At 46.8% G+C, this 288358-nt stretch overlaps 3 protein-coding genes across 7 annotated transcripts; 1 reads left to right on the plus strand and 2 right to left on the minus strand.

Moving 5' to 3' along the window:
* The first annotated feature begins 28489 nt into the window (after positions 1 to 28489).
* Positions 28490 to 154623, plus strand: WSCD2 (WSC domain containing 2). 2 transcript variants are annotated; one of them, XM_025403394.1, is made up of 10 exons: positions 30767 to 30896; positions 66290 to 66468; positions 94562 to 95487; positions 105523 to 105637; positions 109791 to 109975; positions 124467 to 124588; positions 128144 to 128318; positions 134858 to 135022; positions 143237 to 143437; positions 152080 to 154623. In XM_025403394.1, exons 3-10 carry the CDS (start codon positions 95106 to 95108, stop codon positions 152430 to 152432), a joined length of 1698 nt encoding a protein of 565 aa, XP_025259179.1. In that variant the 5' UTR covers positions 30767 to 30896; positions 66290 to 66468; positions 94562 to 95105; the 3' UTR covers positions 152433 to 154623. The 2 variants fall into 2 exon arrangements, with proteins under 2 accessions (XP_025259178.1, XP_025259179.1); XM_025403393.1 differs by lacking the exons at positions 30767 to 30896; positions 66290 to 66468 and adding an exon at positions 28490 to 28945.
* A 30405-nt stretch (positions 154624 to 185028) lies between these two features.
* On the minus strand, positions 185029 to 185756 carry LOC112634959 (DNA dC->dU-editing enzyme APOBEC-3G-like). Its single transcript, XM_025402849.1, is given in 3 exon segments — positions 185029 to 185183; positions 185186 to 185390; positions 185466 to 185756. Coding segments are annotated over 3 exon segments (651 nt in total).
* A 5834-nt stretch (positions 185757 to 191590) lies between these two features.
* Positions 191591 to 244340, minus strand: CMKLR1 (chemerin chemokine-like receptor 1). 4 transcript variants are annotated; one of them, XM_025403784.1, is made up of 4 exons: positions 244051 to 244340; positions 235035 to 235247; positions 197148 to 197223; positions 191591 to 196507 (listed from the first exon to the last, which is right to left on the minus strand). In XM_025403784.1, exons 3-4 carry the CDS (start codon positions 197148 to 197150, stop codon positions 195389 to 195391), a joined length of 1122 nt encoding a protein of 373 aa, XP_025259569.1. In that variant the 5' UTR covers positions 197151 to 197223; positions 235035 to 235247; positions 244051 to 244340; the 3' UTR covers positions 191591 to 195388. The 4 variants fall into 4 exon arrangements, with proteins under 4 accessions (XP_025259569.1, XP_025259568.1, XP_025259571.1 ...); XM_025403783.1 differs by lacking the exon at positions 235035 to 235247; XM_025403786.1 differs by lacking the exon at positions 197148 to 197223.
* Between the last annotated feature and the right edge of the window lie 44018 nt (positions 244341 to 288358).

Consider the following 288358-nt stretch of genomic DNA (forward strand, 5'->3'; position numbering starts at 1 on the left):
GGGAGACACTTGTGATTGAATCACATCACCTCAGGAGGCCCTTTCTTCCCCCTCTCCCTCCAGAGAAAGGAGCCTGTATTGACTTGCACCTTCAGTTTCTTTGGAACCTGTGCGGGTATGGCCCCGTAAGTAACCAAATAACCACTAGCTAGGTTCAGGAACTTCCCAGCAAGTGACTTCACCTCTCTGGGCCTCAGCCAGTTCATCATAACATGGGAATCATCATATCCACCTGGCTCAGCTGTTGAGAGAAGCAATGAGTTCACACCTAGAAAACGCCCGCCCATTTGGGCTCATAATAGGTCTTCCATAAACAGCAGCTTCCCTTCCCCCATGCGATGTGGCGAGCAGGGACTTACTGGTCAGTCTGGGAAAAGCCAGGGAGCCCCCGTGCACAGCAGCAGCCATTCCATGTGCCTTGATGAGTTAATTATTGAAAATTAGGGCAAGTCAGGTTTCTGCCTTTAGGAATCTCCTATCAAGGTCTGGACGATAGTGTGGGATTTTAATCATTCTCCAGGGGCTGGTGACAAGGAAGGTTCTTCCTGCTGGGACTGATAAGTAGGGGAACCAATCATAATGTACAAATACAGCCAAGGAAGCGACTCGGAGAGGGCTTTGGAGTGGGCCACAGCCTTTTTTGGATGTTTGCTGGCTGGGGACTCTGATCAGACAAATTCTGAGTGGGGCATTCTGGGTCTCCTGACATCAGAGTTATGTGTGGTAGATGCAGAAATGGTGGCAATTTGCTGCCCTTCTCTGTATTTACTCTTTTTCCAATGTGCTTTTGCAGCTCCTCTCATTGAAAAGTGGAGTCTGGTTCCCGAAAAATCCTTGAATCTAGGCTGGCCTTATCACTTGTATTGGCCTACAGAGTACAGTGGAAGTGACTCAGAGAGTTCCTAGGGGTTCTCAGGGGTCAAGAGACTAGAACACTTCTACTTTCTCTTTTGAAATCTTGCCCAGCCACCATGGGGACAACCCCAGGATATCTGCTAGCAGATGAGAACTTGTGGAGGGGAACTCCTTGTCTGTCATTTCAGACAAGGTCATTCTATATCAGCCTATGGCCAGTTGACCCTCAAATACTGAAAGGCCCCACCAAGACAATGAAGCCACCTGCCTGACCTCCAGCTGTACTCAGACACTTCAGTGAGTTAAGCTGAGGCCAGAAAAATCACCAGCACACCCACAGACAATGAGCAAAACAATTAAAGCAATGAGTTTGGGGATGGTTTGTTAGGTAGCAATGGCGAACCAATACAGTGTATGTGTGATGATAATGGTATAAAAATAATAAAACTCTAGTAACAATAAGGGCTACATTTACCCCATTCCAGAGACTTTGCTAAGGATTTTATGCCCATTAGCTTATTTAATTCTCTTCAAGCCCTGCAAAGTGGTGTTATCATCTTCATTTTATAGAGGGGGAAATGGAAACGCCAGAAGTTTTATGTGCATTGTCTAATTGCAGTTGCTTTCACGTGGGGGAAGGCAGGACTGGAACTCAGGTCTGCACTGCCTCCTAAGAGACCTCACCTGATCTGTACAGAAGCCATTCTCAGTTAAGGCCAGAATCCTCAGCCTGGTATATAGCAGACGTCCATGACCTGGCTCCTTGTGATTCTCTCCCTCTACTTTAGTTGACCTTCTCTCCTTCTTCACCTGGAAAACTCTTACTCATCCTTCAAAACCCAGCTCTGATTTCCCCTATATTAGCTCTTAGAAGCAACTAATATAGATCCTTTCTTCAAATTGGCAGAACCAGTAAGAACGTTTAATGTTTCACATGAATGGAACTTCAGAAGTCAAGAGGGGATGAGAGTCCTGGTTTGGTCAAGGCAGCAGTTCAATGGTGTCCTCAAGCATCCCTGTCCCTTTCACGTATGTACTCTGGAAGTGTTATGCCAGGCAGGTTTCAATGTGGATATAGCAGACCTGATATCATAACCAGACCCAGAACATCCAGAGAAACCAGAATTTTTTTCTTATGCCTTGCTTTTGGAACCAAGGAAACTTTCCCAGAAGCCTCCTAACAGACTGTCCTTCATGTGTCCTTGGCCAGGATTGGTCTCATGTCCTTCCCTGAGCCAATCACTGGCAGGAAGGAGAATTGCATACCATCATTGGCTTTGACACATCCAATCACTTTTGATGGAGTGGATCTGGGAGAATCAACCACTATGGTGTGATGTATCTCCCCTAGGAAGCCACCTCAGACTTTCCAGCCTGGATCAGGTGGCCCCACTGGGTTCTCTCAGCTTCCCACACTTGTCTCCATCACAACACTGGCCACCATGTGTTATAAGGGTGGCTTTCTTGGTAAGACTTCCCCTGCAACTTGGCTCTTTCTCTCATTCTCATTCATTGTTTCCTGTGCCACCCCAACTCTCCCTACACTCAGAATTACTTGCCCCAAATCCCTCTTCCCTCATAGAACTTGAAGTTCATAACAGCAAGTGTTATTTCTGCCTCCCTTACTGCTGTGTTCCCAGCCCCTAGAAGAGTACCAGGCCCATCAAGAAGCATAATAAATATTTGTTTTGGATGACTTACTTGCTAGGACTAGGACTGTGAATCAGGGACGGGAGATGCTGGAGAAGGAACTATAAGAGAAATATTGAGATGTCACATTCAATGGAACCTTATGCAAATTTCCACCAGGAGTGGTCCGAAGCTCAGAAAATGCCCACTGAGCTGGGCCACTGGGCATCACACGCATTAATGGCTCCGAATAATACCCAACAACTGTGGAGTGTTCATGGCTCACAAACGACCTGCCCCCATGTTAGACCTTCTGCTTCTCTAGGCAGCCCCATGTGGGAGGCTCATTTTATAGATGCCACCTGGGGAGGTGAAAGGACAGGCTGAGAGGCTCAGTTGTCAATTCATAGTGCCAAGGCTTGAATCCTGAGTCTGCCTTGACTGCAAACTTGTGCTCTCTCCTCTTCATACAAATACCAATGGGTTTCTAGCCTCCAACTCTATCACCATCTAGGTGACTCTCCTTGGGATAATGTGTAACTGTCAACCATCCCCTGTATTGGGTTTTGTGGGAGAAACTTATTTTTTCTCCCTTATAAAGAAGTTTATTAAACATATGGTATTTTGTACTACTACCTATCAAATATTCACTCTCTCCTTCCTGGTCAGTGGGCAGAGTATATTTCCTCACCCTGCTGATGTTGGGCTTAGCCCTGTAGCTTTATTTGGCCACTGGAATGTGGGCAAAAGTGATGACATGGCATTTCCAGGCAGTAACCTCCATTAGGCATGACAAATTTCTGCCAATTCTTGCTTTCTCCTAAGACAATAGCATGTCTACATATTGCAGGAGGGCCAGGTGCAGTGGTTCACTCCTGTAGTCTCAGTACATTTGAGGACAAAGTGAGAGGATTGCTTGAGGCCAGGAGTTTGAGACCAGCCTGGGCAACACAGTGATCTACCAAAAAAATTAGAACAAAATCCTATAGCCTTGATCGCTAAATGACAGGGCACATGGAGCAGACCCAAATCTGATCCACAGCCAACCTTCAGACATAAGCAAGAAATAACTATTGGCTGAGGACCACTGAGATTTTGGGGGTGTTTGTCACATAGCTTTATCATCACAAAAGCTGACTGGTACAACCACTCTGTGCCTGATTGTGCAGAGTATTTTGCATACATTCATTCACTCAATTCCCACAATAACCTCTCAGGTACTAGGAAGTCCTCTGCTGATCTCTAAGTCCTTTTGTCCATTCTTGCATCACCAGAGCCCAGCATACTCCTTGGCATATAATATATGCACAAGAAATATTTTTAGATGAATTAGTAAAGTAGGAACCAAGTGGCATTGACCTGATTAGTGAACAATGTCTGAGTAATAGTAATGCCCTACTATGTGCCAGGTACTGTTAGGTGCTCATTTAATTAAGACATTATTTCAACAAATGTTTTGTGAACACCTGCTTCATTCTGGGAATACTGCAGTAAACAAAACGGGCAAGACCTCTGCCCTCTTGGAGCTCATATTCTTACCGGGGAGAGAGAGACAACATATAAAACATATAAAACCATAATGTAGTGTGTTTAGTAGTAAATGTTATGAAAAATAAAACAGAGCAGGGAACGGGAATGACAAGTGCTGGGGTGGAGTCACAGTTTCTAACAAGGCAGTGCTGAAAGAATGCATGGAGGAAGTGGCATCTGAGCAGACTAGGGAAATGTAAGTATGGGGAAAGATTTTCCAAGGCAAATGGAACAACAATTCTTACATCCACCTTATGAATGAATAAAGGGGCTCACAGGCATAGAAACATAAGTACTGCATGATCTCACTTCTACGTAGAAGCTAAAAAAGTAGAATTCATAGAAGTAGAGAGTGGGATGGTGGTTACCAGAGTCTGGGGTAGGGTGGGTTGGGATGGGGAGATGTTGTTCAAAGGGTGCAAAGTTTCCGTTTTACTGAAGGAATAGGCTTTAGAGGTTTATTGTACAGCATGGTGGCTATAGTTAATAATAATGTCTACTTCAAAATTACTAAAGCAGTAGATTTTATTTATTTTTTTTTTAGACAGGGTCTTTTTCAGCCACCCAGGCTGGAGTGCAGTTGCATAATCCTAGCTTACCACAACCTTGAATTCTTGGCCCAAGTGATCCTTCCATCTTAGCCTCCCAAATAGCTGGGACTACAGGCACATACCACCAAGCCCAGCTAACTTTTTAAACTTTTTACAGTGACGAGATCTTGCTGTGTTGCCCAGGCTGGTCTCAAACTCCTGGCTTCAAGTGATCTTCCTCCCTCAGCTTCCCAAAGTGTTGCAATTACAGGTGTGAGCCACCATGCCTGGCCCTAAAAGAGTAGATTTTAAATATTGCCATCAGAAAAAAAATAAATAAATAAGTATGTGAGATTCTGAATATGTTAATCAGTTTGATTTAATCATCTCACAATGTAAGCCTTGTACTCCATAAATATATACAATTATTATATGTTAACTAAAAATTTTTTAAATTGAAAAATGAAGGGCTCAGAGGAATTAGATTGCTTTCCTGTTGTCAGATGGCAAGTGGCAGAGCTGGGATGTGGATTCAGGAAGCCCAGTCCCACTGCTCTGCCCTTAAGCACTTTGCAGACAGTCTTAACGGGGCTGCCCTGACTTAGCAGTTGTCCTGGGAATCCACCCACTGATCCTGGAGCCTCTACCCTGAGCCCTGAGCTGTATAGTCATCCAGATTTAAGCTAATGACAATGGGAAACCACTTTGGTCCCTAATGGATTCAGCACTCTCCAAACGCTCCATCATATTAGCCATGGAAATGGGCTCTGTCTCATCCAGGGAATTGCTTGATGAAACCAGCAGACACTCAACCTCCCTAAGCCAAAGGTGATTTAAAATATTGCAGGAGGGCTGGGCACAGTGGCTCACATCTGTAATCCCAGCACTTTGGGAGGCCAAGGCGGAAGGATTGCTTGAGACCAAGAGTTTGAGAACAACCCAGACAACATAGTGAGACCCCACCTCTACAAAAAAAAAAATTTTAATTACCTGGGTGTGGTAGTTGCATACCTGTACTGCCAGCTACTTGAGAAGCTGAAGCAGGAAGATCCTTTGGGCCCAGGTGTTTGAGGCTGTAGCGAGCTGGGATGGCACCACTGCACTCCAGACTGGGCAACAGACCAAGCCCTTGTCTCTAAAAAATAAAATAAAAACTGAAAACATTGCAAGAGCCAGCCTTGGATGAGGCTTATGCAAACAGTATCTTTGATTTCGTGGGGGTGGCGATGGTGGTCCTCCCCAGTGACCGTGTGTTCCGGCTGTGGGCAGCAAGTGGGGAATAAGCTCCCCAGGCTGGGCAGTCAGTGTCCACCACTTGTGAGGCCCTGGGCTGGGCTTGTCTTTGACCTCTGGTGGAACCAGGTTGACCTGGAGAGACAGGGTGCGAACACTCTCCAGCAGCTACCGTTAGAGAGGCAGACAACAAGGTTCCAGCCCTTTTTTGGAGATGTTAGTTCTGTGTCCTGCTGGTATGCTCTGAAAGATTCCCTTCCTACTTTCCTTTCTTTCCTGTTTCTCCTTGTCTTTTTTTTCCCTTCCCAATCTGACCTGCGAGTGGAAAGGTTTTCGTCTAACACCGTGTTGTTCCATACGGCAGCCATGAGCCACTTGTGGCTACAGAGGACAACATGTGGCAAGTCCAAGCTGAGATGATCTGTGAGGGTCACATAAACACGGGATTTTGCAGACCCAGTACAAAAAAATAAAGGTATATAATAGCTCATTCATATTTTATATTGATGTCTTGTTGAAATGATCATATCTTCGATATGTTGGGTTAAATAAAATATTTAAAATATTGTAATGTTATTTCACCTGTTTTATTTTCCTTTCTTAATGCGGTCAGTGGAAAGTTTAAAATTACATGCATGTGTTCTCACTTATAAGTGGGAAGTAAATATTGGGTACAAAGGAACACAAGGATGGAAACGATAAAAACTGGGGATTCCAAGACAGGAGAGGGAGGGTGTGGGGTAAGGGCTGAGAAACAACCTACTGGGTTCTATATTCACCACTGGGTGACAGGATCCTTAAAAACACAAACCTCGACATTACACAATCTACCTATGTCACAAACTTGCACTTGTATCGCCGAATCTAAACTTTACAAAATTAAATAAGAAAAACATCAAGGTGTGCACTTTAAATATATATATGTGTGTGTGTGTGTGTATATATATATAATTTTATATGTTAGTGATAGCTCAATAAAGCTCTTACAATAAAAATGCAAAAATAAAAATAATAAATAAATATTGTGACTCCTATCATATTTCTATTGGAGAGCATAGGCCTAGAACCTGTTTCTCATCACCATCACCCTACATTTTTTTTTTGAGGCAGAGTCTCACTACGTCACCCAGGTTGGAGTGCAGTGGCGCGATCTCAGCTCACTGCAACCTCCGCCTCCTGGGTTCATGCCATTCTCCTGCCTCAGCCTCTTGAGTAGCTGGGATTACAGGCATGTGCCACCACGCCGGGTTAATTTTTTGTTGTTGTTGTTGTATTTTTAGTAGAGACAGGGTTTCACTGTGTTGGCCAGGGTGATCTTGATCTTGTGATCTCATGATCCATCTGCCTCGGCCACCCAAAGTGCTTGGATTACAGGCATGAGCCACCACACCCAGCCCACATTTTTAAATTAATATATTTTTCTTACAACACATCACCCAGGATAACTGTATCAGGTTAAATTCCGGGTGACTATAAAAAAAGAAAATAGGTCAGGTGTGATGGCTCACACGTGTAATCCCAGCCCTTTGGGAGGCAGAGGTGGGCACATTGCTTGAGTCCAGGAATTTGAGACCAGCCTGGTCAACATGGCAAAACCCCCATCTCTACTAAAAATATAAAAATTAGCTGGGTGTGCGGGCGCAGGCCTGTAATCCCAGCTACTCGGGAGGCTGAGGCAGGAGAATCACTTGAACCTGGGAGGCAGAAGTTGCAGTGAGCTGAAATTGAGCCACTGCACTACCGCCTGGGGACGGAACAAGACTCTATCTAAATGAAAATAAACTAAAATAAAATGAAAGAAAATAGAAAGGAACTAACATTTTGAGGGTAGCTACTCTATATCCACTTCAGTGCTATATGATTTACTTAGGTCAGGGTTTCTCAAAAGCAGCACTATTAATATTTTTTTCCAATTTTTAAAATTGTGATAAAGACACAGCAGATAAAATTTACCATTTTGGCCATTTTTAAGTGTACAGCTCAATGGCATTAAGTACATTTGTAATGTGCAACCATCATCACCATCTGTCTTTAGAACTCCTTTCATCTGGGATGAAAGAGGTGAGACTCTTTACCCATTAAACAATAACTCCTCACTCCCTTTTCCCCCCAGCCCCTGGCAACCATCATTCTGCTTTCTGTTTCTATAAATTTGACTATTCTAGGTACCCCATATAAGTGGAATCATACAGTCTTTGTCTTTTCAAAAAGACAAAGTCAGTCTCAAGACTGACTTATTTCACTTGGCATGACGTCCTCAAGGTTCATCCATGTTGTAGCATGTGTCAGAATTTCCTTTCTTTTTAAGGCTGAATAATATTCTGTACGATGAATACACCACATTTTGTTTGTCCATTCATCTGTCAATGGAGACTTCTGTGGCTTCACCTTCTGGCTAATGTGACTCATGCTGCTGTGAACATGTGTATGCAAATATCTCTTCCAGGCCCTGCTTTTAATTCCTTTGGGTACTTGTCCATAAGTGGAATTGCTGGATTATATGGACACTATTGACATTTTGTACCAGATAATTTTTTGTTGCTGGGGCAGAAGGATGGATGTCCTGTGCATTGTAGGATGTTGAGTAGCATCTCTGACTTCTATCCACCAGTGTCGGTACAATTGCCCCAGTTGTGACAACCAAAAATTCCTCCAAACATTGTCCAATGTTCCCTGGGAACAAAATCAGCCCCATTTGAGAAGTGTTGATATAATGTATTCCTCAAATCCTCACATCTCTGTGAGGTGCTATTATTATCCCCATGTTGCAAATGGGGACACTGAAGCACAGAGAGGTAACGTCCCCTGCACAAAGTCACACAGCTGCTAAAGTGGTGAAGCTGGGATTAGAACCCTTGTCTTTCTGATTCCAAAGGCTGTATGGCCACATGCAGGGAAACCCAGAAATTCTGTTCCACTTTTGGGAATATTGACCTTTAATATGCTCACTTTAGAGGTCAGAGTGAAAGTCATGGCTGAAAACCAAACAGGGTGAGCAGGAGGTAGGTGGGCTTTGGCTGAGAAGGACACCTCCTTTGGGGAGGATGTGGGTCTGGAAGGTGAGATAAGATCATTTTATATCCCTTTAAATGTTTACACCATGGCCACCATGTTGTACAACTCCAGGCGCCACCACTCTCCAGAGCTTGTGCTATAGGAGGTGTTATTTCTAGTCTTTTCCTTTCTTTTCTTTTTTTGAGACGGACTCTCACTCTGTCGCCCAGGCTGGAGTGCAGTGGTGTAATCTGGGCTCACTGCAACCTCTGCCTCCTGAGTTAAAGTGATTCTCCTGCCTCAGCCTCCTGAGTAGCTGGGATTATAGGCGTGCACCACCACGCCCAGCTAATTTTTGTATTTTTAGTAGAAACGGAGTTTCACCATGTTAGTCAGGCTGATCTCGAACTCCTGACCTCGTGACCCACCCACCTCAGCCTCCCAAAGTGCTGGGAATACAGGCATGAGCCTGTTTCTAACCTTAATATGAATAGTGGCCAGCATACTCACCCTGTCTCAGGACAGCTTTGTCGGTGGAGAAGGACAAAGACTGGGGACTCCACAGGGAATGAGACCTGGAAGTTCATTACCAATGAGATTGTCTTGAGCTCGAGGATGGTGCATAAGTCACCAAAATCACATGGGAAAGAAAAGTGGGCCACTGGACATGAAACCTGGCAGCCAACCATTCATTCACTGCCTCCTTCACTCATTCATTCACTCACTCATAGTTCATTCGGTCATTCAAACATTCAACTATAGGTTCTTTCTGCCTATTTCATAGGGAGGGAGTTTCCATAGTGGTTCTGCAACTCCTGGACTTCAGAATCAGATCTGGGTTCAAATCTTAGTTCTGCTGTTCTGTGACCTTGGACACGTTATTCAACATCTCCCAGCCTTCCTGGCCTCAGCCTTAAAATGGGGACAGTGGAATCAGCACCCTATTACAGTGGTCAGAAGAGATGAAAATAGAATGTATACAAATTGCTCAGTACAGTCCCAGAGACACAGTAAGTGCTGATAAGTGGATTGACCACCTAATGTGTGTATGATCCCATGCTGAGAATGTGTGCGTGCGTGTGTGTGTGTGTGTGTGTGTATGTGTGTGTGTGTGTGTTCAGAGCTGGGCTGTCCTCTGGGGCAACGTGGCCTTCCTCACTAGGTCATAGACTCCATTTTCAGGGAATATGAGTTCTCACAGTTACTCATGAGCATGGCTAGTGTGAACTGGTGGGATCTCTGGGGTATACACTCGAGGGCCCTAGGAGGCCTGACTCCTCTACCACAGGTCCCTTATGGGCCATGCCTTCCTTGACCCCCATGAGCCATGGTGGGTAAGACAACAGAAGCCAGTGTGTTACACTGCTGCCTTAGACATTACCATTAAAACTCTCACCTTCTCCCCTCAGCCCACCAGCTGAGCAGGCAGAACCAAGCTTCAAGAGGAACTTAAAGCAGTAGGTCTCTACTCTGACAGCACATTGGAATCACCTAGGGAGATTTCAAACCCGCCAATGTCCAGGCCATACCTGTAATAGATTTATCAAATCAGGATTTCTAGTGCGGGGGTGTAGACATCAGAATCTTCTCCACCTTCTCCAGGGCCAGGTGCAATGGCTCACACCTGTAATCCCAGCACTTTGGGAGGCCGAGGTGGGCAGATCACTTGAAGTCAGGAGTTCGAGACCAGCCTGGCCAAGATGGTGAAACCCCATCTCTACTAAAAATACAAAAATTAGCTGGATGTGGTGGCACACACCTGTAGTCCCAGCTACTCGAGAGGATGAGGCAGGAGAATCACTTGAACCTGAGAGGCAGAGGTTGCAGTGAGCCAAGATCATGCCACTGCACTCCAGCTTGGGGGACAGAACGAGACTGTCTCAAAAAAAAATTCTCCATCAGGAAGACCTCTTGAACCCCTGCTGGGTTGACTCCCTCTGCTAAATGCTCCCTGCTCCCTCACCACCAGGTGCCCAGAGCCCTGCACAGTGTCTGACACACAGTCACACCCAGCATAGATTTCAGCACGTGGACTTCTGCTCGGCCCAAGCTCCTGGACTGCAAATGATTTCCAAAGTCTCTGGAGCCAAACATAAGCAGGAAGGAAAGTAGCCGCAGCGGAAAGAAACCCATACCAAGGATCCCAAGGCCACAGGCTGAAGATTTAGGGGCTGGTCACGGGTCTGCTTGCCCACTCCACCTGTCACCTTCATGAGCCCTGACAAAGAAGAGCCTGGCCCCTCAAGGTGAGAGGCTTCCCCACTCTTCCCAATCAGCAGCCTCAGAGAGTGTTTCAGTTTGAGCATCTCTAGAAGAAGCAGACACTGAGACAAGGAGCAAATCCTTAGAAACGTCAGTAGGGAGGAAGGGAAGTGAAACAGGGAAGAGAAGAAAGCCAACACAGGTGTGTTGATGAGCAGGTGAGTGGTGTGACTGTGGGAGGCAGCCTAAGACATGCTCACATGCTCGGAGTTTTCCCACCCCAGGGACAAGGGCCTGGGGTGCTTATTCACCAATTCCCATTGTCCTTGTTTTAAGGATCTTCCTGGGGGATCCACTCCCTAGCACTTCTGGATGGCCTGGCTCAGGGAAATCATCAGGAAAGAGACCAGGCTTGCACTATGAAGCTGCTGCACTGAGTGGGTATATAAGCCAGGCACTGACAGCGTCTTCCCCAATGGGTGTAAGGGCCGGCTCCCTGCAACATGAATGCAGTCCTAATGGAAAGCAGCTCCGGGCTCCAGAAATACCCTAGACATAGGTGGTTCCCCCAACATAGCAAGACGGTGTTCTCTGCAACACACAAATCAGATTTGAGCTCCTGCTCTTGGGGCTCACAGTCTAATTTCTCTTCTGCCATGGAGGGTTTAAACCGAGCAAAGGGAGATCTCAGCAAAGGCTGCAGCCCCAGTGGTGGGTGTGGAGGCCGCCTGGTTATTCTTAGGAGTGAGCTAGGGGAGGCAGCAGGGCCAGGCCAGCATCGCAATTTCCAGCAGGAGCAGCCAGGCCACAGTCTTTCCTGGCTTGCCAAGTTTGGTTGGAAATTCTTTCCAGCCTGAGGCAGTAGGGAATGTGGGGAATGCAGGGTGGGCCTTCAGAGCCCCTTAACAAGAACTTCTCCATCCTGCTGTCAGAGGGGTGGTCAGAAGTCACGGGGGTTGCTCAGACTGCCAGGCCTGGCAAGCAGGACCCCTGAGGCTGGGCTCCTGGCCCGGCTGTAGTTTTCCTTCTGCTCGAATGCTTTGATTCATACCAGGACTGGCCCAGGGAGGGTGAGAGAAGCTGAAAAGGTACATGGCTTCAAAACCCAGGCAGAAGGCAGGACACTGTCCCAGCCTTGCTGAAGCTCTGAGTTTGGAAGGCTCTAACAGAACTGAATGCAGTTGAGACTTGGTCTTTTGGTGCTAACTTTTGTTGCCATCTGGGAGGTAAACAAAGGATGTTCCTTAGAGTGGCCAAATGGAGGACAGCATGACTCCTGGGACCAGAGTCCTGGGTTCAAATCCTGGCTCTGCCTCTAACAACAAGCCATGTGGCACTGAGTAGGTCAATTCACATTGCTGTGCCTCAGTTTCCTCAATTATCATAATCTCTACATGACGAGGTTGCTGTGAGGGTTGAATGAGTAAACACAGTTCTTAGAACAAAGCCTGGCATAGAGAAAACAATAAATAGTAACCCATGAATCTTGCATACAGAAGTACTTAGAAAATAGGGACCACAGTGGGTACTGACTGCTCTTCTTTCCCTCTGTCCAGTTGTAGAGCATTTCAGAACATCAGATGCAAAGTTAGATGGATCTGGCCTGGAATCTCTGACTTACTATTTGTTACCCATGTGGCAGATGACTCAGGTTCCTCATCTGTAAAACGGCAATAAACTTAGTAGCCACATCATAAAGTTGTAATGAGCATTAAATGAGTAAGTGAATAAAAACTACATAGCACAGTGTCTGGCCCACAATACACATGACTGTTTATTTCTGCTGGAATTAGTCCTTGATCCACTCACTCAATCATCAAACATTTATTGTGCTTCAGGCATGAGGTCTCAGAGAGAAATCAAGTGTGTGCTGTTACTCTCAACAAGCTAGTTCTAAGTACCTGTGGGTCCCCTCAGGAAAGGGGGGTTTGTTTCCAGAAAAAAGTGGAGAGAAATGTTGGAAGGTTGTGACCATATCCAACTCCAACTCCTACATCTGTGGGTATAGTTGGAGAGGAGTGTGAGTTGGTGTTTAAAATGGAAATGCTTAGAGTGCCAGGAAGCAGGGCTCATGTTCCTGTCTTTCTTACTTTGAATCTTTAACATACTGCTTGGGAAGCCCAGGGCAGCGTGGTGGATTGAAAATGATGTACATTCTATTGAGAAGCAGAGGCTATTTCACCTCCTGTGAATCTGGGCAGACCCTAGTAAGTTGCTTAACCTATAGAATGTGGCAGAAGTGACATCCTGGAGCACCTAAGGCTGGGTCATAGAAACCTTGCTGCACGTGGAGTGTGGTAATGTACACCTGCAGTCCCAGACTTGAGACTTGGGAGGCTGAGGCAGGAGGATCACTTGAGCCCAGAAGTTCAAGGCTGCAGTGAGCTATGATTGCACCTGTGAATAGCCACTGCATTCCAACCTGGGCAACATAGTAAGACTCTAAAGAAAGAAAGGAAGAAAGAAGAAAGAAAGGAAGGAAGGAAGGAAGGAAGGAAGGAAGGAAGGAAGGAAGGAAGGAAGGAAGGAAGGAAGGAAGGAAGGAAGGAAGGAAGGAAGGAAGGAGAAAGAAAGAAAGAAAGAAAAGAGAAAGAGAGAGAGAAAGAAAGAAAGAGAGGGAAAGAAAGAGAAAGAAAGAAAGGGAGAAAGAAAGAGAGAGAGAAAGACAGAGAGAAAGGGAGGAAGGGAGGAAGGAGAGAGAGAGAAAGACAGAGTGAGAAAGAGAGAGAAAGAGAGAAAGGGAGAAAGGGAGGAAGGGAGGAAGGAGAGAGAGAGAAAGACAGAGAGAGAGAAAGAGAGAGAAAGGAAGGAAGGAAGGAAGGAAGGAAGGAAGGAAGGAAGGAAGGAAGGAAGGAAGGAAGGAAGGAAGGAAGGGAAGGAGGGAGGGAGGGAGCCCATCTGTCTGCAATCCTACCATTGTATCCAGAACAAGCAGTGCCTCCCAAGTGGGCTGTGAGCCATGTTTTATGAGATCACTCAGAGAAATAGGCGCATCTTAATTCAATAAACTTTGGAAATGACACAGTAGACCTGCCTCCCGGCTTCACACCAAAGAGAGTTCTCCATACATGTTAGCATTTAAAGGTCCTGAGAAGTACTGCATTAAGGAATCCTTTCAATTCTGTTTAACCTAGAGTCACCTTGTAACACCTACCAACGTATTTTTCTGTAATTTACCAACACTTCAGGAAATGCTAACCTAGACCCACGCATTAAAGACCTTTGGGTCAGACAAGTTTTACAGCTTGGAGAAAAAGCCTTTTTCTCTCCCATCTTCACGCCCCCTCCCTCTTTTACACTTCCCTCCCTCTGTCATGAGTGGGCAGGGCCAAGAATTGTTCACCAGCTTCTGCATCTGGTTCAGCTAAGTAGAATAAACTGGCAACATTGAAGCAGAAAAGTCACTCTGCAGGCATTTTCAAATTACCTAGTCTCTCTGGAGAAACCAACTGGGGGTGAGGCCCAGAAGCGGGAAATGTAATGCCTAATAATAACCATTAAAAAAACGGAGGAAAATAATTTGTAGGATTATTGAGTGCCAGAACCCCAAAGCTATAAACAGGATGTTTGAAACGATTTCAAGCGTAAAGGTCACAATCTGCAATTTAAATGTGGGTAGTTTGTTGCTTTTTTTTCTTGGTTATGGTTGGGTGCCACCAATTAGTTCAAGGCTGTGTGTGTGAGTGTGTGTGTGTGTGTGTGTGTGTAAAGGTTTTTCAGAGTACACTGGGCTTCTCAATCAGGCTGAGTTAGCTGGCAACCTGGAAACCCACCCAGGAGTGGGCAAATCCTTTACAGCATGAAAGCACGGAGGACGCTTCTGCTACACAGTGAAAGCCTTCTTCCTCTTTCTGCAAAAATGAAAATATAACACATCACAAACTCCTCACTCCCTTCAGCAGTCTGTAGTGATTTTATCTTGAAAAAAAGAAATGAATCATTGAGAAATTGTTCCTGGGGTGGGATTGCCACCAAACCTCAACCTAGTCTGGTGGTCTTATTAATGCCAATCCTGTATCCTGACTTGGCAAATGCCTTGGGAGGGGATTTATTGGGGTGAACATTGGGGTTGTTCCTTGAAGCCTTTGCTCATGGACAAACACCTTTGGGGTTTATTTTGTGGTTGGGGGAAAAGTCAGTAAGCTGATGGCCATACACATCTGTATGTCTCTCTTGAGATTGGAACCATCTCTCCTGGACACAGGAAGGTGGGTTGTGACAGGGAGACAGAGGGGCTAAACTAGGAGTGGCTGTCAGGACGGGGTCTCTCAAACTTTAATGTACACATGAATCACTGGGAATCTTGTTGAAATGCAGATTCTGGCTCTGTAGGTCTGGGTTGGAGCTTGAGATTCTGGATTTCCAACAAGCTCCCAGGTGAAGCCGGTGCTGCTAGTCTTAGAATCTAACACTTTGGCTAGTGAAGCCCTAGACCAGGCTGTCTGATAGAGTGATTTGCTCTGAAGGCAGCATTCTATACTTGTTCTATACAGTGTGGTAGCCACTAGCCACATGGTCCTACTGAGTGCTTGAAATGTGGTGAGAGTAAATAACTGAATTTATTTGGAGAAATGCTTTATTTATTTATTTATTTTTGTTTTTATTTATTTTTTTTTTTTTTTGAGACAGAGTCTCGCTCTGTTGCCCAGGCTGGAGTGCAGTGGCACGATCTCGGCTCACTGCAAGCTCCGCCTCCCGGGTTCATGCCATTCTCCTGCCTCAGCCTCCTGAGTAGCTGGGACTATAGGCGCCCGCCACACCACCACACCCGGCTAATTTTTTGGATTTGTATAGAGTCGGGGTTTCACCATGTTAGCCAGAATGGTCTTGATCTCCTGACCTCGTGATCCGCCCGCCTCGGCCTCCCAAAGTGCTGGGATTACAGGCGTGAAATGCTTTATTTTTAAATACTTAAAAGGACAAACTTCTTGCAGGAAGTTTCCAGAGTATGTAACATCTGTGTTATGATGACATTCTGTTTCTGGAATCTCATGCTTAGAAATTGGCATCAGAAGGCTTACCAAACCTTTGAAATATGTGTGTGTGTTTGAAATGTGTATGTGCTTGTGTGTATGCATATTTATATTTTCATATACATATGTACACACATGTATGTACACATATACATTCTAGGATTCTATAAGGTCTTCAACGTCAACTATCAAGTAGCTTTCAGCAATAAACTAAATTTCCTCCTTGAAAAAGCAGGTTAAGAATCAGAAGAGGACAAAGAAAAGACACTCAGATTTTTTTTTTGACTAATGTGTTCTTCTTTCCCCCGCTTTATTGAGGTATAATTGGCAAATAAAAATTGCATATATTTAAGGTGTACATTATGATGTTTTGATACACATATATGTATACATTGTGAAGTGATAACCGCAATCAAGCTAATTAACATACCCATCACTTCACATCTTTATTATTTTTAATTTTTTGTGGTGATGTTAAGGAACCAAACGGGGTCCGTTTGCTGATGGGTAATGCCAAGTCACACACTGAAACACTGGGTTTTTGCAGTGATAAAGGTTTACTGTGAGTTGACCGGCAAGGAGACAGGAGGAAACACTCAAAACTTGTCTCCACAAGCTGGGAGTTCGGGCAGGCTTTATAGTCAGAGGGTAATGAGGTGTGATCTGATTGGATCTTGCCATGGGGTGATACCAGGAGGCATGCTCTGACTGGACCATACGATGGGGTGATGCCAGGGCTCAATCTGATTGGAGCCCGGACCCTGCCATATGGTGTCCATTTCTTAATTCAGTATCCACTCCTCCAAACAAGCACTTAGGTTCCACCCCTGGTTACATGCTTGGTTCATCTGGGCATGCTTAGGTTATGTAACCTTCAACCTGGGAGTCCATGGCAGCTGAAAATTCACAACTTTCTTACAGAAAAGTTGAACCAGATTAGTCTTGTGAAGTTACAATAAGAACATTTAAGATCTACTCTTTTGGCAAATTTCAAGTGTACTATAGAGTATTATTAACAATAGTCATCATGTTATATATTTTACAAACTAGATCTCCAGAAGTTATTTATCCTGCATAACTGAAACTTTCTACCTTTTACCAATATCTCCTCATTTCCCCTCCCACTCTTCAGCCTCTGGCAACCACCTTTCTACTCTCTGCTTCTATGAGTTTGACCTTTTTTAGATTCTACCTGTAAGTGAGATTGTGCCGCATTTGTCTTTCTGTGCCTGGGTTGTTTCACTTAGCATAATGTCCTCTAGGTTCATCCGTGTTGTTACAAACAACAGGATTCCCATCTTTTTACAAGCTGAATAATGTTTCAGTGTGTGTGTGTGTATCACATTTTCTTCACCCATTCATCCATCAGTGGACATTTAGGTTAATTTCATATCTTGGCTCTTGTGAATAGTGCTGCAATGAACATGAGAGTGCAGATGTCTCTAAAATATACTGACTTCATTTTCTTTAGATATATATCCAGAAGTGGGATTGCTGGATCATACAGGAGTTCTATTTTTAATGTTTTTAGGAATCTCCATACTGTTTTCCACGACGGCTGTACCAATTTACATTCCCACCAACACTGGAGAAGGGTTCCCTTTCTCCACACCCTTGCCAACCCGTGTGATCTTTCATCTTTTTTATCATAATCATCCTAACAGGTATGAGGTGGCAGCTCATTGGGATTTTGATTTGCATTTCCCTGATGATTAGTGATGTTGAACACATTTTCACATACCTGATGACCATTTGTGTTTCTTCTTTTAAGCAATGTCTATTCAGATCCATTGCCTGTTTTTGAATCAGGTTGTTTGTTTTCTTACTCTGAATTTGTAATTTAACTTAACTTTAATTATTTTAAATGTAAATAGCCACTGTGGCTAGTGGCTAGTGGCTACTGCATTGCACTATGTAGTTCCAGCCTGTCAGCTCTGCGTGGCAGGCACCATATCTTTAGCCCACTGTTGTGTCCCATCACTTAGCTGAGTGCCTGGTCCACATCCGTTTCTTAGTAAATATTTATTGATGACATTATGGCATAGTAAAACTGGAGAAGGAGTTTCAAACCATTCACATGTCAGAACCCTATGACTGTAAGTCACCAAAACCCATCTTAAATTTGAACCTACCAAAGGCCTACCAATTAGCTCTTTTGATCCAAATTGCAGAAAGATCGGGGTGTAGCTGGTCTTGGGGTGGGAAGGTTAGATCCAGGAATGCATTCATCGACATATTATTTCTCTCGCGTTTTGTCTGCATTCATTCTTTCAGGACAGTTGTCCACACTGGGCTCAAACCAACATCACAGGTAGCTCTGCCCCTCCCAACTCAGAGCCTCGTGACCACATCAAATAGAGCTGTTTTCCATTGTAGTGAATTCTGACAAATTTATGTTGCCTCAGCATCTGCTTGGAACACAAGCTTAACTTTCTCAAACCAGAAGCAGCGCTCAGTGACTCCTGACAGTTTCTAGTTCTACACCACTCCCAAATGGCTAGAGTCAGTGGCTGAAGATAAGAACTCGAGGCCTCTGTCCTGCCTAGCAGCTGGACTCCCCACTTTCCTGTTGAATCATTTAAAGGAGCCATTCAGGCATTTCCTTGCAAAATGAAAGTGACCCACACCCTGTTCCCTTATATGTACTGCACACCATGTCCTTCTCTCTCTCTCTCTCTCTCTCTCTCTGCCTGACTCTTCATTTCTGCCTTGCATGACCTGGAGACAGAGGACTGTCCTCCCAACTCATTATGCCCTCCTTGCCTTGGATCTTCTAGTAGAAAATTTTGAACTTATTTCCTCTTGTGATGGTGTATTGAATTTGCGTCTTGCATCTGAAGAACTAGGGGCTGCCCCAGGCTGGGTTTGCCCCAGGGACACCAGGTAAAACAGAAGGTCAGGATCCCAGTGCCAATGAAATGGTCAGACAAGGATAAACTGGCTACAGATGAGAGCCACAGGGTGTCTGCCAATATAAACAAGTTTCCCATGTGAGTTTTCCTAGGCATTAGGTCATCTGCCAGGTAAAATAAGTATCTCATGAAAGGCACTGTGTAGACACCCATGTCCAGCTCCCCTTCATTTCCCATGAGGGCAGGGCCACTAGCCACTCTGCTACTAGAACCCCAATTGAGCTGGGGGCTCTCAAAACACCCACCAAGACCAACTAGAACAATTATCAGGGAAGGTTTCTGATTGGCTGGGCTTGAGTCATCATGTGCCAATTGCTGGACCAATCACTGTGGCTAGGGCAATGGAGTTCTAAGACTGGCCCAGCCAGGCTCAAGGGCATCCCATCTACATCTACGTTCAGGGATGACTTCCTCCAGACACAGAGGTTGCAGCTGGGAGCAGCAGTTCCTACAAAGATGAGGTACGCTTTGCTGGGAAAATGAAATAACAAATGCATGACAGGAGAGGAAGGGTTTCAAGCTCATGAAAATGGTCGTTGTGATGTATTTCTTAGCAATAGACCGTGGATACAAGGTTGTTGTGATGTATTTCTTTGTGCCAGACCATGGATACAAAACTTCCTTCTTTGATCATGTCAAAAGTTATGTATAATGAGGATAGTAAGAGTCAACTGGCCACACCAGTTTCCGTCTATTCTCCCTGGTCCTGCTATATTAGTGAGGCCCTGGGGTTCTAGAAACTAAGACATCCCAAAGGAAGGCAACATGTGAAACACAAGGCTGAGCAGGAGTTTGTTGGATGGAACAATGGAAGGGAGGAAAGGGCAGTCCAAGGAGAGAAAACCACTCAAAGGTAAGGCAGTAAAGGAGTAGGGCATGGCGGGGGAGGCATGGAGAATCTGCCCTGGAGAGTGGAGGGGAGTTGTGGAAATGCAGCAGGAAGTGGATCTGAGGCCAGATGTCAAAAGGCCTTAGCACTGAGTGGAGGAGTTTGGGCTTTTAGCTGTGTGTGCTAGGAAGCCGCTTGGAGGTCTTAAGCAGGAGCTGGGTGTAGCCAGAACTGTGTCTGTCCTAAAAGATTGTTGTGGCTGGGTTTGGGGGATGGACAAGATGGTGAGAGGCGGCAGGGTGCCAAGGACAACGATGTCCCCATATGTCTTTAAAGAGCTCCTGCTTCAGAGGTGGGCGGTGGAACAGCAAGCTCCATTCTGGCTGCCTCAGTGTTGACTCCCTGTCTCTTGCTCAGACCCTGGCTGGGTGAGGTCCAGATCTCAGTTGCACCAATTCCCAGCACTGTGACACTGGGCAGGTGATCTAACTTTTCCCTGAGCCTCCGTCTTCCCATCTGGGGAATACCTGCCTTTCATGGCAGTAGTAAGATTGCAAGGCCAAAATGGATGTGAGGGCTCCGGATCAGTGGACCCTGGACTTACGCAGACTAGGAGCTCAGTTAATGTTGCTGTTGTTATGAACGGGCTGTGGCTCGTAAGTGTATTCACATGGAAAAGGTTTGAACTGTGAAGTCCTGGGGGGAAAATGACATTCAAAAGACTGAAGCTTCTTGGAGCAGTTCTGTAACCAGGTCAGGCTGATTCCTGCAAACCGCAAGGTAAAAATCATCCAGCCCATGAGCCCATTACTCTCAGAGTTCCCAGGAGGCTTGTGTGTCTAAACTGGAACGTGCCAGAAGAGGCTGCTTTCCAAGATCATTTCTCTGGAGGCCAGGCTGGAGTCCCCTGAGAGAATGAGGGCATCGTGCTACATTTTAGACTGCATCTGGGACTGACCCATTTGCCAGCCTTGACAGCCACGTGTCCCAGTGGAAAATCCCCAGGGTGGAGCCAGAATAACCTAGGCCTGAAACCTGCAAGTTCTGTGAGTTTGGGAAAGTCACTTCATCTCTTGGACCTCAGGTTCTCAATTTGCAGGATGGGAACAACACTTGCCATGGGGGTCTGTTGCAAGGATTAAATCAACAAATGCATGTGGCATGTGGCTTTGGCTCCAGCTGGGGGTCAGAAACTTGCATGTATTGAGTCCTTACAATGTGTAAGGCCATTGCTAAGTGCTAGCGATACACAGACAAATTAGATATGGATCCTGCATTTAAGGGCAGGCTTGTGGTACAGCTAACTGAACAGATAACAAATGATGATAAAAGATAATCTCTGCTCAGTACTGCTCCTTTCAACAAGAGATGTGCCAATGTGTGCTGAATATGATTTGTCCATGGAAGTAAAAATATACTTCAAGATAATATTCATGTCTTGGAGACTGTGGCCCTACAGTTTATGGAATCATGGAAATACTGAAAGTAACCATCTATATATAAGTCTATTCATTTTAATAATAATGACAAAAATATTATTGTAGCATTTGACCTTCAAAACAACTCTACAGGTAGAGATTATTGTCCCCATTATACAGATAAGTAAACTGAAGCTCAAAGAGGTGAGATGGCCTGCCTAAGGTCACACAGTTAGGAAGAGCTGAGTCTAAGACTTGAACCCAGATCCAACATCTAATCCCTCACCTATATCATTAAAATACACTGCATGGAACATCTTCAGGAAGTGTGTGGCAATCAACAGACACAGAGGAACTGGTCAGAAGAGTCTGTAAGTCCACGGATATTCATGGAGTATCCACTCTGCCAGGTTGCTCTCTGAACAGGATGATTCCTGCCCTTGTGGAGTTTATAGTCCGGAGGGAAGACAGCCACGCAATAAATAATTACCGTGGATGCTCTTAAGAGACAATCTGCTCCCCACTCCATAACCAATTCACTGAATAAACTAATGCTCATGTTTGCCTTCTGTAGAACATTTGGAGTGAACCTATGGTCCACTGAAGACAAGCAGGCAGGGACATCCATGCCTAACCTGAGAATCCAAACCCACCAAAGAGCAGTCTTCTCCAGATTCTTGCTGGGCTGGCCGAGACTTTCTCAGGACTGTGCTACAGTCCAAGGCTCTTTCTGTGTAGCCTTCCTTCCTTCCTCCTCTCCGTTCCCAGGGGTCAGGCCTGCATCACACAGTCTGAAGGCACCACTGTCTGCTGTCTCTCCAACCTCCCTCTCTCTCTAACTTCCCTCTCTCTCTAGCCTCCACCTCCAATGAAAGTTTCCTCCAGTAAATCTTTTGTGCTTCTAATTGCACCTTGGTACCTGCTTTGCAGAGGACAGAGTGGATTGAGTGTCCTGCAGAAGTGAGGTTCATACCGAGGCCTGATGCCTCAGTAGCTGGGGCAAGTCATGGGGAGCAGTGCTCCTGGGGGAAGGAAGGGTGGGAGAGGGTGTGGCTGAGGAGAGAATCAGTTCAAAAATAAATAGTTTAATAAATGATTTCACTCCTTTCTGGTGTTCACATTTGGGTGACTCATTGGAGCCTCAGTTTCCTCCATTGCAAAAATAATAATAAAAAAGTAATGCTATTGCCTCCCTCCTAGGCTGTTGGATTAAATGAGGATTAAATAAAATAATCCATGCTCAATGGCTCAGAGCCATGTGTATTCTGGCAAGGGTGTGGGAGGAACCACAGAGCAGGATGGCAGGAGGTGGGGGCCTACCAGGAGCCCCTCGGGCGTCCCAGGCTGCCTTACCTTTCCGTGGCCTCTGCAGTCTCTCAAAGAGCTCCCATGGCTCTTCTTGCAGAAACCAGACCTGAGGGAGACATCTGTTCTCTCTGCCCACAGATATGGTCCCAGCGAAAGGGTCCACCTCGCAGATATTTTGGCTGCAATGTGTGGTGTCACTATGGCAGTTTGACCATTATCTGGGTCATTTGAACCCGGGAATCTGCCAAATCAGGTAATTTTGGTGGTTTGCCTGTCTCTCTGGATCACATGTCCTAAGTAATGGTCCTCGTCTCCACCTGGCCTGGTTCTATGTAGACAATCCTCTTTTCAGAGAGCCTGAAATGAAAGCTGGCTCTGGCTAGTATGTTCAAGGTCAAGGTTTAGGAGGGGACGCTAATTTAGAGTCTTACATTTACCGCCCCCCCTTATTATGTGGCTCCATCCAGGATGGTGCTTAGGCATTGGTAACTGATAAAGGTTAAAATACTGAAATTTACAAATTTTTACATTTAAAAAACACTTTTAACTGAAGTCTAACATATGTACATAAGTGTACAAATAAGGGTTCAGCTTGATGCATTTTTACAAATAACACATTCATGTAACCAGCACCCAGATCAATATTTCAGCCCCCAGAAATCCTCCCTGGCCCACTAGCCCCCTTCCAGTAACAACTTCCCATCCACGTGTAACCATTCTTCTAGCAGCTTGGTTACTTTTGCAATTTCTGAACTTACATAAATGGCAGCAGACCATGTGTGCTCCCCCAGGTCTGGCTTCCTTTGTTTAACATTCAGTTTGTGACATTCATCCATGTGATTGTATGGTAGCCATACTTCATTCATTTTTACTGCTGTCTAGTATTCCACGGAATATTATATTCCAATGGAAATTTCCTCCAGTACACCTTCTGCACTTCTAATTCCACCTTGGTGCCTGCTTTGCAGAGGACTGAACAGATTGGGCATGAATGAATTCGGCATTATTTACCCATTCTTCCACTGACAGATATTTGGCTCCAGTTTGGGGTTATTATAAATATTATAAATACACATTCTAGGATGTGTATTTTTGTGAAAATATATGCCCATTTGTGTTAAGTACCAAATTTTAAAAATCTTTTTAGAGATACGATCTGGCTGTGTTGCCTAAGCTGGAGTGCAGTGGCATGACCTTGGCTTGATGCAGCCTCAACCTCCTAGGCTCAACTGATTTTACCTGAGCCTTCTGAGTACCTGGAACCACAGGCATGAACCACTATGCTCAGCTAATTTTTGTATATATATTTTTTTATAGAGACAGGGTCTCACTTTGTTGCCCAAGCTGAGTCAAATTTTTTGTTATTTAAAATTTTAATTAGAAAAGTATGGCCTTATAGGACTATCATTCTTAATCTCTTTCAAGATGATATAAATACATTTTGGATTGGGAGAAGGGGTGAAACCATGTTAGGACTTCTGAAGCTGCACTTGTCCCCTGCCTCTGGGATCTGTGTCCTAGCTTTCACAGTCTGCTATCTGACTGTCATTTGTCCCCTGCAATGAAGTAAAGGTTTCTAGAGATTTTGTAGGAAGTGCATTAAAGTGGAAATCCCATACAGTACCTCACCCAGGAGGACCCTCCATGCACATGGAGAATTTCATACAACCTCGGGCAACTTAATCTTGTTAGTCTCAAGGATTTCACCTGTAAAGAAAGGTTAGCAATGGATGATCTTCTGAGATGCTTCCAGCCCTCAAATAATTTGAGACTGACTTGTTGTTGACGAGTCATAATTATGACAATAGTTATCTGTTGAGTGTTCATATTGCTTTAAACAATTTCTGTAGCTTATCTTATTTAATTCTTCAAGGAAATCACATTGGAAGAATCATGTTTAGGAAACTGAAGCTCAGAGAGGTTAAATCCCTTGCTCAAGGCACACAGCCAACAAATTTTAGAATGGGGTGGAAATGAGGCCAGTTCCACTCTGGTCTTGACTTTTAGCTATGGCATCATCCTTTTTTCTTTAATCAAATATTTCAGGCATACAAAAAAGTGTAAAGAATAATAGAACAAACTTCTATGAAACAGAACATGAAAAACACACTTAAAGCTCTTTGCAAACCCTCCCAAACCACTTTCTTCCCAGCTGTGTTAACCTCTCTCCTGAATTTGGTGCTCATCATTCCATCATGTTTTTATGATTTTACTACATATATGTATGCATAAAAACATATTGAATTGCTTTTTGGGTTTTTGCATGTTATTAAATAGTAAAATTCTATATGCGTTCTATGGCAACTTGCTTTTTCCCCCCACTCAACACTATAGTATTTTAGATTTATCTGTGATGATACATAGAGTTTCAGCTCATTAATTTTCACTGCTGCATGGTACTCTCCTTTAAGAATATACTGGAATTGATCCATCCATTCTTTTGTTGATGGGCATTTAGATTCCTTCCATTTTTCCACCATTAAAAAGTGCTGCAATATATATTCTTCTACATTTGTATACTGAACTTTTGATGGATGACCTCTCCTGATCATACCAGGGGCTCTGGTCTGAATATGTGTGTCCTTCCAAAATGCATATGTTGAACCAAGCCTCCAAGGTGATGATGTTAGGAGCTGGGGACTTTGGGGGGGTGATCAGAGTAGGAGGGTGGAGCCATCATGATTGAGATGAGTGCCCATATAAAGGAGTCTCCAAAGAGCTAGGTAGCCATTTCTACCATGTGAGGGCACAGTGAGAAGGTATCATCTATAAACCAGCAAAAAGCAGGCCCTCAGCAAACACCAAATCTGCTAGTGCCATGACCTTGGACTTCCCAGCCTCCAGAACTATGAGAAATAAACTTCTATTGTTTGTAAGCCATCCAGTTTACCATGTTTTGTGACAGCAGCCCAAACAGACTAAGATACCAGGTTTTCTTCTAATTTCTATATATTTATGATAATACTGGACAGTTTTCTTCATTCATCAACTTTTTCCTGAGCACCTACTATGTGCCAAGCCCTATGTCAGGTGCTAGGAACAGAGAAGTGGTTACAAGACACAGCTCTTGATCTCCAGGAGTTTGCTTGGGAGACCAAGCATCAACCTCCATCAGATGGGCTAGGAGGATGCTGAGAGCTCACAGCAGGGCTCTAAATGGAGTGGCCAGGGAGCGGAGAGATTCCACGGATGATGGAGAAACACAGGACTGTGGAGGTTATGACCAACCTATCTTGGACACTGCACCCAAGTTCCTTGAATTCAAAGACCTCCTTCAGTGTATATCTGCCCCTAGGACAAAGTCACAGTGACCCCTTGCAACTCCCTCTTCCCAACCTCATTCTCCCTTTCACATATTAATAGTAATGTGAGTCAGTTGTTTTTTACCTGAAAAAAAAAATATGTGACACTTACACATGCTTGAATTCCAAGACTAGAATTCTCTCCAGTGCCCTAAATAAATGACATCCACACTTTGCCTTGGATATATACTGTCCATCTGGAATCATTATAATAACAGGTCATGGCTCGCGTGCATAATACATGCATGGTCAACACTGTGGTAAACTGTCTGTATGAGCCTATCAGTTAATCTGCACAAAATGCTTATGAAGTTAGAAATACTATTCTTTCAATTTTGTAAAAGATAAGGCCCAGAGAGGTTAATTAACTTACCCAAGGCCACCCAGCTAGGAGGTGGCAGAGCTGGGGTTCCATTCCAGGTCTGGCTGACTCCAGAGTCCTTCATCTCAACCCTTTGAGCTCTGTCAGGATATGCCTGACATTTCTGAAGGCGAGTCCCCTTCTTTCCACAATAGAGCAATACCATCTAAGGGAAGTTACTTACCGCCTGACACAGCCCACTCACTACTCACACATTCTCTCCACTTGCTCCACCTACTGAGGAAATTAGAGCAAATCCTATTTTTAGACACTGTGGTTCAAATGACAGTGATGTATGGGGTAGTGACTCGTTTTATGAACATAGTTCGGAGGCGTCGGCCGATCTTAATGCTCGGAAACTCTCTTACATCACCCTGTTTTGCTCTTTATAATTTATTTCAAAGATCACTTTGTTTCTTCTCCCTCCTCCGTGAGTCCTGTAACAGACTTCAGCCAGAAACAATAAAATTCTGAGCTGAAATAAAAGGCAACGAGAGACGATGAGGCTCCTCTCAGAAACCTGAAACACAAATCATGTCAGGGATACACAGGGGTGGAGCACAAGCCCTTAGCAAAAATTAGAGTGTGCTCAATGGTTAGGTCTAGAAAAAACAGACTTCATCCCTTCTTAGCAAAACTGATTGCGTGTATGTTTTAGATGAAAATTCTAAAACTTTACTGCTTATTTTTTTATAGCTAATCGTAATCTGCTAGTTTTGAAGGCCAGCAAGAGGGCTAAACAATGCTTGTGCAGAGGCCTGGCAACCTCAAGACAGGTAGGGAAAAAGAGGAAGAACAGAAGAGGAGGGATGTGATTGACAGGAAGCGGAACAAATGTGGAGGGCTTAATATGTGCCCCTAGGAACACCCACTCACTTTAATCCATTTCATTCTCTTGTCAACATTAGAAGAAATCTTTAGTCCCATTTTACAGATTGGGCAACCAAGGCCAGAGAGGTTAAGTCATTTACCCCAGGACACACAGCTGATAATTATGGGGTTAGGATTGCAAGATGCAGCAAAATAAAATGAAGGACATCCAATTATATTTGGATTCCAAGTAAACAATGTAAAAAAATAGTGAAAGTATATCCCATGTAAAACTTCAGACTTATACTAAAAATTTAACTGGGCATCCTGTATTTTACCTGGCAACTGTTGCAGAGATTCAAATTCAGTTCTCTTTGTTATTTCCCAGACACCCCTTTACTATGGGACACATATAATACTGTAGAATATGTGATCAGTACCAGCAGATACTGGTTGAGTTCAGGCCTCAAGCTTCACATCTGCCATTTTGCTTGAAACTCTTTAATCCTTGTATCACCTATCAAGTAGGTACTATCATTGTTCCCACTTTATAGATGAGGAAACTGAGGCTCCTCAAGATGAAATAACTTGATCACAGTGACACAACCAGAAAGTAATAGAGCCCATGCTTGAACCCAGATCTGTTTTGCTCAAGGATCGTCACTCAAAAAAGAAAATGGTTAAGATTTAACCCATGCACAGAAAAGCACTTGATATGTAAATGTACAGTTCAATGACATGTCACAAACACCTGTGGAGCCACCAACCAGATCAAGAAAGAAAAGATGTCCAGCTCCCATTAGGTGTCCTGCCCCGTCATGAGAAGGGCTCCTCTGCCAGAGCTTCTCTGGGAACTCTTTGACTGCGGGCATTACTGTTCCCATTTTACAGATGTGGACACAGAGGTTCAGAGAGGTGCTGTGACTTGCCCAAGGTCACAGAGCTTGGAAAGCAACAGGCTCAGAGAGGGCAAGTGATCATGATCACCCAGAGGTCACACCAGTAAAACTTATCACCTGATAAAACTGCAAACTAAATACCAAAAACCAAAACTGCGCTTTATTGGGTGTTTACTATTTGCAAGGCACCGTGCTAAGCTACTTGGTCGACAACAGTAGCAGTTGCAGCAGCAGCAAGCACTCTGCCACTTGAGGTGCACACTCCCCATGTCAGGCAGCTTGGCACTTTGCGAAATCCGCTCAGTGAATTCTTCCAGCGACCCTATGGCTTGGGCTTGGGTCTCGAACCCATTTTACAGAAGAGGACACTGAGGCTGGAAGGCTGAGGCCCCTGCTGGATATGCTTAGCCGGCCTGGCACCGGGTATGCCCGGCTCCCCGGGAGGCTGCAGGAGGGCCAGGTGGCATTCAAGGAGTTAAGCGGTAGGCAGTGCTGTGGCTCCGTGCGAGGAGCGCGCCGGGCTGAGGCGCGCTGCTGGCGGCGGCGGCAGCGGCGCGGGGAGCTAGGGCTGGAGACGTGAAGTCCGGGGGAGCGAGCGAGGCAGCCGAGGAGGCAGGGGCGAGGCAGCCAGCGAGAGCCAGACGGCTGGAGCCTCGCGCCGAGCCGCAGCCAGTGTCCTGCGCGCACCGGGCCCAGGCATCTCCATCCCCTGGGCGGGTGCCTGCGCGGGGCCTCGCCGCGGTTTGGGGCACCCGCAGTGCCGCCCGCCCGAGCGCCAGGCTCGTAGGAGCCCGGCTTTCACTTCCTCTTGCTTCCGCCCGCCTCCCTGGCTTGCCGGCTGGCGTCGCCACCGCCTCCTCGTCCCTGGCCACCGCTGTCGCCGCTGCTGCAATTCAAGGCGCACACTCTCCCACTTTCCCACTGGAGGCGCAGAGGATGCCCCTTGAGCCAGACCTGGAGAAATAGCCCCAGGGCCCGGCAGGAGGAGCCTTGGTAGCGAGAAAGGAAATCCAGGCTCCGCTTTCCTTGAAGGCACTGCAGCAGCTGGGAAGGCGCCCACAGAGCGGGCGCGCCAAGCGGGACGCGGGAGTCGCAGAGAGGGACCCCGGGTGCCTGCTGAGCTCCGCTGGCAGAGTTTGCAAGTGACGGAGACCCTTCAGGTAAGGACTCAGGTGCCTGGCCCTGGGAAGAGGGTTCCAGGAGGGAGCGGGGCGCGGAGCTGGTGCGAAATGTGTTCTGTCCCCAGATCTGGGCTTCGCTTTCCAGACGCTTCCCCGCAGGTCGGGGGCTCGTTGTCCAGAGCCCGGCGAGTGAAGAACCCAGAGTGGTGACAGCCCAGCTCTGCGTAGATGACAAACTTTCTCTCTTCTGGCAGAGGGTGGGACATTCCGGCTCATCCAGGCATCTTTCCTCTGGGCATTCCTGTGCCCCCTACACGCATGCATTCAAGGGCTTCTCCCGCGGAGGTGGGCCAGCGGGGAGGCAGTGGGCCCGTAAATTTGATTTATGAATCACCCTCTTTCTGGCCAGTGCAGAGTTCCAAGGGAGAGGGAGCTAGTCATATTTCCAAGTTGGCTGTAGAAGATGTTTCTTGGGGGTGATACTCTGGTGAATGAGGCTGCCTGTCATCTGATGCCAACAGCCAGAGCTGCCCAGGCAATGGGCTTTGTGTAGGGTGTCTTGCAGATTTGCTTATGTCCATTCTGGGGTGTGCGTGTGTGTGTGTGTGTGTGTGTGTGTGTGTGTGTGTGTGTGTGTGTGTCTAAAGAGAGAGAGAGAACTAGAGACTAGGGGACCAACTCAGCCAAATCGCCTTCTTGCAAGCCCTTCCAGCAGCCCCAGGTATCTTCGAAAGAGCCAACTCACCTCCTTGGCAGAACCACTAGGAAGGGTGGAGGTCACTTCCTAATTCTTACAGCTTCAAAGGGGCTACTCCTTAGGTGAGCAAAAAAATAGGGGAAGTTTCCTGGGCTGCTCAATGAGACCATTCCTATTGGAGCCTGGGGAGGTGTAAACTTTTTGCAGAAAAGGAGCTGGAAGGGCCACATGGAGAGGGGCTCCTGGCATTCTCATCCTCACACTCCAGGCCCCTAGAGGCTCTGCTGAGCCCCGCACACAGCTCATGAGTTTGGTTAGATGGTTTTTTTCTATTAGTAAAAAGCATGCTCCAAGGAGGTCACCTGGTCTCTGAGGATCATTTTGGAGCTGCCCCTGTGGTCATAGCCCCATAGATGGCATGGTGCTACCTACTTGGGCTTGGCATCTGCCTCTGAGGAGTAGCATTACTGTGTTTAAAAAAAAAAACAGTTCTTGGGGTGTGACGTGGGATTCTGATCTCAGGCCAAGTTAGGAGCTGCACCCCTAGGCTGCCAAAACCCAAGAATTCCTCCAGGGCGTCAGAATCTGACGTTGATGTCCTGGAAAAAGCCCTGGGTCTGGGTCAGGAGGTTGAGCTTCAAGCTGGCTCTCATTTGCTGTGTGACTTTGGGCAAATCACTAGACCTCTCTGGGCTTCAGTTGCAGCTTCTCAAAAATGAAGAGATTTCATGTATCATCAGAGGTCCCAGTTCAGTTCAGACACTCTATGGCCCTGAGTGATTGTCACTGATGAGATTTTCATAATCCCGGGAGGGGATCTTAATTTAGAATTTAAGAAACCTAGGTCTCAGATCAGATCTGAGTTTGACCAGTCACTTCCCTCTCCACACTTTGGCTCCTCCACTGTAGGATGGGGAGCTCACAGTTCCTACTTTAGAGAGCTGTTGACAGGGCTAACTGAGATGGTGTCTGGAGGGTGCTGAGTGTAGAGTTTAGCAAAGAGTGAAGCTCCACGGTGCCAAGGCTACCTGCTTTCGGGTCTTGTGTGTGGGCATCTATCTGGATGCTGTTTTCCCCAGGGAGGCTGGCCCTGTCCCACCGAACACCAGGTGATCCTTGACTGCATGGCAGGGCCCTTGTTCTCTCCAGTCACCTGACACTGCAGTCCCCACCCTCTCTCTGCTTTCTCATAAAATCTCTGCTGGACCAGCCACTCCTAGTGGGGAGCCCACGGTGGTCTGGGAGCTCTGGGTGCATCCAGCTGCTGCATCGCCAGGACATCAGGAGGTGGAGGTAGGCAGTCTCCATGGCTTCAACTTTGCAGCTCTCTAGGGACCAGGGCAGAGAAGTTCAGGATGTCTGCGTGTAGGGCACTCAGTCAGCTGATGCTTGAGAACTACCCCATGCTGGGCAGACAAGGCTACTGTTCTTGGCAGGACAAGTCATGCTGGGGAAAGAAGTGTCTTACAGCAGTGTGTGTGTACGTGTGTGTGTGTGTGTGTGTGTGCATGCGTATGCTCGCATGGGAGGATGCTGAAATTGTCAGGGAATGCAGTGGACTGGTCAGTGAGATTATTTTCTGCGTGGTTCTGAGGCTTGTGGGTTGCCCCAGATGTATGCTGAAACCATCAGTGGGGAAGGCAGACCCCATCCCAGTGACATGGATTGAATTCATGGGGGACAGGAGCAATTCCACTGTGTGCTTGCTTAGTCTGTAGACTTGACTTTTAAGACTCTGAGAAAAACGAAAAATTTGCTTTCATGGTAGAGTAAGGTGTGTGTGTGGACACCTGTGTGAATGTGTGCATATGTGTGCATTCTCATGCAGGAGTGTGCTCATGTGCTTGTGTGAGCATAACTTACATGAGAATCATAAGTGTGAATAGTGTCAATGTGAGTGTGTACTTGGTGTCTGATGGATTTATGAGCTTGAGTGTGCATGTCTATGGATTTATGAGTGTGTGTGTGCATGCCTGCAAGAGAATGGGTGCACGTTTAAATCGGTGCAAGGGTGGGTATGTATATACGCTTGTGAATGTTAAGCAGTTGTATATATGTGAGTCATGTGTGTCTAGGCTAAGCAGGTGCATGCCTGCACAGATGCGCATGTGTGCTCTAGGGGGTCTGTGCAGAAATACCCGTGTTTATGAAGCTGTACTGTCTGCCTGGTGCATGTTTTCATAGCTGTGTGTGTTATTTGCATGTCTGTGTGGGCGTTTCTCAGTGCCTGCATATATGTGATTGTACACATGTGCATACAGCCATGTGAGTGTGAGCTGGTGCTGTGCACTTACAGGCATTATGTATCTGCATGTTTTTTAATGTACCTTTGTGTGTGCCTCTATGTGCATATGTGTGTGTAGCATTGCACACCTGATTGTCTCTGTATGTGTGTGCATCTGTTTGTTGTGGTGTAATCGCTATGAATGTCTCTGTGTATATGTGAGTTTCTGAACGTGTGTATCTGTGAATGTTAGAGTGTGCATTTGATTGTGTCTGCATATACATATGTGTTTCTGTAGGTGTGTGCCTGTGTGTATTACAGTGTGAACTTTTTGTGGATCTCTCGACATATACACAGGTGTTTCTGAGTATATGTGCCTCTGTGTAGCATTGCACACTTGAGCGTATCTCTGTGTGTATGTGTGTGTGAGTGTCAGTATCTGGGTGTGTCAGTTGCAGTGTACATTTGAGTGTGTCTGTGTGCATGGGAGTGTCTCTGAAGGTGTATTTCTGTGTGTTCCAGTGTAACTTTTGCGCATGTCTCATGTATGAGCGAATTTCTGAGTGGTGTTGTACTGTATCTTTTTGCATGTCTATGGGCGTACATGTGTATTTTTCTGAGCGTGTTTGCCTGTTTGTGCAGCAGTGTAACTTTCGTGCATGTCTGTGTGTATGTGTGTACTTCTAAGCATGCGCATCTCTGAGGGTGTGTCTGAGTGTCTCTAGGGGTATAAACAAGTGTGTGGGTAGAGGGGTGTGAACATACCTGAGAGCTTCCAAGCAAAAACTGTCTCTGAACCTTTAAGATCACTCTTCTCCCTGCTCCACAGGACTGAACTGTGCTTGTGCCGTGCACCTTCCGAGTGTTGATTCGGCAATTGGTGCCAGCTCTGAGCACAGTGTTGGATGTTGCGTGCTCATTTTTCCAAGTGCCTTTGCCTTGCAGTGCTCCAAAGCCTGGTGTATCCCCCTGCCCCCGCCTCCCTCACCTTCTGTAACAGCCCAAATCTATCTCGCCAGAAGCCTCCACTTAGGACGGCTGCTGAACAAACTCGCAGATGTTAAAAGCACAGGTATAATTTTAGGCAGAAGGTCTGAAAATAGGCAGCCTAGGATGTGCTGAACATCTCGACAGCAGTGTTTCTAATTAGGAGCAACTTGTTTTCCTTAAATAAACAAATCAAGTGAGGAAAGAAATTGCCCGAGATTAATGGCTCCCTGGAGCAGGTCCAGATGTTGGGAAGATAGGGACTGTGGTGGGGTATGGGTGGGTCTCTGGTTCCCCATGGACCACAAGTATTGCTGCTTAGGGGCCTTCCAGATTTTGCTCAAGAGCTCATGAGGCAGAACCTTGAGGTGAGAAGCTGGTGAGGAGGGCAGGGCTGGGCCACTGTGGGGCCCCTTTTCAAGGTCCGCCAGTGCCTGGTTATTGGGGTGGAAGCATCACTGTTCCCGTTTCATCCCTCCTCCCTGTATCCATGCCCTTAACCATAAGACGTCACTGCTCTTCTCATTCAAGGATGAGGCAAAGCTTATGCCCCTGCTCCCTCCCTTTGGGGTTCGGCCATGTGACCAGCTTTGGCCATTAGAGTGAAGTAGAAGAGATAGTGTACCCACTCCAAGCTTAGGCCTTAGGGGACCTTGTGTGTTTCTGCCATGGCTAGGTGGAGAGCTACCCTGTCAGCCTGGCCCTAGAATGGGCACATGTTAAGCCCCGACCTTGGTGAGGGGATGAGTCCAGCCAAGTTCCAAATGGTCACAAGCAGATCAGTAAAATAAATGCCTCTCATAGATATCTCACTGGGGTTTTCTGGTTGTTTGTTACACACCATTGTCATGGTCATAGCTAACTGATGCAGTTACCAGTAAGTCGTCTATATTTCTTTCTCCTGTTTGACCCTGGTACTGATTCAGAGGTGCATAATGAGCACCTGTACTTCTCACTGTTGGTGCCCCATTCCTACCTTGCTTTCTGTCCATCCTAACATCAACACTAATAATAATAAGTAACATGTACAAAGTGTTTACCAGGTGCACACACTGTGCCAGGAGCCTTGTGTATCATCTAGTCTTCTGTCAGAGAGATGAATGACTTGCCCAGGTGACACAGCTCATAAGCCAGGCTTTCTGGGATTTGCACACAGATCACCTGACGTCAGAGACTGTGTTTTTAACCATGATGTCATATTGCCTCCCAGTGTCAGCAGGCATGTTTTATGTAACTGATGTCATAGTATACATTTGACATTTCCCCCCTTAACTCACCTGGAGGTTCGGTTGGCAGAAATAAATCATGTCACAGAAGTGGGAAGTGTCTATTTGAATGTGGTGAGACTTCTTCATCCATCCGTCCGACTGTCTGTCCATCCGTCCATCCATCCATCCATGCATCCATCCATCCATCCATCCATCCATCCATCCATGCATCCATCCATGCATCCATCCATGCATCCATTCAGGTATTCATTCAGCATTAGTATTTGCTGATATTCAGTGTTTGCTCAGAATCTTCTCAGCATCATACTCTGTGCTGGGCACTGAAGATGCAGAAATGAGAGACCCCAGCTCTGTCTTCAGTGAGCTTACAGTCTGAGGAAGCAGTAGGAGAACCTGGGTTCTGGAGGCAGATGAAGTTGGGTTCCAGTCCAGACTTTACCCTTTACCAGAAGCAACTTCAGCCCCACCTCACTGGATTGTTATAAGGATCAAACAAAGTAATGTTGGCAAAGTCCTTCACACAGTGCCTTGCCTGCTGGAAGCCACAATAAACAATAACTCTTCTTCCTCCTATTCTTTCTCCTCCTCCTCCTTATGGCAGAGACAGTTGAATGTCACTGCCAGAGCAATGCAGAGATGAGAGAAAGCAGGGGCCTCCAGATCCCAGACAGGGTGACCAATCATCCTGACTGCCTGACTGTCTGAAACTGAGACGTTTCTTTAGGATACAGGACTTTCAGTGCTAAAACTGAAAGAGTCCCACACAAACCAGGACAAGCTGGTTACTCTAATCCCAGAGGAAATATCGGACTCAGCTCGGAATGGTCTAGAATAGAGGTCAACAAACTATGGCCCACAAGCCAAATCTGGCCCACTGCCTGTTTTTGTAAATAAAGTTTTATTGCAACACAGCTAAGCCCATTCACTGACCTGTTGTCTATGGCTGCTGTCAAGCTACAACAGCAATGTTGGGTATTTGTGACAGAGATCACATGGCCTGCAAAACCTCAAATACTTGCTATCCCGCCCTTTACAGTAAAAACTTGCTGACCCATGAGCTAAAATCCCAGCTAGGGTCCTGGGCTTTGAACTAGGATGACCAAGGCAAGAATTCGATGAATTTGGCTGAATTATTGTGAGTCAGGTGACATATGGGGTTTGCATTCATCCACAGGTGAGGCATCTGGAGGGTCAGAAGAGGTGCAGCAACTCCAGAGACTGTGAGCTGGAGAATTCTTAGATGGAGAGATGGAGACCCAGAAAGGGAGAGAGACAACCCAAGGCCACATAGACAGTAGGAGGCAGGTGACGATGGTCCTGGGAAAAGAGTTTCTGAGTGGGAAGTCAAGAGGTCTGAATCCCAGCTCTTCACCAACTGACTTAGTGGCCTTTAGCAAGTCCCTTCCCCTCTTTGGGCCTCAGTTTTCCCATCTATAGAATGGGAGAGAAGTTACATATCATCACAAAGGACTTCTCCAGTGCAGCTTTTTATGGTTCCATTTTCTTTTCTAATTGGAGTAGCACTAAAGCCTTAATATATGTTGGCCTGTGCTCCAAGGTGGCCCTGCGGGACCCTGACCTACGGACATTCCTGATCACCACGGCTTCTGTATGCAGGGTGTTTACAGTGCCTGGCATTGTAATCAGAGCTTCACTTCCATTCTCTCACTGAATCCTTGTGACAGTCCTGTGAGTTAAGGGGTTCCAGTCTCCACTTGACCCATGTGGACACTGAGGCTCAGAGAGATTCATTCACTTATCTAAAGTCACAGAGCCAGTGCATGGTAGAGCCCAGGTCTCTCTGATCTCAAAGCCCGTGTTCTCAGCTACTCCTCCCCATGCCTCCCCGCTGTGTCTTTCCCAGGTGGGGGTGATGCACGGTTTCAGGAACTCCTCGGAGGAAGCTTTCCCTTTTCTCTCCCTCTCCTTTGTTAACCTGGAAAGGCATGCGCCAGGCCAGGGTCCATCCCCACAGGCCTGAGGATGTGGGTTTATCAGTGAGGCTGAGGCTGGGCAGGTGTGGGTGACTGAATGGCTGGAGGGTCTCCTGCTAGGACAGTGAAAGGCAGACTACTCACCAGGACTGGGGGCTGAGCATACTGGGCTCTGGATTCGCAGGTTCATGGAAAGCCCCTAAGCCTCCAGAGACAGTGGATTACCCACGTTTCTTCCCCACTTGGCTAAGACGGCCCTGATTTCTGCCCCTAGAATATCCGTTTACACTCCAGTGTCCTGGGCTCTTTGCATTTTGAAAGCCTCCCTGGTGGGACAGGTAGAAAAGCTAGAATCTCTGGAACAATTACATTAGTTTTAATTTTCACATAGCTGTTAGGTGTATCACCATTACATCTGCATGTCATTTACCCTGGAAACTCAACTCTCTATAAAACACATTAAGAAAGTAGTCTGATTTAATTTCTACAGTGCCCATGTCAGAAAAGAGCTAGCATTCCCTCACTCAGGGCCTGTTTACTCTTTCTCTGCACACCATTGTGATGAGCTCAGTGACCTGATTTCCCAGGCCTCTAGCACGTAGAAGCAGCAAATGATGAGAGTGTAGAATGGTAGAGAGGACACAGTGACAGCAGGCAGAAGCAACAGCTGACAGCCTGGAAACAAGGGTAAAGATGAAGAGATTGCAAAAATAAAAAGCATAGAAATAAAAGAATGACAGCTTGGGGGAATTTAGTGTAGTGGTCCAACAACCTCATCTCATAACTTCTGTCCAGCTGAATGTTATAGGACACTGAAATGGCCAGCCTCTTTGCTGGCCCCAAGAAATAGTTAAATCCTATTTAGCAGGCAGGAGCAAGGGTAAGGAATAATTCATTGAATAAAGTATTTGATCCCATGGCTAAACTAATAAATGTTTCTGCATAGGTAGCCTCTCGTGTCTGAAAAATTCACTTACAAAGAACTCTTCATTTTTCACAATGTTGGATTAGTGACATCTAACTGTACCTAGACAGTGTCTGGTATGTGATAGATGCTCAAGAAATGAACATTCTTTGAAATCAGGCAAATCTAGTTCAGATCTTAGCCACTTAACAGCAGCCAACGGGTCCCTCTCAGCCTCAGTGTCATCTGCTATACCCCGAGGACAGCTGTACATGAGCTACAACTGCTGCAGAAACCCAAAGCACCTTCTTGCCTGTGCGTGGCAGAAGGAACAGCACCACAGCCTGTCTCATGACGTTTGCTTTCACCTTCTATATCTCCTGTGGGAGGTGGGCACATGCAGAAATCAGGCTGGAGAGGACTCTGAGAAGTGAGGTTCTGTCATTCGATGACCAGCATGTGGAAGACCCACCACTGGGACAGGATATTGGATGGAGATGGGTGAGCCAGCCTGCCATAGATGCCCCGGCCTTGAAAAAATATGATGGCATCTTCATACATGTCCAGTAGCTGGGCAAAAAATGCCCCATTTAACTCTGTTGTGCCTTAGGAGTGAGGGCTAAGAACTTGGGCTTTGGGGTTGAACAGGTTCACTTCCGATCCCAGCTTGCTAGCTTATAGGCTGTGTGATCTTGAACAGGTTGCATGGGCTCACGGTGCCTCCATGTCCTCATCTGTAAAATGGCAATAATAATACCTACCTCATAGGGTTGTTACAGGGATTCAATGAGATCATGCTCAGTGTAGAGTAAGTACTCAACAATGGTCATCTTAGCCAGAAGATAAGTCATTTCTCCAATGGGCATAACTAGGATTCTTCCTAGCACTAAAGTGTCTGTGTCTGTGGGCATCTGTTCAGGGCTTGTGATGAATCAGTCAGTTTCTGCCTCTTCACACCATCTGGGGCATCTCCAGTAAGTTTTCTCTTTGAACTTCAGCTTCCTCTCCCATGAACGTTATTTAGTGATTTGCTTGATTCATAAACATGTTTGTGCATCCATTCATTTGTTTAACACTCTTTTATTAGGCACCTATTTCATTTCAGAGCTTCCAGGTCCTGCGCTGGGCCCTGGGAGATGAGCCCAACTTGATGGGCTTGGGTAGTGATGCCCCCTGAGAGGACAGAGGAGACACATGGATAATTGTCCTGGGAGGGCAGCGTGCTTCATGTTCACAGCTGTGCCTGTGCACCAAGGTGGGACTGGCACATAGTAGGTGCTCAATGTTTGTTGAAACAATGAATGAATGAGTGTCCTGTACTTAGCACCATCAGATGGGTGGATCCTATTGCTCTCTGAACCCCAGAATTCTTGGGTCCCAGACTGAGAAGAGCAACTTCAGCTTACCACCTTAGGAAAGAAAATACGAAAGGTGTGAGTTCCCGGATCATTCCTTAGGCATTGGAGGTCTGTCTCCAAATAAAATTTGATAGTTGTATGGGGTGAAATTAATTGGGGGAAACATACTTTCAAACAAGAGAGAATTTATGGCTGAATGACTTGTAGTGATTCTAGGAGGTGTTCTTCTTGTTTCCATTTTTATGGAAGACTCCCTCACCAGCCCTTGTGAACTGGGAACTTGGAACAGACCCAGCACCTGCACGTAGGAAGAATTTTCTCAGCTCAGCTTCAGATGGGGAAAAGATTAGGGTCCAGAGTGGCACGTGCTCCAAAGTGAGCAAATTTGAAGCTGTGGAGTGTTGGAGTTACCAGCATGGGCTCTAGACTGAAACTGCTTGGCTTCACAGCCCAGAGCAGCCACTCGCTCACTCTCTAACTTTTGACAAGTGTCTTAACCCCTGTGCCTCAGTTTTCTTATCTGTAAAATGGGGATAACAATAATGCCTTCTCCACGGGTTGCTATGAGTGTTTTTTAAGTGAATTCACATAGAATCCCAGCACAATCCTAGCACATAGTAAATGCTCAGAACAATATTCATCATTATTAGTAGGGAGAGAACAAGCCCATATGAGGCTCTGAAATGTCAGAATGGGACACGGTAGGTTTTAAATAACAGAAACTCTCTCAGCCTGGCTGAAGTCAGTGGTGAGTGGGCAGGAACCTAGCTCAGCAGTGAAAAGCTGGGAAGAGGCATCAGGCTCGGGTCAAAGAGACCATCCACTGACCACACAACCTTGGGCCACTGGCGTCACCTTTCTGTGCCTCGGTTTCCTCACCTGCAAAAGAGGGAGGGTGAGCTGAGCTGATGTGTCTAGGATGCTGTGAAGATGATGTGACCTTGTGCATGGGGAGTTCTCAGCCCAGGGCAAGAACTCAGAAGGCACACGGGGTAGGATGATGGAGTCATTCTGAGTCATGCCCAGGGTCAGCCTGCCTGGGTTTCAGTCCTGGCTCTGCTGCTTCTCAGCTGAGTGGCCTTGGACTGTGAGTTAACCTCTCTTTGCGTCTATTTCCTCATTTGTAAAACTGAGATACAAAACTGGAAGGGCTGAGTGAAGATTCAATGACCTAAAATGGTGCCTAGCATATGGTACAGGTTACATAAGTGCCAGTTAGTAATGTAATGATTGTGATTGGGTGGCTTTTATTTCAGGTCTTGTCAGAGGTGAGTTCGATCATAGAGTGGCGAGGCACCTGCTAACTGTCTATGAGCAGAGTGAAGAGGCGTGGGGATTCTCTGGGCATCAGGGCCTCTCCCCATAATCCATCCTGGCGTACCTTTTATGGCAACCTGCTGCTCTGTCTGTCCGCTTGATTTTGAGCACAGGCTGATCATGAGAGGTAAACCTGTGTGTCATTCAAAAAGAACCAATGGTAGTAGCTGGGGGCCCACATAGCTTGTTCCTCAAGTGCTGGGGATTGAGGTGTCAGTATCTTCTCCCCTGGACCGCCCAGATCTTCTGCCCTCACCCCTCATGACCCCCCAGCCAGGGGCCTTTGCTGGCCCCCTGACCTCCTGCCAGCCCCTGTTACAGTCATGAAGCCTTGGGCTGCTGTGATCACTGCCCCCATGAGTGTGAACTTCAGCAGAGCAAGGCTGCCAGCTCTGGAAGGGGTTCCAGGGAGCAGCCGGCCAGCCTTCCCCACCTCCTGGGCATCGTGGCAGAGCTGGGACTAGAACATGGGCCTTTCACATCCTGATCCATGACAGGTCCTGTGGCCCCTTCACTCCCATGCTGCTTTTTGGCATGAGCAGATGAGTACCCTATGGCTATGGGAAACAATGTCCACAAAAGTAGTGGCTTGAACAATACAATCTTTAAATTCTTTTCTTTTCTTTCTTTCTTTATTTACTTGTTTATTTATTTTTTAGAGATGGAGTCTCTATCACTCAGGCTGGAATGCAAGTGTCATGATCACAGCTCACTGCAGCCTAGAATTCCTGGGCTCAGCTGATCCTCTTACCTTAGTCTCCCAAGTAGCTGAAACTTATAGGCGAGGCCACCACACCCAGTTAATTTTTTAAAACTTTTTGTTCTTTTTTATTTGTTTGTTTGTTTTTGTGAATTTTTAAAATTTTTTGAAGAGATAGAGTCTCACTATATTGCCCAGGCTGGTTTCGAACTCCTGGACTCAAGCGACGCTCCTGCCTTGGCCCCCTGAGTAGCTGGGACTACAGATGGACACCACCATGCCCAGCTCTAAACAATACAAATTTACTATCTTCCAGTTCTGGAGGTTAGAAGTCTAAAACGGGTCAGCAGGGCTAGGTTCCTTCTGGAGGTTCTAGGGGGAGAATCCACTTTCTTACCTTTTCCAACATTGGAGGACTGCCCATATTCCTTGGTTCATAGCCCCAAGCCACTCTGATGTCTGCTTCCATCATCATGTTTTTGTCTCTGGCTGTGACTCTCCCATCAGGACCCTTGTGATGCCACTGGGCCTATCTGAGTAATCCAGGATAATCTCTCCACCTCAAAATCCTTAACTTAGTCACATCTGCAAAGTTTCTTGTACTAGGTAAAGGTCGCATATTCACAGGTTCCTGCTTTTGGGGTGGGGGGAGCTGATATATGATGAAACCGGAGTGTCTTCAGGGCCTTGTGAGCCCCTCCCAGCAGTGGGAAACCTTGTGAAGAGTTTGAGTAAAGGGGAATTGAATGATTCTGTCAAACCCTGGCCAGAACAAGAAGAAAGGCCTCCCAGCGATCCCCCCTCAACTCAGGTGGGAGCCTATTGAAATCCCTGCAAAGAACAGAGAGAACAGGGTGATTCCAGCTTCATTATGCCAAACACACAGCCTTCCAAGGGAGAGGTGCGCTTTGGAGAAAAGAGTCAACAAATTAGTTTCTTAATCTGCTTTCAGTTGCTAAAATGCCCCTGTCTTCCTTGCTTTGTCACTTGATGGGCCTGTGGGCTATTTTAACTTTTATTAGAACATTTTTTTTTATCGAAGGAGCTTTTTCCTTTTTGAAAAACTAATCCCAGCTGTGTTTTGATAAGGTAGAATTAAAAATGGCACTGGGGAAATGCCACAGAAAGCTTTGATTTTTCTTCTTATGGCATCTGAAGTGATTTAAATAATATTTCGTTTTTATGCAGCCTCCTCTCCTCCCTCCCTGGCCTCCTCAAAACACCACAGGTACCAGCAGCTCTGAACACATGCTATTTCTAAAATCTCCAACCCTCAGCTCCTGGAGGCAGAGGGACAGCCCTATAAGAGACCAAGATTTCTAACCTAGCAGCTTCAGGTGTAAAGCAGATCTTGCTCAAATACAAGTGCTCCAATTCACAGCTGTGTGGCCTTGAATAATTGACATCAATCTCCTTGGCCTCCGATTCCTCATATAAATAAAATCTCATGTAAAATAGAGATAATGATAGTGTTTGCATTCATCAGGATCCTATTGGTTGTAGGTGACAGAAAACTCAACTTAAACATCCTTACACTCTTTTATTCTCAGGCATAAAATGAAATGTATTGGCTTATATAACTAGTAACTAGCTTCAGGCTTGGCTGGATCCAGGAGCTTGGCATCTTACAGGTCTCCCTCTCTTTCTTTTTTGTCACCTCTCTCTTTTCCTTCTTTTCTCCTTCCTTCACTCTCTCTCTCTATATATGTATTTATTTCTTTTTAGAGACAAGGTCTTGCTCTGTCACCCAGGCTGGAGTGCAGAGGTGCTGTCATAGCTCCCTGCAGCCTCAACCTCCTGGGCTCAAGAGATACTCCTGCCTCAGCATCCTTAGTAGCTGAGATGTGGGTGGGTGCCACTGTGCCTGGCTAATTTTTAAAAAATTTTTTGTAGAGATGGAGTCTTGCTTTGTTACACAGGTTGGTCTCACACTCCTCGCCTCAAGCGATCCTCCCACCTTGGCCTTTCAAAGTGACGGGATTATAGGTGTGAATCACCACATCTAGGCTCTCCATCATGCTTCACCAATCTTTTGGCTCCCATTTTCTCTGCGTGGGCTTCATTTTAGACTAGCTGTCTTCTTCTGAACACCCATCAGTCTCTCCCTACTTATATTGTGGCATCTGAAAGCCCAGTTCCAGCAATTCTGAAATCGAGACCTACAGTCTCCTGGCACCTGTCACAGCGACCAGGGAAATGATCTCTGCTGTTTGATCAGGTCAGGGTCATGTGATCAACCTTGACACCTCTTTGGGGGAGAGAGATGAATTACTATATGTGGCTTCCTGAGCCACAAAGATAGCTGGGGAGGAGGTGAGCCCCCAGTGGAAAATCAGAACTTAGTTAACCAAGGAAAGGGAAGAGATAGCTGGTCAGACTAAAATGACTGGTCAACAAGCCATCTAGTCCCCATCTCAGAGCCTTGCTGTGAGGATGATATGAGATCAGGCATGCAAGGTACTTAGCATTGCCCCTAGCATGCAATGTGCCTGGTAAATCCCGCCTAATATGACTGATGTTACAATTGTGATTATTATCAGCATGGTGATAATACAGGCCAGGCAGGGGCCCGACAAGTATCCAGGGCAATGGGAGGCACTCCACATCCTGAAGACTCAACCTGAGCATCCCACTAACCCCTGTGTAGCCTTGGATCAGTCACTTCCCTCCCATTTGGTTGACAAAAGTGGCCCTTCCCTAACAAACCCCCACCTCCTGCATCAGTTTAGCAGCGGAAAGCTGGGATGGCGCCAGGGATGCAGGGGGACAGTCACAAATCCAGATCCCTCCAGGACAGGTGGGTCCCATAGGCATGAGACAGGAGGAGGACTATGGTGAGCCAGAGACCAAGGGCCCCATCCAGAGGGCGCAGCCTCTCCCAGCCTCAGCCTATTGTTGTCACACAAGAATGCCTGCCCAGGATGGTCACATATCTTGATTTTTTTTTCCAAGTAAATTCCACCAATTTGGGCAATTTTAAAGACAGGGCAGGCTAGATGAGCGTGTCTGTGAGCTCGCTTGGACCACTTCTTGTAAAGCCAAGTCTCCTCAGCATGTGGGACCCGGAGCCTGTACTGTCTGTACGTTGAGAGCTCGTGTTGTGGATGACCTCAAAAGACACACCGGCCCATTGTTCTACAAACCTGGGTCATACGCGTTATGCATTCAGCATCCTTTTTCATGGCCATGGGAGCACCTGTCTTCCTCTGCGCTGTGCCATTTGTAACAGGCTTTGTGGATGGAGTTCAGCGAGAATGGCTGCTTCGAAGCAGTTCATTTTGCTGCCTGAGATTATTAATGCTCTCTCTGATTTCCTGCTTCACACTATTGATTTCCTGGGATAAAACTTTCTCTGCAGAGGCTGAGAAGGTAATTCAGCTGCTGTCCTTATGTGTGAGGGAAGATTCTATCCTAGCTCTCTCCCAGTTTGTAGCTGTGTGATGGAGAGCAACTCACTTCCCCTCTCTGAGTCTCAGTGTTTTCATCTGTAGCGTGCAGACCCTTGGAGCTCCTGCCTTCTAGGAGGCGTCAGGAACATGGTAGGTACACAACAAAGCTTAGCTCCTCCTGTAAAACTGCAGCCCCGGCAGCCTGGGGAAAGGGGGTGAGATAGTGATACCCCTTATCATGAGTGAGCACTCACTCCATACTAGGCCCTTTCCCAGCACAGCCTCCTTTACTCCCCCCAGCAGCCCTGAGCTTGGTGGCTTTCCCCTTACTGTCCTCTTTTTTACAGATGAGGAAACTCTGAGAGGCAAAGGGACCTGCCTAAGCTCACACAACTCGGACATGGCAGAGCAGAGATTTGAACTCTGGCATCCCTGAATCCAGGCCCTGCCTCTTGTGACAGGGCCTTGCATTTCAAGGGGACCGGTTTACATTCACACTGGCTGCACCCATGGGCACAAAGGATCCCCGAGCAGTGGAATCCAGACCCAGCTCTGCTACTCACTTACTATATCATCTCAGGAGACTTTCTTGACCTCTCTGGGCCTTTGTTTCCCCCAGCTCCTTAAACACACCTTGCTGCTTCCCACCTCAGGACCTTTGCACATACTGTGCCCTTGCCCAGCATGCTTTGCCACTCAACCTCCACCCCTCTTCAGCTGATTAATTGCAACTCCTCCTTCAGGTCTTGGGTGAAGCATCACTTCTGGAAGTTCCTCTGGGGCTCCCCTTGGTGTGCTCTCCAAGCTCCACAGCATTCCTTAAGGTTTTGTGATTACAGTGCTGTGTGTTGATCTAACCAACCTGCATCCCCTCTACCTGCTTTTGGGGGTCAGGGAACCAGCTGGGTCTTGTTCAGTAGGCTTCCCAGGCTAACACTCCAAGCCTGCCACATATATACAATAAAGCTGTGGAGTTAATAAATGGAGTTCAAAGAGGCCTTAGGACCCTCATACACTGCTGGTGGGACTGTGAATTGGTACAACTGCTTTGCAAAACTGTTCAGCAATATTTATTAAGGCAGCACAATACATGCCCTATGACTCTGCTGTTTTATGTCAAGATACACACTCAACAGAAATCGGTATACACATTCTTTTATTGTTCTGTAATACTCATAACTGTGAAAAACAAGAATTGCTGAAATGTCCATTATGGTGGAATAGATAAGTAAAATGAGGTTTAGATATACCAAGGAATAGTACACAGCAGTGACAATGAACAACCTACAGCTATAAGCCATGAAAGGAGGCACTGTGCAAAAATAATGGTGAGTAAAAAAACCAGCTACAAAAGGGCATGTACTGCAGGATTATTGTTATAAAATGCCCAAAAGACAAGCTAAGCTACGTTGTAGTGTTTAGGGAGGCATGCTTTGGTGGAAACATAAAAACAAGGAAGAAATTACCACCATCGACCTGAAATGAAGGTAGTTGCCTCGATTGGTGAAGGAGGGGAGCATGTTATTCGAAGGGGTCTCAAGGTGTTGGCAGGGTTGTTTCTTGCCCTGGATGGAGTTACGTGGGGTGTGCATTCATTGTGCAAACTGCACATCATTGTACATGATGCAAATTGTACATCTTTGTTTTACGTTGTCTTCTGTATTATGGTCATGAAAAAAGTCCCTTCCATCCCCCAAGATAATTATCTTTGGGGGTCCCCATCCACCAGGACCATCCGCGGTTGGGCTTTATGCACAGAGAACATCCTCTGAAATCCTGTTTTAAGCCAAGTGACTCTCTAGTTGAGTGTGGGCGTGCCCCACTCTGTCCCGTCATTCCCCCAGGGGTCCAGATTTACATGTGTGAAAGGAACCAGAGCAGCTTTTGTCCTGGCACAGAGGCCACCTGCCTAGAGGATACAATTAGTCCCTTTTCTCAGAACATGATAAGGATGGAGGATTGATTTCACCAGAAAGTATTTTTAAAAGAAAATATGAAAGAAAAAGAAAACTAAAACCTGGGGAGAAGCATTTTCAGATACCTACTTTTGCAGTCCAGGGAGATAAATTGTCCCAGATGGAGCTCAGATGACAGGGCTGGGCAGGGATTTGAATCAGGACACGGGGCTCCAAGGTGGGGCAGCTGAGGCCCAGGTCTACGGTGGGCTGGCGTCCAGGTTCAGGAGAACTAGGTCTTTGGACTCAAATGCTCCAAGTGTTCTCCAATGGCCTTGACCTCCCTTTCTGCACAGACTGATGGGTTGGCCTGGGCCCTGGCTGGAGACCAGAGATGCTGTGATTTTTATAGGTCCTTCAAGCTCAAGTCAGGATGGATCAGGGTTAGGGTCTTCCAGGGGTTCCCAAAAGTCCGGCTGGTCCTTTTGGATTATTAACTCATTGACAATGAACTTCATCCATCTATACGAAACACTTATACATCTCTTGCAATTTATTAAACAGATATTAATTAAGCTTAGCTGGGCCTAGACTCTTCTAAACATCAAGTATATAATGAGAGTGACCAACTGGTTGTGGTTTGCCTAGGATTTTCCCGCTTTTAGTACTGAATGTCTAACCGGCCTGGGAAACTGGATCCCAGGCAAACCTGGGCAGTGGGTCACCCTGGAATGGTGAGCAAGAAGCTCTGATGCCCACCAGCACAGAGCTCAGTGGAGGAGACAGGACATCACAGACCAGCATGCTCAGTGAGCTCTTTGCTTGAGGAAGCTTCCTGGAGGAGGTGGCATCTGACCTGAGCCACTCAAGAGAAGCAGGGTCAGGCAGGGGTAGAGAGTGGGAAGGGAAAGAAGATTGGGGAGCCTGCAGGGCTCATGTCATGGTAGGCCTTTGGGTCAGGGTGGGTGCCAACAGCCATTGGAAGCCCTGGGGCTTAGAGGTTAGAGAAGAGAATCGAGGTGTAAAATTTCTATTGAAAGATTCTCCTGGGCTGCTATGTAGGGAACAGGGGAAGGATTGGCAGGGGAAGGGAGGGTTACGAGTGGATATCAAGGGATGCTTGGATTGGGCTGCCTTACTCACTTATTCTTCTAGACGCTCAGGTCAGAAATGTCAGGGACAGCGGGTATGGTGGCTCATGCCTGTAATTCCAGCACTTTGGGAGGCCAAGGCAGACTAATTGCTTGAGTTCAAGAGTTTGAGACCAGCCTGGGCAATGTGGCAAAACTCTGCCTCTACAAAAAAAATACAGAAATTAGCTGGGTGTGGTGCTGAACATTCTGAGCTGAGATGGGTCAAGGACTATAGTAAGCTATGATCACACCACTGCATCCCAGCCTGGGAGACAAAGTGAGACCCTGTCTCAAAAAAAGAAAAGAAAAAGAAAAAGAAAGAAAAGAAAATGACCATGCTTCTTCTCTCCTACCCCACATAAGATCTTTGGTAAATCCAGTCACCAACATTTTCACCCCTCCGTCCCTATTCCTGGCCTCTCCCACCACAGGTCTGTCTTTTCTCCATAGCTCTTATCACCTTCGAATCTACCCTGTGAATGACTTATTTATTTTGTTTACTGCCTGTGTCTTCCCTCTAGAACAGAGTTTTGCCACGTTGGCATTACTAACATTTTGAGCTCAGTCATTCTTTGTGTGGCGTGGGGGACAACCTGTGCATTGTAGGATGTTGAGCAGCATCCCTGGCCCCTACTAAGTAGATGACGGTAGCATGATTTCTGTGACAACCAAAAGTCATCTCCAGACATTTGCTGAATGCCCCCTCAGGTGGGGAAGGGGTGGCAAAACCACTCCCAGTTGAAAACCGCTACACACAAAGTCTGGGATGTTCGCCTGTGTATTCGCCAGTGTAGCCCCAGTACCTAGAAGGGGGCCTGGCTTTTGTGGTGCTCACTACATGTTTGTTGAATGAATAAGTGAGTGTGGTGTGAGATGGTGGGGCCTGGGCTGGGGCAATGGCAGTGGGGGTAGTGTGGGAGGTAAGGGTTTTGGAAACAGTTCAGTGATAGAATCAATTAACAAATGGAACTACCATTATACTTATGATGGTGATCATTCTCATCCACTTCATTATCTTCTCCAGGGCTTGAATTCCTCTCATCATATAATGGAGGAAGATCAGAGAGGTTAGGGGTAACATGATGTGAGTAAAAACCACTCAGAAATGAGTGGTAGAACCAGGCTGGAACCTAGGTCTTAGGAAGCCAAGCCTAGAGTCTTTGCAAGTGTTGGATGATGTTATACAATAACAATGACTGCTGTTTATTGCGTTCTTACTAAGTGCCAGAAACCAAGCTAAACATTGTGGATGGATCACTTCAGTGAAGCCCCTGACAATATCCTGTGATTACTGTTATCATCCCATTTTTACAAATGAGGCCTCTGAGGATCAGAGAGGGGGAGTGAGTTGCCCACAGTCACACAGCAGGTGTGGAGCTGGGCATGTCTGACTCAGAGTCTGAGGCTGACTTCAAGGTGGGGGCTCAAGGAGGCACAACCCACCTTCAGGTAATAGGCATCACCCCAGTGTCCCTTTCCTTTCTATTTAGTCAGCAGAGGAGACATGATCAAAGGATTCTCACTGGCATGCTAATTTTGGAAGGCTTCACTTTAGAGTGATTTGCAGGAAACCCTGTAAAATTCACAAAGACCCCTGGCCATGTGAAACCTCTTGGTCCTTAACCTTGATCTCCCCGGCCCAGTGGGATGGGCAGGGACTGGGCAGAGAATGGAACTGAGGGATTGCAACAGATTTTCAGTCAAGCTATACATTGGGAAACCTCTGAGCAAATGGAGGGTCTTTTATTTCTTTTCACCCGAAGACAACAGAGACTCGATGTCAACTTAATTAAATGCTGGAATGGAAGCCAGTCACAACACTGGCTTTGCAGTTTAAACCAACAACCAACCAAACAAAAACTCCCTATATTTTACCACTCTCTCTTTTTGGAAATCTCCCCCGTAGGCCTGTCAGAAGCTTTCAGTATGCACCAACATTGGCCTCCACCACCCAGGCCCCCATTCCTGTGATGAAAGTCCTGTTGAGGGCCCACTTGACAGAAGCGGAAGCTGAGGCTGAGCCTCAGAGTGGCGGGGGGATGCTCTCTGGAGGCCAGAGTATCTTATATACCACTACATATAGCCCCAACCAGATGGTGATGGTGTGGCCATGATGTGCGCCCCACCCCGCCACACACACACAATTAGGCTGTGTGCTACTTACGTGGAAATGTGGTGAACAAGTATTTATTGAGCACCTACTATAGATACGGCAGTGAACAAGATGGATCCAGTTCCTATCCCCTGGCTCTTACAGCATGATTGTAACAAACCCTTATGTTCCACCTACCATGCCCCAGGCACTGTTCTCAGGACATCACATACACTGGCTCATGTGATGTTCTCAACAACCCTAAGAGGTAAGAACTATTATTGTTCCCATTTCACAGACAAGGAAATGGAGGTCCAGTGAGGTCAGGCAATTTGACTTTGGATGCTTGGCCCAAGAGTTCATGCTCTTAACCACCATGCTAATGATGGTAATAATAATAATTATAATCATGATGATGGATTATTATGTGCTGGGCATGTTGCAAGGAGGATCTCATTTAATCCTAACAACAGCCCTATGAGCGTGGTGTTATTATTACCCTCATTTTATAGATGGGAAACCGAGGCTCTGAGAGGTGAGGGGGTTTGCTCAACGTCATGCAGTTGGTGGCAGAGCCAGGGTTTGAACCTGCCTTTGACTGATGCCAAAGGCTGTACGCTTAACCATTCTTCTGTCTTTCCCTCTGGGCAGAGGAGGGAGTATAGAATTCACCCTCTGTAACTGTAAACAAAGTTCTTTAAAGGAAGTGTTGTGAGCTTTCCAAAGGGAGAGGCTAGAGTGTTACGGGAACATGGAGGAGGGAGACTTGGTTTATTTCGGGGGATTGAAAGGGTCTCTCCCAGGAAGAGATGTGGAGTCTGGGATGGGAAGGATGAGCAGGACTCGACCAAGCAAAGGGGTGTGTGTGGTGGGGATATTCAAGGGTGAGGGATGGATTTACGGAAAGTGCCCTACAGAGGGTGGAGTTGGAGTATGGTAGGAACATAGCGTGCCTGGCCGGAGCACAGAAGCAGAAGTAAAGAGGATGCAGTGACACAGGAGAGAGGCAGGCAGGACCCCAATATGCAGTAGGTGCTCAGTGTATGCTTGGGAATGGATCCACTTTGACCTTTCCTTTGACACTCTCTCTGCCCACCCTGCCCAGAAGTGACTGCCCCCGCACACAAGTCCAGGTGCCAAGCCCAGTGGGGTTGCTGATGTGGCTGAACGTTGCTGGACCCAGCAGGCACTTGGGCAGACCTCTGCGAGAAGCTCTGGAAAAAAGACCCCTTGTTGGAGCCTCCAGGAGCCAGCCTCCTAGTGCAGCCTGGCTTCGGTCCCTACCTCACAACCCTTCCTCTGACCTGAGTTTCTTCTTGGATCTGGCCTCCTGCCGCCTGAGCATGAGCCCACACCCTGGCCCCTTGGTGCCCCGGTGCTCAGCTTCTGCTTGGCTGAGTCCAGTGTGGTCAGCACTCGAGCTGCCCTCACTGTCCCTCACTCCTTCCCTGTGCCCTCTCCCAGAGAGTTCACTCCCATGAGGTCCCGCAGATTCATCTACTGGTCAAACTGCTGACCTACCATCTACTGCAGGCTTTCTCATCCTCAACCCTGTTGACATTTGTGGTGAGATAATTTCTTTTTGTGGGCATTGGGGAGTGCCCTGTGCATTGCAGTGTGTTGAGCAGCATCCCTGGCCTCTGCCACTAGATGCCCATAGCACCTCCTCTGCAATCACGACAATAAAAATGTCTCCAGCCATTGACAAATATCCACTTGATGCAGGTGGAGAGGGGGAAAATTGCCCCCAGTTAAGAACCACTGGTTTGGGGCAATCATAACACATTCCCTGGGAATTGGCAAACGACCTCCTTCCCAGGGATGGGAGTTCTGTTAGCCAGGAAGAGGGAAGAGATGGAGTACAGAATTTACTGAATCAAGATCAGAGGTGGACTCAACTCTTATTATATATTTGGGGAAATTGATGTTCAGAGGGAAAGGGACTCGCCCAAGGTACACAGCCATTTAGAATGAAGGTCAAGATTAGAATCTAGGCCTGACTCTGCCGTGCCTCCTGATCCATGCAGCCCTCCTGGGAATCTCCCGGAATGCCATGAATATTGATTAACCACACACTCACTGGGGACTCCCTTGAGGCCACCCTCTGAGACCTGATCTAGTTCCCTCTCTCTCAGGTCTGAGGGTTTTTAGAGATGAAAACCTACTCCATGGGCTAATGACGAATTAATTGTTCTCTTTGGACAGATAACACTTCTCATCTTTTTCTAGAATTGTGTTTGCCTCCCCTGAGGTCAAGCCAATTCTTTCCAACATTCTCTTAACTCCCTCCCCGCCCTCCTCCTGCACACACTGGCCCAGATGGGAGAATGGCTCTGTGACAGGAGGGCCATCGATCTCCTTCCACAGGCGTCACTGCTCTCCTGGATCCAGCTCCAGGCATCGGGGACGCTGCAGTTGCTCTCACAATGAGGGCATTTAGCTGCACTCTGCTCCCCTGGGGGAACGCTCGGAGGAAACCTGAGGAAGGGCCAAGAGAAAAAGAAGAGAAGCAAAACCCAGCAAAACTGCCCATTCTGAGTGTGCTGCACTTGAAGAAGGAGGCCCAGCCAGCTCCAATTTCAGAGATTTTTAGAAAGTGCCTCTGCTTGGCTTGGTTTCTCCATTGGTGGGCTGTGACCAAGGAAGGATAAAGTGAGAGCCCCATTCAGGCCAAGGCAAGGGTTCAACCTGAGCAGGGCAGGGTGGGAGGCCAGGAGAACAAGGGCTCTGTGTGCTCCTGGGCACAGGACATATGCGCTGGGCTCCCACAGGCTCCAGCCAGGCGCTGGACACAATCAGAAATCCATGATGTGGCCAGAGAAATACAGGGTTGGGCAGGTACTGATGCTGTGTAATTCAGCCCTGAATAGTGCATTTTCAGGGTGAGCCACATTAGGGATGATGAAGAACTTCCCCAGGGGCCAGGTGGGTGGTATAAGAAGGGCCTGTTGCAGACCATGGTGGAGCGGGGAGCCCATGCCACATCTGGAGGCTCAGCTTACCAGAACCAATCAATGTGCTAGGTTCAGATCCCTAAACTCAGGCAAGTGGTTTAACCTTTGTGCCTTTGCTTCCCCCATTTAAAACTGAGTTTGCCCAGGCATGGTGGCTCATGCCTGTAATCCCAGCACTTTGGGAGAGAGGCCAAGGTGGGCGGATCACCCGAGGTCGGGAGTTCAAGGCCAGTCTGGCCAACATGGTGAAACCCCATCTCTACTAGAAATACAAAAATTAGCCAGGTGTGGTGGTACACACCTGTAACCCCAGCTACTTGAGAGGCTGAGGCATGAGAATCGCTTAAACCTGGAGGTAGAGGTTGCAGTGAGCCGAGATCACATCACTGCACTCCAGCCTGGGAGACAGAGTGAGACGCTGTCTCAAACAAACAAACAAACAACAAAAAACTGATATAGCATGACTACTTATCTTGTAGAGTTGTGAGGATTAAAGAAGTTAACACAGAAAGCACTTAGAACAGTGCGGCTCATTTTATCTTTCAAGAGCCCTAGAGACTGGGTTTGTATTTAAAAGCTGCCACTGGCTCAGTGTTAGTGATGAATTCAAGTCAAGAAAATAATTAAATAAAACCTGTGCTCTGTGGCTCTCTGTAGCCCACACTTCATGAGCCATCCTGGCAACCTCTGGCGGAGGGTTTTAGACGGACTCAGCCTCCACCACTGTCTCTACCCCTTATTGGTTCCTGACCTTGGAAGTGATGGCACTTGTCTGTGCTGCGTCTGCATATTCTGCAGTATCAGTGGGGATGCTGGTAAGAGTGAGGGCTTATTACCATAGGGGCAGGATGTGGGAAAATCACAAGGGATGGTGCAGCTTCCCAGAGTTAGTGGTAGTGGGGAGCTGTTATCACCCCCAAGCCTGAAAAGACGAAGTGCAGAAACCTAGAAAAATTAGCTCTATGGAGAGGGTCACCTGCAGTGCCATGTTCTTTGGTAGAGGGGCTCAGCCAACCCTGGTGGCTCCACCGAGGGAGAGGTGATGGGGAAAGAAATGTATGCCCTGAACATCCTTGACCCAGCTTCCAGTATCCTGCCAGGGCATCCCGTTTGCCAAACTCTAGTGGAAGTCAGGGAAGCAGAAAGTTCATTGATGTGGTTCCCCCAGGCCACCTCCAGGTAGACAGCAGGGCAAATGAAGGGGGAGAGCGTGTCTGGAGGGGCAAATGGAAGACAGCAGACAGATCTGAGAAATGGAGGTGGTGGTGGTTCTGCTTGCCTTAATGCTGCTGGAAGGTTTTTCTTAGTCTAGATGAAGTGTGATGCTCAACACATGGTTGTAAAGCATTAAGCTGAAGGTATTCCTGTTGTTACTGGATTAGAGAAAGCAGAGGCACCAGGAGGGAAGTTCAGGGCCCCCTGGGCGTCCTCAGAGTGGGTAGATGGTGTCCTGGAGTTGCGAAGGGTGTATTAGTTTCCAATAGCTGCTGTAACAAATTACCACAAACCCGATGGCTTAAAACAGCAAGCATTTATTCTACTACAGTTCTGAAGGTCAGGAGTACAACATGGGTTCACCAGGCTGACATCCAGATACTGGCAGTACTGAGTTCCTTCTGGAGGCTCCAGAGGAAAATTGGTTCCTTGCCTTTCCCAGCTTCTAGATGTTACCCACATCCCTTGGCTCATGACCCCTTTCGTCCTCAAAGCCAGCAATTGTACCCCTCTGGGCTGTGTTTCTGTTGTCATGTCTCCTCTGACTCTGACCCTCCTGCTACCCTCATAAGGACCCTTGGGATGATGTTGTATCCATGAGATAATCCAGGATAATCTCCCCTTCTCAAGATTCCTAGCTTAATCACACCTGCAAAGTCCCTTTTGCTTGCATGACAGGTGACATGTTCACAGGATATGGGGATTAGGACGTGGATATCTTTGGGGTAGCATTCTACTTGCCACAAGAGGGTTCCAGGAAGCTTCTCAGAGGAAAGGCATCTCCCCACTGTCATGCACAAGAGTCCAGAATCACCTCCATTAACATTTCTTTTTCAGACTGATAATGTCCACAAACTCCAGCATTTATTAGTCTATCTTCAATAACTTTCCCAGAGCTGCATGTTTTTCATGAATCCAGATGAACTCATTATTTATTATTGCTTCATTCTAAGCAATAATACATACACAATCAAGGTGTGATGGGCACTTATAATTTTTGTAACTATTCCCATTAAAATAATTACATAACTATTGACATTTTAAGAAGAGTACCTAGAAGTATCACGTGAGACATGGTGAGAATGCCCCAGATCCCAGCCTGCAGCTGCAGGGTAATGTTGTGGAAAGAATTCTGAAAGAGGAGTGAGGAGACCTGGGTTTTGGTTCTGGATCTGCTCTGTGACCTCAGCCAAGTCACATTCTTTTGTGGGACCCTCAGTTGCCTCATCTATATAATGGGGACAATTCGTAAGATTCACTCCAGCTTAGATATGATAAGGTTTTGCTATTAGCATATTAGTATGTTGGAAGTGGAAGAATGGGACACAGTAAGTTTTGATATGGATGGAGGAGAGTTGGTGTATGGGAGTACTGTTAAGGGCGTGATGGCAGACCCTGTACCCCAGGACCAGAATTACTGTTCTTCCTGATGCACAGCTAGTACCATATGCATACACCAATCATGGCTCTCAGTGGGGAGACAAAATTTTATTCAGCCGTGTGTGTCTTATCAAGCCTAGAATAAGGACCCGATACATTTTCTGGTTGTTGAATGACTGATTGACTGACAGAAGAAATGGCAGTATGATTCTTATGATAGTCCCAAGAGGTCAACACTGACTGAAAGGCCCTGCTTACGACTGGAAGACCCCAGGAATCTCGGTGGTGAGTATGTGATCTCTGTGAGTCAGAGAGACCTAGGTTCAAATCCCAGCCCTACCACTTGTGAGTTTTGTGACCTTGGGCAGTTTATATCACTTCTCTGAGCCTCAGTGTTCTTATCGAGATGATGGGGATAAGAATAGTACCTCCTCTGTAGGTCTGTGGTGAGATTTAAATGAGATAATCTATGCAAAGAGCACAGCCCAGTGCCTGGCACATAGCTCCATAAATATTAAGAATGTCAAATACTATTGTTATCATTCTGCCTCCCATATCGTCTGGGAAGATGAAGATGATCTGAAAAGACTCCCAACCTCTCCCAGGCTATTCAAAAGATGTAGGGAACTGTTGGAGACCCCACATAGGAAGTGGCATGTTGAGCTCTTTGAAATATACATCGACACTGCCCAGGCTGTGCCCCCCCCCCGACACATACCAACAAGCCATCTGCTGCAGTTCAAATATTGTTCAAATGTAATATTTTGAAAGTGTTTGTCAGATGCTTCCTAAATGCTTGCCAAAACTCTAAAAATCTCACGTGAGCAAAAAATATAATTTTTATTTGGCTTTGCGTTGTGTGAATAGATTGTCAGATGGTGAGAAGATGAAAGCAGTAGATTTGGTTCTTCACAAACAGGAGCGGGAGGAACACATGCTCTGAAACCAGGCAGGCCCAGGTCCATGTCCTGGCCCCACCACTTAGCACCAGGCAACCTCAACCCACCATTTAGTACCTCTGAGCTCTTTCCTCCTCTGTACAATGGGTTAACTCACAGGTTAACAAGTCAGGCTAGCTCAGCACATAGTAAGCACCCAATCAATAGTAGCAGTTATAACTGTTTAGAATAATACCCATGTACTGGCTGGTGCATAGTAGGGTCTTCATAAGTGTTCATTTCCCTATAAGCGGGACCCAGTAGTAGAGGGATGACCTTGGGTTGTTGAGCAGAGCCTTTCTAAGAATGGGTTGAAATCCTACCTCGTCTATATATTTAAGGAGCCAACACATTAAAAAATCTGATTTGACAGATTGTTGAATTCCGCTAAGGTGGACAGGTGTGGGTTGTGGGTATCAAGAAATCTATTTAAGCCCACAAATGCAGGTGTACCAGAAATGTCAACTTTCTTGAATCTTTTTAAATTAAGTCAAATTCGACTTGGAGTCTCTACTGAGTTGTAGAAAAACTCTAATTTCAGTCATTACTGAGGCTCCTTCGCTCCCAGGATGGCTGAATATCTCCCTGGTCACCACCAAACCCCAACTAGCCATCCAGCATGTTTCCTCCAAGTCTAGAAACTCTGCTATTCTGAGCCAAGCTTGGAGCAACAGGCGAAGCTCTGCCACATTGGTATTTCTGGCACTACGTGTCTAGATGCTTCCCTCAGGCACTGCCAGGACTTGTCTGGAACCTCTGACCTGTTCCCTGTCCCAGATAAATCACCTTCTCACTTCCACTCTCCTCCCCAGGACTCCACCCCATAAGCTCATCAATGAGCTTTCAACAGAATTTGCAAACAGGCAGTTGTAAAATTGAATGAGGGCCCCAGATGTTTCTCTGTGGCTTCTTGGTTGTTTGTTTGTTTGCTTTTTGTTTGTCATAATAGACTTTATTTTGGAGGGCAATGTTCAGTTTACAGAAAAATTGAGTAGCAAAGTACAGAGAGTTCCTCCATATACTCTTTCCACTCTGTCCCTCACTCCACTATTATACGACCATCTGGTCTTAGTGAGGGTCATTTGGCACCACTGATGAACCAATATTGATATATTATTATTACCTAAAGTTCACGGCCTACATTGGAGTTCACTCCATGTTGCACAGTCTTTGGGTTTTGACAAGTGTGTAATGACATGTGTCCACCATTACAGTGTCATATCGAAGAGTTTCATGGCCCCCAAATCCTCTGGGCCCCACCTATTTCTCTCCTACCCCCGGAGCTGCCGGCCCTGACTGATCTTTTTACCCTCCCCACAGTTTTCCCTTTTTTGTATCTTTTTAAATTAATTACTTTAGCTTCCAAGATTTAAAAAGTTGAATATTTTCTATGAAAACCCAGATGTCCAAATTCTCTTAAAAACTTAGGATATTCCAAGCAACCATGGGCTGGAGCTGAGTGCCAGCTGCTGTCTCCCCCAAGTCCCCAACCCAGAGTCGGGTGAGCTCCTCCATTTGTTCTTCCTCATCTTGTTGCGAGCGGCCTCCTCTCCCTTCCTTGGCCCTGGTAGACATTTGTGTTTGTGACTCTAGACTGGCTTCCTGCAAACACTGTCTCCTGCCCTGCAAATATATTCTTGGGACTGAGGGTCACAACAAAATTGTCCACCTGCTTGAAATGAGAAAGAGAGAAAAATTTAGGGAAATCAAATACAAATGAATTCCTTTGGAAAATATCTCGTAACTTGTGGGAGGCTCCTTTGAGGCCACGCAAACACCCAGGCACTACAGGCTGTCTGAGGCTGATACCATGTCAGCCAACATCCTACACTCGGCAGATTCCTTCTGCGTTCTCTGCACAGCCTGTACTTACGGAATGTCTGAGTGTGGGCTACACATAAAGTCCTTCAGTGGCCATATACCTCTGGGTCAATAATTTATGCTAATGCTGCAATTCACCCTACTGACCTCGTTTCTGGAGCATGTCAGAGAACTGGACACCCAGAGATTAAATTGCCCCTGGAGAGGCGTGGGTGATAGCAGCCACAAAGGGAGAGAGTAGGAGAGGTTCGAGTTCAGAGCACACCGCTGAGACACAGCCAGCAATGAAGGCCACCCTTTAACTTGGCTGCAAGGTTTCACTCTGGAGAAGAGCCTGAGGCTGTCAGCAGTGAAATACAACCTGGTGTTAGGCTGAGCGTGTTCCCATGCTTTCCCCTATGACAAGTCCCTGGGGGGTTCCTTATACACAGGGCCACTGGGCCAGGTAAGGAGTGGCCAAAACAACCCTAGATGCAAGGCCCAATATGTGCCCCTTCTGTGCTGTGTGATCTCAGGTAAGTTGCTTTGTCTCTCTGAGTCTCCATTTTCATCTCTGGAAGATAAAGGAGGCGATGATGCTTCTCTCACAGCAGAATAAACAGGGATGTTATATCCCAGGGGACTCCCGGGTCTCCTGTCCCAGCCCTTCATCCCTCCCTGACATCCTGCCGACTGCCCAAGTCATCATACTCAAGTCCTCCCTCTCCCTCACCCTCCATGCCTACTCAAGCCACAAGTATTACCTGAGCACCCCATTTGTGCCAGGCACTGGCAGTACAATGGTGAACAAAACAGATCCCTCCCCGTCCTCGTGGAACCAACATTATCCTCTTTGTGTCTTTAATGCTTGTACCTTCACCTCTGGCTATTCTGATCCAAGCCATCTGTCTTTTGCCTGGATTCTGTAACATCTTGCACACTACAGCCAGAGTTCTTCCTGGAAACACACATCTGATGGTTAAAGACCTTCTGTGGCCCCTAGAATAAAATCAAAGCTCACTGTGCTCCAGCCATCGTAGCCTCTTCTGTGTCTCTGAAAGGGACACAGCCCTGTCCCACCTCTGGAGATTGCCCTGGCCGTTCTCCATCTGGTTTCCTTCTCTTAATATGGCATCATCTTCTCAGGTGTCACTCTTGACACCTCCTTCTCCAGCTGGCTCTCCTTCGTCCTTGCTGCTTCCCCATCACAGCCCTGGTGATGATGCTGGTGCTGATAGCCAGTGTGCCTGTCATGCTTTCAGTACACCAGACTCTGTCCTAAGCCTCTTTTGTTATAGTGACACATTTAGTTCTCACAACAGCTCTGTAAGAGAAACTACTCACAGTATGCCCATTCCACAGATGAGAGAACCAAGGCAGAGAGGAAAGTGGCTAAGTTAGGGCTCCACAGTACTACAGTGTTATGCCTCTGGCCTCTCAGTCTTGACTCCCATGGAGGGTGAGACTCTGTCTTGTTCATCTCTGCATCCCCAGCACACAGAGCCTGGCACATCAATAGATGCTCAATGAACTCTCATAGATTGATGAATGGCCGTCTTGCTGAAACAAATGAGCTAGTGATGTTCTGAAATCCCCACTGCAACTTCTTGGATTCACCTGAGCATGAGGAATTCTTATTCTTGCTCTTCGACTATGAGTTGGCTCTGCCCAGGGGAGGAATCTCTCTCCTTGCCCCGGAAAGCCCCTGCAGCATCTCTTGCTGGGGAGCAGCCCCTGCAGCATCTCTTGCTGGGGAATGCAGGCGTGGGAGGACGGTCCTTGCCATCATTTGTTTTTCTCAGCGTTGGCTTTTCTCCTATACAATCTGCCCCTGGCAGCCAACAGTACTGTTCAGTACTGTTGAGGGTATTTCTGGCTGTGAGGGCTCCTGAGGTTTCCCCATGTGCTGAGACAAAGGGAATTTGCCCAACCAGGGCTCTGCCAGGGGCCTCCATGGAGATATTAGACACGGTATGATAACATGAGAGCCATGTTACATCATTACAGCTTCATAGTTAATTTAGGAGCTCGTCAGGATGAGGAGTGTGACTGCTTGGCCTTTAGAGGCTGCCAAGGGTGGCTTCTGAAGGTGAGCTGCTTTCAAGACTCAACGTGAAAATGAACCGTTGCTGTGAGTTCTGCAGGAATTTGGTTGGTGGGATGGGCTGATTCTAAGGAGTCACTTCAGAGCCTGCAGTCTGAGGTGGACAGAGCTTACTTTAAATCCCACCCTAGTTACTTTGTAGCTACAGGATAGGATATGACAAGATAGTATGTTGTATTGGTCTGTTCTTGTATTGCTGTAAAGAAATACTTGAGACTGGGTAATTTATAAAGAAAAGAGGTTTAATTGGCTGATAGTTAGGCAGGCTGTAGAGGAATCATGATGCTGGCATTTGCTTGGCTTCTGGGGAGGCCTCAGGAAACTTACAATCATAGCAGAATGCAAAGGAGAAGCAGGATAATCTTACATGGCCAAAGCAGGAGCAAGAGAGACCGGCGGGGGAGGTGCCACACACTCAAACAACAACCAGAGCTCATGAGAACTCACTCACTATCAGGAGAACAGCACCAAGAGAGAAATCGCCCCCGTGATCCAATCACCTCTCATCAGGCCCCACCTCCAACACTGGGGATTACAATTGACCATGAGATTTGGGTGGGGACATAGATCCAAACCATGTCAGATATGATATATGATGTGATAGATAATACAACACAATATACTGTATTATATTATGCTATACTGTGTTGTGCAGCACACCCAGGATTTCTCAATTGGAGAGGGGTGAAATTGTCAAGAGCACAAACTCAGGAGGCAGGTGCCTGCATTCAAATCCCAGCTCTGCCATTGACGAGCTTTGCAACCGCTGGCCTTGTCCCATCACCTCCCTGAGCTTCAGTTTCCTCACCTGTAAAGTGGTAGTAATAACAGAAGTCACCTAACTGTGTTATTGGGATGACGGATGAAAGCATGTGTTTGGAGGCTGGCAGGTGTGTGGTAGAGAGAGTGAAATTTGGAAAGGTGCAACCTGATGTTTAAATCTTGGTGTTGCCACCGCACACATTGTATATGTGGCTTTAGGGGAGTTTTTCAGCTCTCTGAACCTCACTTTCTTCATCTGTAAAATAGAAATATTGATTCCAATCTACCTTGCAGAGCTGTTATAAGAAAATATCATAAAGCATATAGGGTCCATAAAGGGTTGAATTGTATTCCTCCCTCCAAATTCATATGTCTAAGTTCTAACCCCCAGGACTTCAGAATGTGACTTGATTTGGATATAGGGTCATTGCGGATGGCATTAGTTAAATTAGGATGAAGTCACAGTGGAGTAGAGTGGGCCCCTAATCCAATGTGACTGGTGTTCTTAGAAAAAGGGAAAATTTGCACACAGACTTGAACGCAGGAGAAAGGACATGGGAACAGGAAGGCAGAGATCAGGGTGGTATTTCGATGAGCCAAGGAATGCCAAAGATTGCTGGCAAATCACCAGGAGCTTCAAGAGAGGCCTGGAACAGATTCTCTCACAGCCCCCAGAGGGAACTAATTCGGCCAACACCTTGACCTCTGACTGCCAGCCTCCAGAACCAGGAGAGAATAAATTTCTGTTGTTTAAGCCACTTGGTTTGTGGTACTCTGTTGGCAGCCCGGCTGAGCACAGAGCCCAGCAGAAAGCGAGTGCTCACTGCATAGTTCTTGTTTTGTCATTCCTATGACCAGCATGTTCAGTCCTGTGATGCCTGGGAAGCTTGTGGTGGGTCCAGAATGGGTCAGAACCCAGCACACAGCTGGGCTGTGTGATGTGGGTGAGTTGCTTTCCCACTCTGGGCCCTCAGTGCCCTTATCTATAAAACAAAAGCTCCACCTGATCAGAATAATGAATGAGACCCCTCGCATGCAGGTTTTACCATGGCTTCACTGTGCACTGTCATCTCAAGCCCTCGCCATGGCCCATGCATCACCATCCTCCCCACTTTACAGATGGGGACAATGAGGCTCACGGAGGGAAGACGTCGCTTGCCCAACGTTGCACAGAAGCCAAGTGGCAGAGATGGGGTAAGATGGTAGATGGTCCAGCTAAGGCCTGCCCTTGGCCACAGAATACTGGTGAGGGTGGAAAGGAAGGACAGCAGAGGGACCGGTGACCTCAGATTCTCTTCCAAACCTGAAGACATTGGCCACATTCTTCTCATTTCCTCCTCTGGGCTTCTTCAGAATCTTCCTTGCAGGCTCACATGTCTCCAGAAGCTCTTGGAATCCTGCCTGTTCAGAGGGAGGGGTCACCAAGCCCCCTTCAGACTCACGGGTGGAATAATCAAACACATATGCCTTGGAAAATGGGCTGGGGGATCCCCAGCCCCCCAACCCGTTTCACACTCAGATGCAAGCAACACCCTCAGTCCCCAGGGCTCCCAGAGCTTTCTCATTCCATTTGTATCAACGTGCCCCACACATGTATGAGCCAAGTTCTACTTTTGGGGGAAAGAAAAAAATCTCTTTCTTTCTGCATCTTGGCATCTGTTTTTCCCAAAGTGCCAAGGAAATTCCATCTCTGATAAATGACAGGCAGCCAGCAGAAAAGCTCGGATGTTTATTCCCTGCTGGGGAGAGGAACGGGGCTCGGACCCTCTTCTCAGCATCCTGGAGAATGCATTTCCTCCATTTTCTGGAGGGGCTAGGAGTAAGGCCTTCTCTTTTCTCTCTCCAAACAACCTCTGCTCAGACCTGGAGGCCCTTCCAGAACAGTTTCTGATGGATTCTGGAGTCTGACAGACCTGGGTAGCAAAGTACCCTGGACTTGGTAAATGGCTGTTTCCATCAATATCATTCATTCTTAAGATATCACTGCATGCACAGGCTGTGTGCTGAGCCTGTACCTTGTGCCGGTCTCTCTAACTGCCTTAAACATCACTTCACTTACTTCCGCAAAAAACCCAGAGGAAGTAGAGTGATACCTCATTGTATAGGCAGGAAAACTGGGGCTTCAAGAGAGGCTGAATCGTGTTCCTATGGACATGAAGCTAATAAGTGGTAGGTCATCAGCTAAGCGATACCACTAATAAGCAGTATTTGAATCCAGATGGGTCTGATCTGATTCCCAAGTCTGAGCTCGTAAAAAGTCTAGACCATCCTCCTGGCTAACACGGTGAAACCCCGTCTCTACTAAAAGTACAAAAAATTAGCCAGTGTGGTGGCAGGCCCCTGTGGTCCCAGTTACTCTGGAGGTGGAGGCAGGAGAATGGCACGAACCCGGGAAGCGGAGCTTGCAGTGAGCCGAGATCGCGTCACTGCACTCCAGCCTGGGCAACAGAGCGAGACTTCGTCTCAAAAAAAAAGAAAAAGTCTATACCATCCCTTCTTTCTAAGTGTGGTGGGTTGAATAATCCTCCTCTGCCCTACCAAAGCTGTCCTCGTTCAAATGCCTGGAACCTGCAAATATGGTACATTAAGCATAGTAAGAGGTACTTGGCAGATGTGAGTGAGTTAAGGATCTTGAGATGGGATATTATCCTGGATTCTCCAAATGGGCCCACTGTCATCGCAAGGATCTTCATAAAAGGGAGGCAGGGAGGGCCTGAGTCAGTAGCAGGAGATGTGATGATAGAAGAAGAGGTTGGAGTGATGGAATGCAGGCAGGAAAGGGAGAGGCCAGGAGCCAAGGCACGCGAGCAGCTTCTAGAAGCTGAAAAAGCAAGGAAGCAGATTCTCCCTGAAGCCTCCAGCAGGAGCCAGCCCTGCAGACTTCTTGATTTTACACTTCTGATTTTCAGAACTGAATAGAATGAACTTACTGGTTTTTTTTAAGCTAGTAAGTTTGTGGTCATATGTTACTGCAGTCGTAGGAAACTAATATACTAAGCATGGACAAAAAAAAAAAAAAAAAAAAAAGGAAAGATACTAAAAGAATAAGTGAATGCCTGAAAAGGTGAATGAATCAGTGACACATAGTGGCATCAATGATTGCTTGCCTTTGACATCCCAGTGGGTCACTGTCTTCTCTACAGCCCAGGACCCATGACAGAGTGGTTGGCATTACCACTAGACCTGTAGCCCTTCACTTATTTATACTGTTGTTTAATCTTAAACCTTTTTTTTTTTTTTTTTTGCAGAGATGGGGACGTTTGTAAACTTCCTACGATGGTATACCTTACATACTGTCAAGTACAAAATCAATAAATTTTTACAAACGTACAGACCCATGGAACCATTGCCAAGGTCAAGATGCAGACCATTCTTATCACTCCGGAAAGTTTCTTTGCATTGCTTCCTAATTGATACCCCTGTCACCAGAGATTAATTTGCCTGTCCTTGAACTTCATATGAATGGGATCTTGCTCTGTCTTTTCTTTTGTGCCTGGCTTCCTTTGCTCGATGTTATATCCGTGAGATTTATTCACGTTGTTGCATATATCAGCAGTTTCTTTCTTGTTCATTCAATTTTAATCCTTTCTCCTTTTGAAGGACACATGGCTGATTTTCTCCAGTTTGGGATCCTAATGAACAGAGGTGCTAGTGACATCCTAGTACAAATCTTGTGGGAGATTTAAGCACTCATTTCTTGTAGGTGTATACCCAGGAGTGGAATTGCAGGGTCCTAGGTAGGTGAATGTTTCGCTTCAGTGGACAACACCAGTCCTCCAGCCTGAATCTAACTTGAGGAATGCCATCCTTGCCCGCAACAGCTTTCTCTCCAACAGATCTGCCCGCATCTCCACATTGTGTGGGTCACAAAGCTTAGGAGACAAGGATGCCCAATAACTCCTCACATCCCAGTCCAGGAACGCCTCATCTGACCTGGTGGGTTTGAGAGATGTGATGTAGGAGAAGGTGGGGACAAAGGGGGTACCCAGTCTTCTTTTCATGTGGGCTCATTTGCTAACCAGCAAATGGACTTGTCGCCCAATGCACATAAAAGCCAACAACTATGGCACTGGTTTTTGAGAAAAGAAATACTTTATTGTAAACCTGGCTGGCAAGGAGACAGAAGTCAGGCTCCCCAATTTGGGATCTGGAGCAAATTTTAAGGGATCAGAGGGCAAGGGAAAAGATTTAGGAGTGGTGGGTTGGCAGGGTCTGATTAAAGGGCTTTGAATTTGACCATTTACAGTAAAGTATGTTGAGGCAGATTTTAACCCTGGATCTTCTGGGCCAGTAGACCCCTCACTTCTGAAAGAGTTCCAGAGTTCAGGTCCTGGCCATGTCCCAGTCTTCTTGGTTCCGAGGGGAGGAATCATGGTTCCAGGTGCTGTTAAAGGTCAAAGATTTTTCTATTGTGCATACCCAGGCTCTGTTACCCCAAAGAGGAGTCTACTTTTTATTTTTTTGGTACAGACAGGATCTTGCTATGTTTCCTAGGCTGGTCTTGAACTTCTGGCTCAAGTGACCTTCTCATCTTGGCTTCCCAAAGAGCTGGGATTATAGGCGTGAGCCACTGCACCCGCCCTACTCAGCATTTTGTCTTCAACAGAGCAAGCCTAGTTTGGGCTGGTGCCAAGGTTACATGTTTTTTCTATGTGGGACCCTCCCATTTGCTGAGTTGATGAGGCAGAAGTTTGGAGTTTAGATGAGTGTGAGGTGGAGACATCTCCCAAACTTAAATCATCAGCACACCACCCTTGCAATTTTTCCCACATTTGCCATTTTTCTTGGAATTGATTTCCTTTTTTACTAAAAATTGTTTATTTAGGAATTAACTTACCTGCAAATATGAAATCAATATGACTTTCCCTAAATAGAGGTTAATCACTACAAACACTCCAAACCAAGACAAGGTAGATCAATTCTAGCCAGGCACCATTACCTGCCTGGGATTTTACACCTGCAGCCTCTCTCTGTTATAAAGGCAGATTAGCAAGCATTTGAGAGGTGTTGAAGCTCTATTAGCACCAAACTGAGATTTTTTATTGATGTCATCAGAGATATTGAAAGAAAATTAAAAGTGAATACTTTTCTTACTTTATGATAGAATGGTATTTGACACTGGAACTTCCCTTATGCTGAGATGGCGTCTACACTTTGAGAAACACTGATGTATTGAAAAGCCTCCTGGTTGGGAGTCAGATCTTTGTCCGAATGCTCTGCTAGCTCGGTAATATTGGATCAGTGACTTCAACTCTCTGAGCCTTAACTCCTTCATTTGTGCAGTGGGATGATCATAGCACCTGCCTCAGAGGCCTGTGAGTGTGAATGTAGAACTCAGTAAATGACTCTGCTCTTGGTATTTTCGTGATGGGGTCATCTAATGAATCTTATGTCTAAAGATTGATGCCAGCAGTGGGAATGGACATCCCAGACATTTCTACATTGAGATTCTTAGGGTATCTGCTCCTAAGCAAAATCCTCTGTTGGCTTCAGCAAAGTTCTTTGCCATTTTGGGGGAATGTTTATTGCACTTGGGATTCTGCCAAGGTTAAATGGAGAACGTGGTCCTGGTGAAATTCACACACTTTGTCATTGGCTCACAGGCACAGATACTAAATCTGATCCACCAGAGAGTAAGCAGGATCTCTCCCATGCATCTGTTCTTACGGAGGTGGTGATGTGTTGGGGCAGGAGATTCCCTGTCAGACCTACCTATGTCCCAGCCCAGTTTCACTGTCTATTTGCTGCGGTTTTTTTTTTTTTTTTTTTTTTTTTAAAGACAGAGTCTCGCTCTGTTGCCCAGGCTGGAGTGCAGTTGCGTGATCTTGGCTCACTGCAAGCTCCGCCTCCTGGGTCCAAGTGATTCTCCTGCCTCAGCCTCCACAGTAGCTGGGACTACAGGTGCCCACCACCACGCCCAGCTAATTTTTGTATTTTTAGTAGAGGCTGGGTTTCGCCATGTTGGCCAGGCTTGTCTCAAACTCCTGACCTCAAATGATCCACCCACCTCGGCCTCCCAAAGTGCTGGGATTATAGGCATGAGCCACTGCAGCCGGACTCTTTGCTGTGTGCTTTAGGGGCTATCACTTCTCCTCTCTGGGTTTCAGTTTGCTCCTCTTGTAAATGGGAATATTTGAACCTTACATGGTGATATGAATGGTAAGATGAGATGAAGCGCAAAATACAATAACCAAGTATTTAATAGACAAAAGTCATTACTGTAATTGTTCTTTCTTGAGGAAGCCATAGGCTGCATTTAAATGTTCTGCAGAGCTGACTCTGCCTGTTGGACTCATGATCATTCTAAATCTTTGTTTCAGAAAGATCCTCCCCCACCCCACTCCAACCCCTTAATTTTCATTCTATTCCAGATGTTCGCTTGTGTGTTCTCCACTGCCCAAAACCAGGTGGTCGTTCTGCAACAGCTATAACTTGAGGAAGACATTTTTTTGTGCTTAAAATGACCAAAACACAACTCAAGTGGACTTTCTAAAAAGAGAATAATTTATTTTGGCTCACAGACATCAAAATTTGCAAGGGATTGCTTCAGGTATGGCTTGATCCAGGCTCAAACAAAGCTCATGAGATCTTAGTTTCTCTACATCTCTACCTTCCCCTATGCTTCAGCTGCCCTGATGGTAGCAAGATAGTGCCAGGAGGCCAAGCTCACTTCTCCCAGATGCCCAAATCCAAAGAATCTAGAATCTTTCTCTCCCAGCCAAAGGCTTATTGTTTCTGATTAGAATACCTGCTTGTTTCTGAACCAATCACTGTGGTGGGAGAGGGATATGGGCCATGTTGATTGGCTTAGGCTAGGCAGGACCTATTTTTGGAGGTGAGTCTAGGATCAACCCCATGCAAACCCCACTGTTGGATGAAATGTGGATTCTGGAGAGCATCAATGCTAGAAGAGGGTGAGGAGTAAAATGATCCTGGGGCTGCAATCAACTGATGTCCCATCATTTTTTTCAAATAAATAACAAATTTTCCATTAGAAACTCAGCAATGCAGCAGGATTGAAGGAGGCTTGCTCTCTCTCTCTCTCTCTCTTTCTCTCTCTCTCCCTGTCTCTCTCTCTCTCTCTTTCTGTCTCAACTCATTCTCAGTGCCCTGTTGCCTGAAAATAACAAGGTTGAAGTCAGAGTGATGAATGGGGGCAACATTGACTCGGCACTAATTTTGCCTGGAAGCCGTAGCTATTTTGGGCTCCTGCTGAGCCCTGGTTTAGCTTAGCTGGTTAGACAGCAGGGCTCACGAGGTCAAGGGTATGAAGAAGTAGCAGAAACATGGGATTGGAGACAGAAGTCCTGGATCCTGATCATGCTCTGCCACTTTTCAGCCAGAAACCTTGAGCAAGTCACATATCTTCCCTGGATCACCATCTCCATGTCTCCCTCAAATGCCCTTTTATCCTGCCCCATCTCCTCCATTAGGTACCCCTACACATCTCTTATCCCAAGACTGACTTCCCATCCCAAGACTGTGTGGGATGCCCCTCCGTGTGCCTATACAGCCTTAGACTTCTGAGTTCAAATCCTAGTTATCCCACTTATTTACTGAATGACTTTAGACAAGTTTATCAATCTCATTGTGTCTCAGTTTCCTTGTCTGTCAAATGGGGATACTGTGACTAGTACCTATCTCATGGGGCCCTGGGCCAGTGAACAAAATATCATCTGTATTTACAGCCGCTCCTCATTGCTCACATTACTGCCTGAACTCTGCCTCCTGTCAGATCAGTGGTGGCATTAGATTCTCATAGGAGCACAAACCCCACTGTGAACTGTAAATGCAAGACATCTAGGTTGCACATGCCTTATGAGAATCTAATGCCTGATGATCTGTCACTGTCTTCCATCACCTCCAGATGGGACCGTATAGTTGCAGGAAAACAAGTTTGGGGCTCCCACTGATTCTGCATTGTGGTGAATTGTATGATTATTTCATTATATGTAACAATGTAAGAATAATAGAAATAAGGTGCACAATACACGTAATGCACGTGAATCATCCAGAAACCATCCCCACCCCGCCACCCCCCAGTCTGTGGAAAAGTAGTCTTCAGTGAAACCAGTCCCTGGTGCCAGAAAGGTTGGGGACCACTGTTCTAGGGTGTTCCCCTAGCTCTGCTGAGAGCACAGATTTGCAAAATTTGGCTGTCCATGGGCCTCGACAGAAACATCAAGTTTGAAAGGTCACTGTGAGCTAGTAGGAGGCTTCATCTGTGACTGATTTGAGTGGTGCCAAAGTCACTCCCCTTCTTGAAATCCCATTCTTGGCTCTCTCTGCTTCCCGCCCACCCAGAGCTTGGAGTTTAGGAAGATTCTGACACGCAAACATCTGCATAAAAACCCACAGTCACCGGCTTTAACGATCTCATTAGACTGGTAGCATGTAGGGGAACAGGGCATAGGACAATTTTCCAGGGTCATGGATGGAGGAATGAAGAAGTCAGAGAGAGGCTACCTCCCTGGGTGAGAGGAAAGGTAGCCAAAGAGCACACTGTTGGTTTTGCCCAGAGCTTGACTGGCAGTGACTCTGTAAATTTGGTTGGCAGTGTTGATCTAACACCCCAAACAAGGTCCTCGCTATTTGAGCAGCACATTAAAGACCCAAGGGAGGTTATTTTACTTGGCAGCTTCCCCACAGGGTGGTTGAAGGCAGAGGCTGTGCTCCCAAAGCCTTCTTGTACTGGAAAGGGGAGAATAAGCCCCGCAGAACCTGTGGCAGGTAGCTTGCTTTTCTCTCCCCAAAGGCATTCTCAAAGCTGTATGCTGGCAGTGTTCTCTAGCCAAAGAAAATGTCCTGGATGTATGTGTGTGAGCTTGTATGTGTGTCTTCCAAACAAGAACCACCTTTCAGCCTTACCTTTATTTTTTTTTTCTGTTATGGGTTAGTTTTAGCAAAATTTACTGCTTAGCTAAGTTAGGAAAGTCACTTAATGCAGGTCCAGCACTATGCTGTGTACTCCCTACACACACAGAGAGAAACAGGAATATAAGTGATCATGATGACGTTGATGATGGTGATGACAAAGACAGTGACAAGACAACAATGATGATGATGGTGATGATGTAAATATTAATGCTGATGATGATGGCACGGATGATGATATTGACAATAATGATGACGATGATGATAATGAGAACAAAAATCTATTGCCCGGTACTCTTCTAAGTGCTTTAATTTAATTTACTAATTTATCTAAGTCCCACAATCACCCTCTGAGAAAGGGTCTATGATCATTGAATCCATCACTCGCTAGTTGTGTGCTGCTGGGCAAGTTATTTCAGCTCTCAGAGACTCAGTGACCCTATCTATACAATGGAAATAAAAACAGCAGATCTGGGTAACACGCTTAGTCAATGTCTGACATGATGCCAGTGTTCAAGAGATAAAAGTGATTCTTATGGAGCCCCACTTGATCCTCCTGTCAACTCTGTGAAAGAGGAAGTATTCTTCTGACCCTGATTTTACAGAATGGTAGCAAGTTCTCCCAGCTAGGAATGGCTGAGCTGGGACTCAAAGCAAGTCATGGGATTTCGGTCCTGTGGGCTTTTGCAGAAGCTGTTTTAGGCATCTCTGCAGGGTTAGTTCTGATCCACAGAGGTCCCTGGGCTAAGGCTGGGCTCAAAGGTCCACATGAGACCAGGCTGGCTTCAGAGCAAACAAAGCCCTCAGCCAGGGTAAGGTTGTGCTAAGGTGGGAGAGGCTGGGGCTTTTGTGCCCATGAAATGCATCACTGGGTACCTGGGCTAGTCTGGGTGACAGAGACATAAGTCACTCAAATCTCTTACCTCCCGCCCGGGAAGGTCGGTGGTGCGTCTTCATTTGGAGCCAAAAGAACCTAGTCTTCCAGCTCTGCAAATGCACAGACATCCATATCGCTAGAACTACACCATTTATTATGGTGGCCACTGGCCACATATGGCTATTGAAATATGGCGAGACTGCAGTAAGGTGTGCTGGACATGGAAATACACATCAGATTTTTAAATCTTTATACGAAAAGAAGAAGTGAAATATCTCATTAATAATGCTTCACACTTAGTTGAAATGACATTTTAGATCTAATAGATTAAATATATTATCAAAATTAATTTCACCTGTTCCTTCTTCATTTTTTCCGCATAACTTCTAGAAGATTTTAGGTTATATATATGGCTCATATTGTACTTCTCTGCTCTATAGTTTCTGGTCTACTGAGGTGATTAAACAGCTGGATTAAGAGTTTCCATCCTGGAGTCAAACAGACTGAATTCAAATCCCCATTTCACCTCTAACCAGCTGTGTGAACTTAGGCAAGTTACTTCCCTTCTCTGAGCTTCAGTGCACCTGCTTGTAAAATACAGGTAAATATTTGGGAAGAATTTTGTCAAACTGTATGATTTTAAATAAGAATTCTTTTTATTCTTAAACAAAAAAGAAATACTATCAGAAACACTGACAAATATTATTGACGAGGAATTCTACTTGTCTTGAGAAAGAATAGGCTTTGCATTCAGTCAGTTCAAATCCAGCCAAAAGCACAGAGCTGTACCATTGTTGAGAGTTAATATATCATTTCTAGGGTTTTTGGAAATCCTAAGGGCTCCCTTGGACCCTAGAGGGCTGTCAGAGACCTCTAAGAAGCTGGGACTATGGGAGAGGAAGGAAGACCATGATCTCTTTCAATATTCACACTTTACAGACAGGGGAATGGATGACCAGAGAGGTTAGGTAACTTGTTCAAGGTCACACAGCAAGTAGGTGGCAGACTAGGTCCTGCCAGGGTCTGTGCTCATGATCACTTGCTATACTTTGTCATCACACCCAATTATCACAAAAGTCCTATTTTTAGCCCTATTTAAAGATGAAGAAACAGGATCAGAGAAGTTAAGCCACTTGTCTGTGGTCACACAGCAGCAGGTGGCATTCAATGCCAGATATACTGGGCTAAAGAGTGTCCCCCAAAATTCCATGTCCATCTGGAACCTCAGAATTGGATCTTATTTGGAAATAGAGTCTTTGCAGCTGTAACTAGTTAAGTTGAGGACATACTGGATTCAAATGGGCCCTAAATTCAGTGACTAGTGTCCTTATTAAAGAAAACAGAGACATGCAGACACACAGAGAGAATGCCACGTGAAGACAGAGAAAAAGATTGGGGTTACACCTCTACAAGCCAGCAAATGCCAAAGATCTCCAGCAACTGCTAGAAGCTGGAAGAGGGCACGGAACAGATTTTTCCTCAGAGCCTCCCGAGAGGACCAACCGTGCCACCATCTTGATTTTGGACTTCTGTCCCACAGAGCTGTGAGAGAATAAACGTTTGAGGCTTTAAGCCACCCAGTTTGCAGTAATTTGTTACAGCAGCGTTAGGAAGCTAACACACCAGGTGCTACGGTGTGAAAGTTTGTGTCCCCCCAGATTCACAAGCTAATGTCATAATCTTCAATGGGAAGTGTTTAGGTCATGAATGAAATTAGAGATCTTGCAAGAAGAGACAGGAGATAGCTAGCTTCTCTCTGTCTCTCTGTCTCTCTCTCTCTCTCTGTCTCTCTCTCTCGCTTTCTCTCTCTCTCTCGCTTTCTCTCTCTCTCGCTGCCATGGAAAGACACAGTGAGAAGACCAGGAATCGGGTCCTCCACAGACACTGGATCTGCTGGTGCCTTGATCTTGGACTTCCCAGACTCCAGAACTATGAAAAATAAATGTGTGTTGTTTAAGCCCCCAGCCTAGAGGGCTAAGACACAAGACATGGCACCCTTGCTGCTGCTTCACTGTCAAAGCCCCAGCTCATCCCAGGGCGCTGTTGAGATGTCCCCCTCCCATCCTCAGCCCAGACCCTCCCACCAGCCACCAGCCTGAGCAGCTGCGGAGCCTCAGAGTGGCCCCACTGGCTCTGGGCTGTGAGAAAGGCCTTCTGCTCCAGGCATGGCGAGTTCTTGCAAATTACTGTTTTCAGTTGAAAAGAGGTTCCAGAGGGCTCTTCAGTTGCTCAGCAGGAGACGTGAAGACTCTTGAATTAACTCAGAGAATCAGAAGCTTCTATGGCTGATGGCCAGGAGCCCCCCCCCCCCCCCCGCCGCCCTTGCCTTCATCCTATCCCTTGGTCAGGCCTGGGAGAAGTGGTGCTTCTCAGGGGTTCCCACAAGACCAGCCTTGGTGGAGGCCAGATCCAAGTCACCTGTGAACTGATTGCCAGGTGAATGCTGGGGTCAGGGGATGCTGAATGAGGCTCTGCTGTTTCCAGGGGGTCAGCATCCTTCTTACTCCTATGGTGAAGGGGCCTGAGTGTGCTTCCTGTCCAGCCAGGAGTCCTGTCACTGGTCTGCACACACAATGGGCCTTTATTTGATCCAATCAGAAGTCAGGAAGCCATTGAGGAAGAGCTGATTCCTGGCTCAGTCTGTGTGTGTGTGTGTGTGTGTGTGTGTTTGTGTCAGGGACTATCGGGAGTTTGAACACCCTTGCCCTACCAGGTGATCTGGCATAAACTCCCCTCTATCTCCACCTTAGTTTGGGCCATTCTCCCCAAAGCCTGCTGTGCATTCATCCAACCACCAACCAAGGAGCAACCATCTTGCTCCTTGAATGTGGGGTGTTTGCCAGGCCGCATTATGCACTTGACAGCGTTATCTCACTTGATCTTTACAAATCCTTGTGCTGAATTATGATCACTGTCCCCACTTGACAGATGACAAAACCGAGGCCCAGTCATTTGCCCAAGTTCCCAGAGCTGACAAGTGGCTGAGCAGGATTTGGATGTTAGTCTTTCTTGCCTCAAAGTCCACAGTCCTTCCCGTAGTAATCTGGGCAGCTTCTCCACTTTCCACCCACATTCCCTCCCAACGTGTGTAGGCATCTTGCCCTTAAAAAATATTCAAGGCTGAAGCTGCCTTAGATAGAGTGTTATAATTAAGAGACTGGGCTCTGGTGTCAGACATTTCCAGGCTTAAATCCCAGCTCTACCACCTGCCAGCAGAGTGCCTCAGTTTCCTCACCTGTAAAATAGAGACAATCATGGATTTTGATTCGGGGGCTCCTGTGGGGATTTGATGAGGGAATATGGGAACAGCCTGGCACTTAGTACATGAGTCCCCACATGGTGGCCAGAGTCTGATGTGATTGCTGGACAGTGTCCTCAAAACCAAGGAAACTAATGAACATTGGGTCATTCCTATTGCCAGTGTTTGCTCATCCCACAAAATGTCTTTGAACTCCTAATTTTTAAATTTTTTTTCCATTTTTTAGAGATAGGGTCTTGCTCTGTTGCCCAGGCTCGAGTGCAGTGGCACAAGCATAGCTCACTGCAGCCTTCCACCTCAAAGGATCCTTCTGCTTCAGTCTTATGAGTAGCTAGGACTACAGGTGCATGCCACTGCACCTGACTAACTTTAAAACATGTGGGGTTTTTTTGCAGAGATGGGGTCTTGCTTTGTTGCCCAGGTTTGGCCTAGAACTCTGGGCTTCAAGCAATCTTCTTGACTCGGCCTCCCAAAAGGCTCGGATTATAGGTGTGAACCACCATGCCCCGCCTCCTTGAGCTTCTAAAATGAAATGTGTCGGTCACTGTGGTAGGAGCCAGGGACACAGAGGTGAGAGAGACAGACTGGCCCCTCTCTTCAGAGTGCTGATGGTGGTCTTGGAAGGGAGGGGGACACTGAGCTGAGCAGGCATCAGCTTTCTTTTTATAAGCAGGTGATTCTTCACAGGGGACAATTCCTCCCCTGCCCAAAGAGACATTTGGCAATGTCTAGAGACAGGTTTGCTTGTCACGACTGGTGGGTGTTACCAGCACGCAGGGGGCAGGAATGCTAAACATCCTGCAATGCACAGCACAGGACGGTTCCCCTCATCAAAGAAGCATCTGGCCCAAAATGTCAGTAGTGCAGAGGCTGAGAAATGCTGGGACATGCACACGTGAGCCCCATGAGCACTTCCGTGACCTCTGCACAGAGACCCCAGGATTCCACAGACTAAAAGAGAGGAAGCATGTGCCCGCACCACCCTCTTCCAACCTGCTTTCTCCCGTCAGCTGCTTCCAGCCAGATAATCAGGCCTCCCCTCGGTTTAATAGGATCCAGGCCGCTGAGGCAAATGTAAAAACAAAACCCTGTGCAAATGTGTTTTTATGTAAACACAGCAGGGGGTGGTGGTTGCCTGCAGAGAAAAAACCCTGTGGCTGGTACTTCTCAGAGCAAAAATAACCCCAATGTTACTGCTCTGGGAGCAAAGCAGGCAATGGCATGAGGGTTGTGTGGGAACCCAGGTGTTCCTGGGAGCCATCCCTGCCCCCACTGAGCCATCCCCTGCCTCCAGGTGAACCTTTCAGGCGCCTAGGATAAGTGAGCAGGTGTTAATCCTCTTGGAAGCATCCCTTCCTTCAGGGAAGCAGCCAGCATAGGAGGAAAAAAGCACAGTGGGTTATTGTTACATTTTCTTTTTCTTTTCTTTCTTTCTTTTTTTTTTTTTTTTTTTTGAGATGGAGTCTTGCTGTGTCGCCCAGGCTAGAGTGCAGTGGCATGATCTCAGCTCACTGCAAGCTCCACCTCCCAGGTTCATGCCATTCTCCTGCCTCAGCCTCCCGAGTAGCTGGGACTACAGGCGCCCGCCACCATGCTTGGCTAATTTTTTGTGTTTTTTGTAGAGACGGAGTTTCACCATGTTAGCTAGTATGGTCTCGATCTCCTGACCTTGTGATCTGCCCACCTCAGCCTCCCAAAGTGCTGGGATTACAGACATGAGCCACTGCCCCCGGCCTATTGTTAAATTTTCTTTAACGTTTTGTATTATCGTTTACCTACAGTAAAATGCACCCATTTTAGTGTACAGTTTAGCAAGTTTTCACAAATGTGTACAACCATGTAACCTCTACTGCAATCAAGATGAACAAACGTTCCATCACCCTCAACAATTGCTCTTTGCCCCTCTGTGGTCAATCCCTCTCTCATCTCTCGCCCCTGGCAACCACTGATCTGTTTTGTGTTGTCTTTTTTTTTCTGCCATTACCAGAGTGTCATATAAATTGAATCATAATAGGCTTTGAGTCTGGCTTCTTTCACTCGGCATAATGCATAATGTCTTTGAGGTTTATCAGTGCTGCTGTGTCATCAGTAGCTGATTCCTTTTCATGGCTGAGTAGTACTCCATTGTATGGAGGCACCACAGTTTGTTCATTCACCATTTGGTTGCTTTCATTTTTGGCAATTACGAATAAAGTTGCTATAAATATTTGCATACAGGTTTTTGCCCGAGCGTGGGTTTTCATTTCTCTTGGGGAAATACCTAGGAATGGACATTTAACTTTTTAAGGAATGGTCAAGCTGTTTTCCAAAGTGGCAGTATATCTTTTTGCATTCCCACCATGGATGGGTGGGAGTTCCAGTTGCTCCACATCCGCTCCAGCACTTGGCATTAGTTTTTGTTTTTTGTTTTTTTATCTGAGACATTCCAGTACAATGTGTGTGTACTGGAGTTTAAAAACCTCCTGTCTAGACAATTAGAACAGCCCACGTGAAAGTGATTAGAGGGGACTGGAAAAAATCAGGTGTGTGGTGGCATCTCATTGTGATTTTAATTAAAGCACGGGTTGTTGAGATCTGTGGTCCTGGTGCTGCTCTTAGCAGCAGCTGGCAGGAGGCAGCTGATGTCAGTCATAAGCACGAGTTCTGCAAGCCATCCCAGCTCTGCCACTTGCTGAGTCTATCACCTTGCATCCCTTATTCAGTGCTCTGAGCCTCAGTTTACTCTTCTGTTAAATGGGGCTTGTATTAGTATTTCTCACTGGTAATATTATGAGGTATAGAAAATTTAGTATGTGTATATATGTAATATATATTATGTGTATTATTTTATATAGATATATTTTAAAAATACTAAATAGGACTGGTGTGAGAGTTAGATGAAGTAATGTGGAGAGAGCTGGCATGGTGCCTGGCCCAGAGTGAGAGCTACTGCTTGTTAGAAGTTGCCATGATTATAGTTACTGGGCACTTGCTGTGTATTTAAAAGCAGTAACTATAGTGAGTGCAGCCAGATTTACCCAGTCAAATCCTGGCTCTGCCTACTACACCCTAGCTGTGTGACCTTGGGCAAGTTACTGAAGCTCTCTGGGCCTCTGATTCTACACCTGTAAAATGAAGATAATTATAGTGCCTGTCATGGCACAAATGAGTTTAAATGTAAGGGGCCAGCTTCCTTTGTTCAACATTGTTCAGCCATTTATGAGGCTCAATGGCTGGGCGTGGTAGCTCATACCTGTAATCCCAGCATTTTGGGAGGCTAGGATGGGAGGATCACACTTGAGCTCAGGAGTTCAAGACTAGCCTGGGCAAATAGTGAGACCCCGTTTCTAAAATAATAATAAGAGCCTCAAGAATGTACAAAGCTAACCTATGGTGATAGAAGTTAGAAAAGTGATGGCCCCTGGGGAGGGTGATTTGCTGAGAGGGGACAGCAGAGAGCCTCTAGGAGCCAGGGGAATGTTCAGAGTCTTGATCTGGGTGGGTCACTTCCTGTGCACTTGCTTTTACCATGCCACATATAAATTCTCTCTCATTAAAAAAAAAAAAAAAGAAAAAGGAAGTGTTGAGGTCCTGTGCAGAGCACTGGTGTATCAGTTTGCCAGGGTTGCTGTAACAAAACACCACATGCTGAGTAGCTTTAACAACCAAAATGTATTATCTCACAGTTCTGGAAGCTGGAAGTCCAAAATTAAGGTGTCAGCAGGGTTGGTTCCTCTGACGTCTTTGTGGAAAGGATTTGCTTCCCACCCCTCTCCTTGGCATAGATGGCTGTCTTCTCTGTGTCTTCATAGCGTCTTCTCTCTGGATGTATCTGTCCCAATTTCCTCCTTTTGTAAGGACACTTATGAAAGGGCATGGTGGTGACTAGCATCCATGGTGACCAGATCTGAAAAGCACAACCCCTAATAAAAAGTATCAGTCCCTCATTCATCGACCTACCAGCCCCATCGAATCTCTCTGCATGGTGAAACGTTGGCTCGCTTCTAGGCATTTGCCTGACCCTTCAAATCATGACAGGACTGTTCCTTGCTATGCACTATACATCAGATACTTTACCACCTTCTCCTTAGTCACACACATCTGTCAAGATGTAAACTATGGCTGAATCATTTGACATTTACATGCTGACGGGGCCTCAATATTCTTTGTCTGCTTATTTTTACATGTAAGCCAAGGCCTATACTATGGATCCTACAACTTCTTAGAAACTTTAAACAGTGGTATTATTCTTCTATTCACAGTAATAGCAACAATACTCATAGGCTACCTATGTTAGATTAAAGCACACCCCAGTGACCTAATTTTAACTGGATTACCCCTGTGAAGAGACTGTCTCCAAAGAAGGTCACACTCTGGGGTACTGGCAGTTAGGATGTCCACGTATGAATTTGGGAAGACAAAATTCAACTCACAACCACCTATGTAGAAAGCACCCTCTGAGTAGGAGTTTGTGGTAGTTATGATAAGACATTCATTCTCATTGAATTCTCACAACCTCTGAAGGAGATACTGTCCACTTAACATGTGCCATCTGAGGCCCGGAAAGATTCTGGGACACACTTGGTGTCTCATGGGCACTAGTAGTAGGCTGGCCTTTAAGTGAAGGGCCACCTGTCCCCTCACCGAGGATCAAACTCTGAGTTGTTGTTTTTTGTTTTTTGTTGTTTTTTTTTCCAGCCTCCTCTAATCACTTTCACATGGGCTGTTCTAATTGTCTGGACAGAAGGTTTTTAAACTCTAGTCCCTGGACCAGCAGCATCAACTTTACCTGGAAGCCTGTTAGAAACGCACATTTTCAGGCCGCACCGGAGTCCTGCTGTGTCAGGAACTTTCTGTGGGGGATGAAGGGCAGGGGGTGCAGAGCCTGTATTTTAACAAGCCCCCTAAAGGATTTCCAAGCTCACTCCAGTTTGAGAACTCCTGCTCTATGCAGCCCCTGAGCATCACACTGTAGCAATGAGTTGCCTGATTGGATCAAACTAAAAGGCCAAACCAGATTCCATATGGGACATAAAACTGCAGCAACCACGTGGCTAATGGCCAGTAGCTTTCTCTGGCCTGGAGGGTCTTCTTCTCTCTGATTCAGGAGACTTTAAAGACCAACTTGCTGTGTGAGGCCTCCCTTCTGTGTGGTGGGATTGGCAATTGTACTTGAGATTCCTTCAGGAATGGTTTGATCCAGACGATCATCCAGGACTTGGCAATGAGCTAGCCATAGAGGAGAGGGGAAGACCTGGCTCCAAGGAGTACATGTTTCCTTTGGGGAGGTAAACTTCGGTACCAGAAGCAGTAGTGTCACTAAAATCCCTCTGGAGCCACACAGCCCTAGGCTGAAATTCCAGCTCTGCCACTTATGACCTGTGTCACCTTGCGCAAGTCACTGGACCTATCTGAGCCTCAGTTTCTCATTTGAATAATGGGGAGAATAGCACTCACCTTATAGAGTCATGGTAAACATTAGAAATGATGCATTTCAAATACAAAAAATTAGTGGGGCGTGGTGGCGGATGCCTGTAATCCCAGCTACTCAGGAGGTTGAGGCAGGAGAATCTCTTGAACCTGGGAAGCAGAGGTGGCAGCGAGCCGAGGTCACACCATTGCACTCCAGCCTGGGTGACAGAGAAAAACTCCATCTCAAAAAAAAAAAAATTAAAAAAAAGAAAAGAAATTGTATATTTCAAGGTTCTGGAAGCCCAACAAGTAAAATTGGGATTGATTGTGCTTGAAATTAAGACAGACCCCAAGATTTTATGAGCTAAAATATAAGATTGTCATTTTCCTGATGGCAGGGGCCATGTCATCATGGATGTATTCACAGCACCTGACATACAATAGGTACTCAATACATGTTTCTTAACTGAAGATATAAAAACATGCTGCCCCCACAGTGGAGAATATTTCGCTCCCACTGATTAGCATAGAGGTCTTTTCAGCCAAGGAGGGAGAAATTTTCCTCAGAGGTGATGCATTTGTGTGGTCTGTGCAGGATACTCTCACTGTGGATAGATCCCTTGGCTCAGGCCACGCCCGTGGGACAAACCTTGGCTTGCCAAGTGGCTGTCACTCAATGAATGTTTGTTGAATGAATGGATGAGCTGTAGTTTGAATGTTGAGGGAGGGAGCAGTAAGTAGGAACCAGAAGAAATTTTAAGGTAGTTTTTATTTTTGTGTTTTACTAAGCAGGAGCCAGAGGAAGAGAAAGCTCAGTCCAATTGCTCCAGGCTACACATCATTAGAATGAGGTTAAAAGGTGGGGACAGGAAAAAGGGATGTTTGAGACCACAGCATGAGCCTCCTCCAACTTTCACAATCACCCAGCACCCACTACATAATTTGCAGGGTGCAGGGCAAAATGAAAATGTGGGGCTCCTTTTTCAAAAATTATTAAGAATTTCAAGACAGCGACAGCAGAGCTTTAAATTGAGCACAGCAGGCCTTCTGAGTGTGGGTCCTGTGGGACCACACAGTGCAGGTTGTGAGCCTATGAAAATGGCCCTGCAACCGCTTCCTCTACAGATGGGGAAACCCAGCTCAGAGAGGCTGCAAATGTCACTCAGGACACCCAGCCTGTCCTACAGGGGAGTCCGGACTCAAGCCCATGAACCTTAGTGGTCATCTGGTTGACCTCTTCATGGGACTAGCCTGTCTAGACTCCCTGTGTGCCACCGGGGGCAGAGGGTGTCCTGTGCTACTTATGAGGACTGAAAGGAGCTTCCCTGTCCCCTCAGGAACCTGACATGCTGCAGCCGTCAGCATCCTATTCCAACCCTCGTGCCTCGCTCTTCCTCCCTGGGATGCAACCAGACAGACCTTCCTCCCTCCCACCCGGGCGGATTTATTCCTGGGGGTGTGTGGGCGGATGCGTGTTTGTGTGTGGGGTGTTCATCTAAATTTAAAGACATCATGACAGCAAAGACCTATTAATGTTGGGGCTGGTGAGGACTCTCTTTTAAAAGAATCCCAAATAAATTAAGAGATACAAGACTGCCCCAGTTCTAACTTCTGTGCCTGTTCCACCTTACTCTGTGCCTGTCAGCCCTCTGGCCTGGGATAAGAAGAGTAAGGGATACCGACGGGGACTAGATGACTAGATGCCTGTCAGGGACCCTGAGAGGTGGCATGATGGCACCCATTTACAAGTCGGGAAAATGGAGGCTCAGAGAGGTGACATGCGATTGTTCAGGGTTTTTTGTTTATTTGTTTTTAGAGACAGGGTCTCACTCTGTTCCCCAGGCTAGAGTGCGATGGCATGATCATAGCTCATTGCAACCTCAAATTCCTGGGCTTAAGCCTTGCCAAGGTCTTGAGTTACAAAGTAACAGAGCTGGAGGAGGACTCTTACGCATTCCAGAACTCACCTTTCACCAAGCCATAGCTGCCCCTGTTGATACAAAAGTGCAAATAACAATAACTGTGGTTGTGCTGAGGCCTGGAAATCACCTGGCCCCATGGTAAGCATTTTAAACGGTTACTGCAGCTAACTCTGTCAATACCCAGATGCTTTGCCTGTCATATTCTCATCCCATTTTATGGGCAAGCAACTAAGGCTTAGAGAGATTAGGTGGTTTCCTCAGCTTCTCACTGCTGTTAAGTGACGAGCCAAGATTCCAACCCAAGTCTAACTGATATCAAAACTCACGCTCTGTCTCTTTCTTTAAATCACAGTTAATTATGGAAAACAAAAATACAGATCTGCAAAATGAAAAAATAAATCACTCCTAAACCTACCTCCAAGAGGTAACATCTTTCTGTAAATCGATGTGTTTCCATCCATCTGTCTTTCTCCGCCGAAGGGGAGGTTCTGCTCCCGGCACCTGACCTTGCTGTTCTGTAATTGCCAGGCAATTTAGAGATGACTTGAAATATATAATTCATGGGCGCGTCTTTCATCCTGGTCACTGGAAGGCAGCGAGGCATGACTGTCTCCTGGAGAGAATTTCAACCTTGACATGGGAGGAGATGATATCTTAGGAGCTCAGAACAAAATTTCAGAATTGGAGAGCCCACCAACATTGAAACTGTAAAGCAAAAACTATCTGAGACAGGTCTCAATCAGTTTAAAAGTTCATTTTGCCAGGGTTAAGGATATACCCAGAAGAGAGGTCTGTGCGTTTCCCCAGAGATGACTTTGAGGGCTTCAGTATTTAAAGGAGAAAAGCAAGCTGGAGGGGAAAGAGGGTATGGTCACATTACTAAAGCCCCAGGTTGCAAGAGAAAAGAAGCAGGCAGAGGAATAAATTACATTATTTGTCTCCAACTCAGTAAATCAGCGCTTTACATAAGATAAGGTAAACATCAAGTAGCTACCTGTGGAGATATTTTACCTTTTATCTGTAGCTATCTGCTTAAGGAACAAAAGGAGAGGCAGTTTCTTGCCTGACTCAGCTTCCAGCATAACTTTTTCCTCCTTTTGGTATAGTTTTTCTTTTCCTTGCACAGAACGGACCCTAATATCCCAGCATAGAGTGCTAGAAGTTGGGGACCCTAGCGTGGAACCTCACAATAGAATCTTATGATGGAGAGCTAGGATAAAAATCTTAGAAAGGAGCTCTAGAATCTGGTACCAAAACTTTGTAAGCCTGGACTCAGATGGGTCCACGGGCAGTGTTCCGGTTCTCTCTTCTGTTAGGTGCAGGCCAGGGATATTGCCAACCACCCTACAATGCACAGAACAGCTCCCTCCAACAAATTACCCAGTCCAAAGTGTCAGTGTCACTGATGATGAGGAACTCTGGTCGTGACTTTTCAAGACATGTGCTGCTTTATTCTTTTGACAATCCCAGGGGATGAAGAAACCACCTTTGGTCAGAATGAGACGATCCAGTTTCTAGTTTTAGCTCCAAGACTAACCATGTTTCTCACGCAGGTCCCATGGTGTCTGCTGTTTCTCACTCATGAAGTGGAAATGAGGATTCCCACCATGTGTTATAAACGAATATGGACCAATAGGGCTGGTTAACTCTGTGTGTGTGCTGGGGGTGAGGGGGATGACAGGCATGGGGCTGTGCACACTTCCAGCATGCGTGAGTCTCTGCACACGTGTGTGGACTCCTGCCATCTTCTCTGTGGTACGATGGTGTCCAGGTGATGTCTTCATGAATGGAAGGGTCAGTCAGTTTCTGGCACTCGTTGCTTGCATGTGAGGGGACATCTCTCTGTTGGATGCCAACAGAACTCCCTGGGCCACTGAAGGCTTGGGAACCCCCGTGCCTTCTGTGCAGGCTCTGAGCATTCAGAGGAGAGAGGCTCTCTTGTACAGAAGGCCTCTGAATCATCCCACTTGCCCCACAGACAGGAGGCCCCGAGGTCAGAGGTCAGAGGGTGGCACTTCCACAGAAGACAATGCCACGTAGAGGTTAGGATGAAGGGTCTGGAGTCAGACAGGCCTGGGTTGAGTCTTGTTCTGCCACTCACCAGCTCTGCCCTTCGGGAAGGTGACTGACCTCTCCAGGCCTTGCTTGTCTCATCTGTAAAGTGAGATTAAACCCAACCTACCAAAAAGAGACCCTGGGGAGAGGCAATGGCACAGGGTACATGGAAGGGCCTGGCGCATAGTAGGTGTGCAACAAAAGGTGTTTATCCATTTTTCTTCCATCCCAGGAGGGTGCCAAGGCTGAAGGCTGGGATGCAGGAAAACTGGGTCTGGATAGAGTCACCCTCCAACTCCACTTTAGACCTCAGTTACCCCACATGTCAGTGAGGAAGCTGACCTGGAGGTCATGAAGAGTCCTCCCTCCTGCTTTGAAGGCTGTGAGCCCACCTCTCAGTCCTGCTCAGAGCCGGCGGTAGGTGCTGGCAACCCCTCCAAGGGCACAAGGTTCTCCTGGGGGGAAGAGAATTTGAACCTGTAGAGGTGGGCTGGGGATCACAGAGACCACCTCACCACCACCCCCGCAGGCACACACACACACACTGGCTTGGACAGAAAGATGGGACTTGGGTGATTTGGGGGTGGGGACGCCAGTTGTTTTTCACTCTTGGTGGAAAGTTCCTCTCTGGAGAGGGGTTGCTAATGGGTGCTGTCACCATTCCTAAATTAGAGTTCAATCCACCGTGGTCAGTGTGGAACCAGCAAATGGCAATTTGCTTGTGTTTGCGGCTGGGAGCGATGAGGGCTGCCAGGGAGCAGCGTGTGCTCTGGGAAGAAACTTGCAGGGCAGGAACCAGCTCAGCCCTGGCCTGGCTGTGACTCTGGGCCACTCCTCCAGCCTCTGTGAACCCCCGGGTTCCTCATATGTAAAACATCAGACCTGAACTGGTTGGTGTCTAAGGGCCTTTTGAACTCTAGGATTCTATGCTATCATAATCATAATCTTGATAACAGCTAAAAAGTATTGAGCACTTACTTGGGTCCAGGACTATGCGAGACATTTTATATGGACAGAGGTTATTTCATTCAAGTTTCTCCGAGCCTCAGTTTCCCCTTATGTAAAGGAAGGCTGTTTCACTAGGTATTGGATCTCCAGGCTTCTTGTAGCTCTGTCACTTGCTGTAAGGAAGAAGCTGAGTGACCGGAGAGTGGCCTTTGAGCTCTGAAGAGGACAGGGTGAACTGAACTGCTTCAGTGGTCCTAAGCCCCTTCCCCCAAAAACTCTGTATCAGCTTCCATTGCTGATGAAAATTAAGGGTCAGCAAATACTTTCTGTAAAAGGCCAGAAGGTAAATATTTTAGGCTTTGAGGGCCACATTCCCCTGAGCCCCAGCCAGAAAGAAATTCTAGTTCCTCCCACAAGCCCTGCCAAGCACCTGGACCTTGGCCTTTTCTAAGCTCCAGCAATCAACAAGCATTTTTCAGCTCAGCCTCTGAGAAGTGATCACATCCCACTGGGACAGGAATGTCCTCACTGTATTATTAAGGAGACGGGCTCTGGTCACACTCAGTTCAAGAACAGTCCTGAGCAGAAACCATAAGTCCTGGTGGGATGGACCCCCACCGACCCTTTTCCACCTCCCAGTCTCTGCATGGTGTCTCCCGCTGCCTGGGACATTCTTGCCCCGGATCCTCCCATGACTGTCTCCTTGTCATTTTGCAGATCTCAGCTCAAATCCCTTCTGAGAGGGGCCTTTGGGAACCACTCTACCACACACAGCTTCCTCCTATTCTCCATTGCCAGGACTTTCCAATTATTTCAGTGACCCCACAGTGAGAAATGCATTTGACATTGTGAGGCGCACACACAACCGAAGCAAAGGTTCACAAAATAACATTTCTCCTTACAGCATGTGAGTCAATGATAGCTTACTCCCCGCCATTCCCTTTCATCCTATCCCAGTCCACCCTATCTCCTCCCTCCTGCCTTCCTCCCTGTTCTCTGCCATTCCCTGTAGGTCTGCCCCTTGGGTAAACACTCTGCCCAGAACCAGCAGAGTCATCCATTATCTCCCCCAGACAATTAGCAGCCTATTAAGGAACTCGATGCAAATGTGCACTAATTGACCCAAGACACAGCAGCTTCTGGAGGAGAAGGATCACTCCAGATGGCTTAATGATAGGGATTTAGAAGTCCCTTCAGAAGTCCCTCTTGGGGAAGAAAGTGATCTGCGCTTGGAGAAGGGCTGCCAGCTGCCTCATGGGTTGGCCAGTGGACTGGGTGACCTGCGCCTTGGGGCCCCTTCACCAAACCACTGGACAAGGGAGACTGTCAGTTCACCCCTTCATCCCTCTCCAACCCCTGACCCTTCCTACAACATGGCCTCTTCTCCGGAGCCCACAGTTTGGATATTTCATTGACATATACCTCAGTGGGTCTCTGCATTTTTTTTTTTTTTTTTTTTTTTTTTTTTTTTTTTGAGACGGAGTCTTGCTCTGTCGCGCAGGCTGGAGTGCAGTGGCCGGATCTCAGCTCACTGCAAGCCCCGCCTCCTGGGTTCAGGCCTTTCTCCTGCCTCAGCCTCCCGAGTAGCTGGGACTACAGGCGCCCGCCACCTCGCCCGGCTAGTTTTTTTGTATTTTTTAGTAGAGACAGGGTTTCACCGTGTTAGCCAGGATGGTCTCAATCTCCTGACCTCATGATCCGCCCGTCTCGGCCTCCTAAAGTGCTGGGATTACAGGCTTGAGCCACCGCACCCGGCCTGCATTTTCAAATATATGATTGTCCCCCCTTTTTAAATAGACTTTTAAAAAGCCATTTTAGGTTCATAGCAAAATTGAGCGGCAAGTACAGAAAGTTCCCATATAACCCCAGACCTTCCTCCAACAGCCTGCCCCTCCATCAACATCCCACACCAGAGTGGTCCATTTGTTACAGTGAATGAACCTACACTGACACATCATTATCACCCAAGTCCCCAGTGTCCATTAGTGCTCACTCTTGGTGTTATACTTTCTGTGGGTTTGGACAAATGTATAATGACATGTGTCCACCACTATAGTATCATACAGAGCAGTTTCACTGTCCTAAAAATCCTATACTCTACCTACTCACCCTCCCTCTAGCCCTCAGCAACCACTGATCTTTTTATTGTCTCCATAGTTTTGCCTTTTCCAGAATATCATATCTTTGGAATCGTACAGTGTGTAGCTTTTTCAGATTGGTTTCTTTCACTTGGTAATATGCATTTAAGTTTCCTCCATGTCAGTTAGCCCTGAATAATACTCCACTGTCTGGATGTACATATTCCTTTGGGCAGATTCCCATGAGCACGATTGCTGGATCGTATGGTAAGAGTAAGTTTTGTTTTATGAGTTGCCCTTTGAAGACTAACTGTAGCTTATTGAGCCCTTTTGGTGTATGTACCTAGCACCATAGTAAGAAAAGACAAATGAAAAGTTTTCTCATTCAGTGCTGTGTATAACCCTGGAAGGCTTGGTCCTACAAGATCAAGGACCCAAGGCTTTCTCAGGTCCTTTGTCTCTTCTTTGTCTCGGTTCAGTGTCTCTTCTCTGCTCAGCTACTTTCTTCTCCTTCTTCTCTTTGCAGACTTAACTTTTGCTCTTTCTTTGGGCATCTGGTGACAGCTCCTGAGGCTACAGGTCCATAGTCTAAGTGATCAGCAAAGATGTGAATGTCTCAAATCCCAACTCCATATTTCTGAGGCCAAGAATGGATTGACCCGTTTTAGATCTGAGCCTACCTATTATCCACCAGCAATGCCAGTGGGAAGGGTAATATGCTGCAAACACAGTGCCTGGGGTCTGCCTCTGTAAGCAAGGGGTGGGTGTCACACACTAGACAGACTCCCCAAAATGTATCCTCCACACCTACCTTAGGTAGTCATCAATCATTGCACCAACTCATTGAATCTTTATCTTTTTCTGAAGTCTGGCAAAGGGTGTTGTCATGAGAAGAGGTAAATGTTTTGTTTAGTTGGCCAAAGTTGTGGCAGAGAATAATTATCTACCAAGAAACTGTAATGACAGGTTTAGCATACGGTTAAGAGTGCAGGCCCCAGAGCCAGACTCCCTGGGCTGGAAGCCTGTTCCACCACTTCCTAGCTGTGTGACGCGGCACAGATTACTTAACTGCTCTGATTTCCTCATCTGTAAAACGGAGCAAACAAGTGGAACCTTTCTTATAGGGCTGTTGTAAGGATTACAAGTTACTCTCTAGACAGTGTCTGTCACATAGTTGGTGCTCAATAAATACTAGCAGATATTGTTATTACGATGCTATGTGTTTTTAAAACAGTAGCCCATTTAACCCTCCTGCCTTTCCAGTGAGGCAGGTGGATTGGCCCTATTTTGCAGGTGAGAAAACTAAGTAGCAGAGAGGCCCCTTGCTGAAGATCACACAGCCACCATGACCCTGAGGATGCAGGAGTGTGTGACTCTGGCCCTGAACCCTTTCCACGTTTCCTCTCCGTGGCCATTCCTGTCCACAGTGGCCCAGCCTGACTCCCTGCAACAAGCGAAGATGGCTGTAAAGATTGCCCATGGAGCAAGAGGCACTAGAGTCATTACCCAGAAAAACAAAATTTTAATATTTATTTATAATGGACACCATATGCTCCCTCTGATTTTTTTATTTAATTACATCATGGCAGATGGCTGGGTGTTAAAGGCCATTAAGCTAATGGCACTTTGCCTTCTCATTTATTTTCTTGAGTTTTGGGGAAGATAAATGAAAATGGACATGGTTGGCAGGCTGTGAGCACAGGGTAATGCTGAGTGAGTTTCCTTCCTGGGGACAGAGGGAAGTATGGGGACCCAGGGGATTCTTTCTGGAGGTGGGGTGAGCGAGTGCAGAGGGCAACATACGGGTGTGCCTAGGAACTGGTGACGCTTTCCTGGTGTGTACATGTTTCCTGATCAAAAAAGTGGGAATGTTGTATCAAAGATTCTGCAGAATTGTTGCATCAAAGATATGCAGAACCACAATGTGTCCATCACAAGCACGATGGAATCACTAGACTACAGCACACCCACGAATGGAAGGGTGTGTCCCAGAGGGGGTCCACCACTGTACGGGGTGCAAAAGCCTTCCCTAGGGTTAGTTGGGTTAGTAAAATTCTGGATTTCTAAGACAATGAGTGAAAGGATTTGGCATTTATAATGGCATTTCTTCTCAGGCCGTTTCATTAAGTCTTTCACTTGCCAAATGACTGGTCCTCCAGCAAGAACGGTGAGAAAGAACTTTGATTAAAGGAATTGGGGGTTATCTACCTGGAGAAGTGTTTAAGGCATGGCCGTCCATATCTTCAGGCTCAGAAAGGTTCCTTTCATCAAGGCTTGGATTCAACTGAGGGATCAGTGGTTAAGAGAGGGAATAGCTGCGTTTCTGGTCTGCATAGTGTCCGCCATGGCATCATGACACTGAGGCTCAGTTTTGCACTTGAATTCATGCTCCACTTTTTGTGTGCCTGGGAAAGTTACCTAATCTCTGTGAACCTTAGCTTCCTCATCTGTAAAGTGGGTATAATATGCCAATGTCTCATCATTGTTGAAAGGTCCTATATTGCCTTCCAGGGATCTGTATAAAGATTTACATGCAGGATGTTTATCATAGCATTACTTATTTATAAGAGAGGGAAGACTGGAAATATTTTACATGTCTAATGATAAGGAAAAGGTTGAAAAACCATTGATATGATACCATTGATATGCTATGAATAAACCATATTGATTCCTATTCTAAGGAATCAACTATTCCAAGAAATAAATACCACTGATAAGTAGTTCATTTAGGAAACGAAGAGCACACTTACTCCTGTCCTTCCCTGAGTGGGGGAGTTAGACAGGGAAGGGAAGAAATCAATAAAGGGTGTGTTATTGAGTCATCTATTCCAGAGGGCGGTTGAGGTTAAGTCCCACTGGAGAAATATACACTTCAGAGTTATTCCAGCTGAGGAGCAAGGAAGCTGGGGCATTTATACACCAACTCCCATCAGTCATTTGTTGCAGCTGCTTCCAAATGTTAATATTCTCACATGTCTTCCCTGCCAACCACACAAGCACAAAATCATTCAAGGTGCTGGAGAAACCTCTCAGACAACCAGATAAGCATTCAGAATTTAACTGAATGTGGTGGGTGGGTGGGGCACGTACAGCATCTGTTACAGATCTACCAAACCAACCAAAAAGAAAAGGGCTGACAACATTAAGTGTTGGTGTGGATTTAGAGCAACAGGAATGCTCAAACTGTACCGGAGAAGTTATGACTACAGCAACCTTGGAAAAAAAACTGGCATCTTTTAGGATAATCATAAGAGGCTCGTACAAAACAAACAAACAAACTAGTGCTTTCACTCCTAGGTATATATGCATCCTACATTAATTCTTATATACATGCATCAGGAGAGAGGTATGGGAATGTCTGCAGCAACTGGCAAGAGGAATCCATTCTACCCAAGCCACATGAGCTGAGAATTAATGAGGGAGAAATTCCATGAAAGAAAATGGAGTCCTTGTATCAGAACGAAGGGGCACTGAACAGGCAAAACCACATGTATTCTCCAGAAATTATTATAAGATGTAGCATTTTCACCTAATATATATAGATATGATATGATAAATTTGTATATATTGACTTATTTAGTTCTTACACTAACCGTAGGAGATAAATTATATTACATCATCACTCTATTGATGGGGAAACTGATGCTCAAAGAAGTTAATGACCACCTCAAAGAATGATAGTGGGGATTAAAAGGCATAATGGGAATAAGATGACTGGCACATAGTAAGTGCTCAACAAACACCAGTGACTTCTGATATTTTTATTATTAGAACAAGACTGAAATTTTACCTGGGCTCCCCACTTTCTTGGAAACTTCCCAGATGAGTCTCCTACCCAGAACTCTTAAGAAATCAAACCTTCGTGAACCTGGTGTATCAGTAACTATTTCTTGGTGAAGCTTGGGTGGTCTGGGGTCGGTTGGCCGCTGGGCCTGCCCAGTCCCTCCAAACTACCTCTGCCCCCCAAATCAGGTGCTGGGGGTGTAGAGAGGGAGTCAGCCCCCTACCCAGCCTCACAGGCTTCCATTCTGACCGACTCTAGCCTCTAGAACCTGGAAGGGGGAGGCACCCTTTTACTCCCAGGGGAGGTAAGGAACCACAGGGCAGGCTATGCCTCTGTTTTTCTTTCCCCTGCAGGGCAGCTCTCTCCCGCCCATCTACAAGTTGGCAGCTCAACACCACAGCCTCATTCTGGTGCTAAAAATAGGCTGTGTTTAGACACTTTGAGGCTCCTGCTGGAAACATGAACTGCAGTAACCGAACACTGCCACTCCCAAAAAGGGGGCCTCTCAGCCTCCTCCCTGTGGAAACTCACGCCAGCCCTGGGAGGGAAGCAGAGTAGAGGTTGTCCACCACATTTAACAGATGGGGAAACTGAGGCTCACAGATGTGTCATGTAAAATAAAAGGGCATGAAGTCGTGATAGCCAGCCCTGGGGATTGTCTCATTGAATCCTCCCCACACCTCTGGGAGGGACGTTCTATGGTTTACTTAACTTTATAGAGAGAAGACGGCAGCTCAGACAGATGAAGGGCCCTGTCTGGACCTCACACCTGTAAGTGAGTGACAGGAGGGGATGTTAATACAATTATGATCCTCAACGTGCTATGAACAAATGGAGACAGAGAGAAGTGACTTGCTGAAGGCCAACAGCCCCCATCTCATCTCACCCAGGGTTGTAGACACATCATCTGTGGATTGGGAAGAAACATCACACCTGCCTTGCAGCTATCCCAGAGGGAGGAGTATGGGAGAACGTAATATAAAACCTTCAAACACAGTGTCCAGCATATAGTAGGTATTCAACAAATTAGTTAGTTTCATTTCCCCGTTCCCTTTGAGGCAGAATTTCTGTCTGCAGAGAGATAGCAGAAAGAGACACAATGACAGATAGACTAGAGACTTGGAGAGAGAGAGAGGGAGAGAGCAGCAGGAGGGAGAGAATGACAGATGGATGTGGGAGGCAGGGGAGTCTGGGATACCTTTGAGGACATGGGGCTATGGCTCAGCTGAATCTCGGAACCCCTGAACCCCAGAACCACCCAGTGCTGAGTAACACAAGACGCTGCCTCCACAGAGCCCTGGATTTACAGTTCTCCAAGGCTGTCACCTGAGTATTTTGGCCAGTGTGTGAAGCCATGGTTGTACGTTTGAGCCCTGGGAGGATAAACCTGACTCTTTTTACTTATTTTTCTCTACCAGTGTTTCTTGGGACCCTCCTATGTACCAAATAGCCTTATCACCTCCATGGGGCTCAGATTCCAGGGGGCTCTTCCTCTGGGTGAGCCCCCGCCTCCTGCTAGCACCGGCAAGATGCTGTGGGCTGGCTCAGTTCAGCACCTTCCCTCCCCAGGAGGAAAGGGAGCTCTGAAAGTGGGGCGTGGGCACAGCCCCCCTCCACATCCCTCCAGCAGATCTCCTTCACTTTCCACATCACCCATGCCTCAGTCTCTTTCTGTTCCCTGCCAGCCCCTAATGAGCTCATTATCCTCTTAAAGCCCATTTGGCACCCACTTAGAGAAGAGATGTGTTGGAATATGAAAGAATGAAGAGGGAACAATGAAAAAGGACTAGACCCAGAAATATCCTCAGAGAGGCAGAAAGCCACAGGGAACACTACAGCTGAAAACTTTGCTGTCTCCACGACAGCAAATGTGCTGAGGTGGCAAATGGCTTTCAAGTGTCTCACTTGTGCCCCTGAGGGGGCGAGGGTGGCACTTATCTTGAGCATCTCCTGTGCATCAGGTATTCCTCCTACAATGTTTAATCCAGTCCTTCCAGCAATATACTTTTTAGGGGAGAAGTCAAGATCCTTTAGGCCACTTTACACGTGAGGAAACTGAGTCTTGCTGAGAAGAGATGTCTTGCCCCAGTCACTCACCTGGGGGAATGGAAGAGGCAGGATTTGAACCCAGGTCTGTTTGCCTGTGGAATCCACCTCTGTTCTTGCCTGAGTGCCTCTGGAAGGGCTGGTGTCCCCTTACCCATCCCACGAGGACTGCTGGCTTTTTCTCATCCCAGCCCAGCGGCAGAAACATCTGGCACATGTGTTGGCACGACCATGAAACGTCAGTGGATTCTCATGTGCGTTGTTAAGACATAGTCCCGACTCCTGAGCTTGGCATCCAAGGCTTCCCATGGTCTGGCTCCTGCCCACCGCTTGGCTATATTCCCAGCCCACAGTCCCCCAGGCTCCTTTGTTTCTTCCCCCTCAGTGATGCACCCTTATGTGGGCTGTTCCTCTTCCCTGGGCTAACCTTCTGTTGCTCCTTCACCCAGAGAATTTTGACTCCTTTTGCAAGACCTGCTGGCTTAAAGACTCCTGCCTGGGGAAGCCCTCTATGGTCCCCCCAGGCAGTTGCAGATAAAATATATAAATATAATATCTAAAATATATATATGTACAGTTGTTTGTTTGTTTTTTCTGAGATGGCGTCTAGCCCAATCGCCCAGGCTGGAGTGCAGTGGCGCTATCTTGGCTCACTGAAAGCTCCGCCTCTTGGGTTCACACCATTCTCCTGCCTCAGCCTCCCAAGTAGCTGGGACTACAGCCGCCCACCACTACGCCTGGCTAATTTTTTTTTGTATTTTTAGTAGAGACGGGGTTTCACCGTGTTAGCCAGGATAGTCTTGGTCTCCTGACCTCGTGATCCGCCCATCTCGGCCTCCCAAAGTGCTAGGATTACAGGCATGAGCCACTGCGCCCGGCCCCCCCACCCTAATATTTCAAGCCAAATTCTGGGAGCTTATGTGCAAGGGCTTTTTTTTCTGGGCATATATCTATAGTTGTCGTGAGATCTTCAAAGAGTTACAAGATCAGAATAGACATATGGTTAGGAATATAGGCTTTGAAATCAGGTGGCATTGGGTTTACCACCCTGCTGCCACTTACTAGCTCTGTGACCCTGAACAAGTTACCTAATCTCTCTGATACTCATTCCCCTCTTGTGTAAAAATAGATACACATCTCCCTCATAGAACTGTTTAAATGAGAGTATTTATATGTGTAGAAGAATGTCTGGCATGTATTAAGTGTTCAATAAACATTAACTATAATATTGACTGCTGTATATTATACACACATCTACTGTGGGATTTATCATTGTCTGTCTAGCACAGTAATTGTTTACATTGCTTTCTCCCTCAGTTGACTCTGAATTCTCTGAAAGCAGGGACTGTGAATTATTTATTCCTGCATCTCAAGCACACACATAGTAGGCAATCAGCATAAATTTTTAAATAAATGAAAGAATGAGTGGATGACTGGATGGGTGGAGAGTTGGATGGATGGATGGGCTGCTTTAGTTCATAAATAGATGAATGAATGTATAGTTGGACAGATTAATGAATAGATTAATGGTAGGTGGATGGATGGCTCAATGAATAGATGGATAGGTGAACTGCTGGAAGACAAATGGATGGATGGATGGATGGATGGATGGATGGATGGACAGATGGATGAATGGATGGATGGATGGGTGGGTGGATGGATGGATGCATGGCTTAATGAATGGGTGAGTAGGTGGACTGCTGGATGACAGACAGATGGATAGATGGATGGCTTAATGAATGGGTGGGTAGGTAGACTGCTGGATGACAGACAGATGGATGGGTAGATGGATGGATGGATAGATGGATTAATGAATGGATGGGTGGGTGGATGCTGAATGATAGACAGATGAATGGTGGATGGATGCATGGATAGGTGGTTGGCTTAATGACTGGATGGGTAGGTGGATTGCTGGATGACAGACGGATGGATAGTTTGACTTTACAAAGGCATGAATTTTTGTCTGTTTTGTTCACTTATTTATTCCAAGTGCCTACGAGGGTGATTGGTGCATAGTATGTGCTCAGTACTTAGTTCTTGAACAAATGAGTTGGCGGACTACCTTAAACCACAGTTAAATGCTGACACTACTATCTGGATTAGGAGAGTATGTTACAATTTGTATCTTCCATTGACTGACTATGGAATCTCAGGCGTTGGCTAAGATGGTCATGGGGCCCCCTGCTGGTGGTAATATGAAAAAGCATGCCTAAATGGAGTTTCCTGTTTTCTCATTTACATTCTATTTTTCCTCTTGACTGATGATCCTGAACATTTACTCATAAAGCTGTGGTTCTCAACCCTCCATGCTCATAACCATTATCTGAGAGCACCTGGTTACAGCTGTGGGTTGGAAAGGTCAGGAATCAATATTCAGCAGGCTCTCAGGTGATTCTGAATCAGTTGTTTCTCAGACCCACATCTGGGAGACCCTGACAAAGGGTGAGCCATGTTGGTAACTGGGAGGCTGTGAGGATCGGCTACTGTTTGGGGAGCTGTCTCTGAATTCTCAAGTGATGTCCAGACTATGTGGGAAAGAGGCAGAGTCAAAGAGGCACTGGTTAAGAGCTGTGATTTGCAATTTGAACTGTCCTGGGTTCAGATCCCAGCTCCATCACTCACCGGCTGTGTGAACTCCTTTTCCTCCTCTGTAAGGTAGGGAAATAGTTACCTCCTATAGGAATGATGGGAGGAATAAAGGAGACAACAACAAGTGTAGATGGCTGGGCACAAAGCTGAGCACATGGTAGACACTCAATAAACACTGAATGGACAAATATGCTGCTAAATAACCCTATTTTCCTTCTTTTTCCTTTTCTTCCTTGGATAGAGGAGAGGGGCTATGGATTTTATTTTTCCCACTAGAATGTGAGCTCTGTGAAAGAGGGGATTTTGCCTCTCCTGCTCACAGCTTAATTTCCAGCACCTAGGACAGTGCCTCACACAAAGTAGGCCTCACTATTTGTTGGGGAAAAAAAAAATGAATGAACCTGGTTTGGTTCAGAATTGCCCAGGTTCAGCAGGTAGTCCAGCAAGGGCCTTGAAAGTACTTTTCGGACTTAAGGTAATCCTTGGATCAGTGTATATTTGACAAATATATAGTAAGTATGGAGCAAAGCAAACCACTGGCCCATGAGAACCTGTGCTTGTCCAAGATGAAGTTTGTCCCCAAATCAGGGCCCACTAGGATCCAGGCCCCCAAATTCCCAGTTTGGTGTCAAGAAAAAGGCAGTGTTCTGGAAGACTCAGGGATGCTCTTTATCCGACACTGCTCTTAAGCCTTTTCATGCCATTGGTGGTTTCCTCCCTCTCCAGGCCTCTGCATTTCCCTCTAGGATGGTCAAGAACCCTGTGGGTTCTGTGCTTTGGTGAAGGGGCTTCTCATGCCTGTGTCTCCGCTGTTTTGCAGGTGGCATCCCTGAATCCTGACTGGATGGAAGCCCACCAGCTTCTGTTCCCATGAGGTAGAAAGGCCAAGCTTGGTCTTCAGCTGGGGAAGAGGCCAGAAACAAGGCCCCTGGCGAAATAACCCAGATCCATTGGCCTGAGGAGCAGAGAAAGGGTGAGAAGTGAACTGCAGCTGCTGGTAACCCTCAGAAACCTTCTCTGATTGCTATTCTCACAGTTCTTTGGGAAGACTCTGAAGTGAAGAACAATATGTAGGAAAATGGGACCAACTCATGTGTGTTCTGAGCCTCAAAACCCCTTTCTTGGCGCAAAGAAGCTCACCTTGAGTTTGGGAGGGCTGGTAAGCTCCATCCTTTCTCATGACCTCAGCCAAGCATTGAACTTGCCCTCCCCTTCTGGCCTTGGTGATCACTTTTTCGGGAAAAGTGAGACTGAGGACCCCCAGGTGTTCCATCCCTAAGAAAAGCTTGGGAAACCAAGCCCCTTCCATCCCCTCCCAAGCACCCCAGCCAAGCCCCAGAGAGCCAGTCCGGAATGATCCCGCTATGGCCAAGCTCTGGTTCAAATTCCAGCGGTACTTCCGCCGGAAACCTGTGCGCTTCTTTACTTTCCTGGCACTCTACCTGACTGCCGGGAGCCTTGTCTTCCTTCACTCTGGCTTTGTGGGCCAGCCCGCTGTCTCGGGGAACCAGGCGAACCCCGCGGCCGCAGGAGGCCCGGCTGAGGGTGCTGAGCTGCCCTTCTTAGGCGACATGCATCTGGGCAGAGGTTTCCGGGACACCGGTGAAGCCTCGAGCATCGCTCGCAGGTATGGACCCTGGTTCAAGGGCAAGGATGGGAATGAGAGAGCCAAGCTTGGCGACTACGGTGGAGCCTGGAGCCGAGCCCTCAAGGGGAGAGTTGTCCGGGAGAAGGAGGAAGAGCGAGGTAAGAGCGAGGAACATCTGGACACTGAGGGGTTGGGGAGAAGGGAGGAGATACTAACAATATAATAACAGCTGTCAGTTTTCAGTGTTTAATAGGAACCAGCTGTCATATAGTTGTAGCTATAAATAAATAGTGCCTTCCATTATCACCCCCATTGCACAGTGGAGAAAATTGAAGCTCAGAGGGATGAAGCAGCTTGCCCAAGGTCACACAGCTTGTCAACAGGCAAGTTTGGATTTAAGTTCCACATCTATCAGAGGTCAAAGTCTGACTCCTGCAGCCTTTCACAGTCCTTGTTAAATATACATGAAAATAAAAACAGTCAGCATTTATTGGGTACTTACTAGGTACCAGTACTGTTTCCAAGCACTTTACATATATAGAAACATCACCACAACTCTAGGTGATATATTTTATTTATTCCCGTTTTAAAGATGAGGAAAGTGAGGTACCAAGAGCACAAGATTACTCAGCTAAGTGGCAGAGCTTCTGCTCCACCAGACTGTCTCTCAGTCCGTCTTGCTGGGTCCCTTGGTGATGGATCTCAGGGGACATCATTGCCCTCAATAGACCTCATTGCATTTTCTCGGCCATTTATAATCTAAAAAGGCTTTTCTTCATGAGTGCACCACCTTATTTGATTTTCACTGCACTTCATGGGCTTAAACAAGGCCCCTATGATCCTGTGCCCAGTTAACAGATGTGGAAACCAAGGATTGAAGAAGGGAAGACACTTGCTCAAAGCTGCGCAGCTGGTCAGCAGCAGGAATGGAGTTTAAATCTGGCCTGAACACTCAGTTTTCTAAGCCTGTCTCCTAGAGTCCACTGGCATCTACCCATCCAACCAGCATGCTAGGGAGGAACCCACAAGCCCTACAATTCATGAGATTAACACAAATGGACATTTCAGAAATCTGGGCCAGATGGTTTGGGAGAATAAACCACCAATCAAGGCAGATGGAAAACTTCACTAGCCTTTGTGTTCTACTGTGATTCAACTCATAAAAAACCCTTCTCCTACTGTGGAAGGGAGCAGGATTAATGCAACACGCTCTCCTGCCCCAGTCTCCCCTTCCCCCTGGCCTTGGAACCATCTAGAAGACTCTATCTTTCTGCCCTTAGGGATTTCCTAGACTTCTGCCTCTTCAAGAACCAATGTTCACAGGGAGGCAAAGGAGATGTTGGAGGTGGCAGAATGGATCAGGGGATGTGGATTCATATTCCAGCTCCACCCCCACCAGCCATGTGGCCCAGGCAAATGGTTTTACCTTTTCAGGACTCAGTTTTGAAATCTGTAAAATGGGGATTTTACTGGATGCTCCTGAGAGTTCAACGAAACAAGAGTCATGAAAGCCTAGCACTGAGTAGGTGCTTAGAGGTACTCAGGAAGTGCTCCTGGGATCTCCCTGGGGATCATCTTATAGATGTAGGTGAGATGTGAGGTGCTGCACCCCAGCCACTCCAGACTCCATTCTGGACTTTGAAAGCCCCAAAGTCCTTGCCAGCTTACACCTTGGGATATGCTCCCCATAATGCTTAGGACAAATTCCAGACCCCTCCCATAGTCCAACTCTCCAACCTCATCTTATAACCCCACCCCCCTCATCATGCTCTGCCCCACTGTCCCTGCAGTTCATTGAACACAACAAGCCTGTTTCTACCTTAAGATCTCTGTATATGCAGTGCCTTCTATCTTGGATGCCATCTCCCCAGATGTTTGCACAGCTTCCTTCTTCCTTTCCTTCAAGTCTTCAATCAAACCTCACTTTCCCATAGAGACTGTCCCAGAGCATCCTAACTCAAATAACCCCACTTCCTACCCAGTCACAACCACATTCCCCGACTCTATTTTCATCATAACACTGAACGCCATCTGAAAGCATCTCATTTACGTGTTTGCCTCTTTGTTTAAGATCAGCCTGTTCTACTGGACTGTCAGCTCCAGGAGGGCAGGGCTATTGCCTGCCTGTATTCTATCAGCACCCAGGACAGCACCTGGCTCAGTGCTGTTGCTGAACACCTATTTGTTGAATGGGTGAATGACTGGATGAATAAACAAATGAATGACTATCCCTCTGCCTGGAGTACCTTTACAGGGTTAGCTCTACTCTTCCTCCAAGTCTCAGCTTTGCTAATCTTCAAGAAATTTTCCCTGATCCCCTTACAGGCTTGATCAAATGTTCCTCCTCTATGCTCCCTGACATGGCACTTATATTAATGGCAATTGTGTATGTTTGTCCACGTCCCCTGATAGAATATGAATTCCTTGTGGCGTAGATGATACAGAAATGACGTTGTCTCTTATTTGTTGTAACAGTGAAATACTGTCATCAATACCGCTAATAATAATTAACATTTCTTGAGTACCTACTTTGCACCTATTTGTACCTATTTGCTTTTCATGTATTATTTGAATGAAATGATATATGTAACATGCTTATAATATCCTCTGGCTTATAATAATAGGTCACTTAATAGTTGCTGTCCTTGTTATTTGTAGTAATATTAGCTGATATCTAGTGAATGATCATTACAGGCTAGACCACGTGTTTCATTGACTCATTCAATTACTACAACTCAGTAAGTTAGGGATTTTTATTCCATTTCAGAGATGGCAAAACTGAGATCTAGAAATAAATCACTTACCCTAGTTTACACAGGTCAATAGTGGAAGAACCAAGGTTTAAAACAAGGTCTGTTTAATTCCAAAGCTTGTGGGCATTCTTCTATACCATGCCAATTGCACCCCCACCATGCCTTATCCAGCAATCTTATATATTTTATGAAGTGCAGAGAGAAGGAGAAGAAAATAAGAACATAGCCCCGAGGCCAGGGCTCTCAGCAGACAGCCTTTGGAATCAGGCAGTGTTATTAAGAAAACACAAATCCAGCCTGTCCTTGATTAACTTATTCAGAGTTCAGCGAGGAAAGACAACATATTAGATTAACGCTAATAAAAATGAGACGTTTCTCCGACCTGACGCTAAACTCATTTGGTTTTCTCCAAAGCTGGCGAGGGCTCTGCTTGATGCAGTGATGCAGGACTCAAGCTGTAGAGGATTCAGAGCCCATCATGGCCCAGGAGTGGGAGGCGAGGAGCTGCACCCAGGCTGGGCTGAGGCTGGGCAGGAGTCTGAGTTCCTTGGTGTGACTGACACCTACCATACGCCAGTCATTTACCTAGGACTGTCTAGGTTCACATGACCCTGTGAGAGCCTGTACTTTGAGTAGCCAAATCAGGGTTCAAATCCCAGTCCTGCAACTTGCTGGCTGTGCAGCCTTGGGCAGGTCGCTTCACCTTTCTGACACACCATTTCCTCTTTGGGATAAAAAGTACTTAACATCAGATGACATTGTGATGATTACATAAGGTAAATTCAGCGTGTGCTCTCCAAGTGCCAGTGCTATTCAAAGCATTTACATCTATTACATCACATAATCCTCATAGTAATGAAGGAAGATAGACACTGTTATTAACTCCATCTTACAGGAGGGAAACTCAGGCACAGAGAAGTTAAGTAACTTGCCCAAGATTACCCACCTGGGGGAGGGAGCAAACCAGTATGTGAACCCAGGTGTTGTGAGTCTCACACCTGAACCTTAACCACTACATCACGTCACTTCTTAGTGTACAGAAAGTACATGCCAGCTATTATTATTATAATAAGCTGGCATGCCACCTTAATACATGCCAGTTATTATTATTTGTACTGTAATTTTGCAGGAGAAAATGGGGGAATAGAGGTAACGTGACTTTCCTAAAGTCACACAGCTAATCTGGGGCAGAGCCAGGAGCCAAACCCACTTTGACTTCAAAGGCTGTGCTGCTTCTATTTCCATGAGATTACAGAGAGGCTTGGGCTGGGTGTGAAGGTGGTCATGGGAAGATTTAGTCTGCATTTTTTTGGAAGGATAGCAGGAGCACCCACTTCCCATCTCCTCCAGCTGAAGATACAATGGCTGCAGGTTACTAAAGTGCTCTGTGTCAGGGACTGTTTGTCCATATTCTCCTTTCAACTCCATATCAGGTAAAAATATTGAGTGCCATTTCATGGATGAAGAAACAGAGACTCAGAGAGGTTCAATTATTTGCCCAATATCATACAGCTGCCAAGAGGCAGAGCTGACTCCAGCCCAATTTGATCAGAGTCCAAAGCCCTTATTCTTAACCACTGGACTTATACTACCTCTTTCTTAAAATATATGATCTCTAACTCCATTCATTCATTTATTCATTCATTCATTCCATATTTATCAAACACCTACTATGTGCCCAGATCTTTGCTGGGAGGTGGAGATACAGGAATGATTCAAGCACAGGTTGTGAATATTCCTCAGAGGAAAAAGCTGTGCTTTTCCCCATTGTAGCACCTTTTCATTTCATTACAAATTCTTCTACAATAATCCAAAATTATTTCTAATTTGAAAAAAATAATAGACAATACCAACAAAATTTAGAAGAGTTTTGGGGGACTCAAAAGGAGGGACCCCATTCAGTCATGGGGTATCATAGCTGGCTTTCTGGGAGAGGAGATGGGTAAGCTTAGTATGTAGGATCCTTAGGCCTTGACCAAAGTGAGTGGTGCGTCCCTTCTGCCCTGGGAAAGCCTAGATATGAGCAGGAAATTCCATCACCGGTACAAAGAAACCCGGACAGCACTGGGTGTTCTTCTGGAGGGACCACCTTCCAGGGTTTCAGAGAAATCCCAGAAGGACAAAAATTGTTTCTTGTTTCTTCCTTCTGTGTCAGACCCTGTGATAGGCTCAATGCATCAAATTAATGTTACTTAGGCCACTCTTAACAATATCTTTGTATTAGCTTTCTCAGGCTGCTATAACAAAGTATCACACACTGGGCAGCTTGAACAACAGATATCTATTCTCTCACAGTTCTGGAGGCCAGAAATCTGAAGTCAGGGTGTTGGTAGGGCCATGCGCTCTCAAAGGCTCAAGGGGAGACTCTGTTCCATGCCTTTCTCCTGGTTTCCAGCGTTCCCGGCCATCCTCAGCAACCCCTGGCTTGCAGCCACATTACTCCAGTCTCTGCTTCCGTTTTCACATGACCATCTCCTTTGTGTCTGTGTCTTCATATAGCCTTCATCCGCCTCTGTGTCTTCATATAGCCATCTCGTTATAAGGACACCAATCATATTGGATTGGGACCCAACCTACTCTTTAGCCTCATAACAAAATTCCATCTGCAATGACCCTATTTCCAAATAAGGCCACATTCTAAGGAACTGGGAGTCAAGACTTCAACATGTCATTTGGGGGGTGGGGGGCCACAGGGCACACAATTCAGCGTAACAACCCTAGTTGAATTTTTGCTCCCACTTTTCTGGTGGAGAACTGCACCTCCAAGAGCTTGAGTAATATTTGAGGCTATTGCAGCATCATGTGTGAGATTTGAACCCAGATCTGGTTGACTCCAGTACAGCGTGAGGCCTCCTGTTTGTGAATCTGTTCACAAATTATAAATCAGAGGCATACAAATTAGTTCATGTTTAGCTACCCTTTTAACAAATCACCTTCATCGAAGAGAGCAAAATTTCATGAAAAGATTAATTGAAGCAAAAGAAAAAAGTAAAGGGGGAAAAAACTACCACCAGGAGAGTTCTTTTCAGATGCTGGTTTCTGTACTGGAGATAAATAGCCCAACTGGGGTGACTTTGCCATTTCAGCAGTCTTCAGACCGCTGTGGAGATGAGCTGATAGATTGTGTGAACTCGGCCATTAATCCACCCTCAAGTGGCCTGTGATTTTGTCCCTGTTTTACATATCTGACCTCCTGTCTCTGAGAGATTCTGCTACCACAGCAGGATTTGAAGGTGGAGCCCTGAGGAATGGCTGAAGAGGACTTTAGCGGGCTGGCAGTAACCATGCTAATGAGCTCAGCAGGGTGATACAACTCTGAGGACAGGAACCATGGTTGTATTGGTCGCAGCCTGCACCAAAGGTCTGTGGGAAAGGGGTCACCAGATCTTTCCCAGGACAGGAGGGACACTGGCTCAATATTGATATCCTGATCCATGGAGCTCAGCCCATTAATCAGGCCATGATACATAACATGCCTGCGTTTTCCAAAAGCATTAATAAAGGACTATGTATCTTCCTCTCCCTCCTGTTGACAGATAAGGAAACAGAGGGTCATTCATTCATTCAACAAGTCTTTGAGCACCTGTTGTGTGGGACATCTCAGCCTGATGCCTGGTCTGGTGCGAGGGTGAGGAAGGGGATAGAACACCATTTAAAAGCCCAGGCTTATAAAAAAGAATAAGATCATGTTTCTTGCAGGAACATGGATGGATCTGAAGGCCATTATTCTTAGCAAACTAATGCAGGAACAGAAAACCAAATACCGCATGTTTCCACTTTTAAGTGGGAGCTAAATGATGAGAACACATGGACACAAAGAGGGGAACAACAGACACTGGAGACTACTTGAAGGTGCAGGGCGGGAGGAGGGAGAAGAGGAGAAAATATAACTATTGGGTACTACGCTTAATACCTGGGTAACAAAGTAATTTGTACAACAAACCTCGTGACACGAGTTTACCTATATAACAAACCTGCACATGTATCCTGCACTTAAAATAAAGCTTAAAAATAAATAACTAAAAGCCCAGGCTTTCGGGAAGATGGACCTATGGTAAAAACCCCAGATCTTCTCCCAAGAAACCACCCCACTTCCCAGCTCCATCCTCCTCCTGGGCAGGTCTCTCTGGGGAGACACCTCCTCCCAAGACATCTCCTCCCAATCGTGGACTCAGTGTGGCATATAGGAAGGGGCAACTTTGAATAGATAGACCTGGGCATGGATTTGGTCTGAGACCCTCACTGTGGGGTGGACTCGGGCAAGTTGCTAAGCTTGAGTATCAGTGTAGTAGTTACTGTTCCCCCGCATCCTGGTGCCAAGGGACAAAAATCCACCTTGAACCAGCTTAAGCTAAAGACGAAAATGCATTGTGTCATGTCATCAAACTACAGCAGTGGCTCTGCTGGACTGGATTTTTTAAATGAATAATTGGTGGCCTTCTTCCTGTCACTCTCATCTCTGCTCTTCTATGCCTTGGCTTGTTTGTTCTCCTACACAGACTGGCCTTGGTGCCAGGGATTGGGCTGGTGGTAGCTCTGGGGTTATAGCACCTGGGAGAGGCAGATTTCTTTCTCCCAGCTTTACTCTATCAGAATGCAACAAATGGGTCATGTGTCCTTCCTTAAAGCAATCACTGGCTGCTGGGATGGGCAATATGTTTGACCCTGCCAAGATCATCACGTCTCCTGTGGTCAGGGAAAGTAAGGTCTGCTGATGGAAAAACCTATCTAGAGCAGATGCTTTGAAGGCACAAACAGTCCACTACAGTCCACCCCTTCACTCCATGGTGGACATGCAATGGACATACCCACATACATCTTTACTCCCATTAATTTGCTTACAAAAATCTTATCTAACATGACCACTGTTCCATATAGCCAAATGTGCCTATCCTCACCTTAAGGTGAAGTCACCCAAGGTCCTATGACATCCAACTTCAAGCCCAGCATTTCTGCAGCATGAGCATTCCTCCCCTTCAGGTGTTGGGGTGGCCAAAGAGAAATGAAACTTCCTCAAGTGTAAGATGGTTGGAGGACAGACCTGGGCTTTAATTTTAAGTCAGATGCTACAAGCTGTAGGTACGTGGGCAGATGACATAGGTTCCCATTGCATTTTGAAAAGAGGAAAAGCAGATGTAACATGAGTAGTTACCAGTCAGAACACACACCATATGCCCAAACTAAGACGTGCTTCTAAGGTAAACAGATAGAAGAGTCACTATGATCAGTTCCCTCATCTCTAAAATGGGTTCATAAGAAGTTTGTGAAGATTGAATTTTTAAAACATGAGACATGGCCCACAGTAAATTAGATAGCACGTAGTAGGTGTTCAATACATGAGTTTTGTCTCCTCTGTTTCTGTCTTTGTCTCTCTCTGTCATACACACACACACACACACACACACATACACACAATCTGCTGATCTGATGACAAAGACCTCAGGCCACCAAAATAAACCAAACTTTACCCCCTCTCTTCCCTTCTCTTCCCTCCCTACTCCATCATCCCTCCTTCCTTCCTTTTCTTCCTTCTCGTTCTCCCTCCAGCACCCTCTATTTTTCCCTCCCGCCTATCCTACAGTGCATCTTTAGACACTCAGTCCTTTAGGGAATGGCTGAATTGAAGTTAGTGTGCAGCCCTTGACCACATGGCCACAGAGTGCTCTCTCCCAGCTCAGGTATGAACAGCATTCGTGCTCCGAGTCAAGGGCTGTGACTCCATCTGTGGTGGGAGGGGCACGCGCTGTTGAACAAGCACAGAGACAAGACCTGGGCTTCTCCAGGGCTGTCACTGTCTGGTGTGCCTGCTCCAGGGAGGCGATGTTTCTTTTAAAGATGGACTCTTCTTAGTCGAGCAAATCACCTCTGTCTTATGAAGGAAATTCAAGGTGATCAGGTCAAGACACATCTCCAGCAGGGCTGAAAAAATAGTGCACTTAGCAGAGCTGTGTCCAGGGGAGTGATTGCTCAGTAATGAGCCTGCATTCTCTGCTAGATCCTGCTCTCCACCACAAGGAAGCGGGGAAAGAAGTTCACAGTTTAAACTAGACAGTGGTCTAGCCAAGGAAGTAATTCAGTGGCATTTAGTATTTTCTTCAATCATTCCATATAAGGGACATTTAATTCCAAGTGCTGGCTGGATCTTCGGTCTAACCTCCAGTTACTGATTTGGGGGTCTCGCAGACCTGGATTTAAACCTTTATTCTGTGCACAATTAGCTGTGGGTCATAGGGAGGCCACTTCACCTTTCTGGGTCACTGTTAAATCATCTAAGATAAGAGCATGACAATGTCAATGTTCTCCACTTCACATGGGGGCATTACAAAGATCCCCCCACTCAAAAAGCAAGCAGTTCGGAACACAGGCTCTGAAGCCAGATTGCTTTGCTTCAATTCTGAATCCACATGTATGAGCTGTGTTACTCTGAGCAAGTGACTTCTCCGGGCCCTTTTCTCTTCTGTATAAAATGGTAATAATATTCTCATAGGATCACTGTAAGGATGCAAGGAGACAATGTATGTAAAGCACTTACCAAAGTGAATGTCCAAATAATAATAATAATAATTTTAAAAACATATGGGAAAAGACATTATAAACTGTGAAGTGCTATTTTCATGTATGGGGGTTACTATTTACCATAAAGTACAGGGAAAATGTTTACTACTTGAAGAAAACTAAGTTATGATATATAATTGGATGGCTATTTCACTTTATTTAAAATTTTCCTTTGAATGGAAACATTCACGTTGACCCACAATAGAGACAAACTGTAAAGTACTTTCCACAGCACTGTGAATGGCCAGTTTCTTATTCTACTCACCTTAGTTTGATGCCTATCATATGCAAGACACTATGGTAGAAACTTTTACATAAATCATTCTATTTTAACCTCATTGGATTGTTATTTTTGTTCCTGATTCAAATAAAGCTAGGTCTCTGAAAGGTTAACTGACTTAAACTTACTAGGCTTATGCTAGGAAGTAAACAAAGTGAAATGAGGACCTAGACCTTGAGATAGCTAAGTCCAGGGCACTTTCCAAGGAAAACTAAATGTCTTAAGGCAGCTTGTAGACACAGTAACATGTCATCAAATGTTAAGCCTCTTAGAGCTGTCTTAATGCAAGAAATAGGAAGCTGTGTTTGGTGCTTAGGGAGTGGCCTTGGCTTAGGTTCCTGGATGCCCAGCTGTCACTAGGTGACCTCAACGGCTTGGCTGCAGCCCACAGAAGGCTTCCCTCCTCTCTGTTGGTCTCCACTGCCCTGATTAGACCAGGTTCTGCCAAGACAAATGACTTTCACTCTCTCATTTCTGCCCAAAGGAAGGACTTGACATTAAAAGGTCAACAAGGTCACATAACCAGAGACACACTGGTGAGGCTTCCCCCTGTAACCCTTGCAGCTTTGTCCCCAGCCACCTCTGACTTTTTCCTTTCCCCAAAGCCAAGTACATCGGCTGCTACCTGGATGACACCCAGAGTCGGGCCCTTCGAGGAGTGTCCTTTTTTGACTACAAAAAGATGACCATCTTCCGTTGCCAGGACAACTGTGCTGAACGGTAGGGCCCCAGCATCCAAGACTTGTCCATTTCAGGCCCTTCCTTCTAAGATTCCTGCCTGTGGCATTCTTTGCCCTGCTATGGGAGGGTGTGTTGAAGGGTGAGCACGTGACCACAGGAACGGTTGATGCAAAGGTGTGTGTGCATTGTGTGTATGTGCATGAGCACATCCACACAACTGTGGACTGTTCAAGAGTTGGTCTATGGGAGTTTGTGGTTGTGCCACTGTGTCACACTGTGTCTAGGAACAATTTTGTAGCAAACAGAGTACAGGGTCAGCTAGCTGTGTTTGTGAGCCTAATGCCAATATGCAATGATCTTTAAATAATAGTGACCGTGTATGCAGGAGTCTTTGTGAATATGTGTGCAAGGGGCCAAGATTGTGCTTGTGTGTGTAGGTGTCTGATTGCATTTGTTGAATGTGCAACACTGTGTTGAGAGCATGCAAGGTTGTGAAGAATTGCACACAACTTAGAAATGCACCATTAGGTGTGCGCGTGCATGCAGATGAGGGCTGTGAGCATAAAGCTTGCAGGATGTCCACACGAAGGGTAAGGTGAAGGTATCTAATAGTTTCTCAATATATAAACTCCTTGTTTTTCTCCAACGGAGAAACACTTACCTGTTCAGACAGTGTTTTCCAATCTAAGAAGACAACGATGGTTTTTATTAGACATGCACTGGGAGTAGGGTGGAGAGAGTTGACGTTTTGAGAGTGGACAAGTCCCCAGAGACCTGGTGAACAGGGACAGGACCCCTGGGGGTACCATGGGGCTGAGCTGAGCTTCTCTCCTTGTTTCTTGGGCCCCTTGACCTTGTAGTGGCTCATGAAGAAGCTCTAATATGCTCACCTCCAGGCTCCAGCTGGCTGTCTCTGACAGTCACAAGCTCTGCCAACCTCAGCTACATGCCTAGTGTGGAAATGGGCAAGTGGGTGACCACTGAGAGACTCTTCCTGTGGTTCTTTATTTTTCATTTTTTATTTTTTTGAGACGGAGTCTTGCTCTGTTACCCAGGCTGGAGTGCAGTGGCGTAATCTCGGCTCACTGCAACCTCTGCCTCCCAGGTTCAAGCGATTCTCCTGCCTCAGCCTCCTGAGTAGCTGGGATTACAGGCACATGCCACCATGCCTGGCTAATTTTTTTTTTTTTTTTTTTTTTTTTAGTATTTTTAGTAGAGATGGGGTTTCACCATGTTGGTCAGGATGGTCTCGATCTCCTGACCTCGTGATCCACCCACCTCGGCCTCCCAAAGTGCCGGGATTACAGGTGTGAGCCACCACACCCGGCCCCTGCTGTTTTTGATTAGGAAACACTGCCCTCTTTGTAATCAGCTGCCTAGGGAGCCCACTATTAAAATCCTGAGCCCAGGACCCTCTCCAACTTGAAAAGGATTCCAAGTCCTTGATAACATGAAGTCACTAACTTATCTGTCAAACTTGTGTGCAGGGGGCGGGGGAAACAGAGGTGAAGTCCATACAGCCCCTGGCCTTAAAGAGCCTGCAGAGGGAGACAAACATGTAAACAGAGAGGGATAACATAGTCAGATAAGGGTTGAGATGGAATAATCACAGACAGTTAGACATGCAGACAAGGTCTAAGCTGCCTGGGGTGAAAGGAAATACTTCTCAGAGAAGGTGACAGCCAAGATGAGTCAGAGCTACTCATGTAATTCAATTTGGTTCAGCAAATATTTGTTGACTGCCCATGGGTGCTGGACCTGATTCCGGGTGCTGGACCTGATTCCAGGTGCTGGAGATGAAGAGATGAGCCATCCACAGCCCTGTCCTCAGCGGGGCTTCCCATCTGGTTGAGGAGATAGAGGCATGAACAATAGGCTTGGGCCACAGAATAACAACAGCTTACAATAGTTAAAAAGCACTTGTTCTGTGCCAGGCACTGTCTGAGCATTTTGCAAATATTAACTCTTTAACTTCACAAGACCCCTGTGAGGCAGGAATGTTATGAACCACATTCCACAGATGAGGAAACCAGGGTACAGAGACATCAAGTATAATGGGTGCTGGGGTGGATGTGCTTTGCAAGGTGCAGGAAAGTCAAGAAGATGGAAGGGATGGAAGGCTCCATGTGGAGGGTTTAGGAAGCATTATCATGGTGAGACCATAAGCTGGGTTTTGAAGGATGAGTAGGAGTTTTCTAGGTAGGGCAGAAATAACAGCATACTCAAAGGACAGGACTCCTGAAATACACTGAAACACTCAGGGTGCTCAGGTAGGCAGCATGGGAGTGCACAGAAGGTACAAAGGGAGTGTCAGGAGAGGAAGCCACAGAGGTGCCCAAAGCCCAGTGAAATGGGGCCTTGAAAGCCAACTAAAGCATCCAGATTTGACCAGGAGGGTAATGGGGAGCCACTGCAGGGTGTCTATCAGGGAAGTGGTCTACATTCATTCCATGAATGTGTATTAATCATCTCTCATATGCCAGGCATTGTCCTGGGATAGGTGGGCGAGACCCACAGGGTCACTGCCCTCCTGGATATTATATTCTAGAGAACAAGACAGGCAATTTACAAACTACATTAAAAATCACTAAGATCATTTCAAAAGTGATGACAACCATAAGAAAACAAAACGGAGCAATGGGATAGTGCCCAGCATGAGGAGTAACATTCAGTGTGGTAGTCAATGAAGGATTCTCTAGGAAGATGACTGAGCCCAGACCTGGAAGGTAAAAAGAAACCATGCAAACAGCAGAGTAAGAGTGTTCCAGGCAGAAAAACGGCAAGGACAAAAGACTTGAGGCAGGACGGAACTCAGTGTGTTTAAAGATCAGAGAGCCCATGACTGCAGCAGAATTGGCCAAGGGAAGGATGGTGGGCATTTTATAGTCTGTTCGGGATGCTAGAACAAAATACCTCAGACTGGGTAATTTCTATGAACAGAAATGTATTGCTTACAGTCCTGGAGGCTGGGAAGTCCAATATCAAGGTGCCAATAGATTTGGTATCTGGTAAGTGCCCACTCTCTGCTTCAAAGATGGTGCCTTGTTGCTGTGTCCTCCCATAGCAGAAGAGCAAAAGTGCTCCATCAAGCTTCTTTTATGGGTTTCCCTGAACCTCAGTTTTTCTCCATCTTGACTTTGTCCTTCCTACTCCCGGAGCCACAGCAAGCAATGCTCTTTTCATTTGTTTACAGAGTGGGGTAGCCACTAAGAGTCCTTTCTAGGAAAGGATTTCATCACTATGAAAATTTTCAAAAAAACTTGAAAACCTTGCAGTGCCTGGATTTTTATTTTTAGGAATTTTTCCTTGGTGAATGTGTGAGCTCATTTTTGTCCTCTCCCAGAGGGATGTGAGAGTCCCTGCCTCCCTCATGAGCTCCCTGTGCCTCCTCCCTTCACCCTAGCTCCTCTCAAGGGACAAGGAGGCACCGTTCCTGGGTGATGTTTCCAAGAATAAAGGAGCTGGACTCTGGAGAGATGAACGTATCAGGTTTCCAGAAAGGGAAGAGCAAGAAAGAGAGTGGGGTAGGGGAGACCACAAGATCTGGGGTGTGTGTGTGTTGACAGGTGTACCATGTGCAGGTGTGTACAGGTGAGTGTGAATATGGACATGGTGTGTCTATGTGGGTAGGTGTGGAAGGGTGAAGACGAAGGCAGGTGGATGGTCCCTGGGTGTTCCTGTCCCCTCCATGGGTCTCTCTGTCCTCTAGGGGCCTCCCTGTATTCCTTCTTGGCTTTCCTGCCTCCACACTGCCCCCTGCAAGGCTAACTCTGTAGCCTCCCTGACTCCTCTTGGGGTCTCGTTATCCCAGACCCAGATCCTCCTGCCCCATGGAGCATGCCTGTCTCACAGATCTCCTGGAGTCTCCCTGCCCACCTCGGGGTCTCCCCTGCCCTCTTTCTAGGGTCTTTCTGTGTGCTACCTTCCTAATCTCATTTCTTTGGGGTCCCCCTGTCTCCCGAATGCCCCCCATCTCCCAGGTCTCCACAATGGATGGGTCTCCTGTCCCCTGAGGTCTCTCCTGTCCTCTGGGGTCTCTCAGTTGCCCCAACCTCCCATCAGCAGTCTCCCCATTTCCCCTGGGATCTCCTGGTCCCCAGAGCCCTCCCATCCCCCAGGTCTCCACGTTGAGTCTCCCTGCCTTGGGGTCTCCATGGTGGCAGCTACCCTGCTTGACAGCAGCCTCCCCCAGGGGTTACCTGTATGCCGGGCTGGAGTTCGGCGCCGAGTGCTACTGCGGCCACAAGATCCAGGCGACGAACGTGAGCGAGGCAGAGTGCGACATGGAGTGCAAGGGCGAGCGAGGCAGCGTGTGCGGCGGCGCCAACCGCCTCTCTGTCTACCGGCTGCAGCTGGCCCAGGAGTCGGCCCGCAGGTGTACGTGAGTCTGCCCTGCCCCTCTCTGCTACTCCTTCCTTGGCTGCAGTCCTTGCCCACCAGAGTAAAGAGTCCCACATGTCTGCCCTGTACCCTCCCTGGCTCCCCATCACTCCAAGGCCACCACCGTCCTGCCCCAGCCTCGCCTCTCCCAGTCCCTCACAGAGCCCTTTGCCCCAGCTCCTTTGAATGGTCCTGCATGCACTTCTCTCTCCCTCCCACTCTGAGCTGCCTCTGGCTCCAGCTGCATCCCTCATTCTCACCAGTCTTCCTCCCTCTGAAACTGAGTTGGAACCTGAGCCTTGCCTTCCCATCCTGATTTTCTCAGAGCAGATTGTCTCTAATGATGATGATGGTGGTAATGACAATAGCAAACACTTTGTCCTTTTCTCCATGCCTCATGTAGAATAGCACATGTAATCTTCACAATGACCATTGACATAGGTACTATTATTTACTTATTCCCATTTTACAGATGAGGAAACTGAGTCTCAATGTCACAAAGCTTGTAAGCAGCAGAGAATTTAAACCCACTCTGGAGCCCTTGATGCTTTCGAAGAGAGAATCCATCCTGGGTTGTTCAAGCTTCTGGTTTGAGTCTTGTTGGAAAATCTCTCCGATTTCCAAACCAACAGGAGGGAGTGAATAAGAGGACAGGAGCTGGCTCCTTGTCTGAGGGCACTGTCCCATCATTGTCCCCTCCTGGGGACTGGGGATGAATGTTTAATAGCAGCTAATAACTAGTTATCAATAATCTGCTGTATGTCAGGCACTGTCCTAAGCCAATTACAGGCCTGATTTCATTTACCTTCCCTACAGCCTTTTCAGGTAATTACTGTTGTTTATTATCCCCAACCAGTCCAAGGTCACATAGCATAATTCCAGATGACCTTAAGACTTATGAGAAGAGTTAATGTGCTTGATAAAAGATGGGGGGGGTGCTGACCTTTCTGGGGGGTTACCCCTCCCACGCAGTCCAAAGACAGAAGCAGAAATCCACAGCTGCTTCTCTAGCCCTCTGGCCAGTGCTTCCGAGATTTGCTTGTGTCTGAGAGTTCCCCTGGGAGATCTTTTTAAAATGCAGATTCCAATTCAGCAGGTCCAGCAAGATGCTGCATTTCTAAAGAGCTCCCAGGTGATGCCAGGATGCTGGTCCACAAACCACATTTTGAGCCTCTGTGGATCTCGTCCAGAATGTAGCCCTGCCCACCCGGTGGCTTTAGCAGAAAGTTAACAGCTAGTCTGTTTGCAGAGAAGGGCCTCTTCCATGTGAATTTCATTGTTTATAGAAACTCATTGTTTGTTTGCTTGAAAATGTGTTCAGTGTTTCAAATCCCAAATATATATGTACATATATATTTTGTTTGTTTGTTTGTTTGTTTTTGAGATGGAGTCTCACACTGTCACCCAGGCTGGAGTGCAGTGGTGTGATCTTGGCTCACTGCAGCCCCTGCATCCCAGGTTCAAGCAATTCTCCTGCCTCAGCCTCCCAAGTAGCTGGGATTACAGTTTCCCACCACCACGCCTGGCTAATTTTTTTTTCTTTTTTTTCTTTTTTTTTTTTTTTTTTTGTATTTTTAGTAGAGACAGGGTTTCACTATGTTGGCCAGGCTGGTCTCGAACTCCTGACTTCGCGATCCACCCATCTCAGGCTCCCAAAGTGCTGGAATTACAGGCATAAGCCACCATGCTCAGCCTCAAATCCCTTATTTTTGAAGCTCCATTCAAGTTTTGCTGTGCAATAGGGTCGAGTATGCGGTCAGTTTGCAAACTGGCTGTTTTTTCCAAATGAACTACAACTTCCACCTCCCCATAGTCATCTCAGTTCAGGTATGAAGGCCTAGGAGGGCAGAGGGCAGAGGACCGAGGTAGCACATGAAATCCAGGCCAGAGAATGTTCATAGAGTGGCTTTCTGGTTTGGCTGCTAACATTACGAGTTTTTAACTTAGTGGCAGATTTATCACCTTTACAGCTGATCGCCTTTATGTCAATATTTATGTTATTTTGATAGCAACATTTGGACCATCTGAAGAGATGACCTTAAAGTCAGGGATATTTAGAGGGAAAGCTGCTGCCAGTAACACATCCTAGTGGATGAAAATGAGATAGATAACAAGAACTGGATTGTGTATGTCATTAGGCAGACACTAGCCAGACCTCCTTTTGGTTAATGTTCAGGTTGGCTGAATAACCTGGACACACTCTCAATATCTCTTTCTCTCTTTCTCTCTCCCCTCTTTCCTTCTCCCCACCTCTCTCTTCCTCTTTCTCTCCCTCACCTTCCTCCCTCTCTCTTCCTCCCTCTCTCCACCCCCGTTTCTTTCTCTCTCTCTCTCTCTCTCACACACACACACACACACACATTCAGATACACACACACACACACATACTGCTGTGATCACCTTGTATTACATAATAACACTTTCACTGACCATGGGTCAGCTGGGGAGCTGCTGGCAGGAATGCTTCTGCACCCCTCACTTGCCCCTTCTGTGTGGCACAATTATTTGGGTGGTGCTTTGTACCATCTGAGAATAGCATTTTTGTATTATGTCCAAGAGGAAGAAACACACTTATTTCTACTGAGAGTGGAGTCCTGGATTCTCTAAAGTTCGTCACTGTTGTTCTGAATCATCACCATATAAGGTTTGAAGCTTGAGCACCTTCAGCTGGAGACCCTAAAAGAAAATCTAAGCCTTATTAATCCCGAGGCTACCAAGACTGAGACTTAGAAGGAAGGCAGCTTGGACAAGGAGAGAGATGGTTGACAATGTTTCAAATCCAGTTGGCAACATGGTATACAAAGAGAGTGCAGGAACCATTCATTGAACCAAAACACTTGATGAGCTCTTCTGTGGATGAGATATGCAGAAGCTCAGTGGTCAGTAAAGCACAATGCCTGACCTCAAGGAGCTTTCCATCTCATGGGGCAACAGACCTGATACTAATGGAATTGGTTCAACCATGAGTTAGAAGGATAATTTTGTGCAGACCCAATACAAGTAGGATTGGTTGAACCAGAGACCCAGGGGACTGCAGGGGCTCTGTCTTCAAGAGCCAAGGGAGCAATTTTTGAGCTGAATCGCATTCTAAGAGGATTCCAGGTGAAGGGGACAGCCATGGGTTCTAATTCATGATCAAAAGTCCAGAGTCAGCAAAGGTCATGTGTTGAATGCTATGTTGGAAGCACCTTTCTCACTGATGTCTGCATTTTACATTGGAGAAACTGTGGCTCAGAGAATAGAAATGGCTAAATTGAACAGCACTGGGGGAGGCTCCATAAAGGAGAGGGCAGCTCGATAAAGGAGGGGACATTTGATGAGAGGCTTGAAAGGTTGTTTCCTGGCGGAGAAGAGGAGGATACCCAGACTCAAGACAAATCACCAAGCAGTGGGAGAGGAATTAGGCAAATAAAAGAGAGCACAAAAGCCTGGTGCCTATTGCAGGAAATGACTGGCAGGCATGGGTTTTCTAAGGCTACTGTGCCTCTTAGGTACTGAGCATAAGCTGGAACCCAGGTCCATGAATCCCAGTTAGGGTACCCACTTGCCACAGTGTTGCAGACACCCTGACCCTGGAATTTGGTTCAGAACACCATCTTCTCTCTTTTGGGGGAACTCCTTGGCTCCAGCTCATCTCCTCCCTTCCCTGACCCCTGATCCCTCCTTTCACCTTGTTTCCAGACTCTAGGCAATGTGAAATCTGCAATGTCTTTGCTCTGACTCAGTGGCATCTTCGATTTCCTAGGATTATGCCTAGGATTTGCTTTGTACACAAATAAGTCAGAAAGGGATGCCTTCCAAGTCACTGGCACACAACTCTGGCATGTATTACATCAGGCAAGAGAAATGAGTGAGTGCTCCAGCAAACAGCTATGGCAGAAACCAGATTTCATTTGTAGAGTCATTAGTTGGTATTAACACTGTGTCCTAATTGTGTTTTCCTAAGCAGTGGCACAGAACTCTTAATGACTGAAGAGATCTAAAGGAATCTTATTATCTCCCAAACACCATTCTGGTGGGGCATCTGCCTCGCACAGGATGCCAGCCTAGGTGTTTCTGAGGTGAGGTGATGGAATGCTCCCATAATAGTGAGAGCATTAAAAGGTTAGCAGAGCAAATGTCTGCAGGCACCCTGCTATTCTGCCTTGACACTGACTCTCGGGCACGTGGACTTTTTGCCCTTGTTACAAAAGAACCGAGAAATGGACTTCTTTCTTGGTCAGATTACATTTTTCACAGCAGTTTGCTAAATGTGTCGGCAAGTGTAGCTCTCCTCCCAGGGGTAGAGACCTGCTGGTGATTTGAGAACATTATGGCTTTATGGGATGTTGCAAGAAATTTCATTTGCCTGAAAGAGTCTTGCAAGATTTGGGTTGCAAAGTTCATCAGAACAGGGCTCCTGAGTCCCAAGGGTGGCTGTCCATGGTGCTGACCACCCTTTAGCGCTGCCTAAAACCCCAATGATGGCAAACCAGCCTCTCCCAGGGATCTGCACTTTTTTCCTTTTGTTTTTTCCTTCCTAGTTTAGTGGAGACATTATGAAGCTTACACTATCACTGAAAAAATAGATACCTTATTTATGGTTCACAATTTACATGGTGGATTTTGTGTACTGTTGTTAATTCTGGCAATTTTTTGTCTCCCAGAGTTAGAAGGAGAATTTTGTGCAGTGCTTTGCTTTATGTTCACTGATCCTCCATTCCAACTACTTCTGCTGAGAGGAACCCTCAGATGATTAGGGAACAGTCACATTTGCTGGAATGGACCACGTCTAACTCCTTCTTTGCTAGGCCTGGAGGCTTCTTCTACTTCCCTTTGCTGTAGGTCTGGGAGCCCCGAATTTCATAATTCATATGGGACCCCATGAACTCTTCTCTGTAGGGCCAAGGGAATAAGAGAAAATATTTCTTCTTCTGCATCATGATGGGAGATAATTGGTTTGCTCTTCTCCCCTAAGCAAAATCTAGGTCATTGGACAGGAAAATATTGGGAGCAATGCAGGTTTTGGAATCAGGCATAGTGTTTCTATCCCAATTCTCTCATTTGATGGCTGTATTGACTTTGGTCAAGCCACTCGTTCTTTCTAGGTGTCAGGTGCTTCATCTATAAAATGAAGACAATCCCAATCTTTCACAATTTCTGTGGCCACCAAGTGAGGAAAAGACTAGAAAGCACCTAGCACAGTGCCTGTTACAGAGTAGCTTTTTCCTAATGGAAACTCCCCAGTTCACTCTGCGAAGCACCCAATTCAAGCGATTTGAATTTCCAACAGCCCACAGGAGCCTTTGGTAATGTCTAAAAATAGCTGGCTTGAATTCTCTTTGGACAGTTAGGCTCTTTGTGTAATTCAATCTCTCTCTGATTATAGGTAGCTAGGTAGCCATTAACAGCTTCCAGCTCACTGCCTTTCCTCCTCACCGCATCTTTAATGCAGTGGAGCTTGGCCTAATTACCCAGGGGGTGGTGGCTTCTTTCAAACCAAGGAGAACTCTTCCACAGCTGCCTCTAAGCTGATGCCAGGTGACATTTACCTCATTTTTGTGAAGCTCCAGAACAAAGAGATGATAGGACTTCAGAGACACTTGCAGCTGGTTCCGGGCTGTTCTTCGTCTGCCCCCAGCAAAGGGAGTTGATGAACAGTTGCTCTGCTTGCTTCTTGCTAGTAAAAAGCCCAAGCTGCTGAGGTCATGTACCATCCCAGCTAGCCTGGCAATGCAGAGCTGACATTGTCAGAATGTGGGGCATGGGCTTTTGCAATCCCTGGACTCCCACTGTGGGGCCTGAGAGGATTTCTGGAAAATTCAGGTAGCTGGCATGGGGGTCTCTGGAGCGCAACTTGTTAAAATGGGCATACCTTCTTCAGGATAGTAAAGAGATGGGAAACTAGGATGTGATGTCAAACAAGATTGGGGTCAAATCCCAGCTCTGCTCCCTACCAGCTGTGTGACCTGGAAAAGTAATTGAATCTCTGCCTATAAAACAGGATAATAATATTTTTCACCTCATAGGTTGTTGTGAGGATTAACTGAGATATAATGTACACAACATACTTAGCACTAATGACATAGAGTAAACAGCTGTTGTTATTATTGCCATCATTGGCAATTATTTAGAAAGGTTGATTATTAGGAAGATGCCATCCAGGGCTACTGCTGTTGTCATTCATGACTCCAGGGAGTACCATTCACATAGACTATGAGCTGTGAAAAGCAATGGCCCTGAAATCTGTGGATTTTCCTTGTGATTGAAAGTGTTCAAAGATCCAAGATGTTTTAAGTTGGGTTCTCCCAAAACAGGGATGTGAACCTTGGCTACCTGGAAGGTGTTGCCAAGATGCACCCATAGGGGACTAGAAAGGTAAGATGGAGAAGAAAGCTAATACAGGGTCCCTGACAAAGCAGGTCTCTAGTGAGGACAACGGAAGCTTAACCCCACTGGAGAGCTCTGGGGGATGGTATTGAACAAACTTCAGACGTGTTTCACCTGAGGAACAGAAAGCTGCTGTATTTATTTTTCTCCAACTCTCATCCATCATTGGCTGAGGGTGGCTCCTGGGGAGATTAACTCCCTGGCAGGCCCAGCCTGTCCCTCACAGGCCCTAAGGCAGAGTCATGGTCACTATCAGCCTATAATGGAATGGCAAATGCCAACAGAGGCATATTAATGGACCACTGACAGCAAACAGTGCATGGGTTCTAGCCACCCTCCACATATTATGGGCAAGTGATGGAGAAAGGAATAAGAAGTGGCATGGTTTGAGTACTTACGTCTCAGACACTGTTGTAAATGCCATCGCATAGACTTTCACCCCAACTGTGCAGGGTAGATACTACAATCCTCATATACAGATGAGAAAAACTGAGGCTCAGCAAAGTGAAGACACCTGCCCAATGGCACACAGCTCAATAAGCAGCTGACCCAGGTCTGTCTGACTTAGAGCCAAGGCCCTTACCTCGGGACACCAGAGCCTTTTGCAAGCAAGAAAGCATCTTTTCACTGCTATGGAAATCCAGAATTCTTTATACCACAGGAGAGTGTCAGGGAAGCCAAGGGATTCCCTTGCCACTTCCCTTTCATTTTCAGACATAAGAGATGAAAGAGTCTCTCACCCACTGAAGGGGAGGGCCAGGTGACCCACATTACAGATGGAGGAAATGAGGGAAGTGGGGAGAGTAAATGTCTTGGCTACCATGTGTATTCTGTGTCCAGATCACCAAGACAGTGGAGAGCCACCTGCAGAGGGAGATGGCCTCCAGAGAGCTCCCCAGGTCCCAGGTGTCAAGCTAAACCAATCCCTTCCTGACTTGGAAAGCTCTCCAGACCTTCTGCTGGACATCAGGAAGCCCTCTGTGACTTCACGCAGTTTCCTCACAAAGTAAAATAGGCCAGACTTCAGGAATGCCTTCCACCCAGGAGATTAACTGCTCCTGGAACTGACTTCCCAAACTGTTATCCCCTCACCGCACCCCCAGAACACATCTTGCCCAAAGAGGTGCGCAGTAGTAGTTTCTAATCCATCTTGGGCCCTTTAAGTCCTCTAAAAATTTCACCTTATTTGGTATTCAGAGCATTCAGTTTAGCCCTCCTCTCTAAGCTGGGAGAGTCAGGGACTCATTAGCAGGTGTTTAAATGTCAAAGGGAGGCCAGTCTCTGCAGAGCTGGATCTACAAAGACTTCCTTCCTCTTCCTATTCTGGCCTCCTAATATCTAGGCAGGCTGGAAGAAATCACATGGAGAAATGCCAGCCTAGGGATTCCACATGGCTCTCCCCCTCTTTTCAGTCGAAGGACAGCAGGTAAGGAGACAGACCTTTGACTGCCCCCTCTCTAGTACCTGTAGCTCACAAAGTTTATCCATGTCCATCTCTGAATGATTCACCCAATATTTATGCACCCATTTTAGAGATGAGAACATTGAGGCTCTGAAATGAGAGGAAACTTGCCCATGGTCAAAGACAAGGAAGGGCAGAGGTGCCATGTGAAGGAGAGTTCCCCGTTTTACAGCTGAAGATGCTGAGTTCCAGAGAGGAGAAACAGAGTCAGAATGAGAATTCATGTTTCCTAATCACTAAGTCTTCTGCTCCTCAACCAGGATGGCTCACCCTGAGCCTGTCAGTCCAGGGAAATGCCATGGCTCTCTGGTGTGGTGCCAGGATGGAAGGCCTCTCCTGGGGCTCTGGGTCACGGTGGGTCCCCTGAAGCTCATCTGGAGATGCATGTTAATATGACCCATCAGCAGACTGAGCCCAAAAGATGGGTGCCCAGCTTAGGGACAGGGGAGAGGGCAGTGCGCTTGGCCAAGGAAGGCTAGAGGAAGATGCATGTGTGCCACCCACAGGCCCTGAGTGATGCTCCAGTGCCTTTGATTATTTGGGGTCATGCTCTTAGAGGATACAAGGGTGACTCCTGAGGGCGAAGGACCCCAAAGACCACCCTGGGCTTGCTTCAGCTTTCACATGCCCACAGTCAGACATGCATACTCCCATATAGAGATGACTTGTATGTGAGATCCACTGTGATGAAAACAACTGGGACAGACACCAGCAGTGTCCCTGGCTGTGGGCACCAGGTGCAAGGGTCCCCAGTGCTCTTGGCATCCTGGGAAAAGACTCTATCTGGGCTGCACTCCATCAGAGGAATCTACCCATCCAGTTACTCTCTCTTCTTAAGGTGCATTTCCCCTTGCACTGGGAAATAAGTATTTTCATCTGAACCTAGGTGCCAGCCGTTGGGATGATTGGGAAATGTCAAACCCCTGGTGGCATTGAACCGGGCTCATGAGGGACTGGCTGAAGCCCAGCCTCATCCTCTACTAGGAGAATAGGAGCCCTCTTCTCAGCCAGCTGGTTGCCAGGCAACCCAGAGAGAGCCCCTGGGGTTGTTGTCTCCACGTGCACAAACACCTTATGGTAAGACTCGCCCTCCTAGAGGTTGATTTGATGCACAACCACACAAGTTATCTACAGAAGCGCACAGTCAAATGCACAGGGCCAGAGACTCCTATGTTCCCCCATAGACCCACGATGTGCAGATGAGCATGGTCTACAGGGTCACATTTGCATTCTCAGAGGTCAGCATCCACATGCCCAGACAGGTGGATCTGCACTCACACTGGCATGAGCATAGTCACACATACACATGGGATGCACACATCATCACTCACACCCTTTCATACACAGATGAGCACTGTGTGCACAGCAACAGACACACATTCAGTGTCACATCCCACTGCTCAATCTCAGTGCAGCCAGACCCACAAGTGCCCTCACACAGCCTCTCCTGCCCCATTAATGCACAGACACACACACACACATGCACACACATGTGCAAACACCACTCACTTCTTCAGACACGACTGTGTCTTCCCAACACACTGCTTTGGGGGCCTCAGACCCCACCAGGGTAGTGGAACAGGACTCAAGAAAGGACCCACATTAGAGGATAAGAGTTGGTGGGCTTGGGATCCCTACAAGGGTACCCAGGACTGCCCTAGCCCTAAAGGGGCCTCTGTTGGCTCCAACCCCCAAAATACTGTCTTTAGCAACCCTCCAAGCTCTAGCTTACGACCTGGGAGGATTTCATGATGGTCCCTCAAATAGGATTCTGGTGAGGAAGAGGGAGGTTAACAATTTGAAGTTGGTTCTAGAGACCCGGGGTCAAGCGACCTCAGAGTGACAGCCCTGACTTTCTGAATGATTTGTGGTGAAAAGCAGAGTGGACATGAAGGGTGGGAGAGAGAAAATCAATGTCCCACTGTTGTGAAATGCTAAAGCCAGGGGTGGCTTTTTAAAAAGGGACAGCCCAGGAGAGTAGAGACTTGGAGTTCAGACATTCCCAGGTTGAAATCCAGACACTGCCACTTGTCAGCTGTATGGCCTTGGGCAAGTCACTTCCCCTCTGCACCTGTTTTCTCTTCTTTATAATGGAGAGAATGAGATCTTCCTGCTAAGGTTTAGGAAGGTTCCACCGGATAAGATATATCAAGCATTTACACAATGCCCGGCACTTGATAAATATCAAAGATGTAAGTCTGACTCTTACAAGCTGGGTGACTCACATCAAGCAGTTTCAGTCCTCTGAGCCTTGAGTTTCCTCATCTGTGAAAATGGGGAGCCCCATATGACCAGGGTGAATGGGAGAGTTCAATGAGACACATGTGTGAACAACTCAGCCTACTTCCCATCACATACCATACAATCAGTACATGGTAGCAATAACAACCACAAAAATATTATGATTTTCTTAAAGACAAGGTCCCACTCTGTCAACCAGGCTGGAGTGCAGTGGCATGATCATGGCTCATTGCAGCCTCAACTGCCTGGGCTCAAGCAATTCTTCCATATCAGCCTCCTGAGTAGCTGGGACTACAGGCATGCACCACCACCCATAGCTAATTAAAAAAAAAAAAAATTATTTGTAGAGATAGGGTCTTGCTATGTTGCTCAGGCTGATCTCAAATTCCTGGGCTCAGGGGATCCTCCTGTCTTTGCCTCCTAAAGTGTTGGGATTACAGGTATGAGTCACCGCACTGGGCTAATATTATATTAATATAAGCATCTATTCATAATAGTATTATTATTATTGGAAGAAGCACAGGCTTTGGAGACAGGGAAACCTGGCTTTGATCTCACCCTGTTGTTTGCCAGCTCTGTAACACTGGAAGCCAGCGAGCCTGCCTCAGCTTCCTCAGTTTTATCATCTGTGAGATGGAGGTACTCATAGCATCTATCACCTATGGGTGCTGTGCAGACTGAGTGGACCCAGAGTTCCCAGCATGGAGCCTGGCATTAGCAGGAACTCAGTAGATTCAAGTGGAGTGGAAAGAGAGGGAAAGTTAGCATCTTGTTGCCCAGTGACCTGACTTAGCATCCGGTTGAGTTTTCTGGTTAAGTGAGAGCTAATCCACAGTGCTTGGGACTTCCCACCTCATTGCCGTAAATCTTTAGCTCAAATGCCCACTTCCCCGGTGGGTGTGGCAGCTCACACCTATAATCCCAGCACTTTGGGAGGCTGAGACAAGCAGATCACTTGAGGTCGGGAGTTCCAGACCAGCCTGGCCAATATGGTGAAACCCCATCTCTACTAAAAATACAAAAATTGAGCTGGGTGTGGTGGCACACATCTGTAATCCCAGCTACTCAGGAGAATGAGGCAGGAAAATCACTTGAACCTGGGAGGCGCAGGTTGCAGTGAGCCGAGATCTGCACTCCAACCTGAGCAATAGAGGAAAACTCAGACACACACACAATGTGTATGGCACATGCTATGGACATCATGCTCTAGGTGACCTTACAGGGCATCCCACTCAGCAACTCAGGCCACAAAATGGATGACTGTCCAGTGTTTCTCTACAGGGCACTAGTAGCATTTGGGATGTGGCACGTGCTCATTTAGGAGTTGAAGGGCTGTCCTGTGCAGAACAGGCATGCACATTTCCAGCCCCAGCCCTTCAAGTGCCAGTGGCCTCAAACCACTGGAGCCATCAAAGGTGTTCCCACACTTCTTTGAATGTTCCCAGGGTAGTAGGCATGAGAGTCACTGCACAGTTTAACTCCCAGTCTTCATTTATATGTGGGGAAACTGAGGCCTGGAGGGACCACGGAGCAGATGAGCAGCATCCTGACATTATCACCACTACCACTGCCACTTGTCTCACCAGGATAAAGCCAGAGACCCAGAAAGCTAAGACAGCAGGAGTCTGAGGGATGCCCTGGAAATTAGTCATTTAACCAAATTCCTAATGTCCTCTTAGTTTTCTTGGCTTGTCACTGCAGTGAGCAACTTCAGCCTATCAGGTGCCATGTGGTAGAAAGAATCACTAGGGTGTCTTTGATGGCTAAAATATAAAATTATCATTCATAAACACCCTCCCCCCACCCTTCTGCTCAGGGAGTTATTCCATATCCTCTTCTCTGCACATAAATGTAAATATATATGTGTATGCTAAAAAACGCTTTTACACTCTCGATAGACCCAGACACCGCTACAGAGAGAGACATATGGTTTTTGCAACTTGCTTTGCTTTTTTCCAAGGGCTAACACTTCGCTTCTAAGCCTCAGTAAGTTTTTGCAAACGATGGGTCCTTAGATTTGTCTTGCAACCTCTTCTCTCAAAGCCCTGTTTCTCTTATCTGTAAAATGAGAGTTTACAATGAACCTTGCAGGATTTTCAAGAAGGTGACATGAGCTGACGTTTCTGAAGTGCTCAGCAGAGGAGATGACATATAATAGGGACTCAATAAATGGGGTCTGTTCTTGTGCTGATGGTTTTCATCACACCATGTTAACAATGCCCTTTGTTTTATGTGGATGGCTATGCTTCCCGAAGGGTATATACAACTCAGAATTTGAGAAATAACCCAATTGTAAATGTATATCACCAGCCTTTCAAAAGATTTAACAGCGGCCACTTAAATTTTGTTTTAATAGAGATGGAGGGCTCACTATGTTGGCCAGGTTGGTCTTCAGTGCCTGGCCTCAGGCAATCCTCCTGCCTTGGCTTCACTTTTTTTGCCTTTATTACATAAAAATACATATTCATTGTAGAAAAAAGTTAGAAAAGAGTTTTACAAAGAGATGGAAATAAAAATTACCTATATTCCTACTGGATTGGTCAGAGTTCTCTAGGGAAACAGAACCAACAGGATTAGAACCAATACGATATGTGGATAGATATATTAAGAGATTTATTTTAAGGAAGTTGGCTCACGCGATTGTGGGAGCTGGCAAGTCCGAAATTCATATGACAGGCCAGCACACGGGAAACTCAGGCAGCAGTGAATGCTGCCATCATGAGATGGAATTCCTTCTTCTCCAGGAAGCCTTAGGATTGCTTTTAAGACCCTCAACTGATTGGATGAGGCTCACCCACATTATCAAGTATCATTTCCTCTACTTAAGGTCAACTAATGGTAGATGTCAATCACATACAGAAAATACCTTCATAGCAACATCTAGACCAATGTTTTGCCAAACAGCTGGGCACCATGGCCTAGCTAAGTTGACACATAAAATTTATCCTTCACACCTACTGTCCAGGGACATCACGGTTATTAACACATTGGTATATGTCTCTCTAGAGATTAATTTTTTATAAAATTGATATTTTATAACATGTAGGATTTTACATTCTCAGTTTTTATTTAACTTTGTATCTTAAACACATCTTCGTCTGGCTAAAATAACTTTTAATACCATTTATTTCAATGGAATTCCACCTTCAATAGAATTCCATTGTGTGTTGTCATTCCAGACATTATTGGCCCAATTATCTCATGCTGGACACCTAGGTTGTTTCTACCCCTTCACTTGTTAATTTTTAAAATGCTGCAGTGAACAACCTTACTGATAAATCTTTGCGCACATCTGTAGTGGATGCTATAGGCGCCCACCCCAGTCCCCTTTCCTGTGGTGACTGTTGGTGGCAATCAGTGGCTCACGACTGCCCCATTCTCTGCAAAATAGCCTTGGGCCTATCAGAAGCAAGCAGCCCCTCGCAGGAAGTTATGCCCCACCCTGGGGCACAGCCCACAGCCAAAAAGTGACTGATACTGGAGACCAGGATGGACAAGGCCAAGGCAAGCCAGCCCCCTTTCCTTAAGGTGGGGCCAACTCTGTAGTGCAATTTCTCATCCAGAGCCTCCTCCTGATCCCTGCCATGAGGCCAGGATGGAGATGGGACCCAGCTGAGATCACGTCCTTACTTAGCTCTGTCTGGTCCTGCCTCCCGCTTTCTTTCTCTGAGAGCACACCTTCAATGAAACATTTGTCTCAGGCTCTGCTTCAGTAGCCCCAGCCTAAGACAACATTTCTGAATATTTTCTTAAGAGATGACTTCTATTGAAGATTTGACAATGGACTCCAAATTTTTTATTGTGTAGCTGCACTATTTCTGGGTTAAATTTTCTTAAAGGGATTCCCTCTGACACGTCAGTCCCTTGCAGCTTGTTGGTGCCCAGTACTGGGTAGGTAGGAAGTTCTGAGGCCCAGGACTTTTCCCCTAAAGCCCAGGGCAACAAAAGGGAGAGGAGAACCCTAGTAGTAGTGAGTAAGGACAGGACAGCTCCAGACCCCTTGCTTCCCTCAGTCCTCAAACACTCAGCCCTGATGAAATCACACAAATCCTCTGTGCACTTGATAATTTCCCCGAATGGGGCACTGCCATGGTTGGGAGTGAGGAAGTGAGGCATGGGAATCCGACAAAGAAAGTGGGATAGCATGGCCCAGGAAGAATGTCATCTCAGCGACCTGGGTTGTTGACAAAGGGGCCAAGGCTGAGGAGAACGTTCTTTGATGTATCGAGCTCAATGACTATGAACAGACATGTTCAAGAACAGAAAACATAGCCACTCTTTCCATCTCTGCTTTGGCTTGCTCTGTGACCTTGGGCAAGACTCTTGCCTTCTCTGGGCTTTCTTCAGAAGGTGGTTTTCCCAACCAGATCTGGCTCCTTGTATATCTGACTGGTCCTCTTCTCTCTGGTTCTTCAGATGGAAGTGCAGTGTTCCGGGGCTGCTTCCGCAGGCCTGACAACCTTTCCCTGGCCTTACCCGTGACAGCTGCCATGCTGAACATGTCCGTGGACAAGTGCGTGGACTTCTGCACTGAGAAGGTGAGCACAGGGTGGGGCCCACGGAACTCTGGGTGAGGGGGACAGTGCAGCACAGCTGAAGGAACCACATGCTTGGCTGGAGAAGCAACAGCTCAGTCGGGATAGATGCAGTCGCTGACTGGGATCTATGACATGGGAGAGGGATGTGACCGTTTCACGTGGATCTAACGGACTGGAGCTACACAGAATAGATTTTCCTGCCTTTGAGGAAGTGAGTTTTAATACTAAGGAATAGTTAGGAATGAGGGTTATTAGTCCATTTTTATACTGCTATGAAGAAATAACTCAGATTGGGTAATTCATTTAAAAAAAGGGGGAGTTTAATAGACTCACAGTTTCACGTGGCAAGGAGGCCTCTCAATCATGGTGGAAGGCAAAGGAAAAGCAAAGGCATGTCTTACATGGCAGCAGGCAAGAGAGCATGTGTAGGGGAACTGCCCTTTTTAAAGACATCAGATCTCATGAGACTTATTCACTATCATGAGAACAACATGGGAAAAACCCACCCCCATGATTCAGTTCCCTCCCACCAGGTCCCTCCCGTGACACATGGGGATTATGGGAGCTACAATTCAAGATGAGATTTGGGTGGGGACACAGCCAAACCATATCAGGGGGTGACATTTGAACTTGGCTTAGAAGCATGAAAAAATTACCAAGTAAAGGTGAGGACAGTCCCACCTTAGGGCAGAGGCAGTTCCCCATTGGAGGACGGGTGCGAGCAGAGGCCAGGCAGCAGTGTCATCCAGAGCTTTGGGCACTGGATAGCACCTGGGTTGGATGTTCTTTTTTTGGCCTAAGGTGCTAGATGTCTGACTGTTTATACTTCCTCCCTAGCCAGGCTGTGAACTCCTGGAGGGTAGGGGCTATGCCTTGTACATTTTGTGCCCCCCTTCAATATCCCCAGCACAGAACTGGGCACATAACTGGCACTCAGCAATGTCCAAGGAGCTCCGGCGTTTTCTCAAAATGAGCTAATTATTCAAGTGTCCAGAGGAGAACCATACCTCCTCCACCACCAAAAGATGGTTGGGCATTCTAGAGAGTAGTTGAGGGTAGAGAGGTATAAATGCTCAAACACCAAGAAGAAGCTTTCTTCTGCAGGACTTGAAAGAGAACTGAAAAAAGAAATCCCTTTCTCACGGTCATGCAATACCCTGCAGTAAATGCCCCCTTAGTGTGATGGTGATATGGGACCCATGCTTTGGGAAAAGCTGTCTGAGTGTTCTCAGACTCAGTGGATCCAGCCACACAGGCGTGACCCTGGTTTGCTACCAGATTAGTCCTGGACTAGCTACCAGGGAGAACTAGGGGTGGTGGGTCAAGTTTAGAAGCAAATTGGGCAAAAGACAGACCCTTGCCCACCAGATCTCAGGTCCATCCTGCCCCCACTTAACTGTTCAATAGAACAATTAAAGCAATCAGAAGCACATCTCCCAACAAAGACTCTGAGTACACAGAGGTATCAGTATCTCCTTTGGCTTAAAAGAACAAATTCAGAAAGCTTTTCCCAAAGCATGGGTCCTAATATCACCATCACACCAAATCTTCAAATATTTAATAAGACCCTACTGTATGTCAGTACTCCTGCTTAGTGCTGGGGATGCAAAGTAACAAGATACAATCTCTATCCTCAAGGATGCAGGCATTCGCTTTATCTACATTGTGGCACCTCCTGGGTGCTCAGACCACACCCTGAGTCCTGGATGCCCCCATCTGCTCTGAGTCATCCTGCTTGGCTATTTCTCTCATTGGGCTTCTAATGCATGAAGCATTTCTCTGGAAGTCTAAAAGGCTGCAGCATCACAATAGTGGCTGCTTGCTGAGAACATCCTCCATGTAGCCCTCTGCACCGTGGATCATACGGTTTACTTCTCAGGCCAACCCTATGAGTTAGACATTTTCAGTCCCATTTCACAAATGAGAAAACCAAGTTTCAGACAGGTGAAGTCATTTGCCTAAGCTCTCAGCAGAAGCGAGTGGCAGAGCTGGAGTTCACACTGGGGACTGACTCCAAATTCAAGCTCTTAAACTTCTGAGCCACCCTGGTGACCCCACCAGAGAGGCTTCCCACAGCTATTCAAGAGGGACCAGCCTACCTCAAATAACCAAGCATTTCTTAAGGACTTGCTGTACTCCTAAGAGGCATTCTAGAAGATGGGAGGTGACATTTGTGAGATTAAAGGAGGCTTGGCTGTCATTTGGTTCACCTCTCCCCTTAGCAGGAATCCCTCCACCCACATGGCATTCCCTCACTTCCAGAGGGCCCTGGGGAAACCTACAGATCCCCTGGAGTTGGGGGGACAAACAGGCACATGACAGTGAAATCATGGGGCAAACTAGCGTAGCAAAGTGTCAGACTGTACCCAGGACTGGAGAGAAGTGAGGGTGTGTATGTGGGAACAAGAGGTCCTCCTGCAAACCTCCCTCTTCCTGTTTTCTCTGATCTCCTTAGGGGGCAAAGGAAAGAAACTAAGGTGATCAAGTGGACAGGGATACATAACTGCATGTGTCGTGATAGAGGGTCTGAGGTTTAGGGTGTCAGAGGAGGCTCAAGGATTCTCATTATTTAGAAAATGTCATCAGTCATGGCCCAAGCTGACCCTCCGGTATATCAGCACTTCTGCTCTTCAGCTAGGTGCCACAGTTCCTATTTAATATCTTCTAGGAAAGAAACTAAAGCTACTGTGGCAAAGCTGGCTGGATCCAGCCACACAAGTGTGACCCTGGTTTGCTACCAGATTGATTATTCCTGGGCCAGCTACCAGAAAGAACTAGGGGTGGTGGGTCCAGTTTATAAGTAAATGGGGCAAAAGACAAACCCGTGCCCACCAGATCTCAGGTCCATCTTGCCCCCACTTCGCTGCTCAATAGAACAAATAAAGCAATCAGAAGCAGCTCTCCCAACAAAGACTCTGGGTACACAGGGGTATCAGTATCTCCTTTGCCTTAAAAGAGCAGACTCAGACAGCTTTTCCCAACGCATGGGTCTTATCTCACCATCTCACCAAGGGGGCATTTACTGTGGTGTATTGCATGACCATGAGAAAGGGATTTCTTTTTCAGTTCTCTTTCCAGGAGAAAGCTTTGTCTCAGTGTTTAAGCGTCAACACCTCTCCCCCTTAACTACTCTCTATGCAGGAAAAATGGAGCCAATCCCAGGCTCACAGTCTTGGTTGGCCAGAGTGCCTAGGTAGAATTTAATCACTTGTTTTGTTTCTGTATTACGTGCATTTACAGTATGGAGATGTATGGAAGTGCTATTTGCCCACAAGTACTATTAGTGGTAGCAATACAAAGTATCCTTTGAAATTTAAGTTTCGAAAAGTGAATCGACTTAAAGGAAACTAATAAGTACACAATAGTACAGTAGGTGCACAGATAGGGCAAAATCATAAAAGCATGGTTTGTGGATGGAATTTGGGGACCCTCAAGTTGAGGGAGACTGACAGAGAAGGCAGTGGTTGGAATGCAAATCCTGTTCTCCATTTGGAGTCTGAAGCTGTCCAGGGATTTAGCAACTCTCTTCCTCTTCTTCTCCCACTCCATCCCCAGGAGTACCCGCTGGCAGCTCTTGCAGGCACCGCCTGCCACTGTGGATTTCCCACCACCCGATTCCCACTCCATGACAGAGAGGATGAGCAGCTCTGTGCCCAGAAGTGCAGCGCGGAGGAGTTTGAGAGCTGTGGAACTCCTAGTTACTTCATTGTGTACCAGACACAAGTCCAAGGTGAGCTAGGCCCTTCCCCAGTGGACCCCAGATACACTCCCAATGGCTTCCCTCCCAGACGTGTCCCTGCCAGTCCGTCCCACACAGCCTGCAGCAAGGAGAAAACCATGCAAGCCAGAGGGCAGCGATGATGAACTCCACCAGGCTTAGAGTTCCTGGATGGGCAACAGAAGGAATTCCCAGGGTAGGGAGCGTTCTGATGACCCATCTCTATCCCTCATCACTGAGGACCCTTGGTGGCTCCTGTAGTAACAGCGAATGAGAAGAAAGACTGAGTCTCCCACAGGCTGCAATACAGATTCACTGCTTTATCCTAGACAAGTCATTTCCCCTTTCTGGGCTGCAGTTTTTCCATCTGTAAAATGAAACTGTAGACTGTTAGCCTCCAATGTTCCTTCCAATTCTAAGATTTTGTCAATTTATATATAAATTCTTCCTTCTTCTCTCTCCCTGTCTCACTCATCCTTTCCACTTGCAGTCTTCTTCCTTTGCTAGTGGAATCCACACTTACTGTTATCTCCTCTTCTGTCTCTTGGGGCTACCAGACATGATGATCATGATGGTGGTGATGATGATGATGATGATGGTGATGGTGATGATTATGATGATGGTGATGGTGATGATGATAATGATGGTGATGATTATGATGATGATGGCGATGATAATGATGGTGATGATTATGATGATGGTGATGGTGATGATGATAATGATGATGATGATTATGATGATGATGGTGATGATAATGATGGTGATGATATGATGATGATGGTGATGATAATGATGGTGATGATTATGATGATGATGATGATACTGGTGGTGATAATTATGATGATGGTGATGTGGTGATGATGATGATGGTGATTATGATGATGGTGATGGTGATGATGATAATGATGGTGATGATTATGATGATGATGATGATGATACTGATGGTGATGATTATGATGATGGTGATGGTGATGATTATGATGATGGTGATGGTGATGATGATGATGATGGTGGTGATGATTATGATGATGATGATGATAATGATGGTGATGATTATGATGATGGTGATGATTATGATGATGGTGATGATGATGGTGATGATGATGGTGATGATGATTATACTGATGGTGATTATGATGATGGTGATGATGATGATGATGGTGATGATGATGATAATGATTGTGATGATTATGATGATGATTATACTGATGGTGATTATGATGATGGTGATGGTGATGATTATGATGATGATGATGGTGGTGATGATAATGATGATGGTGGTGATTATGATGGTGATGGTGATGATGATGATGGTGGTGATTATGATGATGATGATACTGATGGTGATGATTATGATGATGGTGATGGTGATGATGATTATGATGATAGTGATGGTGATGATTATGGTGATGGTGATGGTGATGATTATGACGATGATGATGATACTGATGGTGATGGTGATGATGATAATGATGGTGATGATTATGATGGTGATGGTGATGATACTGATGGTGATGGTGATGATGATAATGATGGTGATGATTATGATGGTGATGATACTGATGGTGATGATTATGATGATGGTGATGGTGATGATGATGGTGATGGTGATGATAATGATGATGGTGGTGATGATTATGATGATGGTGATGATGATAATGGTGATGATAGTGAAAAGAGTGATGCTGATAGTGCTGATGATGGTGATGATGAAAGTGATGATGATGATGATGGTAATGAGAAGGAGCAAGAGGAGGAGGCAGCAATACTTGTAGTTTCTTGAGGTCTTCCTCTGTGCCAGACTCAGTATTGCATCCTTCATATGCATGTTTTCATTGAATCCCCTCAACTCTCTATGAGTTGGGAACAGTCATTATACCCTCTTTACTATGGGGCGGGGGAGGGGATTGAGACTCAGAACAGTTGAGGAACTTACCTTAAGTCATACTGTTTATAAACTTTCCCAATAAAACCCATTTCTCCTGACCAAGGTATCATGAAGGGTGGGTGGCACTTGGGTGGGGATTGGGGGTCATCCCTCGCCAGGACACACAGCCCAAAGGAAGCCCCTGAAGGATCACCTCGATGTCTGAATATATTGACCATCTACTATGTACTAGTCCTTATGCCAAGCCTCATCTCATTTAGTGATGTGAAGTCCACAGTAAACCTATGATCAGGGCAGTATCATCCCCACTTTACAGATGACAGAACTAAAATTCAGAGAGATTGGGAACTGGCCACAATTATACATCTACAAAAGCAATTTGTTTCCAGGTGTCTGACTCCAAAGCCCCTGCTGGAAACCTTTGCCCATGCTCCAGTGACACTCCCCACAGTCTGGAGAGCCAAGAAAACACGACTGGACTAGACCTCTTCCTTCTCATTTCCCAGCCACCAAGCTGCCATATGTGGTTGAGCAGGTTGAGCATTGCACTGGCACAGCCAACAGAAAAAGTGGTGTCTGAAAGCCAGCCACATGTTGTGTGCCCTGGATGGCAGAACATCTGTCCAGAGGAAGGAGTGGGCACCTTTTTCTGATTTGCACAAAAGTGCTGTACGAGCTAGTGGCAGCCCCACCAATAGCCTGTCCCTGTTTGACTGATGGGGTAACAGTGGTGATCAGCTGTGGCTGTTTCTATGGTAGCTAAAGTCCTTCTGAGAGCCTAGTGAGCATGTGGTTCTTGGCCCTCTTTACAGTCTGAAGGGGAAGGATGAGTCTTTGTTAGCTTTCGGGGAAATGTTGGTTAGTCTTTGCAGAGCTGTGCTGCCTTAGCCTGCAGCGGAAAGTCATACACAGATTAATTACCCTGTGATCATGAACGGCTTTGAGGTGGCCAGAACAGACACTGGCGCCTTTTCAATAGCAGATAACGATTCCTTAATTGATGAGTTTGCTCATTCCCAGTGCCCTACCCCCAGGCCATTACTAGGGCTTCCATTTTTCCACATCACTCTTGCAGTTTCTACACACTGGGGAGGTTTGACAGTTATGTGGCTCATCAGCCTGCCAAGAGCCTGGCCCACCAGGGCTGCCATTTATTGAGCACCTACTGTGTGCTAAGCCCTGATGCCCCCTATGGGAACTAAATAATTATTGAACACTTGCTCTGTGCCAGGCTCTGTCAAATCTTTTACCTGCCTTAAATCATCTAATCATCCAAACAGTCCAGTTGCATAAGCACTGTTATTCACCATTTTACAAATGAGGCAACTTGGCACAGGGAGGCTGAGTAACTTGGCCAAAGTCAAACAATTCAGACATGGCAGTGTAGGGATTCAAACCCAGGAAATCTAGGTCCCAAGACTGCACTCTCAACCCTAGCTTCTCAAAATACATTGTGAAAAATTCACAGTCATTATCCCACATAATTGTGTAAGGTTTATTAGCCCTGTTTCATAGGTGAGGAAACTGAGGCTTAGTGAGTGGAAAGCCTTGTTCAGTGCCACACAGGTAGGCCATGACAGTTCTGAGTGGAAACCCAGGTTGATCTGATTCCAGAACTGCATATAATATTGCCTCTAACAGCTGCTTAATTTATAGGGCTTAGGAACCAAATCAACTTTCTTTATAGCACTGAAAACCACAGCTTTTACCTTGGGGTTGGCCTTGGCCTCCCAGGAAGTATTTGAATAGAGAATTCTGTTTTGGGGGGAAATTAAGGAGCCTGGTCTGCCCCACCCGACCTATCAACCCAACATTTTATTCTGAAAAACAAAAAAGTCAAACCTCCAGAAAAGTTGCAAGGCTTATGCAGTGAACACCTATATACTTATTCCATAGAATTTTGTGATGTATGTTAACTTTTGCTATATTTACTTTATTGTCCATCTCTCCATTTCTCCATCCCTCAATCCTTCCTAATTTTTGGTGCATTTCAAAGTAAGTTGCAAGCATCATTGTACTTCAGGATGTTGTCATTGGTTATAATTCAATATTAGCTTTTCTGAAGTAACATTTCCATAGAGCGGAATGCACATATTTTAAGTGTACTGGTTAATGTCAACTGGGTAATCCACTCCCCTATAAAAATGTAAAACATAACCACATTCTAGAAAGTTCCTGTGTCTGGGCTCCTTTTTGCAGTATATTCCAATGAAAACCATTCCCTGAAGCTTACCTGGCTTTGCCACAGACGTCCCTTGGTTTATTTTCTCCTAAATCTATTAGTCTCAGAACAAAAATTAAACAGGCAGGAGAAGAGAGCTGAACCTCCAGCTAGCAGCAACAATACCAGGAACCACAATCTATTCTATCGGCACTTCCAGCACGTTTGTCTTACTCTAACACGGCATTCATTCATGAATTTCATTCTCCTAAACAACCTCAGGCTGTCGTCACTGCTTAATAGTCCCATTTTATAGGTGAGCAAGCTGAGGCTCAGACAGATCATCTTTTTCCTATGGAAGAACTGGAATTTAAATCTAGGACTTCACACCTCTCCTTCAAAGGGCTTTTGTGTGAAATCAATGAGGCTCATAGTAAGACTTCAACAAATAGCAGCTAATGCAGAACAGGAAAGACCCCAGTAAAATCTTGGGAAGGAATTACCTATAGGAGGGCAGAGTGATCTGCCCTTGTGCCTGAGTAATCACGTGAGGTGAGCTTGTCTGTTGAATTGAGCATGGGGCCGTCACTGAAGACCTTGCCCATAACTGGTTCGGGGCAGTGAACAGGGAAGAGGCCAAGTGCAAGGGCCAAGGAGTAGATGGAAGGGAGGAAATGTGAAGGAATATGGACAACTCTGCTGACAATATGGCAGTGATGGGGTGAAGGGGAGCTGGTGGTCGCTGGAAGGGGCTCTTTCTAAATGATGGAGCTATTTGTTCCTGTTTGAGTGCTAATGTGATTGAGAGAGAAAAAATATTGGGGTTGGAAGGAGCAAGGAGCCTGAAGAAGGAGGGAATGGAGTCCACACACATGAGCAGGGGATGAGTGACTTCCCCAGAACAGGGAGAGATGGAGGTGAGGCGCCATGGGAGGTGAGGGAGGTTTGCCTGCCTTCCCTTGGATGGTAAACAAGGGTGGAGTTCATCTGTCCTGGGCTGAAGAAGGCAGCACTGAGACCTGGGGCCTCCAGGCCTGGATCTGGGATTCTCTCATCCTCCTTTCTGCTCCAGTGCCCCCTGCTCTGAGCCTTCCCTCAGATGCCTTTGCAACTGAGGGAACCAAAAGAAAAGCTTGTGCTTTCTTAGCTCCCTCTGGGGTTGCAGTGGGAGGTGCTGGGACTTGCATTTTCTGTTAACTCTGATGGTAATGGCATTCTGCAGGCTCTGAAAAGCCAGAGAATCAGAAATAGCCAAATGGTACTCAACACCTCCCAACCCATTTTACAGATGAGGAACCTGAGGGCGAGAGAAAAATAATACCTATACCTTTTGAGCACTTTAGAGTATTAACATATTACATGCTTTGTTTCATTCAATCCTTACAAGAGTCCTACAAAATAGATATTAATAGATATTATTGTTATCCACCCGGTCATCATTCTACCCATTCATCCATCCAATCAAGAAGCAGTTATTAAGTACCTGCTGTATACCAGATATTGTGGAAACTTTTGATGAATCAGCAAAACACAATACGGGCAGGGTTTCTGACCACATGACTAATTGCATGAATAATTATCTGAATTGCAATTGTGATCAACAATATGAAGGAGATGGATGTAGTAATGCACTAATGATAGCCCAGGGAGTCAGGAAAAGAGGGGAGAGAGGAAGGGAGGAAGGAAAGAGGAAAGGAAGAAGGAAGGAAAGACAGACGGATAGACAGAGGAACCCATTCAACTGAGAGCTGAAGAACAAAAAGCAAAGGCAGGTAGGAGGCAATGGAGAGGGAACAGCATGCACGAAGGCGCTATGTCAGGACGGAGCAAGACACAGGAGAGGAAGGACGGAGAGACCAGGTGACTGGCATGTGGTGGAGTGGATTAGAATGAGCCTGTGAGTTTGCAAAGGCCAACCATGTGGGCTTAGAGGCCAAGATAAGAACCCTGGACTGCATCCTATGTTCAAAAGGCATATGTATTAGTTTTCTCTAGCCCTCAGTTTCCTCATCTGTAAAATGGGTTGGGAGGTGGTGAGTACCATCTGAATATTCCTGATTCTCTGGCTTTTCAGAGTCCGCAAAATACAAGAATAACAGAAAATACATAATGGATGCCATTGACGGTTTCAATCTGGAGGAAAGGGTACGGGTGAATGGGAAAGACTTGCTCTGCTGGGGGTAAACTGGGGCTGGAGAGAAGATTCACCCTCCCAGCTGACTTCTATTGGATCACTACTATGGGCTAACCACTGTGCTTGTCCCTTCCCATTATTATCCCATTTAACACTCACCTCAACCCTACGAGGGAGGAACCATCTCCCTCATTTTACAGATGGGAAAACTGAGGCCCAGTGAAGCTTTCCCATGACCCACGCAAGTGTCCTGTGCCCTTGATCACCTGGCTGAGAAGTGGCAGGGGTGGGGCTCATACCCTGGTCCCTTTCAGACAGGCTCTATCTGCCCCTGGTTTTGACCTCTGTCCATGCTCCGCCCTTTTCAGACAACCGTTGCATGGACAGAAGGTTCCTGCCGGGCAAGTCCAAGCAACTCATTGCTTTGGCCAGCTTTCCAGGTGCCGGCAACACATGGGCTCGCCACCTCATTGAGCTGGCCACGGGCTTCTACACTGGCAGCTACTATTTCGATGGCTCCCTCTACAACAAAGGTGAGGAGACGGCAGGGAGGGCAGGGCAGGAGGTTCCCTGGGCTTGGGAAGGTCCCCCCTTGGAGGATATGGGAATACTCCTCCTTGAGTACCTACTGCATGCCACTCAACTCTCCCAGGCACACTTATTGAGACTCACTGCATGCTTGGTACCTCCTACTTCCTTTATGCCCCACAGACATTTCTTCAGTCACGTCCTGGATACTCCACTAGCATCCATTCTATAACTGACATTTATCAAGTACCTATCCTATGCCTGCTACCTTTCCTCCATTTAGGTTACCACAAACATTTCTCAAGCACCTACTGTGCCCTGGTACCTCATTACAGATATTTCCTGCAGCAACTCTTTGATGTAATAGAGGTACAAGAACTAAGTTCACTTTGGGGATATTTATTGAGCACCTACTATTCACCAGGTGTCCTCTCCAGATTTAAGTCGACAATATTCACTATGCAGGGTGCTCTATTTTCATTCCATTCACAGATGTTTACTGAGCACTGGAATGTTCTGGATACACTTCCTAAGTTAGGTGTCCCAACATGCATTTGTGGAGCACCAACTGTGTGTGAGGCGCCTCATGTAGGTTCAGATTGCCAAAGATGTTCTCCTGGCACCTAGTAGGTGGCCAGGTGCCATATTCTTATTTAACCCTGCATAGAAACGTTGTGAGGTAGGAGGATGACGTTCTTTCCCAGAAATGAAAATTGAGGCTTGGAGAGGAGAAATAATTTGCCCAAAGTCACACAATGTTTTTATTTTTGTTTTTTCAATAAGCTGATTGGGGATTGCATTCTAGTATTTCCCAGTTTCAAAGCCCACATCTTTATTACTCTATCATACAGGTGAGAAATTCCTGGGTTTCTTACTGAGGAACAAGAAATCATGGACGAAATGCCCCTTGGGCATGAAGCCCTCTCCTGGGCATGGTGGGAGACATCAGGGAAGCAAGGCCTCCTCTTGTGGGAGGCTTTGCATCTACATGTGGAGCAGCCCTTGGCCATGGTCTTTGTGTCTGCAAACCAGCTGAAGACCATTTCCTGGCTGTGTGACTTTAGGCAATTTACTGTACCTCTCTGATCCTGTGTCCTCATGCACAAATTAGAGATAAGAGTACATATTTCATGAGGTTGTTTCAAAGCAGAGGTGTCCCATTTTTTGTCTTCCCTGGGCCACACTGGAAGAAGAAAAATTGTCTTGGATCACACATAAAATACACTGACACTAATGATAGCTGATGAGCTAAAAGTAAGATAAAAATAACAAAAAAAAATCTAATAATGTTTTAAGAAAGCTTACGAATTTGTGTTGGGCCACATTCAATGTCGTCAATAAAAGTTGGCTCTGGGTACTCTTGTCTGGGTGCCAGCCACTAGCCAGGCACAGCTTGGTGCCAATAAAGAGTCATCCCCAAACCCTAGCTCAGGGAGAGCCAGGGGGCATGTCTTTCTCAGGGCGAGACACAGGAGGGAGGCAGAGACTGGGCAAGAAAAGGCAAAAAGGGTGAAGAGGGACAGGCTGATGGTTGGAGTTGGCAGCGGGTCAGGCAGGGGAATCTGCTTAAGAATCCCAGCTTTTCATATATTTATTAATTTCCAGTTTGGGCCTGAGTGATTGTTTATTAGCCACCTATTACATATGAAGCTCCATGCTGAGGGTATTGCATGCTTATATCAGGATTTGAACCCAGGGCTGGCTGTCAGCCATCCCTATGATCTTAACCTCTGTGCTGTGCTGCCTTTGTGGGAGCTGCTGGGAAGAGCACTGGGATATTCCAGAATCTCTCTGGCTTGTCCTGGAGCAGTGGCTGTGGAATGCAGGTTCAGAAAGGATGCCATGGCTGGCCAACATTCTCACGCTCCTGGCTGTGGCAGCAACCCTACTCATGCAATCCCAGAATGTCACAAACAGAAGGGGTCCCTCAGGATGATTTAGTTCAGAGATCAAAATTGGTTTCATCTAGTGTTGATTCCAATGAATTTTTGCTTAAGGATGATGTGTTAAGAAAGGTTCTATTCTCTCTCTGAAACAAAGTGCCTTAATCTATTAGTGATGCCTGTTGAAAGTGGAGAATGGGGAATGGTGGCCTATACACCAAGTCTTCGCCATCTGATCTAACTCAACCTCCTAACTTCAGAGAAGAAGAAGAAATGGAATCTTAAGATAGAGTCAGGAGATCTGATATGCAGTCTGAAAGTTCACTCTGATACTTATCAGCTATGAGAACTTGTGCAAAATTCTTCACTTCTCTGAGCTTTCATTTCCTAATCTAAATAGGGGGATGTCAGTACTGAACTCAGAGATTTTCCAAAAAATATAACAAGATAATGTTTGTGAAATAATATGTGTGAGTCTGTGGTGTAAAACAGACATTTTTTAAATGCTATGTAACCAGGACAGTCATTTACTTAGTCAAAGGCAAAGGGAGTTGGTCTCTGACTACACATTATCATTGCCCAGGGAGCTTTTAAAGTCTTGACACCCAGGCTGCCTCTCAGACCATTTCCATCAGACTCTCAGGAGTGGGTGTTTTCTATAAGCTCCCAGGGGATTCCACTGCAAAACCAGAGCCAAGACCCCTGGCCCTAGATGAAGAACCCAGCATTCTTACTTCCAGACCCAAAACATTCCAAAAATTCATTTTTCTCCTAGTGTTTGCTAATGCTTTAGTGTGGGCAATATTAATGGGTCATTAACGGAGTGAGACACCTACTAAAAGTTTACCTTGATTTAAAAAAAAAGAAGAAGAAGAAAACATAACCCCCCTGTGGCAATTCCCTGCCTCAAGCTGTGTCTAGTTACTGGATGTTTCCTTCATTCGTACTGAGACAGGCAGGGGGTTGTGGGCTGGTCACAGACAGCTGAGGCTTTGAATGTAGTTGCCTTTTCATTAGGAGCTTTAAAATCCTTCCTGCAGCCTGAGCCCTTGCAGTTAACATTGAACTCTCCCTGGGAGCTTGGAGTTGACAGTGGGGTGCAGACAAAATGAAGAGCCACTTGCCCCACAACAGCATCAGTCAATCTAGCTAACCCTGCCCAGTCTCTCCCCACATCACCTTGCAGCTGAAAGATGCTTAACTTCATGAAATCCTTTGCTGCATTTGCCACACTGGGGCAAAGTTCTGCAGCCCCTTTCAGACCCCAGGTATAATGAGCTCTTTGTAGTTCGAGAATGCACTGGCGATTTGCACGTGCTATCTCTGGGACGTCAATCCCCACCGCCCCCACCCTTATTTCTTGCTTATTTGGCCTGGAAACCATCTCCTGAGGCTGCAGGTCAAATTCCCCATTGCTGTGTCTCTGGCAGACTTAACAGGTCGTCCTTTACCTTTCTTGTACCCCAGACATTCCTTCATCATAGCCTTATTATTATGAATATATTCACATCGCTGTTAATAATTCTAATCATCATGGGCCCTTATTTAATATCTACAATGGGCCCAGCACCGTGACGGGCACTTTATATTTTTTTCTAACTCAGTCTTGAGGTATGTGTGCAGAAGATGGATAGGACTTACTCAGAAGGAGGGAAAAGAGGGTGTCCCAGGCAGAGGCCATGGCATGCACAGAGACAAGGAGGAGAGTGGCACAATGTGATGGGTGAATAAAAATAGTTCCATGCTGTTAGATGGTGAAAAGGGAGGTAGTGGGGCTGGGGTGTAAGGTAGAAGGAACATCCAGAATAGGATTTGGCAAAGCACCTAGAATGCCCTTCTGAGAGCTGTGACCATTGTCGTGAGGGCTATGGGGATGGGAATGGGGTGAGATTGTGCGGTTTTCAGCAGAGACGTGATGTGCTGAGACTAGTGTGTTGGAAATAGTCTTCTGGCCACAGGTTTGGACTGGGAGGTATTTATCAGGCTGCAGGGTTATCCAGGGAGTGACAGTGCTGGGGCAAAGGGGAAGTGGGTGGGACATTTAGGAGGTCACTGATTAGAAGAGAAGACAGTAACTTGGGGGCCTCGGCGGGTGGGTCTGGAAGGGTAGCATCTGTACAATGAGCTGATCCCCCAGCAACTCTTGCTGATTTATCTAAGTCCTTTAGAGTTTCTTTTCTTCTGCTATCAACTTGCTGAATGGCTGGACGCACGTTTCCCTGTCCCTCAAGACCTCAGTTTCCTCCTCTGTAAGAAACATGTGTCAGACGGGTGCTCTCCCAGGACCCTCCTGGGCCTGATGGGCTGCCCAGCATTTTCTCTCTTTCCTGCACTTTTCTGCAACCTGCTCTTCCCTCAGTCTGGCAAAGGTTCCACTTCACCAATGAGCTGGTGAGGGAGGGAGGGAGGGAATGAATGAGTGAATGAGTGAAGAAGTGTAGGGACCTTTCCCTCCCAGAATCCAAGTGTCTGTCCCATTTGGGTCTTTCTTCCCTTTCCCTCACTGGGTGCAACTGCCATTTGCAAAGCATGGTTTTCGCTGTCTCTGTGTCCATCTGCCATCTGGCGCTCGCTCTCTCTCTCTCTCTCTCTCTCTTGTCCTTTCTCTGCATGTCTACCTCTGCCCAGTATGTGCCTCTGCCTCTCTGTCCTTCTCTCTTCGTGTCTCTCTCTCTGTTGTTCTCTCTCTAGGTGTCTATGTCCCCTTATCTGTTCCTGTCTCATTTTATTTCTGTGTCTGTTTATCTCCCCCAACTCCTGCCTTCTCCCTCACTTTGTCTTAGTCCCTCCCTCTCTCCAGGTAACTGTGTCTTTCTCTCTTACTGTTCCCCTTTCCCTAGGCTTCATCCCCCCTCTTCCTACCTCTCCCCATGTAAGAGACCTCATTGCCTTAATGCAGGCTCAAGCTCTGTGGTATGTGAGGAGCCAGAGCCCTGACTTCTGAAGGAGGGAAGACATAAGAGGGAAGGGCAGGATGATGTTCTCAGACTGGTACATCAACCCACAGAGTTGGTAGCCTCTCAGCCCAGCTGATGCAGGACAACAATTTCTGAGGATTTCCTTGTCCTCAAAGCAAATACCACTGTCCTGGAGAACCACCAGCCTTCAGGGGTGTCCATGCCTGGAGCCAAGATGAGACTTTCCAGTCCCAGTAAACTCTAGGGCATGCAGAGATGTGTAGTCTCTGCCACTTCCCTTCTCTGTATCTTAGCTCCCCTAACTGAAAAATGCACAAGCGACGATAGTAACAGAGGTTTGGAAGACAGACGGGAAAAATATGTCTTGTTCTCTCTGTGGCCCTAAACAAGGTTGTTTCTCCAAATCCTGGGACAGTTGGGCAGCTCCTTAGAGTTTGAGGGTCACATGGGTGCCCAAAATAAGCTGATATTTTGGTGACTCTTAAAAGATAGAATTTAAATATATCATGTTTATGTCATGGAGATGCTGGATCCTGGATGTCAAGGAGAGTGCAGAGGGAGACACCCTTGTGGTGGAGTTCAGCAATTCTGCTCTGACTCAAAGCTTGCATCCATTGTACCCTTGCAGTTACCTAGACAGGCCCTCTTTAGAAGACAATTGAGCAACTATCTGTTGTTCTTCAGGCAAACCTATTCTATGTGCCTTCTCAAAAGTTCCTTTCCAGACATAGTACTTTTCCCTCTCTGGGAGATATTCTGCTAAATGGAATTTTCTCTACATTTGCAATACTCCTATAGATAAACTCCTCAGGCAACCAGAATCTGGAATATGAAACAGATCTTTCCCAATCTTTATAGCTTTTCTAGGTTTTTTGTTTTTGTTTTTAATCTTGATAAATACTGTGCTAAGTTGACCCCATCATGAACAAATAGAAATGTTGTAACTTGGGTATCCCAATGCATGGAGCTGATTGAAAATAGTTTGACCATCCTTTCATGTTTCTGGCAATTTATTTTTCCTCGTTGAGAATCTGTGTGAGTTCTGGTATACCCCCTGCCTGTGTTTTCCATTGCTGTGCTCGTAGTGAAATAGACTTTCGTAAAGATGAAATGAAACCATGGATGGAAAGCCCTTTGTCCATGTCATGTAGAGCTCTACCAGAACACATGACATGAAATTATATCCAGCGTTGCCTTGCATAAATGTTTATGTCCAAAGCTCTCTCTCTCAAGCCCCTACATCCTATTCCTCATTCTCCTCTGGAGGAGATTTTTTCCATGACACTGTGCTTCCCATCGACCTCAAAGGCTGTGGGTGAATATTTTCTCATGGGCACGGGCCAGTGCTAATTTGCAAGGCTAGGCTTATCCCAGGCAACTTAACTTAGCAAGTCCCAGAATGGAACCTGATTGAAAAAATCACATTCCATTCTTGGCTCTTCTGCTTAGTGGTCACGTGTGAGAGGCTGCACCTCTCTGGACCCTGGTCTCCAGGAACAGGAGCAGATATCAAGCCAGTCTTCACCTCCATCCATCTTAAAAGCCAGAGCACAACAGGGAGGGAAGAAATGATACTCCAAGGTTTGATGATACGAGGCGACTTCTCAGTCCATGATTTCACCCTAAGTCTTATTCTGCATTAGCTGCCATGTATTGAAGTGTTACTGTGGGCCTCATCAATTTCTCACAATGGCCCTGTGAGGGAGAAAGTGCATGGACCCATTTTACAGATGAGGAAAACTGAGGCCCAGAGAGGTGATATGATATTCAGAATGACTCATTGGGTTGCAAACACAGCCAGTATCTTGAAGGTCTAGTACAATAACATTTCTACCTGGCCTTAATATCGTATCCAAATGCCTTAGCTTGCATGAGCTAAGGGGCACTTAGAGGGTGAAGGACACATGTGTGCCGGGAGCCTGGATGGCCCAGGTTTATATCTTGGTTCCGCCTCTTCCATAGCTCTGTAACTTGGGCGAGTTATTGGACATCTCTGCCTCAGTTACCTCATCTGTAAAATTCCTTGTAGAATTGTTGAGAGGATTTAATTGCTTAGTATATGTAAAGGGCTTAGACTAGTCTCCAGCTGCACAGAACTTCTCTCAGCTCCTCAGCTTTTGAAAGGAAAACCTGATCATGCCCCTCCTTTTTGCTTAAATCCTCTTAAGGGTTCCCCAGTCTTTCTGGTCTAGTGCTGGCCTCTTCATCACAGACCCCATAACCCTCTCCAGCCCCATGCTCCCCTCTTGCTACCTGCATTCCCTCTGCAGTCACTCGTATGTGACAGATTTCTTCCCAACCACCACAGGCCCTTTGCACCTGCTTTTCCCAGCCCCTGGCCCTCCCTTCCCAGCTCTCTTGAGCTGGTAAGTTTCTCCTCATTTTTCAGTTCTATACTTATGCATCTCTTCCCCCAGGAAACCTTTTTGTATGCCGCTTGACTAGGTCAATGATTTTGGTTGAGCTAACTGGGCTGCCCATCCCCAGGGGGCAGGTTGGGACCATGTCTATTCTATGTATCTGTCATCATCTGGGACCAATCCCCCACCCCTCACCCCCAGGGCATGTCCTTTCATGGTGATAGCAGAGCTGCCTCATGGAAAGTAAGCAGAAACATATGATGTATCTTGAGACTGTGCTGAAAAAACCTACTTTCACCCTCATTCTATGGGCCACAGGAAGTCATACGGCCATGCCCATCATCAGTGGGGTAAGGACGCTGACTCCCCACAAAGAGGAATCACCCAGTACATCACTGTCTGGCCCCTCTCACAGCACCCAAGCTTTTTCTCTTCTTTTCTTTTTTTTGTCAAGAGACAGGGTCTCACTCTGTCGTCCAGGCTGGAGTGCAGTGGCACGATCATCGCTCACTGCAGCCTCAACCTTCTGGTTCAAGCAGTCCTCCCGCCTCAGTCCCCCAAGTGGCTTGGACTACAGGTGCACGCCACCATGCCTGGCTAATTTTTTTTTTTTTTAATTTTTATTGTAGAGAATGGCGTCTCACTATGTTGCCCAGGCTGGTTTCGAACTCCTGGGAGCATACTGTCCTCCTACCTTGGCCTCCCAAAGTGCTGGGATTACAGGCATGAGTCACTGTGCCTAGCCAGCACCCAAGCATTAATACTCCCCTTTTGTAACACTCACCAGGGCAGTGGTTTTACACTTATTTGTGGAACAATCTAACTCTCAAAAACAGGAAGACTCGTGAATATTTTTGAAGACCCGTGAATGTTTTTGAAAGTCATTTTAATCCCGGGGTCCTAGCACAGTGCCTGGCACATAGTAGGTGCTCGATAAATATGCGAACGACTGAGTGAACAAATGCATGAGGATTCCTGAAGTGGCCCAGAAGGGAGTAGGGTGGGTTTCTTGCTTCCCCGGCTCACCGGTCCTGTTCCTTACCTCTGGCTGCGGGAAGGGTTTAAAGGTGAGCGGGACCACTGGCGCAGCGGACGGACCATTTGCATCAAGACGCACGAAAGCGGCCAGAAAGAGATCGAGGCTTTCGACGCCGCCATCCTGCTCATCCGCAACCCCTACAAGGCCCTCATGGCTGAGTTCAACCGCAAGTACGGCGGCCACATAGGCTTTGCTGCGCATGCCCACTGGAAGGGCAAAGGTACCGTTCGGGAGGGGAGAGGAGGGGAGGGGAGGGAAGGGGAGGGGAGGGAAAGGAAGGGAAGAGAAAGGAAGGGAAGGGAAGGCAGGCTTCTCGCAGGGTAAGATTAGGTTTTGTGATACTGACAAGGCCTACCCTCAGTAACCTCCCAGCTCCCATTTTAGTGACCTTTGCCTACTCCTTGAGAGAAAACCTTGGTTTCCAGCCAGCCACCAGCATGGGAAAGTGTGGGAAAGTGGAAGGCATACTAGACCTGGAGGCAGGAAACCCTGCTTTGTCATTTTCTNAGGGAGGGGAGGGGGGGGAGGGGGCGGGGAGGGGCCCCGGGCTGCAGGGGGCGGTGGGAAGGTCCCGCGCTCCGGACCAGCATGGCCAGCAGGAGAGGATGCCTCATGCGAGAAACCCCGGAGGGCATCCTGGAGGGCACGTGTCATGCTCCAGTCCCTGCTTCCAGTAGAGTAGGTGCCTCCCACAACACCCCACCACCCACAAGCATCACCTTCTGTGAGCCGGGATGCTGCATCGCACAGGGAATTAAAATCATGGGCTCAGGAGAAAGACTTTGGGTTCAGATCTCAGCTCTACCACCTCCCAGAAGGGCTCATTAACCTCCCTGAACTTAGATGGCCCCATCTATAAAGTGAAGATTATAAAACAGTGAGGCTTTAATAATTTTACAAACACTCAGTAGGTGTGACTTTCATGGTGTTGGAGATGCTCATGAAATTGATGTGGGATTGATGGAAACAGGTTAAAGAGCCCCACCCTGGAAGTCAGGAGACCTGAATCCAGCCCCAGGTCAGTGGCTGTATTGCCACGAGGTCCTAGGAGCACAGGTACAGGGCATCATTTCAATGAACACTCCCAACTCTGGGTGGCGAGACTCAGAGAGGTTAAATGACTTGCCCCACATCACACAGCTGGGAAATGACAGTGTTGAGCCCCAAGCATGGAACTTACTAAGATGACCCGGGTTTGAGACTCAGTTCTGGCACTTACTAGGTGACAGAGGGCTGTGTGGATCAACATTTCAATGCAGAGCAGCCACCCAGGGCAGTAGCCAGAGCTTTGAAGTCAGACCCAACTTCTGCCATCTTGAGTATTCTTAACCCTTCTCAGCCTCAAAGTCCCATATCCATTATAGGATGATGTCCACCACCATAATGAAAGTCACATCTACTGAGGGTTTTGGAAAAGGCTAACTTCTTAAATCCCCACCATAATTGTCCCCATTTTATAGATGGGATAACCTAGGTTCAGGGAGGTTAAGGAGCTTTTCCAGGGTAAGGGGGATATAGGGGGTTGTTGTTCAATGAGTATGAAGTTACAGTTATACAAGATGTAAGTTCCACCATTCTGCTATACAACATAGTGCCTTTAGTTAACAAGAAGGTATTCTTTACTTAAGATTTTGGTAAGAGGGTAGATCTCTTGTTAAGTGTTTTTTACTATACACAAAAATGAACAAAGAAAATAGACTAAAGGAAACTTCCAGAAGTGATGGAAATATATATTAGACGGATTATGGTGATGGTAACATGAGTGTATCCACATAACCAAAGTTGCTAAATTGTATATATTATGTGCAGTATTATGTATATTAATTAGACCTTAATAAAGCTGGGGTTGGGAGGAGTTTTTCCATAAAGTGGTAGAGCTGGGATTTGAACCCAGGGAATCTTGCTCCAGAGCCCACGTTCTTCAGCACTGCACTGTGATAATGGATTAGATGAACCATTGGTGGCTATGAATCACCCAGTCCAGAGTCCCCGACACACAGCAGGCGCTCTGCAAACGTGAGTTGTCCCCAGCTCATCCAGCCTCCAGGAACCAGGCTGCTCCAGTACTCCAGCCCCTCCCCAGAGAGGAACAGAGCAGGGCAGGATGATGTAACTCAGCAATCCACCGGTAACACCCTCAACACTGACTTTGCTTGTTAAAACCCTTGGGCCTGCGCCTTGGGTCCCAATTCACTCAAGGCGGTTTGTCTGTTCCTCCCTCTGCCTCACTCCTCTTCTCAGTGAGGGGGTGGAAGCTTGGATAGGTGGTGACATTTGTCCAGTCATTCCCAGGGGTAGAGAGGCCTCTGAATCATTTGTTGGTAGAACAATCAATCAAAAGCAAACACTGGTCGCCAGGCTGAGATATCCATATGTGCAAATGGTAGTAGCACAGACTCTGCTTGTCAAAGCTGGAAGAGACCTGGGAGATCAGTGAGCTCAGTGGGCCTCTGTGCTGGTTGCTCCTTAGAGTCCCTGGAGGAGAGCGGGAAAACCCCAGTGCCTAGGCTGCACCCTGGACTATTACTGGTTGGAGCCTGGACGTCAATATATTTTTTTCAACTTTTATTTTAGGTTCTGAGTTACGTTTGCAGGATGTACAGTTTAGTTACATAGGTAAACGTGTGCCATGGTGGTTTGCTGCACAGATCAACCCATCCCCTAGATATTAGGCCCAGCATGCATTCGCTATTCTTCCTGATGCTCTCCCTCCCCACCACTGACAGGCCCCAATGTGTGTTGTCCCCACCCCACTCCCGCATTGTGTGAATATTTTTAAAGTTCCCCAGCTGCTTCTAATGTGCATGGAGGGCTGAGAACCACTGATTCCTATTGAGTAGTGGGGAAACTGAGGCCAGAGAGAAGCAGAGACCACCAAGGTTGGTCTAGCCCTAGGACCTAGTTCTCCCACCTCCCAGGCACCCTGCTGTCCCAAGTGAACAGAAAAGGGGCTTACCTGGGAAGCTCTTGTGGGCACTTGACATTTGATATCCCATCTAAGCTCTCTAGGGACCACAGAGGGTAAGAAAGGCAGGGACCATCAGTACACCCCACTTTACAAGTGAGAGAGCCATCCCAGGAAGGGACAAGTCTCTTGGCTAAGACCGTAGGTACTGACTAAGCTGAGATTCAAACCAAGACATTAACCACCAGGCTCTACTGCCTACGACGTTGCTGACCCTTTGGTACATTCAGATATTCTGGAAGAGGAACCTCAACCCTATCTTAGGTTCAGACAAGTCTCCTAATTCCCAAGAGCCATCCATCTCTTATCTTTTTCCTTATTCAAGACAGCTGGGAGCTCTAAACCAACACTAAGGAAGGAGTCGGAACAGGCTGAATGGAGAGGCTGCAGGGAGTATGGGATAGGGGGATCCACCACCCCCATCTCATATTGGGAGCCCAGGGTCCTACATGAGTCTGAGATGGGAGAAGGGATCTTCTCCAAGTGCCCCCTCCGAGGCCTGACCCAGGTATGCAAGGGCTGTGGCAGAGAGCCTTCCTTAAAGAACAGAACCCCCAGTCTCCACTCAGCCCATTCTTCCCCTTGGCATTCACCATCTGGCCTCTGGAGACACTTGAGTTTGAGACCCTTGCTTTAAGGTCCTAAATCAGTAGCATCACCCTCCCTTGGGAGCTTGTTGGAAATGCTCATTTTTAGGCCCCATCCTAAAACCCGCTGAATCAGAAATTCTGGGAGTGGGGCTCCAGCAATATCTCTGTGTGTGTGTGTGTGTGTGTGTGTGTGTGTGTGTGTGTGTGTGTGTGTATGTGTGTTTGTTTTGAGACAGAGTCTTGCTCTGTCATCCAGGCTGGAGTGCAGTGGTGCGATCTCAGTTCACTGCAAGCTCCGCCTCCCGGGTTCACGCCATTCTCCTGCCTCAGCCTCCCAAGTAGCTGGGACTACAGGCGCCCGCCACCATGCCCAGCTAATTTTTTGTATTTTTAGTAGAGACAGGGTTTTACCGTGTTAGGCAGGATGGTCTCCATCTCCTGACCTCGTGATCCACCCACCTCGGCCTCCCAAAATGCTGGGATTACAAGCATGAGCCACCGTGCCCGGCCGCAATCTGTGTTTTAACAAACCCTCCAGGTGATACCGATGAGCACCCTAGTTTAAGAACCATTGCTATAAGCCTCTGCTGCTCAAAATGTGGCCTGTGGACCAGTGACATGGACATCATCTGGGAGATTTTTAGGCAAGCAAATGTCAGGCCCTATCCCAGTCTTCCTGGATCAGAATCTGCATTTTAACAAGACTTCTCCAGACACTTCATGTGCACTTTAAGGTTTGAGAACTGCTGCTTTTGGATGCCCTTAGTGACAAAGTATGTGAAGGTCACCCTGTAAGAGCCAAGGTCACCTAGCTTTTGAGTGTGTTCACCCCACCATGCCCTTGCCCCCCTCGCAATTACCGCTCAGTCCAGACTCCTAGAACCACCAACCCCGCTCTGCTTTGGGTTCCGTAGAGTTAATTTTACAGTCTCCCTAGAGTGAGTTCAGAGCAAAATTTTATGTGATATGATTATACAAGGTGAATTGTCCTGGATCTGTTTAATGAAACAGATACTGTGTTTAATGATTCCATGGGGAATTAAGTACAGTTAAGCTATTAATCAGGCCCCAGTTCTTTCCATCAACAAGAAGGTGGAGGGGAGGCTGGCCAGCCCGTGCCCTGCCAGGCACACCTGTATGACAGTTCCGGTGGAACCAGCACTCATTACCAATGTTCCATGGCTTTATTGCCCAATTTGCAGACAGCAATCAATGATCAGGAATCCTGAGTTAAATGAGGACTTTGGTTTTTAATTTTTCTTCTTCCTCTTTCCAACGAAGTAAATTGAGTTTCAAGAGAGGAAGCATTGCCATAGGAGGTGGCCAGGTGGACAAACATCTGCTGCTGAAATAGCTTGGATATCTATTGTGCTTTTGGAGGGATGTTTGGACTAAATGATGGAGCATGTGGGGAGTCAGGAGATACAGGAGGATGAATAGCATCGTGATAATCATAACACTAACCAATATTTATTGAGCACCTTGCTTGTCCCAGGCGCTGTACCAGGATCTTTGCAAATCTTTTCTTTTTTTTTTTTTTTTTTTTTTGAGGTGGAGTCTCGCTCTGTTGCCCAGGCTGTAGTGTGCCCCGGCTGGAGTGCAGTGGCGTGATCTCGGCTCACTGCAAGCTCCGCCTCCCAGGTTCACACCATTCTCCTGCCTCAGCCTCCCCAGTAGCTGGGACTACAGGCCCCCGCCACCACGCCCAGCTAATTTTTTTGTATTTTTAGTAGAGACGAGGTTTCACTGTGTTAGTCAGGATGGTCTCGATCTCCTGACCTTGTGATCCACCCGTCTCGGCCTCCCAAAGTGCTGGGATTACAGGCATGAGCCACTGCGCCCGGCGATCTTTGCAAATCTTATTTCACTCGATTTGTACAGCATCTGTAGGAGGTGGGTCTTATCCAGATCACCGCTTGGCAGATGGGTACACTGAGGCTGAAGATCAAGTAACGTCTCCAAAGTCACATAGCTCGTGTGGGGAGGAGCTGGGTTCTAAACCCTGGCAGTCTGACTGCAGAGTCATCTATGAACAGACCCCAGGTCTCAGACAACAGCCTGAAGGTGAAGTGAGCAGTAGGCAGCCTAGAAGTCATGCTTCCCAGGTCCTGGAGTGAAAAGAGGGCAGGAGCTGATCAGACCAGGTGCTCTATTTTTCTTTTTAAAAATTTATTTATTTTTATATGTTTAGGATGTACAAGTGCAGGTTTCTTAATATATGTAAATGTATAAAATAAACATTTTATATACGTATGCACGTGCATGTATATGTACCACATTTTCTTTATCCAGTCCTCCACTGATGGACACTGAGGTCGATTCCATACCTTTGCTGTTATGAATAATGCTGCACTAAACATGTGTGCAGGTGTCTTTTTATGTAATGATTTCTTTCTCTTTGGGTAGAGACCCAGTAGTGGGATTGCTGAATTGAATGGTACGTCTATTTTTTGTTCTTTGAGTAATCTCCATACTGTTTTCCATTAGGCTCAGTCTGGGATAGGTGTAGGTTGGAACTCTGCCTTCAATGCCCACTGTGTGGACTTGGGCAACTTACTTCCTGCTTCTGAGACTCCTCTTCTCTGTGTCTAAAATGGAGCCAGTATTAAGAATTCCTACTCTCTAGGCTACTTCAGAGCACGGAATGAGATCATGCATGCAGAGTGCCCCACATAGCTCCCGACGCCAACAGATACTCAGGCAACATACATTCCCTTCCTGCCCCTCAGACAGAGGCGGCTGGTGTCCCACAGAGGCTTGCAGTCAACAAGGACACACTGTCATCTCCATCCCACCTGCATCCATGACTAGGACACCTGGAGCTACCTGAGAAACTCCTTCCTTTTTCTTGAGCCATCCTGCAGCCCTCTTTCAGCAACCACTTGAGATGGTGAGAGGTGGCCAAGCCTAGAAGTTTGGATCTGTGTTGTTGCTGGGTGCTGGGTGCTGGGTGACGAGCACCGTCTCTATCACCTGGGTGTCTCCCCTGAGAGTAGCAGCTATTCCGAATCACCAGCAATGCTGTGAGGTGATGCGGGAGTGGGGAAATTCTGAACAAGGAAAATAGAGCATACAACATGCTAGATTTTTCCTAATCACTCAGATACATCTGGTCTTAGCTCATTATAACAGTACGGGCCCAATTAGCCAGATACATTGTAAATAATCTATTTTAAGGATAAAAAATATGCTTGTCAGCAGCATAAATATCTCCCAAGCAGCCATGATGTTCTGGGGGACTTGGTGGGGAAGGACTCTTGCCACAGATTCTGATGTGTTCTGCAAAGAAAGGGAGGCCTTCGCCACACTGCAATTTGGCAGTCGCGAGTTTCAATTTAGTTCAACAACCGTTCACTGAGCACCTGCTGAGTACAGGCAGTGGGAAGAAGTGGGGCTGAGGCTGCTGGTGCCTGGGAAAGATCCCTCCTGGAACCAGGCAGGCCTGATCTGGATGGTGCTTCCTGTCTGTGTGACCATGAGCAAGTCACTTCACCTCTCTGAGCCTCAGTTTCCTCCCTGGTGAGGAGCGGACAGTAGTCCTTTTCCTTTCAGGGTAGTCAGCAGGATTAAATAAGATAATGGGTATCCATCACCCAGCAAGGGATTAGGACTTCATTTTTAAGAGCCAGCTGGGCTCCCCAGTGCAGCCTGGGGGACTCACCACCCTCGTTCAATAAACAGAATTCTCCTGTTGCCTGCTCTGGCGGGCACCGGGTAGTGTTTCGCCTTGTGAGAAGCAGCAGGTCTCCGTTCATGGTTTTGGAGCTCCTGCCCTCTGATTCTCCAGCTGGGGCTCAGAATTGAGGCTGTGATTCCTTTTCTCTGTTCCCAACACCCTCCAGGTCCCCCTTCTGCACTTTCCTCGGCTCCTCCTTCGTGGGAGTTTCAGCAGCTCTAGGAGCTGACTGCCTCTCCCCATGAAATTCCCAGGTTCTCTGTAACCTGTCTTTCAAGTCAGAAATGCCCCCTCCCAGTTTGCATGACAATCCATCCTCTCATTTCACCACGACACTTCCCTGAAGAATAAAGAAAGGTAGGACAGAAATGTGTGAAGATGATGATAAAAATAGTCCCACTTAAACCCTGCCCTCAGATAGCTTACCGTCTGGTGGGGAGACAGACTACAGAAGTGGGGGATTTCTGCACAGCATAATGAGTGCTGTGGGGGGCTGCGGGGAATGGAGAGGGGAACTGCGGAACCCAGAGGAAGCACCCGCCTGAGCCCAGGGAGTCTGAGAAGATGACCTGAAAACAGAACAATATCAGTAATAACAATAGCCAACATTTATTGATCAACTGCTGAACCCAACACACCATGCTAGAAACTTTATATGTTTTTTTCTACTTTGTACAACAACCCTATTATTATCCTGTGAGGAGATACCACTACTACACAGAAAAACTTGGTACTTAAAAGCCAAGACTTTGAAGCCAGACTGCTTGGGTTCAAATCCTGGCTCTGCCAGTTATTAGCTATATGACCTTGAGCAAATTACTTAACCTCTCTGTGCCTCAGTTTTCTCTTCTGTTAAATGGAGCTAATGATGATACCTCATAAGGTTGTTGTGAAGATTAAGTGGAATTAAGAGCTATATTAATATATTTATTAATATACAAGTATGTCATCTAAAATATACAATTAATATGTATTAACATAAATAATATATAACATAATATGCTGTATGTTATATTATAGTAACACATACTTATATATAGGGTTTGCCTGGCATATAGTAATCACCAAACAAGTAACATTGTTATCCCCAAAGAGAAGGTGGTGGCCAAGAATATTCCAGAGAGAAACAGCATTGAGGTGAGAAGTATCGGGGTGTGTTTAGAGCTCTAAAAGGAGTGAATTGAGCTAAGTTGTTATTCTTTTTGTTTTTTAGAGGCAGGGTCTTGCTCTGTCACCCAGGCTGAAGTGCCATGGCATCATCATAGCTCACTGCAGCCTCGACCTCCTGGGCTCAAACAATCCTCCCACCTCAGCCTCCTGAGTAACAAGGACTACAGGCATGCACCACCATGCCCAGCTATTTTATTTTATTTTTTTTGTAGACACAGGGTCTTGCTATGTTGCCCAGACTGGTCTTTAACTCCTGGCCTCAAGCCATCTTCCAGCCTTGGCCTCCCAAAGTGCTGGGATTATAGGTGTGAGCCATCTCACCCAGCCTGTGTTATTACACTTAATTGTTAATTGTGTTACTGTGTTGTGCTGTGAATAACAGTAACCACTGCCTGCACCATCTGACTGGATCTTTTGAACTCCTCCTCCCTCTGACTGTGTCCTCTCTCCTCTCTCTGCAGAGTGGCCAGAGTTCGTGAGGAACTATGCCCCATGGTGGGCCACTCACACACTGGACTGGCTCAAGTTCGGCAAGAAAGTGCTGGTGGTTCACTTTGAGGACCTGAAGCAGGACCTCTTCATCCAGCTGGGCCGGATGGTCAACCTGCTGGGCGTGGCTGTCAGGGAGGACCGGTTGCTCTGTGTGGAGAGCCAGAAGGATGGTAACTTCAAGCGCTCGGGGCTCCGGAAGCTCGAGTATGACCCGTATACTGCAGACATGCAGAAGACCATCTCTGCCTACATCAAGATGGTGGACGCGGCCCTCAAAGGGCGGAACCTCACGGGTGTCCCCGATGACTACTACCCAAGATGATGCGTCCACACAGGGGGAGGGTAGACTGGGAGTCCTGACCATGTAGGCCCTGAGGACTCAAGACCCCTGGTGACCCCCACTCATCTGTCCTCTCTTTGGTCTGGGGACAATCTCCTTGGCTGCTCTTTGCCTTCAATGAGTTTCCTGCATGACAGAGGAGGCTCAAGGGAAGAGATTGTCCAGGCACTACCACTCTGCTCACATATTCCCCCCTTGGCAATGTGGAGCATCTTGTTTTGGGGGTTCTAGTTACATGGACTCTTTTCTGTCTCCTGTGTCCCTGCCCCCACCACTCTGAGTTCTGCTTGTGGGAGGGAGGGCTCATCCATATCACGGAGACTTGCTGGATGCCCTGTGGCAATTGTCGAGGCTCTTGATGCAAGAGCCCAGGAGGCTATTGTAAAAATGTGGCCCCAGATGCTTGTCCCTTCTGGGCTGAGCTTGCACAGCCCCCTTCTCATCTCCACCCAAGAAGCGCTGGCACTGATGTTTAACTCAGGCCACCTTCTGTTCTAAAGAAAGATTGCTGGGAAGTTTCTCCGTGGCCTTAGGTTTCTGACATCCTGGGTAGGGTGGGGAGGCATTGGTGCTCACGGTAGGTTAACTGGAGACACCATGTGGGGCCATTGGTGTCATGAGACACCCCCCGCCCAGGCCACACTGCTTCTCAGAAACAAGCTGCTTGCCTTTCCACCTCCAGGGCATGAACCCTGCCCCTTTCTATCCATGCTGTGTCCAGGAGGTGACCTTGAAATCCTGATACCACCTTCAAGGAACCTCAGGCACCAACAATGAGCCCAGAAGGATGGCCACATGCCACGTGCAGAATTTGAGTTAAGAGAGAGCCCCAGTGACACATCCCTCCACGGTGGGCTCCAGTCGGTCTTACACTGCCCTTCTGACCCCTACAAATGGGTACTTTGCTATCCAGGTGAGACAGCAAGAGTGCTCTTAATCAGATGGAACCACACCCAAAATGGACTCCCCACTACCTTCCCAGACCATCTGTCTCCCCTTGATCACAGTCCAACAGGGCCAGCTTCCCTTGAGGACCCTTTAAGGAATGGGGTGAATGAAATTGTGTCATTTCTATACAAACACTGCTCTCTTGATGCTGAGATGCCAAACCAAAGGATTTCTGAGGACCTGAATCACAGAGCATCAATCTTACAAAGTGTTGGTCCAGAGTCATCTCTTCCCCAACCCCGGACACTAGTGGCTTCCCACCTGGTCCAAACCTGCACCATCCATCATTGTGTAGATGAAAAAGCCATAGGTCGCAGCCTCTTTGCTATTCTGTTGGAGCAGCCTCCCTAAGCGGTCCCTCTGAAGCCCTGGGGTGCAGGTAAATGCTCATTCCCAAGTAGCAAAGAGACCACGGAGAAGATGCGTGTAAAGAGATATATTTTTGTAAGAGGAATATGATTAATACATTCCGCCCATTGGAACCTGGCCATGCAAAGGAAGGACACAGGGATTAGACCTGTGGCACCCTTCCCTGATTCCCTCATCTGTAGGACTTGGGCTGCCCCAGGCCCACCCACGGGGCTCTGAATGTATTTTGTACCGTGTTTCTTTCCCCCAGGCGAATTTCTAGTCTTCTTTCATGAAGCAGTGGAGGGGTTGGCCTCCCTTCCACTGGGAGGTTGACTCTCTCTGCAAGACTCTTGGTCCAAGACCTGGGTCAGTTCTTTGCTGGTGGTCCCCTCTGACCACAAGCTTCTGTCTGAAGATTCCTCAGGTCAACACCATCATTAAATGCGAGTTTTGTTGATGATTCTACCATGTGGTAGAGTGTTGTGTAAGACAGGTTCACAAATGGGATGTTTTCCTGGGGGGTGTGTGTGTGCGCATGTGTGTATGTAAGAGAGAGAGAGAGACAGAGACAGTGAGAGACAGAGAGGCATAGAGAGACAGAGAGAGAAGAAACAGAGATAGAGACAGAAAATGTTCAGGGTGGCAGGTGGGTTGGTGTATAACTACTTTTGTGCCTGTGTGACTGGCATAGCTGCTCAGGAAGAATTACATGCCTCTGTGTATAAAATTGCCTTTGTGTTCTCCTGCCTCTCTGTGTTTTGAAACTGTATCCCACAGGTTGCCATTATGACCATCCATTTATAATGGGTCTGTGCAGGTCCTTGTATATGGAATTGCACCCGTGTAAAGGAGAAAATGGTCAGTGTGCATGAAACCCATGTGTGAGAAGCTGCCTGTCTATTTGGGGAGGGCATGCCTTCCACATATGCCTTTTGTCCTTGGCTGCTGTGACAGGGAGGAATTGTGGGGAGAAGTGGTGGGTGGGATGAGGTCACTGGAGTGTCGTGGAAGTATTCCTGCCTGAGTATGTGCACAGGTATGGAAGAGGTTATCTATGAGAGGCATCCCTTCTGTGTATGTTTGTAAGAGAGAGAGTGTGTGTATGTAAGAAAGAGAGAGAGAGAGCGACAGAGACACAGAGACAGACCCTGAGCGTAATGCTTTGCACAGGCATATGCAGCAGGGAAGTCAGGGAGAGTCCAGGAGTACAGAGAAGTCCACTCTGTTCCCTGGTGGGTGGGGATGAGTGTTTCTAAACCTCCGTATACCACTGAAGGAAGACCCTGTGTTCTTCCTCCTCATGCATCAGAGGGGCTTCTGTGAGGAGGTGCTGATGTCCAGGGGCTGTTTTCCAGCCAGAGGGAGAGGCAAAGTGTTATATACTGCCACATGGACAGTAAGCAGGGGATGAGCTGGGCCAGGCAGAGGAAAGAGAGAGGGGCTTCTCCTCCCCCAGGCAGGGAGAGCTCAAGAGGACTGAGAGTGCTGGGGTGACTGTGGTGGGGAGGGGAGAGGAAAATCTCTGAAACGGTGTGAGTTTGTTCCAGAATCCAGAAGAACATGGCCTTTCAGCCTTTCTCTAAGGGTTCATCTTGGCTCACAAAAGTCATTATGTGATGACTGATTGAGCTCTGATCTGGGGCCCAGGCTACACTCTGTCCCCAGTATTAAACCAAGGCTGACCTGGTCACAGACTGAGCCCAATCCTAGAGCCTTGAACCTGATCACAGACTGAGCCCTAATCCTGTGCATATACTGATCCACAAACCCTCATTCCAGCCCCACACTGACTGAGTCACATTGGACTGAGTCCCAGACTACTTATACTGAGCCTTGACCCTAGTCATCGACTACCCTCCAACCTGGGTCACAGACTGAGCCCTGACCTGCCTCAGAACTAATGCTGATAGTGTCTCCTGACTGAGTCCTAATCTCTGTCATGCACTGAGCTCTGATTCTGGTCACAGGTGGAGCCCCAGTCCTGGCCCTGCATAAGTCATGATCTTGGTCACTCCAAGCCCTGGGTCTGGTCCTGCCCCTGATCTCAGATCAAGAGGTCACAGGCTGAGCCGTGAACCAATGTTCCAGTTTTCTTTCACTTTTCTGAATATTATTCACGCAACCAAATCCTCCCAACTGGAAGTGCAGAGAGCCATGCAGCGTCTAGCCCCCAGCTCTCACGGATCCTTCTCAGAATTCTCAGATTATGTGCCTTATGCAACTCCCTGCTTTCCACCTGCCCACTGTGCTTTCAAACCACAGATCACTGTCAGGTGGGAGGGGGTGGTGCGAAAGCCCTTTAGGCTGAAGGTGGGGCTGGACAGTTTACCAGGCTCTTCTTCGGCGAATTTCTGCCCTTCCTATCACACGTCATCAGCCACCTGGAATAAAATCTTTGTATTTCAGACCCAGAAAAAAACCAAGGTATCATTCATTCATTCATTCATTCAGCACATATTTACTGAGCATCTACCATGTGCCAGGCACTGCTCTCAATTCTAGGAACTATAAAAGTAGTAAGACAGACAAAAATCTATGCTACAGCAATGTACGTTTTACCGGTACTGAGCAGATATCTCAAAGTAATCAGAAAGCTTTCAGGGAGAAGATGGTGACACAAAGAAGGAAAAGGACTCAAGTGGCTCCTGACCAACCCCATGAGGTTGTTAACACAGAGATCATTAACTCCATTTTGTAGGGAGACATTGTTGCTCAGAGGCAGGCAGTGGCTGGTCCAAGCCACACAGAAACTAATAGTGTTACACACACAACCTGTGGGTGCAATTGTTTGGCAGGTGACCACAACCAAGGAGGATTTAACAGGGGGATTTTATTACTTATCACAAGTAAGTAGGACACTAGGGGTGGTTCCCAAAGCAGTGCCTCCATGAACAACGGTGAACACAGGGCTTGTATTGAGCTAGTGAGCCGAGCCATTGTATGCAGAGGTAGGGTCAAGGCCACACAGGTGCAGTCGAGAATCATCCTTCCACATATGTTGCATGCATAGAAAATGGCCAATAAGTTCCTCCCTGGGATTGGACAGGGTGTGGGGTTAGTATGGTAATGAGGAGAGTTCGCCAAAGTTCATCTCCAACTCAGGCATTTGTGGATCCAACTGGGTTTTGATTTTCCAGAGCTGAGCTTCTTCCTGGAACTTTTTCGAAACAGCAGGAACTCAAGGTGCAACAGTCACAGGTGGATACTTGTTCGCAGTGCATTCCCCAAAACCCAGAAAGCCTAGGTTGCTATAGCAGAGCTGGGGCCACTGCTGTCTTCTCCAAGGACCTAAAAGTCCTTTCCACATACAGAGAGTGACAAGGCCCTTGCACCCAAAGAAGAAGGAAAGCTTTGGATCCAAGCATTCCCCAGTGTAGGATCCATGCCTGGCCTGGAAACCAGGACACCTGGACTCTTGTCCTGCTGCTGCCTGGGGCTCACTATGACTCCAGGACTCAGGAGAAAGACCAGGGCTCGGAATCTGCTGATTTTGGGGATACCTTCTGGATTCTCCTGTAACCCCAGAGGAGGCTGCAGACACATCCCAGTGGAAAATGTGGGAGTAGGCAGAGGGGGAGGCAAAAAGGATGCTGGGAGTAGATCCTCAGGGACCCAACCTCCTCCCAGAGGCCCAGCCCCCCTTTCTTCCCCTTTCTCTCCTTCATTGTTTTCTCGCCTCATCCCTCCCCCTTTTCTGTTTTTCTTTGCCCAGCCTCCTGTTCTCAATTCCCCTCTTTGTGGTCTCTGATTTCCTCCAGCTGCTCATTAAATCTCTTTTCTTTCCTGCCTTTCTGCCCCTCCTTCTCTTCTCTCTTCTCCTCTTCCTTCCTCCCCCCCTTTCTCTCCCTCCCTTTCTCCTTTTCTCTCTTCCTTGATTTTTGTTTCTGCCTGTGCAAACTGTCTCCATCTCTACCTCTTGATCTCTGAGCTCTCTGCCTCTCTCTACGCCTCCTGCCCCCCACCCCTGTTGTCCTCTCCCATCTCCTCATCCTCTTCCTGAAGAGTGGGGGCGACTCAGCAGGATCCAGACATAGTGAGACAAACGCTACCCAGGCTGGTAACCAAGGAGGTGGTTTCCTTAGCAACAGAATCTGCAGGCACACGCTCCACTGCCCCAGCCCTTAGCTATTACAGTAAGAGAGAGAGAGAGAGAGAGAGAGAGAGAGAATGGGGTGTGGGGGTGCAAGCCTTAAAACAGTAAAGAAACTACTATGTGCTCCTCATGAGAGGGGACAGTGCTCAGAGACCAGCTCAGTGCCTGGCACTTTGGGGGCACTCAAAAATGTGAGAAGTGTGGGGTTTTGGGGTCAGAGAGAGGCACAGAGTATGGAGAGAGCTGGGGAAGAATCTGCAGGACACGGTAACACACTGGATGTGGGGATGGGGAGACGACAGGACAAAGAGGACCCCAAGGTTCTGGCCTGAGCAGCTCCAGAGAGGGAACAGAGGAGCCAAGCAGAAAGGGAGAAAAGACGTTGATTTGGCACGGCTCCCTGTCCCCAAGAGTTCGCCACCTAAGTTGGGGGTGGGAGGAGGGAAGGTAAGAGATGACAGAAATATCTCATTCAATTCTCTCTTATAAATAGGCAACGAGGAACATGGGAGAGGGAACATGTACAGTTTTAAATTACTGAACTTTGATAAGTTAAATAATTTGCTCAGGGGACACAAAAGTTGGTGGCAGCACTTGGATTTGAACCTGGGGATGATCCAAGGCCCATCCAGAGGGTGGAGGGGACAGAAGAGGGCAGAATATGCAGAGAGAGAGAGAGAGAGAGAGAGAGGCAGAGAAAGGACAGAGAGAGAAAAAGGACAGGGAGAGAGAAGCAGAGAAAGAGAGATTTACATCATTGATCTGGCATTTCTTCCCACTGGGAAAACAAAAATATGTTCACTTTTAGAGAAATGAGAGGAGACAAAGGCACCCCACTGTATGATAGCTTTGGTGGTTATAAATAACTGTCCCCAAAGAAAACACCTGTCAAGACACATTCACTTCCAGAGAGACAAATTGTATCCCCAGTCCATGTTGATATTTAAATGACTCAGTAGATGTCAGGGGGCAGAGGGCAGAAAGTTGATCAATGTAACACGGAAACCTAGCTCAGCTTTCCCAAAAAGCAATAAAACGGGTAGGTGCAGAGAGCTGTAAATCTGGATGATAATAATATCTGTCCTCGCAAAAGCAACATGTTTATTTATCATGTTTGCAGGTTTACTGTTGCCCCTCAAATTTACAGTCAGCAATCTGCCGGTGAGCACAGGGAGGAACATGAGAATGAGAACAAACTGGTAGAGCACTGAGAAGGAAGAAATGATAAAATATTTATCCCCTCCCCACACCCTCTCTGCCCCGGCTGCCTTAAATCCAATTTCAAACAAAGGTGGTGATTTATCCGAGCGAGGCTGGGCAGCTCTATTTCAGGCCTCTGACAGCTAATTGAAATGAGCAGTCATTATGGAATGGAATGTGTTGCAGCAAAATGATTTTTGTGTATTCTGGAGTCATTTGCTAAACAATTATGGAGAAATGAACAGCCAGCCAGGGGTGAGAGAGAGGGTATAGCACTTGATGGCGACAAGACTTTTCCGTGTCCTTTCAAAATGAGGGACAAAAAGGAGAAAGAGAAATTCTTTTCTGAGACATAAGTTAGGTGCCTAACCTGTTACCATAATTACCTGGGCTTCCAGAACTTGCAATGCCTAGTTGTTATCCCAGACCTCCTGAATCAGATTTTCTAAAATATGAGGACCAGAAGTCCTCTTGTATTTCCCAAAGCTTCCCAGGTATAGGGACCACTGCAATAAGAGATGGTGCACCAGGAGGGTGGGTTACAATGATGCTGTAGACTTGCTGTGAGGCAAAGGTGTGTTTACAATGGACCTATTGATAACTACTGGCCCCAATGTAGGCACTGCTATGACAGCAGAGCACAAAGCATTGCTGATATTATCCATGCATCCATGGCTCTTCATGCATTTTGATCTATGTATTCCTATAGTTAGCATACTACCTGGCACATAGTAAGTGCTATGGAGATGTCTGTTGATTTTCTGAATAAGTGAATCAAGGAATATTAAAGGATATTGAAATAAAAGCCACAAGTCGCTTGCCAGACCAGGCCTGAGCCAGTCCTTTAGCTGCCCTGAATATTACCTCTAGTAATACAGAATTGTTTCTTATTGTCCCAACCCCATCTTGGACCTCCAAAGCCAATGGTGTGGTGCAGTCCACCACCCCAGCTCTCAACAGCCAGCATACCTCTTTCCAAATTCACATTCAGTGGCATTCCATGGGTAGCTTAAAATTGGCCGTGGTGGGAATATACACCATGGAAACTGGCAAATGCTACAAATCAGGTTTTTCTTTTCATTTCTTCCTTCCTTCCTTCCTGCCTTCCCTCCTTCCTTCCTTTCTTCCTTCCTTCCTTTCTCTTCTCTTTTTTCCTCTTCTTCTCCTTCCCATTCCCCCTGACCACCTTCTTCCCTTCTTCTTCTTCTTCTTCTTCTTCTTCTTCTTCTTCTTCTTCTTCTTCTTCTTCTTCTTCTTCTTCTTCTCCTTTTTCTTCTTCTTCTTCTTCTTTTTGGAGAAAAAGTTAAGTACCAGCACATCACTGCCCAAAGCACTAAGGCACATACTATGCTATTTCTTTTCTTTTCCATATCTTCATTCATACTGTCTCCTCTACTTGAAAGCCTTTATCTGGCTGATGTCTTGGCCTCCTTATAACTCCTCTGAGCCTCCTCCTTTTCCAGGCAGCTTCCCCTGACTACAGAGACCAGATTTGATTCCTCCTGTAACCTCCCTTATCACAGCTCTGGACTTGGCCATTTAGTTTAGTAATTGTGTGTGTGTGTGTGTGTGTGTGCGTGTGTGTCTCACAAAGATATGAGCTTCATTATGATGAAACAAAATCTTCATTTCTGGATTCACATTGTGCCTCTTGGTACAGACTAGATGATGTGCAAGTGTTCAGCTGATAAAGAATGAATACATCAATTATATTTAACACTATCTACCAATCTGTTGGCCTCACAAATCTTTGAGTCAGTAGGTAGAAAGATCTGCCTGCCCAGAGACTGGCCAAGGAGAAAGGGAAAGAAGAAACTACAGTGATGATAATAGCAAATATTTATTGAATAATAATTCTGTGCTGAGCACTATGCTGGGAGCTTCATGTATGTAACATCAATGAAGCATCCATGGGGGGCAGAGACTCCTATTGCCCCTATTTTTCAGCTGGGGAAATCAAAGCTCAAAAAGATGAAGTTATTTTCCCAAGGTCACACAGCTTGGAAATAATGGACTTTGAACCCAGGGAGTCTAGTTTCAGAGTCCATATATTTAACCACTATTCTGCATCGTAGGGGGGCACATGTGTCCAGAGTCAAGAAGACAGGGTGGGTCTTGCAAGGCAGCAGTGAGGGTTGTCGGTGGTAGCATCCAACAAGAAGGAGACTGCTGCAACACAAGAGATGAGGGAAGAAAACAGACCCAGCAAAGTGCTGGCCTTTCTGGGGCTGAGGACCCATGGGGTGAGGTGAGATGAAGATCAGGCCACCACAAGGGAAGCAGGCTGGGAGCTGGTGGTACAGACACCTTTGGGTTCTTAGCTGCACAGTTGGTTTATAGGTTCCCATGGCAACTGCCAAGCAATAATCTCTTATTCCACAGCTCAGTGGTTCCCTAGAAATTCTTTCCTCCTTGCTTCTACCACTACACCCCCCAGCCCATGGAGGCAGGGTGGCAGTTTCTTCTCCAGGAATGACTACACTGGAGAAGAAACCATAACCCAAGACCCTTTTGTTACAACAATGGAGGAGGGAAATTTGAGTGGAGGCAGAAAAAAGAGAAAAGGGACTTAAAACCTCAAAAGTCATATCATCCAACTGGAAAGGGTCTGGGAGAGGAAGAGGAATTCTCAGAACCCCTTAAAAATTTAATGAAAACCATGAATTGATTCTCCAGAAAAATAAGTGCAAGCATATATACACATGCTCGCAAAGTTTTATGTATAGTTTTAAGGAACATTTGGACCCCTTGGGACTGAAATTAGGAAATAAAAATCAATGAATCCAGTGGTTTCCAAATTAGGGCAGTGGAATTCTGTCTTTAATCAAAACTAAGTGCAAAATCCTAATCTCTAATAGTGGTTCTCAAGCAGAAATGATTTTGCACCCCAGGGGATATTCAGCAATGTCTGGAGATATTTTTGGTTTTCATAACTAGGGGAAGGGGGAGTTGCTAATGTCATCTACCCGGTAGGAATGATGCTGTTCAATGTACTCCAATGCACCCACCACAACAAAGTGTGATCTGACACAAAATGTCAACAGTGTTGATGCTGACAAGCCCTGGTGTAATATAATAAATACAGGTGGGGAGCGGGGGATAGAACACCTCCAGTGTCAGACAAACCTGATTTACATTTAGACTCAGCTGTGTGACCTAGGACCAGCTGTCAAATGTCAGAGAGCCTTAGTTCTCTCATCTCTAAAATGGAAGTCATCGTGGAGTTTAACTTATGAGAGTGTTGTATTAGTCACCGTGCTATATACACAGGAAAAAAAAAAAAAAGAGCGACAGTATTATTATCTTTATTATCATCACTATTATTGTTAATATTGTCATGGAAGATTTTACAAATGAAGAAATCAGCTTGTAATAACTCAGAGAAGTGTTTGCCATTGGCTAACTTGAGGGATCAAGGACATGATTAAGCCATGAAGTGCTTTGTCAGCTGAAAACCTGGCACAACAGTGTGGTCATGAGGCTTATTTTCTCTCTGTAGCTCATAAACTAGCCCTAACGGGTATGAACTTCCCTCAGTAACATCAAGTAGGGAAACCTGTCATAGGGACTACCTTGAAGTAGCCAGAAAAACCCATGTGGATATGTCCAGTGTGGTGGATTAGTCCAAAGCCTCACTATAATTGTACGAATATGTTTCCCACTTTCACCTATTCAAACCTCGATATTCATCCTTGGAAAAAATCTTGATTCAAGAAATCTAAGTATGTTGACTGTCTTTGCTTGGGGTCCTTTGAAAGCAGATCTTGAGGCAAGGATTTGTGTATAGGTTGTTTAATTGAGAGATGACCCTAGGGAGCAGGAGAAGTGAGACAAGAAAGAAAAAGACCAACGTACACCACATTATCAAGTCATGACTTTGGGTCATGGGGGTGAGATTCCACTAGAACCTCCCAAGAAGTATATAGAGTGCCTCTCAGGGCCAACTGCCAGAAGGAGTTGGGAGTATCTATTCATCAGCTCTCCACTTTTACTAGTTGAGGGTTGTCCCTGGGGCTAATAACTCCCCTTGCATAGGCCCAAGCAAGATACACCTGAAGTTCATGACACTAGAGAAGCCAAGGGCCAAAAGTAGGGTGCGTGGCATATGCTTGAGGCGAAATACAAAAGAGGGAGTGAACGGGAAGCCTCACAAAATTGTCTATGCCAGCCACAACTGAAATCAGAAGTGGGCTGACAGGTGCAAGTTAGAGCACCAGATGAAATATTACAGCACATGGTATGGACACAAACTTTCTGAAGTTCTTGCTGGGTTTAAGTCTCACTTCCACCAAATATGAAACTCTCTGAGTCTCAATTTTCTCTTCTGTGAAGTAGAAGTAATGGTTCCCATCTCACAGAGCTGTTAGGAGAATGGAATAAGCTTGTGCTTATGAAGTGCCTGAAATACAGTAGGTGCTCTATAAACAGGAGCTACCCTTATGCCTGAGGAGCAGGCCTGGCCTCAAAGCAGTTTTTATTGGGTACGGAATCTACTCCACTTTCACTAACCTGTTTGACATGATTTATGTCAGACACAGAGTAAATTCCCGGAAAATTAAATTTGGTGACTCTGGGGAACTCTGAGGCCAAAGGTCAAAGGAAGACCAGATTGGCAAGGGATAAAGGCAGAAACATCAACAGCAGGCTCTTTGGAAATGAATGCTGCAATAATTACCTTCCACTAGAAGACCTCATCAGAGTCATCCCCAAGTCCTTATTAGCAGTTAATATCCAGAGCAGGTTTCAACTGACATTGTCTCGACAGAACAGAAAAAACTTTTACTTACTCTTCCAAGTAAAGAAACTACCAGACCAATCAGTAGAGGGTCTCAAATTCACATGCCCAGAGGAGCCAGATGTGTACCACAAGTGAGTTAAGTATGAACTAATTTCACATACTGAACACAAAAGAATACTTCTCATTTTCACGAAGAAATATATTCTACCTCTGTAATATTCAGGAAACATGGGGTTCTCATAGCCTTTGTTCCATTCTCATTTTTGATAGAGACATACAGAGACATGTACTTCTCTACTACAAGAAAAATATGCCAGCACAGAACTAAATGGCGGCTAACTCTGTGTCAAAGAACCAATAGGGAGTGGTGGGAACTGGAGATTATCTGTCTCAGTGACACAGAAAAACATGGAGTAGGGAATTAAAAGAATCAGTCTCTCCACTAAAACAACCATAAGCTGGTGAAGACTGAAATAATACACTTTTTGGAACTTGGGAATTTAATCCAAAACTTACAACAACCAAGGGAATGCTTAATGAAGAAAAGAGAAGCTGAATTTCAGCATTTAAGGAAATCTTTATTGGGTCACTGTCTAATCATTGAGATGGTGGAACAGAGACCTCACTGACCACACATGACAAGGAATACAGACTTTGCAAAAATAATTTGGAAAAGTTACTGAACAAATGAACAGTTGCAGCCTCCAACAATCAACAACAGTAAATCCTGGGAGCAGAGAGAATGTGATATCCAGAGTTACCACTCTATAATACTGAACACAACCAGCTCTCACAAGGCATGCAAAGGAATGGGAAAGTATGACTTAGTCAAAGGGAAAAATAAATAAATTAACAGAAGTCATCTCTGAGAAAGCCCAGACATTAGAGTAACTTGACAATAACCTTAAATAAATGGTTCTAAATATATCTGAGCAATTAAAGGAAACCATGAACAAATAACTAAAGTAAATCAGGAAAATGATGTATGAATAAAATGAGAATATCAGAAACAACATTGAAACTATAAAAAGAAACCAAATAGAAATTCTAGACCTGTAAGGTAAAATAACTGAAATCAAAATTCACTAAAGGGGTTCAGCAGCTGATTTGAGCAGGCAGAAACAAAGAATCAGTGAGCCAGAAAATGGAAAAATTACAATGATCTGTTCTGAGGAACAGAATGGAAAAAGAATAAAGAAAAGTGAAGAGAACCTAAGGAACATAGGACACCATCAAGCATAATGACATATGCATATAGGAGTTCCTGAAGGAGGAGAGAAAAATAAATGGATATAAAGAATAGTTGAAAAAATAACAGCCCAAAACTTCACAAATTTGATTAAATACATGAATCTATACATCCAAAAGCTCAATAAACTCTTAGTAGAATAAACTCAAGGACATTCACATTGAGACATATTATAATTAAATGGTCAAAAGACAAAAACAAAGAGAACCTTAAAAACAGTAAAAGAGAAGTGATTTGTCCCATACAAGGGATCCTCAATAAGATTAACAGCCAATTTCTCATCAGAAACCATGAAAGCCAGAGGGCAGTGGGATATTAAAAGTCCTGAGAGAAAAATAAAACTATCAACAAAGAATTCTATATCCTGCAAAACTATCCTTCAAAAATAAAGGAGAAATGGGCTGGGCGCGGTGGCTCAAGCCTGTAATCCCAGCACTTTGGGAGGCCGAGATGGGCGGATCACGAGGTCAGGAGATCGAGACCATCCTGGCTAACCCGGTGAAACCCCATCTCTACTAAAAAATACAAAAAACTAGCCGGGTGAGGTGGCGGGCACCTGTAGTCTCAGCTACTAGGGAGGCTGAGGCAGGAGAATGGCGTAAACCCGGGAGGCAGAGCTTGCAGTGAGCTGAGATCCGGCCACTGCACTCCAGCCTGGGCGACAGAGCGAGACTTTGTCTCAAAAAAAAAAAAAAAAAAAAAAGGAGAAATGAAAGACATTCCTAGATAAACACAAGCTGAGAGAGCTCCTTGCTAGTAGACCTGCCCTACAACAAATGCTAAAGGGATACATTCAGGCTGAAATGAAAAAACAGTAGACAGTAACACAAGGCCATGAAGGATAAAGGTAAACACATAAGTAAATAGAAAATCCAGTATTGTTGTGTTTTTAATATAATTTGTGACCCTACAACACAAAGGTGAGGAAGGGAGATGGTGGAGCTGTGTAGGAGAATTTACGTCCCATGAAGGAGATGGTTACAACTTAGCTTTAGTCAATTATTCTACATAAGCTACAGTTTTCAGAGCTTCAAATTTTTTCAAGAGACTTTTAAGTAAAATCTCCTACCTATTTATCATTTAAAACACAATGCTGGTCAAACAAAACGTATTTATAGATTACATGTGGCCCCATGATCAGCTGGCTTGTGAGCATTATACTGGAGAAGCCCAAAACCAATGACATTTTACTCTCTACGATCTATACATAGCTTCAATCTTCCTTCTGCCCCCTAATAAGTTTATGAGGCCCAAGCTCTGCAGTTGGCAACAAGTGGATGCCCTGCGGTGGATAGTGCCTGGTCTCTCAGAAAGAAAGGCAGGGCTTTGACGAGGGAGGATAAAGGTTCTGCCCCAGAGGTAGAACCCTCCAGATCACTCTGAACAGGGCTTTCTTGATCTTTAATCTAGAAGACAGGTCCTCAGTATATGGTGGTACAGATTGTGCACAGCAAACTCTGGTTGGCGTTGGACTGCTGGGAGATAGTGTGTGGCCTGGGGTCTAATTCCCTTTCCCCAAGCAGGTGAGTATGTAAATTAGTCCCAGAGCTAGAGAACCAGTGCCAGTAGGGAGCTTGGAGACCACTGGCTTCAAGCCCTTTATTTATCACAGTGAGATTGGGACCCTGATAATGGGAAGAACTTGCTTGAAGCAAAATCAGTAGCTATGATGAGTAAAGTGTTTAGCCACTTTGCTAAACACTTTACAAAGATGAACTCAATTAACTTTCACAATTCTATGGCATTTAGCAGAAAGGGAAATTGAAACTCATGGAGGTTAAGTCACTTGCCCAAAAGTCACACAGAGGAATAAATAGAGATTCATACCCAGGCTGTCAGAACCTCTAGAGCCTGTGCCCTTTATTGGTTTATGAATGTGTAGTCTGCACAAGAACAGCTCATCCCTGTTCCACTGGGCATTGGCTGGCAACTAGAATCTTCTGACTGCTCATCTCTCATATGTCAAGGAGTTGGAACGCCTGGGCATCTCTCCCTATCCCCATGTGGTCTCTCCAGCATGGCAGGTTCACGGAAGCATTTCTTATTGGTGGTCAGGGATCCCAAAGCATGTGTCCTGAGAGAGAGAGGGGACAGGCAAGTGTATTGACTTTATAGATCTAGCCTCAGAAGCCACAGAGCATCATTTCCTCATTGTCACAAGCCCACCCAGATTCAAAGGGAGGGGACACAGACCTTATCTTTGATGGGGGAGACAACATTCCACTGTAAAAACAGTACACGGGATGTGAGATCATGGTGTAGCATCTTTGAATAGTATCAGCTGTCGTGTTGGTTGAGGAAGAGTAGAGACACTTTGGGGAGAACTGACTCACTCCAGCTGGGGCACAGTTCTGGGCTCACCCTTGGTTTGACTTATGATTTGCTTCAAGGTGCCTCAAAAGCGTATGCATGGGGACCAGAAGAAGAGAATTGGGAGTGGCTAGAAAATTTCTAGAAGGCACTGGATGATGTCTGTATGCCCCTCTGAATCCACTCCCCTGCCTCTCCTCCTTACCCACTTCTCAAGAGGCTGACCTGTGTGGGCTGTGTCAGAAGAGAACTGGCAGGAGATCGGGGGTGGGAGCAGCGGGAGGTAGGAAATTTATTATTTCCTTCTCCCTGCAGGGCAGCTGTAGGCTGGATCTGCCTTGGATCACAGCCCTGCTTTTGCTTCTTTTTTTTTTTTTTTTTTTTTTTTTTTTTTTTTTTTGAGACAGAGTCTCACTCTTTCACCCAGGCTGGAGTGCAGTGGCATGATCTCGGCTCCTGCTCCCAGGTTCACGCCATTCTCCTGCCTCAGCCTCCCAAGTAGCTGGGATACAGGAGCCCGCCACCGTGCCCAGCTAATTTTTTGTATTTTTAGTAGAGACTGGGTTTCACTGTGGTCTCGATCTCCTGAACTCGTGATGCTCCCACCTCGGCCTCCCAAAGTGCTGGGATTATAGGCGTGAACCACCGCGCCCGGCCTGCTTTTGCTTCTTTGCACATTCTCTCCTTCCAGGTTCCAGGAACTGCCCCTTTCCTTCCTCCTTTTGAGTCTGGAAGTGGAAATAGTTTCCTAGGTCACCACACTCTCCTGAGGGTCCCCCACAGTGATGACACCTTCATAAACATCCATCTGTAATAAAATCTTCCTTGGATTATCCTAATCTCCTCCTGGGATTCTGACTGAAACATACTGAGACTGACATCTAGTTGCCTCTCTGATATCATTCATTCATCGATTCATTTATTCATCCATCATTCATTTATTTGCATGTTCACTCACTCCTCGGCAATTCCTTGGCTCACACATTCACTCGGCACCGTGCCCTCCCTCCACTTATCCAACACACCCCACAAAAGCATACAGACCCCTGCCTCCAGATCCAGGCTGCTCCATGAGGACTGAACCATAGTGTGGCTTTTCCAGCAACTCTTTCTTCAGCTAAAATCTGTGTATTACCCTCTCTAATCATGGAACTGGATTTTGTTCAGAAATACTATGCCAAAAAAGCCCTGCCTTCTCCAGGTCTCAGTCCTCCCCACTGTAACCCCACGGTGCTGGGCTGAGTGATCCCCTAAGGATTCAGTGTGTGTGTGTCCTGGAAATGGGAAGTCTAGGGGCTTATGTAGGACTTGGAATCACATGAACCAACTCACTGAGAGAAACAAGGTCCAAGAGGCGAAGAGTCGTGCCCAAGGGCACATAATATTTCACACCTACTTTCCCTGTTGTCAAAACTCTGATTGAGATGAAGCAGCAAGATTGTGTACCTTCTCTCTGCATGTTGATGGGCCGAGTGAACCAAGGTCACAGGGCCCCAGACTGACACTGGCAGGAGCCTGACCTAGGAAAAACCGCACCCAATTCCTCGCCTTTGTCGGCTTTCCTAGAAAGCCAGCCATCCACCCTTCCCTTGCCTCCCAGTGCTGCGCAAAGGGTTTAATTAATAAACATGCCTTTAAAGCAAGCTGGTGTTACAGAGAGATGGTTAAGTGCTAATTACTGTTATCATAGGCCGCTTTCCACCTCATTAAATACATGGATTTGGTAATTGTTAGCTAATTCCAAAGAGAAGCCAGGGGCCCCTCAAGTGTTAGGATTACATCTTTCCCCAGCAATTGACCTAATTCTCAAGCCACAGGATGGCAGGCTGGTTGGTCTCAGGGCCTGAATGGGGTCCTGTGGAAAGCAGATGGGCTCCGAGCTCACCTTCCTGGGTTCAAGTCTTGACTCTGCCACTTCCCAGTGGTGTGGCCCCTAGGAATGTCGTTTCATGTTCTTGACCTTCAGTTTCCTAACCTAGAAAATGAGACAAGTGTATGTGGAGTGCCTGGCCTATCAAAGCCATTTAATCAGTATTGTCAATATTAGTACATTCTGTACCACGGGCTTAGTGTTTTCTTTTGTCATGTTCTTTGGTCAGCTTTGTTAAAGTATATTTCACATACAACAAGATTTACCAATTTCAAGTATGTGATTTGACAAGTTTTGACAGTCACGTATACAGTCATGTAATCACCGTCACTATCATGCTATACAACATTACCATTTTCCCAAAAAGTTCTTTCCTGACATTTACAGTTGATTCCTTTCCTCTGCCTCATGACCCCCTGGCCACCACCAATCTGGTTTCTAGCATTATAGTTTTGCTTTTTGTAGAAATTCATATGAATGGAATTACACGAGTCTTGTTTCTTTCAGTTAACTTGCTGCTATTGTGACTTATCTATGTTGTTGCATGTGTGAGCAGTTCATTCCTTTTCATTGCTACACAGTGCCCTATTACATGGACATACCACAGTTTTTTTGATCATTCACCAATTGTTGGCAATTTGAGTGATTTCCAGTTTAGAATAGCTGCTATAAACCTTCACATATAGGTCTTTGTATGGACATATGCTTTCATTCTCTTGAGTAAATACCTATGAGTGAAATTGCTGGGTCAAAAATTAACTGTAGGTTTAACTCTGTTTTTTTAAAAGAAGAAACCACCAAACTGTTTCCCAAAGAGGCTATACCATTTTGTACTCCCACCAGCTATGTATGAAAGTTCAGTTGCTTCACATTCTCACCAACACTTGTTATTGTCTGTTGGTTTTTCGTTTGTTTTGTTTTGTTTCTGAGACAGGGTCTCACTCTGTTGCCCAGACTGGAGTATAGTGGTGTAGTCATAGCTCGCTGCAGCCTTGAACTCCTGAACTCAAGTGATCCTCCCACCTCAGCCTCCCAAGTAGCTGAGACTATAAGGTTTATGCCACCATGCTTGGCTAATTTTTTATTTTTACTTTTTGTGTAGAGACAGGGTCTTGCTATATTGCCTAGGCTAGTCTTGAACTCCTGGCCTCACATGATTCTCCCACCTAGTAGCTAGGATTACTGGCATGAGCCACCATGCCCAGCCATGGAATTGTCAGTCTTTCTACTTTCAGACTTTCTAGTGGGTTTGAGTGACATTTCATTGTGGTTTGTATTTGCATCTCTCTGATAATGAACGATACAGCACATTTTTACACGTGTTTACTTATTATCTCTATATTTTCTTTAGTGCAGTGTCTGTTCAGATATTCTGCCTGTTTTTTAGTTGGTTGTTTGTCTTATTAATGAGTTGCAAGCATTATTTACATATTCTGATAACAAGCTTTACTGAATATACATATTTACATCAAGTCGATGGTTTCCCTTTTTTTCTTAACAGCATTTTTTGAAGAGCAAAAAATGTTCATTTTAACAAAATCCAACTTCTCAATTTTTCTGTTTTAGTTTGTGCTTTTTCTGGTCTATTTAAGAGATCTTTGTTTAAATGTCACATGCTCTTGTGAACCCAGGCATATCAAGGTCTCCTAATTGCTAGTGCCTTCCAAAGAACATAACTGTCCATTTCTCCCATCCTCTCCCATTCTCTCAGTTCCCTTCTCCTTGGCATGGCTTCATGCTTTGTGTTTTCTGTGTCTCTACCCTACCTCATTCTTACCATCAAAACACATCTGCCTTCTGCCTCATTCCCTCTCCCAGTTGGTGGACAGCTTGCTAATCTGTTTTAAACAGGGATAACTACTCATGTGCCTCTATTCTTAGTAACTTAGTTACCTTTTCAAGGAGACCTGCAGGTGGTAACTCCTTACCCCAAGAGAACAGTGTTCATGGAAACAGTTTTTCTCAGTCATTACAGCAGATTGCTGGGAACCACTCGGTTCTTCTCCTGATGCTAAAAGTATACCACACCTGTGGATGTCTCTGGGTGAGGCCAGAGGCTGTACTTGGGAATTGGCAGCAAATCAGTAGAAGGTGTATTGTTGACAAACTGGATTAAAGCTAGTAGCTTGTTGATTTCAGCTAATGGCTATTGCCCTCTATGGTGCTGGTTGTGTCTCTCAACTTGATTTCATAATCTGAGTGTTGTTTCTAACTCATTGGATGTGCTAGGAACACCTGACCACATTGGCTTTATTGTTGACCAACTTATAGTTTCCAAAACTGTTTTAGGTTCACTCCTCCTTTGATTATTTCAAACACTTTCAGAAGAGGTATTCCTGTTTTCATTCTGTACATGAGGAAATTGAATATCAGTGTGGGTTAAATAACTTGGCTGGGGTTGGACAGCCAGACCCTGGTCATGCACCACTGACATTTCCATCTGCTCCCGATAATGATGTCCCTGAAAGTCAAAATTTATGATGCATTTACTTTTTGCAGGCACTGTTTTAAGTGCTGTCCATGCTTTATCTTATTTGTATTGGGCAGCTATTGTCTTGATAAATCTGCATTGCAAACCACCCCAGGTCAGTGATTCAAAATAGCAGTCATTTATTTTGCAGGTTTAAGTGTGTGCTACAACATGGTAGGGCCAGGCTGGACTCCAGGTCTTATGCTCCAGACTAACGGTTGAGCTCAAATTTTTCCATGTAGGTTGGTTCTGGGGTTCAAGCTGAAGAAGCAGTAACTACCTGGGGGAAGCTCTGCTCATGACAGTGACAAAAGCACAGGAGAGAATTTCTAAGCACATTTGTAGCCTCTGCTGATAACACCTTTGCTAATATCCTATTAGCTAAACAAGTCATATGGCAAACCGAAAATCGAGAAATGGAGATATATACCCTGACTCCAGTAGAATGAACTGCCAAGTCACATGGCATGAAAACAAATAAGGATGAAGAATTAGAGCCAGTAATTCAACCTACCATGCCACTTAATCCTGACAACTCTAGGAGTTAGACACTTTTCTTATTCCTACTTTACTGAAGAGGAAACAGAGGCTGTGTCAAGCAGGTAGTAGTGACAGGGAGTGGAGTGACAGTGAGCTAACCCCAGACTCCAGCTCTCAACCACTTATCCATTTCCTGATGAAATAGTGCTCTACACAGAGGAAAATTAAGCAGCAGATTGGTCCTCCACAGGCTGTGTAATAGGCATACCGTGTCTACTGTGTCAAGGGCTCTATCCGTGGTCCTGAAACATCGTTTATGCCTAGTCACCATTGTTTCCTTAAAGATGCTAATAACTTCAATCCATTCCTTCTGGAAATTCTAATTCAGGTGAAGAAAGAGAAAGAAAGACATGAACAAAAGTAAGACACAGAAATGCATACAGGCTGATGGTTTTCTGAAAAAAAAACTGACTAGATGAAGATAGGCTTTTGTTTAGACAAACTCAAGTGGTAGCAGCTCCCAGGAAAGAAATTGCATGTGAGCATGACTAGAAAATCAAATAACTGAAGAAGAGTGGAAACCATGTGTATTGAGAGGCACAGAGCTGTGTGGGTGGCCACACAAATAAACAAATCCTTGAGCACAGGAGGGTGAACCAAGCACCAATATGCCGCAAACGTGGTGTGCCAACCTCAGTTAGTTACATAAGTATGCTCAGTACTTTTCTTTTAATCTTGATGAAATTTATGGGTCATGGAACAAGTGGAACTTCAACTTACGTTCCACTGTTCATATGACCGATTTCATAAGTCTTTGACAATCCTCTCATGTTTCTGAGCTACAAATCACCCCCTTCCCATTCAGGGACACTTGGGTGGGAACCACAGGCTCCTTGGTTCTCCTAGTGTAATTCTTAAATGTATGGATATAGCTGTAATCCACTGAATCCCCACTACAGGTATCCATATTTGTCATCACAAATGACAACATCAGCTATCTGATCAACATCTAGCTGATCTGAAGGTCTTAAAGCCCAGGTGTTTTGTAGCATATGCCCTAAGAACTAACCTGCTAAACCGTGGTCTAATCATTAAAATGGAAAAAGCTACTTCCTTAAAATGGGGTTTCTGTGAACCTTTCAAGGTCATACATTTAAAATCAGGAGGATCCTCAGATACCACATGTGTTACATTGTAAAAATGGTCCTAGTTTCTCACCCCCCCTTACACTCTTCATCATGTGACTTTGCAGTACTTTCCCACTCCATCTGTGGGTTTGGCCATGTGGCCTGCTTTGATCACTGGGCTGTTAGCAAATATGATATAATCAGAGGCTAGAAAAGTGCTTGCCTAATTAGGCTTGACTGCTGTCCTTCATGTCTATCACCTCTGCTGAAAGGTGAGACTTAGAGAGGAAAGCTGAGTGACCCAATTGCCAAACTGATGCCATTCTAGATCAGCCAACAATCAGCTGTGTACCAGACATATGAGTGACCCCAGCCAAGCAATTGGCAGAGTTCTCTAGTTAACCAGCCCAGATGGTGAGCAACAAGTTCTTATTGCTGTATGCACTGAAATTTTGTGATTATTACACAGCATCATTGCAGTAATAGGTAACTGATACACCACCATCCTCAACTTGAAAACAGGATTCCCCAGAGCTCCAGAGATGTGCAGAGGTGCCCAGAGGGAGGTGAGTATAGGAGGGAAGGTCTAAGCTTCCAGCTTTGCTTTAACTACAACAGCTCTGATTTCATCTTCACGTATAATGTTCCATGCAGGATTTCATAAGGCCAAACAATCCCTATTAGCTTGAAATGCTGTGGACAATAAGTAATAGAATATCTGACTCATAGTACTTTATACAATATCTCACTTAACAAGAAGACTGGAGATGAATGGTTCCAGGCCTAATTCAGTGATTCGACAATAATACGAAGAGTCTAGACCCTTCCTCTTTTATTTTCTGCTTTTTACTTTTCTTTTCCTTATCTCTTTTCTATTTATTTATTTAATTTTCATTCTGCCATCCTAATGTGTTGATCTTTTGAGGTCATGTTTCCTCATGGCCTCAATACAGCTTCTGCAGCCCCAGGCATCAATGACTACATTTGGAAGAAATGTAGGAAAGAAGAAAGTGGAAAGAGGTTGTCAGTCAGATTGTCCTTTCAAACCTGTCATTTTTCATCAGAAAGCAAAGTATCTTTCTCAGGACCACTATTTCTACAGGTTATCTCCTCCATCCCTGCAGACTTCTCCTTATAATTTATTGACCAGAATTGGTTCCATGATCACTGCTAGCTCTAAGGGAGACTGAAAAGGCAAAAGATGGTAAAGGGGAAAGGGAGAAAGATGAAAGGCTTTAACAAATCAGGGAGTCAGGATTTAACCCTTAGGGCTGGTCACCAAGCAAATCAGAGTTCTGTCAGCAATGAACAGGCTGGGAGTGGCTGTAGGGCTGGGTGGGGCACTCTAGAATGCACTGCTCCTTTCAGTGAAGGCCTTGGGCTCAACTGTCAGTTACTTCAGGGATTGCCTCAGCTTTCAAGGTCATGCCCTTCCTGGGGCAGCCCTTATCAAAGGACTAATTGATGTAAGGTAAAAGGTCTGAACACACAGCATAACTTAAGACAACTCCCAAAGAGCCATTCTATCTCTCTGAGGATTCAGCTGAAACTGTCATTGAACCTGCATCACAGCTCAACTTCTCTCTCTGGCGGGTTCCACTTCCTTCCCCATCCTTTCACAGGTGTTGATCCAAGGGCATGCCCTGAAAAAAAAAAAAAAAAAAAAAAAAAAAAGTGTCCTGGACAACAAATTCCATCTCAGAGCCTATTTATCTGAAAAATCCAACATGCAACAGGTAGGCAACCGAGAGTGTGCCCTATATGAGCTAATAAAAGTTTGCAATTCACTGGACTAGCCCAGTGAACATCTAATATTTTTATGTAACAGGTATGATAGCAAATATTTTAGGCTTGTGGCCATAAAGCCTGTCATGACTAATCACCTCTGTCTCTATAACACAAAAGCAGCCATAGACAATATGTAAATGAAAGAGCACAGCCGTGTGCCATTAAAACTGTAACGACAAAAACAGGCTGCAGTCCACAGGACATAGTTTGTCAACCCCTGGACTAACTCAACTTTTCCATTTTACAGCTGAGTACATTGGGCCCCCAGAGAGCAAGAAATTAACAATTGCTCTTAACCGCCTTTGACAGGGTGCTAGTACAAGCCCCATTTGACAGATGAGAAAACTGTGGCTGAGAGGTGCATAATGTCTTCAGGATCACACAGCTGTGAAAAAGCAAGACCAGCCCTGGAACCCAGGCCTGACTGTCTCTGCAGACCAGACTCCACCCTATTGCCCTGCTCTGATGCAATTGGAGGCATGATGTCAGGATTTTTACTTCCTTCCCGAGATAAGAATTTGTGTGTAAACAAAAGCCCACCACAGCTCAGGACACATGCCATAGTAGTCAGGCCATGGTGGAGTCCAGGTCAGATAGTTCCATCCCCAAAAGCATCTGTGAATTGCTGCCCAGGCCAGTGATCACATAGGACCAGCACTCCCTGGAGGGACCATGTGGGACCATGTGGGAAGGCACAGTTTGGGACATGAATTTTACTGGAATATAGAAGAAAAAATATATTCAGAGAGGGGAGTGTTATTTTTACATAAGAACAGGCTCAAATATAGCACATTGTCAAATGCAAAACAGCCATGGAAGTGTAAGACAAAATAAGGAAATGTTGATATAATTTCCCACCCAGGCTACAAGCTTCCGAGACCCAACTGCCCTGCTAGATGCCTGAGGATACCTGTGCCCCATCTTCCTGCTGTTCTCTTCAGGAGGCAGAGCAGAGTTGAAAAGGCCAGCTTTGGGGGCAAGCTTGCTGGCCTCAAATCTTGGCTTCATCAACTCCCTAAGTTCTAACTCAAGATGTGGCCCTCAGACCAGCCCAGTCACCATCACCTGGGAGCCGGTTAGAAGTGCAGAATTTCACGCCCTGCCTCAGCTCCTTGGAGTCAGAAACTGCATTTTAGCAAGATTCCTAGGGGACTTGCACACATATTAGTTTGGGAAGTGCAGCTCTAGCCAGCTCCTATTCGTTCTTTAAATCCCACCTCCTCTGGGAAGCCATCCTGGCCCCTTTGACTGGGTTAGGTGAGTCTTCATTCAGTACATATTACACGTCTAGGTGGCGGTCTCTACTTAGCTGGGACCCCAGATAGATTTTGGTTCCCATGGGAGCAGGGGCCGTGACTGCTCCAGCTGGCTCATGTTATTAGTGGCTGCCATTTTGGTGAACCTATTAAGTGGCGGGCAACTTACCAGCATGTAATGCTCATGTCAAACCTACAGGGCAGAAACCAGCACCATCCCTTTCCACCGTGGAGAAAACTGAGGTTCAGAGGATTAAATAAATTGCTCAAGATAAGCAGGAAAGTGACAGGGTCAGGGCTTGGGCCTTTGATCTCAGACCAAAGCCAGTGGGTAGAACCACTTGTCAAACTGTACATAGCAGGTGAGGAGGGAGAGTGCAGGAAAGACACCACCATCTCATGTGCATCTGTGTAAAACATGGGCATGAATACAATAGCGCACAATTTATTCAGCAGGAAGCCAACGCCTTGTGCAGAATGCCCCAGGGTCAGGGGAAGGGGGTGGATGGGGACGGTACAAAGAAGCAGAAAATCTGAAATCTCCAAGAGCCCTTTATTTCCAGCCCCTCTGTGGTTTATGGTCACCAAACCAAGCCTCCCTTAATCCAATTAAAATGGACTTGTTTATGCTTATCAGCTCTTTATTTGGTTTGTTTAAAACCTGCAAATTACCCAGAGGCCTCTGCATTGCCTGAACCAAAAGGCATCCATAAGACTATTAAGTTAAATCCAATTACTTGCAGCTGGAACTTGAGTCTGGCAGAGCAGAACAGAAGTGGGGGAGCGGGAGGCAGGATTTGCTGGAGAGAAAGGAGGTCCTTCGACCCGCTCACTGAGCCTGGCTCCTCTCAAGCATTTTCTGAATGTGGGTGGGAGAAGGCAAAGAGAGCCCATTTGCCATAAGCCGGACAGTGCAACCTGCACTATGTCATCTAATTATCTCAGTAGCTCCACAAGGTGGGCACTATTGGACCCATTTTGCAGATGAAAGAACTGAGGCTCAGAGAAGTGAAGCAACTGTTCCAGAATGTCACACAGCTAGAAAGTGGGAGAGGCAGGATTGGCCCCTCTGCCTGGAATCTTGGAATGTCAGAGATCAAAGAGTCCCGAGAGGCTGTCTGACCAAGAGGATGGCTCTGGCAACACACCAAGTTGAGTCTCCACATCTGTAAAACATGCACAACTGTGCCCACCTCCCAAGTTCTGGGGAGGAGTCAATGAAGTAATGTGAGTCTCAAGAGGAGGACTCGGCGAATAGTAAATGCTTGTTATATGCTAACTTCCAATAACTTCACTGGTGTCAAAACTCATCTCCTTCCCTTTCCCTTTCCATATTTTTCAGAAGGGAAGGCTGAGATCCAGATAGGAGAAATGACCTCCCCAAGATTGCACAAAGACCCTGGGACAGAGTTAGGTCCCAGGACTTAAGCCCACAAGTCCTTGCCTCCTGGTCTGGCATCCCATTTCAGACCCTGTGCTGCCTCTTCATTTTGAAGATGAGGAAACTGAGGTACACAGTGTAGAAACCAATTGCCCAGCGTCACTGGGTTCAGTGTTGAGCACAGTAGCTTGGTAGCCACAGTGTCCTGGGCATGGTTGTCCCTTAGCTGTGTTGCTTGGGCACACATCCTGACCTCTGTGAGCACCTGGTCCTCCTCTTTAAAAATGAAGCCCATCACTCCTGTCCCAGTGAACCTGTAGAGTGGGATGAGGTCAGGCAGATGAAGCCCTATGTAAGCCAGAAAGTACCATTCAGAGACCCACTACGAAGAGCATCACATACAGGACATTTGGGGAACAGCTTGAGCATCTATTTTCTTAGTCTCCAAAGGCTAAGATGGGTTATTAATTCCTGGCAATCCTCAGACACAAGGGGCACACAGAGCACAGGAGAGGAGGACAGATGCCCAGGGTTCCAGGCAACACTAATCCTACTACAAATGCATTAAGAACCTTAGGGAATTGCACCCAGCACACTCTTTCCAGGCATATTTTCCAATTCTGTCCCTGGCCGGTCCCCAGGTTCTCAGAAGTCTAGTAAGCAACTCCGCATAAGTGAGCAGAAAAATTGTGTGCAACTGAACAGGAACCTGAGTACAGCAATACCAGGCTGTCTACGGATGAGATTCTTTGTGTTGCAATGATCAACATCTGGAAGTCAGACGACGCTATGTTCAATGCTCTCCTTCGTGTTATCTCACCAGCTGGGCCACTTTGAGCAAGTGATGTCACCTCTCTGAGCCTCCATTTCCTCCTCTGTGAAAGGTGGAATAATTGTTCATAATGATTGAAGAATTTTTGATAATTATCTTAATAATGATCATTTGGCTTTTTATTCTAGCATTTAAGATCCAAAGCCTGTTGGGAATAGCAGAAAGAATTTTTAAAAATTGTATCTGATGACTCTTCTGGAAATTATGAAGGAAGTCGTATAGTTTCAAGTGCATGATCTTGTCCAACCGGCCCCCAGAGTTCATGCGTATGGGAGGAAAATAAGATTTGTTATATAAGAGAAAGAATGATGTGATACTCTGTTTCTGACATGCAAAATAGAACTGTGCAGCAAGGCTATCAACTGAAGCCATGCTATTGCCTTGAGGGAGGATTTTCCAGCTTTTATTCTCTTCCTTTGACACATGACAGCTGAGCCAGAAAGGCTTGGCTTCTGGATTCTGCCAGAGTGAGGAACTGACTGCCTTCCATCTATAACTTTGGAACTTACCATTAGATGGTAGGAGAACGTTACAAAGGGAGATGCAGAGAAAAGCTGACCCTTTTCCAGAACCCAGGGTAGTGAAAGAATAAGAGGAAGGGGATTCAGGAGCAGAAGAGCAGATTGGCCAGCTGTGCTTGCTTGGTTTTCCCTCTCTCTTTGTTCCAGGTGCACAGAGGGCAGGAGAGGCTCTCTGGATCACATCCCCACTTCCCTGGCTTTCTTGGGCCCCCTCAGTTTTCACATGCCATGGATGTGGGGTTGACAGTCAGCAGGGCAGCCATGGGACAGGGATGGGTGACCTTCAAGCAACCATGCCCACCCTCCTGGGATGCATCATCTCAATCAAAGCTGGATGGAGGGTGCTATGGCTTCAGTGTGTCCCCCAAAAGTGTATATGTGGGAAACTTAATCCAATAGTGTTGGGGGATGGGATCTAATAAAAGATGATTGGGACATGAGAGTAGAGCTTTCATGAATGGATTCATGCCTTTATTGATGGAGCAGATAAGTTATAGAGGCAGTGTTATTATAAAGCGAGTTCAGCCCCTGGTGCCTCTCTGTCTTTTGTGTTCACTTCTTCCTTCTGCCCTTCCACCATGGGATGACCCATGCCAGATGCCAATGCCATGCTCTTCAACTTCCCAGCCTCCAGAATCATGAGCTAAATAAATTTTTGTTCATTATAAATTGTCCAGTCTTGGGTATTCCGTTATAGCAACAGAAAAAGGACTAAGACAAAGGGCAAGGCAGGGGAGCCTTGAATGACAGGGTTTACACATAGGGGAGCCCAATGGAAGCTTGTTGGCCAAGCCCAGAGTAAGCTCCCTCCATCCATTGTGTTCTACCACCTGTGGCATGGCAAGCAGCACAGGGGAGAACAGAGGACCCTAGGTGCTCCTCACTCCTCCATACTCTCCTAGGACCATCAAACCATGCCTACCTTCCATATGCCCAAAGCCTCCTCAGGAGAAAATTGAGGAGGGCAGAGTTTCAGAGATGAGTCATATGTTTATCCATAGGAGATTTGCCTCAGGAACTTGTAAAACTATCATTAGGACAAGTATTTTAAAACTGGTTTGTATCAGTTTGCTAGGGCTGCTATACCAAAGTGCCACAAACTGGGTGGCTTAAACAATGGAAATTTATTGTTACAGTTCTGCAGGCTGCAAGTCTGAGATCAAGCTGTTGTTAGCAGGACTGGTTCCTTCTGAGGACTATAAGAGATTTGTCCCAGACCTCTCTCCTTGGGTTGTAAGTGGCCATCTTCTCTCTGTGTCTTGTCATGCCATCTTCTCTCTGTACGTGACTGTGCCCAAAATATCCTCTTCTTATAAAACCATCGGTCATAGTGGAATCAGGGCTCACCTCCGTGGCCTCATTTTAAGTTGATTCCTTCTGTAAAGACCCTATCTCCAAAGAAAGTCACACTGTGATGTATTGAGAGTTAGGCTATTAACATATAAACTGGGAGACAGGGGATACAATTCAACTCATAACAGGGGTATAGCTTAATTTTTAAAACTTTCTTTTTTTTTTTTTTGCCAGTGTAGAGTGTGTGTCAGAGAGGGAAGAGAAGACCAGATCAGCTACAGACAAATAAAATACATTTTCTTCACACAACCAAATTGAAGCAAGCATTAAACATGCAACCCAAATACATAATTTAGGCAGATTTGTGCAGTCTCCTGAATCAATGGCCTGGATTAGATATGGCCCCCCAGAGATAACAAAGCAAATGCAATCTTGTAGCTTCAGTTTTTGAAACAAATTAAAAAATAAAAAAGGAATAAAACATTACAACAGCAAGAGCTAGCAATTTATTTCTTTTTTTTTTTTCTTTTTCTTTTTTTTTTTTTTTTTTTTTCTTTTTTTTGTGGAGACAAGGTCTCGCTATATTGCCCAGGCTGGTCTGAAACTCCTGGGCTTAAGTGATCCTCCCACCTTGGCCTCCCATAGAGTTAGCAACTTTTTAATCATATAGTTTTCCCAACCGCATGATAGACTCTATAAATGGATTATTTTGCAGAATCCTCATGCAACTCCACGAAATGTTTGTATTACACTCCCAATCTTACAAATGGGAAAACTGAGGTTCAAAGAGGGAGAATTATTTACCCAATTATAGTGGCTTGATTCCAGAGCCTGTGCATGTGATCACTGCCTGCCTACCATCCCCTCTTTTCCAAGCTGGCTGACCTCTTCTTAAAGGTTCCAGAGAGCTCTTCCCTCTGCTCTAAGAGGGAGGGAGGGACCCAGAGGCTGGGCTACTGTGCAGAAAGCCTGGGTTAGTTAAATGTGCTGGCTTCCCAGGGCTGAAGCGTGGGGCCTCAGAAACTCAGCTGTACTGGAGCAAGAATCCATCAAGGAATTACAACAACAACAACAATCAAAAGGAACTAACCTAAGTGTCCATCAATAGGGGATTGGCCAGATAAATTGCAAAACTCCTACTATGTCTATTAGGCAATCACTTGAATAACCAAACCTGCATAGAGGAACATTTAGTGAATTGATTTTTCAAATGAATAAAAATGTTATAAAACAGAGTATCTTTTTTACTAGACAGATAGATATTAAAAGATATAGATATATAAACTAGACTTTAGATTATAAACTAAAATGATAATAGCACTTATTCCTGGGTTCATAGTTAGTTTTCCTTTAATCTTTCTTTCTCTCTTTCTTTCTTTCTTTCACATTCTCTTTCTTTCTTTCTTACCCTTTTATCTCTTTCTCTTTCTTTTCCTTCCTTCGTTCCTTCCTTTTCTCTCTCCCTCCCTTCCTCCCTTCTTTCTCTTCTTTCTTTCTTTCTCTTTCTTTCTTTCTTTCTTCTCTTTCTCTCTTTGTTTCTCTTTTTGCTGGTTTATATATACTAAATTTTTTGCCAAATATGATGAGCTAATATAAAGAAAAGAGAAAAATTATTACTCTCAGGGGGTAAGGCATTCTGATTTTCTGAGAAATAAGTTCTTACTTTTTAGGAGAGCCCACCCCACCAAATACCATAATTTTGCTCAGATCCAATAATTTATGTTTTCTCCTAACAAAAATGTGAATCCCTGGCCTGAACAGGTTGGTCATTATTTTTTTAAGTGTCTCCTGTCTCCTCTGTAGGAGACACCACTCAGTGCCTATCCCTAACCCATTCCCCTTCTTCCATGTAAATAAAACCCTGATCTTGTCTGAAAGTCCACTTCTTTCTCATGTGTCCCCTGGGGGGATCCTGATTGGTCTAAGCCAATCTTCTTTCCTTATCAGCAATTGGTTTGCCAGTAACCATGTGACCCAGTTCTGGCCAAAGAGGTGTGAGGGGAGTTCTGCTAGGGGGGTGGCGGGGGTGGGGGCAGGTTTCCTTGCAACATTCTGAAATAATGGCTCTTCTGCTTGATGCCATGGGCAGCTGCAATATCTGATACTGTGAATGCCATCTTTTGACCAGGAGATATGTCATTTTGGGGACAAAGCCAATCCTCTGAAGACAGAGCAAACAGAAGGAAACACTCTGGGTTCATGCCAATATTCAGCTGCTAAGTTCTCAACCTCCAGGCATTCTTAGTATGCAAATGAATGCACTTTTCCTATAGATTCTACCATGTTGAATGAGGTCCCTCTTACTTGCAGTCCAATGCATTCTAACTGAGATAATCTTATTTCTTCCAAACTTTTCTTGGTTTATTTCAAACTGTGATTCCTAAGATAAATGTTAACTAGCATAGAGTATCAAGAGTTTTATTTGTGTAATGTATATTCCTAGCCTTTAAAGATATACTAATTTTCTGTTTCTCTGTTTCTCAAGTTTACAGAGATTAATGTGTCTAAACCAAAATGTAAGAAGATGACTGAGCAGTTGAATGAAATGGAGAATCACATCGTGGAGTGGGAAACAGGGGCATGGACACATCCAAGTTTTTGCCATGTCTCACCACTAATGTATTGTGAGACTAATTTTTCATCAGAGATCCTGGGATGGGCTTGACAATACTGATTATAGGGCTTTTTATCTCTACATGTTAAGATTGAACCAGCTGTTTCCATAGATCTATCTACATCTGTGAGGATTCTGTGGCCAGGAGACCGAGATGAGGTTTATGAAAGGATGGTATGCCCAAGGAATTCAGGAATCAGAAAGTGGTGACATTTCAGATTCTAATAAACTGCAAAGCCAATCATCCCTATGGGGAGAATGGAAGAAGCTAGGGAGCCTCCACCCATTCTCTGTTTCTTTATCCTTTAACCTGCTTCGGTTCCTGCAATTTCACCTTTGGCATGCCATTCACTTGGGTTAAGCAGCATCATCTCTTGCTGCTTTTTCAAAGGAGGGAAAAGCTATTGGATTAGATCACTTTTCTGTTTTGAGAATTCAGGGATGGGGGAGCAATTACTGACAGGTGCATCATAAAACCCAGAATCAATCTCGACTCAGCAATCCCTAGCCAAAATGTGAGTCTTCTCTAACTCCTGACAGATTCAAGACTTTATAACACAAAGTCTTTCTCTTTGTTCTGTCCTAATTCCTCCGTATCTAATTTATTTAACTCAGCAAGGATATGTAGTAAAAGAGTATAAACCACACAGTTATACAGCCATGGGTTCAAATCCCAGCTCTGCTGCATGCCAATACATTATAAGATTCATGAAGGTCAGGATGGCATCTGCAGCTGTATCCCCAGAGCCTAGCATATTGCCTGCCGTATAGTAAATGCTCAATACAAATCAGTGTGTAGATTCTGTGTGGTTCTGGGAAGCTTACTTGTTCCCACTGAACTTCACTTCTTCTCTTCTTCATTTCTTTCTTTTTTTTTTTTAACTTTTATGCAAAATCTTTATTTGGAATATGTGTGTTACTGAGCAGACCAGCCGCCATCCTGAAATAGCAAGGGTATTTACATTGTGCAGATAAATATAAGAGCTCCTTGAAGACATTCATCTGTGCTTGGCCGGTATTTTATTTGGTACTTTGCTCTGCTTCTCTCTTCCCTGTGCCTATTATTCTTCATGCACCCTCACCTCTTATCACCTTAAGACATCCTGTACCACCTGATCTGCAGGCAATGACTGAAGCCAACAATCAGCCATTACTAATTGTGTCTTTCTGGGACCCATTCTCCCTGCCTTGGGTATTAATGGTGCCTAAAGAAAGAATAAACCGATGAAAGTTTCTGTGGTTAGCTAGCCATGGTGGTGCACATGTGTAGTCCCAGCTACTTAGGAGTTTGAGGTTGGGAGAGCACTTGAGCCCAGGAGCTCGAGGCTGTAGTGGGCCATGATTGCACCACTGCACTCCAGCCTGGGCTCAAGAGCGAGACCCTGTTTCAAGGGGGAAAAAAGTTTCTTTGGCATTGCCAAGCCCTGTCTTCACCAAATTTTAGAAGTTTTTTTTTTTTTATTTAGTATTTCATTTTATTCTTCTACATATAAAATCAAATGGTCACTGGATTAGTAAACTTGAAAATCTTCTGTGTGTATTGACCATAATCTTAACTACTGTATCCCTGAAATATGGTATAAATTTTTTATTAAAAGTAATTCACTCTGATGTTTATTAAATCTACTTGTCGGTTGGGCGCGATGGCCCAAGCCTGTAATCCCAGCACTTTGGGAGGCCGAGGCGGGTGGATCATGAGGTCAAGCATTCCAGACAAGCCTGGCCAACGTAGTGAAGCCCTGTCTCTACTAAAAATATGAAAAATTAGCCAGGCATGGTGGTGGGCGCCTGTAATAACAGCTACTCGGGAGGCTGAAGCAGGAGAATTGCTTGAACCTGGGAGGCAGAGGTTGCAGTGAGCGAAGATTGTGCCACTGCACTCCAGCCCAGACGATAGTGCGAGACTCCACCGCAAAAAAAAAAAAAAAAACTACTTGTCAGGAGCTCATTGCTTTGCTAGTGTCCACTGATCAGCCGGAGATAGTGATGAATGGCCTGTTTGCATTTCTTGAAAGAAGATTTCCATTCTGTTGCTCAACACAAGTTTTCTGCCTTCTTTAGAGACTGAGGTCCATCCTATGGTTTTCCTGATTCTGGAGAATGGCCTGCAGCCTCCCACTTAGGGCTTGACTGTGTTCATCTAGTCCATCCCAGGGCTGGAAGGGATGTCCCTCGTGGTCCACAAAGGTGACCCAGCAGTGCCTAAACTTCCAGAGGTCATGATGGAGATTTGGGTCCCAGCCCTCTGCAGCATGCACAGCCCCTCATATCCTGGGAGGTAATTATAGATGCGGGCAACGAAGATGTGCAGGCTCACACATCTGTTCTCCCAATGAAATGTAGCCACTTGCTGGGCACAGCTGAAGCAGGTACTCCAGGAGATGAACCAGGTGACCCTGTAGCACTGAGCCTGGTCCAGCTTCCAAAAGGAAATCAGGTACAGGAAGTACTGCTCTGCATGGAAATCTTAATAGCAACTGAGATTATTCAAAGCCTGGTTAGGTAGGATGCCCTTGTGCTGGTCCAGAGGGACCCAGGTGTCATTGTCATGGCACTCCACCTTGTAGCACAGGTAGGTCTGATGCTGCCCAGAGACTGAAGGGTCATTGGTAAAGTTGTAAGTGAATGTGCCAGGATCCATCAGGTGTCTGGGAATCTCCCCCAGCATACTGTGCAGTAATGCATAATTTGTATTCAGTTGCTTCCAAGGATCAAATAGCATCCTTTGGTTGTACACAAATTTGTCCCAACAGTGTTGAAATTCATCATAGTTCATGATCGTCATGCTGGCATGTGGACTGTTTTTTCTGACACCATCTGTGAAACTCCTCTTGGTAATCTGGTTCCCAGAAGTAGTAGAGGTGGGCAACAAAGATGGTCAGGGTGACTTTGCCATTCTTGACCAGGAACTCTGCCACTTTCTCTGCATACTCTGGGCAGGGACTCCGAGAGACGTATCAGATGACCAGGTAGTCCTGATCACGATGCCGCCTTCAGTTGCAGAACCAATCTAGGAATCTCATCTCTGGGTGGTGTTAAGTTTGATAGACCTGGCCTCCAAAGATCCTTGTGTCCAAAGGGAGCTTTGAGGGGTCCTTCTTGGTTTTCACTTTGTGGCACAGCCAGGTGGTGTTCCAACCTGAGAGGATGGATCTGTTTTCAAAGTTGTAGTAGAATGTGCCTGGACACATCCACTCCATCGGGTTTCTGATCTGAGGCTTCACGCGCAGCCTTCTTGGCAGGGTTGTCCCGACCGTGATCTTTGTCTGAAGTTTGTACCCCGCCCCCACCTCAGAGATGTTTCTGCTTAGCTTCTCTGACAGTGAGGCCTCGAATTTCAGCTGACCCAGCATTTCTTCGTTTCTGAAGACAAGGTGGTTTTACCATTCAAGCTTCTGATGAGGGTGAAATAGGTTGACCACTGTGGAGTTCCCTCTGGCTGCCTGTCACCATCCCTAAAATCCCATCACAAGTCAATCCTTCCCAGTCAGGCACTGGTGCCCAGGCAGTGGGCTGGGCATTGTAAACTGCCTGCCATCAACCAGGCCATCATCTGCCACCAGACAAGGCTGAGAGCCTCCATTCCACCTCCGTGTGCTCTGGCTCCACAACCAGTCCCAACATCTGGAGGCAAACTGGAGACTTGTTCAGTCATCCGCATATTGCTCTGAAGGTGGCAAACATCTGCAAAAGTGGAAACCAGGCAAAGATATCCTGGATCTGCCTCTTTCTGTGTTAGGCGTCTGGGTCCCACGGGGGCCCCAGGGATTTGGCCGTGCATTGGTGTCTTAGCATCATCCAGTGCCCAGCACAGACCTTAACACCCAGTTGATTACTCTATGATTTCTAAGTGAAGGGATAAACACAGGAAGTTTGTGGTCACAGTGATACCAGCCAAACCCTTAACAGAACCCTGGTCCGGAAAAGAACTACAAAACAATATGAGGAGGAGGGAGGCATCTGGTTCCTTATTTTCGGACTGTAATAATTCAGACAACAGGGAAAAGAAAAGGCCAAGGGAGGTGGAAGCACTTAATGGAAACCTCCTTTGTCCGTGATTACTCTTTTTTTCTATATATATATATATATATATATATATGTATTTTTTTTTCTTTTTTGAGACATGATCTCAGTCTGCTGCCCAGGCTGGAGAACAGTAATGCAATCTTGGCTCACTATAACCTATGCCTCCCAAGTTCAAGCGATTCTTGTGTCTCAGCCTCCTGAGTAGCTGGGATTACAGGCATGTGCCGCCATGCTCCACTAATTTTTTTTGTATTTTTAATAGAGACAGGGTTTCTCCATGTTGCCCAGATTGCTCTCGAACTCCTGGCCTCAGACGATCTGCCAGTCTCAGCCTCCCAAAGTACTGGGATTGCAGGCGTGAGCCACCGCGACCAGCCTGTGATTACTCTTAATAGCACAAGTAAAGAACTGTGGCTCCTCCACTTCTGAACTAAGTAACCTGTGACCTCAGTTTCCACGTTGGTGAAATGAGGAAAAATCCCACTCTCCCCAAGTTTCATTGAGACAGGAAAAAAATGTGAAAATACTTTGGAAATGGTGTGTTATAAAAGTGATTGTCATGAAACTCAGTGATGATGATGATGGCAAAAATAATGTCAGCTTATGGTTATGTCTTCATTCATTCAACCAGAAGTTATGAGCAGCTTTTCTGGGCTAAGCACTGCTGGGGATACAATAAGATAGCCAAAGTCATTGCCATCTTGCTGTATCCGAGTAGGGGCCAGACTTAAGGCCACTAAATACACACATGATGACATGATTTCAGATGGCAGTAACTAATATAAAGAAAACACTAATACAAAAAAAGGGATCTGATAGGCAGCAAGTGGGGGTGGAGGCTACCTTAGCATGGCTTGTCTAAGGAGATGGCATCTGGACTGAGACCAGAAGGAGGCAGACAAATCAATTATGCAAAAGGAAGCGGCAAGTGGGTCCAGGAGCAGCAGGAACAGCAAGTGCAAGGGCCTGAGGTGGGACCAATCTTGGCGTGTTGTTGCTGTTGATCTGTTTGTTTTGTTTTGCTTGTGAGAGGCGGAAAGGATCACCTAGCTGGAAAGCAGCATGAGATGAACTGAGAGAAGGAGGCGGTAGCCGATCCCATAGGGGTTTTGATGCCATAGTAAGGGCTCTGGATGACTGTATTCTGTGATAAAAGCTCACTCTGGCTGCTTCCTACAGTGTGGGTTGAGGGAGCAAAGACAGAAGTGGGGAGGCCACAGAGGAGGCCAGTGCATGTTCAGATGAAAGAGCCTGGCACCTGCTAAACGCTAAAGTGCGGCAGTCTCATTGAATCCTCACAGCAACCCTGAGAGCTGCAAACCTTTCATGCCCTTTATCATACAGAGGAGAAAACTGAGGCTTCAGAGGCATTGAATAGCTTGCCCAAGGTCACAGAGCCTAACTCTAACCCTGCCTTTAGCTGACGTAGGTAGTAGAGCTTGGATTCAAACCCTTGCAGTCTGATTCCTGAGCCTACCTGACCCCGTGTCATAATCATCAAAGGCCCTTTGAGTCAGGTGGTGAGGCCGGGGAGGCCCCCAGGAGGGCTTAGTCCTTCCTGAAACTCTGCCACTTTGGATGGACGCTGCAGGAGCCACTGCCCTCTAAAACGCTCTCTTGAATCAGGGACAAACCCTCAGACCTGGTTCTGTCCTGCCACTACCTGTACCAGTGGAGGTGGGAACTCATTTCTGCAGACATCATGAATTATTTTATTTTTAAAAAGACTTTTGCTGAGGCATAACTTACTACAGTAAAATGCATTTATCTTCAATGTACAGATAATTGGGTTTTTACAGATAAACCCCCACTCCCCACCTCTTACCCTGTGTAACCACTATCTAGGTCAAGACGGGGAGTATCCCTCACTCATATTCAGCACAATCTTTAAAAGTAACATTTATGCCCCCAAACAAAGCATGTCTGCCCTACAGCAGTTTTTGCCAAGATCTCCCGCCTCCCCTTCAGCCAGGATTCTGCTGGAAACTCCTCAGGGGAGCCCAGACCTTGGGCAGAAATCTTTTACAGCAGATTAGCACCAAAGCCCTTGTCAATAAACTAAGAAGTGAAGCAGGGTGGCTTGGTGAATGCTCTGGTCTCTGGGGTGATGGTGTTTTAAGAGTGACTCAGATGAGCATTTTTCACACACCTCTCATCTCCCGGCAGTCAGTGAGGCAGGTGGTCTCCATCGTATTTGCAAACAGGTCTCAGTTTCACCATCTGTGAAATGGAGGAATGGGAAGGGACAAACTTGAGGAAGTAGAGTCTTTTCCAAACTCAAAAACCCTAAGAGTCTCAGGGTTGTGAGAAAGTGACAAGCCCAATCAAATGCAATTTCCTCCTCTCAAGGTAAAAGCAATTCCTCAGACTCCCCCACTCCCACATCCTCAAAATTTGACATGGGAGAGAGAATATGTGCTTGTCCTCCTCCTGTCTCCAGGGAAGGGTCTCTACAGAGGACATTTTGCATTTGCACATTTCTGGGGAAAACAGCAGGAGCTTTCGAGATAAACATACTGGGATTCGAATCCCAGCTCTGTCACTTACCAGCTGTGTGGCATCGGGCAAAGTCACTTCACCTCTCTGAACCTCAATCTCTTCACTTGTGTATGGAGATAGCAATAGCCCCTACCATGGAATCCTTGTTTCAAGGATTCAATGAGATAATGAAACTGGAGAGCTTGCCCAAAACTTAGACAAGGCTCAGTTAATATTTGCTATTATTACTGCTGTTGCTGTTTCTTCATCTTTGATCACAAGGGAAGTGTTGTATAGACCTGTGCTTCTTCCTCCCTTACCAACTGTCATCTTGCCCCCACCTGTCTATTGTCTAGATATCTAGAGCAGTAGCTGCCTGACTTGTCTGGGGGTATCCACATATCCCAGGGGGAGAGACTTCTGGAAGATTCCCCAGGACAGAACTCAGGTGATCTCCAAGATTCAACCCCAAGTCCAAGTGCTTGGCATCTCATCTGTATAAAGTCCCCACAGCACAACCTGCAATTGCAGCTTAAAACGCCTCTGTTCCTCTTAGGTTAATATATGTATTATTTATAGGGCTTTATTATGTGCTCAGAGGGCTCCCCTGAGAAATGTAATTGTGCATTGGGAGGTACATTTGAATAATATTTACAATTAATTTCTGACAATAAAGCAATGCACAGAGGCCTCTGTGCAGCAGAAATGGGCCCTGGGTTGGTTTCCCACTAACCACTCCCCTGAGAAAACTTGGGTAGCTTTTAAATATCTTTCCAATAGTCCATTTCTCTCCAGCATCACCTCTGTTTACTCAGTCCAGATTCCACCATGGCTCATCTGAGGCTTCAGCAGCCTCCAGGCTTCCCCCGCTGCCCCTCTCCAACCTGTCCTCACCAGAGCAGCTAGGGGCATTGTTCCAACATGCAGATCTGAGGTCAAGGCTAAAGTGAACTGTGATCATGCCATAGCACTCCAGCCTGGGCAACAGAGACTCTCTGTCTCTAGTGTGTGTGTGTGTGTGTGTGTGTGTGTGTGTGTGTGTGTGTGTGTGTAACATTTACTGGGGTTGTTTTCCATTGGGGGAAGTGTATAATTTTGATCATTGGCTGTCTGTCCCATAAGTCAATGAATGAGTTCAGGAGGACAGGAACTGTGTATGTCTTGATCATCTGTCTATATTCAGTGCCTACCACAGAATTAGGCAAAAAGGAGGTGTTAAATGCATTTTAATGGAATGGATGAATGGGTGGATAGATGGTTATGTAAGTGAATGGGTGAGTGGATGGATGGCTAGGCGGATATTGAGATGAAGAGCTGGGTGAGTGGATGTCGGAGTCAGTGGGTAAGTGGGTGGATGAGTGGACGTTGGGGTGGATGGGTGAGTTGATCTTGGGATAATGGGTGGGTGGATGTGTGAGTGGATATTGGGGTGAATGAGTGGGTGAATGGGTGGGTGGATGTGTGGCGGATATTAAAGTGAATGGATGGTAGATGTATGAGTGGATATTGGGATGAATGGGTGGGTGGATGGGTGGTGGATATTAAAGGGAATGGATGGTAGATGTGTGAGTGGATATTGGGATGAATGGGTGAGTGGATGGGTGGGTGGATCTTGGGGTGAATGGGTGGATGGGTAGATGAATGGGTGGATAGGTGAATGGAGTGAATGGGTGGGTGGACAGGTGGGTGGATGTTAGGGTGAATGGGTTGGTGAAAAGATGAATGGATGAATGTATCACAGGAGCATCTGTCCTTGGGCCACTTGATGCAGTGCCAAAGAGTCTAGACCTGGCCATGAGGAGGCCTGGTTTGTGTCCCTTATCTGCTATGGTTTGCTATATTATCTTGGGTGAGTAACTACCACTTTCACATCCTCAGTTGCTAGAAAAGTAAAATAAGTGAAAATAATTTTTTTCGAAATGCAAATTTCTTGGAGCTCAAAGGTTTGGGAATGGCAGGTTGGGGACTTCAGGGCTTCTCCTGCTGCCCACAACATAGCTCTGTGACTTTGCACTGGCCGCGTCACCTCTCTGAGCCTCAGCTGCTGCTCTGTGAAGTAAGTGGGGGAGGCAACAGGGAGGTAAAGGCAGGAACCTCCAGAACTGAGCCACACACTCTCGCTTCAGTCTCTTTATTCGAGAGAAACTGTGTCCTCAAAGGGAGGAAGTAAGCAGACCCCATGCTGAATTATTTCACAGTAGAAATAGTAGATTCCTCTGTGGTCCTAGATACCAAACCCAGCAGCAATTTTCCAAACCCAGGATTTGGTAACCATGGGCCTAGGGCATCCCAGCCCCAGTAAGAGCATAACATGTTAGGGAGGAACAAGAGATCGTGGCAGGGCAGGAGTTGAGGAATCACCAACCACTTCCATCCCAACCAAACACCACCTTGTTTTGTAGAGTCCTCAAGGGAAGCTCTCAAAACCTCAGTTCCCTCATCTGTGAAATGGGACATATCTGGGCAAGATGAGTTTGAAGGTCCCTTATGGTTCTCACGATTGGATTCTATCTTCTCCCGCCCATCCAGGCTCCCAATCCCACCAGAGCTGACTCTGGGTTCGAATTTGAGCCAATCCCTTCCCTTTGTCAGTGCCCAGTTTCCTCACCCCTTCTGAACCTCGCTGCCAGAATCTCTGTGCCTCTTTTCTGGAGGGGGACCCCGAGAACCTGCAGGGCTCTGTGTGACCTGGGATTTATCTAAGGCTGGCAAAGGCATCCTGGTGCCTCAGGCCCTTCGTGTTCTTGCTCTTCCCTGTTCCCTGTCCTTGCTGGCTCAAGGGTCAGCTGGAGATGGTTCTGAAATCCAATTCCTCCCTCTCTTTTGACTTCCATTCCTCTCCTCTTCTCTCTTTCTTTCTTCCTCCTCCTCCTTTTCCTTCTTCTTCTCCCCAACCTCTCCTTCCAAGGGCTGAAGAAGTTGGGCATTCAGGCAGCTGACCTGATTCAAAGCCCAGCTCCATACCTCACTAACTGTGCAACTCTGAACTACTGAAGTCTGCTCTTGAAGCAGAAACTCACTTTCTGCACCCCCCGCCCCCACCTTGCTATGACGTCCCCATCTGCCAGGGCCAATTTGAAGTTTCGATGTTTGTGCCTGAACTATCAGAGGTACTTCATGAATGCCAAATCCCTTTCCTTCATCATCATGCTCTGGGACATTTCTGTCCCCTCTTCTGTCCCTTCCCTAACCTCAAACACTGTCTTCTTTTCTTTTCCCTCTACCTCTTGTCCTCACAATCCCTCAGCCCACCCACCCCACTCAGGAGGCAGGGCTAAGTAAGGCCCCATAGCTGAGTCCTGGGCCCAGAGAGAAGGCTCTGGGCACTAAGTGTGTTGGTTGCCTGTGCAGCAATGCAGGTGAGCACACTTTGCACACTGCAGCGATGATATATGCATGACCCATGGAGATGCTCACGTGAGGCTGTGGGGACAAGACTGTATGGGACGTTAAGGCTGCATTTAAGTACTTGACAGGAACCTAAGTCAGAACAGGAAGACCAGCAGAGCAGCCAGAAAGAGGGAGGCCAGACTCTAAGGAGGAAAACAGCTGGTATGAATTGTGCTTCTGTTTATCAGCTTTTCCAATGACAACATGAATTCCTGGCTCCCCCAGCCTGGCCTGAACTGCCAGAAGCCCAGGAAAAGCAGCATCCTAGGAGCCAGGAGGCCCAAGTCACTGATGACTGCTGCTGTGACCTGGGACAGAGCCCGTCCCATCTCGTGCCTCAGTAAATGTGGAAAGGGGGGAAATGGGGGCCACTGAGCAATATTTAAAGCTCCCTTTTTGCTCTCAAACCGTCTATGTTCAAACTCTTGAAAGCATTCAGAGACTCCAGCTTGGGGTCAATTCAGAGCTTCCTTGTCATAGGCATTAAGGCACAATAAGAGAAGGAACAGTTTGTCTCTTAATGAAGTGTGATTCCAAACAGCCTGCGGCCTCGGGAACTCGCCCAGCGCGGGGTAGACATTGCATCTGTTCGTTGCATCTTGTTGGAGAATCAACTTAACAATGAAGGGACTTGGAAGAGAACAGAATGTGGACACTTAGGAGCCAAAGGGCCTCGGGCCCACAAGAGACTGCCTCCTGCCAGCCTTCCCTCCCCATTGCCTTGCTCTCCGGAGACACAGGAGGTGGGAGCCATGGTAGGAGGCTGTTAATTGCCGTTGAAGGAGCTGGAAGCCAAGTGCATTTTCTCTGCCATGTTGCATCATTTTTGAAAACTATTTGCAAAGTTTCTTAAAGGCCATTAAGATGTTCATATTCATTTGCAGAAGAATCAATATTTATGGTAAAAATCTCCAAACTTTTTAGGTCCTTCCCAACTCTGCAGCTTCATTTGAGTCAGGCAAACTGAAGTTCAAATCCCAGCTCTGGCAGAGACTAGCTGGGTACCTTTGGGCAAGTTACTTAACCTCTCTTAGCCTCAGATTCCTCCTATGTAAAAGGGAAGTTATAACCGTACCTAACTTAGGGTTGCTGTAATGATTAAATGAGAAAACATACATAAAGTGCATAATATGAAAAGTGCTAAATAAATGTAGGTTATCAATATACTAGAATAATCTCCACAGATAAATTCCAACTCGAAGAACAGAGTTTCTGGAGCCAGACAGAGCCAGGTTCAGATCTTAACTCTGCCACTGATTAGCTGTGTGATGTTGGGCAAGTTACTTTCCCCCTCTGGGCCTCAGCTATGTCATTTATAAATGGGGCAATGACACTCTGTTTCACAGGGACGTGTTAGTATTAGATGAGAAAAGCCATGGCAGGCACCCGTATCCAGGAGGTATTTGGTGTCTGCAGCTTGGAAACACAGTTCAAGGAGTCCAGCTCCAGACTCTGTTTCAAGTGACTAAGTCCTCGGAAATACTCTTCTTCCCAGGGGACTCTCCGGAGTTGCTTCCCAAACTGCATTTTGGACCCGTCTCCAAAGGCATTGAGGAAATTAACCAGAATAAGAAGCCCCACCACCAGTGTTTTATTCTAAGCACCTCCAGCCAGAGCTGAGTGGATTAGGAAAGGCAGAAAAAATCCCTGTGATGGGGTGAGAGCAGCTGGTGAAGATGCCTGCCACAACCCCACCCCCAGGTAAGAGGGGCAAGGTGAGATCAGGGGCTGGCACCACCCTGACCCCCTAAATAGCTCCAGACTAAAGCACCATCAGCCTGCGATGTTCTAGGGTGAGCTGCTCCATGCCTGCATCCTTTGAAGGTTCTTTTCTCCTTTCTCACTCCTTTGCCAAATCTCAAGTCCTCATTGCATCCCTCACTTGTCTTGCCCTTGCAGAGAGCCCACATGACCTCTCAGAACGGGTTATCTGTCTTCCTAGCTGATCCGAAAGCTAAATTCATGGCCTATGGAGTTCATGGGCTGATATGTCACCTTCCTCTCCCAGGTCACCTATGCATTTCCACACACTTTAACACAGGGCAGTGACTTGAAGGTAGGGTTTTCTGGCCAGCTACTGATAATAGGTATACAAGGGCCAGGTGTGATCTGCATCACACCGGGTTTGCTCTGACCTCCCCACTGCTCACACCAGGAATGGACCTTGGAGAGTGTCATTTCTGGGGTGTGCACAGTAGGCAGCTTAATCCCACTGCCCTATGCCAATCCCAGTTCATGGCAGTGCTTTTGAGAGTTCTTCCTTTTTTGCTTTGAGTCAGTCAAGGCTGGTCTCCCAAGAAGCATAAATTGCTAGTCCAAGGCTGTGTGGAACACAGCATGTTCTGTCCACTAAGAGAAAGGGGTTCCAGGCCCTCGAGTCCCAGCATAAAACACTGTTCATCCCCATGCAAAATGCAGTGGGAATTGGCGGATGCTAAAGAGGTTCTTGCCTTGATCTTCAGAAGACATATCCTTGGGTGTCCCTGGGTTGAGAGGGCCCATTGAGGGGTTCCCCGGTGAGGCTCAAAGCATGCTGGTCTCCCTCTCATTCATCGAAGTCCTCTCATTCATTGATGACATCTTGGTAAAGCTTCTATGGCTGGGGTAGGAAGAGTGGCCTGTGTCTTCACTTAGAGCATTGACCAGGCGGGAGAAGAGGGCCACCTTGAACTTCTTGAAGTCCTGACCCATGAAAACATACAGAATGGGGTTCATGCAGCTATTGGCAATGGCGAGGGCAGTGGCCAGCGGCAAACCTAGGCTGAAGACGGAGCCAGGCATGGCAGTGTGGTGGAGCTCTAGGAGGTTGAGTGTGTGGTAGGGGCACCAGCAGAAGAAGAAGGTAATGATGATGGTCACGATAATCTTGAAGGGCTTCTTGGTCTTGGCCAGGCGGTTGCGCTGCAGTTTGCAGACGATGGTGAGGTAGCAAGCTGTGATGATAAGGACTGGGACCAGGAAGCCGCAGAGGAAGCGGGTGACAGTCACCACCATGTGCCGGCTATACCCCACAGGGTCCATTTGGGAGTGAGCGGGCCACGAGGAAGACCCAGGTGTGGACAGGCTGAAGTTGTTGAAGCAGGATATTTTCCCATGCAGGTTGGCTGTGTCCCGGAAGACGAGAGATGGGGAACTCAAGAAGAAAGCCAGGACCCAGATGACCATGCAAGCCATGTAAGCCAGGCGAACGCTGCGGTGATTCTGGGACCAGACAGGGAGGAGCACAGAGATGCAGCGGTCGAAGCTGATGACAGTCAGCAGGAAGACACTGGTGAACATGTTGTGGATAAGAAGGAAGTTGCTGATCTTGCACATGGCGGTCCCAAACACCCAGTGGTAGTCCATGGCAGCATAGGTGATATGGATTGGGAGGAAGACATTGAACAGGAAATCTGCCACTGCCAGGTTGAGGAACCAGACTGTGTTCACTGTCTTCTTCATCTTGAAGGTGGCAATGATGATCACCAGACCATTGCCCAGAATCCCGAGGAAGCAGACGATGCTGTAGACCACCACCAGGAAGATCCTGGTCACCCTGGCTTCCAACGGGGAGAACTCCTCCAAAACCACAATGGAGTCTAAATAATCAGGGTATTCATCACCATAACTGATGGAAGTATTGTAATCTTCATCCTCCATTCTCTGCAAGAGAAGACAGGGACCATTAGAGGAACCCTAGAGCTGGCTTTAAGAGGTTGACCAACACCAGCAAGAACAACAATGTTCTCCCTGACTCTGAGCAAGTCCAGTTTTGTGATTTAACCATTTCCTTCTTTGCTATTTTATTTGTTGAACAAATGCCTCTCCAGTACCTCCTACATGCCAGGCACTATTCTAAGGGCATTGCATCCTATACTCTCTTAATCTTCACAACAACTCAGTGAGGTAGGTAGGTTATGAGCCTCATCTTACAAGTGAGGAAACTGAGGCACAGAGAGCTTATGTCACTTGCCTGAAGTCCTACAGCTAGGAAAAGGCAGACCTGTGACTCGAATCCAAGCTTCAGAGTCTATCCTTTTGACAACCATGTTTTCTGCCTGCCTAGGGCCCTCTCTTCCTCTAGAGCCTAGTGGGGGAGACAATTTTTCACCAAAAAGTCCCTCAAATAATGGAAACATTGCAATAATGCTAAGTGCAATGAAGAAGAGGTATGTGGTGCTGTGAACTTGATTCCAACATGCTTCTAAAACCGAGTGGACAGCCTCGTTGTGATCCCTCTGTGCACCCAACCTGTCAGTGATCACTGGTCCCCTTTGGAGTTCAGACCACAAGGTTTCCTCACCATTCACTGTTGTGTTGTCTGCAGCTCTCCAATGTGAGTCATCAGCCAATCAGTCCCAGTACACAGCTAGAAACACCTGCAGGGAAGAAAACACAAAAAAGCAGCAATTGGATCCGGGCCTAAGAACCAGAGGGTTGAGTGGACCCAGCCAGAAATAAGATCTGTTTATTCTTATTCCCATTTTACAGAGAAGGAAGCAGAAGTTCAGAAAGGCTGTTACTCAGCCAAGGTTATGCAGCGAGAAAGGGATGGAGCCCCTTGAACCTAGGTCAACTGACTACCCAGGTCAAGTGCTGGACCCTTCATTCTAACCACTCCCCTCCCCCAGCACATCCCTAGCTGACAGCTGGAGTCAGGCATGAGTAAAGGAAGACACAGAGGAAGAGCATGGATGGCTCAATCCACTACCAGGTTGGGACCCAAATCCACTACCAGGGCAGGACCCAAAAAATACTGTTTCAGGCAGTGTGAGCACAGAGAAAACAGAAGATCCGCACAGAGTACCTGCTATGTGCCAAGAACTTTTATTCCTTCTTGTTATTTAGTCTTCCTGGGGACTTTTCCAGGCAGGTGTTATGACTTTTGTGTTAAGAATTAGGGAGACTGAGGCTCAGAGAAAGAAGCATCATTCTCGCTGGACTTTCTCTGGGCCCGATGGGAACCATGAATGAGATGCAGACTCTGAGGCCACAGCAGTCTGGTGTGAGACAGACACAAATATATCCACCAAGCCTCCGCTGTGCAGACAACTTAAGTGGCACTTCAAGCAAGCCCCATAACAATCTTGCTGAGTATTTTTCCAATCTACAGAAGAACAAACATATTCTGAGGAGTTTGCAAGTTTGCAAGATCTTAGAGGCAGTGATTGCATGCAGGGTTCATACCTAACCCCAGACCCTTACGAGCTGTGTGGCTTTGCGCAAGTGATTTCTCTTCCATGAATCTCAGTTTTCTTGTCAATAAATGGGAATTCTCACTTCACAGAGTGGATATAAGAACTAGAAGCATCAGGAATGTGGAGCGTTTAGCTTGGTATTGGCACATAGTAAGCCCTCAATAAATACTAGTGACTGCATTATTGCCTAGAGGTGCACAACTGATGAGAAGGATTTAAAATCAGGGCTCTGATACCCCAGAGCCCATGCACTTTTTTCTGCCGCTCAAGATCTCCCCATCTTGTCAAATGGGCTCCAAACCAGATATTTCAGCTTGGCGAGACTGCCAATCGATGCTTCATTATAAATAACTCCACCCTTCCTGCACACAAATTCATTACTGATCCTTCCGGGCTTAAGGTTATATTTTATTACATAAAAGTCATCTTTTACTTTTATTAAATAAAAGCCACTTGGAAAATTCCATTGAGGGCTTTGCACTCAAAGGGCTCACACTCAAAGCTTGGGTGTCATCCCACTCTATGCTGGGACAATATTTCAGTAGTGCCCACCATGGGGTCCCCAAGGGTTTCCTGTGGCACTGGAGTGCAGAGAGAAGATGGGGACACTGGAGCTGGCCTCCCATGACTGGAGGAAACCTGACGGGTGTGCATGACTGTAGGGGGGAACGCATGTTGAGCTCTTGTGTATGCCAGGGACCATGCTGAGCCCTCAGTCCAGATGGTCTCACTTTAACCCCATGAGGGGCTACAGCAGGGCTCAGAGAGATCAGGACCCATGCCCAAGCATGCAGGCAGGGGCTGGAAGAGCTGGGATATGAACCACATCTGCAAAGTCTGGGCTCTTAACCATCACTCCACACTGCCCCTGAGACCATGATCTGCTCAGATTGATGACCATCACCAACCTTCCTTTTGGAAGAAATGACGAAGTTGACATTCCCTGTGCCAGACTGTGCAGGCACCAGGGATGAGGACATGGCCTTACTAGGGTCCCTTCCCAAAAGGAGCTCACAGGTACAAGCAAAGAGACAGTGTTGAGGCTGGGGCAAGACTAGAATGCCCCCCAGAAGCCCAGAGGAGGGGCTGTTACCCACCCTGGGAGTCTGAAGCTTCCTGGGGCCAATGGCATCTGAGCTGAGTTTTAAGGACAAGTATGAGTTAAGAAGGTGGAAGGCACAGAAAGGAGGAAGGGCATGCCAGGCATCTCCCCGTCTCTGACCTTCCCCTCCCTCATTGACAGTGGACTGGGTGTGTGAGTCCCGAGAGGAGGTTGAGGAGGGTCTGAAACTCAGGACTGAGTGCTTTGCACAGCATCTGCAGAGATACAGCCTGAAGCAGATGACATCATGTCGGGCGCTCTGGCTGGGCTGGGAGCAGCTTGGGGTCAGAGGCCATGTTTTTTCATCTTAGACCTGGGGCCAGGCTGGGCTGGCACAGAATGGCGCTGACATCCTCCGGGCATGTCTGTCCTTCCACCCCTGACTCCTCATCCTTCCAGGAATTGAGTGGATTCGTGTCCCCTGTTGGTGCATTCCCCTCCACCCGAAGACCCCCCTCTGTCTCTGGAAGTGTAAGGGAGGCACAAGTCACGGGTTTGCTTTGAGCCTCTGCTCTGTCCTAACACACATCCCTCCTGTCCTGAGCACATTTCTGCTCCCAAACCAAGCGGAAGAGCAGACTCTGGGGCCCAGTCAGACTGCCTGCATCCACATCCTGGATCTGTAGGAACTCCCCTGTGACCTTGGGCAAGTCAGTTACCTTCTTTGCAGCTCAGTTGTCTTATCTGTAAAATGGGCTTGATAATAATAGCTCCTATCTCATAAGAAGATGGTTGTGAGGATTAAGTGCTTGGAACAGGTCCCCTTATGGGATAAGCACTATATCGTTGTTTTTGTCGTTGTTATTATTTCTCAGGCTTCCACTCTTAACTCCCTTCTAAAATGGTCTTTGCCTGGGATGCTGGGACGAGGCTAGGAAGCCAGAGGACCAGCGAGTTCCTGCCCACTTGTCTCTCCAGTTGTGGGATCAAGGGCAGGTCAGAAAGGGACATAGAGGCCGGGCACAGTGGCTCATGCCTGTAATCCCAGCACTTTGGGTGGCTCAGGCGGGAGGATCACTTGAGGCCAGGAGTTTGAGACCAGCCTGGGCAACATGGTGAAACCTCGTCTCTACTAAAAACACAAAAATTAGCCGGGCATGGTGACATGTTCCTGTAATCCCAGCTATTCAGGAGGCTGAGGCAAGGGAATTGCTTGAACACAGGAGTGGAGGTTGTGGTGAGCCAAGATCACACCATTGCACTCCAGCCTGGGCGACAGAGTGAGACTGTCTCAAAAAAAAAAAAAAGAGGGAAACAGGTAAAGATTTTGCTTCTCTAAACTCTAATGTCTCAAGTGGGGGTAAGAACACCTCCCTCATGCTGTTGGGAGAATCGTGTGAAGACAATGAAGCCTTTGCCAATTGTGAATTGTAAAGAGCTGTCAAATTCTAGTTACCCAAATTCCTTAAATTCTTCACAACCAGGAAGCTTATGAAAAAAGTATGTGTCACTATATATACCGCTGACCCTTGAACAAAACAGGTTTGAACTGCATGGGTCCACTTATATGTGAATTTTCTTCTGCCTCTGCCACCCCTGAGACAGCAAAACCAATCTCTCCTCTTCCTGTTCCTCAGCCTACTCAATGTGAAAACAATGAGGATGAAGACCTTTGTGGTGACCCACTTCCACTCAATAAATACTAAATATATTCTCTCTTCCTCATGATTTTCTTAATCACATTTTCTTTTTCTCTAGCTTACTTGATGGTATGAGTATGGTATGTAATACATATGACATAAAAATATGTGTCAATTGGTTGTGTATGTTAGTAACAATACTTCTGGTTAACAGGAGGTTATCAGTAGTTAAGTTTTGGGAGAGTCAAAAATTATATGTGGATTATTGACTGTAAAGTGAGTTGGCTCCCCTAGCCCCTGACTTGTTCAAGGGTCCAGTGTACATAATATGTACATACATATAGTTAACATATGCTTGATCTCTCACTGTATGTGCTTTGCAAGACTCCATAATAGCCCTGTAAAAATAACTCCTATTTGCAGATAAGAAAACTGAGGTTCAGAGAGGTGAATACACTTGCCTGGGGCCACACAGCAGGGAGCTCTGACTCCAGAATCTGACTTCCAAGGATCCCAAGTGAAAAGGCTCTTAGGCTCCTCCTGTTTCCCTGAGGGATTATCAGCTCTCATCCCAACCACTCTGACCTCTGTAAGCCTCAACCTTCAATCCTGATAGCCCAAACCTTTGTCACACTCCTGATCCTGCCACAGAGCTGCCTTCTCTGAGCCACCTTCACAGATTTCCCTTCATCTCCTCCTCAAGGCCTCTGCAGTCAGTTACCACATGAAATCACACCTGCAGTGCTGTGTAATTCCTAGTCAATGATGTTGCTCACTGACTCCCTTGGGGTACCCTTTGTGAAGCTCTCTGCCCAGTGAGAAATATGAGAAATACTCCGGAGGATTCAGGGTAAGGAAGAGTGTTGCTTCTCTTGAGGAACTGGGTTGCTTTCTCGCTCTTGATCATCCATGGTCTACAGCTGATCACATTTCCCTTTTCAATGTGACCACAAGGAAGCTCAGAGTCATGTTTGTTGGCCAAAGGCACAGAAACCTCTAGGCTGCAGGTTTCTGCACTGGTTTTGGTTGGTCCTTATGTCTACATCCAATTATACTTTATATTGGTTTTACTTCCTTGTAATAAGTAATAATTGACTGGGTGCACATAAGAGCCCAAATACTGTATCAAGCACTTGCACTGCATCAGCTCATGCGTCTCCAACAACCTCCAGGAATGGTACTGCTATCACTCCCATTGTAAAGGGAGGAAGTGATGCTAGTGTCACAGACTTCAGCCAGTGACAGACCCACATCTGGGTTCACTCTATGAGCCTTGCTCTTCACCACACTGCTTACTGGAAAGGAGAACACATTTACCGATGTCTGTTCACACCTTTCCTGATGCACCAGGCCCTCCAGCTCCACCCTACAGGGACACCCTCCTTCTTGCTCCACTTTTCCTAGCCCCTCAGGGAATTCACCCTCCCAGTTTTCAGGATAATCTAGCTGAGGTCTGGGGTGCACACACACACACACACACACACATACACACACAGGGGTTACTTCCCAGAGACCACATCATTCATCACAGCCCAGGCAGGCAGGCTGGCCTGACAGCAGTTAGTCTGCCTCCCTTTCCACCCTCAGCTGCCCAGAGAACCCAGGGGAAGCCCATTCTCCAGGCCCAGCACCAAGATTCTGTCTGAGACCCTGAACTCATACTGGATTTGGCCCCAGGGCAAAAGCCACCCCGCCCTTAGCCTCCTGAGTTAGAACTCCCTAAGCCAGTCATACTGGTCCATTCCCTGGGACAGTCCCAGGAGGGATCCAGAAGGGAATGCCAGGGAGAAGGTGGCAGCACAAGGCCCACGTGTGGGCGGCAGGAGACTTGCTGTGTCACCTGAGCAAGTTGCTTCTCCTCTCAGGGCCTCAGATGTGCAATCTGCAAAATGGGGATGATAACAATACCCACCCCACCTGCTGTGCAGGACTAGAATGAGCTAAGGTGACAGGAATTTGTTTTTGGAGTCAGGACTGGGCAGCAGACGATCTCGAGAACACTTTCAGATCTGGGATGCCCTGCATATGCCTGCACCAGGTGCTCCTCCCAGCTCATCAGTCTTGCCAAGAATGTCAGAGAAAGACCCCAGAAGGTCAAGGCCCCAGAGGTCTGAGAGCTGTGCTTTGTGGGAGAGGCATGAACTGGAACAACTGAAACTTTTCTTGACCAACACATTTACTAGGTGGCAGTCTCTAAAAATCAAAATCACTTTTTTTTTCAGTGTAGGAGTTTCCACTCCCTTTTAAATTCCTTCTCTAAGCTCAGCCTCATCCCTAGCAAGCATCCCCTTCTCTAGGAAGCATCCCCTGTCCCTCCTGTAGAAAGTGGAAGGATGCACTCTGCACTCCCCACCCCTGCGAAATGGTGCATCCACTAGAAGCTGTCCGTGCGACTTTGTTTGGGAAAAGGGTCTTTGCAGCTGAGATTAAGGTAAGGATCTCATGAAGAGGTCATTCGGGGTTACAGTGGGCCCCAAATGACAGTCACCGTATAAGAGGAAAAGCAGGGGGAAGAATTCACATGGACAGAGAACAGAAGGCCATGTGGAGACGGAGGCAGAGATGGGAGGGATGCTGCCCCAAGCCAAAGAACATCTGGAGCCACTGGAAGCTGGAAGAGGCGAGGAAGGATCCTCCTCTGGAGGCTTCAGAGGGAGCATGGCCCTTGATTTCAGAGTTCTGGCCTCCAGAACCAGGAGAGAATAAATTCCTGTTGTTTTAAGCCACTCAGTTTGTGACTGTTTGGTATGACCGTGCTGGAAAACAAATACACGCCCCATTCTGGCTCCTACAGGGTCCTGCTCACCCAGGTGGGGCACATGGCATTTATGTGATTATTGCTGGCTTATGCATCTGATTAGATAACAAGTTATCTGAGGACAAGACCTGGGTCTTATTCAGCTCCATTTCCTCAGACTGGAGCAGAATCCAGGCACCAGACAGTGCCTCTGGATACTGGGCTTTGTTCGGTTTCGTTTTGTTTCTCTGACACTACGGACCAGGGCGCCATGTGGCTTGAGCTTACTCACAGCATGGCAGCTTCAGGGGAGTGGGCTTGTTGCCTGGCAGCCCTGAGCTCCAGGAGCAAGTGTGCCAGGGAACATGGCCTTTTATAACCTATGCTTGGGGGTCAGTGCTTGGAAATCACATAGGGGTCACTTCGTTCATACTCCTTTTATAACTATTTTGAAATAATTACAGACTCACAAGCAATTGCAAAAGTAGTACAGAGAAGTTCCGTGTACCTATCACCTAATTTCCCCAATAGTAATATCTTAGTGCATTACCCAGGATATTGTTTGATGAATGAACGAACGAATGAATGAATGCTTTTTTTTTCTATCTCACTAGGTCTGTCTGGATATTACAAATAATAACAGTGACATTGTTGATGCCATAGAACATAGAACAACACAACAAAGGGATTAAGGGCCCAGAATACGGCTTCCCATCCATCAGGGCTGGACTCTTGCTCCATGACCTGTGAGCTGTGCGACCCTAGGCACGTTACTTAGCCCTCTCTAAAGCCTCCATTTCAATATTGGTGCAATGGGGATAATCCAAGGACCCACCTCCTATGGCTATTGTGAGAATTGAAGAAGTGGTATTGGTGAAGCATTTGCAGCACTGCCTAGCATAAGGAAGTTCAACATTAATCATTAATAAAGTACTTCCTTTGTGCTGGACAATGAGCCAAGGAGTTTATCCCATCTCACCCAAGCCTCATGACCACCCTACAGGGTTAGGACACAATTGTATGCATTTTCAGACAGGGAGGGACATAGAGGCTCAGGGGGGTGAAATAAGCCCTGTGAAGCACGTTGCACTGTAGAGCAGAAAGCCAATGTTGTTATTTTTGTTATCAGCGGTGGCTCTGACCACAATCAGCGTCCACCCAAGTCTTTTTTTTTTTTTTTTTTTGAGACGAAGTCTCGCTCTGTCACCCAGGCTGGAATGCAGTGGCGCAACCTCGGCTCACTGCAACCTCTGGGGTTCAAGTGATTCTCCTGCCTCAGCCTCCCAAGTAGCTGGGACTACAGGTGCAAACCACCACACCCAGCTAAATTTTTGTATTTTTAGTAGAGATGGAGTTTCACCATGTTAGCCAGGATGGTCTCGATCTCCTGAACTCATGGATCCGCCCACTTTGGCCTCCCAAAGTGCTGGGATTACAGGCATAAGCCACCGCGCCCATCCATGTCCACCCAAGTTTTCTATCAGTACCTGGTTCTGACTCTCACTCTGTCCAGTTCCCCAGGCCTCTGCCTCTGCTGCAGACCATGTCTTACCTGACAATGCCACCCAGGCCACCCACACAAAAAAGCCCTACTATGTAACATGTGCTCATCTTCCACCAGCCCCCAGCTCAGTGCCTGGCACATAGTAGGCACATAATAAGCACATGCTTTACTATTGCTGGCATCATAATTTATTAAACACCTACTATGTGGCAGGAGCCAAGCCCATTAGAAATGTTGTCACAGAATGTTCCCAAACAACCTTGCAAAGGGGACAGTATTCTTCCCCATTTTACAGATGAGGAGACTGAGGTTTTGGAAACATATACAGCTTAATGCCCATGTTGTTGCTGTTGTTGTTTTTGTTAGTGTTACCATTTGTGGCGCCACTCGATTGCTCATCTTGTGTTTGCGAATCCGAACTCCACCTCTCTGCCCTGAAGCTTAGCCCACGCGGGGGCCCAGACCCCACCCTTATAATGGGCTACACACACATACACAGGCATGCGTGCTCACACAGACACACACACTTCAAATGCACACACACACACACACACTTCCTGCCTCCAATGTAGGAAGATATTTACAATCTCCAAACCCAAAAAGGATTGCTATCTAGCGTACTCAAGGGGCCCCTTCCTGCAAATCCAAAAAACAGCGACCCTAACAGGACAATGGGCAAACGATAGGAACAGGCAATTGACAGGAGGGAAATCCCCAAACCCAGGCATATGACAAATTGAAGATCAAAGAAATGCACATGAAAACCACAACCAGCTGACATTCTACACCTTCTAGACTGTGGCAAGAACTAGAAAGCTGCACGCTTCCCAGGTTGGCCAGATGGGAGCACAGGCACCTCATGCCATGCTGCAGGTACCTGCAAACCCCCTGTGATGGCTCCTGAGTGAATACCCAGGCAGTGCCCCACCTCCCTGCAAGGAAGTACACAGGGAGGTGTCCATGTGCATTGTTTTCAGATATGTCTTCTTTCCCTAGAAGCAAATTCTCAACTGACGATTCTGGCAAAAGTGATTTATTAAGGAAGCATTTCAGGAAAAACTGGTGAGGGAGTGAGGAAGTAGGAGGAGGCCAGGCAGGGGTGCAGCATCCCACAGAGTCCTACAGAGGGTGGCCTTGGCTCACGCCCATCGAGGACCCTGGGAACAGTGCAGGTCACATTCCAAGAGTATTTGCATGCCTCCACCCTGTCCTGGAGTGCGCACTCCCAGCCGCTCCCAGCCTCTGAGGTCAGTTCGCCAACAAAGAGCCACAGGTGCTGGCTTTTGGGACCCTAATAGTGCTGCCCTACATTGAGAACGTGTCTGCAAAGCAGCAACACATGTTTTGCAAGAATCCAGCCAAATAGCAAGATGCACATTGAACACATTAGAATGGCTCCATGGGAGAGAGGGTGGGAGGGGTCACGGGACTAGGAAATAGGGCTACTGGGAAATGAGCGCTGTGAAGAAAGAAAATACAAGTGCAGAGGCTTCTGGGGGCCCCTGATGGAGAAGCGGAGGGATGGAGGGGTATAATTATGTCAGCCTTCCCTCCTCTCCTGAGGTCCAGAAAACCCCAAAACAATCAAACAAACACTCCAATCCCTGCCTGGGGCTCATGCTTGGGTGGTGCCCAACTCAGAGTCTTGGTTACTGAATCCCTGACCAAGCCACAGTGGCCAGGCAGGGGGCCAAACACTCAACCCTCAGAACCCCACCCATGTTCCCCGTTAGGCAGGAATGAACTTGGACCAGCCAACGGAAGTAACGTCAGCCCAGCCAGGAGTGGCTGTGCAGAGTCCTGAGCCCCAGTCCTTCCTTGCCAAGCCCAGCCCCTGCAGAGGGTGGGATGGTCACCAGGCAGATGATCGTGTCCTGCCCACACCCCCGCTGCTGGACCCTTGCTGGGAAAGGGACAGGGCCTCAAGGTCGCATCTGGCTCCTCCTGCCATGCAGAACAAAAGCCTCGAATGGACATTATTGGCTTAAGTTTTATTAAACAAATACATATACAGTCCTCTGTATGGTTCAACCACTATTCTAAACACAGCTACTAATGAGAAAACAGGCATACAGAAGGTAACTAACATGCCCAAGGTCACATAGAGGGCTCAGGTAAGTAAGGTAGGTCCAATTAACCATGCTGAAAGAATGCTCAGAGACAGGCTTCAAACCCAAAGCCTGCTGAATTGACAAGCTCACTCTGTCCACTGCCTCGCCTCCTTGGAACATTCCAGAAAACTCTAGCTTTTGCCCCAGTGGAACCTCCCAAGGGCCCCCAAAACATCAATCTGGCAAGATTCGGGGTGTGCATTTTACAGACGGAGCAAGGCAAGGCTCCGGGTCCTCTGCGATTTTCTCCCCCAGGTCCCTCTGCCTCTGGTTAATAGCCTGAATGCGAAATGCCTCCAATCTCGGTTACAGGAGAAGCCCTTTGGAGGCGGGAGTCATTCATTTATTCATCCATCCTCCAAGGACATGTGGAGCCTTCTGCACCCCAGTGCTGGCATGGCTGCTGGGATGCAGCACACCATGGGTGAGAGCACACCTTTTCTCTCTGCAGCCTCCCCCTAACCCTGCAAGGTCTTGGCATCAGTCCCACTTTACCAACGGGGATGTCTGAAGCCGAGGCAGGGGAGCAAGTAGCTTGCCTCACACCTGCCTGGTTGGTTGATCGATGACAGTGTCAAGCAGGGATTGCAGGGCTGGAGGAGAGCAAGGCTGGGTGCTTACCCTCCGGCTCCTTCCCTGTAGGGTCTCCATGGGTCGACTTGGCCACAGCTACACTCTCCAGGCGCCAAGAACCACTGCTCCCTCTTGCCCCTCCACCTAGGGGCAGTGAGTTCTCCTTGCCATTACCAGGACTGGGATTCAAAAACCGAGTTCATATGGATCCAGGGCCCCACCTCCTCTGGCTGTTCCCTTGCCAGTGTGTGTCCTAGGGGCTCAGTGTACAGCAGGGCCAGGGGCCATCTGGGCAGCAGATATTTGCCTTCTGCTTCCTTGATTAAACCCCTTTGCCCAGTGGGTTCCTTATGTCGCAAAGCACTGGCTGCTTTTCTGCCCTGGTCTGTCTGTCCTTTATCTCTTTCCCTACTTCCACCTCTGTCCTGTTCTTACTCTCTTCTGTCTCATATCTGACTTGTTCTTTCTGCCTCTCTCTCTCCCCCAGTCTCTGGGTTTGCCTCTCTTTGTTCCTGGCCCTCTCCATCTATTCCATCTCTCTGCAGTCTCCCTGTCTTCTCCGTCTCCACCTCCTCCTCTTTCTCTTCCCATGTTGCCTCCATCTCCTGCATGCCGGTCATCGGTCAGCCCTCCCCCTCTGACAGGCTCAGCTGCCCCTCACCTGCAACATTCCTCACCTGTGCTCCCAGCCAGTCCAAGCTTCCAGCAGCCGCTCTGTCAATCTGCTGTCTCTTTCATCGCAGCCTACCACTAACCTCTTCCTGAAAGCAGGCCACAGGCCAAATGCGGGGGCTTTATCAGGGCCTGTGGGCGTAAGAGCCCATCAGGGAAACTGGAAACATTCCTCGCTCTGCAAATGACCATGTTTGGCCTGGCTCCTGTCCCCATCTTCTCCCCACATGCCCCACCCTGACCGTCCAGCCAGATGGCTCAGACACCTCTCCTCCAGTTCTGTCAGCCTCCAAAAGTTGCTGGGAGGCCCCTCAGAGGACATCTCTTGCAGCAGGGGAAACAGACCCAGAGAATGCATGACCCTCTCTAAATTATAGACAGGAGGGACTTGGTCTCTCTTGTTTATGTTATATCCCCAGAGCCCAGAACTGTGCCTGGCACTTCCGTAACTTGTGCCTCAGTGTGGTGCACATAGACTGTTGCATAGATTTGCAAATAGGGAATCAGAGAGGTGAAGTGACTAGTCCAGATTCACACAGCCTTTAAGCATCAGCTCAGGATTTGAACCAAGGACTTTTTGACCCCAAAGCATAAGATCACAGCCTTAGCCAGCAGCTGAAATATAATGAGGCCTGCCAGTCACCACTCTTGCCCTCAAACTTGTCTCTTCTGAGCAGCATACCAGCCTCCCCCAGGCCTGGACGACTGTAGGTGCTGATGTCTTCGCCTGCTGCCAGAGTTTCTGGGCTCATCCCGTTCACCAGATCTCCTACCCTCCAGGGCAGAGAGAAGGGGCAACTCATCTCCCAAGGATGGCTCCAGAGACACCTCCACATCCTTGTATCCGCAGGCTCTGAGTGACTCGGGAACCTGGAAACCACACAGTGCCTGCAGATGTTCCAACCACAGGCCTGGCTGCCAGCCCCAGGACAGAATTAGCTCCGTGTCAGGACAGAATTTCCTGCCTGGTCCCACGCCCACATGCGGGAGCTCACACTGAGTCACCGCAGCAGAGCACAGTGGCACGGGCTGCCTAACAAACTATCCCATTTTCTTTAGGATTTGGAAGGGGCCACGACGGAGCTTAGGACTCCATAAGAATGGGCAAAAACAAGGAGCTTATGCCCCTGAACCCAGACAGCCCACCTGCTTAGAGGCCAGGAAGAGCAGCTGATGAGCACATGGACACAGGAAGACCCCCCAAAATATTCACGCCACTGCCTGGCATCCTCCCATTAGAACACTACTCCTTGAGCCTTAAAAGCATTTCCTTCCTCCCCGGGGATCTCTGTCTCCAGATCCCTGTCTGTTCTGTGCCCTACAGGCTGACCTGCTTGAAAGCTCAATAGGCTATTTGCTCTCTGACCTCTGGTTTGATCTACAACTGCAGGCGTGGAACGTGCGGTTGGTGCAAACCCTCCAGCTCCCTCCCTGTCAGGGGTGTGCGGCCACAGTCACGCTCCTTGGGTGCCATAACTACTTCCTGCTCTAGCGCCTCGGTCTAGGGGCAGTGAGTTCTCACCTTCACTGGACCCGGAGTGTGCTAGGGATCCCTTGTACTGTCTACCCTTTTGTCAGTCCTCCCCTGACTAAGTTCTCATTAATCACCTCATTTGAGTGGGTCGTCTGTCTCCTGCCAACACTCTGACTCAAACCAGACTCTCCACGCGTCTCCCTCCCTACCTACCCCCACATCTATCAACAAGTTCTTCCCATTTTGTCTCCCCAACAACTCACAAATCTGAGCATCACCTCTGCTTACCTATGTGGCTACCTGGGACTCCTAACTGGCTAGAAACCTATCTACCTAGTACATAGACAATTTTATTCCCAGTAGACAAATCTTTTCAAGAAGCAAACCACATCATGTCACTCCTTGCTGAAAACCTCTTAGCACCTCCTTGTTCTTAGAATCAAGACCAATGCCTTACTATGGCCAGAGCAATCTAGACCCTGCCTACCTGAGGACTGCGCTGAGGCTCAACCCCAGACCCAGACTGAACTCCGACCAAGTTCCACAAGAACACGCCGTTGCAAACTCAGCCTCATTATCTTATTGGACACCTAGCTGCCCTTTTACCATCTCCCCAGCAGCCATTCCTAGCCACAGAAGGTCCCCAACAAGAGCATTTGATGGACATCTGTCCTTCCAGGCCAGGAAGCCCCTGTAGCCCCCAGTAATGGGTCCTGTGCACAAGCCCTAAGTATCCTCCCAGCCACCCAGCTTGTGCCTCTCCCCATAAACACTGCCCCAGCCCCTGAAGCTGCCCTATAAACAAATTTTCTCCCCTGCGCATATCCCACTGGACTGGGAGGCCCAGCACCATATTTTGTTAATCCCTTGACGTCAGCCTTGGGTCCACTCATGCAAATAATCCCCAAGCTATGAGCACATTGTAGCTACAGGGCAGCTGGTGCTGGGGCTGCTCACGGCTTGCTCAGGATGTGGTCGAGAAGGCAGCTGGGGTGAGTGACTTCTGCCCATGCTGGGAGCCAGCCTGCGGTGCGCACTTGGTGTGCTGTTCTGAGTGTGGGCTTGGAGTCTCAACTCTGGGAGGTGGCGGAGGCCCCACATGCCTTACAACCAGGTCAGCACAGCTCACCCTCTGCCCTTGCTTCTCTTCTCTGGCACCCTGAGATACCTAGAAAGTGGCAACTCAAGCAACTTCCCCAGCCACAGGGTCCCAATCTGCCAGGGGGCAGGGAAAAGGGCGCAGAGGTGGAGAACCCAGACTCATCTGCTCGGCAGCCCTGGTGTTTAAGTCCCATGCCTCTCTCCTTCCTTCTCTGTTGCTCTGGCAGATGAATGAGAAGAACATTGCACCAGGCCCCCCAGACTCACACAAGAGCCCTGGCCAGGTATACTAGATGCAGCGGGCCATGCTGTGAAGGAGCACTAGACTCTAGCGTGTCTGCGTTAAATAACATCAATCATAACCACCGTAGTAACTACATTCTAGTGAACACCTACTATGTGTGCTAGGACATTGAGAAGCGCTTTTTGAGCATCATCTCACCCAACCCCATGAGACAGTGACCCTTATAATGTCCATTTTAGAGCTGAGAAACGGAGCCCCAGGGAGGTTAAGAGTCTTGCCTCACGAGGTCAGGAGATCGAGACCATCCTGGCTAACACGGTGAAACCCCGTCTCTATTAAAAATACACAAACAAAATTAGCCAGGCGTGGTGGCGGGCACTGTAATCCCAGCTACTCAGAAGGCTGAGGTGGGAGAATGGTGTGAACCTTGGAGGCAGAACTTGCAGTGAGCTGAGATCCCACCACTGCACCAGCCTCGGCAACAGAGCAAGACTCCATCTCAAAAAATCAAAAAAAAAAAAAAAAAAAGTCTTACCAAGGTTATGTGGCTGGTGAAGGGCAGAGGTGGAATTTGAACCCAGATGAAGAATCTCATGCTCTTTCTTTTGTAACACACAGGCTCTACTTAGCAAATGTTCTTAAATATATCCCTGACTCTTTGGTCCCTCAATTTCCCCATCTACGAAACAAGGAGGGTTGGAGTTATCTCAAAGTTCCCTCTCAGCTTTGAAAAGACACCATAACTGAATGAACCAAGTGTCTATTTCCAGCCATGGGGCCAATATAAAAACACAGCACGACTCTGCTCCATGCTGTGTTATCCTGGGCAAGTTGCTTTACCTCTCTGAGCTGCACTGGAGTCACCTACGAAATGGCAATAATAAAATCTTCCTTTCAGGAAATCGGGTCAGCGGGAGGGTCTGGATAAAGGGATCTTCTGGGATCCTGACAGCTCTAAGATCTCTGGGCCAGAGGTTCAAGATTGATTTACGTTCCATCTGTCCCGCCACTCCAAGAGCAAGACTGGGGTCCTGGCTGCCTGCAACAAGGTTGTGTGATGCATCTCTCATTCCAAGCTGCACGGCAGCTAAGAGCCCACTCTTGAGAGTCAGCTAGACCAGCTTCAAAGACCTTTCCTAGCTCAGTGACAGTGGACAAATTGCTTCTCCTCCCTGAGCCCCATCTGTAAAATGGGCTATTAGTACTTCCTTCCTGGGGTGAGCATGAGCATGTCATGACACAGTGATGTGGACATGGCACCTGGTACACAGCAGGAGCTCAGCAAATGTCTGCATAGAAAACCCAGCTTGTGATGTTCCGTGAGCCCCGTGCCACAATAGAGAGGACAAGGCTGAGTCCAGCTGGCTGATTCTGCCCAAAGGAAAGGGCTTTGTTTCCAGAAATTGACAGAGCTCAGAGAGTAGCCTGGATAATGTCTAGAAGCCTCGGGAGGAGAGCCAAGCCGCAGGACAGAGATGCCTCTCGGCTTCCTCCCAGGCCCCTTCTGCGCCGGGCTGGATGAGGAAGCCATGGCTTCTGCCATTCCCATCCTCAGCTCGGCCTCCCACCTCCCCGGCATCCCTACATCCTCTGCAAGAGGCTCTGCAAAGCATGTTTCACTTTACTCAAGTCCCTCAGTTGAAACCAAGCTATTGTCTGGCCTCAGTCGGGACAGGGCATTAACACCTAACAAGGAGGTGGCCATGGCTGGGTGACCTAGACCCGCTCTCCACACCTCCAAGTCTCTTTTTCCACTTCTGGGGCATGTGGACCACCCAACATACCATGATGGTGAAGGAAAATAACCCCTGTGGCACACCTAGAAAAACAGCCAGCCCTTCGTCAGGTCACACACAATGGCACTTTCCCGTCATTCTCATTTCACAGATGACAAAACTGAGATTCAGAGTCAGTGAAGTGAGCAAGTGAGCACGTGGGTAGAACCCGGAGCCCCAGGCTGGGCTTCCAGCTTCTCCTCCCTTGGTTTTCCATGGAGTCATGTTACATACCGTCTGGAACTAGGTTTCAGATCTAGCTCCAGCACTTCCTGGCTGTGTGACGTCATATAGGTTACTTACCTCTCTCAGCCTCAGGAGCCTCCTGTGTAGCATCTGTCTCAAGGAGTTGTGAGGATTCAATGAAACAAGGCTGGTGAAGTGCTTGTCACCACCACAGCCACTGCATTAATAGGGAAAGGCAATTTCTTTCACAGGGTGAAACTGAGATGTGTTTCTACCGCTCCCACAGTGAAGCCCACTGTTTTAGGGTCCCAGGAGAATCTGGCAGGGCACAAGCCCCTTCCCAGCTCTCTCCTCTGCTCATTCCCTGAGCACATCTGGTCCAGCATAGCCCCGCCCGGACCTCTCGCTGGCTGCTCAACAGCCTGTTCCCTCAACCGCAGGCCACCTTGTTCTGGAGACTTCCTGCCCCGTCTTGACTGTTCCCCTCCAGGGCTCCTGTCACTGTAGGAAGTGTGCTCAGCATGGGCCCAGGGAGCTGGGAATGAGGTTTGGCACCTCTTCTTGGGAGAGGTCAGAAAATAGAGGTTCTACTGGAGGGTGAGGACGGGTAGGGCAGGGGCCCCTCCAGACAGGCTGACTCAAATCCCTCAGGAGGCTGAGAAGCTTCCGACAAGACAATCTTGACATTGGGCTCAGCTCTGAAGGCCAAACATTCTTCCTTCCAGTCCTCTAATCCTCCTGTTTCCCTTCCTCCATCCTTCCAAGAAATAGTCATTACATTCCTATTATGAGCCAGGCCTGGATCTGAGTACTGGGGTTGCAGCAGGGAACAAACCAGACACATCCCTGACCTTGGAGTTGGGGTGGGGGGGTTGTCAGGGGTGACAGATGCTAAACAGTCAAGTAAGCAAACACATAATAAGGAAAGCAAACACATCTGGAGCCAGACTGCCTGAGTTTGAATCCCAGCTCTGCTGTGTGACCATGGGCAAGTCACTACACCTCTCTGTGCCTCAGTTTCCTCATCTGGAAAATAGGAGTCATCATTGCTCCTCCCTCACAGAGTTGTTACAAGGATTAAATGTTGGTAATGGGTTTATGTTGGTAACGTTTTAGAAGCATGCTTGGTTCATCTGAAGCTCTATGTAAATGCTGAAAAAATAAAATGAATATAATAGCAGGCAGTGATTTGTGCTGTGAATAAAATATAAAGAGGGTCATCTTTTCAGAGAGGCTTCTTGGAGTGCTCTCTCTAAAATAGAATTCCCCTCTGCCAGCATTTATGCCCTGTTCCACCTCTGAAGGGAGACCTGAATACACAGAGAGGGAGACATGGGCTGGTGATGCGGAAGAGCATGGTAGCCAGTGGGAAGAGCAGATGCAAAGGCAGGAGGATCGCTTGAGCCCAGCAGCTCAGGGCTGCAGTGAGCTATGATTGCACCACTACACTCCAGCCTGGGTGACAGGGTGAGACCTCCATCTCCAAAAAAAAGCCAGTAGTGGGCAACATCTAAGGGTCACACTCCTTGCCAGATGCTGTGGGAGTAAGATGGCCCAGCCACTGCCTTCATGTAGAGAAAGTGGGTGCAGGAACAGATCATGGCACAGTCAGTATTCTGAGACGTCACCTAAATGCCAGGCTTCCAGCAAACTGGCCATGCTGGGCTTGCATTACAGAACAGTGTTATCCACAGTCCCCACCCCTCCCTATTTTCCCCTGGGGTAATAAGCCAGTTGCAATTTGCCATTGAGTTTGTCCAGGGCCTCTGCTGTGGCAGAAATAAGTGCAATCCAGTGAGAGAAAGAGCAACCAAGTCATTCTCACTTTCAGCTTTCATAGGAGAGCACATATTTCTTTGTGGACATGAAAAATGTTCATAAATGGGTCATTTGAGTCTCCTGCCTGGCCCTGTTGGTCACTGAGTGTGTGGCTCTGGCTCTGCACAAAGTAAAGGGAAAGGGCTGGGGAAATCAGGGGATGCTTCCTGGGGGAGGTGGCATTTGAGCTGAGCCTTGGAGGGTATAAAGCCTTTGCCAGATGGAGCAGCGGAGGGAAATGATATACATACCTGCAGAGGCACAGAGGCTTGATAAAGTGTGGATAGGGGCTGTGTGTGTGTGCGCGTGTGTGTGTTTGTCTTAGGGGAGGGGAGAAGGCAGGAGATGTGGCTAAGGAAAGAAGAGAGTTTCAGATTGTGAGATCCCTGCAAGCCATCAACTTCATCCTATGGGCAATAGGGAGCCATGGATGGTTTTAAGCAGAGGGTGCCATCTTTCTAAAAAGATTCCAGCTTCTAACCTGGGTGGCTGATGCGGGGGCTGTATTGAAGAGGAGAGGCTGGAGGCAAGAGAATAGCAAGAGGCCTGGTGAACTGAGGGCCCTTCTGCCAGTTCCAGGCTGACCCAGAAAGTGCAGTTTTTGGAGGCTCCAGGCGTCAGGATATCCCATCAGAGAGCCGGGAAGCCCAGCAATCTCTATTTTTCTTGAGGATTTTTCCTCAGCCCACAAGGACTGGTTTGTTTCCAGAGCCATTTCCATGGCAACCACCAATGCTCCAAGAAAGGTCTTGAGTGAGCGGAGGAGTGAGGACCAGAGATACTCAGATGGGTCTTCACGGGAGAAGCCAGGTCACAGAGAGGGGCCCATACTATCCAGTCCTGGGGCCTGGGAGCCATCTTCCCCTGGAGTCCGTGATGCCACAGATAAGCTATGGTTGCCATGGTAACACTGAGTCCCCATCCCTGGGCCTCATGGACCCAGGGCCTTTCAGCAGGGGAGTAGGCAGAGATAGGAGGGAGGCAGTGCTGAGGGGCAGCCAGAACCTGTAGCTTACCAGGCACATCCCAGGACATGTGTGTGAGGCAGGTAAGTTTGAAGACCGCCTCCCCACCCCCCGCCCAGGAGATAAGCAGGGTGCAGATGAAGGAGCAGTCTCTGGGGTCTGGTGTTGGGGTTCTGGAAAGGCAACCCCCACTGCAAATTGATCCCAGATACACGCTGCTGCTATGCCTTCAATTCCACCATCAGGGTCCTGCTTTCAACTTTCCCCCAGTGAACTGAAGTCAGTGTCGTGATGACGGTGGAGAAGCAGAGGCCCACACACAAAGAGGAAGGAGCTTTTGGACACAGTTATACAGCAGAATGCAGCAGGACTGGGACTCAGATGCCAAAACCATTCCAAATATGTCACATCCAGTTAGTGGTTGACGTGAATGTGTGTATGTGTGCGTGTGAGATATTAACGCTTAAAAGTGCTAGGGAGACCGGGCAGGGTGGCTCATGCCTGTTATCTCAGCACTTTGGGAGGCTGAGGCAGCAGAGTCACTTGTAGCTAGGAGTTCAACACCAGTTTGGGCATCAGAGAGAGACCATGTCTGTAGGAAAAAAATAATAATAATTTAAAAAATTAGCCAGGTGTGGTGACACACACCTTGTAGTCCCAGCTACTCAGGAGGCTAAGGTGGGAGGATTGCTTGAGCACAGGAAGTTGAGGCTGCAGTGAGCTATGATTGCACCACTGTACTCCAGCTTGGGTAACAGAGCAAGACCCTGCCTCCTAAAAAGAAATAAAGTGCCAGGGAAAGGATGCTAAGGGGAAAAGGCAGCACAGAGAGGGAGAGCTGGTGGAGACAAGAGGCAACAGGAGGAAGAGTGGGCCACTGAGCATGGGCATTAGCCTCCCTTCCCCTTGGAGACCCCAAGTGAGGTCAGTAACTCAAGGCCACTGACCCAGGACAGGGCTGCAGGACTCATGGGAAGTCCCAGGCTGGGGGCAGGAAGGGACTGCTGGGGGGACCTCCGAGGCCAAGTCCTTCCAAACCAACCTGCTCCCTGTGCTCAAGGAGCCCAGTACCCCTGAGTATGGTTCAAAGTACCTGGGCCTCTGGTCTTGCAGGTCCCTCTGCCTGGGGTGTGCTTTTCACAAGCATCCCCTTGCTCCTCCCAGCCTCACGTGCACAAATCCAGGTAGAGCAGGCAGCAGGGTGACAGGAGGAAAGAGAGCCATCCTGCTATGTGCCAGGCACCTAGCTGTGAATTTGACTTCCCCTCATCTCCTTGTGTCCTGACAACCCATCTTCCCCCTGGCCTGAGGAGTGGAAGAACATTACCCCCATTCCACAGATGTTGAAACTGAGGCTCTGAAAGGAACGACATCAGGATCACCACCCAGTGCCTGGTGGAGCCAGGACTTGAACTCAGACCTGTGGGAACCCAAGGCATCTATACCCTATCACAGCACTTCCAAGCATCATGGATGGGCTGACGGGCCCCTTTCGCTACAAAGCACTCCTTCCTCCCTAGGACTTCCCTTACATCCCGCCAGCACAGCTTCTCCACGGGGAACAGCCCTCACCCGCTGACTGTCACGGGGTCCTCGGGTGCAGCTCTGGGGTGAGAGGAACCAAAACTGAGAGTCTGGGGCTGATGGAATCCACTCCCTGCTTATGAGGCACCGATGGCATACTCTACTCAGTGCCTTCACTCACAACAAACCTTCAAGGTAGATATTTTCATTCCCATTTTTCGGATGTGCAAATTAAAGCATAGAGAAGCAAGGGCACTGGCCCAAGATCCCACAGTAGGAAGGAGCAGAGGAGAGGTTTGAATCTGCGCTGTCCTGACTACGGAGTCCACGTCTTCAGTGACGGTCACTGTCCTTCATGTTCTGTGGCTTGCCTGCTGCACGCGGGGCCCTGCGATCTTGTATCAGCTGTCCCCACCTGTGCATCTGTCCCCACCTTGCATATTCGCAACCCTACCTCATTGCCTTGGGGTACTCAGAGACTCCAAATCACTCCCCCTCTGCACAGTCTCCACAGGCTGGCCAGACTCCCAAGGCAGGGGGGGCTACAGAGGCCTGTCCAGCCACATGGTGCTTTGAAACATCCCAGAGCCCTGAGCTGCCCCAGAGTCCTCCTGCCTAGGCTGCTAGCCCCGAGCACAGAGGCCTTGGAGCGCTCAGGCAGGCTCTGGCCCCTTGGAATTCCCTGGCTCCAGCCCAGGCAGCTGACAAATGGACTGGCACCACTGCCAGCAATCAGGACGGTGGAGTATGAGATCCCACCCTGTTCCCAGGCACAGGGAAGGAGGGGCAGGCTGCCCTTCCTTTTGACCCTGTCACCAGGCTGTCACTTCTCCCAAGGCAAAGCCCAAGCCTTGACCTAGGAGGGGTCTTGCTGGAAACATTGCCCCCCACCCTACCCCAACCCACCTCCATGGAAAACAAAAAGCTGCTTGAAGACCAGAGGAAATTCCAGAATCCTAAAAGTCATTGCTGGAGAGGCTTTAGGATCAAGGGGTCTTGTACCCTCATCTTACAGGAAAAGGGAAGTGGGTCAGTGCGGCTGAGAGCTTAAGCCTCACTCAGTTACAGCAAATCCACACATGAATCCCAGCTCGGCCCTTCCCATGCTATGTACTCTTGGGTTACCAAATCACAGACTCCTCATCTGTAAGGGGGGTCAATGTAAAGATTTCATGAGATCATGTATGTAGGGTGCATAGGGTGACCGACCAGTTGTCCTGGTTTGCCAGAAACCAAGGGGTGTCCTGGGATGCAGACTGTAAAGTGCTCAAACTGGAATGTCCCAGCAAATCAGGGCCCGCCGGTCACTCTATGAACATGAAGAGACTGGCTCCAACAAACCTGCCCTTTGGCTATTATGTTTAAAGAGAGCTATGTCTGGAGTCAGCTATCAGTGAGTTTGAAACCCCCACTAGCAGAACTTCTAGAAAGACTTGTCAAGTCTTTAGAAAGCTCTTCCTTTTTTTCGCTAAACTGACCTTGAGCAACCTGCCACATTCATGTCAGTGTTGGTTTAGGCCCCTGGAGTCACACAGGACGAGCCAGCCACCTCCCTCCCCAGGCAGCAGCCACTTCCTCCCTTTAATCTCGGCCAGCACTTCCTCTGCATCATTCTTAACCCCTTGCCAGCCGACCCCCACCAGGCCATCCGAGCTGCTCTCCTGGGTTGGGGAGGGGTGCCACAATACGTTTTGGCTTGCAGGTTTGTTGATTTTTTATTTTTGTTCACTTATATACTGGCGTGATGCAGCTATGGATGGTGGGAGGTTCAAAAGAGGCTCACTTATACAGGGAACATAAATTAAAGTAAAAGAAGGAAGGGAAACATGGGTAGAGACAGAAAATGGAGCCACGGCTAAGGGTGAAATGCAGGGGACAAAAAATGTCCTAAATGCTGACAATGGCTGGACCACACACCGGACCCCCAGCTTCCTGAAAGGGGGACCCAGCTACATGAGTCACACGCTCCTTGTGAAAAAGCAAACCCACTCAGGGGGAATGGCAAGGCCTCCTGATGCTAGGAGCAGGACAACTGTCTCCAGAAGCGTGTGGAGAGAAGACATGGGGGATCTGATCGCGGAACGGGGCCTCCAGTTCCTGAATGTTTTAAGGGAGGCACCAAACACTCACTGACGGACAGCACTGCCCCAAACTGCAATTCAGTAAAAGCCACTTTTCCTAGATGTGACTGTGAGTTTCAGTCTACACAACCAAAGAATCCAAATTCTTTGGCTTACATGCATTGCTGGTGTAATCCAAAGAATGTTCTAGAATATCTGAGAAGGGGCCTGAACCGTGGCCTTTAAGTCATTCTCCCTGACGTTGTTTTCTCAGAACTGAAGCCTTGGTAGCAGTAGCAGGGGTAAGCGGGACACTACTCTTTCTTTTTCTCCCCCTCCCCTTTTTAAATTTTATTTTATTTTAATTTTTGGAGATAAGGTTTTGCTATATTGCCTAAGCTGGTCTTGAACTCCTGGCCTCAAGTTATCCTCTCGCTTTGCTTCCCAAAGTGCTAGGCTCACCAGCATGATCCATCATGCCCAGCCCAAGGGACATCATTCTCTATGGCCCAGGCTCGAACACAATCTTTTTGTTTTGAGACGGAGTTTTGCTCTTTTTGCCCAGGCTGGAGTGCAATGGCACAATCTCGGCTCACCGCAACGTCCATGTCCCAGGTTCAATTGATTCTCCTGCCTCAGCCTCCCAAAGAGCTGAGATTACAGGCATGCTTCACCACATCCGGCTAATTTTGTATTTTTAGTAGAGATGGGGTTTCTCCATGTTGGTCTCAGCTGGTCTCAGGTCTCACCTGCCTCAGCCTCCCAAAGTGCTGGGATGACAGGCATGAGCCACTGCACCCAACCCGAACACAGTCTTTCTCCACACCAGCTGGGGGTGGGCCTGGGGCATCCTTACGCTCACTTATCTGTGAACATGTTTTATGAAACAGACAATCCTGACAAGGACACACTTGACACACAGGTGGAGTGACCCTCCATCCTGGCTTGCCCACGACAATCCCTGTTTATGCTTTTTGTCAAGCTCCTTTCATTCTCAAAGTGCCCCAGTCTGGACAATAAATCCTAGTTTCCCTACTCATAGATCACTCCCTCCTCTGGCCCAGAAGCTCCTGTGTCCTGGCCTTGCCCACCTACTTGTGCCAGGCCCTAAGCTAAGCACACGTCCTGTGTCATTAAATTTCCATAAGGGTCCAGTGAGGCAGGTACCACCATGATCCCCATTTAACAGATGAGAAAATGGAGGCTCAGAAAGGCTGCAGCTGCTGTCTCAGGAGGTAGCCATGTGCCAGGAACGTTCCAGGATTTAAACACCAGTTGTTTCTGCACAGGCGGCTACTTTCACTACCTCTATTTTTCAGATGCAAAGACTGAGCCTTAGTTCACCAATAAAAGGGTGAACTAAGGCCCTTACCAAAGCCCCTATGGTTTCAGCCAGGAAAGACCACAGAATGTCCAAATTTCAGAGTCAGCTTCCTTCAATCCAGGCTCATGAGCTGTGGGTCCTTGGGCAAGTGACATGGCCTCTCTGAGCCTTGATTTATCTCATCGGTAAAATGAGGATGAATCTTGCAACTCACTATTGGGTGAATGAGGAGCAAACGCAGGACCGGCACCTGGACCCTGCGCCTCAGCCCAGCTCTTACAGCTCTACCAGGAGGGGATGTGTTCCCCCAGGAAGCTCACAGTCCTCAGCGGAACCAGTGCATACTTCATGGAGTCACTGCAAAATGAAAGGCAGCCCCTTATTCAAAAATTACTGAGAATTCAGGACGGCAACAGCCAAGTGTTAAACCAAGCACAGGCCTTCTGAGCCCTGTGTGGCTGCACTGGTCACCAGCCCGAGATGCTGGCCCTGCCCCTCAGCTCTGGGGAATTGGAGGGAAGAGCCCTCTTCACTTCAGGCCCCAACAGGGCAGGGGCTTGGCGGGGTGGGTGATCTTAGGAGGGAGGAAGGAGCAGCACAGCCAAGAAAGAGCAGAGAGAACAGAGGATGACACCTCCTCAATGTAGACAGAAAGAGATGGGGAGGAGGGGCAGGGAGAGGAAAGCCAGCAGGAAGAGGAGAGATGCAGGACTGGAAAGAGGAAGACAGAGCGGCCAGGGCAAAGCTGCAAAGTGGCAGAAGAAAGACGAAGGCAGAGTGAAGAAAGTCCCCAGGAAGAGAGACCCAGAGGGAAGAGGAAAGGGCAAGGCTAAAAGGAGTCTTCTGCCAACTTCTGAGAAGGTTTAACAAGACCCCACGGAGCCACTTAGTGTGGGCAGGGAGGGCCCCAGGAATCGCTGTCCTCCTGGGGCGGGGGCCATTTGCTGTTGCATTTGCATACATTTAAAAGCACAGGAAAGGCAGTGCTAGGGATTTCCAAAATTCCCAAAGATCAGGGAGCTATGGGCAAGGTGTCAACCCCATAGCAGAAATGGGTGGGGCTTTTGCTTTGGGATGGAAAGCCAGAGCCCCCTGGCAATGGGTTAGACCATGCACTGGTTGGAATTGCCAATGGCAGCTCAGTCACAACTTACTGCAGCCTCAACCTCCCTGGGCTCAAGTGATCCTCCCACTTCAGCCTCCTGAGTAGCTAGGACTACTATAGGCGTACACCACCACACCCCACTAATTTTTTTTGTATTTTATAGAGATGGGGTTTTGCCATGTTGACCAGACTAGTCTCCAACTCCTGGACTCAAGTGATCCCCCCACCTCGGCCTCCCAAAGGGCTGGGATTATAGGCATAAGCCACTGCACCCAGCCTCAATGTCACGGGTTGATTTTAACAGGAAAAGGTGTGATTTAACACACAGCCTGTTTGGTGGTGGGCTAGAGGCAGTGTTTGGGAAGGTCTGGCAGACACAAGATGAGCTAAAAGCTATTCCAGGCAGTTCTCTTCATTGAGCATGGGTTTCAGTCATTGTCTGCTCTAGAGGTTCTCTTCATCCATGGATATTAGCATCGAGGAGAGCCCACAAGAACACGTTGTTTTCCCTACAAACATTTCACCGAGAGCTCAAGGGTATTCTTGGAATGAGATGGCAGGTCCACTATGAGACATAGGTATTGACTGACTACCCATGGCCTCAGGAGGCCACCAGGAATGCATCACAGTCACAAGGATGATGTGGACACTGGAGGGAGAGGTGGGCTCTGTGTACACCCCACAGGACTCTCTCAGCTGGTTCAAAGTGGGCCAAAGGTGGCCTCATTCTGACATCAAGGAAAGATGTAGTCAGCTGGACAATAAATCCAGCTAGTTTGAAAACCCCAAATGTGGTTATGTCACAGTCAAGGAGAAAATAGGAATGAAAACCATGGGCCTTAGAGTTTACAACACATATGCTATTCACATAATAACACTCTTAGCCTAATGGTCATCCATCCACAATTTTAATAGGCTTTTTGAATTTAAATTGCTGACCAGGCATCACAACTCCATCTAACTGGTGATGTTCAAACCATGTAAAACTATAGAAAGATTATAATGAAAAATCTTGCTCCTACCTGCCACCATTGATCCAGTTTCCACTGTACCCATCTTCCTATGTTGGCTCCTTATGTCTCCTTCCAGAGTTTCTTTGGGGAAATACATTCCCTTTTCATTTCATTTCTCTCATTTTGCATAAAAGGTAGTATACTGAACACACTATTTTGCAACTGGCCTTCCTTACCTAACAATATATCTTGGTGATGATTTCTTATTTGTATATTCATATGTACAAAAAATCTTATCCTTTTCGATAGTTGCATAGTATTATATTGGTAGATTTGCCAGCATTTAATTAACTAGTCCCAGGGATGGGCACTTGAGTTGTTTCCAGTTTCTTGTTGTTACAATGTTATAATAAATCATTGTGTGTGTTACAATGTTACAATTAACTACAAATGTATATCATTTCCCACATATTCTTAATAGAGTCTGGAGTTCTCAAGCTCTGGTCTTTCATAATGAGCAAATGGGCTTTGAGCACTCCCTTTGCACTGATTGTGCTGTGTTTTGATCCATCAAGAATATCCTTCAGAGCCACTTAGACCTTCAGTCCCCATAGAACCTGGGCCATGTCTTTAGCACAAGGTCTGTCTCATGGGAAGTCAGAGAACCTTGGTTCTTATTTCAGCTGTACTGGCTGTTCCAACTCCCTGTCCTCAGTTTCCGCATTTATCAAAGGGAAATGACAATTGTTTGCAGGGTCACCATGGGGAGCAGGGATCAGGAGAGAATTCTGTGGATATATGACAGTATCCACAGTGTGAGGGAGATTTCTGCCTGAGGCCTCCTTGTCACCCCAGAGGGCAGATCTGTACTCTGTGGGTTCCCAGAGAAGATGCCAGTCAGGCTGGAGGAGGGAGTCTCTGAAGAAAACAGAGCAGCCACCCGCCAGTGACAAGTTTCCAGTATGATCCCTGATCCCATAGCAGCCAGAGCCTGAGCCCGCAAGGAGCCATGTTCTGGAGGTGGCTTCAGTGGCCCCAAGCAGCCCTGAGAACTGCCAAGTTGAAGCTGCTTTTATTCTGTTTTAAAATAAAACAGTGATCACATTCCCAGGGTGTGGAGACACCCCTCCCCTCCATGAATTAGTCTCAGCTTTCCCAGCCACTCAGGAAAGGATCCAAAGGAATTTTCCACCCATAGCTTATGCAGAGCAAATCCTGGCGGGCAACAGGGTGCCTGCCCCACTTCCAGGCAGGAGTCCTCACCTCCTGCTTTGCAGCACTCACATCTTCCCAACTTGCCTCCCCTGGGACCCCAAGGTGCTGACAGAGGAGCCTTTGTCTCCCTCTTCCTGGCCTCCACGCCCTTTGGCAAGAACCCTGGCCATGATGTCTCTGCTGATGCGGGTTTCCAAGGCTCATTTTGTAACCACGAGCAGAGATCTTTGAAACCGCCACCTCGCTGAGCCATGAGAACCATCACTGCCAACCCTCAGGGTCCTCTCCATCCCTTACTTTGCCCCAGCCTCCCAACAACGTTGAGGACCACCCCTACCTCACAGGTAAGTAAACAGAAACTCAGAGAGGTCAAGCAACTTGCCCAAGGTCACACAGCTAGAAAATGAAGGAGCTAGGACTTGAACCCAAAAGCCATGTTCAGTGTGTGATGGTTAAGGGTATAGATCCTGAAGCCAGACCACCTGAGTTCAAAAGCCAGTTCTGTCATTTACCACCTGTAAGACCTCTTTGCTGCTTAAATTCTTTCCTCAGTTTCCCAATCTGTAAAATGGGGCAAGACATACCACACAAAGTACATACCTCATAAATAGTATATACCTTCTAAAGTTGGTGTTAGGATATAAGAGAAGGAATATAAACAACTAGAACAATAATACCTGGCCCATGGTAAGTTCTCAGTATATTATCCATTGTTATTATTGTTGCTGTTGTTGAGTATAATTATGAATCTTACCATTATATGACATGGCCTCAGACATAAATGTGGCATGATTGTAAGGGAGTATGATTTAAAAACAAATCAAAACAAAAACCTCCTCTCAGAATTTCTTTCACACTGAGGTATAAATATCTGATGACCTATTACGTATTTCTCATTCTTACCTTCAAGAAACTTTATTGAGCACAAATTACCTGCCAGGTGTCAGGCTGGGAGAGACAATACAAAGATATAGCTCCCACTCCCAAGAAACCCAAAGCCAGGTAAGGGTGACAGACAATGAGTGAATCATGACAGAGTAAGCCCAGGGCTAGGGGGACCTGTCGGCATAGTATCAACTCCAGCTCCCAAGTCAGGGAAGGCTGCCTGGACAAAGTGAAACTTGAAGGACAAGCAGGAGTTGGCCAGTGGGCAACCCAGGCTGAAGTAACTTCAGAGGCACAAAAGCATTGCACTTTCACGTGATATAGCTGGAGAAGAAGGTTGTGAACTGAGTTGGGATTTAAAGCTGTGATGGTGGAAGGAAACTCAGGCACTGTGTGGAATAGAAGTAGAGTTTCAGCCAGAACATATGGCCCCTGGTGTCTCTAAAATCCCAAAGGGGCGGCATGAATAGGGGATGAAGCCCCAATCTTCCCTCCCCAAGCCCTGGGAGGTATGCGCCAGGTAAGGGGTGCTTTCTCCTGAGCTCCAGCAGGAGTCCCAACCCGTTCCAGGGATCCGGGACTCAGAATTAACATCCCAGCCCTCAGACTGTGAATACTTCTCCCCCACATTTAGAAAGAGCCAAAGTGCCAGCCCACCTCCCAAGCCCTTCATATAACATATGCCTGATTTCCCAAAAGCAAAGATTTCTCCTTCCTTCCCTGCTTCTTCCATCTTCCCCTCAGCCTCTTCCTCCTCCATGTCCCCTTCCATGGGCAGACTCACAGACACCTGTTCCACTTTGGCCTTCCTCTCCCCAGCTCCCACCCTCCAGGAACCTGAGCCAGCAGCTTAGGACAAACCAGCTCATCAGGTCACACACACATCCACACTGGCTCCACCCACCCTCCTGCTCATTCATTCGTCCTACAAGAGGATTAGAAACTGGACCCCAGAAACTCCAGCACAGCCATATTTGAAGAAACACAGTCCAGCAGCCAAAAGTCCCTGTAGACCTTTGAAATGTTTACTGCCACCTCTCAAAGAACAATAGAAGGGTATTGTAGTGGACGTTTTTCGTACCCAGTCGGGGTCCTTTTCACTAGCAGGGTCCCCCATCTGCCAGCTGCAGGGAATATTAGATGCTAACAGCTCACGGCTGCCCTCTCCTCCTAAGAATTGCCCTCAGCAGAGCAGGAGCTGCCCCTGCCTGGCTGCCACAGGGCACAATGCTCGCCCCAGGGCTCCCTGGGGCATCAGACTGAAGCTAGTCTCACTAGCTTAGGCTGAGGCCAAATCCTCAATAACCCCTTCCCTCATTCCCCTTCTCCTGAGAGCAGAGTGAGGCACCTGCCTTGAGTGCAAACTTAGGGAGGAGGGTTGCCAAAAACCTCACTCATCCAAAAAATAATAATGTAATGTAACATTTTTTCAAAATCAAAGTGACAGCTATTCAGGAGGCTAAGGCGGGCAGATCAATTGAGCCCAGGAGGTCAAGGCTGCAGTGAGCTATGATCATGCCACTGTACTCCAGCCTAGATGACAGTGAGACCCTGTCTCCAAAAAATAATAATAATAATAATAATAAATAAATAAATAATCAAAATTAATGTAAAAAATCGCACGATGAGCAAAACATCAAAATAAAGATGGGATTCCATCCTGCAGTTTCGTGCGCCTGTGTCACTCACCACCCCCTAATCCTGACTCTGCCGGAGAGCACACCCTAACACAGAACATGCACCCAAATCCCTATCTCAGGCTCTGCTTCAGGGAAACCCGATCTGAGACCGGGATCCAGATCAGAACCCACTGCAGGGGTTCTTAGAACATACTCTGACTCATTCCTCTCCTCTGTATTTCCACATCTAAGAGACCCTGATGTCCTTCCCTAGCTCCTCCCCACACAGCCCCATTCCAGCCAAGGCTCTGTCTCTGCTCACTGCCCTGACTGAACTGGGAATTGAGCACACATGGTGATACAGTTTGAATATCTGTCCCCTCCAAATCTCATGTTGAAATCTGATCTCCAGTGTTGGAGGTAGGGCCTAAGGGCAGTGTCTGGGTCATAGGGGTGGATCCCTCCTGACTGTCTTGGTGCTATCCTCCAAGTAATGAGTGAGTTGTCTATTAGTTCCCACAAGAACCGACTGTTTAAAAGGAAGAGGTCGAGGGGAAGGTGGAAGAAGGAGGGAAGGGAGAAAGGAGAAATCTTTGCTTTTGGGAAATCAGGCATATGTTACGTGAGGGGCTTGGGAGGTGGGCTGGCATTTTGGCTCTTTCTAAATGTGGGGGAGAAGTGTTCACAGTCTGAGGGCTGGGATGTTAATTCTGAGTCCCGGATCCCTGGAGCGGGTTGGAATTCCTGCTGGAGCTCAGGAGAAAGCACCCCTTACCTGGCGCATACCTCCCAGGGCTTGGGGAGGGAAGCTGGGGGTTTCGTCCCCTAGTCATGCCACCCCTTGGGGATTTTAGGGAGACACCGGGCTCCAGATGTTCCGGCTGAAACTCTAACTCTGCTCCACACAGTGCCTGAGTTTCCACCATCACAGCTTTAAATCCCAACTCAGTTCACAGCTTTCTTCTCCAGCTGTATCACGTGACAGTGCAATGCTTTTGTGCCTCTGAAGTTACTTCAGCCTGGGTTGCCCAGTGGCCAACTCCTGCTTGTCCTTCAAGTTTCACTTTGTCCAGGCAGCCTTCCCTGACTTGACAACCTGAGTTGATACTATGCCAACGGGTCCCCCTAGCACCTTGGGCTTACTCTATTAGTTCCCACAAGAACTGATTGTTTAAAAGAGCCTGCCACCTTCCTTTGCTCTCTCCCTCCTTCTCTCCTCATGTTGGCTCTCCTTCAGGAGAGATGCTGGCTCTCCTTCCCCTTCCACCATGAATGGATGCTCCCTGAAGCCATCACCAGAAGCAGATGCTGGTTCTATGCTATTTGTGCAGCCTGCAGAACCATGAGCGAAATAAACCTCTTTTCTTTGTAAATTACCCAGCCTTGGGTATTCTTTTATAGCAACACAAAATGAACTAAGACACATGGTAATCATTTCATCCAATTGCCACATCTGGGCACCTACTGTGTGCCAGGTGCATTCTCCCCCTGCAACCTAGCCTTGGATCTGGCAGCAGATACCTTTCCCTCCATACCTCATTCTCTCAGATCCCCCCTTCAGCCAGACAGTGCCCACCTGAATCCCCCACTCAGCTCAAAGAAGCCCAAGAGATGAGCTTAGCTCAGTCAACATCACGCCTTGGGATTTCATGAACTGGTTACATTTCCCAGAAATGTTTGAGACTGTCACAGAGTTGCCACCTTTCTACATTTGTCAAGTAAGGACATTGCAAAACTAAAACCATCCCTTACCATCACCACCACTTCAGAAAAGAAACATACCCAGGAAAATAGGTGGGACATAGACTCATCTTTTTCTGTTGAAAATATTTCACTTTATGAAAAGCTTACTCTGCTGTTATTTTCCCTTTTTATTTTATTTACTACTATTATTATTATTTTCTTTTCTTTTTTTTTTTTTTTTTTTTTTTTTTTTTTTTTTTTTTTTTTTTTTTTTTGCTTATCTGCAGACTGGTAAAAATGTGGACACAGATAGGCTCTGGTGGGCTGGGGTTGTCAACCTTTCTGTTTGACATTCAGGGAAACTAAGACCAAAGGACAGCTTGTCTTCCCCATTCAAACCCTAGTCCTTGAATGTTTCCCTGAGGAAAACTGAGGAATGAACAAGGTGCAGTGGAGACAGGAAACCTGGGTTTCAGTCCTGACTCTGCTTCAGATTTTCTGTGAACCTGCACAAGTTTCTGCCCCTCTCTGAACCACAAGACTGCAAATCTTTCAGATGACACTGAGCTGGAAGTTGCCATCTGGTCCAACATGTAGGACTTGGGGTACAGTCCCTGCCTGAGCTCACAAACAAGCTTGGCTGGAGAAAAAGGACTGGATGCCAGTCCTCTTTCTCTGATATCCAAACTAGCGCCTCAGTTTCCTCTTCTGGAAATGAGTTCTTTGATCATTGCCAACTCCAGATTGCCACACAGACAGTGGCATAGGGGCCAAGGGGAGAGAATTGGCAACAGCTAAGCCACCTGGAGGAAGAGGCTGGCCCCACAGCCAAGGGCCTCTGATAAGAGGCACACAGGACTACTTCCAGCTCCAGAGAGACCAGGGGTCTACAGTCCAGGCCTGGCAGGTCCCCTCCCTGTCAGAGACCCAACCCAGGCCAGAGGTCTAGGACTCCAGCTGGGAACCCCCAGAGTTTACATCTCTGGGCAAAGCCAGGCATTTACCTGTCCCCAGTGGAAAGGTGCTTGGGGTGCCTGGTGCCAACTGGGTTCTTGGTGGTCTCTTTTTTCTGGGAGTTGGATGTGATCACACTTGTTGTAGAAGGAAGCACATCTCAGCTGTCCAGGAAACGTGTCCTGGCTGCCCAGACACAGATGTAGGGGGGCAGATGGGAACAGGGCTCACCAAAGGGGCATCATTTTAAGTGCTGTACTGAGGCTGCCTGGGTTCAAGCCCTGGCTCTGCCGCTTACCAGCTGTGTGACCTTGGGCAAGTCACTTAACCTCTCTGTGTCCCTATTCCCTCCAATATACAATGGAGAGGTGAGGGGAAGAGGATCCCATCATGTGTGAGCACTCCCCTCAGACCTGACAATCCATGAGTTCTCTACTCCAAGTTTCTCCAAACAAGCCACCCAGACAGGAAGCCAGAGCACAGACAAGGCGCCTCTCCATGAAGCCGACCCAAAGGCTTCCGAGGGGCTCCATTTTCATCTTTAAATGCATGGGCCTATTATGGCGCTGAATGCAAAGTTCCCAAGCTATTTTCTTAAAGCAAGTGCCCTCAAAATAATTGTATGCAGTTTAAAAATAAAACACATGGCCTTGAAATAATTTTAGTGAGGGTTTGGTTTTCCCTAAGGGCTGAGGGTGTACCCTTCTGCTATTGGGGCTCGCTTGTTCATTTCCTTGCAAGTGTTTACTGAGCACCCACCAATGTGCTGGGTGCAGGGGTGGTGGGTGGCCTGAGCACGCTTCCTCCCACAGCCTCCAGTCTGACCACAGCCAGTTCCCAGAGGGAAGAAACCAACAAGAACCCTGTCAACACCCAGGGCCTCACGAACCCTCCCACTGGGAATAGGTGAGTGCTTGGCTTTGCCCAAAGTTGCTGCACCCAACCTCTGGAAGACCACAGCTGGTTCAGAGCACTTGCTACAGAAGAAAGAGGGCGAGAGGAAAAGAAGGAGAGAGAGGGAGATGGGGCAGCGGAGACAGGGCAGTGGAGTCGGGGCAGTGGGAGGTGCACTGGGAGGACAGGGATCAGGCAGCCTGGAGATGCCCCCAGCATTTCCAGAGGGCTCCCAGGCACCACCACCCTTCAGGGAGCCGGAAGACACCCAGACAAGCCTTATGGGTCGTTCTGGAAATTTGTCCCGGGGGCCTGCCTTGGACTGTGGCTTCTTTCATTTCACCCCTGTCTGCTCTCAATCACCTGAGAGGATGAAGATCAGAGCCACAGAGCTTCTTACTAAATCCACATCATGACTGGGGATTGTCCACATTGTGGGTGCTCCTGGCAGGTGCAAGGCAACTTGCACCCCCTACTGTTATCAGCCCAATTCCAATTTCCCCCAATGGGTAAATAGCTGGCTGTGGCAAATACCACAAATATTTAAATAACTGGCTGTTGCAAATACCAAAAACAAGTAAAGAAATAAAACATACCCTCCCACAGATCCATCTCCCCCTGCCCTACCCAGACAACCCTATGAGGCAACATCATCCTTACACCCATTTTACAGATGAGGAAACTGAGGCAATCAAGCAAGGAAGTCAAGGAATTTGAAGCCAAGCCACCAAATTCCAGAAGCTTTGACCATCTTGCCATCCTGCCTCTCTAAACACACCTGGATAAAATGCACTTCTACTCACACGAACCCAGCCACCAACACCACATCCTATCCCAGTTCCTGCTTCCACTCCCTGCACAAGGAGGGAAGGAAAGTCAGTTGAAAGACAGTTTTACCAGTTCCACAGAGTGGCAAGGACCCCAGGCTCCTCATCCAGGGCACGGGACATGTTGGGGTAACCACTCCTACCCCCAGGCTCTGTCAGAAATGCTGGAGGGTGGGCGAGCAGTGTAGACGAGTGTGCTAAGATTGGGACACTCACCTCTGTGACCTCCCAGGCCTGCCCTATTTCTCTGAACTCTGCTAATGTGGAGCTCTGTCATTTTTTTAAGGCAACCCAATTCTGGCCATTCTGTCTACAAGAAAAGGGAGGAACAAAGAGGCCCCAGTGGAGGTGCGAGGAAGTTGGAACTACAAATTTCTCCTATGAAATTGACTCAGTAGTTTTCTGTCCTCAGGTCCTTGCAGCAGAGGAGGCTGTGGTTTGCTTGTCTCTGGGAAGATCCCCAACCAAAAGCTGCCCCTTCCCTGTGCTTATGTCCACAGCATCTGAATGTCCCCCATCCTGAGCACTCTCTGCTGGCTGAAGGCATCCTGCTCGCAAACCTTCCACTCCGGCAAGCTATCATCGTTGCAAACACCTCAGTGTGAGTGAGTTTATCGCTTTAGTTTCCAACTGGCCATCTGGATGAGAACAGGCTTCTGAGGCAATGGGCCATGACACTGATGAGTCAAGCCACGGAAGATGAAGAGACAGTCCCATCATAAAGTCTATAATCAGTATAGAAGGAGTCTGCAGCAGAGGAAGGGGGGAAAGGCCTGGAAATCACAGGGGAGAAGAATTCATGGACTCTGGAGAAGGGGGCTGGGAGAACAGGGGCAGCCTGGGCGATGTGGCCTTGGGCACTCAGCTGATGTCTTTGAGCCTCAGTCTCTGAGCCTCATCAAGGACAGGGAAAGCTGGCTGCTAAGGGACTGGGGGCTAGAGCAGAGGAGGTGATTGCAGAATTCAATCGCATTTCAGAAAGTATTTCTCAATGACCTCGTATGCACCGTGCCTTATTTTAAGTGCAAGGAAGTCTTCAACATGCTTCTTTTACAAGGGCTCTACTAAGCATTGGTCCCACTGCTATGTGTTTTTTCATGGATTCGCTGATTTAATCCTCACCACACAACTCATGGCAGATCCTGTCATCAACTCTAATTTACAAGTGAAAAAAACTGAGGCTGAGAGGGAGAGAGAGAGACAGAGAGAAACTGATCCAAGATCACCCAGCTGGTAATCAAGGGACTCAGGATTTGAACTCAGGTCTAACTCCTAACGTGGAACTGTAACACGATAGAACTCATCAAAGAGCAAAGAACTACAGCTGCTAGAGGGTGGGTGCCTTTCAAAGACAGAGAGGGGGATTGGCTAATAAAGATGACCTGAGGCCGGGCACGGTGGCTCATGCCTGTAACTCCTTCACTTTTGGAGGCCAGGGCAGGAGGATCCGTTGAAGCCAGGAGTTTGAGACCAGCCTGGGCAACATGGTGAGACCCTATCTCTATAAAACATTTTAAAAATTAGCTGGGCATGGTGGCACATGCCTGTAGTCCTAGCTAACTTGGGAGGCTGAAGCAGGAGAATGGCTTGAGCCCGGGAGTTCAAGGCTACAGTAAGCTATGATTGCACCACTGCACTCCAGCCTGGGCAACAGAGTGAGACCCTGTCTCTTAAAAGAGAGAGAGATGTTGTGAATTAGAGAACGAAGGAGTGAGTGAACACATATCATCTCTCTAGGTCTCCGTTTCCTGGCTATAAAACAGGACTGTTTTTCCCACCGCCCACACATCTGATGAGTGTCTGTGAAGCCAGCGGGTGGGTGCTTGGCTTATAAACAGCCTGTTGTGATCAGCCAAGAGGTAGGACTGGTCCCAGAGGACAATCTTGGAGGAGGGAAGCAGGACTGGGCAGCAGCCCAGCCTGAACTCCACGGGTGAAGGCTACCTGTCCCTTCAGGCGGTGGAACCAACACAAAAGGCTCTTGGAAGGAAGAATGAGGAGGTGCAGTGGGCTTCCTGGGTCCCAGGAAAATGTGAAACACCGGACGGGGTGGGACGGGGCTGAGAAAGTGTGGATCAGAGGCCAGCCTTCCAGGACGTGGAGGTCAGAAACCCTGTGATGGGGAGGGGAGGGTGTCTCCCCACCAGCTGGCCTCACAGGCTGCTCACAGCAGTTCTCTCTTCTCCCCCGAGTCATGTTTCTAATTTCCTGATTTCCTTCACATCTGAGACTTTTCATGGGAGGAGAGGGAAAAACAGTAAAAGAAAGGCCTGTTTAGGCCAGACAGGGCCAGCTGCCCCCAGGAGAAGTGAGGCCAGCAAGTCAAGGTCTCCACCCAGTCCGTACCGTGTCTTTTAGCCAAGGCAGGAAGTCCAAAGGGAAAAGCTTGGAATGAAACTAGGACTTTGGCATTGCCTACAACGAGCATTTCTTAGCCTTTCGTGGTTCCAGAGTGCTGGTCTCCCTCGTCCCTTCCCCACCAGGCCAGCCCCCTGACACTGAGACCCCAACTCTGGGCCACACGTGATCTCGTGTAAGCCCCACAACACCCCAGTGAGGAAAGCCCTTTTATGATCCTCTTCGTAAAGTTGAGGAAACTGAGGCTCAGAGCAGTTAAGCAACCCTTCTGAGGCCTCCCAGCCAGCACGCGGCTGAAATGGGTTTCAAAAGAGGTCTGTGAGAAAAGCAGAGCAGCTGCCTCTATCCACCCGGTGGCCATCCCATCTGACTCAAGGGAAACCCTTTTTCTTCATGACCTAAATCTCTGACAGTTGAAGAGGCCCCCTGTGAGTTGAGTCTGTCATAAAAGAGACTGCAAATTGCCTGCACTCCCTGAAGACCTGTTCTTGACGTCAGTCAGCCATACCTCCCCACGGCTAGGAGGCCAGGGGACCCTTTAGTGCCCAGCCTGGATTGGTCTGGCTGCCGCAGCTGGTGGCCAAGTCTGCCTTTCTCCAGTAAAGACGTCACCAAATTGCCTTGGGCAACCCAAAGTTGCCATCTTAAATCAACTCTCCTTTAGCGTTAAACCTGAAGGAAACACCTTGTTTCCTCCCAGCCTCTATGCCTAGGTCCCTCAGCAAGTCCTGGGAGTGGTGGGAGGGGCATCCACCATTCAATCAAGGAAGTCACCAGTGGAGAGAAAGATTCTGTTCTCCAAGCTGGTTGATGGGCCAGACAACCCATGAGATAAAGCCACAAACCAGCATGCCCACTGGAATTTCAAACTTAATTAGCTTTGGGTTGTCTGGAATCTTCCATTGCCCAAATGTTCAAATTTAATCAATTGAGTTTGGAGAAGGCAAGGGTTGGAGGCAGCAGGATGCTGTTCCCATGAAATGAAGCACAATGTGGACCACCTGGAAAATTGGGTAGGGCCTTCAAGGCCATGAGGAGCATTCCGATCTCCTCCTGCCCACTGTGCCAGACTCCCTGCAGTCATCAAGTCTCTGGATCTGTGTTCATGCAGCTCTCCCTGCCTAAAATCTCTCTCATATCTAGCCAACTGCTCCTATAGGCAACTCAAGGCCAACTCACGCTTTGAACCCAGCTCGAATACATGCTTCCTTCTTGAAGCACTATTTCCTGGCTTCTCCAGTGAAAGCTACCTACACTCCACTCCTGCAGTACTTTGCACACTAAATGTATCAAGCAGGCATAAATGGGAAGGTATTTAACAATAAGCACTCAGTAAAAATGGCCCAGTAGTCACTTATCGTTCTGAATGGATGATGAATTGAATCATCATGGGTGACTGCAACCTGTGAGCAAAATTTGCCCCAAGCACCGACATTAAAGCCAACCTTCTGGCTAGATGGGCCTCCACTCTGTTTACTCACCTGTCTCCCACTCAAAGGGGAGCTCCCTGTATCCCATGCCCCTAGCACACAGTTGGTGCTCAGTAAATGCTTGTGAAGTGAACGGAGGCTCCTTTAGACAAATCCTTTCTGAGTTTCAGTTTCCCCATCTGAAAAATGGGAGTGTAGACTAACTTAGGGTGACAAATGATTATCTCCAGAGGGCCACTGTCATTCGTTGTTTTAAGATGAAGATGGTAGATTGTCTTTAAAGATAGACTGTAACATCCCACCCTGCCCCAATACTCACATGTCACTCCTCCCATCAAGAAGTGGACTCTATTTCTCCTCCCCGTGAATCTGCACTGGCATGGTGAGTTGCTGTGACCAACAGAAAGTGGTAGAAGTGATGCTGTGCTAGTCCCAGCCTAGATCTCTCGATGCCAGCAGGGTCTGCTATCACTGTTGCAGAGCCCTGAGCCTCCTGGTAGAAAAATCCAAGCAGTTCTGCTAGAGAGATGGGCTACAGAGAGAGAGAGAGAGAGAGCACACAAGTTCTGGGATGTGAGATCATCTTATATATCCCAGCCTCGGTCAAGCTCCCAGCTGAATGCAGCCCACGAGTAATGCAGCCAACACTATATGGAGCAGAGATGCACTGTCCCTGCAGAACTCTACTAAGTTGCATAATTATAAATGAATAAGTCAGTTCAAGCCACTAAATTTGGGGATGGTTTGATCCACAAAGATAAACAACAAAGACATCTGGGCTCAACTAAAGGAAAAGTCATGACTGATGTGTGATGTCTGCCACAGCACATGGTGAGGCGTGTGGACTTCCATCCCTGGACTAGGTCATGTCAAGGTCAATGCCAATTCAATTCAGTGTCAATTCATTATTCTTCTGGGGCCTTCTAGAAATTCAAGTTCCAGATTCAGAGGGAATTCATCCACCATCAGAGAGAACCCCAGCAGGGATCCAGTGGGGACCCTGGAAGGATTAAATGAACCCATGAGGTAGTCCCTCTTGGGGCATATAAACAGTAACTTGGAAAGAAAGTAGAGCAGTTGGTAGCAGGACTGGAAGCAGAAAGAAGTAGAAATGGGAGACACTGAGCCCCACTGATAGTAGAACAGCTGACTGGGGGCTGCAGGCTCTTGCAGTCTAGGAGACAAAGATAATCCATCCCTCAAGCCAATTCATATCCCAAGAACCTTCCAGATCAAACACAAGCCTGGCTGGGCAGCTGGCACCTTCTCCCCTCCTAGTTAACATCCACATCCTCAAAAACGAACCTTCTTTCTTATGGGGGGAAGAGAAGGAGCCCTCGTGCTCCTTGCAGCCCATGAGCCAGACAAGCATGTCTCTCTAGCATGGGGCAGAGACAGAAAGGTTCTCATAACTAGAAATCACCAGTACCTGGGATGGAGAGACTCTAGCTGGGAAGTTAAACTGCTGGGGGATCATTCATTCATGTTGAGCCCCCTACCAGCTGCCAGGCACTTAACTTTTGCTATCTCCTTCCATCCTAACAACTACCCTATGTACTACATGCTGCCATCCCCATTTCACAGAGGCAGCAGGTTCATAAGTGCAGGGACTTGAACGCAGTCTAAATGATGCCAAAGCCTGGTTCCTGGGTTGGTCCTGATAATCACTGAATACTCCCGGGTAAAGCCTCACTGGTTGCTAACACTTGCATCCATTCTAATTCGTCAATACTCTGCTGAACCAACTGTTAATATATGGCCACCTGAACTCCCAATATCCAAATTCCAAATTCAAGAAACAATCAGATGCAGACCAATGTCACTGGTAGACAGAATAACAGATCCCTAAAGATGTCCACATCCTAACCCCAGAACTGTATATATGTTATCCTACATGGCAAAAGACACTTTGACACTTTGCAGATGTCATTAAGAATCTTGAGATGGGGGGATTATGCTGGATTACCCAGGTGAGCCCGGGGTCTTTAAAAATGAGACAGGGAGGCAGGGGGGCCAAAGTGATTTGATGTGACAAGGATTCAACCTGCAGTTGCTGGCTTTGAAGGCTGGGGAAGGGGACCATGAGTCAAGGAATGTGGCAGCCTCTAGAAGCTGGAAAAGGAGGGCAAACAGATTCTCCCCTATGGGCTCCAGAAGAGACGCAATCCTTGATTTTAGTCCAGTGAAACCCATTTGGGACTTCTGACCTCCAGAATAATAAGATAACAGGTTTGTGTTGTTTTAAGCCACTCGGTTTATGGTTATTGTTACAGCAGTAACAGGAAACGTATACGCTTGCTACCTGAACTCTTACTTCATCTAACACTCAGGAATTCATAGATTCTGATAACTGTTCAAACCAATTCAGGTAACAAAGGATGGGCATTTGAGCGTCCCCTGCCTTTATTCCCCACCCCAAGTCATTTATTGAGCACTTACTCCAGGCCAAAGAACATAGCAGATGCTTTCTCAACAACCCTGGACAGGAGGAAACTGAGGCCTAAAGAGGTTACATGTATGTGACTTGCACGTGCTCACAAAAACAACAGGTGGTCAGGTGAGGTGGCTCACACCTGCAATCCTAGCACTTTGGGAGGCCAAGGCAGGTGAATCACTTGAGTCCAGGAGTTCGATACCAGCTTGGGCAACATGGTGAGACCCTTTGTGATGGTTAATACTGAGTGTCAACTTGATTGGATTAAAAGATAATAAGTATTAATCCTGCGTGTGTCCGTGTGGGTGTTGCCAAAAGAGATTAACATTTGAGTCAGTGGGCCGGGGAAGGCAGATCCACCCTTAATCCAGTGGGCACAGTCTAATTAGCTTCCAGAGAATATAAAGCAAATAGAAAAACCTGAAAAGAAGAGACAGGCCTAGCCTCCCAGCCTGCGTCTTTCTCCCATGCTGGATGCTTCTTGCCCTTAAACATCAGATTCCAAGTTCTCCAGTTTTGGGACTCAGACTGACTCTCCTTGCAGATGGCCTATTGTGGGACCTTGCGATCATGTAAATTAATACTTGATAAACTCCCCTTTATATATGTAGAGAGAGAACCCTAAGAGAACCCTCTAAGAGAACCCAACTAAAACATCCGATCTCTACAAAAAAATACAAAAATCAGCCAGGCATGGTAAGGCATGCCTATAGTCCCACCTACTCAGGAGGTGGAAGGATTACTTAAGCCCAGGAGGTCAAGGCTGCAGTGAGCTGTGATCATGTCACTACACTCCAGCCTGGGTGACAGAAAGAGATTTTGTCTCAAAAAATAAAAAATAAAAATTAAATCAATAGGTGTTAAACCCAGGATTAGAACCCACATCTGCCTGAGCACAGGCCCTGCCCTCTTCTCACTACACCACACCCTCTCCCCATTGACTTCCTGTTTCTCTGACCCCTGATTTCCAGGAGGAAAAACCAAGTGTGCTCACTGTTGTTTTTTGTACCCATCTCCCCACCCACCCACCTGCTTGCACAAGAGCTACCCTCAGCAGGAACCCAGGGCTGGAATCTGAAGACCTAAGTCCTATACCCCAAGAAAGCAGAACCGATTCCGACATTCTGCCTGGATAGCAGCTGACCTCCCTGCTGAGTCAGCCGCTGGTACTTCCAACAATGCCAGAGGCTGTCTATGGTGGAGACAGCGAGACCCAAGGCACTCTCTACCAGCAGAGCCCAAGACTTCTCTTTGGGGACAGACATGGAGAGAAGAGACTGGCCCAAATGACATTTCCAGTCTGGGAACCCAAGATCACAAAGCACCAGACACCCAGATGTGCAAAGACCAATTTCAAAGCTCACTGTCCCAAAAATAAAAATAGAAATGCCTTCATTGAACTGGCCACGTGCTATACTCAGTGCTTGGTGGATATGGACTCATTTAATCTCACCATAACCCTGCCAGGCACGCATTCATAGCATGCCCCGCTTATGAGTGAGGAAGCTGAGGGGCTCAGGAGGTTAAAGTTCAGAGCTGGGATCTCAACCCTGGAGCACTTGGATCTGGGATCTATCATCACTACAGTGTGCTGCCAGCCAACGCCACCCAAACATCAACATTTCTTTCTTTGATAGCACCATGTAGAATTACTGCGTCTTGATTCCATCTGACAGTGCAAGGATTTCTACTTTTTTTCAATCATACCTGTGTCCATTGCTGCAAAAATCTAGAAGTTCTAAAGAGAAATAACTGGTTTCCTGCTATTGTCTGAAATCAGCATGTCCTCAGTCCAGCAGCAGCACAAAGCGGCTGCCAATAACAGGGGCTCTTCACTGCGTGTCAGTCCTGGCCTGGGGCCACCTCTTCAGCAGGGGGTATGGAAAAAGTCCTGGGCTGGAAACCAGGTGTTTCAAGTCCTAATCTGGCCAAATGATCTTGGGAATGTCATGTAACCAATCAGGGTCTTACTTTCCTCATCTCTCAAACGGGTTCCACAAGGATAGGAATCCTGTCTTTCCATTGTTCTTGCCCTGTGGAGAGCCAGATGCGTAGTAGATGCTAATAAATGTTTGTTGAGTGAATGAATAAAAGTATATGTTACAAGTTTGTTTCTCCTCCCCTGAGGGCCTCAAAGACAGGAAGCAGGTCTGATTCATCTCATTTTCTCACAGTGCTACAGCTGTTACTCCCACATGAATTTATTCACACAGGAAATTGCTCCCAAGTACCCACTATGTGGCCAGCCCAGTTGAAGCCTCAGTGTCTTCCATGGACCACACAATACCCTCATGCACTGCCCCTTCTCTTTTACACAGCCAGTGACTGTAATACTTGGTCACACTGTACTTCTGCACCCCAAGACCTAGGACAACCACCCAGCTGCCTTACAGTCAGCAGCCTTGGCCCATTCTGGGGAGTTTGAACATGATTCCTGAGTTTTCACTTCCCTCATGCCCAGCCCCAGGAAAATCCCGACTCTAACCACACCACGAACACACACATGCACACCAACATTCAAATGTGCAGTGGGGCCCTAGGACAGGAATAAGATGTTTTTAGTTCAAATACCATTCTTTTGCTATGAGCTGTGTGACCTTAGGCAAGTCCCTTTACCTCTCTGAGCCTCATTGTATTCACCTATAAAAAGGGGATGATAGTCCTGAGGCCTTTCCACGTAGGCTTGTAGGGAGATTCAAGTAGATAATGGATATATATACTTTTGGCTTAATAACCCGCAACATGCTCTATCAAATCATTATTCTTATTTCCTTTTTCCAGGAGGGAAAGAGAATGGCAATTGCCTATGTTTCAGAAAAATCCATGTTTAGGGGCCTGGAGTCTGGAAATTTACTTAGTATATTTGATGGGAATTACCTTGAGGACAGGTGATGTTGTGAGTCCAACATCACCATGTTAACTAAGATTGACTAATGAAAATGTAGACTTAGAATGGAAGAATGAAAGCAACCCAAGAGGTCACCATATTTGTGATAGAGACAGGTAGCTGTCCACAAAAATTCATTCTCCCTGTCCACAATACACGACTGTGGCTGGGAAAGAGCTGCTCTTTGCCAAGAACCTCATATCCTTGTAACTCCATGTCCTGGCCTCCTTTGCAACTAGATTGGCCACATGATAGTTCTCATGTGTGAGTGGAAGTGATGTCTGCTGCTTCCAGGCCAAAGCAGATAAGCAAATATGCCACCTCCATACTTTCTTTTGTCTTCTGCACCTGACTGCAGACAATGAGGATATCCGAGGAGAGAGTGGGACCACCAGATGAGTCACTGAAGTACCATGAAGAAGAGGACCACCCTCCATTCAGAAATACCTGCCTTATAATAAAGCTGTTTTGCTTTAGCCCTTATGCCTTTGGGGGCCTATTTGTTACTGCAGCTACTACCCTAGCTGATACTCCATTCAACCTCCTTATTTACAAATGAAATTATTGTGGCTAGAGAGTGAGAGTGCCTTGCCAAGGTCACACAGTAAGCTCAACAGATGTCTAGAACTTTGGTCTCTTAACTCCTTGGAGCAGAGGAGTTGCAGTTTCCTGCCTGCCCCATGGAGCTACAAAGATTCTTAGAGGCCCTTCAGCAACAAGAGTGAGATTTAGTGGCAGCCTGGAGTCTTCCACTTCTGTTTCAACGAGAATAACATCGCTTTTATCTGTTTTCAAATTGCACTTCCCCATAAGACTTTCATTTGTGGAAAGGATTCTGCAACTGAAAATAATTTCAAAGCCCCCATGCTGGGGGATTGCTAACACGATCTGACTTTTTGTGGTACTATAAGACAAAGTTTCGCTTCTTCTCTGCCAAACCTTCTGGCCTCAGCTGCTGACACAGAACATGTGGATTCACAGACGTACATGAATATTTGCTTAGAAAGGAAAAAAGAAACCTCATTGTGCAGCAAAGAACCCAAGACCTCAGTGTGAACAAAGGGCAAAAAGCAAAGACTTTTAAGCACTCAAGTTTGATGGTTCTCAAGTTTTGGGGTACATCCGAATGACTTGGAGTGCTGCTTCAACATGCAGACACTGAAGTCTCATCCACAGAGATTCTGATTTCCTAACTGAAGCTTTAAGAGACACTTGCAATTGGCCGGGCGCGGTGGCTCATGCCTGTAATCCCAGCACTCTGGGAGGCCGAGGAGGGCAGATCATGAGGTCAGGAGATGGAGACCATCCTGGCTAACACGGTGAAACCCCATCTCTACTAAAAATACAAAAAATTAGCCGGGCATGGTGGTGGACCCCTGTAGTCCTAGCTACTTGGGAGGCTGAAGCAGGAGAATGGTGAGAACCCAGGAGGTGGAACTTGCAGTGAGCTGAGATTGCACCACTGTTCTCCAGCCTGGGCGGCGGAGCGAGACTCCATCTTGGAAAAAAAAAAAAAGAAAGAAAGAAAAAGAAACACTCGCAATTATTCTAATGCAGGTGTTCTAGAGATTGCACTTTGAAAAGCTCTGAGTCTACTTCATAGCCTCGCAACTGGTGGTAATGACTGCACCTGTGTGGTGTAGATCAAAGAGAATGAAATAGGCTTTTGGTTTTCTTGTACATCCGTGGGAATAACAGCATTAATAATCCACTAAAGAAATTAGTAATAATTTCCATTTGGCTCAGATGAGTGTCACAGGTATAGATAGGCAGAGTGGATGATCATCAGAACAATAGCTAATGTTTATAGAGACCTTATTTTACAACAAATCCTCTGCTTACTGCTTTACATGTATGATCTCATTTACTCTTTAGAATAATCTTATGAGGCAGTTACTGATCATATTCCCATTTTATAGATGAGGAAACTCAGACACAAAGATAAGGAAGAACTGATTCCATGTCACTCAGTTGGCCAGTGGCAGACCGATTCAAGCCCACCCCCGGAATGATAACAATATCAAATAATATCATCCTTATTTACAGATGATATTATTGTGGCCAGAGAGTGGGAGTACCTTGCCTAAGACCAAGCTGCCCCTTCTTGCACAATGTTCTATTCCCTCTTGTGAGGAGATCTAGCATCAGAACTCTTCAGGCTTCAGTTTCCTAATCTGTAAAATGAGCATGTTAATAGTACCTTCATCATATGGCCATGGTGAGGATTTGATAAAATCATCTCAAGAAAGTGGTTTGCAAACTGAGAGGAGTTATTAGGTAAACATCTAAGAGATGGGACTTCAGCCCAGCTTCGCCCACCCCATTTTATAGATGGTGAAACTGAGACCTGGTTACTTTATTTATTCAATGAACACTATTCAATGACCCTAATATATGCTAGCTCTTGTGCAGGGGACTGAGGATGCAGAAAGAAAAAGTAATATCCCAGATCTGGCCTCTAGGAGCCTCCCAGAGAGACAGACCAGATGACTGGTCATTAGAACACGGTGTGGTAGGAGCCGTGATAAGGGAGAGACAGGCCCTGGGAGAGCCTAGCAGACAAGCCCTGACCCAGTGTGGGTAGGGGACTTCTCAGAACAAGTCAAGCCAGAGAAGGGCATGACTTGCCCAAAGTTAAGGTTATATATTCCCTGAAGTTTTGGGGGAGTCCAAAGAAGGCCCCTGTGCATCAACAGATAACTCTCCTGTGGACTTCCCAAGTGTCTGACAATCATCATTTGAGGGTCACTGGTTTAGGTTAAAGAAAAGGCCAAGCTGCCTCCTCCTGCACCTGAATTACCCAGTCACACTCACCTCAGCAGCCAAGGCATTTAGAGGAATCTTTCCTTCAAACCAGTTTGGAAGAGGCAGGAGAGACGGCAAGAACCACAGAGAAGACTGATCTCGAGAAGGAGGTAGGGATGCAACAGGGAAGTTGAGGGCTTTCCCTAATAGAAAAAGAAAGACTCAGAACCTAGATGTTCAGGTGTATGACCTCAGACCAGTGATCTGGCATCTCTGAACCGCACAGGTCTGAGTGATTGGGTTTATACCAAGTAGTAGTTCCCTGATATTGCAGTGTGTTGTTTATTTATAATTTTGCCAAAGCTGTCTTGCCCATTTAAAACGAGCTATTCTGAAAACAGAGTAGGGAGTGGAATATTTTCAACAGAGAGTGCTGGCAAAGGGTTTGTGTCCTTCATATACAAAGAACTCTTAGAGATCAATAAGAAAAAGATAAACATGTCCCCAGAGGAGAAAAAAAATGGGAACAGACTTCAGCAGGAGAGTCACACTAGAAATGTGGAAAATAAGTTTATAAAAGAGAATCAACACTAATAAATAAATGAAATGCCTATTGAAGCATCTGGATAGTATTCTCAACTTCACAACTTAAAACTCAGGGAAGTTTTAAGGGATGGGTAGCAACAAGGTGGGTTTAGGACATGAGAATACTGTGCCCTGGTATAACATCATAGAGAGGTCAAGTTGTCACAGCCTTCCAGGATACAGTGTGACCAAAAGCTTAAAAAAGTCTCAAAAATAGGCAAACCTTAAATCTAGCAGTTTCTAAAAGGTATTCATAAGACACACACACAAAGATGTCATACTAAATAAAGTGTTCATTGCAGCACTGTTCTAATAGAAAAAAAAAAAAAAGGAGAAGCAAGTCGATTATGGAAAAGTCAAATAATCTTAAGATATCCTTTCTATGCAGCCATGAAAAATGTATATTGGAAGAATATAGGTGATATGGAAGAAAGTTCACAATCTGTGGTTAAGCAGGTTACCAAACTAGATGTGGAAATGCACATTCATATATTTACATGTGTGTCCTTGCTATTTCTTTAAACAGTGAGCATGCATTACTTTTGACATCTGAAGATAATAACAAAACTCTTCCTTTTGACAAATATGAAATTATAAAAGGAAACAAACTTTTCTCTCTGTTAGTATTCATTCCCCTTCCCTGGCCCCTCTCAGAAGACACCCAAGGCAAGTGTGTGAAGATACCTTCCCTCTGGTCTCTGCCCGGAAGGTCTTCCTGAGGGTTCCCTGTGACTGCAGGCCACTGGAGGCTGTTGGGGAAACTTGCACACCCTGGCTTCTTTCTCCAAATCACAGGTTCCTCTGGCTGTGGCTGTTTGCCCAGAAAGCAGTTCATTCATTTGTTCACTCAAGATCCCCCTCCGAACCCCCAGAGCGCTGCGGCTGGAGCACCCCTATCACCCGGAGGCTTCCCAGGGAGCCCGCTCTGTGCTGAGCTCCCTCCTGGCCGCCGGGCTGCTTCCCTGAATGGGACTGGGACAGAACTCAGCCAGAGAAACAGCTGGAGGGAGGAGAGCAAGAGGGCGGGGCAGGAAACTGGGCTGACCGAGGGCGGGGGCGGCTAGCTGCGTGGAGAAGGGGCTGCGAGGGGAGGGTGCCCTTACCAGCAGGGGACTGGGCTCGTGGGTGGCGGCGGGGGCCCGCTGGGGACGACCCGCCCCTGAGGCAGCCTCTTGCAGCTGGGAAGCTGAGCCTACTGAGCGCAAACCGGAGCACATGCGACCCCCGGCTGCTGGGGGAAATGCAAGCGCCTCTGCTCCCGGTGAGGGGCTCAAGCTCCACGCTGACCGACAGACTGGCTGCCTCTCACCCTGGGCCTTTGCAACGCTGTTCCTCCCACCTGGATGCTATTCCTGCCCTAATTCGTGGCCCGATGGTCTCCTACTGCCTCTTCAGGTCTCAGATTGACGATCACCTCCCAGGGAAGCCTTCCCCAACCCTCAGGGGCTGCTCTGCCCCTCAGGGTCACCCCATCACCTCATTGATGCAGTGCTGTCCTTGCCTGTTAAGGTGTCTCTCTCCTTGCACCAAGAACTCCTTACACCAGGAACTCTGTAGGGAAATAACTGTATTTGTTCCCTGCCCTAGCCAGGCACTAAGTGCTGGTTCATCAACTGTGTGGTCACCATCGTTAGTGGAATAATCAAAACAACTGAGAGCCAGGCAGCCTGCTAGGCGGTGCGTACTTACACTTCACAGCAACCCTAGATAGCAGGAATTATTACTACCCCAGTCTTACCAATAAGGAAACTGGGGCACAGAGAGATTAAGTCACTTGCCCAAGACCACACCACCAGCAGTTGACAGAGCTGGGATTCCAACTATGCTGTCTGGCTCCAAGGCCCACCCTTGGCCCCAGACAGAAGAAATAACAGAAGTGCCCACTGTGGGCCCCTGTGCCAAGTGCTTCCGTGGAGTAAGCCGTGTGAACCACCACCAACATCAGGGAGGCATCACTTGCCCATCCTACACGTGAGGATGCTGGAGCCACAGAGCAGAAGTCGTTTTGTCCAAGGCACCCAGCTCATGCTGACGGAGCCATGGCTGGATCTGAGTCTGTCTGATTCCAAAGCCAAGACTGCCTACGACTGCCTAAAATAATATTTTTAGAAAGGAAAAGAAAAGGGCAGGGCAGGGGAGGGGAAGAGAGGGGAAGGGAGGAGAAGAAAGAAAGGAAGAAAAGGGAGGGCAGGGAGGAAGGTAATGGGGAGGAGGGGAAGGTGAAGGGAGAGGGAGATGGGTAGGGAGGGAGAGAAGGAGAGAAACCTGTGTTTTGGGCCTCAAAGTCTTGGGCAGGTGGAGAATATGTCCTCATCGTCTGATCAGCCTTAGAACCCCACTGATCTCTCCCCACCATCCTCAATCCTTTAATTCAGTGAGCTTTACACTTAGAAACCATCTAATTTCATTCTTCCATTGTACAGATAATTTGAAGCCCAGAGAGATTGAGTCTCTTGCCCAAGGTCATACAGATCTCTACAGTCAGAAGTCTAGCCCAGTCTACCCAACTCTCTTCTTTCCTCTCTTCTTCTTTGGGCTTATCTAGGGTACAAAACATCTTATCGAAACACTTACTGTACAGATGAGAACGCTGAACCCAGAGGAGGCAAAGGACTCACCCAAGGTCACCAGAAGTTAGTAATTGTATTAGTCCATTCTCACACTACTGTGAAGAAATACCCAAGACTGGGTAATTTATAAAGAAAAAAGGTTTAATTGACTCACAGTTTTACATGGTGGGGGAGGCCTCAGGAAACTTACAATCATGGTGGAAGGTACCTCTTCACAGGGTGGCAGGAGAGACAATGAGTGCCAAGCAAAGGGGGAAGCCCCTTAGAAAACCATCAGATTTCATGAGAATTCACTCACTGTCATGAGAACAGGATGGGGAGAAAACCACCCCCATGTTCAATTCCCTCCCACCTGGTCCCTCCCATGACTCATGGGGATTATGGAATTCCAATTCAAGATGAGATTTGGGTCAGGACACAGAGCCAAATCACGTCATTCCCCAAGTTCTCCTGGTAAAAGGAGAGGATATTTCCATAACATGGCAGGGATCCTGTATATCACCATCTAATAGAGACCAGAGATTCCTAAAGCCTAATTTCCAGACCAGCCCCAGCAGCCTCACCCGGAAGTTTGTTAGAAACACAAACCCTTGGCCGGGCGCGGTGGCTCATGCCTGTAATCCCAGCACTTTGGGAGGCCGAGACAGGCGGATCACGAGGTCAGGAGATGGAGACCATCCTGGCTAACACGGTGAAACCCCGTCTCTACTAAAAAATACAAAAAACTAGCCGGGCGAGGTGGTGGGCACCTGTAGTCCCAGCTACTCGGGAGGCTGAGGCAGGAGAATGGCATAAACCCAGGAGGCGGAGCTTGCAGTGAGCTAAGATCCGGCCACTGCACTCCAGCCTGGGGGACAGAGCGAGACTCCATCTCAAAAAAAAAAAAAAGAAAAAAGAAACACAAACCCTTGGGCCTCACTGCAGACCTAGGCAATCAGAGACTCCAGGAATCCATCTGGGTTTTAAGAAGCCCTCCAGGGGATTCTGATGCTTGCTTAAGTTTGAGATCCACTGATACAGGCATTTCAATTAGGAATCCATTGAAATGGGTCCTGGAACAAGTCACCTTGCCAATGCACAGAATAGTGGCTAAGAACAGAGGCTTTGATAGCAGACGGACCTGGTTTGAATTCCTATCTCTGTCACTGTAAGCTGTGTGACTTGGGCAAGGCCTTTCACCTCTGGAGTCTCAGTTTCCTCATATGCTGTGGACCATGGAAGAGGAGGAGGAGGAAGAGGGAAGGAGAGGAGGGAGAGGAAAAGAGGAGGAGGGAAAAAGGAGAGGAGGAGGAGGAGGAGGAAAAAGAAGGGCCAAGTGGAAGAGAAGGGAGAGGGGGGAGGATAAAAAGAGAAGGGGGTAAGAAGGAGAAGGAAAAAGGAGGAGGGATATGAAAAGAGGAGGACAAGGGGAGAGGAGAGGAGGAGGAAGGAAGAGAAAGAAAGGGGAGGAGGGGAGGGCAGAGGGAGGAGGAGATGAGGAGGAGGGAGTAAGGAGGAGGAAGGAAAGGAAGGAAGGAGATGAAAAGAGGAGGAGGAAGGAGGAAGAGAGGAGGAGAAGGAGGAGGAGGGAAGAGGAGGGGCCAAGAGAAGGAGAGGGGAGAGGGAGGAGGAGAAGAGGGGGAGGGGTTAAGGAGAAGAAGAGAAAGGGAGGAGGGAGATGAAAAGAGGAAGAAGAGGGAAGAGGAGAGGAGGAGGGAAGAGGAAGGAGGAGGAGGAAAAGAGAAGAAGGGGAGGAAAGGGAGATAAAGGAGAGGGGAAGAGAAGGAGTTGGGGAGAGGAGGGAGAGTGGGAGAGAGGAGAAGGAGGCCAGAAGGCAGCCTTCCAGGAAGATCAAGCACATGGGAGCTATGGAAGAGGAACTGGGTAAATCCAGCCCGGGAGGGACTCCTGGACATGCCTCTTCCTCCCTGGAGGTGGCTGTGGCTATGGCAGGCCTCCCTCTGCCTCTGGCCTCCCAGCCAACCCTAGGCTCGGGTCTCATCAGCTAGGAGCCACAACTGGCAGAGCAAGGACACTGGTCCCCCAACCAGCTGGGCCCCTTGGCAGTTGGCAGAGGAGGTGGGAACCCACAGCCCCACTGGGCCAGTGAGGAAGGCGTGGGGCTGCCTGGCTCATGACTCTCCACCTGGTGGCTGTGGGACAATCTGAAGCCACAGGCCTTTGGTCACCCTTTTGAACAGGGCTAGACAGTTTGGCTTTTCTTTCTTGGAGCAAAAATTGGTTGTTGTTGGTTGTGGGGGGTTTTATGCTTTTGTTTTAAATAGGATTTTGAAATCTAAGGGCTGAGCTGGGGATACTGGGACTTGAGAGAGAAGCAGTCTCCTCCAGAACCCTCAAAGAAATCTCTGTGTACACCCCTGGCAGCTCCACATAGAATCAAGATGGAGGGTCAAGCTTCTTTTTGGGATCCAGCTCAGGTTGACTGGTTCTTGATTCCTGGAGCTCTGTGTTAAAGGGAATCTGAGGCCATGTCCTGGCCTGGCTGGAGGGAGCACAGTGATCTGTGAACAATGCCTGCCCTGGACCTGGGGTTGGGAGGAGGGTTGCCTTTCTCATCCCATGCTGTCCTCCAACTAAAGTCCGTCCCATTGGCGCAGGGTGGACTGGTTCAGCAGGGACTGGTTCCACCCCTACCACTCCCTCTCCCGGTACTGGCTGTGCCTGGCGTAATGGAGCTTATGTCTCATTCCCAAGCCACTGGGTAGCTCCTTCCGACAGATCTTTACTGTTCACAGATTCCTAATACTCTACTTAAAGCTGAACGGTTTCCCCAGCCTCACTGATCACCAGTGGTTAAACCGGGTTCACCAGAGAGGCTCCCAACCAAAGGAGGCCTTCAAAGATGCTTCCTGCCACATGAAGGATCCTCTCTGAAGTTCAAACTCTGCCGACTTTTGACTTTCTTTAAGGCATAGACAGGCCACATGGGAATGAGAGCTCCTCTATTTCAGCCAAAGATAGGCCATGTGGCCTTGGGCAAGTCATGTACCTTCTCTGGTTCATTCAGTGGTCAGTAGATAGTCACTGGACCCCACCGCTGTGGCAGGCACAGGCTGGTGAACAAGACAGCCATACCCCATGCTCAGAAAGCTGGCCTGCTGGAGAATTCATTTTATTTATTTATTTACTTTTTTAAAGAATTCTTTTGAGACAGAATCTCCCTCACTCTGTTGCCCAGGCTGTAGCAAGATCTTGCAGTAGCAAGATCTGGGATCACTGCAAGCTCAGCCTCCTGGGTTCAAGCGATTCTCTCACCTCAGCCTCCCAAGTGACTGGGACTATAGGTGTGCACCATCATACCTGGTAAGTTTTGTATTTTTAGTACAGACGGGGCTTCGCCATGTTGGCCAGGCTGGTCTCGAACTCCTGACCTCAAGCGATCCTTGGCCTTGGCCTCCCAAAGTGCTGGGACACAGGGGTGAGCCACCATGCCCAGTGAAACTCCCCATTTTAAATGAGATATGATGATTTCTAAGAACCCCTTAATTACCAGGAAAGATTCTCAGGCAGGCTAGGCATGGTGCTCATGCTTATAATCCCAGCATTTTGGGAGGCCAAGGCAGGACAATTGCTTGAGACTAGGAGTTCAAGACCAGCCTGGCCAACATGGTGAAACCCTATCTCTACTGAAAAAAATAATTAGCAGGGCATGGCAGCACATGCCTGTAATCCCAGCTTCTTGGGAGGCTGACGCACAAGAATTGCTTGAACCCAGGAGGTGGAGGTTGCAGGGAGACAAGATGGCACCATTGCACTCCAGCCTGGGCCACCACGCAAGACTCTGTCTTAAAAAATAATAATAAAAATAAAAATAAAAGATTCTCAGGCAATTAACATGTCCTGAAGATGGAAGCAGCCTTTAAAGGAGCAGAGGGCAAAATAGGCTGGAAGTCTGTGACAGGCAGAATAATGATCCGCCAAGATACCCACATCCCAATCCCCAGAACCTGAGAATATGTTACCTATGTTACCTTAGGTGGTAAAAGGGAAGGGATTTTGCAATGTGATTAAATTACAGATCTTGAGATGGGGAGATTAGCCTGGATCACCCAGGCAAGCCCAGTATCCTAACGCGAGTCCTAATAAGAGTAAGGCAGGAGATCAGAGCAGGGAGAAGGCAGTGGGGTGATGAAGGAAGCAGAGATTTAGTGATGTGGCCACAAGCCAAGGAGTGTGGGCAGCCCGCAGACGCCAGAAGAGGCAAAGAACAGATTCTCCCCTGCAGCCTCCAAGAGGAACCAGCCCCACGAAAACTTTGATTTTAGCCCATGAGTCTCATTTTGGACTTCTGAGCTCCAGAACTGTAAGGATACAGATCTGTATTATTTTAAGCCACTAAGTTTGTGGTGATTTATTATAGCAGCATTTAGAAATCTAATACAAGAGCTATTTCAAAGAAGACCAGAACATTGGGCTTGGGGGCAGACAGATCTGGGTTTGAGTCTCTGCTCCACTTGCTAGCTGTGTGACTTTGTGCAATTTCCTAACCTCTCTGAATCTCAGCAAATGGGAGTAATAGAGTCTCTACCTCAGGAGGTTGTTGGGAAAATTAGAGTTGATACACATAACCTGCTTAGAAAAGAGTCTAGCACAACTGTCATGTAGTAAATATTGGATTTCCACCCCCTTCTATTGAGCATTAAAAAGGCCACATACCTTGTGCAGGAGGTGGGTTTTATGAGGGGGGAAAAGGCCACATTTCCAAATGCAGGCCCTCAATTGTGTCTTGGGACACTGCAAAACTGGCCATCCTGACATTCCATTTTGTTCTGTGTCACTCCACTGCTCAACAACATTCCATGGCTCCCTATTACAGTGTCTTGATTCTGGTCTATCAAAATCCCCTATAACCTGGCTCATGCCAACCTCATATCCCAAGATGGAGAAAAACTAAAGAGATGGCACAGCTGGAAAGAAACCTAAGGGGATCAGGACCTTCAGAGGTCAGCTGAAATGTCACTTTCTCCCAACCTCTCATGGCACCCTGACCTGTACTGCAGCACCATCCTCAACCATAATGCCATGATGATGTGTGCAATGTATATTTTCTCAATCCACACCTAAAGCTCCAGGGGGACAGGGACTGGGACCAGTGATAAAGAAGCTGCTCAATACACGTGTATGTTAAATGAATGAATAAATGAATGGCCAAAGTCAGCAACCAGTTCAGGCCAGCTAGGCCAAGGACCCAGGGAAGCCTTCCTGAAGGCTGAATTCTAGTTCTTAACCACGGAGAGGACTGCAGAGTTACCAAGACAGGAAAGTGGAGCATTGAGCTGTCACCAGACATGTGCTATGCCCCCAGACAAACATTTTATTGGAAACAGGATTCATGTCCGAGAAGTGTGTGTTTGAGGAACTATGAGAGTTACTTCTGTCCTGCAGACCAGGCTCAGAGAAGGAGGGGGAAGGAGGGGGAGTTTCTTGAGGACTTGGAGACTGAAGTGGAAAGATGGACAGTTGTGAAGTTGAGGTTTTGGAACTGAGAAAGAGAAACAGAAGGAAAAAACTGGCAGCCTAGTCTATTCTGTCCATTAGATGAGCATCCAGGCCCCCGGACTTTTGTCCAAGCTGGAAAGGGTTAATAGCACTGAAGGGTTAACAGTCTCCAGTGGGGATGGGGAGTCAGGAGGCCCCAACTCTAAGGCCAGCAGAGGGATTTTTCTGATGGAGGTGGGCAAGGCCCACTGCTCCCTGGTGAGCCCTGGGGACCCCACCTACCCAGCCCCTTCTGAAAAAGGCAGTTTTCCACTCTGGGGGTGGTGGGACCACCCTGGACGCCTGGGAGGGGTGGGAGGGCTGGGCAAGGTTGTTCTAGAGCATTTTTCCTGGACCCCAGATAGGGATGGGAGGAGGTCAGAGCTGGTGAGACCCCCCAACACTCAGGTGATATCCAACTGCACGTAGCTTCGTTCTGGGAAAGCTTCCATTTTTGAGGGGCAAGAGAGATACAGTGGGGAGAGACATGGGGAATGGAGGCCCAGAGAAGGTTAGTGACTGCCCAAAGTCACACAGCAAGTCCTGAGCAGCTGATCTAATCTCCCAATTCCCAGAGAACTCCACCAGCCCCCATTTCACACACACACAGATCCCGGGGCTTCTGGCGGCCTCGCCCCTGGCCATCCCCCCAGTTGCATGGCCTACCTCTTCCCCTCCTACTCTGAACCTATCATGCAATTTAAAGACTCCACATCTTGTTAGAACTGCCCCTTTGGCCAGAAATACCCTCTCACTACCATGTGCCCAGCCACCCAGTAACCTCCTGGTCATCTTTCAAAATCTAGCTCAGATGTCCTCTCCACCAGGCAGCCTTCCAGGATTGTCCCTTCTCTTCCCATCTACCTGGGAACATTGATCATCCCTTCTGCTAAGCAGATCTGTACTTGACCAACACATTCATGCTTTCTCAAATCATACTGCTTTTTCACTTCACCATGTGCACATCTGTCTCTGCCCCCTGGACCGCCATCACCCTGGCCCTGACACGGGACCTAACAGTCATACCAGAAGTGTTTGATGACTTGAGCCATCCCTACTCTCTTGCCTCCCTCCCCAGGGCCAGCTGTTAATATGAGCTACTGGAAATGGACAAGAAGCACCAAAGCCACTGCATTTTAGGGAAGTCAGCCTAGTGGACAAGAACACAACCTTTTGAGGTCAGAAAGATCTGAGTTCAAACCTAAGCCCTGCAACTTTCTTGCTGTGTGACCTTGGGCAAGTCACTTCCCCTCTCTGGGCTTCCCTTGCCTCTTTTGCAAAATGGAGATGGTAATCCTGACCTCAGAGGACCAGAGGACTGGTTGGGAAGATTCTCTGCAATGATGCATGTGGCATGTACCGCACAGAGCGCAGAGTAAGCACTTAGTACAGAGTGTTGCCATAGACCTGTGGGTTGTTTCTGGAAGACCATCTCCCACACCCCTATTCTCCACCTCTCCCTCTGAGCCTGGTCTTGCAGCATTCACCAAAGTGCCTGTTCTTGCCTTGTTTTTAACAGGGAGGAAGTAAAGCCATGTCTACTCACTGGCTGTGTAACCTTGGGAAAGTGACTTCACCTCTCTGAGCCTCAGTTTCATCCTCTGTAACATGGAGATAGTAATAATTCCTGCTGGGCAGGGTACTGTGAAAAGGAAAGGTCTTAGTACTTGTAAAGTCCTTTGAGCAGTGCCTGACACCTACTGAGTGCTGGCAGGCAAGGGAGCAGTCAGAAGGTTGGACTCACCACCTCAGGCCCTTCTTTGTCCTCCCTCTTTCTCCTCCCATCCCCAGCCCCACCCACCAATCTATAATCATTCACTTGGTTTCTTTTCTTGCCTCTGTTAGGCAAACCCACAGCCTCCGAGATGGCTAGACTCAGACTCTTCAGGTCTGTACTAGTCCATTCTCACACTGCCATAAAGAACTACCTGAGACTGGGCAATTGATGAAGAAAAGAGGTATAATTGACTCACAGTTCCATGGGCTGTACAGGAATCAGGACTGGGAGGCCTCAGGAAACTTACAATCATGGCGGAAGGAGAAGGGGAATAAGCACCTTTTTCACATGGTGGTGCAGGAGAGAGAGCGAGCGTGACGGGGGACATGCCATACACTTTGAAACCATCAGATCTTGTGAGGACTCACTCACTACCATGAGAACAGCATGGGGGAAGATTTCCCCTGTGATCCAATCACCGCCCACCAGGTCTCTCCCCCAACATTGGGAATTGCAATTCGACATGGGATTTGGGTGGGGACACAGAGCCAAACCATATCAAAATCCTTAGACCCAAGCCCTGGGGCACCGCTGCAGCCAGCAGGCTCTGGCTTTCTTTCTAAAGGACCCCTTTTTCCCCGAAGAATCCACATGGAGCTCCAAATACAAGGCATACAGAAATGGACCTGCTTAGTTAAGAAAGACGGGGACCGTGGAACCACCTCTTTCGACGTGCTGGGTCCCCTGGAGTCCTCCCACGCTTCATCTGAGCGCAACTCAAAGTCTCCCAATTAATCCGACACCCCCTATTCCCACCCCTACCTGGGGTGTGGGGGAGGACTTTCCATTTTTACTAATTTCAAACTTACAAAAAAGTGGCAAGAATAGTACAAGAAACTCCATTATAGGGAGTTTATATTTATTAAAATATATTTATTGAAGTATTTAAAATAATATTTTATTTATTAAAGTATTTTAAATACATATTTTATGTATTAGAATATTTTAAATATTTTATTTAATAAGCTATTTTAAATTTATATTTATTAAACTATTTTAAATTTATATTTATTTATTAAAATATAAATAATTGGCAACTCAGGATAAATATAAACTTAAGAAGTTCTTAAGTTTATATTTACCAATTTACCAAATTATTTATATTTTGTAAATATAAATATATATAAATATAAATATATTTTGTAAAGATAAATAACTTGGTAAGTTTATATTTATCTATAAATATAAATAATTTGCCAATTATTTGTATTTTATCCCATCGATTTCACCATTATATCCTCTTTCTCCTTCCTCTTTCTCCCTCTCTATCTCCAACTTTCTACATATTTTATCCTGAAACACTCCCATTTTGCATATGGGTAAACTGAGGCCCCAGGAGTTGCTTGGTGCTCCTGACCCTGGCCCTGCCCCCGTGGCCCCACACTCAGGGCCCAAAACCTGGAGCCCACCAGCTTGTTAAGGGCCTGAAGAGATATTTGAAACCTGTAATAGTAAGTGAGTTGGCCCTAGAACACCAAAAGGAAACTGCGACATTAAAATTAATAAACGTCTGGTTCGACGTCTGCAATTAATTGATTCACATGAGTGAATCAGCTGCACCTCCACGGTCCTCCTGTCGTTGGAAATAGAAGAGCACAAGTCACGAGAACACGATGAATAATTTATTTTTCATAAAATCCCAGATTATATGAACTATTTTAAAACCTTTCCAGATATTTTTATAAGAAACACACATTTTGAGGTTCACCGTGATGTGGGGTAGGGCCCCCAAATGTCAGAGATCCCAGAGCCTTCAAAGGCTTTAAAACAAGCTCTCCTTGCCTCACATCTCCTTGATCCTCACTTGAATCAGGCATAAGATGGAGGTTTTTCCATGTATTTTTACAACGAGGCTGTATGTACCTTTTTATGTGGGTCATAAAAAAAAATAAAAAAATTTCAAAAACACGGAGCAACGCGAGGAATTCGTCATAGCAACGGGGCTGCCTTTCCTATTTTTGAAAAGTAAGCCTCCCCCTCCCCCTCTTAGTACAGAAAGTTTATTTTCCTGTGGGAGCCTCTGACTCAGGACTCAGGCTGCCGCCTCTGCAGAAAGATGGGAGGAGTGGGGGCGCTGGCCCTGGGCCTGGGTGGGTGAGGCTCAGGGACTGAGTTTATTTGCTCAGGGGTCCCAGGCCTCAGATCCCTCACTGGCATCTGCACTAGGAACCTGACGCCCAGGGAATTCTGGTCACCACCTGGGCCTCCTGCTCTGCTCATCCACGCACCCCACCACCCAGGCTGGCCTCCTTAGAAAGCCCTCACCTTATAGCGGCACAGCTAGGAGAGTTGTACCAGTTCTGTAAATATTAAAATATTTCCTGATCAGTTGGTTAAACAGAATCGTCTCCTAGGACCAACCCATGATCCAGGAAATAAAGGGGTATCACTTGTTAGCTGGGAGCCCAGGATCCTCATGTACGGCTACATTGTTATTGGTCAAGGCCCAAGCCCTATCAGATGATAAATGGGATATTATTGTAACCTGTGTGGGTTTCAAAATAGCAACTGGGGGAGGTAGAGGGCACAGTGTAGGTTTGAATCCTGCCTTTATACTTGCCAGCTGTGTGACCTAAGGCAAGTGACTTAACCTCTCTGTGCCTCAGTTCCCTGATGGGTAATAAGAGTAATAGCAGGTTGTGGTGGGGATGATTTGTGTTAATCAGTATGCCTTCACCCATTTGGGCTGCTATAACAAAATATCATAACTGAGTTGCTTATAAACAACAAACATTTATTGCTCACAGTTCTAGAGGCTGGGAAGTCCAAGGTCAAGGCACTGGTGAGGGCCCTTCCTCATAGCCATCTTTTCACTGTAACTTCAGGTCAGAGTTGGGGAGGTCCTCTCTGGGGTCTCTTGTGAGGGCACTAATCCTAATCAAGACAACACAATTACCTCCCAAAAGTCCTCACCTCCTAATACGCTCACCTTGGGGGTAAGGATTTGAACACATGAATTTTTGGAGGGACACACAACATTCAGACACTAGCACTGTAGGAGGCACATAGCATAGTTCTCAGCACATAGAAGACTCTCAAGAAATGTTCTTATGTATTATTAGTTGATACTTATATTAATTTAATAACAATATCATTATGTCTCTAACCTCCCATCCTTCATAATACTTTTTGTAACCATTTCTCAGGAAAAAAGCAATGAAATCAGAATCTCTGCTCCATCAATTACTAGCGGCGTGTCCTTGGGCAAGTTTTGAAACCTCTCTGAAACTGATTCCTTGTCTGTGAAGCGGGGATAATACCATAAACACATAGCTCAGCTCCTGGCTCATGGTGAGTGTTCATTCCTAAAAACTATTATAATATTATCAGGGGTAGGAAAACTATAGCCCAAGAGCCAGATTTGGCCCACTGCCTGTTCTTGTAAGGGAAGTTTTATTGGAACCCACAACCATGCCCATTCATTTATGCAATGTCTGTGGCCGTTTCCACACTGCAACGGTGGGCTGAGAAGTTGCAACAACAGACTGTATGGTTCACAAAAACCTCAAATATTTACCCTCTGCTCCTTTAAGAAAAAGTTTGCCAACACTTCATTTTGATTATTACAAGCTTCTTCAATAAAGCAATAATTGCAATACACACCACATTTCAGCTCCTTCAGTGGATTACACAAAGCAAGGTTTGCTTTCTAGGGACTACCAGTGACCCATGATTGTCCCGCAATGATTCAAACCTCTCCTCAAATTGTTTACCATAGTATATGGGGAAAGAGTCCAGAGCTTTTCAAAGGAGCCTGTGACCAATGAGAAGCCCATAATCACAGGAACATAAGCATCTGAGGAGCTGGCCCATGCTAAAATCAACACCTGCCTCCATTTTCCCAGGCTTACCTGTCCTCAGACAGTCCACTCCAAGACACCCACAGTCCATAAATAAGGTTTCGTTTTGTGCTGCTTTAGTGCCTGCTCTGCAGCAGCTGGCTGCCTCCTGGTCCATACATTTCCACATTCCTTTTGTGTGATGTTGAGGAGAAAGGAAATGGGAGCCCCAAGAAGTTACCTAGCATTCAGCAAAATAAACCTGTGAATCACTCACCCCGGAAATCACCCCAGAAAGGTTCCTACATCTGCTCAGATGCACTCCTTCAGGACACAGGTGAGAGCATCTGCTCTTTCTCCTTGGTTTAATGGGATTTTGGTTGTGTGATGTAGCAAACACCACAAAATGTCATCGTAGACCTTCCAGATGTTGAAGGTATTTGTGGCCACACTCGCTGGCTTTGTTCCATGCCCACAGATGTCCCCCCTTGGTTTCCACCAGTCGAAGTGTATTTGCTCCTAAACCCTTAATTGGGCCCTGATGTCATCTAAAAACCAGGCTGAACTCAGTAACCTGCAACACCCGTCTTCACTGGAGGTTCCCAAGGCTGGTGTGATCCAGGCATGCTGACACCACGGGGCCCCCACTGCCTGCATGCCTCTCTTGTGCTCATCTCATCCTTGATTCTTCCTGGCCCACTTTTTTTTTTTTTTTTTTTTTTTCTTTGTTTTTATTTATTTTATTTTATTTATTTATTTTTGATTTTTTAAAAAATCAAATTCTTTTTTTTAGAGACGGGGTCTAGCCATGTTGCCCAGGCTGGTCTCAAACTCCAGGTCTCAAGCGATCCTTCCGTTTCAGCCTCCCAAAGCACTGCGATGACACGCATGCACCACTGTGCCCAGCCCTGGCACACCGTTGATGAAAGCTAGAGCTCAGATGATCTCGTGAGATCCATCAACTATTTCTGAGAGAGCCTAGGTCAGGTGTGAACAGGAGTCCATCCCCAGATTGCAGGCTTCATGAGGGCAGGGAGCATGCCTATAGAGCAGCATGCTGAAGCCGCAGCACCCCAAATATCCCATGCATACAGCCTAGGCACCCATGTTCAAATACCAAAGTCCACAAATCCTGCAGTAGGAGGAAGAAAATCTTTGATTAGAAATCAAACTTCAAGGTATTGTATAATAATAATGACACAAATAAGACACCATATTTTTTGTCCATTTATTGGAATATAACAATGACTCTGAACCTGGAAATCTTTGGATGACCTTCAAGAAGACTCCCTAAGAAATCTATTGATCATCTTCAAGGAGGCCATAAACACATAAAATCATGCACATATATCTGTGTGGGCACAAGATTTTCTGGGGAGGAGGTCCAAAATTTTCATCAGATTCTCAAAAGGATCCCACAACCTTAGGTGGTTATAAGCATAAAACCACAAGTCTGATTCATATTCGTGCACCTAATGCCTGGCACTATGGCTGGCACATGATAGGTGCTCACAGAATGTTTGCTGAATGAACAAATGAGTCAATCAACTGATGACAGCTGAAAGCAGCAAACAGCCTGATAGGAGATTTCCTGGATGGTCAAACTCCACTAATCTGGAATTTTAGGGTCACTTGAATGAACTCTTGTCAGAATATCTTTGGTCACTAAGGTAAAAAAGAAGTAAATTAATGGTGCAAACAAGAATGAGTGGTGACTGATGCTGAAGGGTGCCTACTTGTCAGCAAGCGAGTGTTTGCAGAATTGCCATTTAGTGCCCTGTTTGTTGAAGCAGGCTCCCCAAGGAACTTTATAAAGTTTGGAGAGAACGTGATGAAATCAGAATCCTCGTACTCTGCTAGAGGGAATGTAAAATTGTGCAGCCACCTTGGAAAACAGTATGGTAGTTCCTTAGAAAAACCAAAGAGTTACCTCATGACCCAGCAATTCCATTCCTGGGGAAAATGAAACTGTATATCCACACAAAACCTTGTACATCAATGTTTATAGCAGCATCCTTCATAATAGGCAAAAAGTAGAAACAACCCAAATGTCTATCAACTAATGAAAGGTTAAACAAAATGTGCTATATGCACACAATGGAATTTATTCCAACAGAATAGGACTTAAGTACTGATCCTTGCTACAACATGGATGAACCTTGAAAATATTACATTAAATGAAGAAAGCCAGACACAAAGGCCACATGTTGCATGATTCCATTTATATGAAATGTCAGGAACAGGCAAGTTTATAGAGACAGAAAGTAGATTAGTGGTTGCCTTGGACTGTGGGAGGGAGATTGGAGAGAAATGGGGAGTGGCTGCAATGCATACAGGGTTTTTTCTTCTTCTTGTTTAGAGACAGGGTCTTGCTCTATCACCCAGGCTGGAGTGCAGTGGTGCTATCTTGGCTCACAGCAACCTCTACCTCCTGGATTCAAGTGATTCTCCTGTCTCAGCCTCCTGAGTAGCTGGGATTACAGGCATGCACCAACACGCCCAGCTAATTTTTTATGGATTTTTAGTAGAGCTGGAGTTTCACCATGTGGGCCAGGTTGGTCTCAAACTCCTGACCTCAAGTGATTCACCCACCTTGGTCTCTGAAAGTACTGGGATTACAGGTGTGAGCTACCGTGTCCAGTCGCATACAGGGTTTCATTTGGAAGTTTTTTGAGGCAAAGAAATGTTCTAAAGTTGATTGTGGTAGTGGTTGCACAATTGTGTGAACATACTAAAAACCATTGAAATGTACACTTTAAATGGATGAATTGTATAGCATGTGAACTGTATATAAATAAAACTATTATGTATTATCATTTAGTATAATTTAATATGTTATATAGAAGTATATGTATGTTAAAAACATAACTATATAATATATGTTAAACCTATATTACATTGTATATTTACATCATACATATTAAGTACATGGTGCCTGGTGATTGTGTCAGTCCATTTTGTGTTGCTATAAAGGAATACCTGAGGTTGGGTAATGTATAAAGAAAAGAGGTTTATTTGGCTCATGGTTCTGCAGGCTACACAGGAAGCAAGGTGCAGCATCTGCCCAGCTTCTGGTAAGGCCTCAGGAAGCTTTTAGTCATGGCAGAAAGGAAGGGGAGCTAGTATGTCACATAGCAAGAGAAGAAGTGAGAGAGAAGGGAGAGATGCCACACTTTTAAACAACCAGCTCTCACAAGAACTAACAGTGAGAATTCACTCTTTACCCCAAGGACAGCATCAAGCCATTCATGAGGGATCTGCTTCCATGACCCAAACACCTCCCACTAGGTCTCACCTCAACACTGGAAGTCACATTTCAACTTGAGATTTGGAGGGGACCAACATCCAAACCATATCAGTTAGAGAGAGAGAGAAATATTCCTCCCACCTACCTACTAAATGAATGAATGTATAGCTCTGCAGGTCTCTGGTGAAGCCCAAGATACTAATGCATTTTTCAGTGAAGCCTCATAATTTCTTTTACAAAATTTGGGCACATTTTTCCTTCTATTTCAAAATGTGGCCATGTTAATTTTAATATAAAAATAATTTTTTCTCCAAATTCATGAATAAAATTTGTGCTCTAGGAAAAAAAGAAAAATAAAGCATGTATAAAGCTTGCGTGTGTGTGTGTGTGTGTATGTGTGTCTGTGTGTGTGTGTGTGTGTGTGTGTGTGTAGAGAAAAATGACTGGAAGGCAATGTGCCAAGATATTAGCAGTGGTTATCTCTATCTGGGTAGTGGGATTACAATTGGTTTTTTCTTCTTCTTCTTGATACTTTTTTCCTTTCCCATAGTCTTAATGAATGTTTCATAATATTAAAGAATAAACATTGTTTGGTTCAACAGTTGAGGTCCCAGAGGGAAACATCAGGCAATGTTCTTCTGGAGACCACTTGGTACAGCCCGCACTGTGATGCACACACCCTGACCTCATGCCCCAGGCATCACAACTGAGCCCTATGCGGGACATGTGTGCACACAAGGAAGCTTCCAGCATTCCCTGCTTTCTGCAGGTGCTGATAGAGAAAGTGGATTTATTCCCAGAGAGGAATAAAGCCAGAGCCTTTGCAATATTCTGAAGAAAAAAAAAAGCAGATGATCATTATATGACAACAACTAGAGGCACTTAAGGGCTGGTCATGACATGGGGGACAGAGCTCTGGACTGGACATTAAAAGACATGGGTTCAAGCCTCTGATTTGCTTCCAACCAGCTGATGACCGTAGTCAAGTCACTTCCTCTCTCCATGCCTCAGATTTCCCCTCTATTAAACAAGGGAATTGGGTCCTTCTGATGGTTTACGATTCTGTGGATTTACATCTGCTGTCCTCGTTTCCACCATTCATGTAAAAAAGAGGAGGGAGCCCCTCATATTGACTGTCCAGCACAGCCCTTGTCCCCCAGGAATCTCAAGAACCATTCTGCCCCAAAAGGCAGTCTCTAAATTGACACATGCCTCTTTTCCACCCACCTAATTGGAGAAGACATTCTTAAGAAGGCAGCATTAGCAGATATTATTCCCCACCCTCTGTACCTCTGCCTCAAATGTGATGATATGTATTGAGCGCGGACCAATTGCCAGGCCCTAGTGCTGTGCAGCAAATCAGACAGACACTGCCCTGCTCGCTCAGAGCTCATAGGATCCACAGTGACCACCAATTAAGGACCACCTGCCATGTGAGAGGGGATTCACATGCAACAATTTCTTACAGGCCTTACATCAACCCCGTGAGGCTGATACTACCATTCACATTTTACAGCATAGAAAATGTAGCCTTAAAGAAGTGAAGTGCTTTGTGCCAGATCAGGGAGCAAATGTGGTAAGGCCAGGGTTCTGACCCTGATCAGTTACACTTCAAAGGCACCTGTGATTTGTCGGTGGTTCTTAACTTCACAGTCCAGGCAGAACAAAGGACTTCAAAATAGGGTGGGTCTGGAAGTCTCCATCTGATCTCCAACCTTTTGATCTGGCTATAAAAAATAACTGGAGAAAAGCAAAATAAATTGCAATAAACTTGATGCCCAAACATAAAACTTGCTATTGATTTTATAAGAGCAAGCTATGAGCTCAGACAAATCAATTTGTATTATAAAACAATAGCCTATAACATAGACAAGACACTAAATAAATAATGAATCACAACATGAGAAACTTGCTTTTTCAATTCTTTTTCCATCTTTCTAATTATACCAGGGAAGGTCTCAATTTGATGCTACCGGGTTTTTAACACCTTCTTCAACAGTAGCCAATCTCCCTTTTTAACAAAGAAAGAGCAGGCCTCAGGCTCAAAGCCTTGGGCAAGCAACAGTATCAACCAAACATTAATAACCGTGTTTTATTTTCATTGTTTATGTAGCGGTGGTATTTTATGGTCACTTTCTATTTGAGGAAATTGATATTGGTTTTCTATTTACTGTGGTCATATAAATTTCCCTTTTGAGCTACATTTACTGATATTTTTAATGAATACATTCACTGGCATTTTTAATGAGTAGATTTAAAGGACAATATTAAATTCATGACACCATAGAAATGGTATACAAGCAGGGCAAAAATAAAAAAGGTGGCATTGGGATGGCTGAAGCTTGAGAAATGCTGTCCCATGAAATTAAAACTAACCCAGCCATGTAATTATATTGTCCTGAAGGTAGATTGCAAGTTACCTAAATAGCACAAATCTGCTATAGCCCATCACTATTAAAGCAAATTTTTGAAGGCTTACATAGCAGTTACTTTAGCAACAGAGGTATAACAGAATCATATTCGAACCACAAGACATATGTGCCTGAAAGTCTAATTATTGGAAAATTATAGACCTAAGAAATACAGCTATGCCTCACTGCAAACTGCAGGGCTGGCTGAATAGCTCATGGTAATTGGATAAACCACATCTACATAGAGGTTGTGTGGAAAGGAAGAACCCTTCCCCCAACACCCTCAAAAACTTCAATGATTCATTCATTCACTCACTCATTCAGTCATTCATTGCAATTTTTACTAGGTCCCTGCTAGATACACTGGAATACCATGAAGGGCCACACAGGCCTGACAACTGCCCCTAGCAAGTTTCCAGTCCAGGGTGGGGTCCCCGACTTCAACCCCAGCCTCCCATGCATGAGTGTCTAACTGCCAACTAGGCTCTGAAAACAGCCCCATTCTTTGAACACATTTAACAAAGGAAACTGCCACCCAGGGGTGGGTGGTCAGGGGAGGCTTCCTGGAGGAAGTGAGCATCAGGCTGAGATCTGAAGAAAGAATAGGAATGAATGAAGGAAAGTGGGAGAGTTGAGGGATGTGAAAAGGCAGGTGCTTCCGTGTGTGGGTGTGGCCTCGCATCCCATGAGCAGCCCACAAGGTGAGCATCTCGCCCTGGGAGTGTGACTCTTGGATTCCAAGATATGCATTTCATTTGTCTTGACACTTAAATGCAATCCAATAATGGTATCTGTTCTTCAGTAAGAAAACAGCTATCTGATCCCAACACTGAGGAAAAACATTGGGATGCTGAGTGGGTTTCCTCATCGCCCCCACTCCCATGGGATTTTAAAGAAAGATTGTGACCACTCAGAACTTTCATCAGATGCACCAACATTTTAAAAATATATACAAACAGTTGTTCTTGACCCTGGCTGCACTTTTGACTCCCTAGGGAGCTTTCAAAATCTCCAAGCCCAGGTCACACCCAAACCAAGTTAGTTAGAATCTCTTGGGTGTGGAGCCCAGGGGTCAGTAATGTATAAAGCTCCCCAGAGAATCCAATGTGCAGCCAAGGCTGAGAACCACATAAGGAACCTGACCTCTGTGGTGGATGCAAATCTACAATGACACACTGAGCACTTACTGTGTGCCAGGCACTGGGCTGGGGGTGAAGAGGAGATTTGTGAGAATCGGATCCAACTATGGTTTAACAACAGTGTGGAAGACTGCACCCACTTTCAAAGTATGCACTAGAACCAAGATAAAGATGAAAATTGCTCTGGTCACACCAATTGCCTGGGGAGCCTCAGTGCAGATTCTGTGTCAGTAGGTCTGGGTTGGAGCTCAAGAGTCTGCATTCCTAGCAAGCTTCCCCAGATACCTGAGATGCCGCTGGACTGAGAACCACACCTGGGTGGCAACTGATTCTAAAGGAAATCTCTCAGATCCAGGCTACTTTTCCCCACCACATCTCTACCACTCTGACAAGGCTGAGCATTGTCTGGAGATGATTTTTTTCTTAAGTTTAGGGATAGAAGGAAATGCACCCTCGCAGCCTGCCAGGTGTGGGATTGTATCCCCATGACAGCTCCCAGCACACACCTTCAGAACATGGGGCATAGCTCAAGAAGAAAGAGAAGGGCTGGGGAGCGGGGTGCTGGGTCGGGGGTTTTCAAAAATAGCAAATCGTCTGTGCCCAGCAGCCCCCACTGCCTAACGAGTTCCCCATCTGGGGCCAGAACAAAGGCAAGGAAATTCAAGAAGCATAGAGATCAAAACGGCCTCTGAGGCTCTCCCACAGCGAGTCTTCATTTCTAATTAATCATCCCATTCTTTGCAAATCAATTGTGCGTGTTTTAAAATCCGTACACCAAGGGCAAGCGATGGGGTGGGAGTTGAAAGCAAAAGGGCTTTGGAGCTGAGCTCAGGGCCATGAATTCTTGCGAGAGTAGCTGAACAGCAGGAGGAAACAGTGGAGTCAGCCCTGACCCATTCAGCAGAACCAGAAAAGAATAGATCAGGGGACACAAACGCGTGCAGAGACCAGGCAGGTCATGGGAACCGGTGGACTGGACGGGGGTTCGTTGAAGGAGCAATGGGAGCAATGGTAGTCCAGTCAGGGACTGGTCCACCTGACCCCAGAGGGTGGCTACTCAGTGCCAGTCCCTCCTTGCCAGCAGAAATGCAGGCCTGGCTTTGCTGGATCTCCCTTTTTGTTTCTGAAAATATCTGAAAGTAAGATTCTTTTAAATATGAAATATCCTGATTTATAGAAGTTGTCTCAAATGGTTGGAAACACCATGCCATCCATCAGAATATATTAGAGAACCACATATGGCGTGCATGCCGCCAGTGTGTAACCTCTGAAATAGAGACTGGAGGAATTACCTGGAAAATGAAAAGTTATTTCCAATTAATTTAAGCCCGAACCCATCAGATTCTCTGGGAGTCCTCAGATGAAAGGATGAAAGAGAATGCATATTCACATCATGCCTACTGGCAGCAGACCCTGCATCCACCTCTCCAGTTGCTTATCCATTCAAACAAGACTAACTGAGCAGCTACTATTTTTCAGGCCCTTTGCTATATGTGCTGTCATCAGGTCGTCAATGGGAGCAATGAACATGGAAGTCCACAAGATCATTTCAGATAGTGGTAAGTACTAAAAGGTGCGTAAAACAGAGGGTCGTTGGCCAGGTACAGTGGCTCATGCCTGTAATCCCAGCACTTTGGGAAGCTGAGGCAGAAGGATCACTTGAGGTCAGGAGTTCAAGACCAACTCTGGCCAACATGGTGAAACCCCAAGCCTGGCAAACATGGTGAAACCCCAGCTTTACTAAAAATACAAAAATTAGCCAGGCGTGGTGGTGCACACCTGTAGTCTCAGCTACTCATGAGGCTGAGGTGGGAGGATTGCTTGAGCCACAGAGGTGGAGGCTGCAGTGAGCCATGATCACGCCACTGCACTCCAGGCTGGGCAACAAGCAAGACTCCATCTTAAAAAAAAAAAAAAAACAGGGGGGTGTGATGATGGCACTCAGGAAGCAGTTGTGTGAGCAGGCAGGGTGGGCTCCCTGAATCTGAAGGGTGCAATTATCAGCCATCAAAATCTCAGGATGGACTGTACCAACCAGAGGAAATTACCAAGACAGACACCCTGAGGTGAATTTGAGCTTGAATTCTTTTCATTCATCATCAAGATAAATGTATGAGGCATTGTTGTGCCCATTGATCAGATGAGGACACTGAGGTCAGGCTTGCTCCCAACATCACATGGCTAGTGAGTAGTAGAAAGCCGATTACTGATCCCCTGTCTTGGACCAGTAAAGTAACTAAAATGAGTGACTAACTTGGGGGTCATTTCCCACCTTTGCATTGCTAAGGATTCTTCCCTAAATCAAAGGAGCCAGCAGATGAGGCTGCAGTCTGTTATGCCAGAACATTCTCCATGGGGTTCCTCATGGTCCCCAGGTCAGCAGCTGTCCCTGTATTTGGAGCATTCAGGGCACTCATCTTTCTTATCAACATCCACACATACAACGCCACATTAGGACTTCAAGACCTCCTCCCTGGGGACTGTGGGAAGCCCCTGAGGTTTTGGTGGAAGCATCTGCTGAGATCAGGGCATCCGACCAGCACCTGGGCTTGACCCAGATGTGTAGGAGAAATGAATCATCAGAGTGGCCCATTATGCTTTCCAATACCTTTCAAACTTTTCCTCCCAGTTTTATGCTTCTCAGCCTGGAGCTCACTTCCCTGGAATCCCCCAGTGGCTTGCTAATGAAAACGCCCTTGTGGAACCTCTTCCTTCAGTGTCTATTTGACTCAGGAATTAGGGAGTGGAAACACATCATTTTTCCCCAAAACAAGCACAGGTACTTTTTGTGTCCAGATTTTGCCACCTAATGCTGTCTAGCAAAGCACCTGAGATTCTGTGGCTTAAAACCATACTTCATTCTCACTCACATATTTGTGAGCTGGGGAGTGATCAGCTAACCTGGATGGGCTTGGTCAAGCTTGGCTATTAGCCATTGATTGGATCCCAATCTGCTCCAGGTGCCACTCACTCTCCCTGGTCAAGTCGGCTAGCCAGGGCCTGTACTTTTCAAGGTGATGGCAGAAATTCAAGAGGGGTGAGAGTCAGCCCATGAAGACTTTCAAAGCCAGGTGAGGAACTGGCACATTGTCACTTCTGCCCACATTCCATTGGCCAAGCAAGTCACAAGGCCACACCTCATAGATGTGTAGAAGAAAGTGAATAATCAGTGGTCCCTTATATCTTCCAATACTTTTCAAACCCTTCCTCCAAGCTTAATGCTTCCCACAAAACGGACCCCCTGTCTTGACCCAGTAATGTCACTAAAGTGAATGACTCACTTGGCATCATCGTCCTATCCTTGCCCGGCCAAGGTTTCTTCCCTAGATTGGGGGAGCCAGCAGGTGAGGCTGCAGTCTGTTACCCCACATATTCTCTATAGAGTTCCTCACAGCCCCCAGGCCCAACGCCAATGGGGTGGAGTAGACTTGCCCCCAGTGAAGGCATTGCAAAGACACATGACAAAGGAATCAACACCTGCTTGGGGACAGGAAGGATGCTGCATTGGCAAAGGGAGAAATCCAGCTGGGACATAGCCTCAGTGGAGACTTCTGTTAACCCCACAGAGAATGCTGGAGCTGAGATGATCCTACAGAGCCAAGTGGAGTGGGGACAAGATATAAGATCTTACTACTCCTGCACTGTAATCAATGTGGGCTATTCCCCGAAGGGACATGGCTTTGAGCAAGTTAAGCAAGAGTGATTTCTACATCAGAGGGGACCTCTGCAGAGGCTGATAGTTGCAGCATTCCCAGCTGCTGGGACAACAGGTTTTCAGTCCCACATCCATTTCACAAGTCCACCCTGACATTTGTGGGTCCGGGGGAAAGAGGGCAAATGGAGGTCCACATAGTATATGTCTAAATGCTTAAAATTATCAATCAAGTTTGCTAACGTTAAACAGAAAACGTTCTATCCTCCTACTTTGACAAATGGACATTTCCCAACAACTTGAAAGCCCAGAATCTAATGAGGAACTCAGACTTCCCAGTGCTTCATGCTGGAAGACAGCAGAGAGAAAGCTGGTCACCCACCTATTTCCCACTCCTCTTAATTTCCCACCCCAGCTTCATCCCACACTAAGAGGGGCCTTGCACCCACAGATGAACACACACACTCCAACGCTCAGATCCAAAATCTGTCACTCTTTAGCCATCTTTGGCCTGAGTGCACTGCTCTTGGGAGAAAAGATCCAGGGAAGAAGGCCTGCAAGCCCCTTGGGCAGGGAATTCTCCACTCCCAGGTATTCAGGACATGCACTAGAAGGAGGAGGAAGTGAGCTCTGGATAACAACTTTCCTGGGGAAGGGCATGGCCAGAGGAGCATCAGAGCAGGCCTCTGTCTTCCACTGCCCAGGGAAGCCCCTCTTGCCCTAGACCAACTGTAAGGCTGGTCTAGAAGACAAGCAAGTTTTCCTCTTAGGATGATCACGCTCACTGGAAAGGCAGCAGAGCAAGGTGGTTAAGAACACAACTCCTGTGGAACCAGACAGCCTGAGTTTCATCCAAGCTCCATCCCTTACTAGCTGTGTGATCTTGGCCTTTGTATCCACATCTGTAAAATGGGAGTCACAAAGCTCATAGGGCTGTCATGGGGATTAAGAGACATCACACATCTAAAGGCCTTAGACCTGTTGCCTAGTAAGCATTACGTAAATGTTTGATGAATAAAACCACCTCCCAAAGCATAACTTTAACGTGATATTCTAGTAAAAGAGCCCTCTTTCTCATAACGGGTGGGGAAGAGGAAGAGTGAGATGGTGAAAGTGACAGAGAATCCCATTTTGCCACACGAGTAAATTGCTTAACTTCCCCACACCCCAGACATCCAGCAAAATCCATACCCTTCAAGGATGGGCCATGGATGGCCGTGGCACCATGTAGCCGCCCCCAGCATGGGCAGAACAGCCCACTCCCTGCAGTTCATGGGGCCTGGTCTGACAAGAGCCACAAAAGTAAAACGTGGTTCAAACTGATTTGGAGAAACCATGGAAGAGAAGACCTGACACGGTCAAGCTTGTTCCAGAGAAGGAGCTGGGAGAGCGTGTGTCTGCATCTATGTGTGCATGTGGTGTGCGTGTGTGGAGTGTGGGGGGGCATGTGTGTGGGGTGTGTGTAGTGTGTGTGGCATGTGTGTGCGGCATGTGCACGGTGTGTGTGCATGTGTGACGTGTGTGTGGCGTGTGTGTAGTGTGTGTGGCATGTGTGTGTGTGGCATGTGTGTGGTGTGTATGCGCAGTGTGTGAGGTGTGTTGTGCATGTGTGTGGTGTGGTGTGTGTGTGGTGTGTGCGGTGTGGTGTGTGTGTGATGTGTGTGGTGTGTACGATGTGTGGGGGGCTGTGGTGTGTGTGTATGCGTGTGTGGTGTATCTGTGGTGTGTGTGGTATGGTGTGTGTGTCGTGTGTGTGGTGTGTTTGTATGTGGTGTGTGAGTGTGATTTTGTGTGGGGGGTGTGGGTGTTGTGTTCGTGTGTACGTGTGTATGGTGTGTGTGTGTGGTACGTGTGTGGTGTGGTATATGTGTGTGGTGCATGTGGTGTGGGTGTGTGTATGTGCATGTGTGTGGTGTGTGGTGTGTAGTGTGGTGTGTGTCGTGTGTGTGGTGTGTGGTGTGTGGTGTGTGTGTGTGAGTATATGTGTGGTGTGTGTTTGTGATGTGTGGGGGGTGTGGTGTGTGTGTTTGTATGTACATGTGTGGTGTGTATCTGGTGTGTGTGCGAGTGTGTGTGGTGTGTGTGTGTACATGTGTGATGTGTGTGTGATGTTGTGTGGGGGGTGTGTGTGTGTGTGTGTGTGTGTGTATATATATATATATTTTTTTTTTTTTTTTTTTTTGAGATGGAGTCTGACTCTGTCGCCCAGGCTGGAGTGCGTTGTCACGATCTTGGCTCACTGCAAGCTCTGCCTCCCGGGTTCACGCCATTCTCCTGCCTCAGCCTTCCTAGTAGCTGGGACTACAGGCACCCACACCACGCCTGGCTAATTTTTTGTATTTTTAGTAGAGATGGGGTTTCACCATGTTAGCCAAGATGGTCTTGATCTCCTGACCTCCTGATCTGCCCGACTCAACCTCCCAAAGTGCTGGGATTACAGGTGTGAGCCACCGCGCCCGGCGTGTGTGTATGTTAAAGAGAGAGAGAACACAATCCTGGAGAGATGCTCAGAAGGTACCACCAGGAAAACGGAGTTCATGGCAGAGACCCCCCTAAACAGAACAGTTGGAATCAGAAGCTCATGGAGTCACTTTCATGAAAAATCTGGGGACACTCGGTTCAAGCAGTTCTTCTCTGGGGCCCAGCTGACCGAGGCAAGCCTGAGTGGGAAGGAAGTCCCTCCACCCCATGCCAGTATGAGCTATGGAAAGCAGACAGGAATGGAGTTACCCAGGGCCCAGGAGGGAAGCAATGTCCTTCAAGAAGACCCTGGCACCTGGGTCCTTCTGGAGAGGCCTCCTGCATGTGGCCTGTGGCCAGGGACTTCCTCTGGGAGCTCGAAGCAGAACGTGGATGGACAACCTCTCGGAACACAAGGAGGTGCCCCTGGAGACCCACTGAAATCACTGGGGGAGATGTTGAGGAAAAATTGAGGTCTCACAAGTAGCAACTGAAAGCGATGTCATTTGGACACTTCTGTTCCTGCAGCCCCATTTGTATAAGGCCAGGGACATTTGCTGCAGTTACATTTTCATAGCTACAATACTTACTGAGCACATACTATGTGCTGACACTGTGCCAAGGGCTTTATTTATATTAACCTATTTAATTCTCAAAACAACCCTATAAGATAGGCACTGCTGGTATCCACTTTGCAGATGAGGAAACAGACCCAGTTAAGTGACTTACCCAAGGTCACACAGCTAGTATGTGGTTGAACCGGGATTCAGACCTGGACAGTCTGGCTCTAGAATGCAATCTCTTCACTGTACACAGTCCTGCCTCTCTTAACTCCCACAGTTTCTTGCATGGAGCTTAGCCCATAGAGGTGCTCAGGGAATGTCTGTTACATTGAAGCAAAGTCTCCATGAATTGAATCTGTCGGAATCGGGTGCTGTTGTTCCCATTGATTTTGTGTTCTTGTTTTGGGCCATGGTTTCTGCTAAGACAGGGCCTTTGTCCAGGTAATGTCCTCATCACTGTGTTTAGTAAGTGCTAAGTCACCCAGGCACCATCTGCAAACGAGGAGCCTGGTCCTCCCCTCCACTTCTTCCCCTGTCTCTACAGTCTCTTGCTTCTTATACATCTCGCTGCCTTCCTCCAGCTCATGGGCTCATGGCTTCCTCCTGAACTACAACTAAACCTTCTGGGTCTATTTCAAATGCATCCCTACAAACCTCTCTTAGCATTAGAGCCTTCAGAGTAACTTCTCTCACTGCAGAGTTCACCTGAATGGGGAGGAGGTGGTTGTCTGGCCAAAGCTAAGCATTGGGGGTGCTGTTTAAATCTTTTTCCTTTTCTTGGGGCTTTTAAAGCCCTTACAAGAAAATTCCCACTGCCTGAGATGCTGAGCTTCCACCCGTGGGAATCCTGATCCCCCATCCACTGTTCATTTCCATGTGAGAAATACACAAAACAGGCATGAGCTGGGCAGCAGTGAGTCTGCCACTCCTGAAATTGGCCACTGAGCCCCAAAGGAAGCCTTTACATCACACAATTCTAGTTTCTGATCTGCTGATAAACATTCATTCATTCAGAAAATATTTATGGCATCTGTGATGCCGTAAGCACTGAGGTAGGTGCCAGAGAGGCAGCACAAAACCAAACACACCTTGTGAAATTTACAGCCAGGAGGTCAAGTGCCCTCTCTGAACCTCAGGGGTTTTGTTCTGTAAAGTGGGGGTACTCATAAAGACGTAAGGTCCCCTTTTTTTTTTGAGACGGAGTCTCGCTCAGTCGCCAGGCTGGAGTGCAGTGAGTGGCACGATCTCGGCTCACTGCAACCTCCACCTTCCAGGTTCAAGCGATTCTCATGCCTCAGCCTCTTGAGTAGCTGGGACTACAGGCACGCACCACCACACCCAACTAATTTTTGTGTATTTAGTAGAGACTGGGTTTCAGCATGCTGGCCAGGATGCTCTTGATCTCCTGACCTCGTGATCTGCCTGCCTTGGCCTCCCAAAGTGCTAGGATTATAAGTGTGAGCCACCATGCCCTGCCAAAAGTGTTTTCCTTACACTGTGCAACTAATCCGCAACTCTAGGAAAAAGGAGCAATGGAGGGAGAGCTAGGATGCAGCCTCTGGTTGAATTCCCCCTGATTAGGTCATTTCAAACTCCGGGCCTGTTTCTTCATCGGTAAAATGAGAGGCTGGACTACATGGTTTCAGAGAACTCATCTTACGGCCTGTGACTCTTCCATTCCAACATTCTGATTCTAGCATCAGAACACCCTCTGAGTGCAGGAACAGACATCCTGTCATTCTGAAAGCAAGTCTCCTCCACACGGGATGCTCACATCATCACCTTCTCAAAAAGCAGCAGAAAGGGAATTGCTTCTCAGCGGCTTGAGCATGAAGGTGTGTGGAGACCCTCCCAGGAGCTGCTCTCTGCAGATCTCCCCAAGTCACTAAATTTATCTTCCCCATCATGCTCTTAATCTCTGAAAATTAATGGCATGACCATCAGCTGCCTGAAGAACATAGCTGACCCATCACCAATAAATCAAAAACTCTCAGTGATGCTTCTGAATAAATGACAGCCACTTGGATCATCAGGCAGGCTGGCTGGAGATGTTTAATGTACCCTGGGAGACACCTAAACCCACACTGTGCTTGGGTGGGGAGGTAGGGAGCTTGGTAAAGAAAGCAAGACGTGAGAATAGCTGAGAAGGCAAGGGGCTTGGTAAGGAGAGCAAGAGTCCCCAGAGTCATCCCTGGGTATTTGCACAGATTCAAACCCAACAGAGCTCTCCCAGTCAGGCATGGTTCTGCCTTGCCCAAAAGGAAAATATTTCCCAGAGGGAGAGGAAAAGATGCCCCAGACATCATTTAATGATGTCTTAAAAGATCTTGAAAACCTGTAAAGGGGCTGGGCATGGATCCCAGCACTTTGGGAGGCTAAGGCTGGAGGATCACTTGAGCTCAGGACTTCGAGTGCAGCCTGGACAACCTAAAAAGACCCCTGTCTCTACAAAAAAAAAAATTAATTAATTAATTAATTAATTACCTGGGCATGGTTGCCGGTGCGTGTAGTCCTAGATTCTCCAGAGGCTAAGGCAGCAGGATCACTTGAGCCCAGGAGTTTGAGGTTGCAGTGAGCTATGATTTCACCACTACACTCCAGCTGGGCAACAAAGTGAGACCCTGTCTCTAAAAAATAAATAAATAAAAATCTATAAAGGGTTAAGGAAAGAGATGCCAACTCAGAAACCTCAATGACAATCCTAACTTTTCTAAAAATTTTGTTTGGCCAGTTTCTCCATCTACAAAGGGGGGACTCCACTAAACAGAGATGCGTCCTTCCCTTGGCCTTGCACAGTTCAGTGATAAGCACCAACTAGCCCTATTTTATACAAATATAATAGGAAACAGACACTCAGGAACATGAAGCAACTCGTTCAAGGTCTTTCAGCAAAGGCAAGGCATGAGTCCAGTGCTGTGCCTTGTCTCCTGCAGAGAGAAGTAGTGGGAACCCTGCGTCATATTTGGCCGCTTTTTTACTATTGGGGACTAGAGCCCACAAGGAAGTCCCAGGCCATGCACCCCACCCAGGGCCTCTGAGGGTTGGGTTGCAACAGACTGATATGACTCACACAGTCTTCCTACGCATACCCCCAGCTCTGTGTTTTCTCTCATGTAGCAACTCTGAGAAACTGGCAGATGGTCAGCTCCAGCTGTGGCCAGAAGTTCCTATGGAGTCAGTTCCAATGGATGCCATGTGCAAGGACATCCCATGCCCTGCCAGGAGCTGTTTGGAGTTCCAACCAACCTTGGATCATGGGAAGCAAACTCTGCTTGGAAATGGGTAAGGAAATGCTGTCAGGGCTACTTATGCTCAGCCCCTCACCAACATGCGGGCCTCTCTGGGAGCAACTTAGCGCATCAGGCATCCAACAGTTCTGCCTCAGAACTCAGTGGTCCTACATCCCAGGGAGATATGTGGATGTTCGCCTCTGTGCTGAGAAGGTGACCCAACGTGATGGCTTTTAAACTTAAGACATCAAAGCCTTTCTTTAAACAAAATCTTACTCAAAATCCCAACAAGCAAAACACATGAAAGGGAGAAAGGAGAAATGAGAATCCCAGTTCCATCTACCTGGCTTCCTCTTTCCTTCCAAAGCAGCCCCAGGGCCCTTCCACAGAACCCTAGTGCCCCAAGGAACCCAGTTTGCAAACCACTACTCTAGTCAGATGGAGAAACAGGCCCAGAAGGGAAAATGTCTGGCAAGGAGAAGATGCAAAGGTGAGGCCCCTTCCCAGGTGGCGGTGCTGAAAACCTGAGCAGAAGAGAGGCAGCCTTTCACCTGGGCCAAGTCAGAGTCTGGTTGTGAGTATTTGCCTAACACCAGCACACTTTGTTTGATTTGTTGGTTAGTTACTTTGTGGGTTAGTTGGATAATGTATTAGTTGCTCACTGAATGGTTGAATAGTTGATTGGCTGGTCCATCGGTTCATTGATTATTTGGCTGGTTGATTGGTTAGTTGGTTGATGGTTAGTTGGTTATTCAGTTAGTTGGCTGAATGGTCAGTTTTCTAAGTTAGATGGTCAGTCCATTGATTGGCTGGCTAGCTGGTTGGTTAGATGTTTAGTTAGTTCATTGGCTGGCTCTTTAACTGGCTGGCTGGACAAATGAGTGAGTTAGTGATTGCATATGTAGTGTGTTGGAGAAGGCTTCCAGACATAAAGTGCACATAGGAAGAAAGGGGCATCAAGCAAATGGCCTGAGACAAGGAGGGAGAAGTGGGGTTCACTCAGGGATTTCAGTAAAAGTGAAAGTTTAAAAAAAGTATTAGTTGCTATTGCCAGAGCCTGTTTGTCAACATCTTGAACAGGGAAGTGAACAAATAAACCAATGAATATGAGTGTCCTATATAAACTGTAAAATCCAGTACGCACATCAAGAGTCTACCCCCTCCCTCCAAGCTTCCAGTCCCTCCTGTTTTCTCTTCTTCCACTGCTCCCCCAAACAACCTGTTCTTCAATCCTTTACCCATCTAGGAATGTCAGTGATGGATCACAGCTCTCTCTTACCTCTCCAACTCTCTTTCTCTCTCTCTCCCTGCCACCCCTCACATCGCCCCCCCAACACACACACACACAGAGATATAGCATTAATGGGAGTATTTTAGCCATCCTAGAGCAGATGGAGCTATTTGAAGAAAAGAGTTCTTCTAAGACCCAATAATTAAATCCTGTGAGCAGCACCTCTGACCTAAAGAAAATGGCATAGTTTTATATAACCCTTAAGCATTCTTCTGCACAAAGTATTGGTATAATCTCCATGTCAAAGATGAGAAACCTGAGACTCAAAGAGGGACAATGATCAAAATTCAAACACAGAGAGTTTGGGGTGGGGAGCTGTGTTCAGACTTGAAACCCAATCCGTGATTGTCTCCCAATCCAGGCAGCACACTCTCTCATAACCCTGGAATCACTAAAATGTTTGAAACACACTGGGTCCTCCCCAGCTTGCTGTTCTCCAACCCCATGGTCCCTTCTAGCTTCCCTTGGGTTCTGCCACTAGCTCCAGTGCCAGTGCTAGTGGGAAGCTCCAAGCATCACCCACCAACAGACCAGAGCCAGAGTGGGCTGCCACATGCCACACATACTACACAGCAACTTCACAGCAAAATGAGCCCAGTGGGTCTACTGCTTACAGCCCTGCCTAATGGGCTCTGAACTCAGTTCTGATGCCACAATCAATTAATATGAAAACTCCTAGCTGTGGTCACTCCATGCATTTGTTTGCAAGATTAATGGCAAATACAAAATTGCTTGTTCACCTTGGGATAGTCAGGGAAATCTGGAGAACACCCATGCAACAGCCCCATAAATATTCCCTGAGGCCACTCCTGTCTTTTGCCACATCCTTTGTTATCAGAATGTAGGATCCCAGTGTTTTTCTGCTCATGCTTTGCAAGGCCAAGGGATATGCTGGGGACTGGGCACGATTGTATAATTGAGAGTAATTTCAGGGCCCCTTCTCCCTCCTGGGAGCAAAGGGCAAATGGATAGGGCCTCAATTTGCCCTTCCCAGGTGTATGGGAAGAGAAGATGCTTCAGGGAGGACAACAGATTGCTCCCTCTCCTGTATTTTTTTCTTCAGAAACCAGCTTTAAAGATTGAACAGAGGCCAGGTGCAGTGGCTCATGTCTTTTGTCCCAGTGCTTTGGGAGGCCGAGGCAGGAGGAATACTTGAACCCATGAAGTTTGAGACCAGACTAGGCAATATAGTGAGCCCTCATCTCTATTTTAATAAAAAAGTAAAAATAAAAATAAAAAAGTTGACTATAATAATAATAATAATGGTACATTAACTTCCCCATATTCTGAGCTCGATAGAAGCCAGGGACTTTACATCGTCTCACTTCATCTTGGCCACAGCCCTATCTACGAGCATGAAACAGTTATTATCTCCATTTCGCAGATGAAAAAGACCAAGGAAAAAGGTCATACAATGATTTAGTTGGGGAGCCTGGACTTGAGCCAGGGCCTTCTGACACCAGAGTACTAGAGCCTGAGTCCTTCACCACAGTCCACGTAATTCAGGCTCCACATATCTTGCTCATCTTTCCCTGAGGGTCTTCACAAGGTGGGGTCCCCTGGTCAAGACTAAATGAGGAAAGTCAGCTCCTGGGGACTTCCGGGCTGGACTCTGAAACATCACCTGCATTTAATCCCCCCACCTCTGTTGGAGCCCCCATCTCTGCTGCCCAGTACTTGAGAGCTCAAGTCCTAGGGTCAGACAGGAAGTTCCAGCCTCAGCCCCTCTACTTTCCAGCACTGTGGTTTTGGACTTTTCCTGAGTCTGTTTCTCCTCTATTAAAAAGGGTTTGTTGTAAGGTGTGTTTTGTTCTTGTGTTTTGCTAGGTAATAAATGGATTTTTAAAAATTTCAAATAAGGCTGGGCACAGTAGCTCATGCCTGTAATCCCGGCAGTTTGGGAGTTCAAGGCAGGCAGATCACCTGAGGCCAGGAGCTGGAGACCAGCCTGAGCAACATGGTGAAACCCTGTCTCTACTAAAAATACAAAAATTATCTGGGTGTGGTGGTGCACACCTGTATTCCCAGCTACTCAGGAGGCTGAGGCATGAGAATCACTTGAACCTGGGAGGCAGAGGTTACAGTGAGTCAAGAGTGCCAAGAGTGTGCCACTGCACTCCAGCCTGGGCCAAAAAGCGAGACTCTGTCTCAAAAAAAGAAAAAACATTCCACATGAACAAAAGAGGAAAATCTTTCTTCTACCCTTGTCTCCCTGTCTCCTCTACCTCCCAAGATCTCCCCAGTTGTGACCATCACTACCCATTTCTTACACATCCTTCAACAGCAGCCCTGCCAGGCAGCAATGATGGAGACATTCCATATCTGCATTCTCCAAAACACCATCTGTAGAGTACTTGAAATGTGGCTAATGTGATTATGAACTGAATTCTTAATTGTATTGAATTTTAACGAATTTACATTTAAAGAGCCACCTGTGGCTAGTGGCTACGATATTGAAAGGGCGGTGCAGGTATAGTAACCCTAATGATAGCTAACATCTATGGAGCCATAGATGTGCCACTATGTGGCAGGCCCTGCTCCAAGCATTTCCCACATGTTAACTCCTAGGTCTCATAAGAAGCCTATGACATAGATATTATTTCCACTATTTTCTCTCTGGAGAAAATGAAGGGTGGCGAGGTTAAGTTCTTGTGAGTTCACACTACCAGGATGTGGAGGAGGTTTGATCTGAGCCCAGGCTGCCTGATACAGAGCCTGGGATCTTAGCTACTGTAATGCAGGGGCTGTTCTAAGATGAATAAGCAAGTGAAATGAGAATGTGGATAGTAAGCTTGGTACCGTGCCTGGCACAGAACAGGTCCTCGGTAGCTTACCCTCTACCCACCCCTTTAATCAGTTCTGTCTCCTTCCTGTTCCCTATTTAGTTCCTACTTCTTCCCACCCCTGAGCCCTTGCGTAAGCTGTGCCCCCTTTCCAGAATATCACTCTCAATCTTTCCACTGAGTCAAATCCTCCCCAAACATCAGGCACCAAGGATGGGATAAAGTGCTTGAAGCATGAGTCGGTCTGGGCAAGGAATGAAGGAGCATGGGGTATGAGGGAACTGGTTGCCAGAACTCAGAACTGTGCAACAGAATCTGTGGCCTTCTGGAGGGGGATGCAGCCAAGCCACAGCCCAGCAGGGCAGTGAAAAGACAGACATTGGTAGGGTGTGGACTGCATAATGGGGAACAGTGGGAAAGGAGGTAGGTAGGAGAAGCTAGATGGATCATGGGGGCCTTGACCACCAAGTATTAGTGTAGTGTAGATCTGATTTAATAAGTGGTAGGGGGCTGGTGTTGATTTATTCATCCATTTAGCTAATATTTATTAGGCACCTGCTGTGTGTACCTGGCCCTGTGCTAGGTACTTGGGATACAACGGTAAACCAAAATCAAAGGTCCTATACTTAGAGGGTAATTATATTACAGTTATATAGGAGTCATGATGGGCATGCTATGATGGGGCAGAGAGAGGTAGGAAGATGTATAACCTCCACTGTGGAGGGAAGATCATGCCCAAGATGATCTCTGAGGATGAGTAGGAGGTAATCAAGTTGGTGGGAATGTGAAAATAGTGCAAAGGGGGAGTATTCCAGAGAGAGGAAATAGAATATACAAAAAACCCAAAGATAGTCAAGAAATAAGCATATTTCGAGAATTTAATATAGCACAGTGTTGCTAGAGAGTGGGATGTGGTTGGTGAGGTTGAAGATGTAAGCCTGGGCCAGACCTCACAGGACCTGGCAAAGAGCTGGGATTATCCTGAGGGCAATGGGGAGCTATTGAGAGTTCTAAAGCAGGAGCAACATGGTTAGATCTGTGTTCTAGAATATCTCTCTGGCTTTCATGGTGGAAATGGGTTGTAGAGGGGCAAGAGGAAGCAAATCAGTTAGGAGGCTATTGCTGCAGTCCAGGAGACATAATGATGGCCTGGCATAAGGCAATAGCTATAAGGATGGAGAGGAAAGCAATAGAGATTCCAGAAAAGTTAAAATTGACAGAACTTGAGGACCCTATGGGGGATGAAAAAAAGGATGGAGGTGCTGGAAGCAAAGTCGCCATCATCTTTCAAGTTTGCTTAGGACTAAGAGGCTGAGAATTTGCACCTGCATTTCCATTCCTGAGCCCCAGGAAGCACTATTGGGTAGTACAGATACTGACTGGCTCCTCTCCCCCAGTGCCCACTACCCAGATTCTGGGAGCCTTCAATTTACTCATGCTGCCATCCAACAAAACTCCTGTCTGCTTCTCATTTTCTAGAATGTTTTCAGCAAATATTCACTAAGTGACCAACCTAAGCCAAACTCTAAGTTAGGAACCACAGCTATAGAAGTAATGAAGTGACCAGGCAGAGCCTCTGCCCCCCAGGACATTTCTAATTATTTCTCTCTCAATCAAATTAAAGCTTTTATTCCCCGTCCTCAAAATAACACATCACATAGCTATAAATGCATGGATTGGGACATGCAACTTTCTGAAGGAAGGACATTCCTGTTAGAGGGAACAGCAAGTGCAAAGAACCAGGGCTTGAAATTTTTGGTGTGTCTGAGAAATAGCAAGAAGACCAGAGTGGGCTGGAGCAAAGTGAGTAAAATGTTGAGTACTAGGAAGTGAGACAAGAGAGGAAATGGGCCAGAACATGTAAGATTTTGTGTGCTGTATTGATTATCTGCTGCTGCATAACAAATTACTACCAATTACAAATTAGTAGTAACAACAAATAAAATATTTTATTCACACAGTTTCTATGGGCCAGGAATCCAGGCATGCTTTAGCAGGTCCTCGTGCTTCAGGGTCTCTCCCAAGGCTGCAATCAAGTTGTCAGCTGGAGCTGAGGTCCCATCTGAAAGCTCAGCTGGGGAAGGACTGCTTCCAAGCTGGCTCCAGTTGTTAGCAGAATTCAGTTCCTCAAGGGCTGTCAGATTGAGGTCCTCAGTTCCCTGCTGGTTGTTGATCAGAGGTTGCCCTTAATTCCCTGACATGTGGACCTCACCAACACAGCCCTTCATCCAAGCATGCAAACTGAGAAAGCAATAGAGAGAGTCTACTAGAAAGAAAGCCCTTAGAATTGTATGTAGTATAATCATGGAAGTAATATCCCACCATCTTGGTTAGAAGTGAGTCACAGTTCCTGCCCATACCAAATGGAAGAGGATTACACAAGATGTGATGCAGAAAGTGGGGATCAGGGGGACCACTTTGGAGTTTGTCCACCACATGACTATGCCAAAGACAAATTGGGCTTTCTGGCATACCTCCTCGCAATATTACCCCTTCTGAGTAAGAGAATGTGTAGGGGCAACAGTTAGGTTGTTTACCTACATCCTATTAACAAGACTCCACAGATACTTCCTTTGTACATAAATCTATCCAATACCCTGTGAAGAAAGTAAAACTAGTACCATGATCCCATTTTACAGATGGCAAGGCAGAGGCTGAGGCTGAGGTTTAGATGATTTGCCCAAGGCCACATTACCTGTTAGTGGATGAGCATGGGAGCTCAAGTCTGGATTTCTTTCTTCTGTGTCTAGCTATTCCCATTCAGGACACTGAAGTCCATAAATTCCATCTGCCACAGCAGGTCTTGCCAGCAGAGGCATCCGGGAGTCCCTGGCATTGGCTCAAAGGACTGTCTTCCTGCTGTGGAAGCAGGGAATCCTTTGGCTTGGCATTCCTCCTGCAATTTTCCACCTGGTGGGTTTTAATCTTTCAGATGACAGATCCCACCACCATGGGGAAAGCAAAAGCATCCCACCACCCTGGGGAAAGCAAAAGCATCCCACCACCCTGGGGAAAGCAAAAGCTCAAAGTAACTAGGGAAGGAGAAGGGGACTCAAGAAAATGCCTTGTGTCTGAGCACAAAGGGACAGTCATCATGGTCAGCCATCCAAGTGACTAAGAAACAGAGCATCCTACACAGAACCTTGGAGGAGAAAAAAAAGACAGAGACTGCCCCTAGATCCAGCCTGGCAGCCAAGTCTTGATTACCCACTGGGGAGGGAGGGTGGCTCATCTAGGCACCTGAGAAGGACTCCCTGCCAACTTGCTTCCCACTGGGTCTGCGCCTGTTTGTCTTCATATCCACACCTCACCCTTCCCTGGCCCAGCTCCGTATTTCAGGGGGCCTGACCCTGTGGGCTGAATTTCCCAGGCTCCTTGGTCAACTGGGTTCTCTCTGGGTTCCACCAGTGGGAGGCCCAGACAGGAGATATGAGGGTGGAGAAAAGGCAGAGCCAGAATATTTTTCCCTTTCCTTCTCTGATTTGGGTAGTGCATTAGTCTATTTTGTGCTGTTATAACAGAATAGCACTTAGTCTATTCGTGCTGTTATAACAAAATACTATTTTCTGCTATTACACCAGAATACAACAGAATTTTGTGCTGTTATACAGACTCGATCATGTATAATAAAGACAAATTTACTTCTCACAGTTCTGGAACCTGAGAAGTCCAAGACCAAGGTGTTGGCATCTGGTGAGGACCTATTTGCCATGTCATAACATGGTGAAGGGAAAAGGGAGTGGAAGGGGGGGCACTGAAGCTGCCTGTTTATAATGAACCAACTCCAATGATGACAGCATTAATCAGTTCATGAGGTTGGAGCCCTCATGGACTCATCACCTCTTAAGGTCCCACCTCTTAATATTGTTATGATTACAATTAAGTTTCAACACAAGTTTGGAAGAAGAAAAATGTTCAAACCATAACAGGCAGTGTGTCTGACAGTGTTGGATTCCTCGTTGGCATCAATTTCCCCTGGACAAGCCCACCGTAATTACAACTTCTGCCAGGTGACCCCAGCCCCAAGACAGCAGTAACACCACCCCTCCTTATATTCTTCTAGACCTAAGGGATGTAGGAGCTTCATGCTCTTGCCAATCTCTGGAGTGTCTCCTATCTTAGATTGGGTTGCCCTCAAAGCAGATCCTGAAATAGACAAGAATGCATTGAATTTATTCGGAAGGTAATCCTGGGAGACACAAATGACGGGGAGGGGAAGTGAGATAGGGAAAGGATAACAGCTGATAAAGGATGCGTTAAGGATGGGTTACTACTGTGGACAACTGGGACTAAATCCCACAGGGGCCCTTCTAAGAATTACTGTGAAACACGCCCCAGAATCAACCCACTGGAGGAAGAGGCAGCTGCATTGTTTATCTACTAAATTCCATTCCCATGACTGAGGATGGTCCCTGGGGTGTTAACTCCTTCACACCCCCAGGCTGGCCAGTAAGTACATGAAAAAATGCTTACCAGTATTAGTCATATTAATAACAAACCACAATAAGATAACACTTCATACCTTTAGAATGGCTAAAATTAAGAAGACTGATAATGCCAAGTGTTGACAAAGATGGAGGACAAGTGAAACTCATACATCCTTAGTGGCAATATAATCATTTTGCAATCACTTTGGGAAAATATCTAGCTGTTTCTTGTAAAACTAAATAAGCACTGGCTCTAAGATGCAACTATCTCCCTCCTGAGCGTTTACGCAAGACAAATAAAAACACATATTATCACATATACTTGTACACAAATGTTCATCACAGCTTTACTCATCATAGACAAAGATGAGTTAACTGGAACAAGACAAGGATGCCCATTCTCACCACTCCTGTTCAACAAAGTACGGGAAGTCCTTAACCAAGCAATCAGGCAAGAGAAGAAATAAAACACATCCAAATAGGAAAAAGAAGTCAAACTATTTCTCTTTGTGGATGACATGACTATATACATAGAAAAGCCTAAAGACTTTACCAAAAGACTCCTAGAACTGATAAGCAACTTCAGCAAAATATCAGATGCAAAATCAATTTACAAAAATAAGTAGCATTTCTATACAACTATAACATTCAAGCTGAGAGCCAAATCAAGAATGCAATGCCATTTACAATAGACACACACAAACACACACACACAAATACCTAGGAGTATACCTAACCAAAGAGGTGAAAGGTCTCTACAAGGAAAACTACAAAACACTGCTGAAAGAAATCAGAGATGATACAAACAAATGGAAAAATATTCCATGCTTATGGATTGGAAGAATCAATACAGTTAAAATGGCCATACTGCCCAAAGCAACCTAAAAATTCAATACTATTCCTAGAAAGCTACCAATATCATTTTTTACAGAACTAGAAAAAAGCTATTCTAAAATTCATATGGAACTGAAAAAAAGAACCCAAATAGCCAAAGCAATCCTAAGCAAAAAGAACAAAGCTGGAGGCATCACATTACTCAACTTCAAACTATACTGTAAGTTATACAGTAACCAAAACCACAGGCTACTGATATAAAAACAGACAGAGCAATGGAACTGAATAGCGAACCCAGAAACAAAGTCACACATCTATAGTCATCTGATCTTAGATAAATCAACAAAAATAAGCAATGGGGAAAATGGTGCTGGGATAGCTGGCTTGACATATGCAGAAGAATAAAACTGGACCCCTATCTTTCACCATGTACAAAAATTAACTCAAGATGGATTAAAGATTTAAATGTAAGTCCTCAAACTATAAGAACCCTAAGAGAAAACCAAGAAAGCACCATTTTGGACATTGGCCTTGGCAAATAATTTAAGACTAAGATCTCAAAAGCAATTGCAACGAAAACAAAAAATGACAAGTGGGACCTAATTAAACTAAAAAACTTCTGCACAGTAAAATAAATTATCAACACAGTAAACAGGCAACCTACAAAATGGGGGAAACTATTTACAAACTATGCATCCAACAAAGGTCTAATATCCAGAATCTATAAGAAACTTAAATCAACAAGCAAAAACAAAGAACCCCATTTTTTAAATGGGCAAAAGACATGAACAGACATTTCTCAAAAGAAGACATGCAAGTGGCCAACAAGCATATGAAAAAGATATTCAACATCACTAATCATCAGAGAAATGCAAATCAAGACCACAATGAGATACCTTCTCACATCAGCCAGAATGGCTGTTATTAAAAAATCAAAAAACAACAGGTGCTGGCAAGGCTACAGAGAAAAGAGAATGCTTACACACTGCTGGTGGGAACGTAAATTAGTTCAGCCACCGTGGAAAGCAGTTTGGAGATTTCTCAAAGAGCTTGGAACTACCATTCAACCCAACAATCCCATTACTGGGTATATACCCAGAGGAAAATAAATCATTCTACCAAAAAGACACACACATGCCTATGTTTATTGCAGCACTAATCACAATAGGAAAGACATGGAATCAACCTAGGTGCCCAGCCACAGTGGGTTGAATAAAGAAAATGTGGTGCATATACTCTATGGAATACTACACAGCCATTAAAGAGAACAAAATTATGTTCTTTGCAGCAATGTGGATGCAGCTGGAGGCCATTATCTTAAGCAAATTAATGAAGGAACAGAAAACCACATTATCACTCAAGTAGGAGCTAAATGATGGGTACTCACGGATGTAAAGATGGCAACAATAGACACTGGGGACTACCAGTGGTGGGAGTGAGGAAAGGGAGCAAGGGATGAAAAACAAACTATTGAGTACTATGCTCAGTATCTGGGTGACAGGATCGACTGTACCCAAACCTCAGCATCACACAATATACCTAGGTAATAAACCTGCACATGTACTCCCTGAATCTAAAATAAAAGTGGAAACTATTTTTTAAAAGAAATTATCACCTATTCCTATAACAGAATGCTAGTCAACAAAAAAAAACGAAAAATTACTGATACATGCAACAACATGGATGAATCTAAAAAAAAAAAAAAAAAAAAAAAAAAGCCAGTGACAGAAGCCAAACACAAACTATATGATTCCATTTACACAAAATTTCAAAGGCCAGGTGTGGTGGTTCATGCCTGTAAGTCTAACACTTTGAAAGGCTGAGGCAGGAGGATCACTTGAGGCCAGGAGTTCAAGACCAGCCTGGGCAACATAGTGAAACCTCGACTCTACAAAAAAACAAAAAAAAAAACACTAAAAATTAGCTGGGTATGGTGGTGTGCTAGCTATTAGGGAAGCAGAGGTGGGAGGATCACTTGAGCCCAGGAATGTGAAGTTATAGTGAGATATGATTGCACTAGAGCAATCTGGGCATTACAGTCTGGGTGACAGAGTAAGATCTTATCTCTAAAAAATATAAATAAAAAGTAAAAACTAAAACTCCAGGCCAGGCACGGTGGCTCACGCCTGTAATCCCAGCAGTTTGGGATGCCAAGGCTAGTGGATCACCTGAGGTCAGGAGTTCAAGACCAGCCTGGCCAACATGGTGAAACCCCGTCTCTACCAAAAAATACCAAAAATTAGCTGGGCATGGTGGCACATACCTGCAGTCCCAGCTACTTGGGAGGCTGAGGCAGAAGAACTACTTGAACCCGGGAGGCGGAGGTTACAGTAAGCCGAGATCCCACCACTGCACTCCAGCCTCGGTAAAGAGTGAGACTCCATCTCAAAAAAATAATAAATAAAATAAAATAAAACTCCAGAGTAGAAAAAAACTAATCTATGATGATAGAGGTCAGGGTAGGTGTTGTCTAGGAGTAAAAATGGTAATGGCTAAAAAGTGACATAAGGCTACCTTCTAAGGATACCTTCTAGAGGGATACGAATATTTTGGATCTTTATCTGAGTGGTAGTTACACTTCATTCCCAAACGTAAAAATTCACCAAGCAGTACATTTAAAATGTTATGCCTTTTATGTAAATTACACCTTAATTTTCTAAAAGCAAAAACATGAAGTCAAATGAATGAACAGCTCTATTCTTAAAAGTCCTACTACAAGCCCTCAACCGGTTGCCAAGGATGACTCTACAGTTGGTACCTCCAGCCTCATTAGGGCAGAAGGCAAGAGAGAGCTGGGACTAGGCCAAGCCTCTGGAGCTGCCAGTGTAGAGAAAACACTTGCTCCCACCAGTGAGTTATGATTAAGAATTTTCTTTCTGGCCTCCAAGTGTTTTACTGGCTCATCCATCAAACTGTCAGGGCAGCCGTCAAGACGAGAACAGCAGAAAACTAACAGCTCACACCCAAACAGCCTGAATAATTCAACAACCACAGCCTCCGGACATCAGGATCATGAAGCTAATTTTTTATTTATTTATCAGGCTCTGCAGTTTATTTCCATGGCCCTTGAGGCTCAAAGAGTAGGTGTAGCACATCCATAGGCCAAGAGGGGACAGACTAAATTTTTAAAGGCTAGGGTATCCCATCCTGATATTTGAGGCAGAGCAAGGGAGAATGGACACCCAAACCAGTGGATCCTCTGAACAGGGAGGAGAAAGAACAGATGTAAAAGTCACAAGACACCAGTGTAAGACCCTGTGGTCAGCTACTCCTTGTTTATATGGTCTTGAGCAAGTCTTTTGCTTCTCTTAGCCTCAGTTTCCCTGTTCCAAGATGCGCATGGTGACATGATACTTACCTAGTGCTTACGATGTGTCAGCTTCCATTTAAATAACTTACATACATTAACTCATGTAATACTCAAATGACACTGTGTGGTAGTTATGACATCATTCCCATTGTACAGATGAAGCAACTGAAGCCAAGAGCTCACCCAACTGAACAAAAGCATCTATCTCATGGGGTGAGAATTCAGGAGTTAGAATTTACAAATCTCCAGACACCATGCCTGGTACACAGCACATGCTCAATAAAACATAGCCAATGCTGTTGTCATTGTTAAAATATCTTTCAGGGTCATTGTTGCATTCAAGTATAACAACAAATACGTGTGGTCGATGAGCATTGTATAACTGTAGAATGGGTAAACTGAGGCAGAGAAAAGTGAAATGGCTTGCCTAAGGCCATACCTATACACTGAAGACTTTGCTCTTTTCTAAGATCCACCTTGGCTCCTTTATGGAGTTTTTCAGACCAAGCCCCAAGTTTGGTAGACCAGACCCCAGCACACAGGCTTTGATTCTGAAAGACCTGGATCCAAACCCTACCTCTACCACTCCCCAGTTGTGTGAGTAGAATAGGGTCCTTTTTATCACCCTCCCTGCCTGAGAAATAGAATGAAACAATCGGGCACACAAGAATCATGAGCAGAACTGGATGAGAGGGAGCACGAGACCAGGGTTTGCCCTCAGCCCTGCCACTTACTCCCTGCAGGACCTTGGACAAGCTGACTTCTGCTTAGTTTTCTCATCTGCAAAATGGGGATTACAATTCCATAAGATAATGTTAGAAATCTTGGGTTTGCCCAAAACCAAACCCAAGAATGGGGAATCTGAAAATGTGTATTTCTAACAAATTCCCAAGCAATGTTGATGCCGCTGGTTTGGCGACCACACTTAGAGAATAATAAATCTATAGGAAAGACAGGGGGGATGGAGTTCAGATCAAAGCTCTGCCATTTCTTTGCTGTGTGACCTTGGGAAAGCTACTTGGCCTCTCTGAGACTCAGTTTTTCTATCTTAAAATGCGGCAAATGGTGTCTACTTCACAGAGTTGTTAAGATCAGAGGTAATAGAAAAAGTACCTGATACTTAACAGGCTGTCGATAGAGGGCAACTCTAGGTGACAGTTCTCTCGAGGTGCTGGAAAATAAGGTTTTCAATGAAGATCACCACCAACAGAATAGCCTCCTTGAATTTGTTTTCCTGAAAGGTAGAGAAGAGAGAGAAGTTTCACAAAACATAGTTCCACGAAGTCAGCAGCAAAAGACTGGGGCTGGGAAGCTCAGAGGAAATGCTCAGTGACACATTAGGCAGAATGGATGCCCAGATTTGTCTGTGCACACAAAACAGCGCTAACCTAAAGAATCAATTAGCTCCCTGCCAGACAAGCTGTCTCACCCCAGGCACCCAGAGAGGGCCTGCCTGCCCCAGCCACCCTGAGCACCACGGGAACAAATCTTCAAAGTCATTTTCTTTCTAGTTCCAATGTGATTAAGAAACAAGCTGCCTCAACTGGGGGACAACTCCATTAACAACCCTCAGATGGCAAAATGTCATTGGCCAAGATGTCCTGGGAGGGACATTGTTCACGGGGGGAGGGAGACAAATGCACTTGCAGGTACAATGTGACCGTTGGCAAATCTGGGCTCTGGGCCTCGGTGTCCTCTTCATACAAAAGAGAGGAATTAGATTAGCTGACTTCTAAGAACCCTCCAGCTTCAATGTTGTATGATTCTATATACAACAGTCTTGAGTGGGGTCAGAAACAGGGATCTAAATGGTATTAAGAAAGTCACGTATACATATGTAACAAACCTGCACATTGTGCACATGTACCCTAGAACTTAAAGTATAATAATAAAAAAAAAGAAGTGAAGCTTTCACAGTTACATACGATGTTAAGTATAGTATTATTTTTAGATGCCCTTAATAATGGTTGAGAAGTTTCCTTATATTTATAGCTTTCTGAGTGTTTTTGCTGTGAAGTAATTTTGACATATAATAAACACT

Source organism: Theropithecus gelada, chromosome 11, assembly GCF_003255815.1.
Source record: "Theropithecus gelada isolate Dixy chromosome 11, Tgel_1.0, whole genome shotgun sequence".
Lineage (NCBI taxonomy): Eukaryota > Metazoa > Chordata > Mammalia > Primates > Cercopithecidae > Theropithecus > Theropithecus gelada.

Bases quoted from the DNA above. Each gene is read 5' to 3' on its own strand.
- WSCD2 (XM_025403393.1), top strand. From the start codon at position 95,106: ATGGCCAAGCTCTGGTTCAAATTCCAGCGGTACTTCCGCCGGAAACCT. The intron at 109,976-124,466 runs GTACGTGAGTCT...CTGGTTCTTCAG, and splicing joins CCAGGAGTCGGCCCGCAGGT to ATGGAAGTGCAGTGTTCCGG. The intron at 128,319-134,857 runs GTGAGCTAGGCC...CGCCCTTTTCAG, and splicing joins GTACCAGACACAAGTCCAAG to ACAACCGTTGCATGGACAGA.